The sequence below is a fragment of the Oryzias latipes genome, chromosome 14 (genome assembly GCF_053564925.1).
Source record: "Oryzias latipes strain Hd-rR chromosome 14, Olatipes_Hd-rR_3.1".
Taxonomy (NCBI): Eukaryota; Metazoa; Chordata; class Actinopteri; order Beloniformes; family Adrianichthyidae; genus Oryzias; species Oryzias latipes.
Genome location: NC_136250.1, coordinates 16,450,137 through 16,734,008, shown reverse-complemented (window position 1 = coordinate 16,734,008; position 283,872 = coordinate 16,450,137). Strand labels below are relative to the sequence as shown.

The window sequence follows — 283,872 nt, the reverse complement described above, 5'->3', positions numbered from 1 at the left end:
GCAAGAGGGCTTCCCTGCCCATGGCTTCCCACGAGCGCCTCACCCCACATAGAAAAGAAGAGGACGATGAGGACGATGAAGAATATGCCATCATGTCACAGAATACTCATAGAGAGCAAGGTGGTTTACACCAGGGCTCAGGAAGCTTAGCGGGTAGAGGAGGGCAGCTTGATGCTGGAAGGGGGGGTGGAAAAAGGGCAGGAAAAAGCAGGAGCGGAGTGGACACAGGACTAGTCGATAGTGGATACATGTCAATGTTGCCTGGAGTGACATCTCCTCCTGTTTTGCTCTCCCTCTCAATAGGTGTGTCTGATTCCAGTGCTAAACCTGGAGCAGATGACGAGTATATGGCCATGACACCCAACAGTAGCGTGTCTCCACCTCAGCACATCCACCAGCCTAGCTCAGAGGGCTATATGGTCATGTCTCCTAACAGCAGCAGCTCCACAGACCTGTACAGACTGGGGATGTGGGATTGCAGAGCCAGTATTGAGAGCCGAAATGTTGGCGACTACATAAATGTCTCCCCTCTGAGCAGCCGCTCCGCCTGCAGCACACCACCCTCCCACCCCGAGCAGCACCAGCTGCAACCAAAAATGCTTAATTCCTATTTTTCGTTGCCTCGAGCTTACCAGCATGCTCTTTATACCCGCTTTGAGGATGACCTAAGCACAGCAGAAGGAAAACAAGACGTCAGTGGACATGAAAACATTGGAGTGGGAGGTGGGGCGGGGTACAGCAAGAAAAACAAAACTTCAGTGGGTTCTGCGGGGGGCTGCCAGCTCTCCATGTCGTCCTCATCTTTCTCCTCCAGCTCTGCCAGCAGTGAAAGCCTTGAAGACAGGTCAATATCTGCAGGGCGGGGGTTAAGTCTTATAAGAGCCGGAGCAGAATACAAGAGTGCGGGGACATCAACAAAAGAAGGTCGTCATCACCAAAAACGAGGATCAAGTAGTAAGAGCCCTAAGCAACAAAGGAAGGGGCGACCCCTCAGTATTTCCTTGGACATAACGAAAGCCAACACCCTTCCCAGGGTCAAGGAGAATCTACTGCCATCAGCGTCTCAGGCCGTTGGTGAGTATGTCAGCATTGTCTTCAAGGAAGACAGTAAATCAGATGCAGGACGATGTGCAGGATCTCAGCACGGAGAACCTGTTATCCATGCAACTCTGCGACCCGTGAACAAACCACTGTTCTGCCCCGCCAACCTTCCCCGCAGCTTCTCCGCCCCAATATCCACCTCTCCCGAATACGTCAGCATGGATTTGAGGAAACCCTCATTACCCCAAACTTGTATTAGATCCACATGTAGCACCCATCAGGGCAGCCCACCAACCGTCGCCCCCCAGGCTAGACATGAACACAGCACGCCTTCTCCTCTGGCAGCAAAAGCCAGTGCCAGATTCAGAACAAAAATGCCAACAGATGTTCCTACCCACTTTATGGACAGTAAATGTGCAGACCCCAGCATCTCCATAGGACCTGCCATCCTCCCAAATCAGTCCTTAAAGATGGAACCAGAGACTAGTTTGGGGTTTTCCCCTGTCAAGTCTTTCCAGTCTCCTGACCGGAGTAGCAGACTGGTCCGAGATGACCAGCAAGGACACCCCTCTGAGACATTCAAGTCGACCTCCTCTATAATACATCACCCACCCTCCTCTACCTCCCTCTTCCCAGAGGGCAGTCAGCCAGTAGGTCATCGGCAAGGTTTGGACTGCTCGCTGTGGGAGAATGGGCAGTCTGCAACACCCCCGCCACAAGCCTCCACCTCATCTGCAGAACAAGGCCTTAACTATATTGACCTTGACTTGGTCATGAAGGAGAGCCCTCAAGCTGGAGTGGAGTGCTCCTCTCCAGTCTACAATATGGGCGGAGGTGCTATGGGTAGCAGTGCTGGCTCTGGCCTGAACACTTATGCCAGCATTGATTTCTATAAGTCAGAGGAACTAAGAGCAAGCCAGAACAACAGAAAAGATGGTCAAGGTGAGTGCTGCAGGTTTATCAACCAGCCTTAAAAATGAGAGTCCTTATGATGGAGTAACTTGATAATCTGGCTGTTAAACTTTGTACATATCCTGTTAAACTATACATTTAGTTTTTAAAAGACACAAACAAGAAGAGAACAAGCTTTTTTTTTAAAATTTCATTTGAGAAATTCTTTAAAAAAATGAGCAAAAAGTCAAACAAAAATGTCAAACCTATAAGTAAGTTGTGCTACTCCTGTACAAAATTCTTTAACTGTAATAACTGGAAAATAAATTAATATTTAACAAATTACACTATGTATCAAAGTACATGATAACTTCTAAATCTTTGGATAGTCACAATTTTTTTTAACAGCAGCCAAACCTTTCAACAGGTGCCCCTCAGTATTTATAGTCTTTTCTCTGTATTTGAGCGTTCTCACAGGGATTATGTCTGAGCCATTTTGGGATTTTTAGCCAAAATCAAAACACCTGTGCCATTTTCTAGGACATAGTTTCTGCAGAGCAGCAGGACTTCCTCAGAAATTCCCCCTTTGAGTTGTGAGTGGGACTGTTGGAGCAGTGTAAGCCAGAGTAAGTCTTCATTTCCCGTCATCCCTTTGCACTGTCCCCCACTAGCTTACAGTCCCTCACAACCCCAAGCTAACATTAGTGATGCAACAAGAATGGCGAGCAATATTGTAGCACATACGTAACAGCTACGTTTTTTTAACCGTCATTTTTTTTGTCTGCTCACAATTCACAACAATTTGAATCAAGACATACCCAGAAAGGCAATTTTTAGCCTAATTTTCTTTATATATGTCCTTCATCATGAGAAAAATGCAGCAAGAGCACGTGAAAAACATCAAAAACAGCATTTTCATTGGAGTGGGTCTTTAAAGTTAATGAGGATTCAAACACAAAGAGGCAAGCAATGCAGGGATTCAGAGTTGTGCAGTGTTTGCAAAATAAAAATCTTGGCAGAATTTGTCTTTACATTTTTTGAAGATGGTAAACTAGTAAGTCTGGATTAAAAAAGTTTTTAAAAAATAGCTAATTTTTACATAAATGGTTGAAAAGTCCTTTAGAAAATCAGGAAGAGCAGTACATTGAAGGAAAATCTGGCTCTGAAAAGGTATTAAAAAACAGAAATAACAACTTTAGCTCATTTAAATGCTTCATCATCACACTTGTCAGAGTTTTGCTGCATAAAGTTTTGTATAAATTGTATGTTTTCAGCTTTGAAATAATAGAAAGCTAAGTGGATAAAGATAAATGTACGAAATGGCAATGCCAGAGGAGATGAAACATTTTTTATGTTTCCTAAAAGAACAAACTACAAGTCTCCTGGTAATGTTTGTCTAAGTGAATACAAATTCTGATGCACATAGTCTGCAGACAAACCTCCTGTCTGAGTCTTAGTCACTTCTCCTTTCATCTTGAGCTGATGTGGAGCGCGACTGCGAGCTGGTGGGCAGCACTGTTTCCAGTCTTTGGGCTGTCTGTAGAGTCTCTTATTTTCACAAGTGGGTGTTGAGAGAGTGAAGCCAATTGATTTGTCTGCTGGTAATGAGCCATTTCACATGAATAGAGGATGAGGGGATGGAACCGAGGCCAGGTGTTTATGTTGATGCGTGGGTGCGCTGTTGGCTGCAGGGTTGAGGTTTCACTTGCGATGCACAGATGACACTTTATGAGCGGTTCATGTTTAAGGATGACAATCGTTTGCTTCCACGTATATGGAATAGCAGTTTTCCGTTTCAGGTGGGAGCATGAAAGCTGACGGTGAGGTTGGTGGCTGCACTTATTGCAGAAAAAGACAATATTTACTCATATAAATCCATGTTTGTACTTAAGCAATCAATCTCTTGTAACTTTTTAGGCAAAAAATTGAAAAATACAATAACTATTAAATTAAAATGTGTTAAATTGTATATCAAATCCTAATTTTGCAAACTGAAATAGAATCAGTATTTTGACAGTAATACCCAGTTCTTGTACTAATGCCTAAAACCTAAAAAAGGCTCCAAATGTCTAATAAATAGAACCACAACTTGCTCTGCAGTTTTTGATAAATTGCTGTAAATTTAAATAATAGTCGATTCACTTAGACTGAAATAATCTAGTAAACTCACTGTCACATCTAGATGCAATCAGCCTAATTTGCTCCCATTCAAATGAACCACATTCAACTTTTAGGCTATAATTCAGACCTTAAAAAATAATATTTCAAAAAGCATAGATTGAGTGCTTGCACCACTGCAGCTGCAGGATCAGTGATTTTATGCGTATTTAAAGCAAGCCAAAGGCTGAATGGTTTTTGCTTTAGCTTCTTTTTTCTAACTACACCTGATCAGTCTTTTATCATTAGACTCTGATTAAAATGAATTATTTTAAAATTCTAGCCAAAAACTTGTCAATCTTGCAAGAAGTGCAGAAATCCTCTGGTATCTGATCATAAGATATATATATAGCATCTTTCCTAAATACATCAAGACTAATTCTGATCTAAAAACAGCAGGAAAAAGTCAAAAGTGATACGATTTCACAGCGTTTGATCAATATCCTCAAAGTCTTAAGGGAACTCCCCCTGAGAAAGCTGCTCTCCACCACTATGGCCACTGACATGTGTGAAGTTTTATATATGAACATTTGTAAAAACCTGGGTATTGATTTTTGTGTGCCTTGTTTAGTGGTCATGTGATATTACATTATGTGTAGCAGGGTGGTGGAAGTATTATGCTGTAGAATTTTATGCACAAGGGACACTTGTTGAGTGCACAAGCTGATTTATAACCATCAAAGCAAAAGAAATGCAATATCAGTCTAGCTTTAGGTGTTTTGGCACAGGGGACTTGATCCAAACATATTTACATCCAAGCCCTGAATTGTTTAGATTCTGCAGAGAAGAGGAACGTCATTGTCACTTAAAAAACACACACTTTGAAAAAGTTATATTCCTTTCAGAAGTGCTTGTCAACTTATTTCTGATCTACCATAAGTGGTTGGTGTCAGTTTGATGTAATAAAGGCCACTCTGTGGTCAAATGGCTATTAATTCAGGCTTAGTGTTTTCCCCACTTTCAGTTAAGTGCAGCCGTAAAATGCCTTAATTAAACTTTATTGCTGACACTACCTTTTGTTTTAGTACAAATAGCCCCCAAATTCTTTTAACTGCTGTATTATTTATAAAAATTCCTTAAAAGAAAGACTGTTTTTACAAAAAGAACAAAAATCTGATGAGTACTGAGACCTACTCAACCATTCAAACTTTGATATAGTCTGATTTTCTGTGAAGTAAGGTACTATTTTTAGCACTTTTTTTCCTGGCAGTTTACTTGTTGCTGCATCTGATTGAGTTTAGTTGACACAATCAGAAGTAGAGCACTCTGTGTTCTTCAGGTGGCTCATAAAGAGGGGAAATAAACCTGATAAATCTGAGTCAAAGGCACACAATATTGACATGTGCAACAATGGCCAATCTGAAAATCCTTCCAGAACGATATGGAGCATCATGTGATATTTACCCAAGCTGCCAGCAGGAGCTCCAGAATAAACAAGAGCAGTATGCTTAAGTGAAGTTGTAATCTTGACAGAACTGGTTCATCATCTTTAGCACTCAGAGTGTGAACACTTACATCAGACTGGAAATGATGAACTCCACTTTACTGCTTGTTAATGGATGGCCTTTAAAGTTCCGCCTTCTTCCACTGTCTTTCTTTCAGACTGTTGATCTCCGCCTTGGTCCGGATGGCAACGGCGGTCAGAGCGCCACTCTCCACCTGCGAGGAGATGACTGTCTGTTGCCACAACACAACCGCTCACTGGAGTCTGAACACTCAGACCCTGGAAGTCTCATCCCCGGTCCCGTCTGCTGTTTTCTGTCAACCAAATGTCTGCCAAACAAACACACACGTGCACAATGTACACACAACACCATGTCCAGACGGGGAATAAGGAAAGTCGTTGGTTGGTTTGCTGTATTTTTAGTAATTATGACATTTTTGTCGTCCATTTGTGACTCGATTAACAGGCCACTTTTTTTAACTTGAGAAAATCTGACAAAATTCTAAGAATTTCCTCCAAACAGACGCAGAAATGCTTGAAAGCAAAAATGCAATCAGGTGTTATTCTTCCTCAGAAAGCAGGTGGTTTAAGGTTTAACTGCAACCTGTCACTTTAAACTCATTTGACCTATTAAGGAACAGTTGCCCATAAAAACCTACATATCTCCTTTTCACTGTTTTTGTGCTACTTTAAGGTTTCAAAATTGTGTTAACTCTAACTAGTATTATGGTGGCTTCTTTTGTCCAAGAGACACAAGCATCACAATGATATTTTTAAGGAAAGAGTCAAAGAAATACAGATTGATCTGTTTTGTATAAAATGTGGGGGGAAAATCAAAAGCAAGAAGATGTACATCGGTTTTATAAAAAAAATACTTAATATTCCTCAAACACATTTTTTAAGGTTTATAATTATTGTGTAGCACAAAACCATTGAAAAAAGTGGAAATACTTTACTTGACAACCAGTTTTTTGTATTAAGTTGTACATTACTATGGTAAATATTATAGCAATGCAAATAGACTGACAAAAACTATAGTACATACTGTAGTTCTTTTTGCATAAACTACCGCATTTCTAATATAAAGTGACACATTACAATGGTATATAAAATACACAGTATACTGATTAATGCTATATAGGCTAGAAAACTATATACTCTTTTATAAAGTGCCTCCTTTTTGATTGTAGCTGTTTTTACACAGGTGATCTGAACATGGAACATGGAAACGGGGAAAGTTTTTTTTTTGGTCCAATTTTTAAGTTTGTGCAAATGTTGCTGCCGCTCTGCTCTAATTAGATTGCCTTACTGTGCTTCAGAAGAAACAACCTTTTAATTTTTGTACATTTTTTTGCAGTGCCTAACCCTTCAGCCACAGTAAGCACACGGTCCAAGTACTTTTGATTGGCTTCTTCTTGCAGAAAAAAACATTTTTTTTCTTGTTTAGCGTTCCCTTTTGGAAGGTGTGTCCACATTTTTCTGACCCTGCTGTCTTTTTTTATTGATTTTATTTTTTATCTTGTAAATTGGGACTCAACATTGTGTGGATTTTAATAGTAAATCCATTTTTTGAGGTTTTAACTTTCACAGTTTCTACACTAAGAGCAAATGAGCAGTTTCCTGTATATAAGATGTGAAGTCAGCATTGGCGTTGATTTGCTTTGGATTTGAAAAACACCTTAAAAAAAACCCAAACCATCCCACTAGGAGAGCTATAAAACATTATCTATCACTCTGAGGATCCAGTTATGGATGGTGGTCATCAGAGCCTGTGAAAAGACTTCTCCACAATCATTGGGACACTGGGTGTGTGTGAACAGGGTACAAACGAAGAGGGTTTTCCTGATTGCTTTTCTTACACGGGAAGCTTTTTCCACATTCAGCGGAATCCTCGTCACCGTGCTCACCAGCTCCATCGCTGTGACCTTGCTGCTCAAGTTCATGCCATTATAGAGAAAGAGATGCATTTCAAGTAGCTGTTTAGTTCTTATTCACAACTGGGAGGATGTGAGTGCTGCTCATGAATCTGACAGATCTTCAGCCTGCAGCTTCTGCGTCTGCAAAGTTTGGCTTTTATTTTGTCACATCACATCTCCTGAGATCAGGAGTGACGTTCTCAACAGACCCATCTTTCTTTTGTTCAAGTCAACCTTTATAAATCTGTTATTCTGGCAGTGCATCTCTGGTAATTGGGGATTAGCGTGATTCTCTGACTGTACCTCATAATCTTACATCGGAGCAGACGCAACAGTTGGTCTTACTGTACAGCCCCCCGCAGGGCGTTTCACTAGGACCATGCAGAAGAAGGGGTACATTTGAGCACACGCAGGGTTCCCGCTCTCATGGCATCTGGTGGTGGAAGCCTCTAAGTGTGGAAAAGGATACCAGACGTACAGTCAGGACAGTGATCAGACCTGCATTGAAAAGAGCATCATGATTATTTTAAAGGCGATGATCCTACTTTGATAATGTTGTAAAAAGACTGAAGAGAAATTATAGGTATGTGAAGTTTTACTGTGTACAGAGGAGTTTTCTTCAGGGGAGGGCTGGGCTTGGGGATCCTTCTATTCCTGCCAAAATTATTTTAAACAGAATATTGATGATTCTTGTCTGTGATGTAGACAACGTCAACTTTTTTTTTTCTTTTGATAAAAGAAAAAAGTGATATAAAAGATGAAAGAAAGCTTTGTCTTCTGCTTGCTGTGTTTTAAAGTTTAAAGTCTGAAGGGAAGTCGGTCTAGACTGCTGCACAGTAAGCCACCCCGGGTCAGAGTTTTAAAGGATAAACCCGTTCACAAAGGACAGGTTTATTTAATCCCCATTTAAACAGATGGTATTTTGGTAGATGTTAAGGTCACGGCTGCGTAATTTCAGAAAAATTGTATCTAGAGCATCACGATGAAAAATGAGCAGCCTCGATGTGAGCACAGAAAACCTCAATACACCTGAGGAATACATTTATATGTGAAGGTAAAAACCTGACAGATTGCTGGTTCTAATCAATTATTTACTAAGTCTGAGATCAGGATAAAAAAAATGCCTAAGAGAGGAAGAGCTGGAACCAAAACCCATAAAAACAATGTTCTGCTTTGTCTTTTTTTTCTCTTTTTTGGCAACATCATTTGTGTCAAGACTCCAATTACCTATAATTGCTTAATTGATTGCTTGAGCTTTTGTCATCACAACTTTATGGTGCAAAGTGGAGAAGTCGACCAAAGCAGCCATCTCCTGACATCTTTCAGTCTAGAGAGAATTATAAATTGATAAATTGACAGGTGGGATTTCAAAATGCTAAAAAAAATCCAGTTATCGCTGTAGAGTTTTGGGCAAAGATGCAGAAAATGATTTAAATGAACAATTCATAAGACACATTTAAATGTTATTGTATCCATTGAAAATATATTTTTTGATTTCAGCCAACTATTTTTGAACCTGAAGCTATACATCTCTAAAACAACTCATATGTGACGGCTGCGTATACCAAGTAGAAATTATGATTTTTTTTTAAAATCTGAGTTTTTTTTAAAATATGATAAGAAATTATAATTAATTAATAAAACAAATTAAATTCTCACAAACAGTAAAAATTCCAGGTACCTGTATAAATTCCTTTTTTACATTTTATTTTACAATGCATTTGTTCTCAGAAGGTTGAATAATAATGAACAATCGCATTTCCAATCTTAGTGAACCAAATTTTCGTTTTAAAAATAAAAAAATCTTGTTTCTCAGATAATTTTTTTTAGAAAATTTTTAAAAGTTTTTACTTTGCCTTTAAATGTAAAAGAAAATCTTGTGCTTTTAAATCGTTTGTTAATTTAAAAAATATTTCTTGCTGCTTTTATGAAAGTTGATTTTAAAATTAAAATAATTTTATTTGAACCTCCTGTGAGCTGAGCTAATGTGATGCATGTGGACACCAGGGGCCTCATTTATAAAGCTTTGCGTAGGATTTGCGTCAGAAGTAGCGTACGGATGAAACATAGGATGTGCGTACGCAAAGAAATATTCGGATTTATAAAACCGTGCGCACGCACATCCTACGCATCTTTCCCTTAATAAATCACAACCGATTCTAAATGCAGCGCAGCTTTTTGCGGCTTCATGACACGCCCATAGTTGCCCATAAATAGTCCGTGAAACGCCCACAAATGAATATTCATTGATTGCGGAACCATGGCAAACACCGAGAGGAAATCAAAAAAACGTAACTTAAAAAACGTAAAGTAAAAGTTATCGTTGGCGAGGTGGAAAAAAGGAGAAAAGTGTTGTTTGTGGACAGTGTGGACATTACTAATGCCAAAAAGGCACGTGAGCGGCAAACGGTGGCGGACGCCGTAAATGCTGTAGCCTCACAACCATTCGAGGTTGTGAGGCTACAGCGCTCCATCGGGGGGGGGGGGGGGGGGGGGGGGGGGGCGGGGGGGGACACCGGAGCGCCAGATGCACCGGGTGACACGCGTGGTTCCTCCGAGTGCTCCTCTGTAACGCCGGGCCCAAAAGCCCGCAGAGGTCCAACAGGACGGCTGGAGGAAGTCAGAACCGGCTCATAAGCCACTCGTCCTCATTTGCCAGCACGTCTTCTTGCTGTCTAAAGATGCGTTCACTCCGAATTCTTCCATTTGCCATATCTTCTAAGAGCGTAAGATCAGCCATTGTGCGTCATTACGCATTGTGATGGGGCATTTTATTTCCCTCCATTTAATTACATCTGACAAGCTACAGATGTCGGTAATAATCCACGTGGAAAAGGGAAATTGATCAGCGCAAATGTAATTTCTTGTTGCTTTCTGAATGGTTGAGACATACGCCATACATTGTTTTATCAAAAATAAACGAAAACTAAAGGCATATGCATGAATACCATAATTCCATAGCTTATGAAGAAATGTTTTAATATGAAAACAACTTTCCCCAGTGGATAATTAGTACGTCCGTCCGTCCGTCCGCACGCCCGCACCTATATCTGCTCCGCCAGACGGACACACAGACGAGAATATCAGTTTTGTACATTATTTCGTTCTGTTAACTATATTATTTATGAGGATGAATTGCACAACATGCCAATATTGCAGAACATATTTCACTTTTCTTTTTCCAAATAAGTGTTCATTTGAATTTCTGTTGTAATTTTCGTTTGATTTTTTTGTTTGTTTCACTGCTGATCGATCAAACGGGTGTTCGTGTAGGCTGTTAATTGTAAGACTTGCTTTGTGAAGTCTTCATGTTATTTCTGAGAGGCAATATCGTCATTTTCACTTTCACGTGTTTCTTCCATCTGCCGACGGTGTCGCCGTTTCTCATTTCACCCGTTTTTGTGCGTACGCCTGGGTCAGAGCTTGCGTGGAGGACCGCACATTTTCCCGTCAAGTTTGCTTTTTATAAATCTCAACTATTGCGTAGAAGGTGGCGTACGCCTTCTTTTGTGCGTACGCAACGTTTATAAATGAGGCCCCTGGGGCCTCATTTATAAAACTTTGCGTACGATTTGCGTCAGAAGTGGCGTACGGATGAAACATAGGACGTGCGTACGCACAGAAATATTCGGAGTTATAAAACCGTGCGCACGCACATCCTACGCATCTTTCCCTTTATAAATCACAACCGATTCTAAATGCAGCGCAGCTTTTGCGGCTACATGACACGCCCATAGTTGCCCATAAATAGTCCGTGAAACGCCCACAAATTAATATTCATGGCTTGCTAAATCATGGCAAACACAGAGGGGAAATCAAAAAAACGTAACTTCACTCAATGTGAAGTAGAAGTTATCGTTGGCGAGGTGGAAAAGAGGATAAAACGTTGTTTGGAGGGCACAGTGTGGGCATTACTAATGCCAAAAAGGCACGTGAGTGGCAAACGGTGGCAGACGCCGTAAATGCTGTAGCCTCACAACCTCGGACCGTGGCCGAAATAAAAAAGAAATGAAAGAAATGATCGGACATCAAAGTCGAGGCAAAAAAACGTCTAGCGCTGCATCGGCAGAGTGTGTCCGCCACGTGGGGGGGTGGGGTGGGGTGGGGGGACCGGAGCTGACCCCTCTTGATGAGAAACTGGCCGCTATTATTGGGGAATCCCTATTAAGTCCCCCTTATCGGCGTCCTCCTCCGCCTCAGTCACCTGACTGAGACGGAGGAGGACGCCGACGCGCCAGGGTCAGGGTGACACAGGTAAGAGAAATAATTAAAATGAATGCAGTCAAGTCACATGTATGCAGGCTACACAATTACAGATTATTAATATAGAACAATTTTATTTTAGTTGCTGGGTGTTCCAGCGGGGCCAGTGGTTACGATGCTGCAGCTGAGCAGCCGTCTGGACCCAGCGTCTCCACGGCACGCGGCTCTCAACCCTCCAGCAGTGGACGTTTCCTCACCGATGCAGTCCTTGAAATGCAGAGGGAAGTCAGTAGTTCAATCAGAGAGGTGGCCAAGGAGTTGGGCGAAATCAAGATCGCCCTGACTGAAATAAACTGCACGATGAGGGAATTCTTAAATAAATAATATTTTGCACACCTCTTTTTCTTTATAAGCGACGCATCACTTCCAAACGCTGGCGCACAGCAGCAGCAAATGGCTCAAATGCGTGGGGATGGGGTTCAGGGTCGGGGCCAACACAGCAATCAGCGCCAGGGGGTAGAGGCACGTTTTTAAGCTATGCCACATTGTGTAGCACAGCACATGCCAGCACGATTTGGCACACACTGTCACTTTCACGTGTTTCTTCCATCTGCCGACGGTGTCGCCATTTCTCATTTCACCCGTTTTTGTGCGTACGCCTGGGTCAGAGCTTGCGTGGAGGACCGCACATTTTCCCGTCAAGTTTGCTTTTTATAAATCTCAACTATTGCGTAGAGAGTGGCGTACGCCTTCTTTTGTGCGTACGCAACGTTTATAAATGAGGCCCCAGGTCTTAAGAGGTTATGGAAGTTAGAAGTCAAAGACAGATTATTATGGAAAAATAAAGAATATGGAGTGAATATTTGCCATGTAAGTGCTCGGTTAAAAGTATTACTCAATGCCTTAAAGTAAATGCACTGAGTAAATGGCAAATAGTAAAACATTATTATTTCTTTGACAAATTAAACCCTAAAGGAAAGAGGTTTTTATCAACATCTCAAATTGTCTGTCCTTGTTCAAATGTCTTCAATCACTCGGGAGAATAACATCTGTTGAAAATATGTTTTTTGTTTCTGGAGAATTTTGAGAACCAGGCTGATGGATGTGTGGGTAGGAAGTGTTCCTCTCTCAAGTACACCTAATGATGCATCAGACATAGTAGTGAGGAGTAGAGTCTTTAAAGATCTGAGAGCACACGACTCTAAGTATCACTTGGAAGGTACAGGATGTTCTAATATAAGCAGTTATACTGACTGGGGGCTGGGGCACATCATCAAAAAGGGCATTTGCTAGATTTTCACTCAGTAACTGAAATGAATGTCTTGTCTCCGTTACTGAAGGTAATGAACTGACAGCCTTTAACATAGATGAGTTACTGATTTGACAGTTCCCCCTCCATGAAATATATCCATAAAAACAAGATTCATTTTTAAATTTAGGCTGCCGAAATTGTTTGAGTTTTCCTTAAAATAAACTATTTTTTGTTTCCACATAGACATTTGAAAAGCTCAGTGTCCTTGTGATAGAGTGTCCGCCCTAATACAGGAATGTTGGGAGTTCAAACCCAGGCCGAATCGTACCAAAGACTCTAAATGTAGGACCCAAAGGCTGTTTTATAGCGCTTTAGTGCATTCTCAACCATCACCATCAGGGGGTGCTATTTACATCCCTCTACGATTTTTTAACTACAACGAACCGGAAGTTCTCGCCATTCAACTGGCTTCTCATCAAAGATCGTCTATGAAGAGTCTCCCTATGAAGAAATTCATTTAATTTGTAAATTGTTTATGTTTTTCCATGAAACAGATAGTAATAGTACCATGGAACGTTTATTGTATATATGTATATTGTTTAAAATACGTAATCTATATTATTCTAAACTCTTAAATTTAGAACACGGCTTCAACTTTGTTACTTGGAATATTAATTCGAGTGGGCGTTCATCGAGTTGTCTGCAATGCCATCAAACAACCTCCACGTTCTTTTCCTCCTCTCAGTTTGACATCCCAAATGGATGGTCTGCTCATACTTTGACTGATGTCAGCAAGCGCGAGAACAGGTGTGATGCTGGGACGTGGAATATCGACATAAACAACGAGTCCTCGTCCGCGCTGTAAGAAAGCATGCAGTGCGCACTGGGTGATGTTACTCTGACTGCAACCACCGAGACACACTCTGAATCTGATGCTCGGAGTCACCGGCTGTGGTGCTGTGGGTTTGTGTGCTGAAACTGTTACTTAAAACGTTCAACCCTATCGCTGAAGATTTTTTATTTTCACGGATTCATTTGGAGTTTACAAAATTAACTCACTTTCCCTTTCTGGCTTAAAGATTTCTCACGTGTTCCTCAGATGATTGTAAAAAAAAAAAAAAAAAAAAGTATAAAGAACCGGATTTTTGTCGCTCTCTAGTGGCAGGTTATGAGTATTGTTTTTAATAAAAACGGCTTCATTGCTATGGGAGCATTTGTATGGAAGCAATTCTGTTGCAATTAATGCAGCTTCATTTTGAAAATGAAAAAGCATTTCTGGTTTTGACTTTTATTTTTAATTATGCTACACAAATGCTTCCATACATTGCATCATCTGGGGAAAGGTCACTCCAACATGTTAACGTCTTAAAACTCTCATTTTAAGGTAGGTGTGGTTGCAGAAAACGTTGCTGCAAAAAAAGAAGTTTTCTAAAAACGTTTTCCTTCCTTTCATTTATGTTTTATAAGAGTTCCTAGGGGTGAATAAACAGGTGATGTGTGTTCTATACAACTCATTAAGCATGATGTTTGCCATACTTTCTGATTTCATGTTTTAATACTTACTAATTATCAATCACAAATTAGTCTCATACAATATATAAAGTCAATAAAGTTTATTTCATTGAAACAGATTTAATTATGGTTCACTAATTCATAATTCAATTCATGATACAAAACAATTTGATAAAGCAGCAATTAAGTTTTTTAATTGTCCTGCCAAAACCAATCTTGATCATTTGGGAAAAAGTTTTAACAAAACTAGTGAGAAAAACGGAAGCAAGGTGATACTTTCATTACCAAAACGATTAATTCGTGCATCAAAAACTAAAAATAACATTTTGGGTAAGAGTATGAAGATAGCACTGTTTAATGAATTAACATTGGATTTTCTAAATAAATATCAGTTCAATAATTAATTAAAAAAAAGCAACCTTTCAGTCTACACTATATTAGCGATGGGCGATATATCGATTCCAGAATCGGTATCGGTCGATGTTTGTATAATTTTTATTTATCAGTACTGGTCTAATACACACGTGTCAAACTCAAGGCCCGCGGGCCAAATGTGGCCCTCCGTGTCATCTTATGTGGCCCGCGAGAGCATAAAAGTTTTTAATTTTTTAAAATAAAAATAGGTGTGTATTTATTCTAGGGGGAATTGGACTTGAAATATCGGATTGGGCAACTATACATTAGGACTTAAACACTGTCCATATAACCTAACCTGACGGAATCAAATTTAAAAGGATTTATGCTGGAGTAACAAACAAACATATGTTTTCTATCCAACTGTAATTGTAACTTTAAAAAGTTATAATAAATAAATAATGAGTTATTTAACATTAAGGAGTAGTTACATTTATTTTCATTACATTTAGTTACATGTATAAGTTATATCTGGCTCTTTGAGGACAACCACTATGCTGATGTGGCCCTCAATGAAAATCAGTTTGACACCCCTGTTCTAATATAAATAAAATCCACCAGTATTGTTCTGACTGTTCTGATACTGATGTATTTTATTTTTGGTACATGCCGTTGCTAGTAGATCCCTGGAAATGGAAATCTTTTGGTTTTCAGTTATGTCTAATAGTCAGTAAAACATTTTCAGATATATTTTCAAACTTTAAAGTACGTAATACTTGTTCCTACGAGATTTCATGTTGTAAGTCAAAAGGTCAAATACAATGTGATTTTTACAGTATAAGAGCAGATATCCATTTCTAATAAAGAAACAAAAAGTTATAGACATTCAAATATCGGTATCTGCAAATGTCGGCTATTGGTAACGGGAAAATATTGGTTATCGGCTGGAAAAAAAGATATTGGCTCAATCCTACTCTATATTATTTTATTTTGCATTCATTTTACCCATAGAACATTATTTAATATCATGTAACGCTTCTTAAATTGGTTTTATATTGGTATTATGTGTGGAGAACTGTTTTTAAGAACATTTGCTTTCTGTTTGCTGGTAAACATCACTGATCTTTTCCACACCTTTGTTAGAGAATCCAGTTTTAATTCTGGTCATCTGTTAGAGCAGCATCAGGATCTGTGATTGTGAAATAACATACTAGTTAGAGAAAAGATCTAGTTTAAATGCTAAATCAAAAGTTGATTTTGAAATTTTCTGATTGACTACAACAGTTTGAATCCTCTTAAGGTATTATTCATTTTGAAATGAAACTGACTTTTTAAGACATTTCTAGCCATAATTATAATAGGTTTCCTAGCAAAACCTCTGCTGCCTGAGCTGATATCTGATAAGAAGCATAAACATGTATTTTCTGTGTTCAATTATTGATAATTACTTGGTAATTTTAACTTTCAGGTAGTTAAGATAAAGAATCATGGCTCCTCATCCAGCGGTGCAGGCCGTCATTGATCTTTCTGCAGGAGCCATAGGTAATTAAAAAACTTCTAAACCTTCACTGATGTAGTAAATTTCTCCTCTTACTCTAATTCAACAGCAGACTCTGCAGTCTGCTCCTCATTCATCCATTAATTTTTTGTACTATTTATCTGATCTATGTGGAAACTGGGCTCTGCAATCTGTGCTGTGTCTGATCTGAAGGCCACATTCCAAACCTCTGTGTGATTCTACAAAAACACAACTCTGCAGGAGGAAGTCTGGGTTCTTGTGCAACGATGCTTTGAGGGGATGAAACAGAACCTTAGCTTTGGGTTTCTGGATGATTGCTTTACCTACTGAACCACAACTGTTCATGATCATGTGTAATATTTTGTTTTTGGACTGGACCTAACTTTAAGTGTTTTCAGTAGTGATCATAAACATTTAATGGCTGACCTTTCATAAGCTGCACACTAGTAGGGGATGTTGTGATTTGTAGGGAGTTTTTTTTTTTATGCAGTCTTTGACGGACCTCTCACATCAATGCTTCGTTGGAGTTTGATCACTTTTGCTGCAGCTTTGCTTTTTCCCCAAAGGGGGCGCCGCATGCGTCTTTGCCGGCCAGCCTCTGGACACGGCAAAGGTCAAGATGCAGACTTTTCCCAGGATGTATCGCGGCTTCATCCACTGCCTGACCTGCACCTACCAACAGGTGGGACTCCGAGGCTTCTATCAGGGCACAACTCCGGCGCTGATGGCCAACATCGCTGAGAACTCTGTGCTCTTCATGAGCTACGGCTTCTGCCAGCAGGTCATCCGCTTCACGGCGGGATTACACAAGGACAGCGTGCTGAGGTAGACGGTCTTCCTGTTTGCAGCCTTTAGTCGCATCTTCCTGCTTAGCCTCCTCTCTCTGTGGCAGTGACGTGCAGAGAGCCTGTGCCGGCTCAGTTGCGTCCATCTTCTCCTCGATGGTTCTCTGCCCCACTGAACTGGTTAAATGCCGCCTGCAGGCCATGTTTGAGATGGAGGCGTCGGGGAAGATCGCCAAGAGCCAGAAGTAAGAAGAGCCACACGTGTGTTCTGACAGGTCCCACTCTGTGTCTTCTGATTGTCTGTGTTTAAAAAAAAAAAACTAAAAACAAAATCCAAGATTTTCTCCCCACATTTTTTCATCATAAGTCTGAATCCCCGTCTGTTCTGTTGTGTCTGCAGTTCAGTGTGGTCCGTGGTGAAGTTCATCATAAGAAACGAGGGGCTTCCAGGCTTCTTCCAGGGTCTGACCACCACCATAGCCAGAGAGGTTCCCGGCTACTTCTGCTTCTTTGGCGCTTACGAGCTCTGTCGCTCCATGTTTGCAGACTATATGAGGTGCAATAAGGACGATATAGGTAATAGACACATGCCTCAGCTGTTGTTCATTCAAAGCTAGGTTCCGTCTGGTGCTGATGACTGTGAAATGCTGTGCTGAAGGTGTTGCTGCGACCATGTTCAGCGGTGGGCTAGGGGGGGCTTGCCTATGGACCGTGGTCTACCCGATGGACTGCGTCAAATCCCGCATCCAGGTCATGTCTTTGACAGGCAAGCAGGCCGGCTTCTTCAAAACCTTCATGGCCATTGCTCACGCTGAAGGTAAGCAGCCGCCGTCTACCAAGCCTGTCGATGTTGACGCAGCAAACTGAAGGTGTCTCTGCCTCTCGTGCCCAGGGGTTCGGACGCTCTACTCCGGTCTCACCCCCACCCTGGTCCGCTCCTTCCCGGCGAACGGAGCTTTGTTTCTGGCCTACGAGGCGAGCAGGAAGCTCATGATGCAGCAGTTTGACGGCTGATGCTCAAGTGCGGGCGGAGGAGGAGCACCTCGTGCTCCTGTTCTCTGAAACTGCCACACTCCTCATACTAACAAATGCCTTTTCTAGAGTGTTTACTTTTACTTTAGATTGTTTTTGGTTGCTTATTTTTAACACTACAGAATTTACGTGCATTACAGCAGTGCTGATCCAACTACAGTTTCTTATCTCAAGTCTACCTCAGCACACGAACAGGAGGAAGACTATGTAGTGAGACTAACCGCTAAGCACAAATGATTTTAAAAACCCTGTTTGAATTCATTCAAAAATTACAAGAATGATGTTATTAGCATGTCATTTTTAGGAATCCTTTCCTATCATTGATAAACTGCAGTTCTGAATCACATTTTAGATTCAGAGGAAAATATTTTAGCTCATTTTTTAAGTCTCCACATTTAAGTTTTTCTGTTGTCCGGACAGGTTTGAGCCTTTTTTTGCTTTTGTGAAGTTATTAATCTGCTCCTGTGGTTTTTATCCCCCTTTTTTTCAAACTGTGTTGCCTTTTCATTGCCATCACTCCTCTTTTTGTGTTTCTTTGAAAAATCTAGAAAATATTAACTTTTCTGTGCTCGTTCCGCCTTTTCTATTTCTATTTTCCCTAAATGAAATATATTCTGCTCTTAATTTTCTTAATGTGTCAAATTTATTGAATTATTAGAGAAATATCAGAGATGTGGTGCAATCGTGTCCTTCACCAGTTGTGGTCGAGGTCACTTGGGTTCAAACTGGTGCTATAGCTTTGTGCTGCCTGTTTTTACATGACAGCAAATGCAGAAGAAACTCGGTAGACATACAGAAAATGTGAGTACTTCAGTGGATCAGAGTCTTCAATGCCTCAGGACTCAAGATGCCTACAGACTCAAGAAATGGAGATATTTAAAAAGTAATCTGCTTAAAAGCTCTACAGCTAACAATAGTTTTCATAACATCTTACTTTTCAGTTCACACATCTGTATTAATGAATATCAAAGGTGGAAATATTGCTTAATTTTTCAAATACATTAAAGATGCCAGTAAAGATCTTAAATGTGTTTTGCATTTCATTTTGCAGCCAGTTTTAACTCAACACACAGCAAATTACAAGGTATGTTTAGTGGGAAGGCAAAGGACAACACAAGTGCTGAAAAGAGGTTAACATATTTTTATTTTTTGTACTTTGTAGCAAAACTTTAGAAGAACAAAAAGGGAAACAAACATTTTGAAGGAAAGACGTGACACCAGTGGAAAATCCATTGGAAAAGATTTTTACCACACTCGTTTAATGCATTTTAAATAAAAAAATTAAAGCTGCCTTTCAGAAATTATTAATCGACTGTTGATGACTGTATCCTGGTTGTTTGCTAAAATACCTGAAACGATTCACAAAATAAATGTTTATTAAATGAAAGACATTTTAGAATAACAACACAAGGTAATATGTGATGTTTTTTAGCATCTCTAGTGAAATCTCAGTGAGACAACCTACTGTCAATCTGTAGGTGAGAACTTTAAGAATAAGAAACAAGTGATTGAAATATGAAATTGGTGAAATACAAACTGTTTTAAACTTATAAATCAGTATGGGTCTCAAAATAAAGTTTTCAAATAAATCGAACACCAACTTCGTATAATTTTTCTCAAAAAGTAACAAATTGGGAATTTGATGTGATGTCAAAATTAGTAAAACAAGAACTCTTTTTAATCATTATTAAAAAGTAAAATTTTAATAAAATTGTTTGGACTGTCCTCCATCTTCCTGCGGGGAGGGCCAATGAGCTGTCAGGACTTCAAACTCCCTGAAACAAACAAAACACAGTCAGATCATGGATCTACTATCACCTCTTCTATGAACTGATCGGCTGAAATAACAGAAAAAATAGAATTGGAACCTTTTGGATTTATCTTCAAATGACGTCTTTCTTGCCGCAGGTCCCACACAGACAGCCGAAGAGCCCGTTGATCATCTGAGAAGCACAGAGAATGACCTGCAGGGAGCTGGTGGCCAGCAGAGTGCTGAACAGGCCGATGTGAAACTGGACAATGTCGCTGGGTTCTGTGCATATGAACCACTTTGAGCTGTCAGACAGGTAACCTTCCTCACTGTGGAAAAACACATTTTAAAAGAAAGTTTTAAATTTAACAATAACTTGAAGAAAATTGGAGCTAAAGCCACTCCTCTCCGTTTGTGAGCAATCAAACCTTTAAGTTAAAGCCCATTTGAATCCTGGACTGCGTCTAGACAAAGTCAAATTAAACTTTCTGACTTTTTTGTTGCAAAAAATTATTTAAAAAATATGATTCATCATGATGGAATTAAAGATTGTTTTCCAAAAAAACAAAACAGTAAACAAATATCATTCTAAACTGAAAATGATGAAAGGCAGCTGCAGGACCTGTCTTTAAATGGTGTTGTCCAAGCCAGCAAAACTTTGCAGTAGGGCCCGTTCTTCAAGCCCAGCACCGCCACGATAAAGCTGTACAGACCGCCGGCAACACCCACCGCAGCAAACGCAATGGACAAGAACATCTGCAAAGTTTGGCAGGTGACAGTCATTTCCACTGAAGGAGACCACAAAATTCAATTTCAAGCACTTAAGAGTTGGAGATATCAGGTTTCCACAAACATTCCTGTCATTCCTCACATTTTGACATCAGCCTGTGCTTGGTGTTTCGCACAAACCTACAGAAACAAATTCGTTTGATTCATTTTGGCAAAACACGACATGGTTTCATGCTCTGCATAATTCTTAAAAGGCAAAATAAAAATCTGACAGATTTTTGTAAAGTGACAGTAAAGCCTTTGACAGATTTCCTACATTTTCAGATGTTAACTTTGAAGTAAGAACCTTTAATCCTGCATTGCAACATACCGACCCTGCCAGCCTTTTTCTCTATCAGTCACTTTTACATCCTTGTGTGGTCACATTCACCTTTCAATGAGCTTTTCAATTGGTTAATCATTTAATCCAGACCAAGCCCTTCAAACAACCCCCGACTGACTCACCCCGCAGCGGTTTCCACAGCAACCCTGTGTCCCAGTCAAGTGAATGTAAAGAGCTGGGAGCAGCACCTGAAACAGGAGGAGGAGATGTTCACTGCAGATCTTCTGTGTGTCTTCTTCAGAAAAAGCATTGATAAAACCACATTCTTAACTGTTCTCAGTCTCTTCAGCGTCTGCATCCAACAAATGTTTGGTCTTTTTTGCAACAATAGTTTGGCCCTGGATATGGATAGTAGTAGCTTTTCATTGACTGCTGAGATTAAGCATTAGACAAATGCAAAAATATGTGATGTTAGTTTTTAAAGTTTAACAATAGAAGCCAAAAATGTGTGAGCTAGCATTGAAAAAAAGCTAAATTGTAGCTTACATGTTTAAAAGCCTTATAGCCTCAAAGATCTGCATTTGTTTCAAGACCTTACAGAAACAGGAAGTAAAACAAAAATGTGATTAAATATGTATTTCTGTTTATTATTTGATATTATTTTTATTTTTTTAAAGCTGCAGGACTTCCGTTTAGCCAGTATCCCCATTAAAAGGAATATAAATCCATTAAATTTCTTTTTTTTACGAGATGAAGCATTTGCTGCACGCCCGGCTGGATTGTAAACACATGACTTGAGCTGCAGGCTGGAGAATGTCAGAAGCTGACACTTCTTTTTACAGAGAGAGTGCAATAAAGGTTGAACAGTTTTGAAAAAAGTATCTTAAAGCTCAAAAGAAAAATGTAAATCTGTTAAAAACATTAAAAAAGTGTTTTTTTTGTGGATAAAAGGTAGAAAGAAACTCACCATTATGCCCCCTCCAATGACTCCCCCCATGTACTTCACCTCCTCAGTAATTTTCCCATCACTGACGTACTTGGTGTCTCCCGCAGGAAAAAAAAGCACAATGTTACAGATGATGGAAATGACCACCAGCGGGTACAGGCCGATTGCGATGAAGCGGGAGCATTTTCCAGTGCACATGTTGAGCAGCTGCCTTAAAATTGTATGGGGTTCCTGTTCTCAGAGGGAGCTTCCACCTGAAACTGAGCAAAAACAGAGAATGGACAGCAGGGAAGTGTGTTCCAGTAATGTTAGGCGCTTGGGGGTGTGACTTCAGATAACATAGACAAACACAACCTGGGATAGGCTCCAGATTTTTATGTGACTCAACCCTCTGTGTCATAGAGACACAGTGTTTGCTTTTGTCCATCAGAAAAGAAGATCCGCTTTAGTTTATGTATAAACTAAGGATGCTTTCAGGTCATCTGAGTCAGGCTATTATTAAATCTTGTAATTTAATGTAATTTGTGATTCGCGACAAGATTATAATCTTCGCACAGTTGAGCAGAGCAAATTGCTGCTGAACTTTGGACACTTGGCAGCAGAACAAAAACAATGTGCCATTGACTCTAGTGAAACTAAATGTCCGGGGGCGTTAAACCCTGCAGAAAGTTCATTACAGTGTTGCACTAATGTAAGAAGCTTAGAAAGGTTTAAAGGTGAGAATGTTTGAGAATGTCCTACCTCTGGAAATATGCGGAGGGAGTAGTGGTAGGGCTTGGCTGCATTATTCACTGTGATAAGAGTTGTAAATGTAAAAAGGAAATTGACTTTTCTTCTTCCCTAGTAACCAAAATGTTCTGTTGTGTTAATTTGATTGCTGTAAAGTCCTTTGAAACTAACAAAGAGAGAAGAAATTAAGTGTAATTATGTCCATCAGAAAAGAAGATTAGAAATGTAGAATTAATATATATTTATATACATGTATATATATATATATATATATATATATATATATATATATATATATATATATATATATATATATATATATATATATATATATATATATATACATATATATATACACACTGTGTGTGTGCGTGCTTGCGTACAAGCGCGGTCAGTCGCCGTTTTGGAGTTGAGGAAAAAGTAATAAAGGAAGTTCCTCTTAAAGAACTGAGACTGGTTGTTTTGTTTGACCGCCCTGGAGGAAGGTCAGCCTCACCGTCTTATTTGTGTTCTGCTTCCAGCGGGTCGTCTTTAGCTTAAGATGTCTGCGCACGTAAAGGCAGCAGGGGGGGGGGGTTAGGTGATCAGAGTGACTTGCTGCCTGCTGGCTGTGCATTTGGGATGAAATGCATAACTGATGCTACCAATGTTTTTAGTGGCTAGTGGGGTGGCCACCGGGGTGGCCAGGTGTCGGCCAGGGGTGGCGCCACTGTCTGGGTGGAGTTTGTGTGTTCTCATGCATGTGTGGGTTTTCTCTGGGCACTCCGGTTTCCTTCCAAGGTCCAAAAATATGCTTCATAGGTTAATTAATATCTGCATGTGAGGGTGTGTTCCGCCTTCGCCCAACAGTAGCTGGATTGGCTCCAGCAGCCCTGTGGCCAAAAAGGATTTGAGCGGGTTCTGAAGATGGACGGATGGAAGTTGTCGTGAAGTTCCATTGTGGTGAAACATTTTAAAAAAGACAGAGATTTTAAGTTCAGATGCTCAACTTCAAGACAACTGCTGAAACTGCAACTGAACTTCTATTCATGAACGTTTTATGAGACTTCTCAGTTTCAATGGAGGCCCATTTCAATGAAATATATTTTTTTTCTTTGTTATTAAAACGTTCTTGTAAAAATTTTTCCATGATGGAGGACATATATAAAGAAATTTAAGCGTAAAATTGCATTTCAAGCTCCCTCCTCCACTCCATTCTGATGCATCCACTTGTAGACGAATAGATCCACTTACGTCTTTGTTCTCCTCATCCGAGCTGAGATCTTGCTCAAAGCTGTACAGCTGGACAGCTCCGATATTGTTCGCTATTTTTGTTGCACCGCTAATGTTAGGTTGGGGTTGTGAGGGGCTGTAAGCTAGTAGGAAAGAGTGTTAACAGATGGATGATGGGAAATGGGGGCAGGCTTACACAGTGCCAACAGTCCCACCCACAACTCAGAGACAAATAAATTTCTCATGAATTCCTGCCGCTCTGCAGAAATTATGTCACAGAAACTGCATCATCATAATTAAAAGAACACTGGGAACACTTGGACTTTAACGGAGGGACTTTAAACACATTTTTAACAGATTTTAACCAATGTCTCCTTTTTTCTTTCATTATTTTCAGTAACGCCCATATATTTTCTGTTAGTGTGAACTCAAAGCTTTTTGCTAATTTAAAAGCATGTTTAGAAGTTTGTTCAGGTGACCTTAGAAAATTTGACTAAACATTTTACCAAAACCTTAAGAAATTGAGCCGTTTCTCACCAAGAGAAACCTTTGCTCCCATTGTGTTTAAACTTATTAGATTATTAATATTTAGAAAGTTGATAACTTTTTAAGACCCACATTTTTTTGCCTTGGATGATTATCTGATATCTCCATGACATCCCTTATGTTTCAAAGTGTCCTTTAAAACACAGTGAAAAAGTTTGCATCCAGCATCAATCTGTTTATTAAAAGCTTTTGATTTTAAAACATCTATAGTCTTGTAGTTTTGGGACTTGATTAAATGTATCTTGACAAAACAATTCTTGATCAGATCATATTTAACAAGTACAAAGTTTGTTTTAGAATGAAAAGTTTTTAGGAAACCAGTTTTTCAATGAATGGGAGCAACTATAATTCATCTAAAACAATTCTTATGATTTAATAATTTAAATAATAAAAATGACTAATTTAAATTTAAAGTTAATTAAAAAAACATTTTGACAGATTTATTTCACACAAACAAATTAAGTCCATGGAGATGAGAAGGCCTGCTGGAAAAGGAAATCAGCATTTCAATGATGGTCAACTTTTCTCTAAAACAGAGGTGTCCAAACTTTCTGGAACCATTCGGCCTGCATTCTTTGAACCCCTACAATAACATAAAATGCAAATGAACAGTTTCACTATAATTCTATTGCAATGGGATCCTTTTTCTTTACAAAGCGTTTTGTTTTTCTTCTGCTTACATATTCCTTGACACCCCCTTCCCCCCATCAGACAATGAGGTGCCTGTTTTTGCCCATGAAAGAATGCAGTTTTCCTGATGTTCTCGTCACCACATCATCCTTTTCTGCCCCAATCAATGCCCCCCCAAACTCCATAAACTGAGCAACAGCCACCACTAACTGAAAGAACCTCTTCTGTATTATTCCACAGATTTTGAACAATGCTAGCATCCTGAGTCTTCCCAGCAATCATTTCCAGTTTTTTTTTTTTTTTATCCTGCTGCATCCCAAAATGAATGAGGCAACCACTTCGTTCTCCTCCTCACTGCTGATGGCACCAGGCAGAGGTCATAGGTGACCCCACTTGAAATTCCCAATCATCTCCATCGTTTTGGAGGTGATTAACTGCAGGTGGTTCAGATGACTCCAGGTGTTTAAGTACTTCACACTGAACCGGTACTTTATCTAATTTCTGCTTATGACAAAATTCAAAGCAGTGAAGACTGCTGTTAAACGTGTGAAAGGAGAGGGGCCAGTATTGTTCCTTGTAGGGCCTCCATGCTGCTGATCACTGTCCCAGACATTATCAAACCCAGCTTTGCAAATGTGTGATCTACCAGTGAAATAATCTGTAATCCCACACTTGCATAGTTACTGATTTGGTGCAGAAGTTTGGTATTGTGTTAAAGGAAAAGCTTTTAAAAAAGATGTAAACTTTGCCACGCCCTGCACCGAGGTTTGAGACAGGACAGCATCTTCCATTCCCATGTCATTTCTATTGACAAACTGGAGAGGATCCTGGACTGCCGCACTGCAAAAAAAGGCCCCTTAGAAAAAAGTCAAAATTCTTACACCATTGGCAGATTTCCTTTAAATAAGCAAAGGAATCTGCCAATGGGGTAAGAAAATGGTCTTGCCAAGAAGTCTTATTTTGAGGAAAAACATTTTAGTCAGAAAGAGGTGTTTTCTTATCCTGACATTAGTTGGCTAATGAAATAATTTCTTGATAAGATTGTTTTTCTTGCAGAACAGGAAATAAGACTTTTTTTCTTGAACAAGGGTCTTTCTTCCTTCTTAAGATTCTGTTTTTGGAGTGCAGCAGCTGAGAGAGGAAAACTTTATTATCTTTGACATATATTTTTAACTTTGTTTGTCTTTGCATGTCTCTGTGTCTACTTTTAATTAAATGATCAGCCAACCTATAAATAAAACTCATTAATTATTACATTTTTTAAAAGCTGTAGCACGGCTCCACATTTTTACTTCCAAGCAGCTTTCTGCTAATGTGTTTGGATACAATGCTTTGAAATGCTTCTTTTGCAATCCTACCTTTTGTTTTGGTAACCAAATTATGCAGAGTGTAAATAATCATTGCATTTCTCTTTCAAGGCGACAGTCTTCTCCATGATTGTGTGGATTGGATTGATTCAAAAACTTGCAATTGTATTATTCCTTATTATTTTATTTCAAGAAGTCAGGCAACCAGCATCAACATATCTACTACCACTACCAATAATAATGGTGTAGTAGTATTTTTAACCTCTGACACAAAGTTTTGTTTTACATTCACCTCTTTAAGTGAATGTAAATGGAATCAAAACTTTCAGTACAGACTGGTTTGTTTACATTGTGCTTTTCATGATTTATTATCAATCGTTTTGTACATTGCAGATATAAGCTTGTTTTCTGTTTGTAAAAGCAAAGATGCGCAAATTGCAGAAGGAAAAAAAAGACAATGTAGGCATAAAATTAAATGTATTTAAACAAAAGAAAGAGGCACTTCAAGTGTGATACTTGATGATCTTTCCATCTCCTGATCAGATTAAAAACCAGCTGATGCTTTGCATTTTAGCATATTTTAAGGTATAATAACTGTGGGAAACCATAGACATACACCAGAAATCAATACCTATTACTGTTTCATATCTCAGGTGTTCATCCTCATGGGTTTTATGCAATCATTTGGTCTTTGGCCGTTCCACAGATGCAACCAACGATGCCGTTGATGATCTGGCTGACACAAAGCAGTGCCTGTAGGAAGCTGGCCAGGATCAATGTGATGAAGAGGCCTATGTTGAACTGCACCACATTCTTCGGCTCAGCGCAGTCAGCCCACTTAGACTTCTGGGTCATGTAGTTTGCGTTGCTGAGTTGACAAAAATATTTTAATTGCTAAAAGTTTCATGCAGTAAGCAGATTTTTACAGTTGAATTTAACATTTTACCTGCTTTTAAACATGGTTACCCACGCCCCAGTCCCATCTTTACACAGGGGGCCATTGGACAAGCCAAGGATGGCCACAGCAAAACTGTACACAGCTCCAGCCACGCCCACTGCTGCAAACGCAATCGAAAAGAACATCTGCCACAAACAAATGACAGCCAAAGGTCAAAAACGTCTATTGCAGGAAAACCTGACCCACTTTTTAACCACTGAAGGTGCTATCTTTATGGAAGCAAACCTTTTTATGATCTTCATCCCAATGGAAGCAAAACAGACAACTTTATTTTTGTTGCAGATTTAGAGAAATTTTCAGCAGAATTATTAAAACATTAGAACGTTTAGCAAATGCACCATTGACTCGAGTGCTGTACCCATTACTTTTAACAACCTACAACATGAAAAAGATCACATTAGTGTAAATGATCGAAAATATGTCTAGTCACTCTTAACTTATTGCAATAAGTGTTTTTTTTTTTTTTAAACAGAAGCAATGGTGCTGTGCGGTTTGGTCCTCTATCTGCCAAAAGCATCTAAATGTTGAGTAATGATGATGCAGCAGGGATGTGGATCATATTTCTCCTTTTTTAGGTTCTGCATTCAGTTTATTGAAAACTTTTCCTTAAATTTCATTACCTTTTGTGAAAAACATGAATTCACATGGAACTGACTCACCCCTAAGCGATTTGAACAGCAGCCCCCATCTCCAGTCAGTTGGATGTAAAGAGCTGGAATCAGCGCCTGTGTGAGAACGCACACATAACAAGAATGAGAATAAGTATTTTTGCAATTGAAGCCTTTTATATAAAAATGTTAGAGGAAATCTAAGATAGAGGAAAACTGAAAGTGCAAAAACACTTGGAGCAATTCTGTTTTCCAAAAAACAGGATTCCTCTCTAACACCCCCATGCCAAATCAAAGAAAACGTTTTTTTCTTTAACAAACTACGCAGAGAATGTAAGTCAGTGTGCCAATAAAACACAAAAACTCACCAAGACACCCCCTCCGATGAAGCCCCCCATGTAGTACACCTGCTCAGTGATGTGACTTTCTTTAGCGTACTTCACACTCCAGCCAGGAAAGAACAGCATGGTGTTGCAGGTCACAGACAGGAGCACGAGTACATACATACAGCCAGCAACGAAGAGGGAGCATTTTCTGGTGCACATGGTCAGAAGAAAGCAGTAAAGCTCCTCTTTGGTGAGTCTTAGTTTGGAGAGTTCTCCTCTGCAGTGAGTGGAACTATTTGATCACAAAATGTGCTAGCAACTCAGTATTGTTACTGACAGTGAGAAGGAAGAGGAGGTCCAAATAATCTGTCATTGATGAACATTTGCATGCATTGCCACATGTACATATAGGGTTTTGTTTATTGTTCATGAGAGTTTGTCCTTTTTGTGCAACTTTTAGTCACAAAAAATGGATAGATAATCATAAATGAAGAAGCTCTGATAATCCAAATGTTTATCTTGTAACTAAAATAATCCTCTTGAAGAAGATTAAAGGTTGTATTCACTCAGCAATGCTTCACATAAACAACCTTTGAAACCTTGAGCTAAAAGGAGATAAAAGCCCATCTTGAAACTGTTTACATTTTTACTGAATCTAAGGCATTTATTTTTAAATCCTCCATTATTGCACTAAAATGAATCTTTTGAGATTTTAAATCTCACTTAACCCTAGTGCTATCCTAGGCACTTTAACGTTGGGAGTTGGGTCATCTAGACCCACTAGACAGTGCGCTGAACCTTTTTTCTTCAATGATTTGTGATCTTCACTGGTGTCCATGGATTACATGAAATCTTTCCACCTTTATCCACCTTTGTCATGGTAGGAATAAGACGTCAATGTAAGGGTGGGGTCATCTAAGATAGCACAAGTGTTAAAGAAGTGTCCTGGACAAACACCTGAGAAACTGAAACTAATGTAAGCTGTCCTTGTAAAAGTTGTAAAAAAAGAAATTTCAAAATTGTTAAAAATCTAAGCAAGTGCTACAGTCAGCTAGTGGGTCCATTAACAAGTCTAATACTGAACATGTAATGTACAAAAAATACATTTTTATGTTCTGCTGCTGATTTTTTATGTTTTCCCACTGACAAAGAATTAATCATAGCTTGAATATATTTTATTTTGAAATTAGAGAATAATAATAATTTGAAATAAAAGAAACTTTTGGAAATGACTGATCGGTGTTTTGAAGATTATAGTTAGAATTTTTTCTCTGTCTTGATCATCAGGAATCTGGTTCTGAGGTGTTGAGTAACGAGTGGGGGGTAAAGAGTGTGGTTCACTGAAGCAATCAATCAGATTCTATCATGATCAAGGCCAAGAACCTGTTCAAAGGTAAGATAACACAGGCTGAGAAGGAACCCCCAGAACCTTTGCTTGGATCTGTCAAAGTGGAGTTTGCATGGTCTCCTCTGACATTTCTCTGGGGACTCCGGCTTCTTCGGCCTAACACATGCTTCATTGGTGTCTTTAAATTGCCCACGATTTGCTAGTGAGTTTGTGTTAGTGTTTGGCCCTGCAACAGATTGGCATCTTAATTCAAAAACGTTCATAGTGTCTGCATGTATTAGATGATTCTTCAGGTTACTTTGTATCAGATACAGTTGTGTTTCACGTATCTGACACGTTTTGGTGGAAGCACTTCCGCCATTAGATTGGCATCTTGTTCAGAGCCATAATGGCTGAGGGTTAAATCTTAGTTCAAAAGGTTACAACAGCATGTCAGAACAAGCCTGTAGACCTACACATACAGACAGAATGGACTCCAAGATCATCTACAAAAAGCCTGATTGGAAGGTGACAACAATTAGTATCATTGTGTGCTAATGGAAGAAAAAAAACAAGAAAATCAATCTCCCTCAGTCTGGGGTGCATGTATTATTTCACTTTATTGAATTTCAATGATTACAAGACCAATGAGGAATCAGCAAATGTATCAAACACTGAGTTCTGTAAACTGAAGGTTCAAGGAGCCAAATAGTCAAATCAAAACGTTCCAGAACAAGAAACATCCAAACTTTGATTGCTAAAATGGGCTTTGTGGCTAAGGACTAATTTATTATTACTGGTACACTCATCCAAATGTCAATAATAAATAATAATAATATAAAAAAAGCATTTACTGTACAGGCTTTTCTTATTTTTCATAGCTTTAGACTTGTCAAACACTGTCAAATTTTCCTCAACTGAAAATATTTTACAAGTTTATTTTTAAAAACGTCAAGAATCCTTAACAAGACTATCAATATTCTTAAGATCAAAACTGTTTAAAATCCATAATGACATTTTATAAGCAAGAAAAGGGATTAAAAAAAAGCTGTCAGAGATTAAAGGTCAATAAATGTTTGCCTTGTTGTTTTCTGTTTGGAAATTAAAAATGTGTCATCTACCTGATCACAGAACTTTATACTTGCATGATAAAAACAGATTCTGAATCAATAAAAACTAGGTTTTAACCTTTCAAAACTTAGAACGTAGACTGTATGTGAGAGTATCCAGTCAATTACTTAAATCAAGTTTTTATCCAACCCAGTCATTGGACTTTGACTCTGTGAGTGAATTTAAACCCACCCCTCTGTGGATGACTCCCGGAGAACATATGAGTCCCTCCCCCAGTTTACTGAGGATCATTCCGAGCTACACTGGAGCCAAGATGGCCATGTCTCTTGTCAGAAACTTACTCGTTGGAAACCTGATGCCAGAGAAATGCTACGAGCAGATTTTTCTCACAGGCAACGTGCACGGTGAGGTAGAGGAATGTTTGGACAAATGTTTCCATTCTCCCTGCATGTGTAAAGAGTTTTTTTTTTCTTCTGCTGCTCTCTTGTGTTGCAGTTCCGTGCTTGAAGTTTGTGCTGAACAGAATCGCTGGATTCTGGATCATATTGGACACGTTTTTGGGTGAGACTAATATAAAACCAGTAAACAGTTGCTGCTCACTGTCCTTTTACAGTAAACACTTAATTTCTTCATCAGAAATGATCTATTTAGCGTAGCAGTTTCTGTGCTCAGAAAAAGTGTGAGAAAAGCCCAACAGCCTCAGGCCTGTGACAATAATCTGTATCTACTTGTCATCTGCATGCAGAAACACATTATCATCTGCAGAAAAGTGCAAAGTCATTTGCTTTAGAGTTCCACTTAATCTGATCAGTCCTCCTGCTACAAAAGAACTTCATTTGCACGGCGGGAATCATTTAAGGTGGATACAAATCTGCATGGAGTCTAAGTGTGTCCCTGTAACCCCCACCCCTGCTGTGGATGCAGCTCAGACTCCCCAGCTGCTGAAGATCCTGTGGAGGGGAAGTGCGGAAGGCCTGAGCGTGGCGTCCTTCCTGCTGCAGCTTTATGCTCTCTCGTGCCCTGTTGTCTACGCTGTGGCCCACAACTTCCCATTTTTGTAAGTTATTAAAGCCAGGCAAACATGAACTTCAACTTTATGCTTTTCCTTTTTTTTGCAAATACACGATAGTTGTTACTCAATTATTACGAAAATGTATTGAAATAAAACTGACAACTTTTGTAATGTCACCTGCACGGCATGTTTTCCCCTGTTGCTCTTTCTCCCTTCAGAAGGAACACATAGTCTGTCTTTTGAGATGCTGTTTACCCAGAAAAGCAGAATCACATTGTTCAGTCCATCGGATCTGCTGAACCTCATCAGCCTGAGTTTTCTGTCCACTGTTCCAATTCAATAAATGAACTGTTCCAGTTCATTTATGCTTCAAAACATGACTTTAAATATTTAAAGCTAAAAAGAAACAGTATAATAAATAAATAATAAATGAACTGTTCCAATAAATGAACTGTTCCAGTTCATTTATGCTTCAAAACATGACTTTAAATATTTAAAGCTAAAAAGAAACAGTAGCTTTAAGGGGCCTTTCACAATTTGATTTTTCATCTGATCTGATTAAGATTTTTTTTTTTCCTTTGTGAAATAGACTTCGTTCTTTTTTGTGACACACACTTACCTGGCTTCAAGGTCCATAACCCTGTGGTATCCTAGGCACTTTAACATTGGGAGTTGGGTCATCTAGACCCACTATACAGTGCGCTGAACCTTTTTTCTTCAATGATTTGTGATCTTCACTGGTGTCCATGGATTACATGAAATCTTTCCACCTTTATCCACCTTTGTCATGGTAGGAATAAGACGTCAAAGTAAGGGTGGGGTCATCTAAGATAGCACAAGGGTTAAGGGAAATTTTAATTTAAGTTTTAATTTCTCTTCATTGTCAATATTTTGTTGCATTTCCTTGTTTTGTTCACCGTCAGCTTCTTTCCCTTGCTTTGATGACCTGCTTTGTTTTCCTTTTTTTAGTGCATTTGGTTATTAAAGGTTACGGATGATTTTACATCATTCTGTGTCTTCTCTGCAGTGCTTGGGCGGAAAGGCTCTTCACTCTGTCTCAGACAGCAGCCATCCTCTTCCTCATCATGCATCATCAGGGTAAAACCCTCAAAGGTCAACAACTTTATATTTTGCTGAAATGCATCTCTATTTTTTTATCTTTATAGAAATCAGAAGTTTCTTTTTTTCACGTGAAACTGCAATTTTTTTTATGTTAATATTTTTGTGGCAAACACCATAAATTTGTGTCTTTATGGAAATAGATTAGAAGCAGGAAAGTGAATTTTATTCTCTGATAAAACAAATATTGATTATTTGTCCTATAAAAGTAAACTTTTAAGAACTATTTTAAACACTTCAAATAAATCACATTTAGTTTTAATGGATTCTATGAATGCATAGAAAAAAGTTGGATTTCTTTGAAAATTCTTTCAAATTAAAAAGTTTGCTTTCATTTTGCACAGCAGAACTGATAAAAGTTCAAACTTTGAGTGGCAATTGAAGACACGTTTAATCGGGATGTATTTTTGTGTGCGTGCTTAATATGCATATTATCAGCAGAAACACCGTTCACACATCGCTTCTGTTTGACTTGTGGTGACTGTTTTGCAGTAGCTTCACCTTTTATTGTTTTGTGTTAAGTATTTAACAACAACCTAACTGCTGCCTAATGTTTTTTTTTTTTTTTGGTTTTCAGATAATTCTATAATTAAAGTGAAGCATATTTAAAGCTATTTTTAATGATAACTGAATTGATTTGGGTACAGTCTTCAAAAACAGAAAGCGTTAAAATTTATTTTAGAATCACAAGAAACCTGTGTACTAACTGTAATTTTAGCAATAACGTTTTATAAAATTGAACCTAAATTCAGTTTTATTTTTTACTTTTTTAGTTGAGCAATTTAAAAAGTACACAAAAAGTTAAAATAAGGATTTGTTTAAATCTAATCTTATGAATAATTTTTTCTTTTTTAAACAGTATTTATTTGAAAGTAAATTAAATTCTGTTCAGTTGTTCAAACGTTTGAACTTTAAATGATTAAAAATAGAGGAAAAAAGATTTTAAAAGTAAAAACGTGGTTATTTGAGACCACAACAGTATAAAATAGATCAGTCAAATGAACAAAGAAAGTTAAGTAAAAACCATGTACCGTACTAGATTTGAACCCATTTTTGTCTAATGGACTGTTAAGCATACATTTTTGGTTTTAACTTAAAATAAACTAAGAACAATTTAAGACAAATGTAAAAACTTTTATTTCTTTGATAATGACTCAACTATCTTTTATAATTCCTGTTTTGTGCTCATCAGGTCTGCTGCTGCTCCTGGTTTTTGGTGGTGTGATGCTCCTCCTGGCTCGCTGTGCAGCTACTGCAGTTGTCTCATTGATGCAAGCTTCCAATCTAGCAGCTGTTAATGCAAGCAAGGTAAGAGCTTGATGTGCTGTTGTGTGATACATGTGTTTTTTGTGATTATTTATTATTATAGAGTGAAACCTTCACTAATATTGTTTCCAGGTTTTCCAGACTATAACCAACCACCAAAATGGCCACACGGGTCAGCTGTCCACACTGTCTGTGTTTCTGACGTGGACTGGGTCTCTGGGACTCATTGTTGTTTCTTTGCAGGTGTGCAATAGGAAATTGCTCTCACACATATTTTTGGATCCATGATCCCTCCCTGTGCTCTTTACTTATTAAGATCTTCCCGTTGCAGGAGTCGGGCAGCTCTTTTACCAGCCTGTTGCACATACTGTCCTCAGGCCTGAGCTTTGTCCTGCTGCTCCAGGTCTGCTGCTCAAAGAGCAGCACTGCTGCTGCTGCTGCTGCGAAGAAAAACAAGAAGACAGATTAAAAGAGAGAAGGCTGTACAAAAAATGTTTACAATGTTTTATAGGTAATATGGGTCAATGCTGCTTTAAAGTACCGTAAATTGTATTTCTGTGAAAACTACATGCTAGGTTTTAACTATTAATGTTGGATGTTTTTGTATAATATATAAATAAGTCCTTTGACTCCCCCTGTCGACAAGACTCCTGCCTTACTCATGTTTCTTATGCAAAAGCAAGTGACAGACACAATGATCAATTTATGTATGTATAATGTATGTGTGCATTCCCCTAATTTCTTTTACTTTTTTTTATATTTTCCAATCGATTCATGACTAAATCCCCTTGCTAGGTTTGAGATAGAGAGAGAAAGAGAGAGAAAGCAAGAAAGAGAGAGACTCTTTCAAAAAAAAATAGAATATCATAGAGAAATTCAAGCCAGACTGGTACTTTTTTGTTTATTTTAACATACATTCGGATTCCAGTTCATAAAAGCCATGAAAAGAAAAAATATTGGCAAACAACAGAATGGTACTTTACCGCCACCACCTGGTCTGGAGCGTGGGTCGAGGGCTTTATTACAACAACAGTAGACATATCCCACTCTATGCAACCTGTATTCTCCCCATCAGGCGTGTCCTCCATAAAAACTAAAACAAATACACAAAACAGTCCCTATTTCCTGAAATTTCATAAATATTCCACAGAATCTTCAGCTCTTAAACCTTTTTTCTGAGTGTGGCTCTTTGTCTTGCGTAATACTGATATTTCAATACAACATGCTATACAGTTTCAACATCCTGACAATAATTATATTTACCATTTACATGCTTACTGACTGTATGAAGCTGGTAATTAATACTTGTGTGTCCAAATCGTAATCTGGAGAGGACCACCTCCTCCCTCCTATTCCTTTCCTAACCTTCCATCTTCCCAGCTGTTCTCTTCACCTTGTAAAACCACCTTCCTGTCTTCTCCCTCTCTCATCTCTCTTGCCAGGTGGCTATGAATTTTCTCCTTACTAAATTTGCAATCTCAGCCCTACTAAAATCTACATTTAAATCTGAATTATCTGTTAATTTAGCCTGCACACAAAACATGCATGTTTTTAAACTGAGTTTCACCAATTAATCGTCTGGTAAACTCAAAACACCTGCACAGGTTCCCCAGATGACATTAAATTGGTTCAGTTTAGTTCCACTTCTCTCTGTTCAGTGCAATATGGTGAAGACTTCAGACTTGACAACTAGCCAGAAGATCCTCATTGATGGTCTTTTGGCTGAGGAAATATTTTAAATGACATTTATATATTTAAATGCTTCTAAAACAACATCACATTCGAGGGAAAGATAGCATTGTTATGTTTTCCTGAGCCTTTCCTGATGTCTTATCTCTACCCAATACTGCATTATGATTTCATTCATATCTTCAGTGCATTTCGCTTTGAGTGTCTTTTCATTCTGGTAATACAAATTAAACGTTAAAATAATTACATCATTTCACAGCATGACGCGTTTCCTAGACAACTATTTTTTTTACAACTACAGCTTTTACTCATCGGCTACTTTATCAGGTACACCTAGTACCGTGTTGGACCCCCTTTTGCCTTCAGAACTGCCTAAATCCTTAGTGGCATAGATTCATCAAGGTACTAGAAACATTCCTCAGAGAGTGTGGTCCATGTTAGCGTGACAGCATCACACAGTTGCTGCAGATTTGTTGGCTGCACATCCATGGTGGCAATGTCCGGTTCCACCACATCCCAAAGGTCCTCGATTGGGTTGATATCTGTTGACTGTTGAAGTTATTTGAGGACAGTGAACTCATTGTCATTTTGAAGAAAGCAGTCTGTGATTATTCCAACTTTATGACATGGTGTGTTTTCCTGCTGGAAGTAGCCATCAGAATATGGGTAGCCTGTGGTCATAAAGGGATGGATATGGTCAGCAACAATACTTAGGTGGGCTGTGGTGTTGGAAACATGTTCAATTTGTACTCAGGGGCCCAAAGTGTGCCAAGATATATCTGTCACACCATTACACCACAACCACCAGCCTGAACAGTTGATACAAGGCAAAAAGGATCCATGCTTTCACATTTTTTATGCCAGATTCTCACCCTAGGAACTGAATGTCAGCAGAAATGGAGACTTATCAGACCAGACAATGTTTTTCTAACCTACTATTGTCCAGTTTTGGTGAGTCTGTGTGAATTGTAGCCTCAGTTTCCTTTTCTTAGCTGACAAGAGTAGCACCAGGAGTGGTATTCTGCTGCTGTAGCCCAAATGCCTCAAGGTTGGACGTGTTGTGCAGTCAGAGTTCTCCATCAGCTGCTTTGGAATTTCACCAATTGACTAACATCAGTGTAAGAAGATTTCCTCAGTTCTTGTAAATCTGAGGAAGGGAATCCACAACCAGTAACATATATAGATCGAAGGGTCGGCGATTCGATCCCCGCTCCGCCCTGTCAACTGTCATTGTGTCCTTGGGCAAGACACTTCACCCTCTCTGCCTCCAGTGTGGCTCCATTGGTGTGTGAATGCGTATGAATGTCGCAGTGATGGTCAGAGGGACCATAGGCATGAACTGGCAGCCACGCCTCTACAATCACCAAGGGGTGAATGAATAATGGACACATTGTAAGCATCTGGAAAAGCGCAGATAAATCTAATCCATTATTATTAATTTTTTTAATTATTATTATTGTATTGTATATAAAACTGAAAAAGCCTGGTGTAGGTTTATGTCAATGAAAATTACAGTCATGACGGAAAAAACCAGGCAAAAAAGAAAACACTTCCTTCAATACAATGTTCCCTTTATTTGTTCTCTAGTCATGTTTCACATGACTTTTGAGCTTTCATTTCAATTCCCCAAAACCCATCCAAGCAACATTCAGTTTTTTTTCTCAGACATTTTTACAAGGAACAGAATTCACATTAGCTTAGCAATTTTTCAACCAAAGTTCCTTTTTAACAGTAGCTGAGAGTCTCAAATCCTCAGACCAGCTTCTCCGGCACCAACATCCATGACACGATTGGAGTCACTTCATTTGCCTTTTTTCCCCCATTCTGATGCTCAGTTTGAACTGAAGCAGGTCATCTTAACTATGTAAGGCATTGAGCTGCTGCAATGTGATTGGCTAAGAAATTTGAGTTGGACAGGTGTGCCTAACAAAGTGGCCTGTGAGTGTACGTGTAGCTTTGTTTAGGTTGTGATTTTTCTTTTAAGTATTTAGGGTTTATAGGCTTTTCCCATTTCAAATTGACTAAAGAACAACATTTTGTCAGACAGTTTTTAGCTGGAAAAACATATGTGTTATAACTCATTTATACCTATATTTGATTTTTTTTTTTTTTACCAAGAACACTGCCATTATTCTGATCTAAAGGTAGTAAATCTACAGATTCATATTGTAACTGCTGGAGGTATGCTTTTGGTGTAAAAGCTTTTCATTAAAGTTCCTCTGCTGAGCTTCAACCCCAAACACAAAAAGTTACACTTCAGACCTCTACAGGGCCTGTTCATGAACATGGATGTATTTGGTCAGCTCTGTTGATCTGCGCAGTTAATGTTCCCCCTGAATACTCAGCATTGACGTGGCATGTTGTTGTTTGACCCCCGTCATCTTCAAACAACCCAGTTTTTCATCAGCTGACGCACAATTTATTTCTTAACACATAATGAATGTGACCTTTGCAAACCACTTTAAATGTAAGTTAATCATGTGGGCAAAGAGAATGATCAAAAACACTTGAGCCTCCTTGAAGTCACACAAGCAGTGATGGTGCAGCTCTGTGAAGTAAATCAGTACTTTCTGTTCTCCATCAGCTGCAGTAGAATTTCACCAATTAACTAACATCAGTGGGAGAAGATTTCCTCAGTTCTTGTAAATTCTGAGGAAGTGAATCCACAACTGGCAATATTAATTATTTAATATTTATCAATATATAACTGAACAAGCCTGGTGTGGGTTCATGTCACTGAAAATTACAGCCATGTTGGAAAAAAACGAGGCAAAAAAGACCCCACTTCTTTGAGTACAATCTTCACTTTATTTGTTCTCAAGTCTTGTTTCACGTGACTTTTGAGCTTTCATCTAAATTCTCCGAAACCCATCAAAGTAACATTCAGTTTATTTTCTCATTTTACAAGAAAAAAAATTCAAATCAGCTTAGCAATTCCTCAACCAAAGTTCTTTTTTAACAGTAGCCGAGAGTCCCTGTCTAATGATTACCCTATGTGTCACGACAAGACGCTTGTCCATCTTCCTTCAATACAAATACATTTCACACGTTCTGCTTGAATTTGAACTTTTCTGAGGTAAAGTTTGGCGTGCGTACAGTAACTTTTCAAATCGTTTAGGCACTTTTAGCTGAAGACAAATAAAAAATCAACAAGAAAGCATAAAAACTGTATTACGCATTTCACATGACAAATTTGAAGAACAAAAAAAAAACAAAAAAAATTCAACTGAATATTTTTGTTTCAATCATCATCACTTTTATGTTTCATACTGGTGTTTCAGTACCAGTATGTTAGACAATCTGTCATGGTGTCATAAAATACAGCTACAACAACATCCTTCTTGTTGTAATTTGGCCTTACTAGGTACAGAAACAGCTCGACAGCGAGGCGGAAAACCAACTCTAAAGGAATATAGTTTTACAAAAAGAAAAAAAAAAAGACCAGAATTTGGGTTTTGGAAAGTTTAATCCAGAATTGTTTCTTCCAGAAAAAGTACTTTTTAATTTCTGAAAGTAAATTTGAAGGCTAAGACGATGATGTTGAAAATCTTTGTTAACGCCCAAGTTCCTTAACTGCACAAAGATGCAGGACTCAAAGTATTAGGCCTAAACATTTAACTTATTCAAAAATTAATTCAAAATAAAATGTCCTCCAAAATATAGACTGCATCATCATAAATGGGTAAAATATTTTAAATAATTTGATGAATATATCAGATGGACTGTAACTTTTAAGTGATAACTGGTGCTAGTAAGTTCAAAAACCGTTCAGTTCACAAAACCTAAAAAAATTAATTTAATTGAACCATGGGTTGGGGTTAGGGTTAGGGTTAGGGTTAGGGTTAACCCCTAACCCTTACCATTAAATAGAACCCGCCAAAAGTAAATTGTTAAGGTGTGTCATAAGTGATGTGACAAACAAGTTCATCACACCACTTTATTTACATTGAAGATGTTTTTTGCTTGACAAAATATTACAATTTGTCATCATTTTGTAACAGAATGATGCTCATCTAGAGATAAAAATCTTAAATGTGGGTTATAAATTACCTGACATGGTTTATTAAGGCGTGAGTTAGTTAGAGTTTAACAAGATCTAAAAACACATTTAAAAAAAATGTTTAACTAGATCTTTAGGGGGATCACAACCCTCTTCTAAGTCAGTGCTGAAGATCTGAGTCATTAAATGTGGAAGTGAAAGTATGATAAAACTAAAGGGAGTATATCAACTGTTTTGCTGCAGGCAATATCTTTATTATGTCAATACTAAGAGGATATTTGAAATTACTGCCAACAACATGAACCCATTTCAAACGCTAGCATTTAAATTTACATTATACCATTACTGTCTACATTTTTCCATACGAATGCGCAAATGACCTAATATGAGACATAGCATGATGTCTTTGATCTGAGTTTAGTTATGATAAAAGTGGTCTAAAGTTAAAACGTTTATTTTTAAATATAGTTTGTTTATTCTGAAGGATTATTCAAACTCCTAAGGTCAGGAAATCATGACATGTTTAAGGCAAACACAGCCTATAGCAGGTTTGGTAATGTCTGTATTCACCCGATGAAATTCCTAAGTGTGCTGAACTGCTACAAAAACAGAAATCTAGCTGGAAGTTTAAAAAAAAAAAATCGGTTTATGTTACCAAACAGAGGGAGTTATTTTTTAAAGCAAACTCTTTATAAAGCTTTTTATTCTTTAGCTACCAGATTCTTTTACATTTTGTATCTCCTATTTTTCTCCTGAAAAATAGATAAGTGAGTGCATAATGTTTTCCGTCTATTTTCCTTTCATGAACTTTTTGCGCCACATAGGCCTAAATTTACAGAGGCCCAACCGGTACCTCTATACCTTTAATGCACCCAGAGAGGGACCTATAGGCTGGGACTCCAAGTCCATAATCCTTAACCTCTCTACCCTTTTCACACCTACCGCACCACGGCTTAATTTGCTGGAAAGGGGGCTTACTTTTATTCCTCAACCCAACCGGTTTGGGGAACTTCAGAGGGACCTTCATCTTTACCATAGAACAGTGTTTTTCAACCAGTGTGCTGTGGGAGATGGTCAGGTTTGCCGTGGGAAATTGCCCTCATTAATCATTAACACATAGAAAAAACTACTGTATGACAGTACTTTTTTTTTTAATACTATCATTATTATTTATTTTTAATCATTTTTAATAATTGTCCAATACAAAAGTCACTGCTTAGAAATAGCATTTAATTCAAATGTAATGAATTTTACTTTTTATGACCCAACATCTTTATTAGTGGAAAAAGAGAGAACAAGTTATTAAATTAAATATGCTATTACATCTTGTTTGACAGTGACTGGATAAACAACATGATTAGTTTATATGTTCATTCACCGTGTTAAGCAAAGACTGCTTAGAGCTCTATTTTTCTTCAAAGCCATCTTCTCTAATTAAAAAAATTGTGCAGGTTTTTTGTGTTTTGTGTAACTTTTTTATTTTTTGACCTATTTTACCTAATGTCTTTATTTGAAATAGTTCAAATAAAGTCCCTTCTTGAATATGTGCAGTTGCTGTGTTACTGGTTAACGTACTGCTAAGGTAAAGCGTCTGCGAGTGTCTTTTTTTCTCCGGCTAAGCATCAAGTCACGTCTGACATGAACCTGTCAGACGGCTGTGCCTGCACAGCTGAAACAGCAGTTGTTGTTTTTGCAAGCTGGTGCAAACAATAAATGCTTTGGGAGGTACAAAGTGCAGGTTTTTTAAATGTTTCGGAATGGCATAATTCAAGAGCTAAGTATCATAAAATGATGCAACGGTTGATGTAATGTCACAACTACATCACAAACTCGGAACGTTAAACTAAAGCCTTGATATCTGTAAAAGGGCTTATTTGTATACAGCTTTGCCCTTCAATTCTCCCATATTTTATTTTCAAATTTTCTTAATGGAGTGTAAAATGTTCTTTGTTCCTTTTTCACAAAAAGCAACCCTCCTCTTCTGGTTTTTCTTTTATTTTTTTCGATATTTCTTTCTCTTTTTAGAGGACTCATTTAATCTCAGTACTCAGAATTTAATGAGCTTTTCCACCTTTTCATCCTTGACGTTATCTGACCTTCCAATATAATTTGCGTAGCTCATCCCAGAAGAATAGAGACAGAATGGTGTGTGGACCAAGCCGGAAATAGGAGGCTCCGAGGCCTTTGTAAAGTCCTGCCAGGCCCTCTTTCTTCAGAGTCTTTGAAAAGCAGTCAGTGAATCCTTTATAGAGCTGCCCCTATAACACACAAGAAAAACAAACCAAAAAAAATTATTGAAAAAAAACTACCACAAGATTACCAATAGCTCAGCTATGACCTTTTACATAGGTAAAATAAATTAGTAAGGTTTTGAGTTGAAGGTTGTTGTAATAAGAAAACAATCAATTTCTTCATCGACTACATTTTTATGAATGGGTTTGTGAAACTCTGAATTCATCCAAAGACGCGTTTATTTTTCTTTCCCGCTTTTCTCAGAGGTTAAAGATAAGATCTGTCGGCTGGATGCGTTTACATTTTTTTTTTTTAAATGTTGAGTAATCCCATTTATCTGGGGCAAGGCGCTTTGACAATGCTCTTGTAGCATTTTTCTGATGATGGAGGATATTTATAAAGAAATGAGGCTTAAAATTGCATTTCTTAGTAATCCTTTTTTCATTTTTTTGTGAAACAGGAGCAGATGAAAAATATTCTGTTTAAAAAAGAAGGTATTTGTTACGTTAATTCTGGGCTGCCTGCTCCGTAACGAGGAGGGGAAGGGGGTGGTGTTGCCAATGGTCCCGCCCACAACTCAGAGGTGAACTTCTAACGAACTCCTGATGCTCTGCAGAAACTATGTCCTGTAGAATGGCACCGTTTTTTGTTTTTTATTTTGGGTAAAAACTATAATCATAATTAAAAGCCCACTGGGAATGCTTTTACAAAAGATCAAAGATGATTGGAGTGGGACTTTAATAACTTTATTGATATGCTATTATATTTTTACATCATTCACTTTTTGTTTTAGAGTTTACAACAACAATAAAAAGAAAAATCTTATGACCTGAACAGCTCTACAAATGTTTGTTCTCATTGCAATATACCAAAGTTTCCATGTGACAGAATTTTTGCAAAGATGAATTCCTCTGTAGGCCTATTTTACCTCATTGCATTCATGAACACAACTGCTTCAGGGTATGTAGTTTACAACTGTTAGTCTCAAAGCAAAGAAGTTTCAAAATTAATTTATTTTCAGTTTCAATTTCTGTATTTCAAAACACAAATGAAAATAAACTCAAGAGTTTAAAATAGACAGATAAAACAAGGCAGTGAGGTTAAAAAGGAGTGGGTTGAAGAGAAATCTTGTATGATCCCACCCCTTTTTACAACACTCGATGTTGCGTGTATTTCTATTTACAGTTTTGTTTTTCATAACAATTCACATAACTTTCTGCATAGCATCTATACAGAAGTGACATTTTTTGTTTTTATTGATAATATCTGGCCTGTTAATTAAAATCATGAACTAGAAGTTTTTGCTTGTTTTCATTCCTGCATTGGTTATGTCACTTCTAATGTAAAGCTGGCACTCTTCTCCTTGAGTCCTGAAACTATGAAAAAGTAGAGCCCAAGCACAACTTTACTAACTTACTTTGCCCAGGTGATCTACAGGCTGGTTGTAGAGCCGTGTGCTAACCACATCAAAAGGAGTCATAGCCAGAACCACCACCACACTGCTGATCATGCCGGCACTCAGGGCCACCAACCAGCTGTCTTCAGGAAACACCTGGGAAAGAAAGGAACTCCTACGTTTGACTCCAGCCTCATCAGTGTAACGCAGGGGGAGCTAAGACACGTGACAGGTGTGACATCATCATTCAGGGACCGCCATCTGTGCACATGGTTCTAATTTTAACTGCATCATCATGTACAGTGAAACAGAGGATTACTTCTATTTTTAGAATGTGAAGCTTTGTGAAGCCGTCCATTGGATGGGTCAAATGCATACATTAATTTGATTTGTTAAATACTTCAAGCTGCCATAAGATTTATTTTTGCACATTTAAGGTGACCATTTATTGCAATTTTTCCCCTGATGTGCCTATTGCACAGCTTGATATAGCGATATAACGATAAATTTGCGATTCATTGTGCAGGTCAAATTCCAGGCCATGTTATGTCTAGCATTTGTGGGCATCCCTGGTTTAGTTGTCCACCCTTTGAAGTTCACACGTTTGCAAGAGAGTAAATACTTTTTTGGGTTAGGTTTGTTCCCGAATCAAATGCACTGAGGCACTAGTTGTGTAAGCTGCATATTTTCAGGCAGGGGCCAGTGAAAGGTGTAGAATTACCATTCCAGTATTGCAGTACAATACTGTTAACCTTTGTCAGGCTAACAGGAACTGTTTTCTAAATCTGTGCACATACACTGACTCAGTAAAAATTATCTTCCTGGATGATGATGATGACTCAAGATGACTACAACATCAGTCTCCTAATGTAAACAGAGTGATGTCAGACCCCCCCACACAGTCCTGTTTATACATAATTAATGTAGTACATAAACCGTTAACCATTCTGTTAAGGGACGAACCTGTAGATCCATGACCAGCTCCTTGGAGGAGGAAAAGGTGGAGAGCTGAGCTGCTGAGCCTATGCTGACTCTGGGAACAGCAGCACTAGAGCCCCTCCACAATCCCACAATGCCATGCTGCCTATAGATGACACTCAGAGCGTGCATCATCCCCTGTAAAGAAGACCAAGGATGAGTGAGGATCAGCTGATGTCTCCCGTTAGTACTGAAGCCTCTCAGAAATGTCACCTGGTGCTGATACTGGTGACCAACAGCGATGGAGGAGGTGGACTGACTCTGCAGATGAGTCTTCACCTGTGATTGGAGGCAGTTTGTTCACCTGACAGACGTCACAACTTGAGAAAGTGTTGATCAAACCCACTAACCAGGTATATAGGGCTGCCCATGACAGCCCCCACCACTCCAGCCACAGCCCCCGCCAGCGTGGTCTTCACCCCGCTCACCCTGCCGTTGGTGTGGATGTGACCCGATGACTCGATGATGGCGTAGGAGCCGAGCCGGACTCCATTCATAAAAAACTGATAATAAAGCGCAGGGACCAGTCCCTTCTGGAGGCCGAGCAGCCCGTCCACTTTCCCGATGGTGTAAAAAGCGTGGAACACATTGCGGTAGTGCACACTGTAGGAGCCCCGACTCTTCAGCTCTCCTTGCAGTTGCATCCGAGTTTTGACGACCTCCAGCGGGTTGGTGAAGAGGCAGGCTCCGCACGCCGCCACCCCGCTCAGAACGAAGTCCATCGCGACTCGTCCAGTTCAGCGGATCTAAGCTGGCAGACAGGCCGGGCAGGTCATCGTCACTTAGGGCTGTAGTTAGGCAGAGTTTCTCCTGCCGCGATCACGGCACATACTGTTCACTGCCACACCGGTACATAATTGGCTACTTCAGGGCTGCTTCCGAATGTCGTAACTCTCAACCACGACGGAGCGGAGGTTTATCTGCCGGAAACCGTAGAATGACTCATAAAGTGCACAGTCACAGATATTATCCACGTATTTATTCATTTTTACTTTGAAAATATTTTAAATAAAGACATGCAGATATGTTCTTTGTTTTTATAGATGGCTAAACTCAAGGAAACACGAGATAATCCATGGTATTTGGATTAAAATCTTTTAATAAAATAGCAAAGAGGTGTTTATACTGGTCTGTTTATACTTGGCCGTCTGGTAAATTGAATTTCAAAATCTATTTGTTTGAAACCAAAAATTCCGTGTACCCCTAAACACATCATCTGTCAGAATGGAAACAGGGCAGACGTTCTGACGTAGTCCTGATGCGTGTTCTGGCAGCCAATAGGATGACTAAGCTCTTTATGAAACAAATATCAAAATCTTTTGGTTAATTTAACAGAATCAGAAACAGAATCATTATTGGTCTGAAATCTACCAAAAGTAACACTGACTCGTAAGGACCTGCACTAATATACCTAAATGGACACTAACTTCAATCAATAAACCAATAAATCTTTAAATGTTCTAATTTACAATGAATTCCTCAACAAATGTACTGTGTTTTACACCAATTCTAAGTAGTAAGGCTAAATTGATGCAGTAACAGGAAGCTGTTCTTCCCCATTTTCACACACCCCTGGTAATATTTGTATTATATTTTATATAAACAAAAATGTAGAGATTGTTATAACAAACATGTGTGTTTGTATCGCATTTTAAGTCCAAGGCTTAATTTATCACAGCTGCCAAGAGAACTAGTCAGTAAAATGAAATATGTGCTAAAAATAATTGTTCACCTTCTTTGAATGGCTAGTATTCATGCCTTGTATCTGTTCTGACCCCTAAGATTTTGTTTTGGTACAACTTGTTTCACTCAATGAGCCATGGCAAATGATACCAAAATACTATTTTCTGAAGGTTAACAACAGCTGTTTCTTTTTTTTTTTTTGGTTTTGTTTAAAAAAAGTATACAAGTTGGAAAATAAAGATTTTAACAAAAGTTGGCCATTTGAGGACATTTGAAAAAAAGGAGCTTTTACAGGGTTTTGGGATTTAATCACTTCTAATAAAAAAGATTTAAAAAAAAGAATGAACTAAAACAGTGGTAGTAAAGTTTTCTGCACCATGCCTCCACTTATCGTTACTTTTGAACAGCAGAGTGCAGCATATTACAATGTTTATCTCCGTTCTCAAGTCAATAATGACTATGATAATCTTTTGCTTTTTTAAATGCACATTAAAAACTTAAAAAAAAATACTTTCAAGTAAAAAATTTCCACATCCAAGAAATTTGAGTAGACCTTGGAGTTATTGTGAGGAGGCTAAAACCAGAAGGATATGCAGTTCAACAAAGGTGTTCAAGATGTTCCAATCCTGCTAAATCCATAGAAAAAAAATAGAGCAATAATAAAAACAAAATACGTTTTTTTTGTTTGCAACATGAAACAAAAAAACAAAAGAAAAACTGCATAATTGTTTGAATAATTAGCTGTATGTTTACATGCTAAATCTGACAGATATTGACATTGATATATATATATATATATATATCAGTTGTTTACATACTATGTAATATTTGTAATATAGTCAAGCATTTGCTGCATTGCTGCATGCCAAATTTGGTTTTAAGACATTCAGAAGGAAGTTAACTAACTGATTATATATTTTAATTTATTGATATTAGGGATGGGCAATACATATCTTTTTTATTACTATGTAGTTTTTTTATGTCATATATTGAAATAATACAAACAACTATATTGGTCAAATTTGAACGCTCTGTAAAAATAATAATGTGATAATGTAATCATAATCAGCAGCTTTTGTTTCCTATCATACTTCAAACATAACAGATGCACTGAAGGGACATGATTAAAACAAAAGCTTTCAAGTTTCAAAAGAGAACATGGTTAAACAGAATGCTAAACTGCTTAATCAGTTTACATGTAAATTCTAATTTTTTCAAGTTTTACAGAACAAACATTTTTGTCAACATTCTTTGAATAAGGTAGGGACTAAAAGCAAATTTTTCCGAATTTCTTATAGTAGTTTAGACTGTTGGTGCTGTGCAGGTCTTACCTTTGTTGTTTTTGCTGGAGAGTCGTCGTTTATTTAAGTCTGAGACTGAACATGCTTTGTGGTTCTGCTTCAGATGATAAAAAAGGTTGGTGGTCTTTCCAGTTTTAGGAGGAACATACCTTCTGCACAATTTGCAGTAAACATTACACTGTTTTTGTTTTTTTCAGATTTAAATAACTGTAATACCTCCACACAGGGGCCGACATTTAAGTTTTTACTACCGGCCAACTTAGTTGGTAGCTAAAAAAAAAAAAATCTACTGGCCAAAACGTAGTTTTTAACAGCCAAACTATAACAATATTTACACAGAAATACCTTCTGAATTTTTTTAAGAAAACGAAGTTGCATTAAAATAATTTATAAATGGTATGAACGCGTTTTTATTGTCATCTAACTGTAAACTCAAATTCAAACATTCTGAAAAAACAAGGACGGATTTATAAAAAAAGTTATATCACAATATATATAATTATCATTTTATTGCCTAGCCCTAGTTGATATTTATTGTTCAAATTTCATTGTTCAATAATTGATCAAAATTGTCAAATTATTCATTTTTTTGGACTTAGTTGAGCCTGTATGGTGGCATGAGTTTATGGACTTCACTGATCACAAATCCAAGTCTTTTCTTGGGTGAGAGACCGGAACAGACTCATCCCTGGTCGTAGCTTTATCTGTTACAAGCAATAACATTCAAAAGCACATTTTATTGGATTTAAATTATGTATGTTTATGCGTTTTGTAACATAGAATCCAGCTCCTTAATCGTTGTGCTATCTTAGATGACCCCACCCTTGCATTGACGTGTTCTCCCTACCACGACAAAGGTGGATAAAGGTGGAAAGATTTCATGTAATCCATGGACACCAGTGAAGATCACAAATCATTGAAGAAAAAAGGTTCAGTGTACTGTCTAGTGGGTCTAGATGACCCAACTCCCAATGTTAAAGTGCCTAGGATAGCACAAGGGTTAAATACATTTAGTCTAACTTGCCAGTTTCTAGAACAGCCCCTAAATGGGCATTGTGACAGCATTGTTTATATTAATGAATAAACCAGTTCCTTGAATCCATTTAGCTAGTTACAAGTAGTTGATTCTTACTGCACCTTTCACAGAAAACAGTAAAGTGCGTAATGAGGAAGGAAGTCAGAAGCACATAAACAAGATAAAACATGATCATATATAAAAACTATAGTAAAACAGTAAAATTATTTAAAAAAAAACATAAAACCAAGCCATCAAAGCTACTACCAGATAAAAGGGGATTGTGAAATTTGATTTGGTTTTTGTCAGTAGGTTAAAGTTTTTGGTCTTAATCTGTTTTGAATTGTCCCTCAGTCACACTAGTTTCAGGTTTGTCATGATTCACAGCTGTCTTCATTTCAATTAAATACCCTCAGTCTATTTAAGCGTCAGGTCCTCTGTTCTGCTCTGCTTGGTCTCTCGTTTGTTGCTCCCTGGGTTTTTGTCATATTTCATTAAACTTTATTTATAAAATAGCACTTCTCATGGATTTGTGCAGCACGAAGCGCTTTAACATTAAAAACAGAAAACACAATATTACAGTGAGAACCCAACCCACCCTTCACCCTTCCCACTGCCCTCTGTTAAAACATATGACCCATGACCCCCACGTACAATGAATAATGACTATGTAACTGTAAAAGTAAATAAACAATAAATAAAGAACTAAACAAACAAGTAAGGCTTGGCTCTGCTGTGAGGAAACAGTATTTGGGAATCTCTTCACACCAGGAGCCAGCTTGGCCATGGGAGCATCGCCACAGCGCCCACCCAGACTGGGACAGCAACGGGGTCCACTTCACAGCCGTGAAGCTGCAAAGTTAAACTCCAGCTGCCCCAGCAAGGGCGACAACTGAGGCAAAAACCACCGACCAAGCTGGCAAGCCCTGGAGGAAAAGATCCCCACAAGAAACACTGGGGCTAAAATCATGATACGATACCAAAATCAAAGACATAAGATGTATATAAAAACAAACAATTGAGAATAAGATGCATAAAATGAAATTAAATACATAAAATAGCCTATACTAAAACTAATAGAATAAATTAGCAGTTAAAATCAAATAAAAGCTAAATTAAAAAGGTGGGTCTTGACCCTCTTCTTAAAGTCTCTGCGGCCCTGAGGTTCTCCGGCAGGCTGTTCCACAGACGAGGACCGTAATGGCAGAACGAAGCCTCACCATAAGTTTTGGTCCTCACCTTAGGAAGAACTATAGGCCAGCACCGGAGGACCTCAGGGTCCGTGAGGGGCTCATACTTTAAAAGAATATCCTTTAAATAAGAAGGCCCAAGACCATAAAAACATTTATAAACCATTAAAAGAGTTTTAAAATGTTTGCTTATTAAATGTTTCAGTTTCTGCCACCATGCTCTCCTTCATGTTGGATCCAACACCACTATTTCCTGGCAGATCAAGCGAGTAACAGCAACTTGATTGCCATTTACAGCTATGATTTGTGGTTTGAACATCTCTGTAACAACAAACCATTTTTTTTCAACTTCCAAATAATGACTAAAGTTCTTTTAATTTTCTTTTTTTAAAATCCAAACTGGACTTTTTTTCCGCAGAAGTAAATAATCAATTTAAATACTAACTACAGGTTTGTAATAATGACACTTAATGAACATTTTAAATATTTTCTGTTGTTGCTGTATTTGTTTCACTTAAGGAATTTTAAGTCCGTGTTTGATGTAGAAGCACAGAATCACCCCCACCACCACCAAAACCAAAACAAAAAAATAAGGCATATAAAAACACAAATACAACCAGTTTAAGAAATGTGAATAAAATATATATTTTACCATACAAACCGTCTGTCCAATTTCCACACTTGCTGTTCTCTGGCTGTGATCATTCTAAATGGCCCCTAGAGGGCCAATTTGGTCCAGCCAGTAAAATTCACCTTAATGCTGTTGTACAGATCTCTATCTTGACGTGAAACAAGGTGACAAAGAAGATGTTATTTGTAAAAAACAGAAAACATTCATGCTCCCTTCTTTTCTACATATTTGTGCTCAGAAAGTGTTCACATGGTATTTTCCTATCCAACAAGACAGATTTACCTTCAGCTATTGAGTAATAATTTAAATTGGTGTTGAATCCTGATAGAAAACTTAAAAAAAAAAAAAAACAGTGAAACACATCTGGTATTGAGATCCCACTTTTCTGTTTTAGGGTGAAAGGCAAATAATTGTCACCACCAGAATTCAGTAAGTGCTGTGATGTAACAGCATAACTATAATATCAAGGACTTCCAGTCAGAAAAGCTCTAAATAGTACTTCAGTGTTCAGTGTATTGTGTCTCTTTTCTCTGCTACCGAATGCAATGTGGCCTCATTCACCATTCTTATGACCCCAATTAAAGCATAAACTCAACCATATGTAATGTCGCAGGCTCTGAGGTTAAACACACAGGTTATCATATCTGTGGTGAAGCTGTTGAAGATTAAACATTATATACAAGTTTAAATGTGTTGTGCTCTCCACAAAGGCTACAGTCCACCACAGTTGCGATCTGTGGTCATTGGTTATTAAATTATAAAGAAGCCAAGAGACGGATATTTATTTCCATCACGCTTTCAGTGATTTCTAATTTAAAAAAAATATTTAAACTTAAAGTTTACCATATGTGCATTTTTTCATGCACTGCAGAATTTTTCTTTATTTTTTCCACTGACATGTAAAATGGTAATGTGTAAAAGAAGTAAGATGCTGTTTCAAACAAAACACAAGAAGTAAAGCAAAATTATTTTCAGTCTAGATGCAAAGTGAGAGGATGCTGATGGTGGGGATTCTGCTCAGATGGTACAAGTGTTAAAAGTTAGTTCAAAAGTTTGCTCACAGTTTCTTTTTTTATCTCTAAAGCGATAAAAAATTCCTACAATAATTTGTACAGCTCTATATCTTATATATATGTTTAAAAACAGAATTCATATGCAGAGGCAACTTAAAGCTGGTGTTTCACAAAAACAAGCTGCAGCATTGTTTGGTGTAAGTCCTGGGGGGTATTCCAGAATGCAGGTTATGTTAAGAGTTACCACGGTAAGTTTGACGCTAAGGAAGCGGATAACCTCAGCTTTCGGTTCCAAAAACGGAGGTATGTTTCAGGGTATGTCAAGTTGCCATAGCAACTCATGCTCTGAACATGACCTGATCTGGAGCAGGTTTAGTTGAAGGTTAGCTTGGTTTCAGAGAAGTGAAGCAGCATGATGTGTCCATTTAAAGATGATCTAGTGGATGAAGAAGCTCAGATAATAATTTTTCCACGGTGAGAGGGTGATAAGACCACGTATGGATGTTGGAAAGATAAACTTTTTACATTGATATAACGTAATTATTTGCATCAGTTGAGACAAATCCTTTTTTTTAGTTCAGTGAACTTAGAAAAACCCCACATAGTTATCAGACAGTTATATTACTTTCATTCAAGTTAATTAAATTAAGTAGGTGTAACTTTGGTGCTGCTGTTAGATCGGCAGCGCAAAGAATTGTGGGATACAATCATTCCCTTTGCCAGTCTGGACGGATTTGGGTTTAAGTTTGGGTTTTTGACCAAATGTGTTTAGCTGTTTAGCTGTTTTACTGTGTATTGTCTAGTTATTTTGTCCTATGTTCAATTCTTTCTGCACCATGAGTGAGAGGACAGGAGAGGATCAGAAGTTTATTTAGCCCCCCTCCTGCTTAAACATGTAGTGTTGAAGTTGGAGAAATGGAAAATGATTTCATGTTTTACGTAGGGAAACCAAATTGTTTCTTTCATGTTATTGTAATAATAAAAGGAATATTTGCGGGCTCAAACTTAGACATTTGAGAGTTCAAGAAAAACAATAAATGAAGATGGAAAAACATGCAATTGAATTGGAATAATATGACATTTAGTTAAATAAATATGTAAATTTGTGTTGTAAAAAAAATATTGACTTGGATAGACGTAAGAAATGAGGTTGAATAAATTTAACTCAATTACTTGTTACCAATTAAATTAATTTAATTAAGTTGGATAATTTATATATATATATGCGTCACAATGAAAATAGAAATTAGATAGAAACTCGTGCGTTTACTTTGTCCGTTCTTTTGCTCCAAGCAGATACTCTTTCTTTTGCTGATGATGCAGCCGTATTACTTTTTTGATGGACATATAATCTTCATACGCCGTCATTAAAATCTCCGACTCCGTCTCAAAAGTATAGCGCTCTCTTTTTTTCTCCAAGCGTTTCCATGGTGACTCCGGAAATCGGCGATCAATTGAGAATGTCTTTATGTCTTTATGTACTTGCCCAGGGTTACCAAGTCGAGCGTAATTACGCTAACTCATATTCGGTCTTTTGGAACCGACATACCCAGAGTAAGCAAGTTCAGGCGGATTTCAGCCAGAGTTCAGGGTCAAAGTCTGGGTAGTTTAATCTTGCTTTCTGGAATACCCCCTGGTAAAGTCTGTAAATGTGTGTAAACAAATGTTTTGAACGCACGCTGCCAGGTAAACCAGGTTGAACATTGACCAGTCAGGGGCTCTGATTTAGTATTCACGTTAGGATGGTGGCACTTTTATTTTACGGAAGTGCCCAACAGTTTAAAAACTGATCATGGAGAAGGATAATTACAGTTTGTGCCCTACTGGAATTGTATGACGCCAAGTCCTTCATGTATCAAAATAAAGTTGTGAAATAAAAAGAGCAAGATGCACCATTTTGACAGTTCGCACTAAGTTTCCTTCAACTGTAGGTGGGGGACATGCCACACCTACAGTAAACAGTAGAAAAAGACGAAGAAGCCACTCCCTGCTTGTCCGGTGTGAACATCATGGGCTAAATGCGAATTCAAAAACGTGCATTTCTTGATTTTTTCAGCATCCATACTTTAACAGAGCATGTCAGTGACAAACTAAAAAGTGAATGTCCCAAGAGGAAAAAACAAAAGGTAACAGTTTCCTCACCATGTTAGCACTTGCTAAGTAATTTCAACCAAATTTCAGAAGTTTGCAGATCTGGTTGAAGTTTCTCTGCCAAAACAATCCAAAACAGACTGCATACAACCTATCTAAAAACAGGGATATCAAGATGAGATTCTGCAATCTGGGGCAATCCCATTTCTCCAGCCCTAGAAAGACCTCTATCCTGAGAACTCTATCCTCAAGGCTCGCCCCCACAGCAGGGTTTATCAGAGACTACTCTAAGAATTTGGGAGTGGAAAGGCCAGAATGTCCTGCTAGTCATGACCTCATTTGAACACTCCAGCCATCTTCTTTGTGCTGTTTGTGCCAGAATAAAAATACAACATTGGCTAAGTTGAAAAATGCTGGTTCAAGAATGGAACCCTATGGACGCATTTGTGTAGCATAAATAAAAATGAAAATAAAAACCAGAAATGCTTTTTCATTTTCAAAATGAAGCTGCACTTTTTGACTAAAAATTAAAATGAAAAAGCAATCTGTCAAAATGCTTTTTCATTTTCTTCCTCAACACAGCTTATTTTGTCACTTAATTAAAATGATAAAGAAAATGGTATTTGACATTTCGTTTTCAAAACGTTCTCTGGTAAATGTGTAGCAAAATTCATTTAGAAATGTCTAATTTGACAATTACAATGGATTAACAGAAATGCTTTTTCATTTTCAAAATGTAACTGCATCAAATGACTCGAAAATAAAATGAAAAATCAATCCTTCAAAATGCTTTTCATTTCTACTTAAAAACCGCTTATTCTGTGTCATAATTAAAACAAAAATGCAAAGAGGGGATTGCATTTTTATTTTCACATCCACCCTGCGAATAGTGTTGCATAATTCAGTTCGACTTAGCATTTCCAGAGGGGAGGGGGGCGATGACGTCAGTGCTATCTATGTGTGTCCGGCTGCTAAGAGATACATGCTAGGAGCAGTGAAGCTTTGTGTTAGCGGCAGAGAAGAGGGCTTTGTGATGTTTGTGCATTCCTGATGATTGTACACATCTTCTCGGGACTACGTAGCAGCATTTGCCGCCGTCTGCGATCTTCCTTCGGCCGCACTGCGGTTTGTCGAAACTTTCCCCGGGACTAGCTTTGTCTTCGGACCGGCAGCCGGATCGCCAAAGGCGGAAGTGTTGCCACGCAGATCAGAGAAACTCTAAACCATCATAAGAATATGTGTTTCCAGTGGTGTCCAGACAAAATAAAGACTGATGTTATTCCCACTTATTTACATCCAAGATGCTCCTGAAAACGGTCCAAAGAACCACAGCGTGACTAATTCTAGACGTTTCTATGATCACTAAAGCGTGTGACGTGTTGTAAGGGATTTCTTCTGAGCTCCTCAGAGGTTCAGGAACTCGCTTCTAAAACAGCTTTGCTAAAAGCTTCTATCATCTAATAAACACCAAAAGCAGTCAAAACATGGGCTAAAACCTTTTGGACATTTGCAGAGATTCTTTTTTTTACTAGTGCAACCTCAGCACAGCTGTTTACCCCACAAGTGCATGCTTCCTACATAGGCGGTATCATTTACAACCTAAATGAGCAGGCTCTCAACAGCGTACAATCAAAAGCATTGTTACAAATAAATAATCTACCAAACTCAAGATTTTTTACTTTTTATGATATTTTTACTTGGTAAAAAAACAACAACAGTAAAATAGGTAGATACATCAAAGTTTTTTTTGTCTTGCAGCTTACGAAGAATTATCATTTAGGATGGGCTTTGGTGTGTACATAACTGCAGCTTTTATTGAGGCTGAAATTAATTGCACATTTATCATTAAGTTAATAGCATTATATGGTGATGCAATCACCCTTTAATTGAACTTTCTGAAGGTGCAGCCTGGTATTTGAAGAAAGCTATAGCTACATTTTATGTGAGGTGAATGTTAAATATTCACAGCTGAACTGACAGACTAACACTGGGGGAATTTCATTCATCACAATATACATTTAATTTATTTTGTGACTTTTTTGCTACAAAAACACACTGAATTTATAAATATTATTATCCAAAGCATGGTGGCCTATACACGCAGCACCATGTTTGATACAAGCTGGACAGTTGATGCTCACACAAGAATTCAGACAGTTGTAGGGTTTACCCCTCGACACCTATTGCTACAAATATGCATCAGACCACTTCTTCTCCAAACTTACCTTATTAAGATGATTGCAAAAGTACAAGTGCACTTTTTTTTCTCAAAGCTGCAAATAAATTCAGACATCAAGGAGCTAAGGAAAAGCACGAAGTGAAAAAAATTGTTTTAAAAAATTGGGTTGTTTGTTAACCTCTATTGCCTTCAATGCGCAGAGACTGGCTTTTTTGAAATGCATTTGTGCAAAACTGAAAGACCACTATACTTTTATGGTTTGTGTTTGGCTTTGCGCATACCTTTGGAACAATAACAGAGATAAATTGTTGAGACTGACGGCTTCTATTTAAGGAATTGTGTGAATTTACATCAGTGGCGGACCTATACAGACAAGGTTTTGTTGTTTGAGTACATAAGACAAGATGATCAACTGAGATTTTTTTGCTTGGGAGGATTACTTTCCACAGCCAGTAACAGTTGGCTTTTTTAAACATGACTTTTTACATTTTCTTAGCTTACTTCCTTTCAAACACAAATGCTGCTTTATCTCCAGACCAGGAAACGTCATCATGTAGATTTTTAAATGCAATAAAATAACTCTCATCCAAATATTTTCTGCATATCAAAATTATATTTAAAGTTTAATACACACTATTGGGGTTCTGCAGGTTTTTTGGAGCTCTGTCAGTGTTGCTCAGATGGTATGAGTCTAAAATGAGCAACAGTTTTGATCGTCTTAAATGTGCACAGTTAAAGTGGTGGGATTATATAAGCTTGCTTTTTCCCACTTCCTTCCAAGCAATAAATCAAGCTCTACTTGACTTTGTTATTGATCACTGTTGTTAGAATAGACATAAAGTCAAAAAAGGCACTTCATGTGGGGTCTTTGTCTTTACACATACATAGACTGGACTATTTCAAGACATTAATTCTTGTAATTGTGATGATTACAATCTATGGATAATAAAAAGCAAAAAATGTTGTGTCTCAAAAATTCAGAAGGAAAAATGTGTCAGTACAGGACAGCATGAAGTGCTCCAGAATTTCCTGCTTCGCCTGTGGACTTCAGAAATATGGTGGACCCACACCACCAGATGAAACGGCACCCCAAATCATCATCATCACCGACTGTAGAGATTTCGGACATCGAGCACAGTTGAATTTGTGCTTCTCCACTTTTCCTCCAGATTGGGACCTTGATTTCTAACCTGGAAAAAGGCCATCGTGCAACAGTTCACGTTTTTTTAGACACTTCTGATGCTGTCTTTTTAGTAAATCTTGTTTTAAATATACAAAACCTTCTAGTTTGGCCACACTCCTTCAAACTTCATGGAACATTAATGTGTTGACCTATGGTTCAATACCAGCTCCTGTTTGAATTGGTGGGGGTACTTTCATCCATCAAAATGTACCTTGTAATGTTATATTAAAGCAGCAATGATAGAGCTGGGCCAAGTGAACTCAGACCTGCAGTCAAGTTTCCTTTGATGGCACTTAGGTCACTCAGTTCAGATAAGAAAATGCAGAACCCTTCATCTTTTCAGACACACCCTTGCTTTATATGGAACTCTGCTCTGAAGTAAAGTTTTTTTTAAAATTTTTTGTTCAATTAATCCTCATTTTTACTCCTTTTCTCTTCTTCAGCTTCAATCCCATTAAATTTGCCCTGTTCACGAACACAGCTGAGCCTCTGTTTTTTTTCAGCTCAGGAAATAAATACAGTTAATATTTATTTAAACTCTGTTCTTTTTGCTTAACAAAAACAGAACGTGACTGGAAGAGCACATCAGTATTTTATTAAACTTCATAATGTTTGTTTTTCCTTGGGTTATTTCTTTTAATGGTTACATTTGGCTACACAACAGCTCAATCGGGTACATTAAAACGTCAGATATTTAAATTTAATTAAAAAAAAAACGAAATGTGAATGAAGGATAACCTTGAGTTACACTGTAGACACTAATGGTGTCTACAAGCAAAACTTAAGGATTAAACAAAAGAAAAAACAAATCAAAGCTGTTTTTATGATTGTCTTGATTCATTTTAGTCAAGACAAAAGCAGTGGCTGCTTTAAATGTATTCATTTTTTTTTTAAATGCAGCCATATAACTTATTTCAAGCCAATTTTAGATCCTACTATACAAACATTTTGACAGTTTGAGACATACATAAAAGTTGGAAAATATGGTTAAAATGGAATTAAGTCTTAAAAAACAATATTTCAATACAGGCATACCTACAACTGCAAGAAGGAAGATTGATTCTTTGTGTTCTTTGAACTATGCCATTGTTAACAAAACAGCACTGATGTCATGACCTTTTCAAGTCTCTAAGGACATCTGGAATGTTTTTATTCCTTCTATGGATTTGAAAAAATCCAACATTTTTGAGACTTTTATGCTGAGAGCTGGTCGGACTCGAGAACTGTTAGTGCCGGTCAGTGTAAAAAAAAAACGGGAAAGCAAAAATCTTTTCTCCAAGAGAAAAGGCCACTGCTCTTTATCCACCTTTGTCATGGTAGGAAGAGCACGTCAATGCAAGTGTGGGGTCATATAAGATAGCACAAGGGTTATTAAAGGGCTTGATGTTGACGCTGCTTCAGTAGAGTAGTGCTTTGGTCTTCGTACTCTCGCTAGAGTGTGGTCCTTTTACAATACTCTACTCTGGTTTTTATTTTGGTTCAGAACAATGACGGTATGAAGCCCATTGAGATGACTGTTGTTGTAATATTGTGTTGTACACTGACCAAAAATATAAACGCAACACTTTTGTTATTGCTCCCATTTTTTATGGTATGAACTCAAAGATGTGAAACATTTTCCACATACACAAAATAACCAGTTCTCTGAAATATTGTTCACAAATCTGTCTAAATCTGTGATAGTGAGCACTTCTCCTTTGCCAAGACAATCCATCCCACCTCACAGGTGTGCCATATCAAGATGCTGATTAGACAGCATGATTATTGGACAGGTGTGCCTTAGAATGTTGGTCCACAGAGATACCGTGACGAGATCCTGGGGCCCATTGTTGTGCCGTACATCCAACAACATCACCTCATGTTGCAGCATGATAACGTATGCCCCCATGTTGCAAGGATCTGTACACAATTCTTGGAAGCTGAAAACATCCCAGTTCTTGCATGGCCAGCATACTCACCGGACATGTCACCCATTGAGCATGTTTGGGATGCTCTGGATCGGCGTATACGACAGCGTGTTTCTGTTCCTGCCAATATCCAGCGACTTCGCACAGCCATTGAAGAAAGTGGACCAACATTCCACAGGCAACAATAGACAACCTGATCAACTCTATGCAAAGGAGATGTGTCGCACTTCATGAAGCAAATGGTGGTCACACCAGATACTGACTGGTTGTCTGAGTCCCCTGACCCCCTCAATAAAACAAAACTGAAGATTTCAGTGTGGCCTTTTCTTGTGGCCAGTCTAAGGCACACCTGTGCAATAATCATGCTGTCTAATCAGCATCTTGATATGGCACACCTGTGAGGTGGGATGGATTGTCTTGGCAACGGAGAAGTGCTCACTATCACAGATTTAGACAGATTTGTGAACAATATTTCAGAGAACTGGTTATTTTGTGTATGTGGAAAATGTTTCATATCTTTGAGTTCATACCATAAAAAATGGGAGCAATAACAAAAGTGTTGCGTTTATATTTTTGGTCAGTGTATAAACAAAATTGAAGTAAATTGAATTGAATTAAATTGAATGTGCTGTTCCTCTGATGTACTCATTTCTGATCCTATCTTTCCTGGTCACTACCAAAGAGAACATCTGCATCTTCATCTCTGCTATCTCCAGCTCTGCTTCCTGTCTTTTTCTCACTGCCACTGTCTCTGGGCCAAACAACATGGCTGATCTCACAACAGTTTTGCACACCTTTCCTTTCCTTTGAGCTGAAACTCCTCTATCACACCTGTCACCCATTCCAACCTCCCTGTACTCGTCTGTTCACTTTTTCTCCTACTCTCTATTACTCTGGACTTCTGACTCTAGATATTTAAAATCCTCCACCTTCTTTATCTCTTCTCCCTGTAACCTCACTCTTCTACTTGAGTTCCTCTCATTTACACACATGTATTCCATCTTTCTGCGGCATTCCTCTTATTTGCAGAGCTTCTTCTCTACCTGTTTCCTGCTCTTTCTACAAATCACAATATCATATGTAAATATCATTGTCCATGGTGATTTCTGTTTAACCTCTGATCCCTGATGTAATCCAACCTCCACCTTGAAATCTTCTGTCACCCCCATAGCACACCTCACCACTGTCTTACAGCCCACATACATGTCCTGCACTGCTATAACATACTTCTCTATCACTCCAGATTTCTTCATACAATACCACAGTTCCTCTCTGGGCACCCTGTCATAAGCCTTCTCCAGATCTACAAAGACACAGTGTAGCTCTCTCTGACCTTCTCTGTACTTCTCTATCAACAACTTCTCCATCAACATGCTCACAGCAAATAATTTTTGAAATGACACCCTGAAAGTATTTTCTTTTAGTAATGGAGAGGACTTGTATGCCTGCTAAATTCCAGCGACCATGCAACCACAATAGTAGCAATGCGGATCTTTTCTAAAGATTACGGTAACTAAGAGAAATAGTAGAGGTTTTATGCTCATTGATAAACTAAAAGTTTCTTTTTATAGTATAGCTGTAATTTTATCTTAGCATTATTTGCACAGTGATTTGAAGTTGTAGTACTTAAGAGTAAAGGGATGGAGCGTACTGACTGGCCCCTCCATCAAGCTGTTCTCTGCTTTGCTAACATTTTGTTTTTTTTAAGAAAATTGTTGGAAGACTTGATTTACTTGAGTTTAAAAAAATCTGTTTTAAATCATGGACATAAATGAACAAAATATAATTATTTTCTGTTAAAGTGTTACTATATTTGCCTAATCTCTCACAGATTATGGTGGTATGATTAGCTTTAAATATGGATTTAGGTGGGGGCTAGAAAGGCGATGTCTCTGTGGACACGGATCATAAATAGTTCAGTAAGGACATAAAAAACCGTTACTGATTAAAGAGTCTGCGCTAGACTTGGAAAAGTTTAATACTGTAAACAGTGTATATTATATGATGGCACTTTGGTCTCTGTATCTGAAGAACGACCGACAAAAGGATTCAAACCTGATTAGATATGTGTTTAAAATTAACATATCTAAGCTAAACAGAACCATAAATATAATATTTTGTCCTTAAAAGTTACATTTACAAAAGTTATCCTTTGTGGTCTTATAATATTAGTTCCTGCACACGAGCACTTCTTTTTTTATATATTTACCTTCCATAAATGTGTTTACATAAACTAAATATGTAGGATATTAATTACTTATTAGGGTGTGTTAGAACAGCCTTGGCCTTTGGCCATTTTCTATACCATTGTGCTGTGTCAACATCTATAATTTAACAAACATGATCAATGTTTGAATATATATTCTCAAGCTAAAAAGCGTATTTGAAGAGAAAAAGAATTTCAGTTTACCTTTTTTCTTCTGCATTCTTGTTAATGCATAGCCAGTAGTGAAAAAGAAACATTTCTGTCTTCAATTCATCACCCAAGTACGGCAGAGTTTTAGGGCCACCAAAAAAAACAACAAAAAGGAAAATAACGAGATTTTAAGTTGTAAATTTATGAGAAAAAAACTCGTAAATTTACGAGATTAAGTGGAAGTGAGCATGTAACAGAGCAGCAGCAAGTGAACGCCGTGCAGCAGCAGAGCAGCCTTTCTAAACTCAATTGAACAGGTAAGCTAAATGTTTATTCATAACGATCCAAATGTATGGAAGCTCATTTGTTTATTTTACGATTAATTCATGTTTTATTTATTGATTGGTGGTTTGCAGGATCTCTGCAGCCCGATGAAGCCATCGGCATCCCTTCAGCACTCCTCTTCCATCCTTTCATGCTCCACCAAAGACCAGATCTCTCCGTTTGTGTGACGCTTCCGTCTGAGGAGGTGGAGAACTTTTTGGCATTTTCAACGTTCTAATCCTATTATAACAGACTATTTTCATTCCTCTTTATTGTTTTATGTTGAAACTGGACGTATCCTCTGGAGGAGGGGCGTATGTAACAAACACTGTTTACTTCTGCATTGATGTTCGGATGACAGGTTCATGACGTAAGGTGACAGATGAACTTCAGGGTGTGTGAATGAAAAGGAGAATAAAGGCTGCAGCGGTTCTCTACACCCAAACGTGTCTCTGAGCTCCTTATCATATGAAACTCCGCTTTACCGACACTGAACCCTGGAAAGCCGGCTCCACTGAAAATAATCTGATTTTGAGGCGCCAAAAGGCTCAGAATCTCTTTTTCTTTTTTAAACCTATCTGGAAATAAAGCTTCACAAAAGGCTCCACATATTTCATCTTCAAGCTAGGCTCCGATAAACAGAAAACTTTGGTGATTTTTCCTTGTTAATCTATGACTTATTTCTCGTAAATATACGAGATTTTAAGTAGTAAATTTATGAGAAATAGACTCGTAAATTTATGAGTTTTATCTCGTAAATTTACGACTTAAAATCTTGTAATTTAACAGTTATGACTTTCTTTCTCATAAATTTACGACTTAAAAATCGTACTTTGAAAAAACAATTTTTTTGGTAACTGGCCCTAAAACTCCGTCGTACAGTACTTTACCTGCCTTCCTCATTTTCTTTACCCTCAGTATGTATGCAGTATGCAGTAGTTTACTTTTAAAATTTGAAACAGCCAGTTCAGAATCCCAAGCTACCAAATTAATTCCTGGAAAGGAGATTCAAGATAAGACTAAAGATTTAAAAAATTGTTTTACAAATGAAAATTTACCCAAAAGGAATTTTTCATTTTACAAAATTTCAATTTGATTGACACAGGAGTTTTAAATTTGCACTCATTTTTTGCAGAAATGACTTTGATGCCTCCTCAACGAACACTTTATTGCCTGATAAACCTAAATTAAAAGTAGTTTATGGATGGATGATTTAAAAAAAAAAAAAAAACATCAATTTTTTTTTCTGATTTTGCAGCTTCAGGCTGTTAAATTTAAAGCCTTCAATTGTTTTATAAGTGATCACCTTTATCCTAGAAGAAAGCGTAGATAGGATTGCACATTGCACATTTCTCTGGTAGCCGGCACGTGAATTGATTGGTTTTGGGCGGGAATAAAGGAGACTTGAGAATTGAGCTACAGCCCACAAATCAACGTTCAAATTAGCCCAGGTTTACAAGCACGGGGGGGGGGGGGATCCTTGAGTCAGTTCTCACATTACCAAAATGTACAGACACAAACACTGCAAATAGAGCTCTTCATTCAACTGCTGCCCTTTGCTTTCAATTATTGACAGGAGACAACTTTCAAGATGAAAGAGATATTGGAGGTTACTGGACTTTTTACAGGTTTTGTGAGCTGGATATTGGTTTATGTATCATTAGAGCATCATTATTGGAAAGAATCCACTCAGGATGGAAGCGTAATTGTAACCTCTGCAGTTTATGAGAACCTCTGGAGATCTTGTGCTAGTGATTCCACGGGGACATACGACTGCAGAGAATTTCCATCTCTCTTGGCCTTGCCAGGTAAGTGAAATCAGACATTCACTTATGTTAAAATAACATGTGGATTGAATGCATCTTAGAAATCGGTCCTCTCACTTTTGCTTAAGCATATGCAGCATGTGTAGTTGAAGACTTGAAAAAAGGTGATTCTTGCAAACACTTCATTTTAAATTCGGCTATTTTAATGTGATGGCTCAGCTGTGGGACTGAGTTTTCATTTTCAAATTTCCAGGCACTTAAAGAAAAATGCTCCAAATTTCCAAAGCTGTTATAACACAATTTAGAACTCTGGGCATCAAACCTGACATGCATGCATCTAAAAACATTCACACATTTGACATTTTTTGTTGAAAGCTGTTGGAATAATTAAAATAAGTGAGCCTAGAAATTAACACAAAAGATGCACATAAACTTTATTTATAATGGATTTGTTTTTGAAGTGCTTTGATTTTGAAAGAAAGTTTTAATATTATACAAAATAGCAAAAAACGACTAAAGAAATATCACAGACCGAATGTTACTGCACATTAAAAAGGTTCTATTTTATGCATTTTTTAATGCATGTTTATATTGTGCACCGTTATGCAATTAATAATGCAGTTTAACACATTTTGAAACATTTTCTTGTATATTTTCGGTTGAGAAATTTCATTACTGAAATACACCAAACATTTCTTCCTGTTTGTCAAGTGTATTTGTGAACTGCGTGCTCCCACACTTGCAAAGGGACAGGACTGGACCCAGGATTTCACTCTTTCAAAGTTTTTATTAGCAACAGTAGATATTGGCGGTAGGTGAAAAACCTTTAAACAATCATAACAGAACAATAAACAGGTAAGTATATCTAAATCAAACATAACGTAAAGTAGATGAATAAATTAAGATGAAAATTAAATCAACAACTCAGTTACATTGTAGGAAACTTAAATACAATTTTTTCAAATTAAGTATATTATTTTACTAATAATTATATCCTTTTTCAGGCTAACAAGTATGTATCATTTTCAATACAAACAATTGTAGGAGATTGTACAACATGGATTTTTTTTTCGTTTTTTCTTTTAACCCAATCCAACAAAATGACGTATTAAAAAAGGAGTCCAGCATTGAGCTTACCAGTAGCCCTTTAAAGTCCAAGTCCCACTCATGCAGTGGTTTCAGTTCAACGTCCACGTTCATAGAAAAGCTGCCGTCCTCCAGCTCAGATCTTACACATGGCACGGTGAAACGCCGTTTTAAGTGTTCCCAGCTTATGCGCTGATTGCCTTCATTGAGTTCAGATGGCAACAGCGTGCGTGCATTGTCCTCCGTGCTGAGCGCACGCAGGCTGCTGCACACTCATGTGTGAGGCGCTGCGCGCTCCAGGACACAGCGAGGCAACCACCTCCGCTGCTCAGCGTGACACTGTTAAAGGTAAAGCAATCTGCAACCTGAGAGAGAATGAAATGCTCAGTTCAATATGTTTGAGGCTGCTGACCTGATTATAATGCATGAACTCATTTTTCACAAGCGCATGTTTTAATGAATAATATCTTTGGGGACACCCTGAGGTAAAGGTCATCCAACCAGGTCACAAGGTCAATGTTTGATAACCTGCTGTGACCCTTAAGTGCCACCAATTTTCCCAATATCCTTTGAAAGAGTGGATCAGTGATTGTATAATAGCAACATTTTGTTCAAAGCAAATGACAAGTGTGATACATGGCTGTATGTCAATAGATACTGGGAACAAACTCAACTTCTCTGTTCTGGAAGTTGTGCAAACACGTTTTCAAAAGGTTTGAGAATAATGCTGAAATCTAAAGAGGGCAATTTAGGAATTAATCATTGATTTGTGGGCTTTTGTACCACTATACTTGAAGAATTGCTGGGAACTGGTGAGGCTGTGCGGTGGAGGCTGACATCTCTTTTTATGAATAGCATGGGGTAGGAGTCATTTCTGTCATTAATCACGGGACAGTGACTGAACAGTATAAAAATTTTAAGGAAGTGGGACGGGACTGGATTACTCTGTGGAAGTGGCATGGGAAAGGAGTGAAAATCCATTCCTGTGTCATCCTCTACTGCAGGGGTGTCAAACATACGGCCTGCGGGCCATATCCGGCCCGACACGTGCTTTAGTCTGGCCCAGACATGAAGAGTAAAAATTAAAAGGATGTTTAAAAAAGAAAGCACGTTTCTAGTCCATTCCTGTGGCGATGATCAGTAGTGACACAATAAAGACCAAAATGTTGGCAAAAAGAAAAAAAGGTTGAAGTGAAGTCCTGAGCTTTCCAGGAAGTTACTGCGCTGGACGATGTTGGAGTGAACTGGTCACGTGACGTCAGTTTGGTCACTGATGGCGCCCCATTAAAGGTCAGGATGTAGGCAGGTGTTGCCACTGTGTTTTGCACACTTGAATGACAGTAAATGTGTTGCTGCACAGGATCTGAATCCTACAATTGACAGCTGGGTGAAGTTTCAGGAGAGAAATGGAGGTTAACTCCAAACTCTTATGTTCACAAAAGTTTGCAAGTTTAATTTAGTTTAATTTTATAATGGTTTGGACATTTACATTTTAGGCAGGTGTTTCAATTTTTTCCATAGCCCCTCTTGAGTTTATTATCGGAATAGCTTCAGTGTCAGATGTAAAATATTTGGTCTGTATAAAATTGAATAGACCTTTTTTTTTTGTGAAATTAATTTTATTTAAGATCCATTGGCCTCTGTGAATGAATGTGTAATAAGAAATGATTGGGCTACCATGTTGGTTGAGGCATGTTTTCCAATTAACTTAAAAAAAACTAAAACAAAGCTGTTATTTTGCCTTTACGTTACTGGTCCGGCCCACTTGAGATTAGACAGGTTGAATGTGGCCCCCGAACCAAAATGAGTTTGACACCCCTGCTCTACTGTGTGGCTGACAACTTTTCACCCTTGAGGGACACGTTAGTTTAGAGGGTTAGCAGGTGAACCACGTTTTCTTCTCAGCTGATAGTTTGACACAAGCCAGATAAACTAAACCAGAGTGAAAAAATGAATCCAATAGTGGAAGCATTGGCTTGTTTCCTGGGCTTTCTGTTGGTTGGGGTTGCCCTTCCACACGGATACTGGAGGGAATCCACGGTGGACGGTAACGTTATCACCACATCAACTATCTATGAAAATTTATGGATGTCCTGTGCAACTGACTCAACAGGAGTTCACAACTGTCGGGATTTCCCATTTTTGCTTGCACTAAATGGTATGTGATAAATGAGAATTTTATCTTCCTTATATTAATGACTTTTAACATCCTTAAATCCTATTTTATAAACAGTGCTAGGAACTAAGAAGCACTAGGAAGTATTTCATCTTTAAAAGGTGTGTTGAGGGTAAGTTATCCAAAAAACAGTCAAACCCTGGAAGGAAGGGTGGCGGTTCATCTGATGGAATCATATCTCCTAACCATGAGCTACTCAGTTGCAGAGAAGACAATCTGCTGTAAAAACAGGAGGCATTGGATGAGATAAGAGGAAAAAAACTAAACGAGCTGCAATGAATTCTAAGAAAAGAATGAACAAAAAAAAACGGAAAAGTCATAAAAACTTTTCCTCCTCCGAGAAAAGATAAGCGCATTTCAAATGAACAATGTAGAAATCTAATGATAGAAGGTGGTGTCCTGACCTGAGTCAGAAGGTGGGATTCCTCACTTTTTACACAGTGATAAGCATTGAGATAGTTGCTCTTCCAAGAACCTATCGTAGCAGTGACAACATCACAACAATTTACAACATCCTGTTCTACTAAAGCAGGGAGTTAAAAAGGTTGGGCCATTGGTTGGTTGTTGGGTCCGTCTTTGTTCAGGCTTTATGAAAAATCTTGTTTTTCACAACTGTGAGTCTTCCAAACAGCATACAATACCTGACAATTTAACCAACAAAAAAAAAACCATGAAGTTCATCTTTTATCAAAATTGGAGTCTTTTCTCAGCCGCCATGCTGATTTTAAGAGCTCTTAGGAAGACGTTTAATATCAAGGAACTAAATATGTATTCGAATTTTCCATTAACAATCCCATAAAACTGCTTTTAACCACACCTGCTGAGTAAAGAAAAGAAAAAAAATTGTTTTAAGGGGTGGAGTTCACCACTCAAACCACCTCTCCTTGACAATTGGAAGTAAAACTAAATCTTTTCTGGTCTGTGATGTCACAAACCCCGCCATTCTGCATTAAACGTCCCATTTTTTTCAAACTCTATATTGATATTTTTTTCCTATGTTATTACAAATAAACAGTGGTTTTATGTGCTTTTTTTTTAACTTTTACTTGTAAACAGGGTACATCCAAGCCTGCCGAGCACTGATGATTGCTTCAATTGTATTTGGGGCGTTGGGACTTGCTGCTACGCTGGTGGGAATGCAGTGCTCCAAAGTATGTGGAGAAAACTACATTCTGAAGGGGAGGATCGCAGCAATTGGAGGCGTTTTCTTTTTACTTCAAGGTAAAAAAGAAATATCTGGTGCCACTTCCAGTTAAAAACATAAGAAATATATTCACTGGTTATACAACACTTGTGCCAATTAAACAAAAAAACAAACACTTTAAGCTTATCTGTGTGAGAAGCCGCTCATTTTCGTGGGCTGCTGCTCAGAGAGCAGGTTTTTAGGATTTTAGAGGAATACTCTGAGATGCATGATGGTTTGCTGAGGTTTGCTCTGGAAAGAAGAGGCATGAAGGTCAGTCGTAGTAAGACAGAATACATGTGTCTGAACGAGAGGGATCAAGGTAGAAGCGTTAGGTTACAGGGGGCTGAGGTGAAGAAGGTGCAGGAGTTTAAGTACTTGGGGTCAACAGTTCAGTGTGATGGGGATTGTGGAAAAGAGGTGAAGAGGCGAGTGCAGGCAGGTTGGAGCGGTTGGAGGAAAGTGTCAGGAGTGTTGTGTGACAGAAGAGTGTCAGCAAGACTCAAAGGAAAGGTGTACAAGACAGTGGTGAGACCAGCTCTGCTCTATGGGTTAGAGACGGTAGCAGTGAGACAGAGACAAGAGGCTGAGATGGAGGTAGCGGAGATGAAGATGTTGAGGTTCTCCTTAGGAGTGACCAGGTTAGACAGGATAAGGAACGAGTACATCAGAGGGACGGCTCATGTTGCCTGTGTTAGCGACAAAGTCAGAGAAGCCAGACTGAGATGGTTTGGACATGTTCAGAGGAGGGATAGTGGAGCTGCCTGGCGGGAGGGCAAGAGGACGGCCAAAGAGGAGATACATGGATGTCTTAACAGAGGACATGAAGTTGGCTAATGTTAGGGTAGAAGATGTTCATGATAGAGTGAGGTGGAAAAGGATGACTCGCTGTGGCGACCCCTGATGGGAAAAGCCGAAAGAGAAAGAAGACTCTGAGATGCATGAATGGATCATCAAAATACTTTGGGGTTGTTTTCTGTGAGGAAATAACACTTAAAAGCTCAAAACTGTTGATTATGCATCATATAGGCCCTTTAAATCAGCTAAAGGTTCTCTTGTTCGATCCGCAGCAGAGTTCAGATGAACTTTTACACCTGCCCACATAAAGTGGACTATGAGAAACTCTGCTTATTATATTTAAAATTACAAAATTAACTTGGGGTGCACTTGTACAACGGAGTTTTAGGGCCAATTTACAAAAAAAAATCTTTTAACTATGACTTTTACGTTGTAAATTTAGGAGAAAGAAAGTCATAACTTAAATTACGAGATTTTACGAGAAAAAATCTTGCAATTTTACTTTTTTTTTTGGTGGCCCTAAAACTCCGTCGTACACTTGTAACACGCAACAAAAATAATAAATCTTAAAAGAATTAAAGAAGTAATTGAAGCGCCTTTAAGACATTTGTATCCTCATATCCATATTGCACGCACTGCATGAAGTCCATTCTGTCTAAGCCTCTTATCTTTAATGCATGGATGACTGTACGTGTTTAAAGTGCCCAAGGTAAACACGGCTTTGTGTTTGTAGGGATTTGCACCATGATTGCTATCTCTTGGTATGCAGCCAACATCACGCAGCAGTTCTTTAACCAGCTGTACGCAGGGACAAAGTAAGTCAACAACAGTTGAATCCGAAAGTGATGAATAAAAGGTAAATATTGAATAAATGAACATAACATAATGTTCATTGTCAGGTATGAGATCGGACAAGCCCTGTACATTGGCTGGTCTTCGGCCCTTCTTGCCATCTGTGGAGGTTTGTGTCTGTTGTTTTCCTGCAAAAGCAGCCTTCCCAGGAAAAAGATGTGAGTGTCTCAAAGCAATAAATGCATGCATAAAAAGTGACTATTGCATTAACTTGTCCTTAACTTTTCAGTGCATACCGATACCAGCCAGGCTCCAGAGGACACATTCTGTCAACTGTGGCCACGTCACATGCGGCTCCAAGTAACTACGACAGAAACGCTTACGTCTGAGGTCGGCAGCTGACCACGTCCTCACACAGAACTGATTCTATGAATTAGGGGTTAATGAAGCGCTAAGAGTTGGAGATAATAATAATGATTAGTAGAAAACACTGATTTTTTTTAGAAAATGCTTTAACGCATCAAAAATCGAATGACATTAATTTCCTGGTTACATATTTCTATGACCTTTATTTTGATAAGTCTGGGCTTGTTACGGCATTAACTTTAAAGATTAAAAGCACCTTTTTTACTTTTAACTAGAAACACACTTTACAGTTCCAATGAATCATTTTTATACTTCATAAAGTTTTACATTTGTCTGACAATTGTTTTAAAATATATTTTTATGTTTTGTTGTCAAAACTGCTGAAGATTTTTTCCACCAATAAAGAGATTTCTTGATTGCTTTTAAGGTATCTGGCATGAAAAATCTGTTTTTTCTTGGGTGACTGGAAATAAGGTTTACGGCGCCCTCGCCTTTATTCCCAGACATCTCCGATAATCTCTTTGGGTTTACGCAGATAAAATATAATCTCTAGATAATTTCTTAATAAGCCTTGGATCAAATCTGAGCCTTGATGAAGATTCCCTGTTTTAATTTTGGACATACAAGGTTTATTAGAAAATTATAAAAAACAAGAAAACCTTTTATTTTTTATTTTCCGTTTGACAAACATTATGTGTTCTTCTGTTTTCAGCATATTATTTACACTAATATACAGCACAAAATTGAAAGGATTACAGAGAGATTTAATGTTTCTGTCCTCATTGCAAATCTGAATATTTAATGTAGGTTTAAGGAAAAACGTAAATACCTCACTATGTTACTGATGGAATCAACAGGCAAGTAAGTTAAAAATCCGTCTTTAAAACTAAACAATCCTTAAATTTGACAAGATATTTGAAGAGACGACTGAAGCTGTTGTCTGGTGCCACCTGCAGGACAGCTCGAGCATTACACGTCACAAAGGATTTACAGGTTAAAGTTATTCCCTGAATAATAGCTCAGCTTTTTTTTTTACAATAGATTTAAAAAATGAAAAAATAATTTGTAGAAAGGGATTTGAACAAAAAATAAATAAAAGAAGGTTGAAGTGTGCAAAACCCAAGTCATTAAAAATGTTTAAGTCAAATGTTTATCATTTATACAAAGGAATTAAACAGTATTAGGAAGGATTACAGAAAAGTGTTGCCATAAACTGTTTAGATTTTAGCAGCTTCGTTTGCTAAATTGTCCAGGCTTTGTCCATCGAAGCGTATGGCGTGCCAGCCTTCGCTTACAGTGAGATCCTGAGCTCCTTTAGCCGCATAAAAATCTCGGGAGGGGGTATTCCAGTCCAGCACAGACAGCTGCAGCCGCACACACTCCTTTTTTTTCCCCACCTGATCAGACAGAACAGTCCTGAACCTGATCATCAGATGTAACAGAGTTCAACCTCCACTAAACACATCAAGTCAAGTGTTATGAGACATTTCCCAGCGCGCTGTTCCCATTTTTGTTAAAAAGGTCTCGTGAAGTGAAACACACTTACCTCAGCAACTTTGCAAAGTAACCCTTTGCCAATGCCGTTTCCTAAAGAAAAAAAGAAAAAGAAAAGAGGTGACAAAGAGATGAAAAGGTCAAACATTTTCTTTAATTCATTTATTTCTTGATTAATCAAATAAAATTCAACTTTAATTGCTTTTCACATTTTCAATCTGACTTTCCTCAGCACTTCTTCTGACTCTTCCCTTTTCCGCCTGATTTGAACTTCAGGTGATGTTGCAGATTTAAAAAAAATATGAACAAAATAACAAAAGCTGTGCCAACACAAAACCTAGTTACTTAAGTAAACGATGTTGAACAGATGCAAACAGGTTATGGAGATAACAGGACAGCAAAGAATGCAGTTCAGGACATCACTGTGACCGTACCTCGAAATTCTGGCATCACGTAGAGATCCTCTAAAAATATTGACCGACCTTTCCAAGTACTGTAGGTGTAGAAGTAGAGAGCATATCCCACAACTGTAAACCCTATGAAGAAACACAAAAGAAAGAAAACACCAACTATGTATGGGATGATAATGGGCTTCAACGTGTGCATTATCAGAATTAACGCACGCCGTATCCAGCTTATACCACACAAGCACTATTATTTATTTTGGTCACTTACAAAAGAAATAAATATTCTGTCAGTTTTTAGTACTTTATTCTTGTTATTTCTTTTAGTTTAGATCACTTTTTTTCCACAAAGAGCATACTATTTGTTAAGTGGTGCGGCGTGTTGTCATGGTAACATGACAACGCTGTGAGCCGACAACGGCCTCGACTGCAGCGGTGAAGGAAAGCGATATATCTATGCTGGTCGTCACGATGTGTTCGATAAAGCATCAGTTCACAAACAAAGTTCACCTTTTACCGCTTGTTTTTGTCCAGGTGATGAAGCTAAAGTTAGCTTTTAAAGCAGCCAGCGTAGTGATACAGAACATTTAAGCTATGTGACCGGAACTTCTTTTTTTGCCCAACAGCCAATCAGAAACGAGAATTCACCCGGACCATGGTATAAAACAGAATAATACACATGACTCGTTCTGACAAGATTAAAGAGAGAATTTGATCTAGTTTTATTAGTATAAAGGTCATTTTGATCATGGCAAACATTTATGTACGACAGTATAAAGAAGATCAAAAGCAAAATGTACCTTCTTTTGATTTGTGCTCCTCGGGAACTTCGGCAACAAGACACTGGAAAAAGGGGTTCTCGCAGAAACCATCACGCTCCAGCTCTACACTTAAACAAAAGGCCGACAATTATGAAACTGGCAGCTTTTATCTTTCTAACCCTAACACCCTAAAACTCAATGAAGCTTTGTTTTATGTATTAAAAAGGAATCTTTTTGTCTATGGAACTGACACATATATATTTTTAATTTTATTTAGTATTTAGGTTGCATTATCTATTAGATAGGGCAATCAGAAGTAATGATCCGTAATCATGGTATTGATCAGGTAAGTTGTATTGAAATGATGATCAGTCTACTGGAAAATCATTTCAAGTGTAGCAGGAAAAGTAGGCATTCGCTACTACGGGACATGATCCACACAACCACTAACAGAAGTCAAGAATAAATCATTCCTTTCACGTATTAGTAGTTATCCTGGAGATTTGTATTTGACAACTAAAGTATTCTGATCTAAAACCACATTTTAATTAAACAACTTATGTGAGATCCTTTTTTGTAAACGTAAATTTGGTTTCTGCTGCATTTAGAATGAAATCATCTGCAAACCTTGTGGAACAGTGAAACTGAGGATCTGGAGTCAGGCAGTTGTAGCTCATGGAGAAAACCAACACTGTGAATGATCCATGTGTCCAAAGTTACTGTTTTACACATTTTCTCATTAATGGATTCCAGGTTTTAGTGCAGACACGTCATGTGTTGATCAGACTCTCTCAGCTGCTTCTGACTCTCTTTTTTTTTTTTTTACACAAGTTGGCTGTAATAGTTATAAATATTCTAAATATCCCAACTTTGTCAGGAAATATGAGAGTGGTTGTTCCGCTGACCAATTCCACTGCAAAAACTGTGAATTTCTGTTATAACTGCAAAAAAAAAAAAAAAAAAAAAACACTAAAAGCAATATTAGTATGTTCATTGTTTCATTCATATATGCAGGAAAAATGCACGTTTTATCTGTCTGACTAACAATAACATTCAGAAAACTACAGTAATAAGGTCTTAGTACCAACAAATGAATGTTTAAACGTAACACTACTTCATTAGCTCTGTTAGGGGTTTTTAAACCCACACATACATACAAACATGTCATTATGAAGCTCTGCTGAAGCCTTAACGACAGACAGTAAAGGCAGGTCGGTTATTCCGTAGTTTAAGCAGGGAGACATGATGAAAGCATGCAGGTTGGTGGTTCCTGAAAACTGGAAACCCAGGTTTCATGTCAGCGTTGGGTACGTTTATTACCTCTACTGACACCTACTGATCATCAATAAGTATTGTTCGAGAACCTAAATTAAGTTTTCCAGCAAAAATGTCAAAGTGTTTATATCTGTGGAATGAATAGTAAACAGAGCATGAACCCCTCCTCCGCCACACACAGGTTTTGCTTTACCTTCATGGGCTATCTTCACTTGGTCGGGCATCTTTTCATAAACCGCCAGCTCCTGTCAAATGTATTTAGTGTCAGTGTGTGGGTACAATATTATCAACCGTGTTGATTATTCTAGGATCATATTACAGCCGTGAACATTAGACTTAAACCTTTTTTTCGGAGGAGTTAGCTTAGCTAGTACTTGCTGCGACTCACCATAATCAGCCTGGATATTTCTTTGCAGTCTTCTTTTTTAGCAGGACGTATTTTAAAATGCATGTTTACTAAAGCAAAACACTAATAATTTAGCCTAACAAACTGGCCGAATTCACTAACGTGGCTCCAATCTTTTACTGTTCAACAGGAAATAGTATATCTTGTTCCAGGCAGCTTTCAAAATAAAACACCCTTGTTTCCTATCTGAACCTCTGATCCTAGCACTTTTCTTCTTTTTCGTCTGATCCAGGGGTCTACAGACTTCACATGAGGCTCTTTTATGCCTCCATTTGGCTTTAGAGAAACATGTTACATCTTTGGATAAACAATTGGTTAGTTGTTTGACACTGGATACATTTTTTTAAAGGCACTTGTATGTGCTAATGTATAAAGTAATAGGCATTGAATTTTTTTTTTTACAATTTCTATCTATATATCCATATATATAAATAAAAAATAAATAAAAGGTGAAGTGAAACTTTGTGGCTCTTGGTTTTTTTCTTGTCAGTAAGAAACAGGAGCCAATGGCTCCTTTAGCATTAAAGGTTGCAGACCCCTGAACTACACCTATAACAGTTAACTTTCCTTCCTTTCAGTATTTTACCACACATGTCTGTTTTTTTACTGCTAAATAAGGTTTTCAAATAGTTTTTCTTTATCTGAAACATGGCAGTATTCCTCATCATAAAACATTCCAAATACTGTATACAGTCATGTCAGCTAGCAAAGCTCATCTCTATTCTATTTTCTTCAAATGTCCAATTTAATTTGGAGATTTAAAAACAGCTTAAAAGACTGAAAAGTAAGATTGTTCGAAATGTTTTCACTTTTTTTAGGTCAAACTTGAGTGCAACATTCCTTTGACTCTTGTCTCAAACACCTTAAAATTACGAATGTTCAGTTGTTTGGATTTACTAATAAAACAAAACTAGAAAAACAATTTATTTACACGCTGGATGTCAAAAATACTTTCCGATAGAATTTTTCATACAAAATCAGATTTATTTTAGGCTTAAAAAACAACAATGTGAAATGAGTTAGAATATAAGCTGAAACACTGCAGATGTAAAATTGATCAGCTTTCAACGGGCAGTAAGATATTTACAAGAGTCCTGTCAGCTGAGAACTTACAGATTCATCTCAATAGACCTTTTGAGTGTGAGCCCTTAGGCTCAAACCAAACAGTTGAGTCCAGTACAGCTGCAAAAACATGATACAAAGCTTCACTGTTCAAGTATCAATGTGGTGACTGCGTGCTCACTCCAGGGGACTCGGAGCGCTCCAGCTTTATTCCTGGATCCAAAGGAGTTGAGGAAACTGAAGTGGATAACACCGAACTTTTAGGCTCCAGAGAGGAGGAGGCAGAGGGGGGCAGAGACACAACTATATACTTCTGCAGAGGACGGGAAGCCGCCAGTCCAGGACCACTGCCAGACTCCACTTTGACCAAAGGCTGCAAGGTTGAGGTTGCACTGGGAACAGTGCTGGTTACAGGAGAAGCTGACTGGGAAGAGCTAAGAGTGATTACCTACAGAAAAGGAGACAAAAGTTTGCTTTAGGCGAGTATTTCATATAAATTTAGTGACTTAAGTTTGTTGGGTTTTTTTTATTTTTACGTTTCTATAAGTTAGTTATTCAATCATTGACTCAGGCTGCATCATAAAAACAGACATCAATGACTTCATAACTAGTTGTGAACATAGGCAGCTAACAATATACTGCTAATATTTAACGCTGTTCTGACACAGCGATACATGTGAAAGGTTAGAAACAAATACCTGCTGAGTTGAGGCGGTTCCTGCACTAGTTGCCATCACAATGTATTTTGTTGCTGGGGGAGATGGTTGTGATGGAGTACCGGGTCTTGGCGACATGAGTGTGAGGGAGCTGGGAACCTTGATGATGCTGGGAGTGCGAGGCCCCCCTGACCCACTCAAGCCGCTTTGTGAGACAGAAAGAGTGGGACGAGGCTGCAAGACGCACAGCAGTTTTTATTACACACACTAATCTGCATATCGTTTTCAACCAAAGTTTTCAATAAATCCCACTTCTTTGTCGTCAAAGCAATCAACTGTACCTGTGTGATTGTTAATGTGGTTCTGTTGACTTGCTGAGCCTGCAGTGCTGCTTGGGTTCTGGCTTTGATTACATGAGAGCACAGCATGGGTCCAAGGTAACCATAGTCTGTTCGATACTGCTCTACTGTGTCTGGCTGAGGGCGGATCTTTGCGATGACACTGGCACAGTGTTTCTGTGAAGAGGTGAAAATCGGATTAGCTCAACTTTTGAGTCACTAACAAGACTGAATTGGTCTCTGCAGGAACAAACAGCAGTAAACCGACATCAGTATTTACCAGTAGAAGGCTCTGAACATGTTCAGCCCCTATTTTATCAATATTAGAGACCACGGATCCTTCCATCACCGCTTTGATGCGAGAACCCTCTACAGTAAGCCGAGGAAGGATGAGTGTCTTTATCACCTGTGGATAACAGCAGTGTGATGAGTTTTATGTTTATGTTTTAAGGTTAGAAAGAACAGAAAGCGAGGGGAGCCCACTCACATCAGGTCCCAATTCAGCAAGTCCAGCAATGCAGCCGTATCGTGCTGTCCACTGGGTTTTCTCATCCAGCCAACTCTGAGAAAAAAAAAAAAAAAATTCACTAAAAAAACTATCAAACAATATATTTTCTTTGTTGAGGTTTGAAATATAAAACAAATTGTGCAAAATAAAAATATAAGGAGCTGATGGGCGAAAAAAATAAAAAGTATTGATTCTGGATTTCTAGAAACACAATGCTTAATCTAAAAAGCCCACCTTGGTTAAAGTTTTGGTGATCCGAGACTGGATATTGTTGGTTGTAGTACTGAAGGTTTTGCAACACTGAGCCATAAGGCGTGCAGCAAAGTCCCGCAATGCCCAGTGGTTGTCAACATCTGGCCGCAAACACAGCTGCTTACTCACAATACAGGTGACCACAGCGGGGATGAGCTCATGGAGCTATGAATAATTAAAATAAAACAATGCACTGTAAGAATACATCATTCTAAATATAACAAGTAGATTTCTTTTCTTCACTTACATATTTTTCCAAATACAGAGTGGGGTTGTCCATTAGAGCTTTGACCATTCGCATGAGATAAATCAGAAGCGCCAAATTATTCTGCACCACATTAACCCGAACCTTTAAGGAGAAAAGAGAGCAGAGTCAGGACTTTGTACCAAGTTATGACACAGTTGGTGCTTTAGAAACACATTGAAATCTGGGAGAGTTTGGAAACACGCTCACTCCTTCAGATATAAATGTGCTGAATCTTGGAAGCATCTGATACAGTCCTGGATCAGTGGCTATACTCTGCAAAGCTTCCTGTGTGAACACATAAAGAAAAAGTCCCATGAATCATCAAGCTGAGGTAACATTTTACCAGTATGGGGGAATATTGGAGCTTTTTTGCTTTTACTATAAAACATCTATACCAACATCTGCAGGACTTACTGCTCGCTTTGCCTCACAGGAGCCAACACAGGCTTCTGTGATCTCCTTGTAGTACAGCTGCTGTTCTACAGACAGCTCATGAGTGCTGCGTGGTTTCAACCTGATCGAACCTTTCTCTTTTCCTGAAACACACGTTAAAACAGGAATAACCCAAATTATTAACCCTTTCTTATTGGTGAAGAGAAGCAAAAAGAAAAATTGGAACAAAATGAAATAATTGATACCGACCTTTGCCGTCAGGAGCTGTTGCACCCTGACCTTTGCCTTGAATCGCCCCTTCCTCCTCCTGACCTGGTTTGACCACTTTAAGGGGTTCCGTGGACTCTGTCTTTTGTTGTTCTTTTGTTGCTAAAAAAGTGTAAACAACATAAAAGGTTGTCATTTTTGTCCTTAAAGCATTCAATTTCCTTTGGGGGAGACGGTTAGAACAGGACGAACCTGGAGGGGGATTTTCTGGAATTGAGGGTTGAACTCCTTCAATACTTAACCAGTGGGCTGTGAGTTTCCAAAAGAGAACAAACCATGAACTTTCAGATAAATCGTTTAAAAGATTAAAAACTGTGATTTTAAAAGGTTGTAACGGTCGCTCTACCTTTGAGAGAGACATCTAGTGGAACTCTGGGGAGGGGTGTGTTAATAATGTCACTGAGGTCGACCTCCTTTTCTTCATAAAAGTGAAGCTCTCTCCCTCCACCACTTGCAAAGCGAAAAGGAATGAACTCCTGAGACTGGAATCCATACAGAGGCTATAAAAGAGACTTTAATTAGAGCACAGAATATAAAACAAACAGGGTTTCCCAAAACTTGATAAATATGGATGTGTTCCAAAATATTTAAACCTTACCTCCACATTTTTCAGCTTGAGGGCATTATCTATATCACTGGTAGTTAATTTACGTCTTTTCCCATGATGCATGAATTTCAAAGCATCCTGTGCAAAAAGAGACAGAATAAGGGATTGTATGCGGCTTCACATATTCCATAAACCATCAGAGCTCTTACCTGCGCGATTTCTTTGATTCTGTAGCTGACCTCCTCACTCAGGGCGACGCAGCTTTCCTCTTGTAACTGCCCCACCCCAACAGACTCTGCCATGGCCTTCATGGACTCGGTGGGAAGGGTGACCGAGCACTGCTTCTGCCGACGCTCCTCCGCCATGGCTGTCAACACAAAGCAGGGCCATACAAAAAGTTTCATTGTAAACTGAAACCAGACACAAACTGGAGCTTATAGAAGTCTAAAATTATATTTTTCATTCTCCATCTTATTGTTACGGCATTATTTGTTATAAATGAGACACTAGGAAAAAAAAATTTTATATCTCGAAGAAAAAGAAAAAAGAAGGAAATATGTTCGTGGACCTTATCTTCATTTAATGAAAACATCACACCTTTACTTTAGCCTAGAAAGACTAGTGTTGTGAGCATCCAGCATGCTAACAGTCAAAGAACTGTATAAACTGCAAGTTAAACCACAGTAATAAAAGTTTCCTACAGTGAAACAAGAAACCAAAAAAGAAAGAAAGACTGCAGGAAGTGAGAATATCTGTGTCAAGTATGGTATGTAGAAAAGTAGTTTTCTAGCAAGGTTATGAGAACCCCGGTGGTATTTGATGGCACTTGAGAGAAAACAAGACATATTTGACCAAAAAACATTTTTTTTCAATCCCCAAAACCCCCCACAACTGGATCAATCGTTTTGATAAACATATCTGCCGAAATTATTACAATTAATTCAATAAGTCTTTATTTTGTTTGTTGTAATTGCTTTAATTTAAAGCTTTTCAATAATAAGCATCTATATCTATTATCTTTAAAACGCAGTTTCACTTAAAATGTGTGATCTTTGTTTTTTCTAGCCAAATATGAGTTGCGCTTTTTGAACGTTTTGTTGTTTATTACTTTCTATTATTTTCTTTTTAATTTAAACGCCTCACTGTAAACAAAACTGCTAAAATATGTATTGGGGGACCTGTCTGATGAAATATTTCAAAAATAGTCAATTCAAGTGCTTTGAAATACACTCTTTGGAAATGACATCGAAAATCAATGATGATTGAAGCACATTATTATTATTCCCGTGACTGTATCTTTAACGCTGTCAAAGATCTCAATGATCCCCTAGTAGAACACAGACATTAGCGCCAAAAGCCAAAAATATAATCGGGCTACGAAAAAGTAAAAAATACTCAAATAGCTATGCGTTTAGACGTAGTTTTGAAGGTCCGGTTACTTTTTTGTGTCAGACGTTGAACAATCAATGCTGCTAAGAACTCGATGTTCAAATGAGTAAGCTAAAGGCGGTCTTCACTATTTGGATAAAACAGATGTCCCGATTCTTATGTACCGTCTCACAAGGTTCATTCGTGTTAAGAGTTATCTCTCACCTAAAAAGCAACAAGAAAAAGGCCAATCGGCTAAAATGATAATCGGTTCATAAAAATGATTTCATACATTACAAACACAAACAGACCGCTCCTCCACAGAGAGCGGGTTAACCCCCCGACGGAACTAAAACGGGGGATTTCCTAAACGCAATTGCAGTTAAAAGTAAATAAAAGTTCTTCCAATTTTAGGATCACTGTCAGCTGCACATTGTTTAAGATGTGCATTTACAAACGAGCGCTAAATTTAATGCAAGTTAGCTTATATGCTAACAACTTAGCTTCTTTTTGACGTTTATACCTGTAAGAAGTTGTCCTTCCTCTTCTGAGTTATGGCCAGGATTTCCACAAATGAACACTATCAGTATTTACAACACTGACAATAGCGTAACCCCGTTTTTTCCTTGCAAATCCCCATTTCTCAATGTAAATAACAAAACTTATTTCCTGGCTGAAGCAGAGCCATCCGTCTGTAAATTAGCGCTAATGTTCCATCGCCATTTTGAGTCACGTTGCGGACGAAATATCGCGAGAGTTGTGGACACAACAATCAGGAGACTTGTTATTTTAAAATAGGTATCTTATTATTGAAACACGTTTTACATTTGTACATTTTAATTAATGTGACGCTCATAGCTTAAAATGGCAAAATTATGAAAATCAAATTTTCTAGCAAGATAGCTTTTGCTCGAATTAACGTTCATACGGAACTAGTGTTTGGAGTAATGTTTTCCGGGTGACTTTTTCTCGTTACCACGGATGAAAGCTCCAAACGTGAAAGGACATTTCAAGAAACAAATATGAACCAATTTATATCCCGGACAACGATTGTGGCACGAAATCGTGTACTGTACGTTCACGAGTCCTTTTTATCAAGTAACTGTGATAATGTTTTCAGGTGAGGAATAGGAGTACTCCCGATAATAATAGCATGATATCGTTGAGCCACAACAAATGTGGTAATACTTGTGTTAAAAGAAAATCTTGACCCTTAAAAAACTGATTATGTTGCTTCTTATTTCTTGGCTTTTTCGATCCCCGGAAGGACATTTGTGTTTTAACTTGCCGGACTGTGTGAAATTCTAGACTTAAATTTGTTTGAATTCAAAACCACTACTTTATTTAAATGCTAAACGACATGCTGTGCTTTTTTGTATTTATAATAACCAAAATTGAATTAGAACTGTAACCAAACATTATCTTTTCAAACGAAAGCCCACATGTCATAAGTGTCCAAAAATGACTTATTTTTAGCTTGCAGCTTTTCAAATCTCCCCGTATCAAGTCCTAGATCTAACCCAAATTGTTGTCAATTTTCAAAAGACCAATTTTCAAAAGACCATTGAACTCATATTTGACTTTTGAAAAATTTTGTTTCTGGTGACAAAATTATATCAATGTTTCTGAGATACAAGTGGCTTCACAATAAGCTCAAATCCTTTTCCCATCCTTAAGTTGGAGAAGAGTTCTTTATAGCTATGATTGTACGTGTGAAGTGATTCACCATAACAAATATTTCTAATGTAAAGTAGAAAAGTATGCTAACATTCCATCATATTTGATTTTTTATGCATTCCTGTCATTCCTATTTTAAGATGCATTAACTGCACTTTGGTATTTATATTTCTACAGAACCTTAAACAAAGTTGGATTGAAGACTTTCTGCACAAATTCAGTCAGATTGTGTGAAAAAAAAGACAATGCTGGCACATCTATAGATAGCCAAACGAAACTGCCGGAACAGAAGGAGGAGCAACGCGTGTTAAAGACTGAAGACAGAGGGACCGCAGACCGTCAGGCAGATGATAACTCTAAACAGCTTCTGGCAAAATCACAACAGCCTAAAGTGGATACAGGAAAGAGTGAGAAAGAAAACCTCCTGGACCTACTTGGAGCCATGAAAGTAGAAGTGACCAATAAAAGAAAGCTTAAAACTATGAAGAGACAGCAAAGTATTGAGTCAGCTGCACAGTATAAGTCCAAGCCAGCAGATATGGAAAGCACCATCAGTATGTTTCAAAAGGCTACAGAGGAGGCGTCATCACAGAGGTACGAGAAGAGTCAAAAGCCATTTCCATTGGTTACTTATACTTATTACTTTTTACCTGATACTTATTTTACTTTTGTCCCTGCTTACAAAAGACTCTGTTGGTCAATATTCCAAATTAAGATCATGTGATGTAAAAGATTTCTGAACTTGTTAATGTTTATATATATTTGTTTTAGTGAAACTCTGAGCCCTGACTTGGTGGCTGCAGCATCTGCCGCCGCCGCCACTCTTCCCAACCGCAGTCGGGCAGAGTCGGAGCTCCTTAGGCAGCTGAGGGAGCGCAAGACTCTCACTGAGGCGCAGAAGAGAGGCGACATGAACAATATCGGGTATGCAATAATTCACAAGAATTACGAAAGAGGCGGAAGGATTTAATCTTGATAAGCATTAGAATGGCTATTTTTTTTTCAGAGTAATTATTGCTGACATGAAGGTTGGAAAGAATTCAAATCGCCAGAATGCCTGGCCTTCCGATCAGATTCGTTTTGACGAAGATGGGCGAGGATACACGCACGATAGAGGAATCACTGGTGAGCTGGCCGGTGTGCGGAAAAGGTACATAATCAAACTTGTGACTTAATTTAGAACAGTGTTCAAAATCATCACTTGTTTTAATAATTTTGTTCTTTAACATTTTTTTAGGAGGAATTTGTTCCAGGCTAAAAGGTTGAACATCTTTTCCCCTGGTACTGAGGAAGATGGCATCAAGGCAGCACTCGGTAATCTGACTGGTCAAATCACACCTTATTACCCAAACTTTTATATTAAAGTAACAGAAATAAGTAAAACATCTTTCAAAAAACAAACAAAAATATGACAATAAACAAACAAATAAACAAAAACAAAACTTGATCTGTCTTCTCATTCTGCTCATGGATCAAGTGTCAAAGTGCATCCTTGTTTCTGCATTTCATGTTGATTCAAACTTCTATTATGTGGCTGAGTTCATATTTTTTGTGGAGAATATAATCAGCTGATTTATACTCCATGTTTTCTGTTTCAGCGAAGCCAACTCTTTGGGACATGGAATTTGCACATCAGCTGTGTCAGTCAACAAACCAAATGCCACGCAATGGATTTGAGGAAATGATCCAATGGACCGAAGAGGGAAAACTTTGGCAGTACCCAATCAACAATGAAATCGGTGAGGGACCACTTTAGCTCTTTAACTCTCTAGTAAGGCATTAGGCTACTATGATAAAGTATTAGGGCCACCATAGAAAAAAAAAACATTTATGTGAGTCAAGTAATAACATTACTTAAATAAAAGTTGTAATTCTATGAGAATAAAGTCGCAACATTATGAGAAAAAAGTTTTTAAAAAATGTTCAAGAACAGAGTCATAAAAGTAGAGAAAAAAGTCAAGAATAAACTCATAGAATTATATGGAAAAAGTCAATATTTTACAAGAATAAGGTTATAAATTCATAAATTATATATTGAGAATTTATGGGATTAAAGTCATAAATGTATGAGCCCAAAAGGCTGTTTACTAAGAAATATACAAACAACACAAATGAACTAATATTGTGTTTCAGTCTATGGCTGCATTGATGGATTAAGTCGGCACATTATGTGGATGAAGGCTTACACCACAAACTTTATTTATATCTTTTTCCTTGTAACATTACAGCTTTTCTCATATTTTTTTACCACTTTATACTCGTAAATTAATAATCTTTTCTTCCACGGTTGCCTCGATACTCCGTCGAACATAACAGTTTTTTGTGAAGGACCTCTTTTTGCTGCGTTTTAGGCCTCGAGGAGGAAGCCAGCGTGCCGTTCCACGAACACATCTTCTTGGACAAGCACTTGGAGCAGGGTTTCCCGCAGCACGGACCAGTTCGGCACTTCATGGAGCTTGTGGTGGCCGGACTGTCCAGAAACCCCTATCTGACCGTGAAGCAGAAGAAGGAGCACATTGATTGGTTTAGAGACTATTTCCATCACAAAGAAGACGTCCTTAATGAGGCTGATGTTTACCTCACATAAACCACAGATGGTCAAAGTGTTTAGATGTGGACACAAAGTATAACCTGCTTTTTACATCATGAACATAAACGTTCTTGTTTCTTTCTGAAAACCAGTGAAACTGGGCTTTGAAGGATTTTTCCTACATTGAGTTTAACATTAAAACTGGATTTCAGGCATAAAAAGCGTGACATGTTCAAACAAATGTATTAGTAAAACAATGACTTTGGTTCTTCTATTGTGTGTCAGATCTCTCATTTACCTGTTCTTACTATTATTAGAGGACTTAGTCAAATATGACGGTGACATTTGCATTCTTTTATAAACATTTGCCATATTTTTTTTCAAACCTTTTAACAACGTTGGAACATCCTCCTCAACATTTTGATTAGCAAGTTTGCAAACAAGGTCAAATAAAGAGAGCTACAGTGGATTTTTTAAATGAATAGGTTGTCAAAAATATTTACAGGACAAATTGGGGGACACATATATATATATATATATATATATATATATATATATATATATATATATATATATATATATATATATATATATATATATATATATATATATAAAATTCAGTGAGTGTTCGAGGTTAAATAAACAGCTGCAGGGGTGATTAATGGTGTTTTCCTACATGTGCTTTGATGAAAATAATGCTTTGCATGCAACCCTGGCCTGGAAGGGTCGGATCAGATTTACAGTAGTTGTGTAATTAGGCATTGAACTCCGTACACTTTAAAGGGAAGTGCTTTTAAAGTTAAACAACCTCCTAACAATGTGCCATTCGGGTCCCCCCCTGGTCCAAACACGGCCCTCTCAGCCCATTGTGCGAAAAGCAGTAAGTGACAGGTTGATGTTTGAAAGTGCCTCATTTCCACATTTTGTTTCACTTTTCCACAAACAGAGTGATTGACGTGCTAAGATGTTGGCAGCGTACCCGTCTATTTGTAGGAGTTGTTATTGTGCGACTGTGTGAAGAAACCTGAAGACTTGTGTGTGAACACAGTATAGATTTGTGACACAAATGTGCTTTTCTTTTTCTAAATTCACTCACTAAAATGTTTCTTAAAATAAGCCTTTTTCAAACTTTGCACCTCCAATCTAGATGTTTTCGTTTTGAGTTGTTTCAAGTCATTTAATGGGCATTTTTAAAATGTACAAACAACCTTTGGTTTTACCAGTTTTTCTGTCCACTATGGAATTAAAAAGTCAATTCTAAGGTATAGAAAAATTAGGCTGCCAGTCTAAGTTTAAGCAGAAGACCCTTCTTCAAGGAATATATTGGGCATTGTTTGAACTTTCTGAGGCTTAAGGACAACTGAATCCTCCATCATTCCATAGTGTCTCCATGTCAACTTGGACATTCTCGAAATTTTCAGGGAATAATAAGAAATGTCTCTACAGAAAGCACATTCTTTTTGTTCTATAGGATTTTTCATTTCTGGGTGATTTGATAAACTCTTTATGTCCCAGCTGCACATATTTTTTGTGTGACAGTTAGGACTTTGCTTTGGTCTTAAACCACAGTTCCTACATGGAAACATGGGGCTGGAAGCTTACTGTCACACTGTTTTAGGTCGGAAACATTGCACTTTAAAATGACCAAAATGAGGATGTTACCTTGTGGAATACATGATGGTATTAATTGCCATTTTTATACTTGGGTTTACAAAGCTTTTCAAAAAGATATTTACACAAAACATGTTAGTCAAAAAATAGAAAGTCATATTGAATGGCATTGAGATTTAAGGTCATAGTGATGATGGTATTTCAGTGTCATAATAGGAATCTGTGGAGGAACTCTAAAATGATGTTCGAGTGCTAACAATTCTCTCTTGTTGATTTGCTCGACAGTAGCTGGGTTCCAGCAGCGCTGGGACCCTGAAAGGGATTCAGCAATCCAAAAGATGGATAGATGATGGTTAAGTGCAAACAAAAAAGAAAGCTTAATAGAGGTCGATTTTCTTCACGTGACAACACTTTTGTGTCTTTTTCTTCTTTGGTTTTCAGCCGCTCTTTTTTGGGGTCGTCACAGCGAATCATCTAAAACTGGATCAAACTCCAGGCCTCGAGGGCCAGTGTCCTACATGTTTTCCAACTAATCTGCCATTGTAGTTTCTTATCTGCAAAACACTCATCCAGGTAATCAGCAGCAGGTCGGGGTGAGTTTCTTAAGAACCAGCAGGATGTTGGCCCCTCTAGGCCTGGAGTCCTGCACCCCTGATCTAAGTCATTAGCTCCTGTCCTTGGCATCCTCCTCACTCAAACCAACCAAACTAAACTCATGTCCTCCTCGACTACATCCATGAATCTCCTGTTTGGTCTTCCTTGTGGCCCCTTTTCTTGGTAGCTCCTACCTCTGCATCTTTTCACCAACATTTTGAATGTCTTTTCTTTCATTGTGTCTAAACCATCTCAGTCTTGTTTCACTCCATTTATCCCTAAAACGTAAAACAAGAGCTGTTAATCTCATGGATTAGTTCCTAGTACCGTACTATTGTTGATGAAAGCTCTTATTACTCCTGGTGACTCTCATGACTTCTGATCCTGACCATGTTTGTCCCTCCTTAAGAGAATCCGAACATCTTCAGCTCTGCTTCCTCCAGTTCTGCCTCCTGTCTTTGTCTCAGAGTCGCTGTCTGTCTACTGACAACATGGCTGCTCTCACTCCAGCCTTCTACACATTTTCTTGTAGTCTTGATAAAAATAGCTCTTTTGTTACACATCACACCTGAACATCTAAATGGCTGCACTAACATTCTAGAAAAACTGTGATTGTTAGTGGTTGTTTGAAAAACGAAATAACCGACTGACTGACTCATTTTGACTCATTGATGATTTTGCCGATATAGCAAATAATAAAACATTATTTCAAAAACGTATTAAAAAAATGTGTAGTTGTTTTTGAAATTATAAAAACATATTAAAAATAATCAATTCAAATTGGCTACATTACAGTTTACTTTATTTTAAAATATGTCATTTAAAAACACAAATACTTACTTGTTGTTTAGCACTTTAATTTATTAAAAAATAAAATTAAAAATATCCTACTTAGCACTTTGCTAATGATAAATTTGCTTATTAAAGCACGTGATGAAGGTTACTATTTCGCACTGATTCAAACATGGAACCTCGTTCGTTTGTTTCCAACCAAAAGCATTTGAACTCATCCTCCAGCTGTGCAGCTCTGAAAACGGAGCCTGAGGAAGGGCCGTGAAGGCAGCACCAAACTCAGGCAGTCTATTTGTTGATCGTAACGGAGCGGCGGAGTTCAGAGCTGCGGATGCAGCAGGTGAGAACTTAAGAACAGAAAGGCGGCGCTGTCATCTCGATCACCGACATCCCTCCACTTTCTGTTCTTTTTCCTCGAGATTATTTTCTGGATTCCATTTTTGTTTCGTGGAGACTTTTTAGTTAGGAGTTTTTTTTTTTAGCTGTGTATGCGCGCGCCTCCGCAAAAGCTCGAGTCCGCGGGATCCAGACATGGCTGAAGCCCGGCCACCACAGGGTCTACCTGATGACATTGACCCGGACTTTGAGCCCCTGTCCCGCCCGCGGTCTTGCACCTGGCCTTTGCCCCGGCCCGAGCTGGTTGACCCCGCCAGCTCCACCACGTCCTCCCCAGCGCCGTCTGTGCAGCAGGAACCGGGAGGAGTGGAGTTCATCAGCGGGCTCGGTTTGTTGAAGGAGGACTATGAGGAGTACGCAGAGGAGAAACAGCACTGCGGGGTCATTCAGTGTCAGGACGGGAACTGCGTGCAGCTCCATCACCTGCAGCAGCAGGTCCCGCAGCTGCCGCCTCAGCAACAGGTGCCCCCTTCAGGGGTCCAGAGAAAAGTCAGCTCATCCCGGCGCAACGCCTGGGGGAACATGTCGTACGCTGACCTCATCACCAAAGCGATCGAGAGCTCACCTGAGAAGAGGCTAACGCTGTCGCAGATCTACGACTGGATGGTGAAGAGTGTGCCTTACTTCAAGGATAAAGGGGACAGCAACAGCTCCGCCGGTTGGAAAGTGAGTGCTGTGCGTCATGGCGCACGAGCGCACTGTTTTAGTGTCAATTTATGATCTTTTAAAGCCGCCTTTTGAGTTTAGTTAAGACTTCTGTGAAAAGCAGAGCTCTATAATGGTATGCAAACAGTTACCAAGATCTTTTTCCAAACGCAGACAAACTTTTCTTTCCAAAATCAGTAAAAAAAAAAAAAAAATGTCCAACTTATTAAGTTCTTCTACAGTTGAAAATGATTAGTTTTTTCTCTTCAATTGGGCTTAATTGATTGACGCCAACTCTTACAACTTTGCAGCGGGCTTCATATAGCTGTGTTGGTAAAAGTGAGAAAATCACAGGATAATAACACAAATAAAGCTCACAACTGTGTGAGCCACATAACCGCCTTTTATCAGGGATCTCCCACGTTTTATATTCAAAATAATCTTTAAAGTATTTAAGGGGTTTCCTCTGCTGGCACACGCCTCTCTGTTGTGTCACTAAGGAAACTCTCAAGCAGCAACCAGCTGACTGTAAACATCCTGAGCAAATACATCTAAGAATACATGAAAACATGATGAAATTGTTGGTAGAAATAGCAGTTGTTGAGGTTTCACAGAAGAAAATTAACCGTTTTTTTTTCCATATGTAATTTTTTCCCCCAAACAAAACAAACCCATGTGGGCTATACGTCCAGCCTGTATGACCCCCCCCCCTCCCGCAAAAAAAAATAAAAAATAATGTGGACTCATCCAGTATTCCTGCAGGCACAACTTCTGTCAGCCACACACACATGCACAATCCTTACAGTTTCAAAGTTGAACAAATATAGTTCATATTGTTTAAAACCCCACACTTCAAAAGAGTAATCAGATTACAATCCAACTCAGGGATCCAACTTTTTAGCAATTTAAACGTATGAGCAGCCTGGAGTGAGACCTTCTCAGCTCCCTTGAGAATAACAGGAGACGACACAAACAACTTAATCAGTGTCAGGGAGTGTGTCAGAGGGGAAGGGGCAGGACGAAGTGGATGCTGGGATCGACGTCAAACATCCTCAATTCCTGAGCTGTGCGCTCATATCTTTGTGCCCGCGTCTTCAAACAGTTTCCTCAGTGGATGCTGCAGCTTGGAGAAAGGGATCGGGCTTCTTCATCCTGCCACTTCCTTCATTCTTCCTCCTTCTGTCTGTTTAAAGGTGTTTGGGACTTTTCCCAATGAGGAGACAGGTAAAACATGGACAGGTGCCACACATGTGTATTCACATCTTTCTTGGAGGGGCTTTGAAAAAGAAAAAGTTGGAAAATATGTAAACTTACAAAACTTACAACTTTATTTATATCTTTTTATTTATAACTGTAACCTTATGGATCCCAATGTTTTAACTTCTGGCACTGATGGACAGTAAGAATGTTGTTGTTCATCTTTCGGCATATCCGGTCAGGGGTCGCCACAGTGAACCAGCTTTTCACGCTGGATGCTCTTCCTGATACAACTCTGCATTTTACCCAGGCTCGGGACAGGCACAGGGAGACCCACTTGGACACCCTACACCGTTAGGATGAATGGTCTTGCCTAAGGATCCACACTTAATGCAACTTTTATTTATATATTATATATTGTCCAGTTCTAGCTCACCAGGACTATGGATCAGTATCTTTAAGTAAAGAATCTAGAATGTTGGGACATTATATAACTTTCATCTGGTGGTATTTACCTTGGTCAAATGGGGGAAAAAAATCAGCTTTTATAAAGCAGTTTTACTGTCTGATACACCGTTCAAAGCAATGTTTTACACTTAGAAAATATAAGTTAATCTTGAATTGAGTGGCTTGTCCAAGATATATTAAATGACCAAAACTGGGAATTGAACCCCTTCCTGAAACAACTGACAGTGTGGGAGATCTAACAGTTTCAGGATGTCCCTTTGGTGTTTTAGTAGTGTTTGTTCTCTGTGATTTTGGTCACTCCGGGATCCAAGCCTTGAATAGGATCTTTGTAGGCTAAGCATCCTCTCAGAGCAGGTGGACTTAGTGAAATTTTACCCCTTCACTTGGTCTACTCCTGAGTGCAGACCGAAGTCTCTGCAAACATTGGGCAGTAACAACAACTACATGTTTAGCTACATTCAAACAGAGGTAACATGTGTTCAAGCGGCCACTTTGGAGAAAGAAAGTTTATGTAAATGCCCTTCAGGCTTCTGCGTTCAAAACTTTCACATTAACGCGTAGGTACAGAGGTTTCTATAACCGTTTTCAGGCTCTACATACAAAACGTGTGGCTACTGAACATTGAAAGTTAAACCACAGGTCGAACTTTGACCAATCAGGGATTCAGATATGGTAGGGATCCCTTTTAATTTACAGAAGTGCCAACTGTTTGAAAATTTAGAAAATAATAACTGCAGTTTGTGCCCGGCTGGAATTATATGACACAAAGTCTTTCATATATCGGAATACAGCAGTGCAAGAAAAACCCTGTAGCAAGATGTGCACCACGTCAACATCCCACACTAAGGCTCTTTCAACTGGTGGACAGGCACCACTAATATTGGGTAGCGGCCCTCCAGTGTGAACACCCTGGGCTAAATGTGTGTTCAGGAATGCCAGTTTAACGTGTTTAGGTCAGTTTAAGTCACATGTCCAAAATGTCCACTAATATCTTTTAATACTAATTTTATGTATACCATTATAGGAGTTTGAATGTAATCCTAAATAGATGACCCTGCAATGTGTCTGTGCACCATTTATCTAGAAAATACGAAGAACTGAGTTTATTTTTTTACATCAAGTCATTGTTGCTGAAGTCTCAGCATTCCTGACTCTTCCCCCAGCCTATAGGAACCACTGGCTGATAGCTATTTTTACACTTCCTTGTTAAAAAAAACATCACACTCGCCCCACAATGAACCATGATGCATTTCCTGCTAAGTGAATGGAAAAATGAGCCATTCGTTAGCATCAAAATCAGCAAACCAGGAGAGGCAGGGCTGGAAAAATAGGAGGGTCATTGATAGAGGCCAAGTATGTGTGTGTGTTTTATTTGATGTGTTTTTGCACTGTTCCTGGAGCTTTTGAGGGGTATAATGTTTGTTTAAAGTTGACATTTGACCTTCCTTTTTTATCATTGGTATTGATGCTGCAACCATTTGCTGTTTGGTTCCTAGAGGAGCCTGTGGCTTGATGGTAGGTGGGGGACATTCCCCTGCAAGAGGGTTTATACCTGAAGCCACTCCAAAGGGAAGAAGGCGGGGCCCAGGATTGGTGCGTTGCTGGTATCGCTGTAGCTTCCTGCCTCATTCAAATAATGAACAGTTCCTTGTTTTCGCTTCCAAACCTGAGTGGCAGTTTGGTCACTTATGCCATGAGACCTTTGGGAAGTGAGGTTTGCACCTCCCCTGTCCCTTTGGGATGCTAGTGGACTTGTGTGCATGGACCACATTTTACCGGTACTGGCCAGTGTTTTTCTCAGTGAACTGTGACACCAAATAATGGAACAGGAAGCGGTACCTCTGAGTACAGCTGGCACTGGAGCTCAGTGAAGTTCCATTCTGAGCTTGTTTGTTTTTAAGGGGGCGTATTTTTTAAAATGCGGTGCACTGTGGGGAACGCCTACTCTGTTGATTTGACTCCCTGGTGCCTGATTTTTTTGCATGTATCCAAATAGTGACAGAAAACACTGAAGGAGATTCTTTCAGGATTTCCATGCCTCTGTAGAATCCACAGATTACGAGATAACATTTGATAGAAATAGAGAATCTAAGGGTGTATTCAAACTGACAGGTTTGATCCGCCCCTGTTTTTTTTTGGTGCTCATCATTTGGTACTGAAAGGTCACTACAACTCTGGTGGAACTACTAGCCTTATCTTTTTTCCTGTTTCTTTCACAGCCCGTTTACTAAACAATGAGCTGGTTGAATTTTAAAGGTGGTGGCTTTTATTTTCTCAAATGCCAACAGTTGAAAACAAATGTTACACATCAATTTTCCCTGTGATGCCACTTTTTAGAAGCATGGAAACAGCTTTAGGTGACTTGCAGCTTTTAAAGGAACTTATTTAGATTGCTGTTTAATGTGTTTCAGCTGGTCAGCGATACAGAGACAGCTCGGAGTTGAATGGAAATACTACACTAATCAGTACTGTATTCCATCTAATGACAGAGGAAGAAGGGTTTTGGAAACATCTTGTTTTTTTTCTTTTTCATGGTTATTTTGTGTTTGTATTCACTTGCGTAAAGACACACTCTGATGAAAGTTGTATTTCTAACATATTCTTGTGGCATAGTACCGTAGTAGGTTTAACGGTTGTCATCTGGACTTGGTTTTTTAAAGTTGAAGACGTTTCACCTCTTATCCAAAAGGCTTTATCAATTCAGAATTGTCAAAGTCATGAATTGACAAAGCCTTTTGGATAAGAGGTGAAACGTCTTCAACTTTAAAAACCAAGTCCAGATGACAACCTTTAAACCTACTACTACGATGGAATCCACCTGGATGAATGAGAGTCTTCATAGACATATTCTTGTGGCATTTATCTGATGATGAAGGACAAATATAAAATAAAATTAAGCTAAAAATTTGCATTTTTGACATAAAAATGTTGTTAAAAATGTTGTAGTTGTGACATAGAAACTACAATCAGTCATCTCACTGAAGTCATCAAAACTGTACTGCTGGATAGCTACAATTTAGGTAACTTGCCACTTTTGTTGCACCGGTAATGTTAGGTTGGGTTTGTGAGGGGCTGTAGGCTAGGAGGTGATGGGAAGTGGGGGCGGGGTTGCTCCATTCCAGTGGTTCCACCCAAAACTCAGAGGTGAATTTCTAATGCCGCTCTGCGGAAACTATGTCTAAAAACCGATACAGTTTTTTTTTTATTTTGGCTAAAAACGGCATAATTATAAAAACACTGGGAACTCTATAAATGACTGAAGTAGGACTCTAACTGTTACTCAGTACACTGTGTCTTTTTACTTTCTTTGTTACTTTTTTTTTCCAAATGCACTTCAGTTGGAAAGTGCCATGGTCTTTAGCTATTGCACATTTTTGCTTCCATACTATAAGGTCCTGGCAGAAATCTACATCAGGAAGCTCTTATCTTTGTTGCAGAGGTCAGGTTTTGTTTTGCTTTCCATGACATTGAGGTAAGCAGATTACTAGAAAAATGATTGAAATCTACTTACTTGTGCAGATATAAGTGCACACTATTACATTTTCCAAGACTTCCAGAATTTCTTCCCTTCAAATTTCTATTTATTTGTTAAAAGGTCCAACACGAGACATCCTTTTTAGCTTATGATGATCTTCACAATGTGCTTTTTACAAACATTTTGAAGCCACCCTTATCCACATTTAACTAAAAACTTCTAGTGGATTCTTAAAACCCAGTCACCATCACTCGCTAGTATTAGTCAATCTTTTGAGTTACTTGTAATAATGATGTTTTTTTTTTTAACTCATCTTTCTATTTTTCAGTCTTGCCCATGCACATTCTAAAATTGATGACACCATCATTAAACAGGAAAGTCTGTAATGACACTAAAGCTGTGCTTTCTCAAATGCAATATCCAACAAATAGTACCTTTTAAAACAGACCCAATAACTACATAAACATTTGGTACAAAACTCAAAGATATTGATTATATTCTTGTCAATACTCTATGTTCTTGTGCCATTGCTAGAATGCTTTATTGTATTACAATTCCTCATGAGTCTACTTAAGTCTTGTTTATTTAAAATAAAATTTCATAATCACAGCACTATTTTTTATATATATTGTATTTTCCACACTATAAGGCTAAGTAAGAACGCTGAACGTGGGTTCTTGAATGCCCTTTTAGCATACGGTCTTCTCACTGGACTGTTGCTTCCCGATACTAGCACACGTGATCACGGCTGGAAGAGGCTCGGTGCGAAATGTTGAAGCGGTACAAATCGAATGGATCTTGTTCCAAGCTTTTTCTTTCACATCTCCTTTCTCAAATATGAAAGACTTGGTGTCATATAATTCCAGCTGGACACAAAACAAAATTATTAATGTCTTCTTCATATTTGATTAAAAGCCGTTTGGCACTTCCGTGTTTTGAAAAAAAAAAAAAAATGCCACCCAAACTTCACTACCAAATTTGAGTCTGGTCATAGTTCCTTCCCAGGAACGTTTGAAGCATGTTTTTTCTTTGTTTACATAGATTTTCATTGCAAGTGGTCCCTAAAACGCCTGTTGCCTAGGCCAGTGTGAACGTAGCATTAGGCTCATCTAAAAGCCAGACTTGTCCCTTATTGTTCTGTGTGCCTTATCATGAAATGAATTAGAATATAGATCATTTATTGACAGTGCGCCTGATAATCCGATGCACCCTTTTTATTTGCAGTAAAGCTTAGTATTATCTTTGTTAGATCAAACTTTACGTTCAATGTGTTGGTTTCCATTTTTAACAGCCATCATGTGGTGTTTCCTTTTCCTAAATTTTTAGACTATAGTCACAGAGAACCATTGTCACGTCTTTTTACACCTGCTGAGTGAACTGCTAGCTTCTAAAGATTTACGACGGTTGCTGTGTATCCAGACTGTTCATGTATTTTTCTGTAGAAATGTAAATTGGTGGTTCCAAAGGCGTTACCTTCCCTGGAACTGAAGAGAATCTTCTTCTTCCACTTTCGGCTTCTCCCATCAGGGGTTGCCACAGCGAACAAGTCGCATGGTAAATTTGGCAATGTTTTACGCCGGATGCCCTTCCTGACGCAACCTTCTCAAGCTGGGCTTGGAGCCGGCAGGGGTAGGGAAGGGAACAGGGAGCAGCCCGGAGTCGAACCCTGGTTTCACGGACGGAAGGCGCTGCAAACCAGCACGAGCTAAAGTGGCTCCCCTGGAACTGAAGAGAATGTCTTTATAAAAAGAAAAAAATAATCTCAAAAAAAGATTGTTTGATACCTTTTATTTAAAGTGGGATTAGATATTTTTTTTAAGATGGTAATTTTGAAAATTCACAATCACAATATTATCCTAAGTAATTAATAATAAAATAATATAGAGTTTTAAAAAAAACACTGCAAGATACTCATCATTTTTAGAAGCTGTTTGATGGCAGCTTTGTCACGCTAAACAGAAACCTAACGCAGCAAATCAAAGATAGGAAAAAAGTGAGATGACACACAATGCATGCAAAAACCTTTTTGGCGGTGGCAGTTATATCACGCCACAGCCAAGTCGCACTCAGAGTAGTCAGCAAAATCAAGGATAGGAAAAAAGTGAGATTTGACACAACGCATGCAAAAACATCTGTTTTGCAACGCAAAAAAAGTTTTTGAAAGCAAAATAAAAATAATTGAAAAGCAAATATTTAATATTTTCATTTACAACTTAGAAAATTTTGTGTGCAACGTGGTGGCAGAAATATCACTCCATTCAAGGTGAGAACAGAAGATGGATGAATGAATTTAAAGAGATTTGAGATTTGCTTTTCAACCTTGAATTATTATTTACAATATAAAAAGAGGATCTTGGAGCATCATCTATCATCGTGAGAAAAGGGAGGGTTGAACCTTTAAACCAGAGCAACCGTTATTTGAGGGAGGGGAGCGGTCAGCTGACTGGCTGTTGTGGTGCTTATGTACAAACTGTTGCCTACACGTGTCCGTTGGTGGAATCTGAGGCATGTGGGATTTTGCATTGTCTTCCAAAGAATAATAATAATAATAATAATAATAATAATAATAATACAAAGAATAATAATCTCTCAGTTGACAAAAAGAACTTGGCCTTAGTTCTTTAATGCACATGTAAAAATGTGTTAAAAACCGAGCTTTGCATGGGTGTGTGCACAGGAAGGGGGTGCGTTGATTAGGAGGATGTTATTATTCTCATTCTTCGCTTCTTTGTTTACCTCAAGTTGAACCCATGACACAAAGCTTTCCAATCCTTTTCAAGGTCCCCCTTTGAGGCCGATGCAGAAATAGGTCAGTCGGTTTGATGCTCAGCGATCGTGAAGTCTCCTGCATTGTGCTTGGAGTTAAGGAGAGGCAACATGTTTTCACACCACACCGCTGCAGCACCCTGCTTCTACGGAGTGCCTTTATACCGCCCAGTACGCTACAAACCCGGTCCCACTCAAACGCTCAACCTCGCTCATCTGGGGTCAGAGAAGAGGTGGGGGGAGGGGTGCACAGGAAGACACGGCAAGGATGTGGTTTGTGTCTTCCTTGTAATCTCTGCTGCGCTGCTGTGCTTTTTCATTCTCACATTTATGCCAGTTATCTGACTTCTGCGATAGCTAATGATGCTCTCTAAGCCAGCATCAGGTGGTCCAGCAGCATCAGCCTTCTGCAGATTATGTGGTTTTAGCCAAATATCAAATGACAATTAATGTTTAAAGTTAATTTTTTCAATTGCTCTGATGCAAAAATGGTTTTGTGTTTGCAGGAACAATTTCAACTGATGTTCAGACATTTAACTTTTAGATGCAGAACCTTTTCTTCTGTCTTGGGAAGAGAGCAGGGAGGGACGTACTTGAATTACCGGTACTTTGAGGTCTAAATCAAACATAGATTAGGAGTTCTTCTTTTGGTCTTTTTCCCCCCAGTTTTTAAATTCTTCTTTGTAATCTGTGATCAAAGGGCCATTAAGATCAAAAATAGGAGATCCATCCAACAATCCATTTTCCAAACCCGCTTATTCCTTTTTTGGGTCATGGAGTTGCTGGAGCTTTTCCTAGCTACTGTTAGGTGAAGGTGAGTGACACCCTGGACAGGTTGCCAGTCTTTCTCAAGTCAATAAGAGATTATTTGAATCACTTAACTTCGGAAAGGATGACAGCTGACTCTTTTCTGTATCAAACCCCCTAGAGGTCACTTATTGAATCTCTCCTGGCTCCAGTTAGTTTTATTCTCCAAAGAGCCTTTAATTCGTGAACCAAATTCTAGGGCTTGTGTAGGTCAGTATAATACACTAAGCCAACAACATCTATTATTTATTTATAGCTAAAAACTTGCTCCTCCTGCTGCATGATCAAGACTAGTGGTGATGTGCGGTTAACTAGTGGTAACTGGTTGACCTCTGGGTAATCACATGATCTGGGTGAAACAAAAACAGATGCTCCAGCACTGAAGGCAGCAGGGTTTGCACGTGTTAATTTATTTGGATCTGACATCAGAAATGAAGAAAATAAAATTATGAATGTATTTCACTGTAATTTGTCAAAAAATGAACGAAGACCTGTTTTTTTGGAGGTAAATTGATCCCCATCATAGCACTACTGCATCCACCGTGGCCTCTTAGAGGCCAGAATGTTTTGGGGAAATTAAAATTATTATCATGATGAAAGTTTTGACTTAAAAGATTCACTCTTGCTTAGTATTTGCTGAAAACAGCAGGACGGCTTTGTGTAATAGCAGTCATCTTTGAAAGGAATTCTGTTTTTTTTTCAGACTCTCAGCACATTTTGAGCATTCGCCCTGATGTCTAAAATAAGGCCGGGTTTCTGATCACGGAGTTAGTCTCCTGGGAGCTCCTCTCCGCTGTCTGTGGTTGTGTCGGGCACTGTGTTTGACATGTTTGGACCAAATTGCAAGCAAGGCCACTTTCCCTGTGGTTGCACCTGTTCATGCAACTGTGCCCTGTTTGTTTACTTATCCTGCGACCGTTACTGCAAGCTTCATGCTTGACTACACACAAACTGCAGCTGTGTCAATGCAATTGTTTTAAAAGGGCAGAAGGAGGACTGGTGTCATGCCTCTGTAGTTTGTCATAATAACACTTACAAGAAATGATGAAAAAATGATGACACGTTGACTTGAAGAGCCAAAGGAAGAATTCCTCCCAACCCCGCTCAGGTCCCCGATGTGCTGTCCGGTGGAACGAAGCAACAGATGGATTCCCATCAGCTCTGTTGAGACCCAGATGATTTCTGCTGGACTGAACTTATGCAGCTCTGCCTCATGGGACGTTTTCAGGGGCGAACTGGAAATACATTTTTGTCAGAAGTAAATCCTTCCCCATGTCAGGCTTGAACCCAGTGACCTTGGACATATATGGGCTTGACGCTCACTTTATCTTTGTTGGAGCATCAGAGCTACAAGATTTGAACCAAAATGACAAATACAAGAAAAAAAACATCTTTAATAATTATGTTAATGTTTTATGAACAATTCTTTTTCTATTCTATTTTGCATACACATTAAATATGGTAGGAATAACACATAAGTGTATATAGTATATATACGCTTATGATACAGCAAACATACAAGGACAGTCACATCTTCTGATATTTATAGAGATTTTACGACATTAAAAGACCATTGCAGACAAACACCACCTAAAAAATTGATTAATAGTTTACAATATTTTTATGTTATATTGGAACAACTGGACTGCTGGTTGTGCACACCATTGCAATCTCCAGGTTTGCTTTGATACAGCATACATATCTTGGACGTAGCACTGTTTTCACTTCTATTTTTTGGTCGTGTTTATTAATGTTTGTAGCATTATTTATATACCAGCTGTTTCTGGCTAACATTTCTTTTCATGAATTTTTCTGCTCCTTATTTAATTCCTTCTGAAGTTTTTGTTTTTAGTTTTGATGGCTAACGCCTGTCTGACAAAATAGCATTGAATTATTATTTATATTTATTTAAATCAAACATTTATATGGGAATTGGGTGATTCTATTGTACCCTCTGCTGTATATCTACTTTTTAACGTTGCAATCTTCCTCCAGATGACACCCATTAAAACTAGCAGCAGTATGTTTATTGTAACACATGTGACTGGCAAATTCAAAAACTATACTGACAGATCAATGACTTTGAAATTATGTGAATGGTTAATTTTATTATTAAAAATCCCAAATTATGATAAAAAAATCCTTAATTGTACATTGGTTCTGCTTCAAGAAGCAGTTGGCTCTGAAAAGAGCAAAGTCAAACTTATTGTTGCAGTAACTTGTTTTTAATCTATATTCTAAAGTTCATTGATGTCATTAGATGACAGATTTTTAGTCATTTATGTCATTCAGGTGATTTTACGACCACAGGCAAGAACTTCCCCTGATGCCACCAAAGGTCAACCTTTCTGTTTCCAGCTTCAGATGAGCTGTCTTTCATTTACAGGTGCACATTTTTAGATGCAGTTAGAGGAGAGTTCCAGCAGCCCAGCAGCAATAAAACCCACTTTGGGGGAAGCCTTTTGTTGTATGGGGGGGGGGGCTCCTCCTGAAGAGATTATTCTAAAGAAAGAATGCCTATCTGAGGGATGCAGCCATGCAATGCACGATCTATTGTAAGACTAATCAGAGGTTGTAGGTATTTGCATTTCAGCGCTGATCTCAGCCATGCTGCCAGAAGATGCACAACTTAGCTAATGGAAAAAAAGTTGGCGTACGGACACTGATGAGATCTCAGGTTCTCCCTAATGACTCATTTCCTTTCTGCAGTTACAGATTGAGATCATCTTGAAAGAATAATAAAAAATGTAAAAAAACGAAGAAAAGGTCACAACTCGAGCTAACGCGTCAAACTGAGCCTGACATTTTGTGGCCTTGCAAAAAGTGACAGCATCACTTTCAGTCTGCGTGTGCAGGATGTCCTCTGACACAGGAAACCTTATTTTAAGAGGCGGTGAAAGAGAAGGGAGGAGTCGGGTTTGGGCAGTGGGTTGGGGTCGTTAGGGGTTGTCGTGGTGAGGAACAAAACGGGTCAAAGCCCATCTGATGCTTCTCCCGCTCCCTCTCGACTCCTTTCCCATTTAACCCATTTGCATGTCTCTGTCAGAGCAGACAGAGGAGCTCAAGCTCAGCTCGCAGTGAACTCATTGACCCTTTGACTGCAGGCGAAAACATCTCACTCTATCACCCTCCCCATCTTTCCGGCAAACTCCGTAACCTCTCCCTACTCTGCTTTTGGATAAAAAACTCTCATTGTGCTCAGCTTTCCTGGTTCTTTATATTTTTTTTTAATCTGATGCACCCTTTTTTACTTTTACTCCTATACCTGTGTGTGGTTTTTGACTTTTAATTAGTCATACTTAAATCAGTCAGTGTTTTAATACACAAATATAAGGTTGTCATGGCAAATTGACTTGCAGAGTTCCACATTAAGCCATCATATTTTGGTCTTCTGTGGCTCCTGGTGAATGCTAAGGTTGGGACATCTGGCTTTAATGCCTGCAGGGAACTATACTTTTTAGTTCACACGGGTATTTACTGGAAAATCCCTACTGGTATGTTTTGCGATCTTTGGTTCCATCTACTCTGTTGCAGAAAGCTATATTTTAAGGTCATATTTTGTCAAGGGAATTTAGGTTTTACAGATCATCTGTGCACTTTGTGACCGTGATTCTGTCCATCCACCACCGTTGTTTGTCTTGCTGACAGAATTACCATAAGAGGTGCCTCTGTGTCCTTTTTTTGGGTTCATAACATAGTATTAGAGAAAATGGGCTGAATGTAGGCTTTAGGTGTATACATGTTTGGACAGGGACAAATCTGACTGAGCGCAAAAAAAGGAAGCAAATCTAAACTACTCTGAATAAGCTCTTTCAGTTGTCAGTTCAATGCATACAATCTTCAGGAGCATATTTGGCAGCTTTGACCATTTGAGTGTATTTATATGTTATGATACATATGTTTTCTCATGTTTTTAAAGTAAAATTAGTCACTCTTCTTGTTTCCAGTTTGTAACTGTGGATAGTAGTGTGTTAGCAGTTTCTGGAAAGGGTTCAAACATAGGTGGAAATATATACCAGCAATTAGAAAAGAGAGAGATGGCCATACATACACAAAATGTTCTACTTTTGACTCCAAATGCAGACATTCATGGTCAGTTTTGAGTTGACACATTTAAGTCCCTCTCCGATCAGATTATTAATCAATTAACAAAATGTTAATTCAATTTTTTTTAACAGGATATCAATTATTGAATCACGTGTCTCAGATTACTAAATCAAAACTGCTCTGTGTCTGTGTGCAGTAGATTTTGTGACAAAAGGTGGAAACCAATCCCTTTCTCTTTTTTTGTTACAGAACTCCATCAGACACAATCTGTCTTTGCATAGCCGCTTTGTGCGTCTCCAGAATGAGGGGACTGGAAAAAGCTCCTGGTGGATGCTGAACCCAGAGGGGGGAAAGAATGGAAAGTCTCCTCGGCGCAGAGCAGTCTCTATGGACAACAACAATAAATTTGTGAAGTTCAGAGGAAGAGCAGCAAAGAAAAAAGTACACTTTTCTTTTCTCATTTAGAATAGTCAAATATTCTCACATTCTAAAAAAATAGTTCCACTTCTGTCTGTATGTTTGTTTTCATGGCAGCTTCAAATCTGGCGTAGAAAGATTATTTTTTGTGTTTTTTAAATCCCCAGATATCTCTACAGGAAGGAGTCGAGGGAGGAGCAGGCAGCCCTGTCTCCCAGTATTCTAGCTGGCTGGGAAGCCCAAACTCCCACAGTAACGATGACTTAGAAGCCTGGAGCTCATTCCGAACGCGCACAAGCTCAGACGCCAGCACTGTGAGCGGCCACTGTTCACCCTTCACCTCGGAGCACGATGACCTGGTGGAGTCCGATGGCCACATGATGTATCCTGGAGCAACAGGGGCCAAGATAACCTTACCCAGCCTCTCTGAGAGGTCTGGGTCCATGAGCCATGGTGCCTCTGAACATGTCATGGAGAATTTGCTGGATAACCTGAACCTCCTGTCTCCTAAAGCCCACCAGCTGAGCTCAGAGTCCTCACATTCCTCAAACCCTGCCATGCTTAAGAGCACTTCCTATAGCCCAACTGCATTGACCCCAGAATACCATGAGTGCATGTATGGCCAGGTCAGGATGAACTCTCTGTCCCCTGCTCCCATGCAGACACTTCCAGAGACCAAGCCAGGATTTGGAGCTTATGAGAATCAGTACATCTGTCCAGCAGGTCTCCTCAAAGAGCTGCTAACAGCAGATCCAGATCCCAGCAGGGACACAATGTCATCAAAGGGGTCAGAAATATCAAGGGGAAGTTGTAGAATTCCCACATTCACCAGTCAGAGCCATTTGGGGTGTCCTACCGGCATAAAAACTGTTACCCCCCTTCAGGGTCACCCAGCTCTTCGCGTAAATCCACAAGCTTTACGTGACCACAGCTCTGCAGCTCCCAGAGACTTGAATGGCTGTAACATGATTCCAACAGCCAGTCTTTGTTTTTCAGCTGCCCCCCCACAATTGACCAGGGTGAGAACAGGTATGCAACTGCCCCATGGACACCCAGCACACACTAATGATTTCTCTGCAAGCTACAGCAACAGCTATCGAGATCTACATCCTGTTCACCAGCGGGGTCATCATCAGGAGCGCCTACCCAGTGACCTGGACAGCGTGTCCATTGAGAGGCTGGAATGTGACCTGGAGTCTGTCCTCCACGACACTCTGATGGACGGAGGCGCGCTGGACTTTAACTTTGACCCTGTGGCCGGAACCCATGTGTTTCCCGAGAGGGTGAAAACAACCACACACAGTTGGGTATCAGGTTAGGAAGCCTGCTACTCCAGAGACAGGTGAGACAATGACTCTTGTGAGAATGAAGTTAATGGAACAAAGCACAGTCAGAGTGCGTCTTATCCGTCCATTTATTGTACTATTTCCACAGGTTTGGCCCGACGTTGCTTCCCGTCATTTAAAGAAAGGAAACTACATGAACTGCCACCATCGTGTTCTATGAGGGGCTTGACACAAAGTTATGTGCCAGCAAAAAAACAGAATCCTTAGAATCCTAGAAGAAGTTTTTTGTTGACTTTGGGGAAATATTGCATCTCAGAATAATGTGTGTTGGACACGGAAGAGCCAAATGTGTGATTGTAACTGGATTGTAACTAGGACCTATGTAGGAACCAAGACCGTGTTTGCAAGTTTGAATTGAAAATAATAAACCAAAGTTTTTGAGGTAGGACTTGCTAGTGTGCTCTAGCATTGCCATGTCTATTAGATGAGGAACAATTTTAGCTTTTAACATTGACATTTTAATTTATACATCAGGTAATTGCATGTAGTTAGAGCACGGCTATTTACTTAGATGTTCACATCTATACCTCATACTGTAGTGCTACAGTATGAGGCTGTTCTGGCTCAGCAGGACTAGTGTTCCCAACATGTCAAAGAACCAGACGCATTCTTTACAATAATTTGTCAAATGGGCTCATTATTGACAGCGATGCATTTGTGAGGCGGTCCAGAACTGCTGCTCTAAAGGTAGATGTGGAGTTTCTTTGACTGTGCTGCAGCGGCTGCACCACATCAAATTACAGAATTGAGCAGACAGAAAGTCAAGGTAGATAAACAGCTGTTTTAAAAAAATAAATACACATGACCCTCACCTAAAAGTGTGATCTCATGAGTCCTACTGAAGGGAGGACAAAAATCTGGGCCTGTAAACTGTTGAAGGCAATTTGATATTTAAAAAAAATGAAATTTAGGCAATCGGAAATACGTATATGTAGGGGGAAAAAACGGAGAAACCTAAACCTAATTGTACATCACTAATCATTATAAAACCTTCCAAAGTCCCACTCCAATCATCTTTTGATCTATTTTAAAAGCGTTTTTACTTATGATTCAATTGTTTTTAGGCAAAATTAAAAGGCCTGTGTTTTCAAGTTTCTGCAGAGCGGCAGTAGTTCACCAGAAATTCACCTCTGCGTTGTGGCGTGTAAACTCCATTTCCATCATCCATTTGTTTACACACTCTCCCTCTAGCTTACAGGCTCTCAAACCCTCAATCTAACATTATTAACAAAAATGCAGAGCAATATCGGAGCTATCCAAATGCTAGCTCGGACAGGGAAAACAAAGACGTTCATGGATCTATAAGTAGATGCAAAAGAATAGAGCATATCAGGGAGCTTGTAGCTTGCCGTAGTAGCTCCCACGTCACACCTACAGGCTTTTTTTTTCGTCCACACCTAATTCACAACAATTTGAATAAAGAAATACTCAGAAATGTGCTTTTAAACTTAATTATCTTTGTAAATGTTCATCATCAGAAAAAAGCCAGAAGAGAATTGATTTTAAAAACACAATTTTCATTGCTTTTCATTGGATTGGGTCTTTAATGTCAGGACACAGCCTTAAACTCTACGGTTCTGCATGACAACTGGCAGCTTTGGTTCATATTTTGCTCTCCAAGGCTTCTGTTTCCAGCCGGAGGTCAGTTTTTCAATATGTTAAGATTGATTTCAGAGTTTTTGGAGAGGAGCAAGGACTTGCAGGAGCTTCAGTAGAAGACTGAGGCCTGAGTCCAACTATTGGATCTGCTGGTTGGAAAAACACCAAATCAGACAAACAAGACATATCTGGTTAACATTAGCCAAACTTTCTGTATAACAAGTTTAGATATGACATTTTCAAAAAGTATGCTTTTGTATAGAAAATCCTCAGCCTAAGTCACCATTACCATTTTCCATGAAGATATTTATTCATATTTTATTTCTATTGTTGATATTTTTTAAGAAACAAGTGTGTATGTTGTCTAGAAAATATGAAATGTATTGACGTAACTGTCATGTTTCCTTTATTTTATATTCATTCTAAAGAAGGACATTATGGGACCTTTAGAAAGGCTGCCTTTTAAAGACCTCTTACTATGATTATTGCCTTTTCATGCAGTAAATGAGAAATGTTTTTTTTTTTTTTAATGCTCCTGTATGTAATCATCTTTTTGATCAATTTAAGTGGATAATGTATCATCTGTAAATGTCTGTAAAATCTTTGCTGCTGTTTGTCTTATTGTTTTTGTGGAAGACAGGAAGATTTTGTTTTTTATGAAAAACAAAAGAACAAGAATTAATGTAGGGATTTTAAAGTGATAAAAATAGTTGATAATATTGAGCAAACACAGTAAATAGGTTTGCTTGTGACCAGGCAATTACAGCGGTTGTACACAAAGGACTTACTGTTTTCACTCCGAACATAAAGCAGCAGCTATTTTTTTGTGCCTGAGACATATATTGTTGTACAGACTGTCATTTTCTTTGCCATATGTAGTTCGTACATGACTTTTAGACTACTTGTTCTTGTACTGGTGTGTAATTATCCTGACAGACATGGTTGTTTACATATTTCCTTTCTAATTGTAAGTGCAGATATGAGTTCTCGTACCTCAAAATATTTTACCTCTGAAGTGCTGTAGGGATTTTTTTTTATTTGCCATACATTTTCTCTGAGTCATTAAGCACATTTTTTTTCCTGATTTTATACAAACAAAAATGTACACATTTGTTTTTATATAAAATAAACAGAAAAAGGCTTCATCCGCCAGAACTGTTATACTTGAAGGAGCTCAGAAAGAAAAAGAAAAATATATATACATATATTTAAATATGTATTTTTAAGAATGATGATTAATAAAATCAGAAATTAAAAAAAATTGTTTGGTAGAAAAATTGTAAAGACAGCAGAGCCAGAATAATTGCGGAAAAGGGAGGCTTTAAACATGACGCAGATAATCTATTTTGATGATTTTGTTTTTATTTGAAAGTAAAATGCAGAATTTCTCAATTATATTTACATATTCATATTACTGAAGAGAAAAAGATGCAGGTTTTGAATACATCATCAACTTCGCAGTTAAATAAAGAAAATTAATAAAAGCAAAACTTTGTGCGTCTTCATAATTTCAAGATATTTCTTCTTTGAGCAGGTATTTTCCTTCATCTTGATGAACTGTTGTAAGTACGGTATCCTGCAAACACTGACAGTATAAAATGCCACGAGCTCTATTGTTAATCCCTTCATTGTGACTTCGAATAAGTCTCAAAATAGAGTTTTAAAACATCAAACATGTAATCAGAGGTTTTTTTTTTTGGCTTTGATGTAAATGAAAACCTATGAAGGACTGTTTTGGATTTGCTTTAGTATTACAGTTCCTGAAAATCCTAAAAATCAAATTCTTTAGAATATTCACGTCACATATTTATTCTTAATCCACTTCTGCTGCGTTTATCGATGACATAGACACACTTTAATGTCCTCTCATTCAGATAATTTTTCTTTGCTTTTTAACAACCTAAAAATAAAATGAAAAATACATCTTCAAGATAAAGCAGAACCTTCATTTTTGTACTAAAACTCTATCACTGGTACTTGAATTTACAAAAAACTATTAATTTGATTCTGACAAAATAAATCAAGTTTGAAATATATAGCTGTTTTCATTCAGTTGAGCTTTGGGTCTTTAACCCAAAGGTCCTGTATTTATTTAAAGTTTAACCTCTTCATTAATTCTTCTGCTTTGATAAACATTCCCACAGCTCGCTGCAGCGAGGATGTTAACATAAAGTGGATTCTTTGATGTCTCCAGTTTTTGTCTCTTCCGCTCAGAGCAGCACCTTCTGTGTCTGTGAGGAGGCCATCTGACATGTCAGACTTTAAGATGCTTTGACTTCGGGGTCATGCCAGTTACATTTTTAGAGAAAACTTTCCCTTAAAATTTTGACCTGCTCCCCTTTAATTGTTCAGTTCTTTGATAGACCCCTTTGTTTTTTTTCTGGTGCTGTTGACTTTGGAATCCTTTAGAAAGTGTGTACAGTATTTTAGCTGGATCATGTGACTATTAGATTGTTAGGCAGCAGACTTTGCTGTCATTCTGACTTATACAGTAGATTCTCTGCTCCAGTTGACAATTTTAAACTTCAGAACAAAGTTAGTATATCAGCAAGCATTATACTTTTATCTTTAATTTTATTCAAGCTTTTATTTCAGCAAATAAAGCAAAGAAGACATGAAATCTCCATACGTTACATGTGCAATGGAAATAAACACTGAGAATAATTAATGAAATACAATGATGTGCAGGAGGATAAATATTTGAAAGCTCATTATCCCTAAGAGCTGCAGTGCATTAAAGTCTGTTATGATTTAAAGCGTTGCCATTGAAATGTTTTAACTTGACTTGATTTGGTTTGGATTTTTGGAGGACCTGGACTGTAGCTTTGAAAAAACAGCCTGGCCTGTGCCGTGACTTGAAGTTATTAATCTGCAGTGGCAGTTCATCTTAGGCAATGAAACCAAGGGTGAGCAATGAGGCTCATGCAAGATGGACACCCGCGATTAAGCACAAATGCGGCCCACATGCTTTGATCCACATCACCACAGGTCACCAAGTGCTTCATCTTTCAAACCCTGAAAGAGCTTTGATTTTCCCGTTACTGTGACGTGAGATTCAGACAAAAGTCCAGACTCCACCTTCAGATCTCACCTGTTTTTACTTAAGTTGAGAGAAAGATAACTTTATTTAGGTGGGCGACGTGATTGAAGCTGATTCTGGGAGATGGCAAGCATCATTTCCTTCTGCAGTGTAAACAGACGTCAGCGACCTACAGCTTCGCTTGTTTATGCTGGTTGGAAATAAAGAATGAAACAGATTTCAATAGAAAGTGAAACTATGATGGGATATTGCATCCAAATAGTTTCCAGGTTATAATCCCAAAAGAGACAGCTGGTTGTTGTTTTCCCAACATGTCATGATTTCCATGATTCTCACTCAGGTTTCAGACTGGTCTGATCTTTCTTCTGGGAGTTTGTCTTTTTGTTTTAAGAGTAAAGCACATTTCTCAAATGTGTGTGTGTGTTATGTTTTTAGTAGCATCAAGCAAAATGCAGTATATGAATGAAAAAGCAATCGAACCACCCTCTGCTTTTCAAGAGGCATCAGTTCTTCTAGGTACACTTGCACACAGTTTTTTAGGGGGCCTCAGCTGGAAGGTTGTTAGTAAATAACTAACCATAGATCTTCAGTGGATGTGGGATTCCTGTCATCCTCTGTCTTTCCGTGTAATTCCTGACACTCCCTGATGTTAAGATCAGGGCTCTGTGGAGACCAAGCCATCACTTCCTGTACTTCTTGTTCTTTACACTGAAGACAGTCATAATGACTTTGCGTAAGTTTGGAGTTGTTGTCCTGCTTTAGAATAAATTTGGGGCAATCATACACCTTCATGATGGTTTTACATGATGAATAGGTATTTGCCAGAATCTCTCAGTAATGAAAACACTATTACAACCATAACCATAAGCATTCAAAGAAGCCATGTTTCCCTGTTGTCTGCAGACACTCATCATAGTACTGCTCCAACTTTGACCAACAAACTTCCTTCTGTTGCAGCCAAATATTTCAAATTTGGACCCATCAGTCCAGACGACCTGTTGTCATTTTTCTGCACCACTGCTCTTATGTTTGTGTGCAAACTTGACTCTCTTGGACTCGGTTTCCTGTTGGAGGTTTGGCCTTTTGGCTGCAACATTTCCATGAAAATCCCCTCTTGCTAGACTTCTCTGGACACTAATTGAATGTCCCTGAATGACCTCATCACCATTTGATGGTAGAATGCTAATGCAAAAGTACTCTTCTTTTCATTTTATGGGCTAAACAGCAACGCTGTTTTGTTCTGTCATGTCAGCTTAATAAAATGTTCAAAAAAATGCTGTGTCGTGTCATTGTTGTTCCCAAAATGATTTATTTCTTGTAAAAAAAAATCCAGTACCCATTAAAGCTGGAGAGAATGTGCCAACTGTGTGCGATTATACTAAGCCTCAGAGCACCATGTGTTCCAAGAAACAGCACAGAAAATGTTTAAAAATATGTATCAACTACAATGCCCACAGCACAAGCGGCCACTTCCAGTGAGAAGTCTGTGTAAATGTGCGTTTCAGGCGTCCCCGTTCAAATCTCTCGCATTCAACGCAACAAAAATGGTTGTGGCAATGCTCGTTTCCACAACCAATTCAGGCTTTATGTAAAAAAATCCACTGAATATGCGTTGAAAGTTAAACCAGGTCAAACTTTGGCCAATCAGGGACTTAGATTTGATGGTGACTATTGGATGGAGTTCCTTTTAATTCACGGACGTGCCAATCGTTTAAAGATTGATCATGAAGGAGAAATTAATGATTGTGGTTTGTGTCCAACTGGGATTCTATGGCAACAAGTCTTTCATATATCAGAATAGAGTTGTGAAAGAAAAAGCCTGGAGCGAGATTCGTGAGATTTGCACCGCTTCGGGTAGTGGAAATGCGCTGATAAACAGTAGAAAAAGAAGAAGAAGACGCCTCTCCCTCCTTGTCTACTGTGAACTAAGCATTCACGAATTTTAACACGGGTTTAACATGTTATTGAGCGTGCATCATATATCTGGTGTGAATGGGTCTTAACAATGAACAACTATATCCAAGTGAAAAAAGATAAAATTCAAAAGCTTCACCTGCAAATTACCGAAATCAGGTAAGAGCAAAACAAAAGTTTTTTATTTATCTAAACAAATCTGAAATATTAAATAAAATCAAAATTAGACAGGAAGTGACGAGAGGAAACTCCTTCAAGTACAGAAATATGCAAACAAGGGGAAAAACACTAGAATACTTAAGAACAACATAAAAAAAGACTAAGAAACCACAGACCACGAAACTTCCCTGCAGCCACTGTTTTTTTGCACACCTTAAGATGATCATAAAGAAAATTATTCATAGGTGTATTCACTCTCTCATCAAATTAACATTCATTCAGAGCTGATGAAGTAACAATATTTATTAGGTACATAGTCTTTCTCTAATGTTTTACAAAGTATTGGTTTTAGGTAGTTTTACTGTAATCAATAAAAATGTTAAGTTTTATAGTTTTTGTCTGCCAAGAGAAACTTTGCATCAAGAGATGGAAATAAACAAGCATGAATACAAAACAACTGGAGCTAAGATATTATTTTACTTTGAAACTGGTTTTCAGGACAATAAAGAGGGTCTACTTTTAATTGTATTTTTGTTTAAAGTCACTCCAAAGCAATTATTGGTGAAGGTTGAGCATCTTAAAATCTTCAAATACTCATATTTTGATGGCTCTTCTCAATAAGCTCACCACATGTTGTGTCATAAGGATCGTACACTATCTTTGCTTGGCTAAAACAAGATCCCAAAAATCTGGCATAAAAATGTTGATATGAACCAAGTAAAAGCAATAAACTAAAGATAGGTTAAAAGTCTACTGAAAACTGAATCTGTGTAACAGATAAATTAGTAAAATTAGAAATATTTAAATAAAAAAATTCAGTGTGAAAAGATTAGCTGTAGAGTGTCAGCTTCATATTAACACAAAAACACACACTAAGGGTCGGTAGTGGAGGACTTCAACCCCCATGTACAACTCTATGTTAAAAATAAAGCAAAATGAAGTTATAACTAGCTTCAGAATAACCTCTGGCAGTAATTTACCAAATTACAAGCTTTTGTCTTTGTCTCTCTGAGTGAAGGGCTTATTCTGCAGCACAAACCAGATTTGCTCCACAAACATTATCTCATGGCAGACATGTGTCCTGCTGTGACTCCATTCCTGTTTTCTGCTCCTAATTGACTCATAGAAAAAGCAAAGCAGCTTTTGTTAACATCTGCATGGGGTGGAAAAGGGCTGGGTCTATAGGGCTGATGGAGATTATTCCAGCTCTGCCTGGATAAATAAGATGAACCTTTGCGGACTGCCAGGAGTGGACACGCAGCAAGTGTGGGTTTGGCTAATTTATCTGTGTGATCCAGGCGCAAACCCAGGAAATTAGCTGGTTTGGGCTCTTGGACCTTTGATAACACAAAGCATGATATGCACTTGCACACCCAGAATTGCAGATGCAGCCCATGTTGGGATCTCTCAGGGGGGGTTAAATAAAGATTAATATGTGATTAGATCAACCTGGCAGCAGCCTGCTGATCAGTCTGTTCACATAATTCTTAAGACAGAAAGAAAGAAAGAAAAATGTTAATTACCCATAAGTCTGAGCACCAATCTACTGGAGGTGACTGCATTGGGAAGTGTTTAAAAACCACTTCAAGACTCCAAAATGTGATTATAACTTTAATTAAATAAACAGGGATCCAAAACAACATACTGTCCCCAAAAAAGGATCTAGTTTTTGCTTATGGCGCAACAACAACCTTTTCTTTTAAGCTATAAAACCCTTGACTCCTAATGATGCAAACATGCATCAGACCACTTCTGCTACAAAATTGCCTTTAATTTAACATCTACTTGACAGGGATAAACATGGGTGATTTTTATTTCATAGTTGGAAATAAGTGCAGGCATCAAGGGTTATTGAATGACGGCCAAAATCCATGAGTATTAGGTTGACATAATAGGGGATATGAAGCAATTTTTTCCTCAGGACATTTGATAAAACTTTGAAAGCAACAGAATTAGAAACTGGCTAGATAATACACAAGATATTGTGCCTAATAAAGAATAATAAACGTTTCTACTCACTATAGTGTGTTTTAAATGGCCCTATATCATGCAAAATCAACTTTTCTGAGGTTTTAATTATATTTTAATGTTCATTCCTCAGAAAAAAACAACACCAAAGTGGTATTTTGATCAATTCACGTATTTCTCTGAGCACCAGCTCCTCCCAACCCAGGAAAACCTGTGGGTTCTTACATTCATATGCAGGAAAGTGAGGAACAAGTCCTTCCAGGAAGAGTCTGGGCTGCCAGGACCGCCCCCCAGGCTAACACACACACCCACGTTCTCCAAAGAGCTAGCGCTGATCGGATGATTTTTGTAAGGAACCACAATATGCACATCCATCTTTGTAGAAGTTTTGATGTTGTTTGTTTTTTATGGGGAAAATACAGAAACGCTGCAAAGCCCGACTCTAAGTTCACATCAGAGCGAAAGGCGGTGCCTCAGAGATCGAGTCGTCTTAGGTCCCGGGTAGGAAAATGAGCAGCAAAAATAACTTTTACCCCATTTTATTAAAAATATGAGTCCTGTTTTGTTTTTTGATTTGTCCAATTCCTTAGAATAAGTTTTGCAGCCAGCATAAATCCAGCCACCACAGTTCTTTTGGGAATCCTGGGGTCTAGCAGACGGATCTCCCCTTACAGACATTGTTGCAGAAAAACAGTAATAGGTGGTTCAATCACAGTACTCATATTAGAAGTCACTGCAGTCCAGAAAGGAAAGATCCACCTTTTCTATCTGCTCAAAGAAAATAATATGTTTTATTTTTTCAGCATATTTTCTTTGCAAGGTCTCTGAAAATATAAAAAAAAAGTATCAAAGTATTGATTTAAAAAAAATACATGCTGAAAATACCTCAGATTTGCAGATCATTTCAGCAGCTGCTTAACGGTGTAATTTTCAAGCATTTCTTTTAATTATGTTAACATAAAACCTCAGTTTAACCCTGCACTGCCAAAACAGGTCCTTTAGAAATGAGTCAAAGTGCCCCCATTGACAGATTTTCTTTAAATAAGCAAAACAATAAAAATCTGCCAATGGGGTAAAAAAACGTGTTGTTAACTGAAGAAATAAATTTTAGTATCTTAGAAATGTTTCTTCAACTGAGGTTATTTTTCAATTGAAAAACTTTCTTGGTAAAATATTTTTTCTTGCAAGACAGAAAATAAGACAATTTTTCTGAAATAAGAGTCTTTTACTTTCTTAAGATTCAGTTTTTGCAAACCAGCGGACATTTTCACAAAGAAAAATAAAAGCCTTAATGATTATTACTCACACAGGTGTTTCCTAGTATTTTGCTATGTGGTTTCATGTCTTTATTTTTTAAATTTAGCTTATTTTATCAAAGTTGACATTAACATATAGTTGTGTTTGATACAACTCTTTCAGCAGAAAAGAAAAAACAAATGGAAAAGAGAAGACTGATGGCAACTTTAGTTATATCTAGTGTTCAAGAGGTAGAAAAGGGCTTGTCAAATTCAAACTAAGCAGCTTCAGGCCTCAATATATATGAGGTTTGTTGTTTTTTGGTTGGTTTCATAGTTGGATAATATGTAGTAGGGGAGAAATGAGAGCTTCATTTCCATTTTTCAAGGTGGATGACTTTTATTTTTTTTATTTTTTTACCAAAAAGGCATCAGAAAAGAACAAAAAAAACATTGGAACGCATAACCTTTATTCTACAAGTTGGTCACACTATTGACTTGACATGTTGTGGTTTAACAATGAAGCTACAATAAAGTGATGAAACAAAAAAAGGCATTTTTAGTTAAAAGATTAGCATAACCTTTTAATTTAATGTTGACATTTTTAATTAAAGACAGAACAAAAAAATCAAACAGTTGTTGAAGAGGAATTGTGTGAACATTAATACATATACAAAGCGTCAAAATGCACACACCAAAATGACGAAATCCAGTTCCTGCTGTGCAACACATTTCCTGTCACAGGCCCTCATTTTTATCAGCTGATCTGGACTCTTTCTGGGTAAACGTAGAAGGGCAGAAGCCACACACTGAGGGCAATCAAAGTCTCTTTATGATGTGGAACCACTGCACATAAAAGCAACCTGAGAAACTCTGATCCTAATTCTTGACAGCTCTGGAAGGGGATCGTGTTGCATCTCTGTTATGTCAGACTTTTGAAATGTTGCTTTTTATTCCTGTCAAAGTAAAAGGAGTCATTCATTTTTTATCTTTGCAACCAGCTTGGAGTCAAGATCCAGAATAAAGGGATTTCTAGGTTCTGTAACTCAAGCATCCACACCAAAAAAGTATTATTGTGTTTAGAAAACCACATTATACCAAACAAAATGCTTAAAGAAAGAGGAAACGTTTTATATCACTATATATGCAAAACTGTACTTTGGTATTACAGTCCTTTTGGGTTTATTTTAGTATTTTCATGGTTGCTTGCAAAAAGTGTGACACGACAATTCAGCCTGTAACATTGTGATATACCTTTTGTAGGGGGGTGCAATGTTGAGAAAGAAATGAAGTCGGTTAAATAAAATTTGAAAATATACTTATTATCATGTGCAAAAATTAGCAACATCTTTCATTTAAATGCTGAGGGCTATTTTTCAAAAACCAAGGTAGTCACGAAATAAAGAATTAAGTGTTTAAATGTGTAAACCAATATTTCATATTGTAATGTATATATGATATTAGTGTTTATATAATATTGTATTTTATATATACACAGAGAAACACTGAAACTCATTTTCTTAGTTCTCATTGCACAGGGCAGAACATTAAGCAATAGTTCAATGAATCAGAGGAATTTTTGAAGAGAATGACAAGCAGTTATCTTTGTCAAGAAGTGGCTTTGAGCTCACAGGAAGGTCTGTTACACAGCAGAAATAATTTGGTATATGAGTTTGTCAGTATGGTTGTTTTTTTTTTTTGTTGTTGTTTTTTTTTGGATCATGCTAAATTATTAGTAATGTGTCCAAAGGCCAGGTTTAGTAAAGTATTCAGCTGTATCAGTTCCTGAAACACAACTAATTTACAGTTTTGTGCAGCGTTGACATTGAACACTTTACTGCAAATTTTAAGCAACGTGCTTTATTCAAGACTGGCTCTCATCTCTGGGTATTGTATAACTTCACTAACTATGAAAAATATGGCTGATCAAAAAATAATACTGGGGCGAGCTGCTTGTATCTGGAAACTGGGAAGAAATTCAACTTCCTGTTGGAGCCTCATTTGTTGAGCCAGGTCAGTTTACCAAGTGACCACTAGGTGGCTTGTTACATAAGTTTGTTCCCATGCATCCAATAAAACCTGCTCAAATTTACAACAGAGATAAATACATTAACACTCTTGTTCCGTTCAACTATCTTAAGTGGGTAATTTTTTTAAAATAACCATATCATTATAATTTATCCATCAAAGATTGTTAAGGCCACATAGTTGAAAAATTTTCTGCTAACTGACCTAATACAAGTCTACTAATTTATTTACAATTATTAGTTCCGATCTTTTCTTAATGAAGAAGCTGAAAAAATGGAAAATTCACTAAGTAATCCTCAATTTCTTTACCAGAAAAATCAAAAAAAATAAAAGCTTCATTTTCAACTATGAAGTAAACATCAGAATAGTGAAAATTAGTGGCTACAGCACAAAGAAGAACACGTCTATCTTTTTCTGCCCATCAGAAGCCAATGAGACAAATACACAGCATGTGTTCATGCCAAACAATGGCTCAGAGCCAACAAAAGCCAGTGTCTGAGCATCCTCATAGACAGACATCTGGTTCGCTGCAATTGCATCAACAATGATCCCTTTAATGGGCATGAATGTTTGCTAATACTGACACTTTTAAACAAAGTTCATGAGCACAGAAATAATTTAAAAAAAAACCATAAAATGAATAGGCCATGGTTTTTCCTGAAAAAATGCACTACAAAGGTTTTAAGATATGAAACATGATGAAATCTCACATGAAATTTAGTGATTTCAAACAAAGACATAAAGAAAAAGGTTTTAAGAGGTAAATGATTTATTTTTGCTAAAAGAATAAATAGAGCGTACATATAAGTGCTTTATTTTCCATGTCCTTTTCCCACTTCTGTTACACATTTGAAGGTGAAAGTGCGTTCACTCGATCACTCTTTAGACATTGTGGGGGGGGGGGGGGGGGTTTCTAAAGGAGAAAAGATTCTGTACTGACTTTGCTGCATCAACAGTTGTAGTGCTGCATTGCCTCTCTTTGATTATGATGAACATGTAATATTTGTCCATAATGTCCATTCATGTGACCCTTCCGCCTCAAGGACTTACGAGACCCACGGCCACAGGAAGTGATATCACCAGAGTCAAAAACCATGGTGCTGTTTTGAACATGACACTCACTGCACAGCAGATCGGAAGAATTCCTGAAACAGAGGAGAATGTTTTAGGTCCTCCTGGGCTTTAAAAGACCAAACAGAGAGACAAAAGGTGAGGACTCACTGTGATGAACCGCCATACTGTTCTCCTTCCAGCTGTTGCCCTGATATACCCTGCAGGTGTAGGTGTAAGGCTTCTCGTCGGCCATTGGGGCCCAGGTGAGGCGGCACAGACTGGGAGAGACTAGGCTGACGTTGCTTCTCCTGCGGTCGTCTGTGGATACGTAGGTGACCATGTTGGGGTAGGTGCTGCCCACCAGCCGGCTGTCCTGACGATACTCGCAGTACGGGCCGGGGACCTGGTCGGTGGCCAGGAACTCGCAGTCCACCCTGACATTTCTCTCCAGATAAGTGAGACAGGGAAACATCTGGGGCCCTTGTGGTGTAAAGAAATACGTATAGATGGGGTTCACTGAAAAAAAAGAAAAAGCCAAAGGAGACCCTCAGAATACAAAACTGTTATTGTCTTATAAGTTAAAAACATTTTTTGGATCCTCGTATTAAAGGGTTATCTCAGGGAGTGGATAACATCATTTTTCCCTGCAGGAATGTGTTTGTTATTTGTTTGGAACTTCGGAAAATATGTTCATGTGGGTTTAAAGAGCCCTTTAAAATATTTACATGCGGCTGTAATAATGTAAAACACAACAACTTTATTTAGTTTTAAAGAAGAAAAGGTTTTAAATTGACCTTCTCTATAGTTTAATATTGTATATTTGAATTAAGATAATATATACAAGGTGATAAAACCATTAGAACCTTTTAGATTTGTAAATTTAGCTGAAAATCCTTCTCTAGAATCTCAGAGAATAGAAGAGCCACCAGTTTGCTGCTCCCTGCTGGCTAAATGGCAGAATTATTATGATTTGATTTCTTTGTTTTGAAACACAAATATAAAAAAAAATCAATTTGATAAAAAAATACATAGATAAAAGAACAAAGACAAATGAACAAAAATGTAAGAATGAGATGCCATCCTCCTAATAGTGTAATTACTCAGGATTGAGATTTATGCAGTAAAACAATTCTCACTTAGGTCACATTAGGTTAATTAATAATGATAATTAACTAAAGTCAAGTACAGTTTGATTTATGGCTTTAAAAAGGAGTTGGAAGAAGCAAATTTATTAAATCCCACCCCTTTATATCATTTTATATTTTGCGTAGTTGTGATTTGGTGTTTTTATTTTACTAAATGCATTTTAAATATATTTTACTAAAACACTTTACAACTTTGTGACCTACACAAATATAACTGTGTCATGAAATGTTTGATTAGTCTGGCAGGCTGTGACTTCTCCTGATCCTCCCTTGCCCTGAAATCTCCTGTGAGTCACGCCAGCTATGAATTCATTAAGCTCCTATAAGGTGTGGCTTTTCTGTGTTTAGTGTTGGAGAATCTTTGAACCTTTCCTAGTTTTTGGCTTGTTCACTAATGACATTAAACCCCTTTGCTGAGTTGAGGATCTGTGGTGTGTCCCCCCTACTCCTGGGTTTCCTCCTTTGCCAATCCGTCACAAAATGATGCTTTACAGTACCATCCAAGACCTCAGTTATGTTTTGTTTCTTGACAATTAGGAACGTGTAAGACCTTAACAGACAATAACTGATTTTAATATCCACATGATGCTGGTGGAATCTGATGATGATGATGAATCTGGGTATTTGCTGGCTAATAACTATATTTAGCTTTCACTTATTTTAATCTTGAGGTCTGCATACTTCCAAAGGAACTCAAATACAACCTAAATGTAGCCCAAAAAGAAAAAGAAATTCTCTACACTTGTTGAAAAACGGCTGAAAGGGCAATATCATTGAACGAAAATAAAGAAGATCTAGAATGTTTATTTCTGATGATGTTACTAGACTGAGGAGAATTGATTTGACTTTCATTATTGAGAAAACTTTTAGCCAACTGATAAAAAAGAAGCAAGAACAAAGCAATATGATGGAATATGAAAAGGAAAACCTATAAGAAAACACAAAACAACAAAAATGTGAAGATAAGTGTGTTATTATTCTTTATTAGACTATTTTTTTGAGCAAATTTGGATCTCTTGTGGATCACATGAATTAAAATTAAAATATTTCAAACTTGTATTTCATTTGACAGATTGCTCCATTTTTGGAAAATAACATCAATATGTCAAATACAATATGAATGGTATTCTTTCCTGGACAGTGACAAACTAAAAACAGGAGGAGGAGGAAACATACTGTGATACTGGTGCGTCATCATCACTCTGCCAAAGAGGATGCAGGCCGCAAGCAGCAGATGGAGCTCCATACCAGTGAGGGTCCGGTCAGAACTTCACGTCCCGTCAACTGCGTTAAGAAGTTCAGCTATAGGGACATAACGGAGGTGAACGTGCAGAACCAGAACCCATTTGGACCAAAACTGCAGACATTTGTGTCCCCAGAAACTCCAATGACAGAGGATGCAGGGCAGCATCATTCTGCGGAGCCATTGCAATACAGCACACCGTGAAAGCGGGCCTTGATGCTGCTTGCAGCCCCAATGCAGATGAGTCTACGCCCATGCAGTTTCATTGCACTGCGCCAATCTGCAGGTTCTCTCCCCGTGCGCGTGCACTTTGTCCTCTGCAGCTGCAAGGCAGCCACAAGAGGTGGATGAAGCTGCAGGAAAACTCTGGCTTTATTGTTCATTTCTCAATAATCTCAACCCGATTTGTCCTGTTTTTAAGACAGAGAAATCAAACAGCCGGTCTTACCTGACGTCCAGCCTCCACTGCGTTTTGCTGATGAGCGGGAATGCGTGTTCCAGCCGCAGAGGATGATCATAGTGGAGCAGATCCCTGCGTCCTCGCTTAAACACACAGGCAGACAGATTGCAGACGCCAAAAATAAAAATTGCAAAAATGAAAAAATAACTGTGTTCTAGGTTAGATCTACTTATAACAGTGAACATGCTTGTTTTCTTATAGAATTGTAATGCTTATTAATTTTTTTTTCGCGAATATGGAAACAATGCGATATTACCCATAATTGCAATAAAGTTGAACTTAGTGCATTCACCTTATAAATTGTTTAAATTTCCTGTCCGTGTCTTTTTTAATTGCTTTTATTTAATTATTTTTCTTTTTAGAAAGAATAACTCAAGATTCGTATTTGTTCAGCTCAACAGCTCCCTCTACCGGACAAAAATGGGAATAGCCATGCAAATTTGAAAACAGATCTGAATGAGTTTTATCAATGTTAAACATTAAAGGTCTAATTTAAGAAATCTATGAATGAACTTCTTCAAAATTTTTGTGATTTTCTTCTGTTGATGTAGATATAATTAGAGTTGTATAAGAAACAATGTATCGTATTTTATTAGGCTAACATCTGTTTTAATCCCAAAAAAAAGTAATGTCTCTTTTTTTCATTGTTAAATTAGTGAACAAAAAACTATTTGAAAAGCCATTGAATTTTGATCAGACTAAAGAATGTCAATGAAAAACCCAGCAAAGTTAGAAATTAAAAAATAATTTAATTCAAGTTTTAACCAACTTTTACTTTAGTTAGGATTGTTAAAGTCTTTTGCTGTGAATTCAAGTCAAGTATTGAGTCCATGATTACAAGTTCAAGTCAAGGTTCAAGAGTCAGTCTTCCTAAAAGTTTTGTGATATTTGTTTTTAATAACAGCCTACTTAAATGAGAAATATGGCTACCTTAAAATAAGGAATACAGCACAGAGACTTTTGTTGAATCTGACTTTGAAGGTAAAGATAAAGACTGAATGAAAATCCCCAAAACATTGTTCAAGTACCAGCGCTTGCGTTTCAAGTCCCAGTGAGGCTGAGTTTTAATTCCAAGTCCCCATCTCTGACCAGAACATCAAACCTTGCAGCCTGGAGCTGGCAACTATGTAGCCGACATGATGGGGTAAACATGGACATAAATTCACTCGACTGACAATTCCTGCCGTCATCTCCCTGGACAGCTCATTCTGAACTTCTCTGCCTTTGCCCTCAAGTAGGTGACGGCTAACCTTCAACTAAAACTGCTCCAGACCAGATTATGTTCAGAGCACGAGTTGCTATGGGAACTAAGCAGACCCTGAAACATACCTCTGTTTTTGGAACCGAAAGCTGAGGTTATCCGCTTCCTTAGCCTCAAACTTCCCATGATAACTAACATAACCTGCTTTCTGGAATACCCCCCCCTCCGGAGTGCAACTTTAAAAATAAATGAATAAATGACAAATCTTCTTCCACTTTCGGCTTCTCCCATCAGGGGTCGCCACAGCGAACAAGTCGCATGGTAAATTTGGCAATGTTTTACGCCGGATGCCCTTCCTGACGCAACCTTCTCAAACCGGGCTTGGAACCGGCAGAGGTAGAGAAGGGAACAGGGAGCAGCCCGGAGTTGAACCCGGGTTTCACGGACGGAAGGCGCCGCAAACCAGCACGAGCTAAACTTGCTCCAAATGAATAAATGACAAATGATTTAAAATAATAATAATCATTGTAAAGCTTTAGCTGTTTAGTCAGTGTGTTGCATATCTGTTCACAAGGGACATCAATTGTTTTTTAGATTAAGCTTTATTGAAAAAAATATTCAAATCTATAAATGTAAAGCCTGCATGAATGAAAACTGCAGTCAGTTAGACGAAACAAAAGTATGTAATGCTCATTAAACATTTATGGTTATTGCAAATGTTTCACTCTGTTTTTCTTTTAGAGATATTTTTCTTTAACTGCAGGTTTTCTAAAAACAAAGACAGCATAATAAACCTGGCAACTCTTGAGACACTTCAGAGCTGAGGTCTTAACAATTAAATGTGAATTTAAAAAAAAATAACACTCCTCAGCTTGATCTGAAAAATGAACAAATAGTGAGGTGAAAGTTAAAGGTTTCTTGAAAAACTTTTATCAACTGTAACGGCTCAAGTAAAAATGTTTTTTGAATCCTGTATGTTCTCTTACATTGAAGTGAATGTGTACTGACTTTTGTACAACAATCTGGTGAAATGACCTAGTTTCTGTGAGTGTATTTAGAAAACAAACCTCAAACAGGAAGTCAGTTGACTTTTCAGTTTGTGAGCAGATTAAGTGCAAACCAAAATATTTGGTGTTATAGTTTTAGGTCAGCAATGGAAGGATGTCTGTCAGAAGAGCTTTCAGCCAAAAACACTAAACCTCCCTCTGGCTTGGATTGAGTACGTTTGTTCCTGATCTTTGGCCATGAATAAGACAAACACTCATGCTTTTTGGAGCACATCCCCAATAACAATAGCCCATTTGGCCAGCTCTTTGTACCATTGACTCTAATGAAAAAGGAAAATCTCATTCTGTGTAAATCAGTCTTCATTTTGACCAAATATGTTTGTTTCATAGCTGTCTGATTTCTCTGCATGACTTTTATAAGATCAGTAGACACGTTTATGTAGTCTTCTCACTGTTTTTCTTAGATTGCAGTCATTATCATCAATGGTTTTTTACAGTATTTTTCCCAATTTGCTTATTTTGTTACGTCTGGTCTTCCCCAGAAGGTAACTGGGGTTTTTAAGATTCTTTCTATTTTGAACTCGTAAATTTAACCAAACTCTTCTGTAGCCTTCTCCAGACTTTGAAGAGCAGACTTTTTAAACCTCAATATGCCGTCAGGCTGGACCACCAAAACTTTCACAAAAGTAATTGACTGTCACTGCCTTCATTCATCCATTTTTCATGTGTGCTTCTTCTTATTTGGGGTCACTGGGGATTGCAGCCTGTCAGAGCTGTCATCAACCGTGAGATGGGCTGAATGACGGACAGGTTTAGAAGTAGGATAGCAGCAAGAAAGCATGTTAGGTTCATCAACTACATTGTGTTAGAATGTTTGTTTTTGGACAATGTTTCTATTGAAACCATCAACCAATGGGTATATACATAGATGATGTGTGGGTGAGGGTCCCTCACTCCCAACCATCAAAGATATTTACCACTGTAGGCCTGAAAGGGTGAAGTATTATAAAGATGTGGTGGTGTTGTACACAAATACTTGGAGTACAGAGTGTTGTCGATGAGTAGAGGAGTAGGCGATGTCTCGTGTTTCATCTGCAGTGTACCAGCAGTATCCAACTGAGAAGCAGGGATTACAGCAACAGAATCCCTAATGAACACTTTTGGCAGGGATCACCTTAACCTGCCTTTTCAGCTAATTTAAAGAACACAGAGTTTTAATGTGTCAGACGGTGGAAGGTGGCGGGCGGGAACCCTCTCGTTGTTCGGGATTAGAGCAGTCTGAACATTTCTGGAACATTTCTGTGGGAGTCTCTGGAGACTGTTGCAGCGTGGCAGTGGTTCAGCAGCTGTCCACGAAGACCTTGACAAAATGGATGAGTTGTGTGAAGGAGATGCAGAGGGATAGTGTGGGATCAGCTCTGGGAATTTTCCAAGATACAACTTTTGCTATTTCCCTTTTTGTATTCAGATGGTTCACAGAGTGGCAAACCACACCTATGCTCTCTGCTAACTCTTAAACTTAGTAGGCGACAGAGATGTCGTTTAGAACAAATAAAGAGGTCGGTTACATTATTTTTCAATGTAAAACTATGGTATAGTATTGTATGGTATAGTATTTGGTGTGTGTAAGCTATACAGCACTGTTTTTGCTAAACCTGTTTTCCATGTGCTCACAAGCATCACTGTCAAATTGAAAGAGTTTACAGTGGCAATTAGAAGAATTCTGGCACATATTTCATCACTGTGTGCATGTTTGATCCTGTTTCTTTATGTCAACTGACAATAATTGCAGCTATGCAGCAACAGCTAAATTCCCAATGATTTAACATATCCTAACTAAAATTAGGATGGACCAGCCTCACGTTAAGCAGGTGTGACGTTCCTGTGGATTTGTTCTTTTTGAGGTTCTTGGAGGGAAAGTTTATGGGGAATTTGCACCTCAAGTCAGGGTCTAATTGAGATTATTTCACAATAGATTCATCTATTTTTCATAGACTTTTGCTCAATTTCTATTTATTATTATAATCAGATTTTTTGTGTTATTTTTGAATATCCTTCTCGTCTTTTTTATTGTCATTTTCTGCACACCTTTTTTGACAGTTTAGGTCATTTCGTGGTGCAATTCCCCCTGCAACCCTTGTTTTTTTTTTCTTAGTCAATTTATTGTGTTTTAACACTCCTGGGTGGGTTTTGCTTCTGACATTGGTGCAACTATAGCTTTATAAGAGACCTTCAGCATATAAAATGTGTTCATATTTCATGCATACACAGTCTAATGTGAGGTAAGCTGCAGAGAAACCGCTGACACATTTCAATGTCCCTGTCGCTGGAAAGGAAATCGGAGGTGTCTTAGCTTATTAACACCCCCACTCTAACACCACCCACTTCTTTTTTAATGGTCATTCAGAAACCTAAATCTGTGAAAATGGTACCACATGTTTGTGTAGTGGTGTAAGCCGTTGAATTGGCTAAAAATCTATACAAATCCTCATACTGTCCTGAGAAACGTCCCCAAAGTCCACTGGAGCAGCATTTTCTTTACCCTCCCCTCCCTGTTTTGTCCCCCCTCCCTCTCCCCTTTTCTTCTGTAAGCCGACCTCTACTGTATCTACTCCCGGCATCACACTGCAGAGCACTGAGGAGGACTCAAAACGCACCAGACAAGGTAAGAATGATTCTTAAACTGTCATTATATAGACTGAGCCTTGTGGTGCATCATGATGCTCTGTTCAGACTGATTCTCTTTTTACCTGCTCTGGAGGAAATATCTGGCTCCAACCTGCACTCAAGCAAGAATTTGACTAAAATTGCACAAAGCAAAAATAAATACGGCTGAATTGCTTCATGCACTTTCTTTTACCTGTTCAGAAAGTGAATAAATCAGTCTACATTCTGTGGAGAGGTTAGGCTAAAAAATGCGTCAGTCTTGGCAACTGACCAGTGAAGTTTGCAGTTGAGGTTTTTGCAGCGTAAACACTGGGGCTGTGTTGTGATTATTGAGGGAACTTCTTGTTTGTTGGATGGAATAAGGCTTCAGAAATATGATCTTAACCTCCCTGAAACCTCATCCCAACCTTTACAGCAGAACAAGCTATATTTGTTTTAACCTAAGTGACAAAAATGAAGAGGTGTTGTTTTTTTTTTTTAACTTCAATGATTTATTTGCTTTGATTTTTTCCTAATAGGACACTTGGCGAGGATGCTCCTTTTCACAACAATATTACTTTTTGGTAAGATATCTGTTCTAAATAAAGTTTTTTTTTTCCTCCCATTTTTGGTTCATGTTTGAACAAAAAAGTTTGTATTTGTTGAATTTGCTAAAAAGTCTGAGCATCTCTGTTGTCGCACTAATTCCAGGCTTTGCATCAGCTCAGAAAGTGATTCAGTTGTCCTATTGCTCGGTCGGGGAGAACCATCTGAGGATGGACTGCAAATATGCACTCCCCCAGGAGTCACCAGAACCCTTTTGCAAGTACACACAGGGGGAAAGACTCCTTGACACCACCAACCCTGACGAGGAACAGCACGCACCCTTCAAGAACCGTGCCAAAGCCCGCCTCTTCCCGGGTAACATCTGCCGCCTGCTGTTCAAAAACCTTCCCAATGGCAAGTCCAACTTCACCTGCAACATCAAACAAGCTGAGTCAGCCACAGCGACCAAAACTTCAGTGGTGGAAAAAAGTAAGTTGCCCCTGATGGCCATTGTTCCCCGCAGCAGTCACCTTCCTGTTATTTTATGTGCGAAAATACAACATCCTCCACCTCTTCTTATTGCAGTGCTCCTCCTCCCCTGCTCGGCATGGAGTGTCCTATTGCAAAGCTGCAGTGGCCTGATGCTGACCTTCATGACACTACCTGTGCTGCTGGAAACCCACTGGCAGTGAGGCAGGCGCCAGGCAGCTGCACATGTTAACACTGCATCCTCTGGTGACAAATGCTGGACTCTCCCTCAAGTTGTGTGTATGCACAAGGTGCAATAATCTATACTGAATGTATTTATTACTATCTATTTGGTATATCACAGGGCTGAATTATCTACAATATGCATTCAATTAGGAGCACAGATATGGCTGCGTACTCTTTGTACTCCACTCACAAATACAAGCAGCTGTTTAGTAATAATCACTCGGGATAAAATAAATTCCGCACAGATTTGCTTACAACTTTAAAAGCATGAATGTGACTCAGCTCTAAATCTGAGAGTCTGTATGCTGTAATATTCACTATATACAACCAGCTTTAGCAACTGTAGTGGAAATTCTAATTAATATCATGTATTCATAACTGATTCTGTTTTTGTGAGGTAATTAGCTAACTTTAAAGACGAATGAAAGCTGCTTCTTTGGAACTCTTTCAATAATGACGCAACATTGCTCCCGACAGCGTGAGTTATTACTGAGTTCCAGCGCTATTTAAGACAAGCAATCTATTTTGCCAGATGGAAATCTGTCCCTTGTGTCTTTTCCTGGCTGCTTATCAAGTCATGAGGAGGAGATCGTTGTGACACTGGGCTACACAAGTCCACTCAAAGGAAGGCTGTGTTATTGTTCTCTTTTCTCAATCAAATTTGGCGAATCCAAACAAGGATTGAGTGTAACTTCCAGAAACGATCCTTAGAGAGCACAAACCCACATGCATGAGCTACAGTATCTTTCTGCAATATTCCACACGGATGAAACACAGGAAGCCAAAACACCAACCGATCAGATTTTGCCTTTCACTTGTGCCTGACACCGTCATGTTCAGGCTTGCTGAGCACTCCTTCAAAGCTATGAATATAATAGAGGGTGTGACAGTTCTAATTAGAAATGAACTCGAATTATGCTTTTCAAAAGTGCAGGGTTTTTCTTAAAAAATGTATATAGTTCTATAGGTGATATGTAGTAAAAGCACAAAACAGACTGAAAAGCACTGCTGTGTTATGTACTGTCTCATGACATTAAACTGAACTGACTCAACGTAACAAAGAGGCATTTTGTTCCCTGAATTCCATTCTAATTAACCAATTCAACTGTGGAGGGTAAACTTGTACATCGCTAGCGTGCTGTGGAGGGTAATACATCGCTAGCGTGCTGTGGAGGGGCAGATCAGGGACAGAAATTTACTGCAGTGTTGCTGAAAAGGCACTGATGATCATGTATGGATGAAATGTTTACGGGCCCATTTATTTCTAGTGCAAGAAAAAAAAAGTTTAAAGTGTGTTTGATTTAAGTGAATTTGTAATTTTCTGATTACTTCAATGTTCTAACATTCGAGAACTGCAATACAAGTGGGAATAATATGCCAATAAACTGTTTTTAGCACACCATCTAGACTGACAAAATTGTGGTTTATCACATTTTTATCATTTTTTTCTTTCAGGGTGAGTAATATATCAATTCCTCTTTTGCAATGACATCGCATTTCTTTTCAAGTACAACATCAATTTGGATAAAAAAAAAATCTATGGGAGACAGAGATATTGTTTTAAAATGTGCATGAAAACAGAATAACTCACTTGTAATGATTGGCTGTATATGACAACTAGAAACAATTAAGTCTGCATTTTTTCGCATTAAGGACAATGTTGGAACCAGAGTAAACTCTGGTCCGAGTTGGTCTAGGTCATCGTTTCTATGGAAACCAATCTCGCCAATTAGAGAGCTTGTTTAAAGTTCACACCCTTTCTACTAAAAACACGCCACACACAATCTGTCAATCTGTCAATCAAATGTTTCGAACGGGCACCACATTCATTTACTGAGGCATCTGTCTGGTCAGTTTATAACTTGAATAACGTGCAATAAAAAATTATGTTAAAAAAGGTATCAGAGCAAGAAAAGTTTACTCTGACAAATATGATGACTGAGTAGTAGCTGTTTATTTCTCAGTAGAAGTCTATGAGATTTGGCTTCTTGGAACCAGCCGATACTTCCTGTTTGGAACACAAGGAGGAAGGAATCACTCAGTCCAGTCCTCATATACAGTCAATGGTTCTAAAGTTGAGTTAAGTAGGAATCATCAGATGAGTTTCTATTTTACTAAAATTGATTAAACTCAGCTGCCTAACCGAGTCAGCTTGTGAAAGCCTGGAAGTTTGGGACGCAAGTACTCCCTTTTGTACTTACAGTTTAGCTATTAATTCCCTGAATTGGCTGCAGTTTGCCACAGAAAGCTATTTTTTGTTATAAAACAAAATCATGAAGAATCAAAGGTTTGGAACCATCTAGAACAAGGGTCTGCAACCTTCAATACTTAAAGAGGCATTTGAGTTAATTTCTCACCAACCACAACCCAGGAGAAAGAAAATCTTACTTTACCCTTCACAAAAATAAACACTGATTTGTATTTATGTCATTGATACTATTATGATAAAAATAAATGAAAGATTGTTTTTGGGCATAATTAAAACATAAAGAGAAAATAGTCTTTTTTTATATTAAACTTTTTTTCTTTTAACAAAGTTTCACATGACTTCCTTTCACACTAAAAGACATCCTATGTCACATAGGATCATCTCAATCCAGCAAATATAGCTGTAGCTATAATAAAAAATAAAATAAAATAAATAGTTTATTTGACCATTTGTGGTGCACCTCAGTGAGAAATGTGTAAATCTAACTAATTAAAATTAAATCCGAGCTAATTAAGTGACCCTTGCTGTATTTTCCAAACCTAAGGTGCATTTAAAACCCTTAAATTTGTTCAAAAAGTAGGCAATCTGCTTTATAATCTGGTGCACCTTAATTCTGGTTGTGCTTACTGACCTTCACTTAATTTTATGTGATACATGGCGCACGGAAAAATGCCAAACCCTTTCAGCTCGGCTTGATGTTTGTTTGTACACTGTTTGTGAATGAGTTAAATAAAGTTTTAGTCCGTTTATTTTACTTTTTTTTCTTATCAATCATTTAATTTTAATTTACAATTAAAATGTAAAAACTTTGCCTTTTCTTCAAAGCCAGAGAGCCAAAATGGAGGCTCAGGTTGCAGAACCCTGGTCTAGACAGAATACAAACCTTAGTTTAACTAAGCTCCTGGTGACGCCTGAAATTTAACATCTTTAAGGTGCTGGTGCAAAAAATCTACCCAAGCACATGTATATGAAGTGATATTTCTGCCACCATGTTGCACACAAAACTTTCTAAGTCACTCCATACATGTGTGGTGTCAATTCAGTGGCTAAAGTATTGTGCATCAAACCGTAAAACCGCCAATCAAAACCCCAAATCCGCGAATCAAAATGCTTAAATTGAGAACCAAAACCCACAATTTGCAACCAAAAGCTATAACCCAAAGCACAATCCTATTTCTGAGCTATTGATTTGTTTTCTTACCATTCTGAAACCGTCATTTTGAGTTGCGCTTTTATTTTTTGCAGTTTTGATTCTAAAACCTGTCGACACGTAAAATCAGTGTCATGTCAGTCAAGGGGAAGGGAGGCGGGACTTCTCCCGCATCCAGAAGCTCATTGGCTACCGAATAACTCCGAGTCTTACGACAACATACCACTTTCAGAACGTGCCGGTAAGTTTATCATGTTTTTCAAATCTTTTACTTTATTAAACTATCAAACGTGTACTTTGTGTAACCGGAGGATGCCAGCACAGTCAGATGAGGAGCTCCACCAGTAGCTGCTAGGGAAAAAAAGATGTTAGAAAGTAAGATGTTGCATGAAAAACTATAACCATTCATTGTAAACAATGTTCTTCTGTGTTAGCCATGCTAGCTAGCTAGCTCAATGCTAGCAGGGTTTCCGGCTCATTTCTTGACTGTTACGGATTAAACAAAGTCGATTTTTGACGACAGTGTCAGGATCAGTCATGTCAAGCCTGGGAATAATTGCCCGTGAACTGTCAACTCAAAAAGACAATTTCAGAATAAAAGCGCAACTCAAAACGTCGATTTCAGAGAAAACAAATCGGTAGCTGAGAAATAGGATTGTGCTTTGCGTTATAGCTTTTGGTTGCAAATTGTGGGTTTTAGTTCTCAATTTATGCATTTTGATTCGCGGATTTGGGGATTGGTTTGCGGTTTTACGGTTTTGATGCGCAATACTTTAGGCGCTGAATTGACACCATACATATGCATGTTTAGAATATAAACAGTAAATGTAGATTTGTAAAGAAAAAAAGTTTTGAAGTTGTGTTTTCATCTGTGGATTTTGCCTAATTTTAAGATCGACTCTGATCACCCACTTCTTCTTTATATTTTTAGATTAAAAAAAGGAACTCAAGAAAAAAAATGACAGGAACAGGATTGAGTCAGAGTGAAACCATGATGATAAATAATGAGACTTACTGAAATAATGATGGTTTGGAAGTCTTTAGGGCTTAGAAGGAGCTTCCACAGGACAAATGTCTTCCCCACTTGGCACGGCTACACCTGTAATCTATTTCAAAGCTTAAAGGTATAGATATGCATTATACATCTGATGGATATCAATTCATAGAGGTCTATTGTGATGTACAATAGCCTTCACCCAGTGTTGAACGGACTTTAAAATGAAACTATTAAACTATATAGTACAGAGCCTTGGACGTAACAGAAAAAAAGTTCCCCAGAGTTAAGATTTTGGGGGCAAAAATTTGTTTTATGTAAACACAAATTTGTATTTTGTAGGCACAAATTGGCATTTGGGGCACACAAATTATTATTTTGTGTGCAAAAATAAGTTATTTGAGCACACAAATTGGAAAGTAGTAGTATTTAAGTATCATCAATTCCTACTAGTACTACTTTGTGCCCACAAAATACTTATTACCTACAAAATACTAATTCCTTCCCAAAAATGTTAATGTCTGCCCACAAAATACTTAAAATGGTCAACAAATTCTTAATTTTGCCCAAAAAATGCTAATTGGTGCACAGAAATTGCTCATTTGTGCCCACAAGTACTAATTTGTAGACACAAAATAAAAATGATTGCCAACAAAATGCTAATTTGTGGCCACAAAATAAAAAATGTATCTGACAAAATGCTAATTTGTGTTTGCAAAATAGAAATTATTGCCAACAAAATGCTCATTTGTGGCCACAAAATAAAAAATGTAGTTGACAAAATGCTAATTTGTGTTTGCAAAATAGAAATTATTGCCAACAAAATGCTCATTTGTGGCCACAAAATAAAAAATGTAGTTGACAAAATGCTAATTTGTGTTTGCAAAATAGAAATTATTGCCAACAAAATGCTCATTTGTAAGCACTAAAGGCTAATTTGTGTACACAAACAAGTTAATGTCCACAAAATGCTGATTTTTGGCACAAAACATACTAATTTGTGTACATGCTTGCTAATTGGTGCCCACAAAATGCTAATTTTTGCAACAAAATACTAATTTGTGTAGACGCGTAATAATTTGTGCCCACAAAATGCTAAATTTTGCAACAAAATACTAATTTGTGTCCACAAGTGCTAATTTGTGCCCACAAAAACGCTAATTTTTGCAACAAAATACTAATTTGTGTACACAAAATGCTAGTTTGAGGCTACAAATTATTATTTGAGCAAAAACTTTCTTTGTCCAGGGCTTCCTATTTTAACATTAGCAAACTTAAAGCTAAACAGCTAAACTAAAGCAAACATACAAAAGGGAATTACATGTAGATCTTGTAATATATGAAGTTTTATTTCATATTTCTTCAGAGTAACCTGCTCAGCAGGTGTGATGCAATCATGATACAACAAAAGGAATGAAACAAGGAGTTGGTTCCTTCAGTTTGAAAATGTTCCTCAGCTTTTATAAGCCCCCTGTCAGATGTGCATTCAGTGGAGGGGAGCACTCTTTCATTGTTCATTCTTCCAGCTCCTCCGCAGGAACCCTGCGGGTCAAAGAGGAGGAGGAGGAGGAGGAGGAGGAGGAAGGAAGTTCAACAAACACAAATGTATGACTGAGCACGGCGGAGAGCCCCTGTGCGGACGTCTGACGGACCTGCTTCTTATCTCTCTACACGCATTTTTCCCGCAGCGTTCCTTGCCTAACCTGTTTTTCCACTCCTTCACTTCCCTCAGAAGACGGAGATACCGGAAGTGACCGTGCGTAAAGGCGTTTTTCTGGTTATTGCAGGTGTGAGCAGCCACCCGCCGCGGTTGGAAAAAAGTCGACAGAGACCTCAATCAACAGAAAAAAATTGCGAATAATTCGACTGACAGAGTATTCTGAGCACTTTTCTGTCGTTTTTCATTGAAAGGAGATTTAGTGGAGCGGGACAAACGAGGAGCGGGCGCCCGACATGAACGGCTTTGTTGTGTCGGTGCTGCTGCTCTGCGCAGCAACAGGTGAGCGGCTGCGGCCTGTTTTCTCTCTGTTCACCTTTCCAACGACTGAACAACTGTTACATTGAAGATAAATCTATAAATTTTCCAGGAAACTTTAACATTTGAACCTAGAAGTAAAGTTTCTGTCGTTTGAACCGTGTCCTGTTTATTTTGACATAAAAATTAGACAAACAAAGTAGGGTAGTGTCAGGAGCAAAAACATCTACACGATAAATAAATCTGTTTTTTTTTCTTTTTTTACACATAAATTCTCTTTATAAATTAAGATTATACTTCTCAAATCTTTCCCTGGAGCTTGTGTAACCCTAAAGCAGCAGCAGTGTAGATGAAGCTAAGTTCTATGTTTCCACTTATTTGTTTGCAATAAAGTTTAAAATTTACAATAAACATAGTTATTCAAATCCACAATCATTCCAGAACTAAGATGAAGCTGTAATAATTACATTTCTTTAAAGGATATTTAATTTAACCTTTTAATTTCTAGTCTCTTAATCTCAAACGTAAAAATTTTATTCTCTTTAAAAAAAAAAAAAAGGTTTTATGTATATGTATTATTAGTGGATGAAAGAATTTTAAATCCCGTTTTTTATTATTTCCTGTAGGGAAAGAAAACGAGTTTCATAAAGCAATAAATCCAGCATTATCAAAGAATTTAGACAATCCCATCTGTCCCAGCTTTCTTTCTAGTTTTTTTTATTGTACTTTAAAGCCACCAACAGTTTCTTTTTATTTTAATCAAAACATTTGCAATTTTTACCCTTTGTTAACAAATATTTGCACAGTAAAATCTACTAAAACTTAAACCTATGGGATTTATGTTTGTGTATGAGGAAAGAAAAAAAAAAGTACATCCTGTTTTTCTTCTACATCTTCCAGTTGACTTCCATTCTGGTTTTAGTTTTCAGCATTTAAAGTGCCGTTCAGATGACGAGCAGCAGTTTCTGATGAGCCTGAATACGGGATTAGAAAAGGACACCTTCATTTCAGGCTCTGAATGCACCTTCTGTTGGCTCCCGCAGTACTAGGCCTTTATTTTGAAAGTTCTTTACCATTTGTACACTGAAACTGACACGGAATGCAAACACAAGGGCATGGCGCATTGCTCATATTACAACTCGCAGAACAGATTACGTATTTCCATGAAACCGAAATTAAAGGGGATTTTGTCAGCTGATGTTGAGGAAAATGATCTTGTGTTTGAAATAAAACAAGCAAAAGTGTAGGAATGGACAAAGTATGAATGTTTATTTTCCTCCTGGAGTTATCTTTTAGTCGACTGTGACCCTGCAGTCGGTTAATAAGTAACAGTCGAGTTGACCTGCATTAGTTTCAGGTTTAGGCAATACCTTTTAAAGAATTGTATTTATATTTTTATAGGGACTCAAAGGTGTTTGTTTACAGTGAACAGAACTGTAAGCACTTTAAGAATGTTTGTCCTCTCTGAGAAGCAATGTTCCTGTTCCTGAGCAGACCGAGTTACACCAGTTTACACAAATGATAGTTTCGCCTGAAGCCTTTGGGCTCAGCTGATTGGAATGAGCCACTGGTTTTTCCTCCTGTAGACTCTGACAGCACAGGAGAGAGGAGCGACTAGGTGTGGTAGTTCACGGTCATCTCTGTAATCTGCTGCAGTCAGTCTGATCTCGTAAGGGTGAAACTACCCAGTTATGTCACTGAGTCACAAATGAAACACATTTTTCTGATGCCATTTTAGAATTTTTGATTGAAAATAATCAAAATCTCTGCAAAACTAACAGTTCGTCCTTTTTTTTGCAATCTGCTCTGTTTCAAAAAAGTATTTGTTTAATAAACTTTTTTTACTCCGATGTATCAATTTCATTGCACTCTTGGGCATTTTTGTATTTACTTCTTACCTAAGTGTAATTTTAAAGTGAAGTGGATGGTTGGTGGCTTAAAGAGACATAGTGTTTTATTTGTGTAATAGATCAATAAATATTTTGTTAACATTACATAAATATTTCAATTGTGGAAAAAAAAAGAAAAGGTTAAACTAATTTAAACATGTTGTTATATGGGAGGTATTGTTTTTACTTCCCAATTTAACGTCAGAAGCCTAAACAACATTGAGAGCTGCTTTTAAGGTCATTTTCATAACTGTTGGAAAACAAATGCACCTCTTGACTTCAACGTTGAAGCACATGGGGGAAAAATAGATTTGAACCTGGCATTTTGCCAAGCAACTAATATCTAGGTGGTAGTCGTCTCCATTTACTCCAGCGTATAGCACTTTTTTATAGCTATTTTTACTTAACCCAGTTTGATTTAACACCTATTATAAACTTTACTGTTGGTGTGTTTTCTATGTAGTGTTGTTAATATGTATTTGATCTAGAAATTGCACACAAACTAAGGTGTGATCATTGCTGAAATGTTAAGATGATTTAATGTTTTATGACCACACCTTTTTCCTGCCTCGCATGAAGTCATAGGCAGCAGTTTGCATCCTAATGCCTTTTTGCTTCCTGTTTTCCTGACTTTGAGGCTTTTGTGTGCAAAATGGCAGTTGTTGTTTCTGTACATATTTTATACAAACGGAACTAAATAGCCGTGAGTTCTTTGTTTCTGGACTGGTTAAGGGAGAAACGTATCTGTCTTTTCCTCATTTTGCATTTAAATGGTGAATAGATGTTTTGCCTTTTTTTTATTTTTTGGAAGTCTTTTTCTGGGAAAACTTAAAAATCTAGTTTCTTTGGTCCTGTCTGTTGGTCCCAAGTCACACTTTTAATTTAGGAGAACTTTATAAATTGTTCAAGTCCCAGAAAACAAAGCTTAAATATCAACATGTTTGTTTCCATCAGTTCGTATAGACTGTAGAGAAGTACACCACAAAAGCATGTCTGTAATTTTCAACATGCTTGCTGCTTGTATGATTGAAATTTAACTTTATTTATATGGCACTTTTCCTGCGAAAAACCACCTTGGAGTGCTTTACATGATAAAATAAATAGTAAAAAAGACACAAAACACATACAAATCCTACAAATACAATCCAAATAGATCAAATTATTATTAATACAATCAAATTAAAACGTGGACACGTAAAAAAGTCTTGAAAGATGAGTTTTTTTTATGATCCCCTTCATTCTGGTTGTGGCTAAGAGACGTACAGAACAAGCTGCAGCTGACTGATAGTATTTTTCTTAACACCAGACTGAGGAGCATTACAATCATCTACTCTAGATGTTATGAAAGTGTGTATTAATATTTGAGCACTGGCTCTGATGCTTCGCTGGAACTTTAACACAGTCTGTGATGGCATTATTCGGCTCTATTTCTAAGTAAGATCTGGTATGTTAGTGAATCACAGAAATTCCAAACGCTTTCATATCACTCTTAAAGGACTATGCATGTGGTGTCTTATTTTGAAAATCCCAGTAATTAATTAGTAAGGATTTTGTTTTCTTTCCTCAAAGACTTCCTGTTTGCTCAGTCTTATTTATGTCCATATACGTGACTGGGCCATGGCAGCGTCTGAATTCTGGGCTGTGTTGTGAATGACCCTCTTAGCTGCAGTGGTACATTTCTGCCGTTGCTGGGTTTTATTAAGTAGGACGAGTCCTATTGAAAGTAGCTCACTCCTCTGCCATCTCTGATGGAGCCCTCAATACTTTAGATGAAGTCAGAGTTTTCACTCTGTCCTAATGTTGTACATTGGTTCTTTTTAAAGTCTTATCAAGTAACTTATTTCAGCTTTTACAATTGCAGGTGTGAGTGGATTCTCTGTCTCTTCCAGTAACACAAATGTGCAGGTGAAGGAGGATCAAGGTGAGTCCAGAAAGAAATTAAGGAAGTATTAGCTACTGTTACTTTAAAGTACTCAAATTATTCACACGGTTGATTTTTTTAATGTCTGTGTAGCTGGTTACAAATAGAAACAGTTTGACGAGGTTTTTGTTACTCTTCCGTACCTGCAATGTAGTGAAGGTGAAATGTTTTGTGCTGTTTTATCTCCAGAGGCAGACCTGACCTGCTCTTACACGGCAGACTTCGGTCCAAATGTCAGGCTTGAGTGGAAGTTTAAAGACGACAAAGGATCCCAAGCATACGTGTATTATGGTGGGAAACCAACCGGTAAGAGCACTGCCGGCAACTGCTTCTTCCAAAGTCAGACTTGAATAACTATGACTGAGGCGTTTGTATGCATTGCAAATGTTTTTATTTTATTTTTTATTTTCATTTTTGCTAATGTTGATTACGCTTTCTGTTTGAGATGCCCTGATCAGAATATTTAGGCCCTGATCTGATTGAGTTATTTGATTTGGAAACCGATACAGTAGTGATAGCTAGATGAGGCCTCATGAAGCGTTTCAGCACATTACCCAAACTGTATTGATACTGTGTCACCTAATACTGACTCCTGCTGGAACAAACTCGTCATTGCAGGCAAATGCATTGAAAGTCACTGCATGAGGGCAATTTGTATGAGGGTAAAAATGTGTCAAAAAGAACGCACTTGTAGATTTGATTTGAGAACTTGTAATATAGAATCTGAATACTTGTGCATGAAAAATCTGCATCTGTGTGTAAAAATCTTCTGCTGTGAACTGACAAATTTCCAATTGCATGTGTTCATTTAGAGTTACAACTTCAAATCTGTGATTACAACTGCTCAAATGTGCTTTTGCGTGTGCTCGAATCTGCTGCCGCAAATCACAGGTGCGCTACAACTGCGCTCTGACTTCTGACACATTCCTTGCGAGAAACTTGGGTCAAAAGTGATCTGTGTCCGATAATGGGACTAGGGGGGGAGGGAGGGTAAGAGGAGGCGGAGTCAACCAATCAGAGTGCTGGATTCGGAGAACTTGGTCAAGTTAGAAAGACCTTCACAGATTCACACTTCCTGCTTCAATAACTCTTCTGATAAACGTTCAAATGTGACAGCAAGTCTCTCAATCATTTTGTATGAACACAGAGAGTGAAATAAAAATGCATTTCTACAGAAAAACTTCGTTTTCTCCTGCATTTTAATGAGAAATGATCTCTTCGTGCTTTAAATGCAGACATGCAGCGACGGCTGCGAACGGACAGGATCAGGAAGATGATCATCTTTGTTGTAGCAGGACAACAGGGCCAGGGCTATTGAGCAGCTTTATTATAAAGCATATGGATAAACATTTGAAAAAAATATATTAGATTAGATAAATGGGTTCTCCGCGACGTTCCAGGCGACAGCGCGGCGGCGCGCGGCTGTTGCGGACTCAGCCCGCTGAGCAACGGCTGGCCGCTGACTGAGCGAGGGCGTAGCGTGTCGCTGGTACGCGACACCGCGGCCAGACGCCGAGCTCCGCGGAGGAAAGAAGAAACAAGGATCCCGCTGACCGACGGCGGAGCTCGGCGTCTGGCCGCAGTGTCGCGTACCAGCGACACGCTACGCCCTCGCTCAGTCAGCGGCCAGCCGTTCCTCAGCGGGCTGAGTCCGCCACAGCTGCGCGCCGCCGCGCTGTCGCCTGGAACGTCGCGGAGAACGCATTTATCTAATCAAATATACTTTTTTCAAATGTTTATCCATATGATTTATAATAAAGCTGCTCAATAGCCCTGGCCCTGTTGTCCTGCTACAACAAAGATGATCATCTTCCTGATCCTGTCCGTTCGCAGCCGTCGCTGCATGTCTGCATTTAAAGCACGAAGAGATCATTTCTCATTAAAATGCAGGAGAAAACGAAGTTTTTCTGTAGAAATGCATTTTTATTTCACTCTCTGTGTTCATACAAAATGATTGAGAGACTTGCTGTCACATTTGAACGTTTATCAGAAGAGTTATTGAAGCAGGAAGTGTGAATCTGTGAAGGTCTTTCTAACTTGACCAAGTTCTCCGAATCCAGCACTCTGATTGGTTGACTCCGCCTCCTCTTACCCTCCCTCCCCCCCTAGTCCCATTATCGGACACAGATCACTTTTGACCCAAGTTTCTCGCAAGGAATGTGTCAGAAGTCAGAGCGCAGTTGTAGCGCACCTGTGATTTGCGGCAGCAGATTCGAGCACACGCAAAAGCACATTTGAGCAGTTGTAATCACAGATTTGAAGTTGTAACTCTAAATGAACACATGCAATTGGAAATTTGTCAGTTCACAGCAGAAGATTTTTACACACAGATGCAGATTTTTCATGCACAAGTATTCAGATTCTATATTACAAGTTCTCAAATCAAATCTACAAGTGCGTTCTTTTTGACACATTTTTACCTTCATAAATTTGGTGTTAAATACTATTTAAATGTACAGTAATTTCAAACAAGTTCTTAGAGGGCAAACAAAGACTGCAGTTTTAAGACCTCTATAATGTGTCTTTTTGTTTTTGTTTTTTTTGTTTCAGAGCCCTATGCCAGTCGTGTGTCTATTTATGGTCAGGCTAATATGAGACTTTCCAAAGTGACCCGTACCGATAATGGCACATATAAATGTGAGGTGTCCGGCAACCAACAGTTTGGGGAAATCTCTGTTTCGCTGACTGTTCTGGGTAAGAAGTGGCTTCAACACATTTGGAAACATTTGTGGACAGATGTGTGGAAGCACAACCATAAAGCCAAAACCCTACTTCTGGTGCGAAAGCTGATGTTTTCATGTGGTGCAAATGAAATTGACATCATGTCTTGCAGTGCCCCCTTCTGTGCCCATGTGTAAAATCCCAACATCTGTGACGACCGGTAAGGCGGCCATATTGTTCTGTCACGATCCGGTTGGGTCCCCAGCTCCTACGTATCAGTGGTACAAAGACAAAACCCTTCTTCCTGCTGACCCCACCAAGAATTCTAACTTTAGGAACGCCACCTATAGGCTTGATCAAGCAAAGGGCACACTGGTTAGCTACAGCTAATTGAGTTTCATCATTCATTTTACAGCACCTTTTTATTATGAGTATGTTAAATGTCATCCTTGTTCTTCAGGAATTTCTCCGAGCTTCCCTGACAGATGCCGGTGAATATTACTGTGAGGCTACCAACAGCGCTGGTCCTGCACAAAGTTGTCGGGCTGTGAAAATGGAAGTTCGTAAGTACACAAAGAAGAAAATCTGTTTTTTCTTTTCTTTGGTTATGTATAGAGAAGCAATGAAGACTGCAAGAATAACAACATACTTAACAGTGCTTCTGTGATTTCTTTGAATAAAAATGTGTCATTTTTCTTTTTTCAAGGTGACTTGAACACTGGAGGTATTGTTGCAGGAGTGCTAGTGGCCCTGCTGCTTTTGGTGTTGCTGATAGTTGCTGTTTGGTTTGCCAAAAAGAAAGGATATCTGGATAGTAAGTTCCATGCATTTTCTCTGAATACATTTTAACATGTCAGTTTTCGTAGTTTACATATTAAGTTGATACTTTTAAAGACCCACTCCGATGAAAATTGGAATTTTGGTGTTTGTTCTTGTGGCCTTCTACTCATGATGGAGGACATACACAAAGAAAAATTTGGAGTATTTTTTCATTCAGATCATTGTGAAACGGGAGCAGACTAGGGTTGGGCGATGTCCCTTAAATTGGCCGTTGACGATGTTTGCTGTCAACCATCGGGATGGACGATGACATCGTCGGGGGGGGGGGGGGGGGGGGGGGGGTATTTTTACATTTTTCGTTCTTATGTAACTGCTATTCTTTTTTTTGCTTTTTTCATTTTATTTCCCAATCCGCGATGATCCAGTATAAACTGAGGGAAGTGACTTTAACAAAAAAAGTAACAAACAAAATAGAAGAGAAGTAGTCCGCTCCCGCACTACCGGGGGAGTGCGGACTTACAGCTTTGTGTTTGATGGGAAGGGGGGGGGGGGGGGGGGTACATGAGCGGTATGTGTGGGAGATTTAAGACTGCGATCCGTCCCGCAGCTCTAGGGGTACAAGCAACCGAACTCAGAACCGGGTCTAAAAGTGTGTGTCTGTGCACAGCTCGGATCGTCAGCACACACAGCGGTTTGAGCTTCAAAGCAGAAATGTCGCTCAGTCCTTAGAAAACATTCAAACAATCACGTGGATTTGTGTTTCCAGTCGTGTCCCGACTAAATAAAGGCTGATGTTATTCTTACATGTTTACGTGCAGCCAGCAAGCAGCACCATCCAAAGCTAATGTTGTTAGCCCGTGTTAGCATACTGCTAATCCTGGCTTCGTTCAGAAAAAGCACTGACCACACGGATTAAAATTCAAATGATGAGCGAACAGGTGTTTCATAATAACCGTAACATTATTAAAAGCACGTTTAGAAGATCATCTCGTATTTTACCGAGCTGACATGTCAATGTATATAGCCGCTCGGCGCTATTTAACATTGTTTTGTATTGAATTGTTACATACAATAAAGTTTGGAGAAAAAAAAAAAGCCGCTCGGCGGAGTTTATATCCTTCCGTTTTTCAAACCCTACTGCGCATGTGCGAATGATTTATTCCGACGGAAAGTGTGACCTTAGTGAACGTTTTTATATTCTAAAAACATTTTTCTGGAACCATGTACACGGTTGGATTCTAATCCGACCATTGATCCCATCAAGATATTTTGTACATGTAACCGCGGCTTATGGTGTCGACGCGCAACGTGGCGGGGGCGTGGCATCACGATGGTGTCTCTCCATCGGGATGTCAGTCACCCATCACGATGGACGATGATATCGTCCATCGGCACAACCCTAGAGCAGACACAAAAATGTCATTTGAAAAAGCTTGTAGTTGTGACATAGATGCAACTAGGGACCACCAGTCCCTAGTTTTAATAGCTGTTGAATTTGAATGGAGAGTTTTTGTTTTGTGAATTGATGATGCATTTCACAAAAAATAACTTTTAACAAGGTGGTTTTAAAGGTTTGAATTAGATATTTTACAATTTTTTACTATTTTACTATTCGTGTTCTCGACTGTGAAAGTCAAGCATGGGGGGAAAATCTGTACACTCTGTTTTTATTTATTTATTATTTAACAACTTTACGCTCTTTTACCATGTATGTGATGAGTGTTTGATGAATGATGAAGGATGGTATACAGTTTGTAGCTCTGTGGCCCAGAACAAATTTCCTCTCTGAGGACAATAAAGTTTACCTTTACCTTTTTACCTTTACTACCACAAACTCCCTGCTCCGCTCCATTCTGAGGCATCCACTTGCAAACAAAAAGATCCATGTACATCTTTGTTTTCTTCGTCTGAGCTGGCTTCTGGCTCAAAACTGTAGGGCTGAATAGCTCCAATATTGCTCGGCATTTTTATTGCTCCACTAATATCAGGTTGGGGGTGTAAGGGGCTGTAGGTTAGAAGGAGAGAGTGTAAACAGAGGGATGATGGGAAGGGGTGGACTCACTCTGGGCCAGCAGTCCTGCCTACAACTTGGAGGCCAATTTCTGATGAACTCCTGCTGCTAAATAATAAAATAATAACAAATAATAAAATAAATAATAATAATAATAAATAATAAAATAAATAAAAAATTCGCTAAGAATTTGCATAACTATAATTAAAACCCCACTGGGAACGCTTTCAAATATATTAAATGATAAACAGATCGGTCTTTAAGCTGTCACCTTAGTTGCCCATTGTACCACAGTCTTCATGTCACATTAAGCATGTCACATCTTAGATGGATCAAAATATGACTGTAGTTGATCTTTAATTATTTAACCTGAAGGTATTTTTGAGCTCGCACAATTTGGACAATCTTTACTTTCCCCCTCCGTTTGCATTAGTGTTTCCTTAAAATCATTCATTGAAAAATAACTTGGTCTACTTTGAGAAGTCTGTGCTCCTTTAAGATAATCAAACCAAAGTACTTGATTTCACAAGTGAAAATGAGACTTAATGCTCTGAGCTACCACTCCTCCTTTAATTTTCTGACTCATAAATACCAGCAGCATCATTCTGAATCTTGGTTTCAGAGAAGAACTTACTCAGACTTTTAAAAATTGCATCTGGAGTGTAAAATTTACCACTATGTTTTACTAACTCCAACTCATGCTTAGTCAGTTGGCTATGATTGTTTTGTACCAAGGATTCTTTTCTAATTGCATTGTTTCTCTTATTTTTCCTTTCAGACTTGACTGAAAGGTAAGAGGACGCTACTTTACTTATCTCATTTTGATACTGATTTATTTTGGATAGCCTGTACGAACTGCAGTTACGTTTTAGCATATTTTCTTAAAGACATGTAAGGTAAACAATAATGCTAAATAACTTGGCTTTATGACTGTATTTCATTAAAAAAAAGTATCACTCTACCTTTTTTGTTCGTTTCACTTTTAATATTGTTTTTCTGTATTTAGCTTCACAAACAAACCAAAGCCCAGCTCGGTCTACCACACTGCTGCATCCAATGATGAAGCTGATGATGTAAGTAAATATTACTGCACTACATCGGAAACGCACTTTACAGTCTTATTTTTAATTATTAAAATCTATGAGTCGATAAAGCAACAGTCATCATCTATAAGAGATCTCTCGTTTCTTCTGTTCTCAGGGGGAATTCAAGCAGAAGTCATCATTTGTGGTGTAGGCAGCCAACTGCTGGCATTGAACGCTGGCTTAAACGGCCTTCACCTGACTTTTTTTTTTTTCAGTCTCATGTCCTTAACTTTTACTCCACTTTGATTTATTTTTCTTTCATGTGTTTTTATTTTTAAACCACTCCCACTGGTTTGAGTCACGTTTTTTTTCTTTTGAGGAAAAAGAACAAGATTTGTTTTTATTACTTCAACACTTTCTTTGTAAGGGTTATAGTTAAGGGAGCCTTAGTTTCTAGTCCCCCACTTTCTAATGCCCAGGGGGCTTCTACATGTATGTGAAGATGTTTTTAAGTTATTTTATTTCTGATTAATCATTTTAAGAACCTAAATCATTTGTACCAATACACGAAAAAACTCATAAATTTGAGAAAAGTAATAAGTCTTAATCTTTCTTTTTTAATAGCAATTTGGCCACTCATGCATCATGAAATATTTTTCAACAGCCTTATATTTTGTCTTAACAATGTTCCCAGATCTATTTATTGACATTATTTTTGCTAACGAGACTAAAATAACATTAATTCCAATTTTTTTTAATCCATTTCAGAGTGCATTACTGTAAGCTATAAAACTAAAATTTATATTCATTTTTCTACATTAAAAATGGAAATTGCACAGTGTATGATGAACAAATCAGAACTGTTAAAAAAAAAAAAAAAACGGGTTTTCTGCAGTTTGATGCCAATTGAACAGCAGGTTCTAAACCATGAACAATCAATTGCACAAAACTTGAATAACAAGGAAAAACTTATGGCATAAAGAAATGTTTGTTACTATGAAAATTACTGCTTTTCCACACATGAGAAGCAAGACACAACAATTGATTTCCTTGTCATTTGAATTTTACTTAAATTAAACATTGGTTTGGAGGTGACAAAGACAATTTTAAAAACTAATAATGATTTGGATTTAATATACATTTCTGCTAAGTTAGCATTAGGACCATTTGAGAGTGGGGATTTAATAGTGAAATACAAGCAGTTGTTAAATATTTGGTCAAAACTTAGAGTAAACCTCTGTAAGTTATAACTTCAGTAGTTTAGGCTTAAAAGTATCGCATGCAAGTTAATTGTTGCACGCTAAAATTTTAATGCATAACATTATTTTGTATTTACGCCTAACTAATAGTTGCTTACAAGGAGGACTTTTGCTTGCACTCTAATGCATAGAATACACATTTTTAAAATGTTTTTTTTTTTTTAAATATCTTCATCACTGGTGTACATTATCCAACATTGCACATTTTCTTTTTTAATGAAACTTTACTGCTTTTTTCAGGATTTTTAGCGGATCTTAACTTTAGCTATCTTGCCTAACTTTAGAACTTTAAAAAGTTTTTTTTTTCTGAAGATGAAAATTTATCTTTTGTCGTTTCTACACGAACCTTTGTGACTTAAATATCTACATGTAGAGGTTTTAGATTTTATCTGAAAAACTTGTTTGTTTGTCTTGCTGTGTTCAAATTCTCAGGTTTTTGCATAGAGTACTTTAAAGTAGTCTGACAGTACATGTCATGTGTGATATTTGATGTTTAAATGTAGAAACAAATTTTCTACATAGTTTTTCCTATAAATAAAAGTTGAACCTGGTTGTAACTTTTACTGTATATAGCAACACAAATATAATAAACATGCTGGAATACTGCAGTTGAAATGTGTCAGATTATTTTTCTATATTTATTTTAATAAAGGAAGTGCTCAAATATGTTCAGTTTTTGGCCTGAACTTTGAAAATGTTAATAAAAATCCATTGCGTCTGTTATACAGATTTATACGGATAGCATAGTGAAAGCAATGTATACCCTAGGGTGGCAAATCTTTTCTAGTTATTTGAACAAAGGAGCAGAAGTTTAATATTCAAAGCATTTTCAACTTTAAAGTTATTTTTTGTTTAACTCTATAAGCAATCGACTGCCTATATTGTTAGTGTTAGTTACTGCACATTATTAGATTAAATTGGTACAAATTTTGCTTAAAAGAAAGAAAAGATTGGCAAATGCAATCCCCCAGTTTAAATTGAGTTTCTGCTAACCTAAAACAAAACAAACTGTTTATAAAGCTGTTTTTCTCCCTAAAAGTTGGTCAACTGCATGTAACCGCCTAAATGTAACTAATTTCATGTTTGGATGTACCAGTAGAGGATTTAACAAAATGACTCCATGTTGCTGTGGCAACGGATGCTGCGCTGCACTGCGCATGCGGAGTAAAGTCGACGTCTTCTCGCAAACAGGAAGTGTGAGCAAGTATTTCCATTGACCCATTTTAGTCCCACCGTTATACATTTTCTCCGAGCTGCCGCGGAGATTAATTCCGAACCGTGTCCACAGTACGGTTACCCGTAAAAATGCGCGCTGTTCTTACGTTTAATTCTTCAATTTTTTTTAAAACCCCGCCCGAGTTTCCTGTCCAGACACAAACTGTGTACTGTCGCTTTAACGGAAGGGGGCGCGCGCGCTGCTGGAGCCGTTACGTCTTCCAGTTAAACCTCCTTTAACTTGTTTGTTCATTCATAAATGAAACATGGTTCGCCGCATCTGAATTTTTTTCCTCATTCAGTGGGCCAAATGCGAGGGGCGGGCAGGAGCCGGATATGTTCAGCTCGGCCTGCAAGTCAACCGAGAGCGCAGAAGTCACTTCTCCATGGCTAAGCCTCGCGGTGCTGTGACTTCATGAGCGAGCCGTCAGCAGCAGAGGCAGCGCCGTCCAGCCCGGAGCCCGAAACATGCTCGTTTCCTCGCTGCGTCTGACTAACTGTGCGCGCTTCCGCTTTTCCTGAGTCACCTTGGATAAATAGTTCTCCGTTTCCGTTCGACTTTTTTTGTTGCTTTTTCTTCCTTTCTTTCTTTTGATATTTCTAACACATGAACATCTATCAAAGAAGCGGCGAGGCTTGGATGGAGCTTTGAGGCATGGCAGCGAAGGAGGAACTGTATGCCAAAGTGACTCCTCGGAGGCAGCGGCAGAACCGGCCAAGTACCATCAAACATGGGTCCACTCTGGACGTGCTGCTGTCCATGGGCTTCCCCAAGACCAGGGCGTGAGTGCACAGCTGTCCCAACACAAACACACTGTATTTAGACCAGCATCCTTTAAAAATGCTCTGTGATCAGGAGTTTCTCTTCAACAGCTGATGCTCACCTGATCTGCAGTCTGTAGTCTTCTGTCATGGGTTCTTTTAAAAGTCTATACTGTAAAATCTTTTATTTATTAGCTTTTTACAAAACATACAACTATAAATAGCAACCATTTAAGATGGGCTTCTCCTATAGTCACAGATCTTGCAAAGAAAAAGGAACACCAAAAATGGGAATAATTAGAAATATTACAAATAATTCATCTGTGTATTTTCCACGTTGTTTAAAAGCTTCAAGTCAAACGGCGAGTCTGTTAAAATATTTGAAAAGAAAGGCTATTTGTATAGCCATTTCATTTGACTGTTTTTGCCTTTATGCTAAAGTTTTATGAGTTATTAACCTACGCCTAACCAATAAATGTTTATCATTTGGATATTAAAATATGTGATCATTTCCAACACTTTAGCATTACAACAACAAAAATAAATAAAGTTGTATTTACTTGGCTTTTAACTTCACACAATAAAAACGACCAAACTAACATATCAGAATAAAAACTGTCCATATTTGATTTTCATCAAGTGGTCTCTGAGTTGCTTAACTGCAAGTCAAATCAGCGTGTCTGTCTCACTGATGGAGATGAAAGCAGGAAAGGTTTAGTGTTGTCTGAATGGTGTTCCTCTCATGGATCTCTTCTCATTTTTTTTTAATGAAAACCTGTTCGCGTGGGCCTTGTTTTCTGACGGTGCTCACTTTCATCCATCCTCAAGCAAAGAAGTTGCCAGGAAACGAGCATTGCAGACCCCTGCCTGAGGCCTGTGGGACATTTGATGATCAGAAAAAAATAGAAGTCAGTGTATTCTTCCTGTTTCTGGTATTTAAAGGTCAGAGCAAATTATTTATTATGCTATAATAAAGGTTAATAATTAAAAACATAATAATTTAAATGGGTCAGTATAGAAGTACACTTTACACCATGAAGTTATGATAATGATCTGCTTTGGGCTTTTTTTTTTGTTTTTAACTTGAACACAAAACAGTTAAAACCTTCCAAGATTACATATTTCACACTTCTGCAAAATGGGTCCAAACAAGATGAGCAAAAAGGCAGAAAAGAAAACCATGTAACATGTGTGTAATTTTCTGCTTTGTAAACTTGTCTGATAGTTGAGGGTGAGCAATAATGGGCCAAAATTACTTGTTTTTTTAAATTACATTTTTTTAAGCAATACTGTCTATATCATGGCAGGTATCTGTATATCTGCTAAAGTATACACATATATGGATCATTACATTTTTTGTGTTGCAGCTTAGTGGCTTTAAGTATAGCAACCAAATTATCATTAAAAGCTGTTTTCTCTCATATCTCAATAAAACCCCTCTATGGTGGAAAAAGACCCGCATGACTGATTATGCAGCTGGGGTGCATAGGTCGAGCGGATGACCCCTGATTGGAAGATTGCATGTCCAGTTCCCGCCCTGCCTGCCCAAGTGTCGAAGTGTCCTTGGGCAAGACACTGAACCCCACATTGGTCCTGGTGGTTGTTATAAGTTGGCGTCAGTGTTAGGCAGCAGAGATGCCTTTAGCGTGTGAATGCGTGAGTGCACAGGTGAATGGGAGTGTGACTGTACAACACTTTGGGCTGTAAAGTGTTTTATAAGTATACGCCATTTATCATACTTTTAAGGATCTAAGTTTTTTTAGGGGAGTTTAAGGTTATTTTTTTGGTTTTAAACTTTGTGAGCATGTTTATGTGCATTTTAGGCCAAAATGCTTTTATTATTTCTTTTAATGGAAGCAAATTTGTTATTTAGCAAAAGCAATTGAGATAAACACATTTTGTGGAGTTATTATTATTAATTATTAATATTATTTTTACTGGAAGCCCAAAACCGTAACCCAATATTCAAAAGCAAATCATATTTCTAGTTCTTTAAAATTAAAGTGGCGGTAAAAATATCACACTTCGTGTCAGACATGCAGAGATTGTTTATGCTATGTTTAAGGATAGATACGGATTCTTAAATCCCTGTGATTCCTAACCAGTTAATTGATACACAAATTGTATCATCATCTGCGTACATTTGATTCAACCCTTTCCTTTTTTGGGGGGGGGGGTCAGTTCATGTGAAAGTTTCAGAGATTCGCTGTTTGATCATCCATTTAGTCCACCTTTTCCTTCTCTTTAATGTCCAAGATGGCATCAGTGTTCCCTTAGAGAAGCGGTTTGAGTAGCACAAAGGGCTTTTTGGTTGTGCAGCATCTCTAAAAAAAAAAAACTCTCCCAGTATAAAATAAAGATGAAGTGAGTCGCCTTGGAGCGCCATGATTGGATTTCCCTCTTCCTCCTTTGTTTTAATTCCCCTTTGTAAAAACATTAAATGGAAAACAATTAGTCTTTTAACCGGACAGATACAGTTTTTTCCTCCTCAAAAGCGAGCATTTTAGTGGTTTTTGAATTTTTTTTTTTTGCTTCTATCTTTATTAGTAAACCTCTTTGAGGTAATCTGAGAACAAACCATGATGTGCAACTTATTTTTGTTGTTAGTCACTTATCTGCAGCTTCACTTAGCATTAGTCATAGGTCAAATATACATTTGGAGGGATTTATGTCTGACTTTTAGAGTTGGTTGTCAGACTTCTTCCTAGATGTTGGTGTGTGTGAGCAAGAATGAATAATGGTGAAATCCGTGATCTGCCTCGGGGAACAAAGTATTCATTGTGTTTTCAGGCAGCAGAAAGCATGAATCACATGCACGCAAAGAAATGACCTTTCTGCTTAAATTCTAAGGAAGTTGCGGCTGACCTGTCGGAGAATTGACAACAGAAACCAGATAGGGGGGAATGGACAGCCGTGTCTCTCCGCGTCAATTGTGTTGGATGGTCAGAAGCAATCTTTGGAAACCGATCTGTCTGAGAGAGCACCGTCACTTTTGTCAGGTCACCTCTGTCTGTTTCTGGCCTTTAATACAAAGCTGTGAGCTGGTTTGGATCTGAAAATATAATGTTTGGTAACTTGATTCAGTCTGAAAGCCACTGTAGTGGCAGGCTGTGATGCAATTCTTGGCTTGTGTTTAAAACCCTCTTTTTCTAGTGTCACGTTTTTCAAATATAATATTGCTTCTTTTGCCCAAAGTACTTCTCTCATTAAGTTTAATTCTAAATTAATATGAACTTTTTTGTTTTTCCCTTGAAGTCCCACTCCGAAAGCACTGGTCTTTTCGGGGTGTATTCAGACTGGACCCATTTGGTCTGCTTTAAGTGAACCAGAGTTTGTTTCCCTGATAATCCAGAACAAATATTCAGTCTTAATACACACAAATAAACTCTAATCAGGGACCAGGAACCGCTCTCGGTCTTATCTTTGGAGGTGGTCTCGATTCGTTTCATTTCGGACTGAGCCTTGGTTCGCTTTAAGATTGTTCAGTTTGAATACAGTCCATCCTTGCAGCGGAACAACTGAACCTAAACAGCCACCGCAGCCGACGGAAACCGAGTAGGAATGAAGCAACATTTGAGCCGCAGACAAATATTAAGTTATCAAACAGAAAAAAAATGGTTCCAATTTTTTAGAATGTTTATTTTAACACCTCTGAAAAAGCTTCTTGCATGCTTTTCTGTGTCTCGTTACGCAGCACGCGCCTGTGGCGTCACCCCCAACAGGTACCTTGTAGTTCCTTCTCTTCTAAATAATGCCATACAACCTCAATGATGAGACACAGCAACTCATTGACATGTGATCGGATAATTGCAGGGTCATTTACACAAATTTTAACGTGACACACTGCTTCTCACACTGTTTCCCCGACAATCTATGTGTCCTAAACATTTCCCCGTTGTCCCCTCATCCCTGCAGTTGCTAGCATCCAGTGAGTTAAAGCAAACACAGCACGTCTCCTTTCCAGTAACCGCTTGCAGCATGCCTTCACCGTACCAAAGTAACAAGTAAAAAGTTTGTTCCTGACGTTCAAAACTGGTAATTGATATATAGAGTTTTAATAAGTGAACTGTCCTGATAAGATCTGTAAAGCGCAGCACAGCCGTCTCTCTTGTAGTTCCTGGCTAATGACTGAAGAGATTTTTGGTCACATGGTTTAGTTCACAAGCTTTGGTCGGTAACAGAATGGGCCGCTTGATGCCAGTCTGAATACAGACCAAATGCAAGGTTCGGGACTCGATCTGGAACACAGCATTTTCTCAGTCTGAATACATTGATAGTTATGATTTTGCCGTTTTTAGCCAAAATCCAAAAAACTGTGTTGTTTTCTAGGACAAGGTTTTGCAGAGCAGCAAGAGTTCATTAGAAATTTGAACTCTCAGTTACGGGCGTGACTCTTGGCGCAGAGTAAGCCTGCCCAAACTCACCATCATCCATATGTTGTCGTGCTTTCCTGCTAGTTTACAGCCCTTTTACAACCTCAATCTAACATTACTGGTACAAAATCAGCGAGCAATATTGCAGCTAACAAGCTGTACAGTTTTGAGCCAGAAGCCAGCTCAGACGAAAAGTTGTCTAGGGAATTTTTAACTTACCCATTGTAGCATCTTCATCGCAGCTAAAAGCATCATGCAACGACCTTTTTTCATCTGCTCCTGATTTACAACAATTTGAATAAAGAAATACTCAGAAACAGAGTTTTAATCCTAACCTTCTTAATTTTGAGAGAAAAAGGCCACAAGAACATGTTAAAAACACCAAAGACGTGATTTTTATCGGAGCCTTTAAAGAAAGGGTTGTCTTCTCTTTTGCCTGTCGTATAGTCACATTGATACTCAAAGCTTCTTTTCTAGCTCATTTCGTCCATTTTCCAATAGCATTTAAAGACCCTATGTCATGCTTCTCTTAAGCCTTTCAGCCTAAAGTTGATAACGTTGATTCTGCATGGTAAAGGCCCTTCAAGGCAGTATCATTCACTGCAAATATTGTGTCTTTGTGAGCAATTTCTGTATGTGTTAAAAATGTGTATGTGTTGTTACTGTATATACTGGTAGTATACACGTAAAACCAAACTGCAGTGAAAGAATATTTTTTTTCATTTGCTGAAAATGGTAAAAGAAGGGCTACTTTTTTGTCCTAATAAGACCTTTTTTTTTTCTTCTACATGAGTGATGTTTTCAGAAACTTTTTGCCATTTTAAAACACCCTCGCGTCTGTGGTTTCTTCAAGTCAGCCATGCATAAAATGAATGCTGTGTTGGAGAAGGAAGCTCATTTAAATACGCATGTAGATAATTGTTATCTATTCAGAGGCATAAGGTGACAGTTGTGAGGGAGGGAAGTGGAACATTTATAAGCAAATTGTAAAGGCAGTGGAGATAAAGAAGAGAAGAATAAAAAGTTGAAGAGGTAATGAAGATTTTCAGAAAAATGTGCACGTTTTTTGAACAAAAAAAAGCTAATTTCCAATTTCTCTTTTGTTTGGATAATCCCCCCCCCCCCCTGTTTTGGGGTAAAAAGAGCAGTAAAAAAAAAAAAAAAGATACACTCTCAGATATCCTAAAAAAGTTGTACATATTTCTTTTGGTTACAGTATTAACTATTCCCTTTAGAGGATAAAGAACCTGCATTAGGTAGAAATCTAAAATATTGATCTGATTAGAAAACATGTTCAGATGTTTGTCAGACTTTCAACTCTCAGTATTTGGGGTAATTTTAGATTTGGCTTTGTTCATTGCCCTCTTGTCACGTTTTAAGAGGTAAAACTTCCTCTAACGCCCGCCATGTTTCCATCACGCTTCTTGAGCAGATACATCAAAGGCACTGTGGGTTCTCTCGTCTAACCTAAACAAGCTCATGAGTGCTAAGCTCGAAACTTGGCCTGTGAAAGCTTTCATAAGCTCAGGAGGAAGTGAGCGCTCACGACAACTTTCCATACCTGCATGGCTTTCAAAACCTCTTTCTTAGCAGTAATACACGACACAAGTTCAAACACCATTAGCATTACTTCTTCTCCGCTCAATATTTCTACATGTAAATTGTTGAGTTGAGTCAGAGAAAAACTGCAAACCTCCAGCTAGTGTTCAAGACTGCAAGGAGGAAGTTGCTTATTTCCGGAGGCTGCTTATGACCTTTACTGTGCGGTCAGTCTAGAAGGTGCTTCACACTAGCAGTGAGACCGTCAGACTGGTTTTTAGCAAACAAAGCTATAAGAATTCTTGGACTAGACATCCAGACTCCTGATGCTTTGCTTAATGTGTAAAAAAAAAAAATATCTGCACAGTGAAAGCTGATGCGTTGAACCTCATTAGGCTCTTTGAAACGGATTTGTTTAATCTTTACATATTTTAGGATAGACTTCTGCCTTAAGCTGCTTGTTTCTGTTGCAGAAATCAAAGCAATACATCAAAAAAATCTTTTGACACCAGGCTAGATGTGTTTCTTTTTGGTGTAAAGTTGAGCTTTTTAACTGGGCATCAATAGGAAATTAGTTTTGAAGAAGTTTCCAGTGGTCAAATGAAGGATTGCAACATTTGATTCTTTTTGGTTTTGTTTAGTTTTCTTTTAGAATTTGAACATTTGTGTGCATTTTTTAGGCATCAGGGGGATTATTTCAGCTGATTTGAAAGCAGTAGAGAAGGGGGATTTAGTACCCAACTTCTATCTATCGCTGTTGACGACTGATTTCTCCCCAACCTGTTTTCCTATCACTACTCATCAAAATGGCAATAAAAATTAACTGATGAGGTGTATTTTCGACCAACCACAGATCCGCTTCTGAAGACCTTTTGGCGTACAGTGGAACCAAAATGGATGCATCCAGTGGGTGGATTTCATTTTTGACTCACTAGTCAACATATTTTTTTACCGTTTTGTTTTGTACAGAAAAAAACCCTGGTTTACACTTTATAAAATGATATTATGTTGAATGCAAACACAGAGGAAGTCACAACATAATTGAAACACAAGATAAAAAAACAACTTTTTGTTTGTTTGTTTTTGAAGAAACCTTTTCTTAACTCTTTTATTGATTTGTAATCAGTCTTTGCTTTTTACTTTTAGTGTTTTTAAACAACATCAATGAAGTGTTTTATTTTCCATCACATTTGAGTTGTCTGTTTTTTAAGCACAGCAACACAACACTGTGCTGAAAAACTCCCCTCTCTACCCCCCCATGAGAAGATGAAAGTTTTTTTGATGAAATAAATGAAATGGCATAAAAGTAATTCATAAATGGTAGCAACATGTCTTTAATGTTATCTAACTGTAAACTCAAGGTAAGACATGCTTAGGAAACGAGGACAGATTTACTAGATGGGGACATATTGACAGATAATGCACTCTTTTCAAGGTAATTAATTTTTATATCAAAACATAACAAAATCATCCTGAAAACATTAGAATGTTTTAGATTCCCATCATTCTGTGATTGACACCAAAGATGCAGCACTCTCTATTGCGTGGGCCTGTGTCCCTCGCGGGCGGACAGTAAAGCAGAAACGGTGAAGAAAAAGAAATTCACCAAAAGGAGAGCTAATGAACAGGATTCATTTGACCCTTAATGAAACTTGTTTTTCATCAAAAAGTAGGCTGTAACTACTTCACTCACATGAATTTTTGTCGAATGCCGGCTACTTTTGAGGCCCCTGGTATATTTGGAAGAGGCTTGGTGTTAAATGTTGAAGAGGTGCAAATCTGGTGAAACCCGCTCCAGGCTTTGTCTTTCACAGCTCTATTCTGATATATGAAAGACTTGGTCTCATAGAATTTTAGGTGGGCACAATAATCACTAACTGCAATAATCAATTTCTCCTTCTTTATCAATTTTCAGAGGGTTGGTACTTTCCTGTTTTGAAAAAGACTTAGATTGGTCAAAGTTAAACTGGTGAAACTTTTAAAGCAGTTCAATGGTTGCATGTTTTGTATGTAGAATCCGAAAATGGTCCTTAAAACTTGTGCAGCGAAACGTGAACACAAGAGTTTTGAACGCAGAAGCCCGAAACGCTCATATATGTGCATTTAGATAGACTTTTCATAGAAAGTGATCACTTGAATGTGCGTTTCCAAGCCTGGTGTGAACGTAGCATTAGAGTTGGAATTTCTCACCTACATCTTCAGATGAACGCCCATCAACAATGCATCCATTTGGGCCTGTGGTGCAAAAGCATGCTGTCTTAAATAACAAACCTTTTAGGAGTTTATGACTTAGCTGTTGACTCTGTTCCTTTAATAATAACTCTGAAGCACAATAAAAAAATTTAAATTTCAAAAGATTTTTCCATTTAACAGCCATAAAGTGTTGCTCTGCTCTTAACCCTTGTGCTATACTATGGGTCCAGATGACCCGATCCTTATATTGACATGTTATCCCTACAATGACAAAGGTGGAAAAAGGCAAAGAGGATTTCATATAATCCATGGACACCAGTGAAGATCACAAATCATTGAAGAAAAAAGGTTAAGCAGACTGTCTTGTGGGATCTAGATCAGTGTTTTTTTCAACTAGTGTGCCGCGGCACACTAGTGTACCTTGGGAAATGATCCATTTTCACTTATCTAAAAACATTTACCATCTCCAGGATATCAGCTCGGTGTTCATCCAAACAGGCCCCGATAAAACACTGAGAAGTTAATAATATGAAAGATCATAAAATACTTATTCTTTCAGTGTATTTGATTAAATTAAAGACATTTTTATAAGAATGACGTTACTACGATTTAGCCGTAGCGTCAGCTGTTTTCGGAAAAGTTCCGCCCCTTTAACTGTCTCCACCAATCATTCTTGGAGACTTAATCATACGTCATCAGTCTGACCAATCAGAAATGTTTAAAGTCTACACTTCCATGTTCCGATTCTGCTCATAAAGTTGCTCAGTTCTAACACAAATACCAGCTAATCCTCCTCTTTAGTGGTGTAGCTTTCCGCGGGATCCGGTATCGGACCGTGGAAAAAGTGAACAAAACCATGAAGCTCAGAGAAGAGAGTCTGTTTGCGTTCGGCGGCTGTTTGCACTGCATCTCCCATGAGGCATTGGGTTAAAGTGACAGTGTCTCAGCGCACAATGATTCTTCCTTTGACGTCTTGAAACCACAACGAACACACATCAAACAGTTTTGAAATCTTCTAACTTAACTTTTATTACATCTTTTAGAAAAAACAGCTGCAACTTCCCGCTTTTTCTGCCACAATTATCACAAAAATATATGTGAGATTGCGGTGGGGCTGTTGATCAATACAGACTGTGAGTTTCTCCTTTTGTTTTTTTTTGGATGCTGGTGTGCAGCAGGATTTTTGTCAAGGTTAAAGTGTGCCGTGACTCAAAAAAGGTTGAAAACACCCACTCCCAATGTTAAAGTGCCTAGGATAGCACAAGGGTTACGGTGCATCCTGGTTTTTGTTGCTTTGCTTCATGATGCATCATGCTTTGGATACTTTGCCCCAAATACAGTATTCATGGTGAATCATTTGCCCAGTGCATTTCTGACTTGTTACATCGATGTCACAAAGTGCTAAAAATAACTGTAAAACTGCGTCCTTTTCCTTTACTCGCAGACACAAAAGTTCAGTGACTGCTAACGTGAGCAGCTTTTGTTTTGACACACGCCCTTCCACAGTCCTGACTGAATGAGTCCAAATCAACCCCGGAAAAGTGTCTCTGGAAATCTGTGCTCAAGGAAAGAAGAGGGTTTCAACGCCCAACATAACAACTATGCTTCAATCCAGAATGAACCACATTACCAAGTTACCATCCATCTTAACGGGTCTGAACAGCTTGTTTAGGTTAGAATAAAGTAAAAAAGTAACTGTTTGTAACCTAAGAATGACTGTTTGCTGTTTCAGTGCAAAACCAGCAGCAGTCATCTGAAAGCTCTTCTAGATGAGGCAGCAAATTTACATATTCATGTTTTTGCTTATCTGGTTTTGGGCTTCAGGGGTCACGTTGAAAGCTATGCATCTTACATTTGTTTCACTCCTTCTCTCCAGAGTGTGCTCCACATTGCACTGAAGACTTTATTTAATACCAACCAACTCAGATTTTTGTTGTTTAGAAACGAGAACGATGTATTTATTGACGGACAACCATCCCATGAAACACTTCAAAATATCTACATGCTTTCATTTTTTAAAGAAAAATTAGGGACAGAAGACAATTCAGACAGAGGAAAATGAAAGACGTTTACAGAAAAAATACAAAACACAGGTACATAAACAGAGTAAAATAAAAAATAGGTCAAATTAAAAGGGAAAAAAATGAATACATTTAAAAAAGTGATGAAATGAGAAAAGATATCAATTCAAATTCCAAACGTGCAAACGAATCACTTTAAACTGTGATGCACTAAGATTTTGCATAATGTGCTGACCATGCTTATCATGTGTCTCTCTGTGGTGTCAAACAAACCACTGTTTTGAGTGACACAAATATAAGACACCAAAGCCACTAAAGAAGTCTGACGCTCATGCCAGACTGAGCAGTGCTGGAGGTTTTGGTCGGGTGGCGGCGTGAATCAGCTGACGGAGGCTCTTTTTCTGCTCCTGTAAAGTGTCGAGCAGAAATGGTCTCCTCTGTGCTGTTAGCTGATAAGCGGTTGAAAATGTGGGCTGGCCATTGGCTTGTAGACCGGAAATGTTGACATGTGTGTGGCGCTCAGTCAGGGAGGGGCCCCTGGGAGCGCATAGCTGTAAGATGTTTAAAGCATGTGTATACATTTGTGTGTGCTTTTGTAAATTTATGGTTTCCTCTTTTCCCTCACTGCCAATATGCCGCCATGAAAAGCATGTGACTTTTGTCTAGGCGCCGCTGTCAAATCTCGTTTTTCTAGCCGCCTGAACTATTTGCACGTGTGAAAGCTAAACATGCAAGGAGCAGACTGAATGTTGCTCTGTCATGGGGTCAAATATGGAAAGAGGAACTGAATGCTCACTGTATGTGGGTGAACTCAAATGCTGCCTCCAATATCGCCTGCAGCAGCAGCGCCTGTGAAAATAAAGTTAAAGGCCTCATCTAATAACATCCACTATCATTACTACTGATAGAAATGCTCTTTGTCCAAAGAAGCCTCTTTATTTCACACTTTTTAACAGTTTCTTTTATTTTAGCTTTTGCTGAGACAAATATTGTTTTTTTGGCTTTTAGTGTAACTTTTTCCTAATTTATTGTACATTAAAGTTTGAACATCCCAACTTCATATAGTTGTGGTTTAGCGATAAAACTCTTACAATAAAAACTATGGAACAACAAACCATGTAACACAGAGTTGTCATAACTTAAATATACAACATCTTTAATCCTGGATACAACATGTTAGATGTTCATTTCTTTGAGTATGATGGTCAAGGTCAGATCAGTAGAGCAACAACAGTCACGGGTTAAACAGTTGGAATGCTGGATTTACATTTAGATCATCCGACTCGATCAAGATTCAAATGTGCTTTTGAGTATTTGGTGTCGGCTTACAACAGACACAGTAGATGTTTGGACTGCAGATGGTTAAAAAGCGAGCAGCTTTATCTCCACAGCTGCATACTAACCTTAACCTTGAGTTTGATCGGAGCAAACATCATGTCATCCAGTAGCAGTAGGAAGCCTTATCTTGCGTAATACCACTGTGCTATGCATCCTTGGGTGTTTGGGTTGTCACAGTAGTTGAAACAAAGACTAATTCAGTCTTTGTTTAGCGTTCTGTGAGCGCTGGCTGGATACAAACTGGCCCTTTCTTTGTGCTTTGCATAATTATTAGGCCTGGGCTGTTGCTCAGTTTGTTAGAGTTGCACAAAATGAGAAAGTTCACGAGTTGAGCTGACTTGTGATCCCAGCCCACCATGAATGCATGACGAGCATGAGCCTCTAGGCAATCCCAAAATGCCCCAAGCCCACTCTGGAACTGCAGTTTGTTCTCCTCACTTGCTGTCCTTCTGCACACATTATTCCAGAACTTGCCACTCAAAGAGCTGCAACTGACTGACCATTTCTGGCCTTGAGTGCTTCCAGTTAGATGGAAAAGCTTGCTGCTATTGACAGATGTGTTGTTTGGATTTAGCTGCAATATACCGTACCAGCTTAGAATAAGCTTTTCACATAGATGGAATTATGGACAAAATCTTTGAAACCAGGGTGAACTTTCAGTTTTTTCAGGCCTCCTGCCCTCTTCCCTTTAACGAGATCAAACTTTTGAACATCTAATTATTCACACATTAAGAAGAAAACTGATGAGCAAAGTCAGTATTTGGCAGACGGAAAATGGCTGAAGCTGTCTGAATCGTGCAGCAGGCGCTCTGTGCTGCTTGGTTACCACTGATCTCCATCTTTCTGATCTTTTGCTGAATGATAACTCTTGAACCTCTGGTGCACAGCAGACACAGATGGCATCAAAGCTAATGACACTCACCATGTCTGTGTAAGCCAACATTGACTATTAGAAGACATCAGCACGACTTCAAATACTATTTGGTTGTATTATCGGAAGTTAAAAAGTAAAGGGTTCGCTGTGTTCAATGCTTGTAATTAATCAAAAGACCATTCAATGTTTAATGGAGATTTTAGATATTTCCTGTTGAAAATTGAAAAACACTCACTGACATTTTTATGAATTTTACAGATTGAATAAACTATATTTTTTCATCTGCTTCTGACTCACCATGATTGAATAAAGAAATACTCAGAATTTTAATCTGAATTTTTTTAATATACGTATATCCTCCATCGTGAGAAAAACGCCACAAGAAGGTGTTAAAAACACTATTTTCATCGGTGTTGGTCGTTAATAAATGTGATATTTTTGACTTCAGTCATACGTGGCTGCGGACTGTCACATGATTTTGAAAATGGCTTCACTGAAACTTTCTCTAAACTCTAAAGTTCCACCAAAGAGCGAGTTGATTTGATCATTTGATCTCTCTGTTATTTTCACTCCTGTTAAGATCTGTGCGCCACATTGTGAGTGAAAGGCTAACAAAGCTGCATCTTTGGTTTGAAATGTTCATGCTCTGAATGAGGTTAATGCTAATTTTGAGTCTGTGAGACTGAACACGCTGCAGTCCAGCATAGCTGCTTTATCTACATCGTTTCATCTCTAGATCATCTCTGATCATTTCGTGTGACTGAAGTTTAGCTTGCATAGACATGAAGTAAGCCGTCCAGTGTTCTAGTTTGCTGTAATACCTCAGTCACATCTGCTTGTAATCCCACTGTGCTCACTAAGAAGAAACCCATGTTCTTTCCTCCTCCACATACTCAAGGTGGAGTCTTTGAATACGCCAACAAACGGCTTTTGGATGAAGATTGTGTGTAACAAGCCCATTTCGAAATGTTGTGGGAATTCGCTGGGTCTGTGAGGGAACAGGATGCTGCAGGTCTGATGTGCTGTGGGTGAATCCAGGCCCGAGTCTGTGGGGCCGCTGTTGGAGATCTGTGTCAACCATCTGTTAGGATGGAGCAGGTTTGGCTCTTCTCTCTGCCTCAGTGGGGTCAGAGACTCTGCCAAATCTTGAACTCTCTCTGTGGGGCGAATATAGAAACAACTATTCTGAGTCTGAAGGCTGGAGCTGCAGAGATAACTGTCAGCGTTGTCACACATGGAGCTGCTGCATCACACTTTGAATGAAGCCTAACTTCTCATTCATTTTTATCAGTTAGCTAATTGATGATGGAAACAAATCTCCATCAGTACAGTTATCCTTCAGAAAAAGCATTGTTTGATTGTTTTGCTGTTTTCTTTGGATAATCAGTGAATGGGTGATTGGTCAGCCTCCAGGCTGTGCTTTGTTTCCACATAATGCTCTTAAACTGAAAAGAGATGGAGTCGTCTGGTTTAGAGTTCAACACTGAACCAAGCAAAGTCAGCCACATAATAACACATCACACTGACTTTAATTATCTACCAAAGATCTCATCTCTAATAGAGCAAAAACAGATCATTTAGAGACTGTAAAGGAGTCAAATGAATAAAGGTTTGTCCTTCTGTGTGCACAATATTTGGAATGCTGAGAGTGTCAAAGGTTGACTGGGAGAAATCGGTGTGTGACTTCCGTGGACGATTCCCCTCAGAGACTGTCTTCCAAGTGAGGGTTTTATAAAAAGACACTAATTAGATTCCGAGCACTCGAGAGGAACTTTGAAGGCCTTCTTTTTTTCAAAAAGAAAAATGAAGAAGTCAGAAATAATGAAATGACACAGATAAGATATGAAAATGGCATTCAGTTAAAAAAGTCTAATTTGATTACTTTTGTTGCAAAGAAGAAATATGAAACTGTTTAAGTTTATAAGATGTGTGTGTGTGTGTGTGTGGGGGGGGGGGGGGGGGGGGTTGTGGTGGCTCTATTTTGAAATTAATTTCATCCAGTCTGTTCTTCACCAGCCTCACAATAATTTTACATCATGTTAAATAAAAACATAGTTTTGCTGTGGAATATCTTTTTCGTTTTGTTTACCTCTTGTGGTAAACCAGATTTACTGAACTTGGCTGGTAAATCAAACAGCTGGTGTACATGTGCTTACCGTAAATGAAATCCATTTATCTTTTGGGCAACACCTCTGACCAGTAGTTTGTTCACAGGCTACAAAAAATGTCGTTTTGTTTGTGCAGACTGTCCGGATGCCATCCATTGAGTTTATTACTTCGTGTTTGCGGCTTCTTTTGTTTTTTTCTGGGTCAACATCAAGTGTGGGAACTGGAGCATGCTGGGGCGAGCTGGTGGAGTTTAATTAGACATAAATTCTGTGTGTATCTCTCTGAGTGTCACCATTAAATATTTGGTAGAGTTTTACTCACAGTCATGTATTAGCATGTATTTGAAAGGTCAGGTGGTACTTATGTCTACATTATTCTGCTTCTTGACTCTTTGGAACTGATAAAAAACTGTCATATTTAAAGACTTTGGAGGCCTGTGTGATACAGAGTTGAGTTAAAAACTCCTTCATTCATCTTCTAAACCCATTTTAGAAGTCCCTGTCGGGGTCACGGGGCTGCTGGAGCCTATCCCGGACACTCATGGGCGAAGGCAAAGGACATCCTGGACAGGTCGCCAGTCTGTCACAGGGCCACATATCACACACCTATACACACTCACACCTATGGACAATTTAGAGTAACCAATGAACCAATGAAGCATGTTTTTGGACGGTGGGAGGAAGCTAGAGTCCCCTGAGAAAACCCACGCATGCACGGGGAGAACATGCAAACTCCACACAGAAAGATCCCCCATTGATGTTCTGTTTCAGGTCCCCCAGCTGGGACTAAAACCGGGGGCCTTCCTGCTGTGAGGCAAGAGCGCTTTTAAGTTTAAAATGTTTAAGTTTAAAATAAATAAATAAATAAAACAAATTTAAATGACTTTTGAAATATTAAAAGCGCTTTATCAATTTTAAATGAAGTCTGTTTACTTTTTCCTGATGCCGCTTTTGTTGCTTTCTAAACCTGAAGAGGAAATTCTGCCCTGTTTTGAAAGGAGGAGCATGAACACAGCCATCCCAGCCATCAAACATGGCCACGGTAGTTTCATTGTGAGTCGAGGAATTCTGTGTTCTCAGGATCTGATGCAGCTGTGAGAATAAACAAGAAAAAAAAAAAAAAAACTCTGCCTTTCAGAACCTTTTTTAAATGTGTGTGCTTAAAAAACGAGCAAAGCTTTCTCCAGCATCATCGTATAGGCAGATGGTGTATATTTCTTGATAAATGGCTGCTGAGAAAATGAATTATTAAAGTAATCTGTGAGCTGGTCTGCTTCAAAACGTGTCATTCACCACAGTGGTCATCCTTAAATTATGCATGGAGCTTCTTGTATTAAAATCTGGTGGCTTGGAGTTGGTGGGTTTTTGTCTGCGAGAACAGATGTGATCAAAACAGGAATTGTATTTCTTTGTTAATTTAAGGTAAAGAAGCCTGTTTCAGACGAGCAGCGTGAGCTTCAGAATAACGTGTTGTGTGAACTTGTGTGTGCTCAGTTTTCATAGCTTCCTCAATATATTTTTTCTTTGTTCTTTGTCATGTGGCAGCACTACAACCTTCTCGACATGAGCCGAGTCCGGAAGAGAGTGTATTGATTTTGTGACTGTGCTCTGATCTCCCTTTCTCTTCCTTTTTTTACAGCCTGAAAGCTTTAGTTTCAACAGGAGGCAAAAATGTCCAGGCCGCCTGCGACTGGTGAGAGCAACAACTCTTCCTCCTAGTTGATTACTAACAGGAAATTGGAAGCTATGTATTTTTATGTTAAAGATAAACTGACCTTGTTTTAGGTTATTTTATGTCACTGCGTTTGTAGCATCTGTGCCCTCTGCTGGACAGTAGCGGTAATGACTCTGTTTTTGTTGGTCACCTCTCCTTTGACTCCTTCAGGCTCTTCTCACACTTGGACGACCCTTTCCTGGATGACACTCTGCCAAGAGAGTATGTGCTCTACTTGCGACCCAGTGGGCCGCTGCTCCAGCAGCTCAATAGCTTCTGGAAGCAATCTCGCCTTTCCTGTGGCAAGAACAAGGCTCACAACATCTTTCCTCACATCACCCTCTGTCAGTTTTTCATGGTTAGTTGTGTATTTCTTTAAAGTGTTATTACTCATCCACTCCGGGCCTCGTGTCCCTCATGTTGCAACATTCTCAGTGAAGCACTTTTGCTGTAGTGAAAAAGTAGAGGGTTGACAAGTTTTCCTTTCAAAAATAGAAGTGGCCAAGTTTTTAGTGCTCTTTGGTTAAAAGTGTTGTTGTTTTTTCCACTTCTTGGTTTTAAAGAGCCACTCTGAAAGTGGTGTTTTTACATGTTCTTGTGGCCTTTTTCTCATGATGGAAGACATATGAGGAAGATTAGGCTTAAAACTGCTTCTGTATGTCACTAGTGGGGAAAGTATAAACAGATTGTTGACGGGAAGTGAGGGCTTACTCCGCACCAGCAGTCCCGCCCACAACGCAATGGCGAGTTTCTAACGAACTCCTGCTGCTCTGCAGAAACCATGTCAACAACACAGGTTTCTTTTTTAAATTTAAGCTAAAAACAAAATAATCATTGTTAAAAGCCCACTTGGAAGGCTTTGAAAATAAATCAAAAGATGGTTAGAGTGGGTCTTAAAGCTGTGACCCAAGTTCACCTTTGTGCCACAGTTTTTCCATGTCACAAAAATGATGTTGCATCTTTGAACTGATTCAGTCTCACTGTTGGACATTTTTAAAGCAGACATCCACGAAATGTATAGCTTATGGAGCCATATTGTCCGATTTTAACAGACTCAGTTTCAGTACTGAAGCTGATCTTCCTGTTTTGTCATCTCTGCCGTTCTCAGTGTGCTGATGAAAAAGTGGAAGCTCTGTCAGACGCCCTCCAGAACACTGTGGCCAAGTGGAAAGGTCGCATAGGCATGCCCCTCCCCCTGGAGCTCTACACCTCCTCCACCTTCATCGGCCTGTTTGTGGACGAGCAGATAGCTGAGATGCTGAAGACTTTTGCTTCTGATTTTTCTACTGAAGCAGCTTCCAAAGCAGGTTAGACTTTCAGACACGTTAATACTGTTAGCTTTTTCCTGACCTTCAGGAAGGAATTTCTGCTAAATGTTTTCTATATTTTTTTCAGTTCGACAGTAGGATAGAAGGTTATACAGTTAGGGAATTCAGCCAATGGAATGCCCCCCAAAAATCAGATAACAAAGCCGTACAAGCAGCTCAGATGAGGAAAATGAAGACATACATGGACCGAGAAAGAAGAAAGCAAATACTTGAATACTTGTTTGGGTAGTGTGCTCCTCATAAAATCCAGATGTTCACCTTTGAATCCATCATTTTTTTTATTATCTGATTTCTGATTAGCTCAGTTGGCTGCGTGTAGGACTGGCGCATGGGAAACCAATGTTCGTTTCCCAGAGGGCGCGATGACCTTCGTCATGTTGGTCCTTGGGCAAGAAGAATGTAGCCACAAGGGGCCCCAGTTTGGGTTTCCCTGTGCCGGTCCCCAGCCCAGATAAAATACAGGTTTGTGTCAGGAAGGGCAGTGTAAAAAATCTACCAAACCACCTGTGAGAATGGCTGAAAGCTGATTTGCTGTGGCAACCCCTGAAGGGATATGTGGAAAGTTGATCAACAACATTTCATTTCTTTTTTCTGTTTACATGATATTAGGTGAGAAGAAGAGTCATGATTGTTTGTCATGCAGTTTGGTATTCCATTCAGCCTCTGGTTAAATTGTAACCAACTCTAGACATTGAATCCAGAGGCAACAAAATGCCGTCCAGTTGTGGAGCTGTTTCCCTCATCACAGCGAGGCTGAGTACAGATGCCTCCGAAGCAGAGCCAAGAGGCGGTGTGAAAGCAGCTAATGGTTCCCAAGAAGGCTTGTGGGCAAAAATGCTCCAGTGATTGGAAAGATCTCAGCAGTTGGACAAAGAGACATCCTAAACTAATCTCCAAGGCACACAACACCATAGAGACAAATAAAGAGCCTAGTTTGCTCCAGTAAACTCAAAGCCATACAAATGGTCCACTAGAGTTTTTTTCTTGTGGAACTATGAAATAAAACTGGGATTTTTCAGACCTCTGGATCAGCGATGTGTCTGGAAAAGGAAGACTGAAGATTATGCTGAGACGAACATCCTGCTGCTTTGCTTCCTTTGGCACAAGAAACCAGCAGTGTGAGGAGGGAGATGGAGTCAGTCAAGTGTGAGGAAAGCCAAGAGGAAAATACCATGCCATCTGTGAGGGAACTCAAACTTGGACATGACTGGACCTTCAGCAGGAGAACGACACAAAAAATATCTCTAAGAATATTAGCAAGAATTCATTTCAGAAAATAAAATTCAAAATTATAGTCATATTAAAGTCAGTTAGGTGAAGACTGTCTAGTAGAAACTAAAGATGAATAAACTTAGGTTGCAGCTGGATTGGATCGTAGCAGGGTGAAACAGCTGAATAAGACATAATATTTTTGACAAAATCTATGTTTTTGGTTGTCATTAATTGAAAGTCTGCAATTGTTGGGATTTAGAAAACAGACACATTTGAAGGAGGTATTTCATTCTCCCCATTAAGTCAGCTGTAAATGTTTGATCTCCAACCTGATCCAGATGTCCATGTGGAGCCCCATAAGAAGCAACTTCACGTCACTTTGGCGTACCACTTTCAAGCCAGTCATCTTCCGGCTTTGGAGAAGTTGGCCAAAAATGTGGATGCGTCTTCAGGCTGTGACTGGCTGGCTGTGCTCCTATCCCGGGACATCCGCTTTGCCAATCATGAGGTAAACTTTACCTGTTTAAGTTATTTCTCTCTACAATCTGTTTTCATTTTTTTGTTGTTAAATCCTCTTTTAATGTCTGTTTTCCATTTGCTCTCTCTAGACCCTGCAAGTCATGTACCCATATGTGCCTCAGAACGATGACGAGTTGGAGCTGTTGCCGGGAGACTTCATCTTTATGTCTCCGGTGGAGCAGACTACTGCCAGTGAGGGCTGGGTGTATGGCACTTCGCTAGGCACAGGGCTGTCCGGTCTTCTTCCCGAGAACTACGTTAGTCGTGTCGATGAGTCCGACACGTGGGTTGTCCATGGGTAAGAAAAAGAATAGCAGCACTCAGAGCAAGTACAGGCCATCGCTGAGTCACACTTAAGCCGTATGTTATGAATAAAACTTAATTTGATTGACAGGTCTCACTCCTTTCTCAACTGTGCCTCTCCATCTACCTCTGGTACCACTGTGAGTGGGCTGTTATTCGATGGACACCTAAATGACAGTCTGCTCGACAGTTTAATGGATCCTTCCGGCTTTTCTGGCCTCTGTCCTCCTTTACAGGTACATCATGAAAAATAAAATCCTGAGTGTTAGTACCGTAAATCGATTTTTTGTAGGGGCTGAAATCATCTCATTTTTAAAAAATCAATCCTAGGTGTTAAGAGCAGGTTGTCAGCCCTCCATGTCCAAGATGAGGCTGTTTGTGTGTCGTCACGGTGAAAGGATGGACGTGGTGTTTGGCAAGCACTGGGTCACTCAGTGCTTTGATTCCAAAGGTCAGCAGACAGAGGAGATCACATTTGATTACTTTGATTTGTTCTTCCTGCGTAAGGCTCTCATCTGTGACGTGCAGGTCGATACATCCGCTCTAATCTCAACATGCCGGTCAGCCTACCAGCAAGAAGCAATGGTCACAAAGACTATGAGAAAGACTGCCCGATTACTGTCTTTGGCTCCACCCAGGCACGTCTTGTAGGTCAGTAGTTAACATTCACACTTCCTGTGATAGAATAAGTCCACAAAATACAGTGGAGAGCTTTTGTTACAGATTGTTGCAGATTCCCCCTGTGCTTTTTGCATGTGCAGGTGAAGCCCTCCTTGAGAGCCACACCAACATAGACTTTGTTTATTGCTCACCTTCTCTTCGCTGCATCCAGACTGCTCAGCACATCCTGCAGGGTAAGAACTAACCTTCTGACCGTGAGTTGGTATTAAGAGTCTGATAAAGTTTAGTTGCTTTAAAGTTTTCAAAAAATATAATTGCTGGCTTAAAATTCTAGTTATTCTAGTTTAAAATTCTAGTTATTTAACATTTTAGTTATAAATGAGTAGTTATATCATTTTAATTGTTATATAATTTAGCATAGTTCTTGAGAATTTGCTACATAAAAATCAATTTGACTGTTTTCTTATGTTTTTATCATCTATTATTTTCATTTATCTTGTGTTCTTTGTTACATTATGGATCCATCTCTTAAATTGTTGTCTAAATGCAATTTTAGTTAAAGACCCACTCCAAAGAAAATCGTGTTCTTGGTGTTCTTGTTGCCTTTTTCTGACGATGGCGGACATATATAAAGAAAATTAAGATTAAAAATATTTCTTTATTCAAAAGCTACAATCTACAGGCCACAAGCTCCCTGATTATTTATATAAATATATATATATATATATCTATATATCTATATATCTATATATATATAGATATATAGATATCTAGATAGATACAGATATATATATAGATATATATAGATAGATATATATCTATATCCTGCCTGTCAGCGTCCCTCACTTGTCTTCTGTGAGGGATCAGCTAGCTGACTTATTGTTTTGTTCTGTTTGTGTAGTGACATGTTATCATTGATTTACCTCCAAGAGTCTGTGCATTTTATTCTGTTTGTGTTGTTTACCAGTTTTCCTTCAAGTGCATTTTTTTCTGTCTTTGGTTTATCCCAATACAAAAGGTAATCATAATGTTTAGGGTGCTTCAAGAGTCCTGTGCTTGGCTCCGTCCTCCGGTATCCATCCCATCATGATCACTTTAGCTCAGATGTGGAAATATTTTTGTTTGTTTGATGTTCTATCAATGTTAGATTTTTTTTCATCAAGTTCTGTCCTTGAGCAGATTTCTTCATGTTTTCAGATTGAGTTTCTGCTACTGGAAGGAAATCTGTTGAAAATATTTCTTTTCTCACAACATTTCAATTCATAAAACCTGATGTGGATAAAAGTACAGTGTGACAACAAAACCCCTCGTATTAGCTTCCGTAAAAAGACTAGGCGAAAGAGCAGCTCTTGGCTCAATCTTTCACAGCCTCTCTCTCTGTGTCAGGTCTCCAGCAGGAGGGAAAGACAAAGATCCGCGTGGAGCCCGGCTTGTTTGAATGGACCAAATGGGTTTCAGGCACGTGTTTACCCGCCTGGATCCCCCCGGCTGAGCTGACTGCTGCAAACCTGAGTGTTGACACAACATACAGGTAGTGAGCAACTCTAATGTGCAGCATCTTTATCTGAAGACCCCGAGACAGCTTTCTTTACTTGTAACGTCTATTTTCCTTTAGACCTCATTTCTCCATAAGTAAGTTGGCAGTATCCGAGTCCTATGACACTTACATCAGCAGGAGCTTCCAAGTGACCAGAGAGATCCTGACAGAGTGCAAAACCCTGGGTACGTATGATCCTGAAAATGTAATTAAATATTTTATATTTGAAGCTCAAAATTTTATTTTTTTCTAAAACATATCATTGTCTCTGATGAGTATTGCTCTTAGTTTTATGGTCTTAATGAGCTGCTAAAAAGCTTTTATAATTAGAAAAAAAAACCCAACTGGTGTAGACTCTGATAAATGTCTTCTTATTTCAAATGCGTTAAGCTCTTCATGTCAGCAGCTGCTGACTCCACACTCTGATGTATGCTGGAGGCATTCGTGGTATGTGTTCCTAAATTCTCTACCTCTTTCACACAGGAAACACAGTCCTGATTGTGGCCCACGCTTCCTCCCTAGAGGCTTGCACTCGTCAGATCCAAGGCCTCACCCCTCAAAACTCCAAGGACTTTGTCCAAGTTGTCAGAAAGGTCAGTTTTCTGCTTTAGCTTCAGGGGTGCTTTCATTTCCACTCAATTCCCTTCAGTTTTCACAAATTCCCCTTTGATTACAAGAACATCTGTCTCCTCTTGTTACAGATTCCTTACTTGGGGTTTTGTGCTTGTGAGGAGCTGGGAGAGACAGGGGTGTGGCAGCTGGTCGACCCACCCATCCTGCCTCTGACACATGGACCAAATCACAGCTTCAACTGGAGAGAAATGCTAATGCAAGACTGAAGGACATGCTGTCCGGTCCCTTATTCTCAGTTAGCCCGGACTGCTGAACATTTATTTATTTTCTTTCTCCTACATCGCTAGAATTCCAATCTAACCACCAAATGGACAAAAAAAAGGTTCAGCTTCCATTAAAGACATTGTGCAAAAAAATGTAAAAGACATAAAGAGTTCATAAATGTAAACAAATATTCTGCTCAGGAAGGGGAGAAGACATTTTGCATGGAGATATTTCAGCAATAGGAGCTGCAGATTTGGATATGTATCTTGAGAGGTGATGAATCGCTGTAGGTCAGTCTGTGGACCCTGCTCAGGAAGCGAGGGGTGCCTTCTCACTGTGAGAGTGGGCGGAGAAAGACCTCATAATTGTTTTTCCAGGTATCACAAACGATCATTAAACTTGTAGCGACAAGTCCCCTTGTATTAAAGCACAAAAGAAAGGTAGACAATCAGACAAGGGAGCACTGATCTACATTGTTTCTTGATGGTAAGAAGGAAAATGTGTTATTATTTTCAATATTCTTGTAAATGTCATATCATTTTCTTCTGCCTATTTGATCTATACTCTTCCAGCCAAATTGGTATTTTAACTCACGTAAGCCATGAAACTTTACCAGAAGGAGCTCATTTAACCACAGAAAATGGAAACGGATATAAATAAGACCGTGTCAGATTGGTGTTATCTCTAAGAGCCTCAACTTAAAGTTTTTCCTGTATTTATAATGATCCTGACGCACTGCAGTCTCATAATCACATCGCTCTTCAGACGCTTGGTGCATTTCATTTCTTTTGGCCACATTATGGTTGAAGTGCTCACTGCTTATACCAGTTATTTTCTGCAAATTTGTTGATATTCTAAAAATGAATAAAGCCAAACTGTGGCCTAAGGACTCCGTGAACATGGTTTGAGTCTTTGTGTCTTCTTTACATTTCAGCTACTCACCGGAGTGACTTGTCCACCTCTATTTTCACATGTGTAAAGAAGAAAATAGGAAAAAAATGACATCTGCTTTGATTCATAACATACTTTGGTTTCTCACCAATCGGATCATTAAGGGTTTGATCAAAAACAAAAGTACACCTCAGTACCTGTAGGTCTATACCACTGTAGCTGCTATTTTGATCCATTCTTACATGCAGATCTTCTCAAAGGCTACTGTTTTGGGGCTGTTACTAGGTAGGGGCGGCCGTGGTGCAGTGGCAGGTTTGATTCTTGCCTGTCCCGCCCATATGTCCAAGTGTCCCTGGGCAAGAACTCCAACTTGCCACTGGTGGAAGGTTGCCGCCAGTGTTTGGCAGCGGAGCCGCCATGTGTGTGTGAATGTGACTGACTGTAAAGCGCCTTCGAGGATGGTAGAGAAGCGCCATACAAGTATAAGCCCTTTACCATTTTACACAAACTTTTATTTCACTCCACAGATTCTCAGAGACTGGATAGGTCACTACAGAACCTTGAAATTCTTTATGTCCATCCACTCCTTTGTTGTCTGAGTGATGGATCATTGTCATGCTAGAAGATGTAATATCTTCAATGCGTTCACTGATAGAAGGAATTTTTTTTTGCCAAAAATCTCTATCCATTCATTTTTTTCAGTTTAATGTTTGTCGAATTGAGTCCTTTGTAGAGTTTACTTTCACATCGCGCTATAGTGACTAATAAATGTGAGCATGCGCAGGTAGTACAATAATCGCAAAATCCATTAGTTTAACGAAGTAACGTTTGTTTGTACGAGCGGACAAAGACGGAGGTGCTTACTACTCAAAGCAAAAACATGTAAGTATTTGCATTATGATAAGCACAAAATCTTGGATATTTGAGTTGTTTTTGTTGCTAAAGCCTTAGTTTTGTGGCTTCCTCATTTTGTGTTGTTACCTTAGCGAACGTGACCCACGTGCGCACGTGACCCGCTAAACGGACTGCTCTGCAGGTGAGGCTGAGTGCACTCAAACACAAAGGCAAGCAAACGCTCCTTAGAAATAGTATGTTTTACCACAGAAAATGTGTTATAAGTTATTGGAAACAAGCCAGTTTGAAATATATTTACATGTATTTCTACTAACTGAAAATGAAATAACATAAATATGTGATAAAACTGGCTCTTATAGCAGAATGGCAGTTCTGACAGAATGTTTAGCTGTTGATTTTTTTTATTTATAGAAATTGAAGACAATCTTTGTGCTTTTGGTTAAGATATAGTTTCAGGTGCTGATCAGATGATAAAGGACATATGAACCACAGCTAATTTAAAATGATAAGTCAGAGATGCTATTAAATGACACTTTTATAAATGGCACAGTTACCATTTTACCATTTGAAAAGATGATCAATTGAATCAGGATTCAGTTTTGTTATTAACTGTAAAAGATAGGAACACACACACACACACACACACACACACACACACACACACACACACACACACACACACACACACACACACACACACACACACACACACACACACACACACACACATATATATATGTGTATATATATATATATATATATATATATATATATATATATATATATATGTGTGTGTGTGTGTGTGTGTGTGTGTGTGTGTGTGTGTGTGTGTGGGTGTGTGTGTGTGTGTGTGTTTTAAAAAATGTGTTTATTTGCACAAGATAAGTGGCCCAAACAATGAATGCACTGTGTGCAGAGCCTCCTAGAGTTTTGGCAATGTAATTACATTCGGAAAACACCCTGCAGTGGCTGAACACATCTTCTAGTTTCAGTACATTCAAAGTTCTTTTCAGACAGAAAATGAAATGATTGTGAATACAATAAAGTTATTGTGAAGGTTGTAAGTAAAAAGCCTAGAGCCCAATTAAAAAAAAAAAAAACTGGGTGAACTTTACTGACAAACTCAGAAAGTGGACTTTTAGCAAATGAATAACACTAATAACTAATATCCTTAGCATGGACCTGTTGTATCCTGCCTCTTTACACAGTTACTGTTTCCAAACATAACTTCTTACTTACTGTAATTTTATTTACTGTTGTCAAAATAAATCCACAGAGAGTAGAACTGAACAAAACTGCTCCCCCCGAGTGCACCCTAAAACCCCCAAACACACTCCAAGTGAAATGTATCACTAGATGGTGCTATTGGCTAACCCGGACTCTGCATCATTCATCCCAACAGGCACACCCAAACCGTGAGTCACCAGTGTTCTTCATAATTCGAATGCATTTCAAATTTTTTTTCTTCAAAAGAACCACATGGTTAGTTTTGTGGTTTTGAATTTTCAAGAAACTGCAATTTTTCTATGCTCAAAAAAGAAACGACATTAACATTAGCTGCTTTAAGAAAGAAAAAGCAAATGTAGCAGTGTGCCCTGAAACAGATTTGTCTTTCTTCTTCCATCTAAAACAAAGTGAAAAGTATAATTTACTTTGGATGCTAAAAAAAACCCTTATTTATTCTAAACAAATTTAATTTTGCCTCATTAAATGATAAACTAAAGTTAGATTTTCCTTAAGAACAAAATATTTTTGACCTTTCTTCTCTCACATTTAAATATAAGAACCAACCTTTAGTTCAATAAGCATTAATAATATTTTCTTGTTTTTAGTAAACTATGAGCCAAGTTGGAAAATACTTTTTTACAATACACTATCCTTATTGTCAAAAGCTTATTTTTGTTAATAAAATCCCAGATGCTTGATTTTCTTTAAGGTTTGAGCTCCTTCTTTTTGTAATAAAAATATCATGTCTGAATTGATTATACAGTCCAAAAATGTTTTAGATAAGCTGACTGATAAGTGTGATGGAAAATGATTTAATAGCTGCATAACAAATGATAACTGGTGTTTCACAGCTGCAGATGATCAGAGTTGTTCAGTTTCAGCTTTTTTTGAGTGATATTCTCCCATTCTTGTAATTCTAATTTCCTTGCATCAGCATTTCTTAAATTACATTGAGAGTCTATAATGCACCCAAATTTCAATGGAAACAATTTTTCTCATAAGTCAGGGTATGAATTGCCTCTTAACAAGTTCTGACAGGCTAAAGAACAGCCATAATATCTATAAGTGAAAGTGTCTGCAGCTGAAGCTGTGTATCAGACTCCTTCACTGGCAGCAACAGAAGCCAGGAATGCTCCGGGAGCTAAAATCTCGGGAATACTCAAAGCCAGTGTGAAAGAAGTCCGAGGGGTTGGCCTCGATTTCTGAAGCCCCGAGACGAGATGTGGCATAACCTCAAACTTCAAGTAGGTATTAATAGAGAAGCTGTGACCTGAATGAGCCACGTAGAAGCCAGTCTGAATCAGGTGACGACAGAGTGATGTGATCATTACTTTAAACAAACTTGATCACGTGGCAGTGTTAGTCTGCTCTCTCTTCTGAGAAAAGGAGCTCGGCCTTTCTTTTTGAGTGCAAAAAATAATATCTGCTGTTATTAAATAACTGGTAAAATTCACTTTTGGTGCTATTTTGGATGAATAAATAAATAAAGAAAAGATGTGGTAAAATAAGATGAAACTGTCTGATATGTATAGTCAGGGTTCCCTCAAATCAGTTCATATTAATGCAACTTTTCTCAAATATGAACACATCTCTGGAGATTAGTCCCCCCCCCCCTCCCATCGGGTTTAAGCGGACCAGTAACAAGGTTGGACACAGCTGTCACGAGTTCGTGAGGCCTCTGCATATTATCAAGGCTTAAGTGCTTTCAGAGTACAAAAAATGCTGCTGTCAGTAAATACCTGTAAAGCAGGCGTGCTGATAAAGTCCAGACTGAAGGAAACTGCTTGTGCTGAATCATTTAGGGTTTTTTTTAGGGGGGGGGGGTATCCAGAAAGGAGAAAAACAACAACAACAACAAAATAAACTGGGAAAGATAAACAAACACTCAGGTGCAAAACATTTGGAGTTTATAGCAAACTTTCTGACAAACCTTTGAACCAAAAAGGGAGTTTTGGTTAGATTTGATTTGGATTTTAGGTTTTGGAACAGCGAGGTAATGCCGTGCATCCTTTCAAACACAGCTAGGGCAAAAAGTATAATGAAAAACACAACCTGTGAGGTAGGTGTCAGGCAGGGAGTGCATGGCATTAATCGGTGTAATGAGCTGCTCAAGTGTGTCATATTCCTGCTTGTCTAAAGACGTATCCGTGTTGTGCTCGAAGCTGGAAAACTTAAACGTGCAGCAGCAGCAACTTCAGAGTTTCTCTCTGTTTCGTCTTTGAGCGGCGAGGGAAGGAGGGAGGGAGGGAGGGAGGTGGAGGGAGGAGGGGGTAGGTGGAGTGAGGTTGAAGTCCCACACAAGGGAAACCACTGGCAAAGGAGCGTTTTTATTCTGTTCTCCTGTGAGCTCTCCATGCCTCTCTCTGTGTTCTTCCCTGGGAGTCTGCATGCACCTGTGTGTTCCCGCACTCCCGCTTCCTCGCTGGTTGCTTGTCGGCTGTTGTCTTGTTAGTCGCTCGTGCAGCAGCCAGCAGGAGAGGGAGGGGGGAAACTCAACTGGACTTGGCAGACTCACAATAACAAAACAAAACAAAAAAAAAGTCGTAGCAAAGGAGCTGTGTTTGGAGAGGTTTTTTTTTTTGTCTCCATGCTCAGATGCAAGAACTCTGAGGAACAAAGATGTCTCGCTGGAGTTGAAGGATTGACAACAAGCATACATGTGTGGGTAAGTTGCTCACAAACAGCTGAAGTCACTCCAGGTTGTCTCGTTTCAGCCAAGATCAATCCAAAAGTTTCTACCTACTTGTGAAATGTGTTTATTATGTGTTAGTACACAGTGCCGTATAGAAACAGTAACAGATTTATTTGAATAGTGACTGTACTCTGTGATTTTGTTTGTTGCCTCAGACTTGACTGCTCGGCTTCTTAAAGGCTAGATCTGGTTCTGTTTTTATTCGTGCTGCAAGTCCAGAAATAAATGAACACACACACACACACTGAGGACAGTGTGATGTCTTCAGTTTGGAGCAGACATGATGCTGGTTCAATTGCTAATTACTTTGCCTATGTACCAAGCATTCACTACCTTGATCAACTTTTTCACTCTAAATATATTCAAAATTTGCTAGGTTTGCACTGTGAGAACTTTTAGCACATTTGAAACAAAAACATGCATTGTTTAAGTTTAAAACTTTTTTTGCAAAAACAGTTTGGTTTTAGAAAAGCTGCTTTTTCTCCCCATAGTGTTTCCTGAAGTGTGCATCGTGGAAATGTATCTAAAGGACATGATGTACAAGTGTTTTGCACTCTGCCGTACATTTACTCTGAGTGTAGTTTGAGGTTAATATTCAGCCTCCTAATCCTAGAAATAATGTGCCATCTTGTGTAGAAGCAGTTTGAACGATAGTCCTAAGTAATCACGACTGTAGCTATAATCTTGTATAAATGTTTACTGTTACAACAGGATTGTTTTTCTGACCAGTGTCACTACGGACACTTTTTAGGCTAACTGTTGGAAAAGATCTAAAAGAATAAATACAATTTGCTGACAGAAGTGAGCTTAAAAAAATATTTTCAGGAAAAAGAATTCATTTTGAAATATGATAAGCTCTGCAACACCTGCCACTTACATAAAGTCTAGGCTGTGTTCTATAACGGTGCGTTGACGAAAATGAAAAGCATAAGAAACAGTAACACATCCCCTCTGATACTGTAGCCTCATGACTCAGACTGTGGAAATTGCTGTGTCACTCTGGTAATTTCATAATGGGACCTGGAGGAAAAGCTCTCAATTGACTTTTGTAGCTAGAAAGGTCCAGTTCTCATCCACTGGCTGTAAATCCTCTTCTCTGAATATAAGAACAGTGTTTGGGATTTGCAAAAGATCATCAAGTTTCAGCAGTGTTTTTTTGTTTGCCATGATTCAGGAGGTACCTCATCTGGATCTCATCATTAAAACCCAAGAACCAAACCATTCTCGTCCATATTAAATCATTCTGATATGCTTTATATATGTATAGATAACAGTACAGTCTTCCATGAGTATAAAACATCCTGCTCATGCATTCACAGTGTGCTTCTATTTACATGCAGCACGGATCACAAAATCCCTACTACTGCAAAACTGTCCGTGAAAAACTCTTGACGGTAATAAGAATGGAATGCTTTCTCACTTTAGTCTTCAGTGTCAGCTTGTGTATACTTTAGCAGAGTAAATGGCCATGAGGATAAGCGCACTGAGAATAGCCGAACCTGTTCTATTGTGGGTTATTCTGCTCGAAAATCTACAAGCTGTCCCAGGATATCCTGCAGGAAAACAGATTAAATTAGCTCTCCTACAGGATTTCTTTCTCAGTGTCTCAGTATTGGTTTCTGCTTCCACGACTGCATTTAGGTCTACATAAATCAGTTTACTCCATACCTGAGGATCTCTGGAGCGGTAAAAGACCAGATGGGACATCTGGGATGATGGGATTATGTCACAATTTGCTGCATATTGTTAACTTTATACAAACATAAGAAGCAAGTAAAGTTATTTATATTTTAAAAAAAGATTGTGGGGGTTGTTGTGAAGAGAAAGATGTGTTTCGGGCTCCGCATGCTTCACATTCTTCGCTGCTGACCTCTGTGGAAAATAACAACAGCCGGGCCTGAAGGCCACAGTGCTGTAGCTGGTGGCTGAGGCTGACCCGTTACTGGTACCTGCTTTACTGTTAGCAAACTTGGGGCTGCTCTGTACTGTAATTTTATTACATAAGAGGAGATGACTTGTTAGAACAAAGCTGATATTGAGTTCTGTATCTGAATGTCTCTAAAGTTCTCACATACTATAATGTTCTCACATACTATAAAGTTGAGACAACTATTGTAATATTGGGCTATTTGAATGAAATTGAATTGAATAAATGGTTAATTATTAGGGAGTTCCTTGTCTGCTCATGGTCATGTTTCAGTGGTGGTGGGAAAATTCTTTGCTTAATTAAAAAAAAAAGTTCAATGTTAACCTCAGGCAAAAAGACAACTTAAGTTACTAAAGTAAAGTAAATTGTAGAAACTACTTTCTCTTTAAGGTAAAAAGTAAAAAATCAACACAGGCATTAAAACAGCGATTCACAAGCTACCGGTAGTAAAAAAAAAAAATGAAAGTAAATTGAGGAGGTGTCTGAAGAAGGGAAACCTTTGTTTTTTGGCTCATTGCAAATCAGGGTGATGTGGAAAAAAACCCAAACAGGCTCTTTTTGATGAAGCAACCACAAGATGAAGTTTAGCCAAAGTACGTGTCCCCCCCGTATACATTTGGAGATTTGTGGCTTTGTTTGCATTTCCATAATAACATTTCACGAGCTGCCGGAGCGCTGTCAGATGTGTTGCTTTAGTGTTCACCACAGTAAGACTAACAGCTACATGGGGAGTAGAGTTAATATGACAGGCAATGGTTACTGTTGTGAACATTTAAACTTTGATGAGCCTTTATGTTTGTCAAGGTAGCATTTGCTGTCAGTGTGGTTTCTCAGTGACCTTTCATCAAATTTTCTTTCTTTTTCTGCTCGTCTCCTTAAAAAATGTAATTTGTGCTTTTGTGAAGGACAGAAAAATGCAAGTATTACAGTTACCAAGTCTCTAAAATGAAAAGCAACACAAATAAGAAACTAATATGATTGCAAAACATTTTAAATGCAGGGGTGTCCAAAAACCATGAATCACTGGGGGCTTAGCCCAGCCCCAAATACTTAAGGTTTAAGAAAAATTATAGATTTAAAACATTGACTTTGGCAACATGAAATTGTGTAAAACAGTACTCATTTGAAAAGTATCTATAAACTGATATTTTTTCAAATCTAAAAGTTGGGTAAAAATCTTTTTGTTGACTCGATTTTCAGTTGAAAACTTGGAATTAATTCTTCAAGTTTTTGATTTTTAATCATCGTTAAGTTTAAGTTCTTTTTTTTTTTGTCAACACAACAAGGGTTTGTTAGTTTTTCCAGGTAAAATTTCATAATTTACTTGGTAAAACGTTCACCAATTGTTCAGTTTAAGTTGCAAGTTATTTGAAATCGGTTTGTTTACAACCAGTTTGACTTTTTAACTGAAAATTTGACATAATAGTGTTTGGAATTAGGACAGTTATACCCAGCTCTAAAAACAAACATGAATAACATTTTTATAGTACATTAGCCTATGAGGGAATTTTCAAGGGATTAGTTTTATATCTTAGTCTATCAGAGGGAAAAAAAGTCTTTTGTATGAAAGCAAAATTCAGAAACATTTTTTATGATTCTTAGTTTTCTCTGAATGCTACGGAGACAGATTTTTACAAAAATATTCCTGGAATTGAGAGGGTCATCTCTGTGTCTTATTTGACCTCGTATTCTGTCACCCAGCAGATCAAATGACTTCCCATCTGTCTGTAGCGCCTTTATCACATCTGCTTCTCCTGCTTTCTGCTTCTCTCCTCTCTCAAGTGCTTTAGTGTATTACTGAGCGTGCTTTTGACGGCTGCACATAGAAAAGTTTAACAAGAAAAAACTTTCACAGAACCGTCTAAGGGGGACCATCTGCCTGCATTGGTTGCAGACCATCACATAAAAACTGTAACATCTGTTATAAGACAAAAAGACAAGTTAACCTCTACAGGGATATATGGGTTCATGAACAATCACAAAGGGCAATGTGAGAAACTGGTAGGAATGACGTTTACTTCATTCTCAAAGGACTCCCAGCAGTCCAGGCATATAGCATAGTTAAGTTTAAATGTAAAATGGTTCAGTCACCCAGAGCAACACTATATATAAGCCTTATTATCTAGCTATTATAATAGAAGCCATTTTTGACTTTGTTTCCTTTTCTAATTTTGAAACTAGAAAAAACATATGACTCTGCAGTCTAAGAGCAAATCATTCTGTATTTCAAGGATATATAAGGTATTTAAACAGATTTGAACAACATTTGAATTCTCTTGTGTAAGCAAAATCTTTAAACAAGCAGAAATAAAATAGAAAATTCAATTTCTGTTTTTAAAGGAAGATTTGAATCAGCTTAGTAATAAAAAAGGTATTTGTTAAATCTCACGGTTCCAAATGTCGGTGCTAGTTTCTCTTCATCACCGAAGAAAGATGTTAATATACACTATTAAACCTAGTATTAGCATTATTACTTGGATTAAAAAGAGTATTTTCAAATTCCCAATGTATTTATGAGTTTAAAAACATATCCTTAACTAAAATGACTCCCAAGGTCACCACAGTAGTGCACCAAAAAAGGTGTACTGACTAAAGTAAGGCCATCTAGGATAATTATATTTGTTACAAAGAGAATGTCTAAGTGAGTCCAGGTCCCCACCATCAGTCTTATCTCATTTTAGTAGAAAAAAAACAATACATTTTCCTTTCTTTGTAACTTTGAGACATAGATAAAGTCTCGTTAACAGATTGAAATCTTCCTGTCTAATATATTAATATGAGTATTATTATCAGCATGAAAGTAAAAGTGCATACACAGTATCGTCTATTAAATGCAAAGAGCACAGTAAAAAGAGCTGGACCAAACTGAGTGCCATGCTGTACTCTGTGACAAACTGGTGGTTTGAAAAGACCTATCCTTTTTTATTCACAAGTGGGAATCTAATCAAATTTTATATATAAACCATTTAAATTGTTTTCTGTATTGGCAAAAGCATATATCAGTAATTTGTATCTATGGTAATACAGGTTTTTTAGTGTCTTGTACAGAGACTGCCAACGTTCATCACCTTTTACACCATCAAGGGGCTTTTTTTTTCAATCTTGAACAATTTGGGGGGGGGACAAGAACAAAACCTCAGGTCCAGATTGCTCTAATTTACACATAAACCCAGTAGGAACACTTTTCTGAGCAATCCAAAAAACATTGACCACAAGCTACATAACTAAATCCCTAGAGTATTTGTTGATATGCCTTATTCCACAATCTACTGTCTGATGCGATCTGCCCTCTACGTACCCCATTAATTTATATATTGTGGCTTTGTTCTGAGTTAGTTCTGTAAAGAACTACAAAGTCGCACATTGATGATGCCACAGCAGCGACGTACACACACCATTAACAGGGACAGACATGCATTGAGAGCAATGTAAGAAACATTTACAGCTGAGTTCAAATAATATGTCCATGCAAGTAAACGGCTGGACCTATGTTTTGTATTCGAGAACACAACATTAGTTGTAGATTGAAAATCTAACCAACGTGATTTAAAAGAAATATGCACCAATTTGTCTGTAATTAATTGAATGGGAGGGTTACAGTTGTACTTTCTAATCTCAGCCTTGGTTTGTCAAAGTTTTGGGTAGTTAGAAAAATGGGTCGACCTGTCAAGAAATGACGGAGGCATCATCCAAAAAGGGATGGTGCCTTTATTGGATGAATGGAGACCAATTTAAACCTTCAAGCTTTTCTAATTGTCGGTTTTGTAATTATTGCCTTTATTATGTCTTTGTCTACTCATGTAGACAGAAATTTAGACACCAAGATACAAGGAACTGGTAACAAAAGAAAACCAGAAAGGTTTCATGAAACAGCAAAAACCTCTACAAGTTTCCTGCACTTTGTATCTTATAGAGTTCTATGGCAGTGTTTTACTATTAGCTGATTATCTCATTAGTTTTTTGTACTTGTCTTCATTTATTTGCAGATCTTTGCTGTGTCACTTCACTACTACGGTAGAAGACTAGCTGTTTTTATGTCCTGTGCCTCAGAAACTCCCTCCCACACCTGCTGCACAAACAAGCTACTACATTGTACTCACAGTTATCAGCAGACCATTGAGATAGAGGGAAAAGTAGACCTGGTATAGCTCAAATTTGACATAATATGTAAACACTTCAAAAACGCGTACTTCCTTAATGCTTTGTGTTTTCAGTCATAGCTCAGTTTGTAATGTGCAGTTTAAGTTTAAAATCGATGAGACTGCGCTGTATTTTTGCATCGTGGTTACTCATAGAAAGATGACGTGATAAAATGGTTATACTTTACACTCCGCTGTCAAGACCTGGACAGGGCAGACTGGTTTCGACTTGCCTCTTCTGTCCTCCTGGCAGAAGAAATTCTCGTAAATGAAAAAGTCCAATAAACTAAAGACCTTTTGGGCCTGCAGAACTACACGCCTGCCATTGGCCGTAAAATACGACCTGTCTGCCCGCCTTTCCTCTCTTCTGACTACCATCTTGACACCTTTAGAGATATTTTTATTTGTCTTATTTGTATTAAGTCGTTGTCTTTTAACGATGAGCTCATTTTTTGGATTATCTTTGCTTATGTTTTCAAGCTTTAAAACAACCCATTTAAGAACATCTCATCTTCTTGAAATCTTTTCCAAGTAGCCATATTTATCTTTTAATGATGTTCTATTAATAAATACATTTCAAAAAAATTAATTTTCTCAAAATCCTTAAGACAAAAACGTTCATAGATGTAGTTCTCTGAAAGTGGATGCATCTTAATGGAGTATAGCACGGAGCTTGTGGCCAAACCAATTGTAGCTTCTATGTCACTGCCACAAGCTTTTTCCAACAATATGTTAGCCTCTTCTCTTGACTTGCAACAATTTGAATAAAGAAATACTCAGAAATGCGATTAATTTTCTTTATATATGTCCTCCATCATGAAAAAAACACCCAAAATGTGAATTTCATTGCAGTGGATGGTTGAATAAGCTGTTGTTAAATATTTAACAAAAATTATATGCATACTATAATTTACTAACAAAATTCTTTGACAAGTTTTTTCTCTGTGAAGTTCTGCTGTGTTACATTTGTTAAGTTTGCTACAAATTGTTAAAGTTAAAATTCTTCAACATAGTCTCGTTAAATAAAAGTCAGTTTAAAGGCAGTGTAGTTAACTGTAATTCAATTATTTTTACAGACTCCTTTGTCGTGCTGTACTCTGCTTTAGGCTGAGTCTTTACTTACTTATTGCTCCAGACTAGTAGAGTGGAGTTTGAACTGTTTCAATTGAATTTACTGTATCTTTAAAGACATCCTGATAATATCCCAATAAATACATAAAAATCAGAGAGTATAGAAAAATAGAATTTTAATTTAAGCTTACATTTTAGTTTGGAGACTTTAAATCATCCATCAGAATATTAGTTTTGGTTTTATAAAAACTATCTTCACAGATTTTTGTTTGCTGTGCGTTGATCCTTTTCAGGTTGCGGGGGCCCATCTCTACAGTCCCAGTAACCTGTTGGCTGCTTCTAAGAAATCTGGCTATTGACCAGAGAACAGTTCTAAAATAAACAACATACCGTGAGGGGATTAAGGGTGTTGGAGAGAGTCTAAAATTACAGCTCTCAGAACATATCCAGATGTTGCCTCTCTACTCCTCAGGTAACACACGTGACCAAGCTGCTGCGCACTGGACAGCATTTTGTTGAACAAATAGATTAAAAGGGATGACGAATTTGCAGTAGGCAGCTGGTTCAATGTCTCTTGGTGTTTTTGTTTAGAAAATTTGGGAAAAACTGTTATAATGAAATATTTGAATTTGAACAGCATGCCATGACAACATGGATCAGCCATGGCAGTGTTGTTAGGGAGAACAGGAGGACTGAACAAAAGGGCACCACAAGAAATGCGGCAGCACCTCCACCGTTTACAGTTCAATAGTAACAAAAGCTTTGGAACTGTTCAGACAAATAATCAAGTTGAAGTGCAGTCATTCCTGGGGGGCATCTTTAAGCCCCCAGCAAACGGGTTTCTGAAGGGTAGAACGTTCAAGTCCTGACCCTGTGGCAGAACTTATGGTAGCAGGAGTTTTCTCAGAAGGTATCATGACATACAAGATCCAGAAGCGATGTTTTATTTTTTAAATCGGTCAAAATCTGCCCTATCTCCTAATAAAATGTGATGTTCTCTTTATAGTATTGATGCAAAATAAATTCAGCTCCAGTGTAGCAATATAGATTTAATGATTCAAGGATGTAGGTACAAATCTAGTGTGACTTAGTTTTTGACTTTAAAGAGGCCTATTTAAGACTTTTAGTTGTTAGTAGTAAATCAATACTTAATCCAAAATGTAAATGAATTAGTAACTGCAATACTCTATAATAATAGAAAGACCTGGTGAACAAAAAAGTAACTAATTGAGTTACTGTAAAAATGCTATATGTCAAAATCTAAGAGGAGATTCATGTCATTATCTGTGGTTGGTGATACAATTTATAGTCTATTGGTTCATTTTGTACGGTCTGATTCAATCTGATTCACTGACCTGAAATCAATTGAGGACAGCTTTAGCCAAAATTCAGCCAGTGTGACTCAGAGACAAATACCTGGTACTATACGGTGCAGGTGAAGTTTTCCAGATTCCTTGTATTTCATGCAAGATAATAAAGTGTAAATTAAATATGTGTACAAACAAACATGTAAGCACGAATTTATGGCAAATCCATTCACATTTTAGTTTAATTAACTTCAGCCCACTGTTGTATTTCCACATCAAAATAATCCAAACAGAACATTATTAGAACATTCTACCACACTGTACGGTCACATGTCTTTGCTAAATTCAAAGTGTTTCCACACATTGGACTGGAATGATGGTTGATCATTTCTGCTGGCATCACATATGTGGTTTCCACAGTGATGGCACTTGGTTGTTTTTACATTATAGTAAATAAACCTACTGTGGCTCAATTCAAAGGATATTTTCCAATAACAATTTAATTGATTTATTTCATTTTGTAAAGATTTTGTAATGGTAAAAGGTCGACTCAATTTGATTTAATTGATAACAACTTGCCTCAAACAGATCAATCTGGTTGGATCGTAGGAATATAAATCGATTAATCAATTAAGTCGCTTAATTTTTACATCCCTACAAAATATGCATTTGTCTAATCAGTTTTTACAAGTCAATTAAGTAAAGTAGGGATGCACTTGTATATATCTTTCAATACTCAAGAGACTGTAGGTTTATTCTACACTTCAAATATTATCTCTGTGACAAAAGTAAACAGGTAAAGATATTAAAGTGTGTTTAACTCTATTACAAAAGTTCCCAAACTCATAATGTCATACAACAATAAAAGTGAAGAACCTGTACTTCCAAGTATTTTGTTTACAGCTTAAGTAAAAACCTTAAAGGAACATAAAGGGCATTTAACTGTGTAGTCCAGATAGAATAAAAGAATTTTCTGTCTGAGACAACTGGTCTGGTTTACATCTGTACCGATTTTCTTCAGAATTAAACAGATAAACGGTAGGGAAATATTGTTGCAATAATTAAATACATCAATTAAATACATTAAACTCTCACAATCATGAATGTCCTGACTTGCTTTTACAACAACATCGGCTACCATGGAACATGACACCGCTTTAGCCGATCCTAATCTCTTATCTTGTTGTTAACCACCTGACAGGAAAACACTTCAGTGGTGTGTTTGGTTTGCAAAGTTTATTAAATCAATTCATAGGAAAACAAGTTCAACATTCAGAAAAAGTAACAATGTTGTGAGAAACAAAGACAATCATAATCTAGATCACTCCATTACGGGGAAAGAAAGTTGGTGTTATCTAAAGGCAATACTTCAAACTGCATTATTACAAATGCTGCTTTTTTACACAGCCACTCCAAATTTCTTCAGGACTTTAAAGTTACTTTGTCTTGGATGGCTTTATAAAGGTTACCAAATCAGACAGACAATATGTACCCCAAACAAATTAAATCTAGCCCAACTTAATTAAAACAGGTACATCCAAGCTTCTCTACAAGATTATATTAATGTTTGACTTTTGATTTTTTTTTATTTGAAATGGTTTATTTCAAGCAATTAAGTACAAATAATAATACACAACAGCAATATAATCATCAGTTATACATTGCTTGAAAGGGAGTGGAAGGAAGCGAATTTATATAATCCCACCCCGTTATACTATAACCATTTTATTACATGATTTATCAATATCCGGTTCCCAGTTTTTATCAGACAGAATTAAAAATCATAAGATATCGATAAAGCACATGACAAAGATGAATTACTTAAGTATTACGTCAAAAATAACTATTTTAGAAATCAACATGGCAAATGCAGATCAGTCATCTGAAATATATGCAGATTATGTTACTTATAAAAGCCATTCATATGAATAAAACATAATACTATATCAGTAAAGTAGACACAACACTGTTTCAGGAATTTTCATAGCAAAATTTCATTAAGTATCAAAAGTTAAAAACGTGCAAAATTATGCTACATTAGGAAAGATTTTTGAATCAATTTATCAATTTTTGGAGAAAGTGAAGTAATATCATTAAAAGTCAATCAATTTTACAATTTTCAATATGTGATTAATCATGTGTTTTACTTTTTTATTTTTATTTTTTATAATAAAGTAATGCTGTAGGGGAAAAGTAAAAAGGGTCCATATGGTCCAATGTTTAGAAGTGTAAAAAACAAACAATCAAAAGACATAAGCACAGGCTGCTCAAAAACAGTTAAATACAAGAAAACTGTTTACATAAAGTCTGTCACCAATTTAGATTTTTGATTAACCAAGCTACAATAAATGTATATCATCCTGACGAACACCATGTTTCTTCATGTCATCAGTAGATTTTTTTCATTATATCCATTAACGTTCCTAAATATGTATTTAACATAAACACTTTTGCCATTTTACTCCAGTTTTTTTAAGTTGGAAGAGGAAAACTTTGTTTTCATGTTAAAGAAAAATCAAGACAGCATGAATACTTTCCCCTTGAGTTCTGCAATATATATTCAGCAAAAGGAAAAAAAAACATCAGATAACAAACTAATCATCACAAATTGCCACCGCTGAGTCGTTCCAATGTACACCCATCTACACTGTGCAGATCTTACAGGCAGGACATTGAACTGAGAAAGCAAAGTGAATCTGGTGAATCAAAAAAAAAAACAGTCATTTAAAAATGAAATCATGACTGGATTGTAGATGCACGTCTGTGCAGTTTAGATGAACTCCTAACCTCATACATGCAAATGACAAACGAGCCTTTTACACTGAAGTTTGATAAATTAAAGACCCTCAGTGATAATTTTTGGACATATGTCTTTTTCTGTCAAAATGACTGACTTTTATAAAGACAAGTATTTTGTTAACCATTTTTTACAATCAATTTAGTAAGCTAAACCTTTACAGACGCTGTGAAGTCTTTCACATGTGTTCAGGCATCGATTCATTTGTTAAGATGAATCAACTATTTGGTTTTGGGAGAAACATCTGTGATCACACATCCTACAGAAATCTGAAAAAAGAAAGGTTTCCACGAACCTAATCCTAAAATGATGTTGGCTTTACAGGATTTTGGTGGTATGTCGGACGGTCCATCAAACAGTGGAAACAGGCCTTAAGGCCAGATGGATCAATGTTTTGTAACCTTTGCAGAAATAAAAGGAACCATATGTTTGGGACCAAGCGGCAAAACTATATCCAGAGTGTTGCAAGTCCTAAATTCTTTGATGGTATAGGTTCATAGCTGCTGCTAAACCACACTAACATTTTGGTCGGTTTATTTTAGAGGATTTATGAGGACATATGCTACCTTCAAGGTGGTTCCATTGAACACTGATCAAAGCCATTTTCACCTGAAAAATCAACACATAGAGTTGCAGAAACCTAGATCAAAAATAGAAGTTTAAAAAAATTTTTTTTTTAAACTCATGAAGCAAATCTATGATACAAATGGAATAAACAGCACCTTTTAGTAATTTAATGTCTAAAGACAAGTTTACTGAACGTTAGAAACGAAGACAAAACACCTGGACCTTTTATTATATTTTTTGGTTTTAATGGTATATTTTTTTTCTTGTGTTTTTAATTCAAAGTCTTAAAACTCTCCACAAAGACAGAATACTGACCCTAAAAGTGAAACTGATAACTGAATCTTCCCGGGACTTCGCAAAAATAAAGATTCAATGAAGAAAACAATTATTTGTTTTTTTCAAGACATATCAGGTTTACGTTACACTTAATTCATTTAGTTTATTTTTAAAAAATGGGTAATGCTTAACTATTTCTAAATGCTATATGTGCTTTCTAAAACTAACTTTCTCATGTGTTCTATGTTCTTTATTTTTAAAAAGAATAATTTTTTGTTTTTCATACATAAAGTCCTCATGTTGCTGAGGTTTTGCAGTACTCAGCTAAATTGAGCTAAGCTTAGTTTTGATTTGATTTAACTTTATGGATTTCTGCTACTCTTTAGCCTTGAGGAAAACTCCTTTTTTCTTGTTACAATTTGGCTTTGAATGTGACGTTCTTCCAAAAACAGTGATAATATTGTAGAATTAAAACTTTAAAACTACAACTATATTTTATACTATATAAAAATTAATTTTAGCAGGGAATACACCAAAACAATTGTTCACTTGGAAGTGAAAGGAAACAGCTAAAGATTTCCAGAAAATTAACAACTGTCTCTATGACCTACAAAATTTTACCTTGTCATACACGTTAAACATATGTTAGTGTCAACTACTGTTATTCTCTGAATTGTTAGAATCTGTCACCTGTTTCACTAACATTTTTAAAATTTGATTTATCTCTGATTAAAAAAAAAAAGTTACTGGGTTCTTTTCAGTTTTTTTTGGCCACTGTTGTTTTACATTTTAAATGCAAACATATTTAGTCGTTCTCTTAATTTAAAATGATCTTCAGTTGAAATGACTTTCTGTAAATCTGTTTGCAATCAGCAGCAGGGACCAACGGTAAATGCCACAGCTTGGTGGCATTTTTTCTAAAGGGCCCCTCCTGTGCTCTAATGTTCTTATAAACAATCTTGTAAGCAAATTTAATTATAAGTATAGCAAACCTTTTTTGTTCCTTTGCTTTGTTCTTGTCGAAAAAGGACGTCATTTCCAGGAGAAGAAAAGCTTCCATGGTAAAAGATGAGATAAGGTGGAGAGAGCCAAGATTGCAGTCTTTCCTAGCATTTTCTGTGCAAAACCTTATGACCACCTTGGAAGTGAATCGGTGCTTTCTAATAAACTGAATTACGTTGCGCTGATTGGTCACTTGAGACTGTCTGTTAAAATCTTATACTGATGGTTTTCAGCCTGAATTTTTGTGAAAAACCTTACGAGAGTTGGAGGGGCGGGGGTTGTTTTATTTTGAAAAACCTATTCTGCATTTGGTTTACCTAGAAGTCAGGATCTGGAAATGATGTCATGTTTACTGTGTTTACTGTGTTTGAGAAACGAGCTGGAACACTGATGGGACACACTCGCTGATCAGCCTGTGCGTTTTTTAGACATCCAAGTTAAGATCAAGAGTGGCTGCATTTTACAACCATAGAAGTAATTCATTCTCTGGTATAAATCATGCAATATGAATTAAAAGGAAAAACTGTAGCAGCTAACTAAAATGGCTGTTAAACAGAAAGTTTTTTTACTGCAATGTTCATTTTTATATTGATTGCAATTCTTTTGTGGCAAGGTTCTTCTAATTTAATATTTTCACCACAAAAAGAGAAAAAAACGACAATGAATATATGTTTATTTTTCTTTTGGTGCTCATCAGCTGAACCTGTTGGAATGTCTGCCTGATATCTGGCCATTACTTTGAAAGAAACTCTAAAAAACCTGTATCTTTGAGCTGTTTTATTTTTTTTACTTACATTAATTGCAAGTTTATCTTTGAAAAAGTATTGTAGTTCAATGTTTAAGCAAAAATTTGGAAAATCTCTGAAAAAACTTTGTTCCCTTTAATTTCTTTAAAGAATATATAAGAAAAATACTCCGGTGGTCAAACTTCCTTTCCATGTTAGAACAGCAAACTTCTGTTGCTTTTACCCAGTTCTTTTAATTTGAAGTCAATTTGCCGAAAGCTCAAATGTGGAGAGAAAGACACCAGTTAAAAATACCCTTGTTTTCGCCTATCACAGCCTCGCAGTTTGAATTTAATTGGCTGCAGCTGTTTTATGCTCAACAGGAGACAGGTACCTCTGAAATGTATGTGCGGACTTCCACTGTATCCTGTTTGTACTGGACCAGATGAAGATCTCATTTTATGTAATTCTGTAAATCATGCACATTTGTCGAACATGGATCTGTCTTTTAAGTGCCTGTTGGTTTTTTTCCCCCCATACATGTAAACAAACACTAGGTCATACAGATTGTTCTTAACGAGCAGTAAATGGAACACAGAAGGGCCACGGGGTTCCTGTGTGTTTCAGAGAGCTTTACTTTAAGGGCGAGCCTTACTTAGTTAAACAAAAGGGCCTCCATGTTGGTCCTCTAGATAAACACACTTTCCCTGAGAAAACACGGACACAGTTACACTTTAACCTGCACGGGGAGGCCTCAGCCACACCGTCCTGGACAGTTAAGATTGGACGGGGCTATAGTTCAGACATGCAGTGAGAATCATGCACTGCACGTGAAACCATGCTGGCCTGTCAAACAATGAAGCCTTTGACAGCACCCGCCCTCCCCTCCTGTCCAGGCCCCAGTACAGTCAGAGCACTGTCTCTCCAGGGCTTGGATGTCACTCCCCATCTCTGTTGCGCTCCCCCGGAGCTTACCAGCTGGCCTCTCAGTGCTGGGATGTGAAAGCAGCATTACAGAGGCGTTAGTCAAAGTTCACCCCAGATTAGCCAGCAGTAATTCAGACCAACATGTTCCCGCATAAAGAAATTTACCACTATACCAATTTGGGTCTGACATCCCATTTTTACTCACAGATATTTTTTACTTTAAAAGTGATGTATTATGCTTATTTTTACATCAGAACAGGTCCCTTTGCCAACGCGTTTTTCCACTTCTGTTCAAAGCTGATGGTTTCCCAGGACAGAGTGAACCACTCCAACCTCTCTTCCATGCAGTTTGCATCTTTTGACATTATTTGTACATCTCTGTGTGACCATGGAGACATAAATTTAGACACCAATTACATTTAACAACCCTAAAATCGTGTTATTACTGCGTTAGAACGCATACAATAGCTAGTCTGAGAGCTGACAATGGCGCACGCAGCAAATCGGGCTCATACGACTACACACTAATGCTATCTGGAAACCATAATATAACTGCTTGTCACTTTTGTATTTTTGTGGAAGTTTATACCTGTTGCAACATTTTATGTTGGCAAAGCAGCCAAAAGGCCTGCAGGACCTATTTTATAAGCCTCATCATGAGATTTATCTCCACAACATTTGTCCGTTTCCTCCTCTGTACTTCAGCCAGAGACAGTTAGACTTACATTGTGAGCATGAGTGTTGAGCTTGTCCAGCCTGCTGAAACTCTACACTTTACATTAGGACGCTAAATGAGTAACAGACTGCTGGTGGTCCATTAGCTATCTGAAACCACGCTTGGTTCCAGAAACAAAACAAGAGCACATCAGTTCAGCAACAGTATAGACATATTAAAAGAAAAAGTATTTTTATTATTAATGCTTTACATGTTTAAAGCTGAGGAAGATGAAGTGTCTCCATGTGTTTGTTGAGGAAATGAAGAAAATGAGTGAATATAGATATCAGCTGGCCTTGGTTTAGATAAGTTGCTTTGTCGCTCCCCCTGCCCTGAGGAGGCACCTCTACACAATACTCTGCTTTCTGTAATTGCCAAACCCACTAAAAGTGCTTGACCAATCACACAATGTTTCTCACAAAATGGTTAAAAAAACAAAAAAGAAGTTTGGTCATGTTAAAAAATGTGGTGCTAAATCTTTAAAATTAGGGCTTCAGATGAAACAAGATGCCATTTTTTTCTTGATTTAATAAAAAAACAAAACACAGTTTCTCATAGATTATGAACTGGCCTTTTTCTGCTTGTTTGAGGCACAAACTGAGTTGAGGGAATAAAGAGAGAATTATTTAAAATACATTTGCCTTTTTTTCTAAATAATTTTGGTTGTGTCTGGATTCCTTCTTTACTTACTCTTCAGTGCACTCTGTAATGCGTTTGCCATTTTGTAGATCTGTCCTAATCTACAATTCCAAAATCAAGTGCTTAGAAAATTCCCAGAGGTCTCTACAAGAACAAGTGTGCATCGGTCATCACTAAATTGATGAATATAAACCATGATGCATTGTCTTTGAACAATTTTTCATACATCATCCAGGTTTTCATCTTCAGAACTCAGAAGATTCAATGAAATGGTCGTGCGTATTAAATTGGTGGCACCATATTTGGTGTTTAAAAAAAAAAAGTGAGCTTGGTGTCTGAATTTCTTTTTATTATTTAGATAGTCTTGCACTATGTCGTTTTTTTTTAAGTAATTGGGGAGTGGTGCAGGAATTCGGAAACGTTAGTTTTGGAGACAAATTATATAAAATATTTAGCAAATGGGTTTCCTTAAACTGTTTTAGTTGCTGCTTTATGCATTCAGTTGATTGATATAGATTCAGTTCCAAAGAGAATCTTAAAAAAATGTCAAAAAGTCACGTTTCTGATCATGTCTACAAAATAATTTTGCTAAAATATTTTTTCAAATTAAATTCAACTGATGAGCACTTCTTAGAATTGTTTTGCTATTGATGAGGTACAGAGCAATTTCAACTTATTACTTGCTTAGTACCACAAGAATATAAGTATTGGAAGGCTAAAATATTTATATATTTTTTAGCTTTTTTGTGATTTCACTTAATCCTATAAACCCATTTGTCTTTTCAAATAAAACATTTACACCCAAATAATGAGATTAAGTTATAAAGTAGTTATATGTTTTGTCAAGCAGAGCTGTTTGGTTGCTTGGTTCTATTGCAGTGTTCTGTATGAGAAGAGTGACAGCGGTTTAGGAAGCAAAACATGCGTGTGTACCAAAAATTGGTTCATGGTATGCAGCTAATGCGTAGTTCTTTCTGTACAATCATGTTTATGTTTTATGAACATGAAAGATTAAACAGAAACGAAGAAGCTTACCTTATTATACTGTGTTTGTTTCACTGGATAAACAAAGCCTTAAGTTCACCGCAAAGCCTGTGTGGCTTTTAGGATTTATTTAAAGTCAGAATAAATGAATTAATTAAAGTTATCAGCATGAACAGTTTTCAGTATTTGAAACAATAAATAAAGGATTCTTATCTTCTTGGTGGATGAACATGAAAGCAAGCAATGGTTTTATCTGATGGTGTAGTTATGCAGAGCTGCCACCTCCTCCAGGCACAGCAGCAGTCATGTAAACAGACAGCGCTCCGGAGGAATGCTGGACTCTTTGACCTCCCGCCCCGAGTGCTGTTACAGTGCACCGAGTTCAGCTGAAGCAGCCTGCGCCTCCCCTCAGCTCCGCCTCGCTCTACCCCAGCCTGAGGCCCCTCTGGGTGGAAAACACACACCGCCTGCTTTACCTAACACCACATACACATACATGAACATGCACACTCGTATTGACTGACAAGTGCTTCCTTTCTTTAGCACCTCAACTCTGCAGCGGGAGCAGCAAGTTCTTGTAGTTTTGGCGCCTTCAGACTGCCTTTGTTTGGAATTTGGGTTAATGCAGAAACTTACTGTAAATCTGGTTATTGTCTGAGTCTCTGTTACTTTTCGTTATTGACGCAGGCGGCAGCACTTTTGGTTAAATTAAAAGAAAGGTGGAAACTAATTCTAAGCGCCTGACTGTATGAGAAAAACAAGAGGGCTTAAGTCAGAAAACACATTTTAAGAAAGAAAAACATTGATGTTGGGTATTTTTTCTGACGAAATGAACTCTTAAAGCTCTGTACTCTCAGTAGATGTCGTGTTGGAGAGGCACAGCAGAGTGTCATGAAGACACTGCCATCTGCTGGAGTTTAAAATGAGATTCAACAGATGCTTTTTTTTTTTTTAAAAGATATGCAGACTCACATGTACATTGAAACTGAGGCATTAAAATCAACCAGAGTGATTGCATTTTAGCATTAAAACCTGAAAACCATTAGCTGTGTTTAACCATGTCAAATTGCAGCTGCTTAAATATTGATTATGAATTTAAACAGAGTTTTTCAATTAGGAATCTGATAGAGGTATTCATCAGACTAAACACAAGTGGCCTGACAGGCACATGCCATGCAGTGTTTGTGCACTCAAGTAGAAATGCTTAGGTGCATGAACCCAAAAAGTGCGTGCACATCACTTGTGCACACGCAGACACATAATCAGAGATAGCCGTTGGCTGAGGAAACGAGGAGCTGTCTGGTGCCATAGCAACCATTGCAGATATCCCACCCTTTTGGAGCAAGAGAGGAGAAAAGCAGAAGTGGCAATGACATCTATCTGTCTGTCTGACACTAAATGGGAAAATGAAAGCATTTAAGCTAAAAAAAAAAAAAGGTGACTTCAGGAAATTTCAAGATACGAACGTAACAGTGAAAAACATAAAAAAAGGAAAGATATTGAAATGCAGACGGGGCTGCAGATGGAAGTGACTTTCTGGGACATGTCTCTCCGCTGAGAACGCAGGGCTTGATGGACACCACTGGCGTCTGCATCAGCCTGCCTTCAACCACCGTGACTCCTACTTGAACTGCAGCCTCTTATGCAATACTATAATTCTGGCCCATATTCGTCCAGATTACATAACATCCCATGCAAAATCCTGACCTCAATCTGCAAAACAGTCACTCTTGCTCTGATCTGAAAATGGTTCCACATCGGCACTGAGACACAAATGCAGTGCCACATTCAAAACTTGCCAGTAAATTACAGCCTGGGTGGCTAGCGTTGAAACATTTGGACAATGACCTCTGCGACTGCGATCCATTCATCATTCTCTCGCTCTTTCTTAGGTTGCTGTAGATCTTCTGTCTTGGACCGAGAGCTGCATCCATTTCCCACATGGTAAGCTGAATTCTTTCAGAGCCTTATTTCCTGGGCTTGCCTGCAGATGGGAGTCGCACCTACTTCAGTGCTAGTCAGACAACACAAAATTAGCTGCAGCCCTGTTGATAACACCACTTTTCATTAGCCCTATCTATCCAGTTTGGTGTGCTCTGACAAAGGGACAGATTGCTGATGGCCATTTCACCTCAGCACCAAAAAATGCGTGTGGGAGTGTGTGTGTTTTTGTTTTGTCTGTGTGCTGTAGCTGCTAGTTCTGTGACATGAGTACAGCTTGGAGGAACTCTTCGCACTGGCATGACCCTAATCTTTCTTTTTTTTGTACTTTGGTGTCGTTGTAATGTAACTTGATGCCAGCTCGGTTAATACTGCTGAGCTTTGATGCGGCGGAGTCAGATTCAGACGGCTGAAAAGACTCAAGAGGCCGTGACTTGACATATGCGTGCGAAACAGATTAAACCCAACAGCCTCTTGCACTGCTTGAAAGTGAGGCTTCTGTTTGGAGATTATCATTATGTAGAAGTTACTGTCAGTTTAAAGCAGAACTTTTCCAAAACTTTAAAGAAAAAAAATCTTTACCTTCAATGTGACCCAGTTTTGATGCGTTGATGCTTCGTTTAAGCGGAATGTTTTTGGAAAAGTTGCAGAAATCCTTTTTAGCATACTTTTATTTTGTGATTTCTGCCACATTAAAAAGATCTTTTTTTTTTTTTTAGTGCTTTTTTGAAGTGCTTTTGTGTAAAAAGAAAGTCGACTATTTAGAAAAACCCTAAAAGAAAGCCAACAATTCTGCAAGTATGAACTCGGCCCACTGCAGGGCTGCTACGATGTGCATTTAAAAAATTGACCAACATTTCAAAAGAGGGAACATCTATTCTATATTGCGTTACGGATTTTGGCCACAATTATCAACGCATGATGCAATGCATGTTTTAATTTCCTCAAACTGCATATGTTTGATTATTTCTTGACAAAGTCAAACATATGTTTCTCAAAGAAGTCATTAGACAAAACTCTAATCCCGTGTAGATTAAATTAACATAATAAATCAATCAAATACATTTTAATCAACACAAATTGTTAGTCTTTTAAAAAATGTATTTAAAGTCTTGCTTTAAGGAAAGTAGAAATATTTGGGTTTTGCATGATTTGAGCTATTCTTTGGGGGATTGATCACATTTTTGTGGTGATGAAAAGAAAAAATGGAATTGATAATAAAGTCTCTAAAGTCCTTTGTGAAGACGGTCTTTAGATCCAAAGATGCAGCTGCAGGGCGTTAGTTATCTGTTTGGGTTGTTTCAGATGGAAAGAATTACTCCCTGATTCTCCAAATAGTCTTCTCTGATCCTGCCTCCTTCGAGTAAGGCTATTACAATGACTTTGCTCAACTGTATTTTAGAAAAACTCCCTTTTAAGGGTAGTGGTACGCGTTCAGACGCTACACTGAGGCCCAGAGTGCCTCCTTCTCTTCTTCAGGAGTGGAGCTCCACATGATGCTCTGGTGTGCTTGCCTACTCATCTCCGTCTTGACCTGGAGAGGTAGGAGATTGGCAGCGGTGGAGTGAAGTTGGATCACCAGCCAATGGCTGTTCTTAATTGGCCAGTCGTTATGTGACTTTGACTCCTGTTCAGCCAATCCCAGAATACACACAGGAGATGTTGAAGAAAGGAAAAAAAAGAAGAAGAAGAGGGAGAGGAATGAATTCAGAGACATTTTTTGTGTGGTTTTCAACCTTCAGGTATTACAAATAACACAAAAATGGAAAAGATTTAAAAGATTCAAGTGAAATAGCTTTTTAAAAAGTGTAATAATTGTATTTATTGAAATAAAAAGTAATAGTCTCAGATTTCGCCAATTTTTCTTAAAGTGTCAGGCTGGATGATCGTATCTCATTGGATGATAGACTTTGCCTCGAACTTATTCCTTTGTTTTGTTATTATACTAAGCAAAAGACCAAAAAAAAAAACAACCCACAAATACCTGGGAAAGTAGGAGTTTAGTTACATTTATTTTCCTTAAATTCCTCTTTGCTTTTTTAACGGTCCTTTCATGCCGTCTAGAATTTGGGTCTTTACTGCTTCGATGCTTTTGCATTACTAATACAAATTCAGCCTTGATCAGTTGGTGAGGAATCAACCCAGCGTACATGGTTCATCACATTCCTTCTGGATGTGTGTTACCTTGCCTGACACAGCGTGGCAGTACTGACTTAACAGCTGGAGAAACATTTTAGAGACCAGAGACCAGTCCGCTGTGGTTCTCTCTGTGAGCAGGCATTTTGCTGGATATGTGGCCATTCTGCTTTGTGGCGTTTACTCCTTTCTAAGGCAAATGATCAATACGCTCCATGAAGTATTTGACAAAAGAGGACTGTTTTCAAGATTTTCTCTTAAGCTAAAGTTGTTTTTATAAAATTCTTGTGTGAAAGACTTTGGAATATAACATGATCTGTAGCGGGCAGCGATTGGTTCTTATGTCAAATATGCCCTCCTCAAAATGTTTATTGCTGAACCTGGTCACATTTAAGCAGAAAGGAATTTAATTAAATAGTGTTCAACTCAGTCTTCAGCTCTGACTAAGCATTTAGGAGACAATAACTTCTCTTCATGAAACCCTATCTTAAAAAAATGTCTTGTTTAAAGGGTAAATATTTATTTAACCCTCGTGACAAACTTTATACAGTTCTTGTAAAACCTAAAAAACCTCATATGTCTACGTAAATGAATATGATTTAACACCTTTCAGCTAGAAGAACAGCCGTATTATATTAAATTTCCCTTTCCTGAAAGCTTTAAGATACAGTCTATTATGTAAGAATAAAGAAATGCTGGTCATGATGTCATTGTAAGTGTAATGTCAGATATTTGAGAAATATTATTTCGGTTTTAGATTATTTTCCTAAAATACATTTTAAATGCTGCTTAGTTGCCTGTCATACTGTGACTAAGAAAGTTTCCTTTCCTTTGAGGATTAAGATTAAAAAATCTTTTGAAGAAAGATGTTTAAGCCTTGAAGACCATCAAATTGAATCTTTTTTAAATTGTGAAATACAAGTTTAAAATGGAAAATAAAAAGCAAAGAAAGGTTTGGAGATTCTAACTTACTTGACAAATTACTGGTGTTCAACCAGCTTGTTCTGATCTTCAGATGAGATTCAGTAGATGCACAGAGATTAAAAGAAACTATACTGTTTACTCTTTTATGAAAGCATTTACTGATCTTCATTTCACACACAAAAATTACTGCAATAATTTCCTTTGTATAAAATGCAATGTTGGGTAAATATCTTTTAGTTAAGTTATACTGACTTCTTTTCAAGTATAGCACTTCCTTAAACCCACTTTTTAAAAATAATTTTTATCAGTATTTGATCAAAGAGAAGACATGTTACAGATGAATCTTAATTATTTGAAAGACCACTTTAGTATTTTTTTAATTTTCTGTCAAAACTGAGCTAAAACAAATTAAGATTATACATTTTTTCTCTATATACATTTGGCATGTATGTACATAGGGAGAGATGCAGTACATTAAACAAGTTGAGAAGTTTAAAAATTATTCCTTCTTTAAAGCTGCATCCACACCAAACGCGCTTCGCGCAGCAGACTTAACTTTCAATGTTAAGTCAATGGTACTGTCATGGTTTAGGTTTCTTTCCCTTAGTTTTTGCTTCGTTTTTGTTTCTGTCATGTTTGAGTTCTGTTTCCTGTTTTATTTTGAAAGGTTTCATGTTATGTTATGGTTTTGAGTTTTACTTCCCTGGTCCCAATCTCTCCTGATCATGTTCTCCTGTGTCTTATCAGTCCTGTTTGCATATAAGTGTTGTCTCTGCTTTCGTCTTGTGCTCCATCTCTACCCTGAATGTCATTTCTCTGTCTGTCTTCTGCCCTGTTTACCAGTTTACCACAGTGAGTTTTGTATTTTGAGAATAAATCCCTTGCCCTGGAACCATGTGCCTCCCCGCCTCTGCATCTTGGGTCCTTCATGTTCACCAGCCCTCGTACCTGACAGGTGCACACGAGATCTGAGGTCCTGCAGCGTGATTTGAGCAACGGGCGCAGCGCGAAGGTCAGGCAGCAGCCCAGTCTGAGCGGCGTGGTTTGGACGGCAGGGCCAGAGTTCAAATATTTAAACTTTGGCTAGGGTTGCCGCGTCACATCTACCAATCAGTGACTCAGCTTTGGGCATGTGACTCTTTCAGTGAATCGATCAGTGGGTCACAGAAACACCGTGGAAACGGCTGTCATGCAGACACAGCTCTTGGAGCGGAAGAGATTCTTTGAACGATAATAAACCCAGACATGTAGATGTGATTAACAACATTTTTGTAGAGCTCTTCATAATAAATAAACCTGATCTCTCAACACCATCCGTGTTTTCTATGCATTATAAATGGCATAAACATGAACAACTCTCCATGTAGCCATCAGACTAAAAACATTAGCTGGAAGCTCTTCCCACATGCGGCCATGCCGTCAAGCTCAGGAACACATTTTTGGACTGGCGGCAAGCAGAGAATTCGCCGCATGGTGAAAGAGAGGCAGCCAACACACCAATTGCATTTGGTGTGAACAAAAATTATTCACCAAATTGTTTTGATAAATAAATCCTATAAGCTTTTCAGTAATAGTTTTCAGTAAATGCATCAAAGTAATGGATGGAAGATGCGTTTTGTAGTACACAAATCATATTTCGAACCAAAAAAAAACAACAGTTACCCAAAAATTGAGGTTTGAACTGAATTTTGGGCAAAGTGAATAGAAACAACTTTCCCAGTCAACAGAAACCGCACTGGGATGATCGGTCTAGTCTCAGTGAGAAGTACATAAAGAAGTAGGATGATGGGAATTTCTAATAGTGGAGTAGAAAACACATGGAAGTTAGAGACTATAGGTTGTTATTGGAGAGTGCATCATTAAGTCTTGAAGTATGAGTGTTGAGTTCAGCGGATCAGTGTTTTAAGATCACTAGTCTGATCATCTTAGAGCCCCCTAAAGGTAAAGAGGACCTCAGTTCTGCTCGAAGTATAAGCCTTTATTGTTGCATACAAGCTTTCAGTTTTTTGTGTTACCGTGCTTCATTAAATATGCTCTGCCAATATTATGGTACAAAAATGTGAGCAGACTTTTAGCTAATGGATTGCAAATTTGATGTGTAACTCCATCCACACTTTTGGGGATAGTTCATTCTAAATGAATCAGTAACTTTTCCTAAAGTAGTAAAGCAAATATCTCATTAACGCCTCAGAATTTGGCTCTTTGCTTACAGTAATGACACGTAGGGTTATCGCACACAGCTTTACCAACGCAAAACTGCTAACTGTAGTTGACTATTTAATGCATTTTCTTAAGTCTGAGTTGTATTTTTCCTCTTTTGATTTATATCTGCATTGATGTTATGGTGCCCAGGTCAGCTTTTTGCTTTTGGGCCGTGTCCAGGTCATTATGATGTTTAGCTGCTTTCTTTTTTCATCTACCATGAGACCAAAGGTCTTCTCAGGGTAAAGTTGCCCCTAATGAGCATGTCTCCTTAAAAACAGATATTTCACATTTATTTTCACAAATGAGCCACTCGGCATAATCAGCATGAGAGATGGTCAAAAACCCAAGTCATTGGTGTTTGGAAAACTTCTCTCATTAAAGAAAAGGCCAGGTTAGAAAACAGGAAACCGGTTACAAATGAATGTCAAAGTTGTCCAATAAGACGGTAATCTTTTGTTGAGAGCTAAAACTGAAAAACAAGATTATTGAATTTCTTAATCAGGAATTATAGTTAATTACAAAACAAGTCAGGCTTGTGTTATCACTTGTGTTAAAAAGTCATATTTTTACATGTTTATTTCCAAAAGCAAATAATTGGAGAAAGCCCTTTAACTTGCGCTAGCCTTTTAATTCCTTTTTACAATTTCAACAACTATAACTATTTTCAAGTTATTGAGACTCATAAAACTGACTATAAATGCAGAGTAATAAACATCCAAATGGTTTAACTCACTTTCATTGTAATTGCAGAAAATACCCCTTATTAAAATTTTTTTGGAGATTTGTGATTTTTTTCCAATAGATAATTCTCTAGCATCTATTCAGTTTTGGTGTTATTTGTATTTTTGAGCCATCTATATACAAGGAAATTTTTGCCGATGACTTAAGTTCAAATGTATTCTGAGAAATTAGTTTAAAATATTTCCTATCATACATTTATTTATTTATTTATGAGAGTCTCTATTTTCTTTATGTTGCATAACTACACAAAAATTCTTTGTCCAAAACTTCCTCAGAGGGCATAGCAAAGGTTAGTCCATCAAAATTTCTCTAATAAATGTTTAAATACGGTATACATTATTTGTTTAAAGCCTGTTGACATTCTCTAACACATTTTCTTTTCTGTTAAATTGTATGGTTATAATTGTATGGCCCAAAGATTGACCTCTATAAATGTGGAATTTTTTGCTTGTGTCCTTCACATTCAACGAATTTAACGTTATGCCAGATTGAGAATCTCCTTGGGTTTAAACATAGAGGATTTGTTGTAATACATCTTTTTAAGAGAAGCAGAAGGTTTTCAACAACTCAACTGTTATTATTTGAGATCTTCATTTCTGCAATTTATATTGAGATTTTTTTATCTCTTTGATCCTTCTGTTTAAAAAGCTCTTCTAATGAACTAAAAGTAAAAAAAACAGATAATTTGATAACTTAAAAACTAAAAATACCTTTTTAGTGTTTTTTCTTGTGTATGTTTAGCTTGAAATGCTTTTTTTTGTTCTTTGTGAGTTAACTGGTTCCCTTTTGTGTCTATTTTTAATGTGCTATTATCTAAAAAGGTTACATCTTCTATTTTCTTTCAGACATATTTTTACTTTTGTTGCTCAAACGCAAGCGGAACCCTGACAAAAACCCTCCTGTTTTACAGCAAGGTTCCATAAATGGGAGAGAACTGCCTGACACTCGTGCAAATCATTTTTTTTAGGTTTCAGTTTTAAACCAATGAAACAACAAATACGATTTACACTTTAGTGCCACGGAATCATGTGTAACTCCCACTAAAGTTAAGTCATTTTCAATTTTTTTCACCTCTCTGATTTGAAAATGTTAGCATATTTAGAACAGGTTGTAATTTTTAGTCCTATATTTTTTGAAATCTGGTGTTTACTTCGCCCACAGATTTCAAACTGAATTTTGGTCATGGATGGGGGGGACTATAAGTGCTATTTATTTGAAAAGGAATCATTCCATTTTTCATTACTCGTCTAAATTGAGTTCCTTAGAGCTTGGCGTGGCACGTCTGCCTGTTTCAGATAGAGGCTTTCTGTGTAAACGTGTGTGTCATTTAGGATGTGATTCAGACTAGAAATTAGTCATAAGAAGGTGGTTCAATATAACTTTGTTTTAACCGCTTTCTGCAAGGGAAAGTTCATCTGAATCATCAGACTAACAGAAACACAATGGGCAAAGAAACCACAGGCATTTCAACACACCATTGATTTTCTCGTTTTCTGAAATTGAGTACTTCTTTCTGCGTCTCAAAAGATAATGGAAGACACAGCCAGCGTTAAACCATTGATCTGAAATGCTGACCCCTTGCTGGACAACAGCTTTTTTTTGTGGTGGGTGCTAAACAGTTCAGTGACTTTTTTATGACTATAACGCCAGGATTAAAACATATAGCAACTTGGGAGTTGCCTAAGCTAAGGGTGGCTATTTTTTGTATGCTACAGCTACACATTGATGTGTTTATTTGTAAAAATGTATTTGATATGTTTGATTTTTTTTTTTATGTGGAAGAATGTAGTCACATGAAAATTCCTTTGGCAGAGGTTCTTTGATAATGCAGCATTGATGAAGGGCAGAGGGGGAAAAAAGCAGAAGTGAAGTTCTTAGAGTGTGGGCTAAACATAACTAAGACACAAGATGGCCAAGCGAGAAATCTGCTTGGCACTCGCTGCATTAAAGGCTCCTTGTGGAAGCCCTTAAGCTTCAGAGAAGTTTAAGATGGGAGGGAGGAAAGGCAAAGGATATATTGAGGAATATGTGTCAGACACTAAAAAAAAAAAAAAAAACTTAAAGATGTCTTTTTTAACAAACAGATTTTGTGAAACTGCTAACTCAAAGTTTTTAACCCGTCCGTAGTTGAGACTTCCAGGGATTTTTAAACTTGTTAGGTTGTGACGTTTTTTTTTTGTTTTTTTAACCACACCTTTGGATTGAATCTGCATTGCAAACATTTAGTTTACAAAGGAGCAGAAGCTTATTTATGATGCAGCTTAGGAGATAATGTTAGCAGCATGCTGAGAAATGGCAGTGAATTGGTTTGCATTTGAGCTTTAAGCTTTTTCTGACTTTTATCACCAACATCAGAATTCCTGGACTGTGATTTATTTGCAGGTAAGCACTTTCTTCAGTCCACTTAAATGACTTCAATTGCAGTTATAAAAACGATCTATATTTTGTTTTATTTTTGATCTATAAGAGATTTAAACTACTTCTGAATCAGAAGTACTACTTAAACTACTTTTGCTGCAGTAAAATGTTAAAAAGAAAATTCCAACTGTTGTTATAACAAATACATATCATAGCATTCAACCCTTTAACTGCCTGCAAACATATTATTAAAAATATTGATTGTGTATACTGCTCCCCAAAGCTTTTTTTTAGTGATTTAGTCTTTGTTGGGGAGTTAAAAGGGCTAAAATACTTTGTTTGAAATAATTGCTTACACATCTGCACATGATGGAAATAATTCAGAAATCATACATAAAATCATGTTATTGTTCTGTTTTTACAGCATGATCAACACAAAACGGGAAGAAATATAATATTTGACTAGCAGACTCAACAAGAATAAATTGATTAAAATATTATTGAACATCAGTAGCTTATTTTTGTAATCATCCAACCGTTTTCTGAACCCTCTGAATCTCTCTCAGTGTCCTGGGGCTGCTGGACCCTAACCCACCCAGCTACTATTGGGTGAAGGTACTTATTGGACAGATGGACTGATGGATGAATTGATAGGGATATATAAATGTGTAAGGGAATTTGTCCACAGGGTTAAAAAAAACATTTAAATTCAAAGACAGATAAAAAGTAATTGATTTTTTTTAAGTATATTAATATAGGCAAGTCAACGAACAAGAATTTGTTATTATCGGCTATTACATTTCATTTTCTTGTTGTCAGGACAATCGTCCTGTACTGGATGTTGCAATGGCTAACTTGTAGAAACGTTTGAATCAAAAGCCTTGTTCTGTTTCAGCACTCTGACTTCAGAAGGTTGGGAAGCTTTAAAAAGAGGACGAAAACTACTATAACACAAACAAATCATTTGTTTTAAGTTAAAATGATTGAAATGTACTACAGAAATACAGATGTTACATTATGCACTCATTCCAGAACCTTTTACCTTTGTGGTCAGTTTTCATATCCATTACAATATAAATTGAGGAAAAAAGGTTGTGAGCCAAGAGTTCTTCGACCTTTGACAGCTAAATTCTGTGCTCTTTCACACACACCTCATTTTACCATACTCATATGCTTATAGTTGCCTTCAAACCAGATTTAAAAGTTTGTATTTTCTACACCATTTTTGTTCGTAGAAGGTTAAGGCTTGACTTTGTCAGAATCACCTGTTAGCACAGCACCTCTGTGGTCTGCTCACACAGCTTCTTTCTTACGTGAGACATAAACACAGACACGCAATAACACCATCAATACTCCATGGAACTGTGTTCACACTGATCACAAAAAGCACTCCTCAAACTCCTTCAAGTTATAATCAGTCAAAACTTAAGCGTAACAGAAAGTCTGCTGTTGGATGGAAGCTGTTTCTTCTGGCACACGCTTATAATGAATCAGGGTCTGGCCTCCTCCTCAGTCAGAATCTCTGTAATGTATATTTAGCTTTAATTACATTTTAAAAAGAAATTCCCATTAATTCTGAAAGAGTAGTTAGCAGGGCTTACAAGTTTGCTTTTAATAGCTTAGTGCAGACATAGTAGACCATGTCACATCTTTGTGGTGTCGGGTCAACAAATTGTTTTGGAAGGGTTTGTTGTGGAAATTAATTGCTATTTGTTTACTGTTAGTCCCTGACAATGAGTCTCTCTGACCCATAATTCCCTTCGCAGGGATTCAGATCATCATCTCTTCTATTTCTCCTGCGTTGCAGTCATGTGTAATCGTCTGGTAATGTCTGCGTAATGTTGACGCTTTCCAAACTAGAGGGCTCTGTTAGTTGTTTATAGGTGACGCAGTTTCCAGAGAGCGAAGGCCAAAATGTAAAAGAGTAACTTGTTTGAGGTTGGAGAAAATAGTGACCACACACTGCTAATGTGACGAGGCTGCAGCGTCTGTGACATCAACCTCAGGTTTGTGGAGGGAGGATATCTGTTCATGGTCAGGGCTCGCCTCATTTGCCTCGGGAGAGAAGCAGCACTCACAAGAATTATAAATGTTCATGAGTTTCAAGAAAAAATGCTGTCAGACTCTAAAACAATGAATTACTAGATAATCAGCATATTAAAACATATGCTTTGAAATAATGAAATCATGGATAAAACATGATTGATGATAATTGAAATAATCCTAACAAATAAATTAGGATTGACAGGCACATACTTTTAACTATTAGATCAAATCTTTAATATTTCTTATGTTTCATTTGGAAATGTTTGTTAATGTGATTAACAAAACCTCGCGGATGTGATGCTAATAGTTTGTGTAATACTCATTATTTCTCTTAAAGGCTTATCAATGACTGCAGTGATTATAAAACATTACTTACTCATGAAAAGATTTGGTACACTTTGACTTGTTAAATAAAGGTTTCTGTATGCAAACTAAACTGGTTTTTCAAACTGTTTTAGTTTGATTTCGACTCATATTTTGGGCTGGTGTAACTCAGATACTAGATAATGACGAAACAATTCCAGAAGTGAGCCTTTGACTCAGACACATGATCAGGGCTTCTCATTCTGAGGAGTTGTGTTGTCATTTCCAAGTATTTCACTGAACATCTGCAAATTGCATCATTACAAAGTACACATTCTGGTAAAAGTAACTCTGGGTGTGGGTTAGAGTGCAAGTTTACAAAATACTGGAAAAGCAGTAGAAAATATTCACAGATTTCTGAAAAGTCTTTTACATAACTGCCTTTATCTGTACTCTGTTACTTACACACTTTAGAATTTTATTTAATGGCAGTTTAATTGCTTTAAGCAAAAGGAAACTTATTTAAGAACACAAAACCATCACCAAGAAGAATACGGAAGTGATGTGGATCATGGTTTTTTTAAGCATTATCATTAAGACTTTTTGTTAGTTTCTACGCCATGGGTTAAAATATTTAGTTTTACTGGATTAAAAAAGAAATATATATAGTGAAAAATATATAAATAAATAATGCTAACTTTATTATACAAAGAACATTATCAACTTCTAAATCATCAAACAAATTGGATTCTAAGGGAATTCTGTTCTAAAATGTTTATGTTACATCGATTATTTATTGTTTTCAGACCAAACACAGCATCTAACATAACAGGAGAAATACTGATCAGAGCTTGAAAATGAAGATATTAACCCATAAGAACCCATGCTTACATCAGTGAAACAGAAAAATGTCAGAAAGGCATTCTGTGGTCACTTGGTTTGTGGTAAAATACCACAATAACTGACCTATTTTTAAGAAAAAATGGGTCTGGATTCTTGTGGGGTAAAACAAACGTTACTTTTTTTGAATGTATTGTATCATTTCTAGGTTTTATTTGCAACTATTTTTATGATCACTTAAAATCACAGCTAAAAGACTGAATTGATTGATTAATCTTTAGTCTTTAGTTAGACATCTACATCTACTGTCAATTCATTTAGAAATGCATTTGCATTTAGCCAGCATGATGTGTCATTTGTATTCAAATTCAAGGTGACTCACAAACAGTGTTGGCTACATTAACAGAAATTAGATAGGTTACTAGTTGAAGTAGAAAAGCAAAGAAAGATGTTCACTACCTTCAAATAAAGCTCTTAAGTTCATCTTTTAATGGTTGTTAGAACACTGACACTCAGTTAGGTGGTTCGATATTACCACTGACTCACCTACAGAAATAGTTTAGTTTATTATTGTCTTTTGCTGTGTGGTGTAAACACAATAAGCACCACTAGCTGCTTTTCTGTGGTAAAACAGAGGACGTACTAAGGTTCCGATATAAAAGATGGTTTTCAGGTAAAAGGATGAGGTTAAACTGGAAACTGATCTTATTATAATTATTGGCCAATTCACTTTATTGATTTGTACAATCTATTTTCTCTCTTTTAATTTAAAATAAAATAAATTTACCTGTTAAAGCCTTAATTGAAATAAAGTTTGTATTCAAGGTCTTTAGTTTCTTCTAAAGAAATAAATGTATTTTATGCAGGTGTTTGTTATTCCTACTTCTATGTTGTTGCTTGTTCAATCCCATCATACTAGCATACATTAGATAACTGTAGCAGTACTTTACCCTTCAACTCAGCTGATAAAGAGCCTATTAAATTACAATTAAGGTATTAAGAAACCGCTATTGTCTTGTTAACCTCTTAATCTTTCAAATTTTGGATGCTTTATTGCAAGACAAAACTGAAGTATGTTATTTTGTTTCTTTTACTGTATTTATGTAAATGTATCTACGCACTTCTTCAGCATCCTTGCAGTTATCTGCCAACCTGGCGACATGATTGACCACAGTTTACCAGCCTGAAGCCTGTCAGCAGAAATTCTATCGTCGAGACACCTTAGTGTACATTAACAAAGACAGAGGGATAGTGCGAAACAACACTTGTTCCTATTAACCACAGGGGTTCCTATAGGTTTTGCCTTTAGGGTTCTAGTTGGGGGGAACAAATTGTCCTAATGAAGAACCATACGTCTATTTTCATGTTTTTTACAAATCTGTGTATCTAACATGGAAACATTGGTCTCATCTTTTGAATCCATGATAACTTGGTCAGCTTTAAAGAGTTTATTTTGAAAGATGGGGGTTATTTTTGGATGAATTGAAATGGCAGAACTTTAGAGCATTGGAGAGTGATACTGATATTTCAGAGTTTATACTAGGATGAATTCTGAGTTGTTTCATTCTAACCACCACCTTCTGAGCTAAAAGTAATGGTTGGAGTCTCTGCCTAGTGCCGTTTGCAGCATGGACACATTTGCAGTGACTTAAAACATTAGAATTAGTGATGCTGAAACTTGTACTTGTTGGAAATTGTTATCCGTAGATCTGCAAAGAGATTTGGGCCTTTCCTGCTGTGCCACGAGCCTAATGAGTGCCACCAAAAAAACTTGTTGTATTGGCACACTAAGGGTACCAGCTCGGCTTCTGACAAAGAGTAGTTAAAATAAAAAACGCATTGCCCATTTCAAGCTCTGACATTCCAGTCCATGATTAATGTATGCAAATGTCAGACAGGGGCTGTTAGTGTCTCCTGAAATCATTCTGCAGACGATCATTTGTCAGCTGAAGTCTATCTTTTACTGCAGCTCCTCTGTGAAACTGGTATTAGTTTTGCGGCAAAGCACCACATTTAGTAGGGAATTAGAAGTCCTGAGAAGTTGTTAATCACCACAGTAGTTCACATTCCACACAGGGCCTGCTCGGGACCTCTATAACTCGGGACGGGGTATGGTCTGGAAGAAGCGCGGCCAATGCTATTGGACCCGAGGGTCTTTAATTAGAGCAGGAGATTGGCAGGGACTGGTGGAGGAGAAAGGCTCTCAGGATGTTAGTCCTGGGTGAGAAGGTTCACACACAAAACACTGGCTTTTCATCACTGCTTGACTCACTCAATGTGTGTGTAAGGTACGGTGTGGGTGTGCTTTCGTGCATGCATATACAGCAAGGAAAGTGAGAAAATGCGCGCGTGCGCTTGTATTGTTTGCATGTATGTGGTTGTGCGTGCACATAACAGTGTGTGCAGGAGTTTCTTACCTCATTATTCAGGCATTCCCGAAGAGAAAGTGGTGTGAAGTGAAAGAGCGGCTCTCACAGTGTGGGTATTCATGGATTGGGCCCCAATAGGCCAGTCAGGGCTCCAGTGTTCACAGACAAAGCCGCTCCATCAGGACCCAGACTCACTCACACAGTAAGGGGAGCAACAGAAGAAGAGAAGCACAAGGGAAAAGGAGAAAGGTAACAAGGGGAGAGGAAAAAAGAAGAAGGGGCCGAAGGGGGTGAGGGTAGAATACGCCGCTGCAGCAGAGTGCAGGTGTGGCAGGTTGTCAGTGAAAACAAATCAACTCAACGCTGTTAAGGTCTGAGTTTTGTGATAAAACCAACTATTATCTCTCTGATTGGTTTGTTTTAAAATATAACTTCACTGTAAGAAACTTTCACATCAAAAAAACACTCGCATAACCCACCCTAATCTCCACCTTTGTTCTTTTTTTTTTCTTGCTGCCGACAGAGGCCATAAATCCGGCTCACTCTCTCCTCCTGGAGAACAGTCCCCACCCTCCCTCTTTACTCCAGCCAATCCACTCCCTCCTCTATCTTCGCCCTGCTTTAAGCCAGCAGCTGGATCCCTTAGAATTCTGTGAGAGTTTATTCCACTTGGCCGTCCTGTCACTGTTCCCCCTGAACGGCCCCTTCCCCAGATCGGGTAGCCCGGTTCACTGTGTCCTCAAACAACCCCTCTGCATGTACAGGAAAAGGGGCCCCACCGCGGGGAGGCCCATCTCTAATCCTCTGTTTTTTAAGAGAAACTCGCACTGAGCAGTCTCTGTTCTGACTTCGTTTTAGATAACTTACTTAAGGGTTTTAGTTCTCCACCATAATGATTTAATCTCCCGGAATACATGTGGTTATACACAGAATGTCTAACAGCTAATTAGTGTACCCATTAAATAAACAATAAGCCGTTGGGTTAAATAATGCTTCACAATTAAATTTAAACATGTGAATGTTAATTATATGCTGTCTTTCTTTAATAAGTCGAGAAGATAACATTTTCTTTTTCTTGGGAGACAAGATGAGGTGTGATCCTCCCACAGGTGTGACTTCTAATGATCTTTGAGTCATCATGCACAGCTGGTTTGCACACATATCACAGATCTATGTGACTGACATGCCACATAAATAACCTCCTTCTGTTTAATCTGTAGACATACAAACTCATTTTTTCAAAATAATTGATCAATTTTCTTCCTCTGTTCCCATCTTTGCTATCTAAAAGCTTCTACAAGATGAGAAGGCAGAAGTCGTTTATGGAACTGTCCTACATCACTGCAAAAATTAGAATGCATTTCTGTATGTATTTGGCATATGATTATCATCTACAGGAACCCTGTTGCGTCTTCCATCAGCAGGTTTTTCTACATAGTAACCATACTCATATTTTCAGTTCTTGTGTGTAAATCCAAGATATTTGAAGTTGTGTCTCAAGCTTTATACTTTCCGCTTAAAGTGCAGATCATCTTGGATTAGATCTACGGTACCTCCATGCCAGTTTGATTCCTTCATTCATCTTCACTTTATGAATTTATTTAGGCCTTTGAAATTAATAAAAATTTGAAAGAGTAAAGCAAAGGAAATCACCAAGGTCATTCTGTTGATTTGATCTTAAAATATATATGATAAATTTAAAAGATATTTACTTATGCAAGTCTTTAGAATGTTGGGGTTAAAACCCCATGTCTTTTGAATGTTTTATGGGTTTTTAGTTTTTTTTTTGTAGGAATATGGTTTAGAGAAAGGAACTGACAGTTTATTTTAAATCATCTTTCCATGCGCACTATACACTGTTCTTCCTCAGTGAAGTTTCTGTCATGATTCTAAGTCATCCAGGACATGTTATCGCAGGATTCTGTTATTCAGGGCAACTGAACTTAAAAAGTGTTGAATCACCACCCAAGGCTACATAGCAAATTAAGTGTGTGAACTTTTTAAAGCAAAGAAAAACAACATTTGTTTGGGTTTTATTTTCTGTTGTTTTGGGTGTGTTGAACTGATTAGATTTGGCCCGCTTCTTTTTATGGAATGTGTAACCAATGTGGGACATGGCAATGAAGATTGGAAAAGGTCTCTTGGTGATAAGTTCATTGTATTCATCTAGTAATTCAATGTTAAAGTATGAAAAATTGTAATTATAAAAGATTTGCTCGTAACCCCAGTCAGTAGGGGAAGACCATCACGGAGGGATTTTTTCCTCCTTACCTAACATGTTCACAAGGAGAGGCAAAAAGATGGAGTAATGTAGGCACCACAAGCCATCATTTTCTAAGGTCCAGAGATGAAAGTTGGTGACCACAAACGATAGAGCTTCTGATTCCGAACACAGAAATAAATAAATAAACCCGAATAGACCTAAAAGTAAGCAAGGATTATTTGTCTTCAGACATTATTGAAGTGATACCACAATTTTTAATATTTTTTAGAAGATCGTTCAGTTTATGTTATTAAATGCTTTACATCTGCGGAGTGTCGTTTATTATTCTGTATTAAGGGCTTGAACCCGTAACTGCTCCTTATTGCGCCCATTAACATTGTTCGTCATGATGTGACGTGTGGGATTCGGGTCTGCAACGACAAACGCCGCTCGCCTCATCAAGTTCCTCAATGTTTAGGGGGTGCTTTTGGGGACCTAATTTATCTTGTACCTTTGACAAAGCTGTGAAATCGATCCAGTCATGAGAAAGCTGCCGTTGGCTCACAAATGTCTGCTAAGTCCACTGTACCTTTTTCAGGATCGAAATCAAAGTATAAGCTATCCCAGTAAACACAGCAGCTCATATATTAATAACACTGTACATTTTCCAATGCGGAAACCAAGTTCTTCAATGGTGAAGTGAACATGTGCAAACGACACAGTGACACCCTTTGCAGTACCTACATAATGGGTGGTCAGAACTAAACCCAGTAAAGTGGGGATTTTCTTAAAGATATGAAATCTGGGCCATAAAGTTAAAATCTCAAATCATCTATAGAATTAATAAACAGCTGAACATCTGAGGGTCTTCAATTCCTGTCAAGACTACAAAAACACACCACACTGTTTGTTTTTGTTTTGGCGCTTGTGATGTGATTTGTGGATTTTGCCTCAATATTAAAGTGGAGACAATAAAATGTGGCTTACGTGTGTCACCAATGGAAGGAGAAGAACTCCAGGCTTTGTGCAGCAGGACTTTAAAAATGCAATTCTCTGCATGAAACCTTGAAAAATTCAAAAACTGAATAGTGAGTAAGGAAGCTAGCTTCAGGCTTTACAAATGCTCTGCAGCAACTTTATTTGCTCCTATTTTGGACAATATCGCCATTTCTTTAAAAGAAAAATACGTTGTATAAAGAACATGTCAAGAAATGCACATGGATGCATGTATATTATGTTTATGTAAAAATCTTAACAAATGAAAATCTCACATCTCATTTATTGGTTCAGAAATTTTCTTTTTTTTTCTTTTTTCTTTTTTTTTTTACAAATCAGATTCAGAAATTTGAGGAGAGATTTCTACCCATTGCAGCTACTTTGACGTTTGAGTGTCTATGATAAAAAGAAAATCTAATTTATTGTGGAATTATACTGTTGAAGCAGGTTTTTTGTCCTCTCTGATATATAGGACTTGAATAATTGGGTGCAGCGTTGCATAGGCGCATGCAAAGTTGGATGTACTTATAGGAAGTTGCTCGACTCCATCCTGTGTGTTCTGAAATCTGCTTTGCTGCAGACAGTTTGGGGTGCAGAGACAGGGAGGCGGGGTGGCTGGGGGGGGGGGGGGGGGGGGGAAGCGGACATGGCGGCAGGCCAGAATCAATTGGCAGTGTAATGAGATGGCCTTGTGCCAGGTAACCATGGAGCTACCCTCTTTGCCCGTCTACAAGTGCAGAGTTCAAAATTAAACTGAATGAATGAGAGAGAAAGGAGGTAGGGGAAGGAGGGCAGGGAAATAAGGGTCTGCATGAGTGGAGGGTGAGAAGAAAAAAAGAAAGAAAAAGAGGAGGGTGGTTGATGAGGCTCTGTGGACTATTTCTAAGCTCTGCTGTAAAATGGAACTTGAGCCCTCATTTGAGAAAAAGGAAAATGGAGGGGGTGAGCCAAGATTCATCCACAGTAAATCTCTAAAACTACTATTTCCATCCCCAGTTTGTTACTGTACATAACCAGTTAATAGGGGGGCATTTAAGGAAAGCAGAACTCATGTCAAAGAAGAAAAATTTGACTCCCTGTATTCCTTTTTTGATGCTCACATTTGTAAATTTCCTTTTCCCCCCTGCTCGACCCCACTCTGTACCTCCTGTCATGGAAGATGTGTTAATACTGAGCATTTGCCTGCATTCTTCAGGCGATTAATGCCATCAAATGAATGCTTCACATAAGAAGTGAAATAATTAATATTGTAATTAGATCTCTTTTTTACAGCGATACCCCTGCTATGATGTTTTTTTTTCAGGACTTTCTTATTTTTTTTTTTATTTTTTTTTGGTTAAAGGCACGTGCCAGAATGGAACATTCTTTTTTTTTTCTTTTGTTTTGATTAACACTGTTTACTCCTCTGCTGTCAAACACAGAAAAATATTCTTTTTCAATCATCCAAAAACCCTTGAGCAAAAAAAGTATATTTAAGAGGCACTCAATGACCTGCTTTTCTTCTGCTATAAAAAGAAAAAAAAACATTTCAACCATTATTTTGGGATTCTTAGTCATCTTTGTCTGTGTTTTACAGATGTGCAAAGAAATTACTAAAATATTAAATGAGTTTTATTTAATTTTCTGAACAAAAATAAGCTAAATGTTTGTAAACGTTTAAGTAAGCTTCAGTATTGAAGGCTAAATAGTCAAATGGTTAGTATCATTTTTCTTAGAGGTCATGGTCAGTTATGACATTGAACCAAACTTAAGTGCATTTCAAACATTTGAAAGGAAATAATATCTCTCTATATTTTTTAATCAGTTGTTGGAATGGGTTCTTTAGGGTTTGGAGAGGGGGGTCCCAGCCTCTACATTATGTTGTGTGTGTGTGTGAAAGACATGTTGAACAGTGTCGGCCAGGAAAAATCCTCAGGCTGTCTCTTCTGAAACGGTCTGGACTATAAGGCTACAGAGTGCACACAAACACAGAGACGAGACGGTGGGCCAAAATGTCTGTGGTGTGGATTAATGGGGAGGACTGGAGAAAGGGTGCCGCAGTTGTGCGTGAGCTGAATATTTGATGGAGGAAGCCAGAGGAGGGAACAGTGAGGGACAAGCAAGATCGAGAGATGAGTTTGATGATAGCTTGTGGGGGGTGGGGGGCTAAGAGAGAATGGGCTGAAACATCAAGTAGTAAAGATGGATGATTGTGAATGAAAATGTAAAGTAATTACTCCTGTCGGTCTGTCAGCTTCTGAAGTCTTATTGCTGATGAACAGGGCTGATTATTCCCAAAAAATGATTCAATTTGACTTATTTACAAACAACCAACATATGGTCATGGATATATAAGGATATATATATATATATATATATATATATATATATATATATATATATATATATATATATATATATATATATATATATATATATATAATACCCCTGGAACCAAAAGGAATCAGAACAAAGCACTGTAGTGTGTATCAGTCTTAATCGATGTTGTGAGTTTAGCTTTATTTCCTCGTCTCATCAGATAAGATTCTAGATTTCCTTGGACAGTAAAGCACATCTGTAAAAAGCATAATTTTTTAATATTCTTTTGTCAAATTGTTCATATTTCAGCTCGTCTACCAAATGGATGGTGCATCTCCGTCTCTTTTGTTGAACTTAGCGGTGTATTGTTGAGCAGTCAAATCATTCCAGGTGAAAAATGTTATTCAAAGACTTTGGTTTGATTGTTATCATTGGTAATAAAGGATTGAAAAGTGAGCTAAATCACTCCAGTGATATTGTAGCTTCAATATTTTCGATTTCTTTTACCTTTTGCAGCTCCTACTGAGTTTGCCTCTTGTACTTCAGGAGAAGTAAAGATACTTTTCATGTGTACGTGGGGTTTTAAGCGTGTGCGCTCAGTGGGATTTCACAGATGTTACTGTTGGGTTAACTTATTTGTGCATGTTCCAGAGATGTAATGCAGAAGGGCTGAACAGTGGGTGGTGATTTCATGTCTTGACTGATGGAGCCAAACAATTAAAATCTGCCACTTGCAGGGCCTGTCATCTGCAGCACTTCTTGTGGTAATGAGGAAGGTTTTTTTTAAGAAAATAAAAACCTTTCTTTAGTCTAACTCCCAGCAGACAAAAACCCTTTCTGAAATTGCTTGACCATAACAGCAATATGTTTAACAATATGCATCAAGAATTCACTGTTTGAGTGAAGAAAAGCATATTAATTATTGTATTTTTTATTTAGCACAATACTGTTTCTTGTTAGTTTATAACTTAAAAATTCTTAATTTTCTCATGATAATTCCACCTTTGTTTAGTTTATATTACTAGTGATCAAGAAACAGATTTCATATCCAAATAAGATTGATTTTGAAGGAAAATCTGACAAATAAATCTATATCAAATTAAACCATACACTTATGTATTTATTTTATATTTTTAAAGTGGTGATATCCAGCCCTAAAGGACAACATAAATTTCAACATTCGAATAAACACTTCAATGCGTAGATTAGGCAAAGATGTTTATATCACAGAAAAAAAGAAATTTATTCAGCATTTTTTTTTCTTTTTTAATTAAATACTTTTTCTTTTAGCTCAAGTGGAAATATTCTTCAAAGGGAGTTTATATGAACAGATAAAGGCATACCAATGGTGTGTCACAAGTGACAAAATCATCATCATCAGTGTTTATGCTAACAAGAACCCAGACCCTCAAAAGAACAGGAATTCAACAGGGGTGATCTTACAGAGATGCTGTCAAGGTGAAATATTTTGGACTGTGGTCCTTATCAAGCTGAAGTAAACCCTGAACCAATCATGAACAAAGAAGAAAGGCAACTTGATGATGCTGCTTCAAAAGGTCAGTTGTTATGAAGGCACGGGCATTTTGCATGCAAAACACACATTTTTCAAAGTCGTGTAGTCTAATGTAGTTTCAGGCACAGGGTCACAAGTTTGGCCTGATTTTTCAACTGCAAACTCACTTTGAAGTTTGCCCTCAAAAACCCCCTGATTTGGCATAAAAGAGTTCCAATATGTGAATGCCTCAACCATGTTTTGCACAAAAGGCCTTTTTGACACGCCAGATTCAGACCACATTTCTTAAATGCCAAATATTTTTGAGGATTTCCACTATATTTCAACAACTTACCTGTTGGCAAAAAAGGGCTGAGATAAACACAGACATTTTTTTACGTTTAATTCTACATAACTCATTCTTACCAGACAAAAACTCATACTCATCACTCATCATCTGGAGTTTTTTCTTGACTCCAGCTGCATAAACAGTTTACCGGTACATGTGTAGATATTTTTTCACTGCCAAAATAATATATATATATATATATATATATATATATATATATATATATATATATATATATATATATATATATATATATATATATATATATATATATATATATATATATATATTTTTTTTTTACTTCTTGCACCTTCTTCTCCTCAAGAGCACACAAAGTCATTCACTTTAAGATACGTTTATACTTTGTGGTCCTAAAGTGTGAATTTGTGATTCTTTTGATAGCCTTGGAAATGAGAATAGACCAAGACTGTCAAGCAGAAGGCTTTTATCAGCCAGTCTCCAGTGTGATTCAGAATAACTAATGTTGATAAAAACACAATAAATGTCACTAAAACTAATACAAATATGATAATGCATTACTTATGACACACTTAATCTTGATTGCTGCAACCATTGCTGTAATTTTTTAATTGTACAGGCCTTTATTTGCAACACTGTACCCTTTAAATCTGTCTGCCCTATTTGCAAAAATGCTTTTCTTTTACATTTTAACTTCAGACATTAGTTGAGTCATAACCTACCTTTTTTTCCTCTATAAAATCAATTTTTTGACCATTCTCACAACATTTGCATTAAAAAATAAAATCCAAGCAGCATAACTAGAATAGCAGCATAGCTCACTTGCTGTTCTTTAGCAGTCCTTAAAAAGGGTTTCTGCAGTTCAGCATGATCAAAACGGTAAACTGGTGTTAAAAATACGTTAACGTATGGAATAATTCTGACAGCTAGATAAAAACATTATTTTTCACTTCTTGAAGACATATTGGTTCCAGGTTTCTGTCACATCTGCTGCAACTTATTGGAAAAACTAAGAAAACAGCCTGGATGCATAGAAAAACATCCAAATAATGTATGTCTTAAAAAACTTTTGAACTTGTATTTGTTTCTCAGTCCTGGACTCTTTAGCACTGAGTGTTCTGCATCCCCTGGTTAAAAAACCTCTGTAATGATTTTTGCCTGCTGTTGGCAGTGATCTTTATCTTCAGTGTTTTCCCAGGCTCTTAGAGCCGCTTTAAGGGGGATACCTTGTTTGAGGTTTTTCGGGTCATGCCCATGTTCTTTCTTCAACCTTCTGTTTCTGGAGAGGCCCATCCCTGTGTCGGCATCGTGACAGAGTTCTTGGCAATATCCTGAAAGTCAAATCTGTTCATTTAGATTCAAGTGGTGACCATGGAGCAGACAGCAGCCCATTGGCATGCTGGGGTAAAGCTGGTATCCAGGGTGCTTAATATCCTAAACTCTAGCATTTCTCTCCCTTTTAATAACACCAACAAGCTGATATGATTCTCTGGATCTTAGAAATGATTTTCTTTTTTTAATTTGTAAGAGTCGTTTGCATTATTTGGTTTTTCTTTTGCAGCTCCATGTCAAGGCCAGATCAAGCTGCTGCACGTCATGTATCTTTCTTAGCAGCACTCACGAAGAGCAGCTGTTTACCGGTGAGGCTGAGCGAAAGCTGAGCAACAGCTACTCATAAAAAGAGCCTTTTATTTCAGATTTTAAAACAGAGAAACCTGAAATCAATACATGTATACATTGATAGTATGTATAGTAAAATAAGGCTGTAGTGTGTTTGTGGCAATAAATGAAAGACAGGAAGGACTTCTTTTTCTCTTTTCATGTCGTTTTAGTGTACACTGTACTAAAATTGGGATTCTAAAGTGTGAAAATATTAAGATATTTGTATAAATACTAATAATAAGATTAGTAATATAAGCGAGACTAAGGAGAGAGTGTTGGGGGGGGGGGCTCTTGCAACTATCCTCTTTTTAAATGAGCTGCAACTTTATGAGCTACAGGAATGTGGACAAATTAACAGACTAAACAAAAATTAAATAAAACAGGGCTCAAGGAAAGAGCCCTGGGGTACCTCTTTCAAAATTACCAATCCAAAATATATATTATGTTAGAATCAGAAAAAATAGATTTATTTTATATCCGATCTCATGTTGTCAATGTTTGAGAGAATACTAGTTAAACACATCAACTAAAGTGGTACTTTCTCAACTGATTTATTTTGTAACTGCTGCAAAATTAGCTTTCTAATTTGGAATGCTCTTTTGTTGCAATTACATATTTTATGTTGCATTTTTATCTAGTGAATGAAATAGTTTTTTTTAATGGTGCACAATATAAGTTGCCTTTAGATTTTCCAAAATATTTTGGGTTTACTACTATGAGCAGCAGGTGAGATACTCGCTCCTCAGACCAGCCCACCAGAAAAGAATGAAATATCCCTTTAACTACGCACACAGCTGTGACGTCAGAAGTTGTACAGTAGACAGGAAAAGAAACAAGTCCATTCAAGTAGAATCTATGATCCTCAATATTTTATTATTTTTGATGACGACTGCTTGGCCTCTTAAACGAATTATGAATATTTTTTAGATCCGCTTTACGTATATAGATTGTTAAAGATTGATGAAAAAAACACATTTCAGTTTTGGCATGTGGGGAAAAATAATCTCATAATTTCACAGACCAAAGCATTTTAGAATGGATAGTTTTTTTTCATGAAATTTAGTCATTAAAAAAACGTCATGCAAACACCAAGAATTAAAAAGAAAACAGGACATTGCAGGGTGTTCAGAGCGTTAAGTTGTAAGCATTTGTTTGTCACAGAATAAGCGGCGCGAGCCTTGTGTACCCTTTTTTCTTCTGCACGGTGGGCCGAGTCGTGTCAAAAAGACCCACAGCTGTACGCCATTCGTCCATTCGAAAAAAGACGGCTTACGGGGAAAAAAGAAAAGACGCTAGAAAGAATTGGGTGAAATGAGGGGAAGGGTGCTCGCTGTAGCGGGACAGGGAGCACCTCTCTCTGCTCGGAGCTGCTTTCTCCCGGCCTTCAGCCATTTTGGAGGGAGGAAAAAGTGGCTGTGCTCTCTCCCTCTCTCACTACGTGGCAGGGATTGAAAAGGTTTCGGCTGCTGTGTTGTAGCAGCAGAGAAGCCTCACTTTGCTGCTAGCACATGGGAAATAATGTGTATTCATGGGAAAAATTCTAACCTAAAAAAACAGCTTTTATCTTGATTTTTTTGTTCATGAATTTTTGTTTTCTTTGTAGAGAGCTGCTGAAGTTAGCTCCTCTCTTTTCTTACACAACTTTTGCTCCTATTTGTTTTACAGTTCTTTAGATCTTGTCTCTGTTAAGCCATATCTTTTCTTATCTCTATATTTCATTTCTTGCTATAGAGTTAAAGACAAACGAATATGTCCAAATTTAGGCAGCGTTAAGAAAAGACTGAGCTGCAGCCAAGGATCCTGCTGTGATCCCAAAAAGCCAAGCAGAAAGAAGCACCGAAAAAAAAAGAAAAGAAAAAAAACCACCACCCTTTCCTTTGCTTGGTCACAAATTCCACTTTCCTCTGTAGCCAGCCCTGCGCTACGCCTCCTCCTCATCCACATCTTACCGCATTCAACCTTTTGCCATTTCTCTCTTGCCGTACCTTTTTTTAAAGCCGAATTGAGGTTTTTGTAAGCTGGAAAATGGGGACTGAACAAGGAGTCAACAGAAACGAACAAGGAGATGTTATCTTCATACTTTCGTGTTATTTGTGGATTTTTCTTTTACTTTTTTTTTAAATGCGGCTACTGTTACCAAAGTGTTTGTTTGTTGATTGTAGAATTTGTTTGCTTGTGTGTTGTACTGTAAGGGTGTGCTTGGACGACCACGTGTTTGGAAGTGTGTGGATTAGCCCGTAAATGAATGTCTTCCTATTGACTGTCAGAGAATGCTGCCCTGTTTACAGTTCCTTTATGAACATTTACACGTTTTCTTTTGTAGGTTTGTTGATTTACGCTGAAAGCATCGGCCTGCAGCCCTCCTCATGCCTGACTTCATCCAATTCTAGAGGACACTGGACCATCAGGTCCAGCCTGTGCCACACTGGTATGTTGGCCATTTGGAAAACTAGCAGATCTCTGTGTGTTAGACTGATTTCTTTTAGAGAAACAAGCATCATAACCTTATGAATCTAGTCTCAGTGCATGTATTGTGATGGTGCTCTATATTTTTTTTTTTTGTACTAAACATTTTTTGCTTTGGTTTTTTTTTTTTAATTTAGCTAATTTTGAGATTTATAAGACAAAAAACGCAAAATATGTAATCTAAATTGCTGCTTTAATTTTAAAGGGAATTATGAATTGTGTTTTGAAAAATACTTGTTGAGAACGTTTTTTTTTAAATAAGAAAACATTCATGCATTTTTCAAAATGCGTTAAAATGATTTATTTACTAGGATTTGCTCTGCTATTTTCTTGCTGCAATTTCTATTAGAACATTTTTTTTCAATGTCATTTTTTATTAAATCTTGAATTAATCAGTTCATATTTATCTGTTTAAATTTCGCTTAAACGAAATAAGGTTTTGTGAAAATAATTTGCACAGTGGTTTGTTACCAGGCATTTCAGGATTTTAAACAATGTACAATAGATTACCCTGTGTAACATTTGAAAATGAATGTTGACCTCAGAGGAATGTGATCAGTGGGTTGCACAAACACCTCACAGTCATGTGTTATGGCCTGTTCACTGTACCATGGTGTAACTTTAGTGCTCCTCTCTGTTGGATAGCTTGTAGCCACATGAAAGAGTTATAATAAAAACATTAGAAAATATAATTTTTTCACTGTTTGAACTCTGTCATGCAGCCTTGTTATCTGTTTTTGGCTGTTTTAAGACCAAATCCTGGTTTCAGCTCCTAGTGGGAAAGGAATGCTCAGTGAAAAGAAAATGGAAAAAAATATTTTTTTAACAAAATGTGGGTTTCGTTTTGCTCTGAAACGGGTAACGCCAGCTGCCACAAACCCGTAGATCCGAACTTGTGGTGACTGGCTGCGCAAGCTCGTATCTATAGGTATGTGTCTTCCTGGCAAATACAGCTTCTAACCAATGTTTGTGGGGGGAAAAATGTTTTTCCTTTTTAACCAAAAAAAATCGTTGTAAGATCACGAGATCTGGTCTGTCTTCTGTGTTACAACAATTGAACATTGGGGAGGAGTCTTTCTGTATGACCCCACCCAGAGGGAAGAGGGTTGGGCTGTTTGATGGCATGATGTGACATTGTTTCAGATCAGCAACCGGGGCTGCCTCGTACAAACAGTAACAGTCCTTCAGGATATTGATTAGACATTTATGTAAATGTATGGATTCATAAAAAAATAAAAAAAAATGATTTTTTACATTTTTTCTCAGCATCCATTATCATGATAGTGGAGCAGCTTTCTTGTCTGCAGAGGCAGATTTGATCTGCATCTTCTTCCAGTGTTCCGCAGGTTGAGGTAGTAGGTTGTATAGTTCAGAGTGACACCACAGGAGATAACTGTACAGCCTCCTAGCTTTCCCTGAGGAAACACAACTCCCTGATGGACTATTTCAAACACCGGCTTCAATGCAATATTGTTCCGACAGAGGTTTTATCTCTCGGCTGTAAATGTTGTGTCTTCGTATCAGGTGGTTTTCGTATCTTTCCATAAACTAATATTGTAGATTCTTTTTATTTTGTTCCCCTGCAAGGTTTGACATGTTTGTAAAGCACTGGAGATTGAAAAAAAAAAACCAGAGATAAAATGCAGCTTCAACATGAAAAAGGACGTCTTGTCCAACGTTTTTTGAGGCAGGAATTAAAAGTATGGTGGAGGAATTATATTGCAGAGAGAAATCTTTAAGTTTTGGGGGTAAAAGAAAAACCCAACGAGCTGTGAGCAGCGAGGTTTGTGGGACGCTGTAATGAAAGAGACGCCACTGAAGGGAAACACCAAACAGCCGCAGGGGGAAGAGCACGGTCTTGGCAGTCAATTGTGTACAAAGCTCACTTTTGCTTAATCAAAACGGTATATTTCCTCTGCTGTGCGGCGAAGGCACTGCTGTGATTAAAACAGGCAGTCACAACGTTCACCAACAAAGCCGCAGACCTCCAGAATCATGCAGGGTTCCCAAAAAACTCTGATTTAATGCTTGATTTGGGCCGCGTTCAGATTCATTTCCTGTTCTTGGTCTCAGACCCCGGTGGCTATTACCTCCTCATCACAGATGCATTTATGCTGTACAGTTTTGATCTCTGCTGGGGACTACATTTTTTAAACTCCCACTCTCAGATGCTGGAATTTCAGCTATGGGTGAATAGATGTCACAAACACAAGTGAAAGTCTGCGTCAAGTTTCACTCCTGCACACCCACGGACTGGGAACACACATGTGAAACAAAATATTTGCTTTTTCAGCATCTCTATCACTGCTTTAAGTTTTTTTGGACATAACGGGGTGCTGGATGGGGGGGGTTATGTGGTGCAGGAAGTGAAATAGTGATAAAGTCTGCTTCCACTTAAAGTCTCTGGTCTCTGTCCCAAGGCCGGCGGGTTTAACAGAGGTGTGCGAAGGAGCTCTTTAGAGTCCATAGAGTCCTTTGGTGGGTGCAGCGTATTCATTTACAGTGAATTTATCATTACAAGCTTTAGTTTTTAGGTTTTTGTGTGTGGAAAATACTCTGACCCTGCCTGTATATGATCAATGCTATCACTGCTTCTGAGTCATTGTGTGCAGTTAAAATAAACACTTGAAGATGACTGATCTAGAAATAAAGTGTGGATAAGACTTTACAAAGTGAATAAAGGAAGAATTCCCAGCTGTGGGAGTGATTGTGATTTGGGCAGTGATCTCTGCTGTCACTGATCTCAGCTTGTTGCGTACTGTCCGTCAGAGAAACCCTACTCCAGAAATCCCCTCTCTTACACATTTGTCTCACTTTCATACCGCCTAATCTTTCCTCTCAAGCCTTTGCCGCTTCTTTACAGTCACTATAACTTGATAAAACATAGAAGAACCCAACGACCGGGCTTCAGTTACATTTTCCTTTACAGCTCCCTGAACTGGTGCATTTTTCTCTCCCTTGCTCCCTCCTTTTCTCTAGTTCCCACCCTCCTTTTTACTTCATGAAATGCACGCTGTAATACAGAGTCACTCTCAGACACAGAGGGCGAGGGCGACAAGAAGAGAAAACTGGACTTGCCGACTGGAGGAGGAATTCTGTTTTTTTATTTTTTTTATTGTCATCAGAGAAGGAGCTTGAAAAACAGACATTGTGAGACCAATCTGTTACTTGCTTTGTCTTCTTCCTTCCGCTCGTGCTGTACGGCATTCTTCACTTCACCACTGCTTCTCTCATTCTTCCATCTTTCCCTCTTTCTTTTCCTGAATATCTTAGGCCTTCTAATGATTGCATTCGTACCTAGACGCATTTGCTTCTGTGTTCCCAGTCTGTTTCTGTTTCGATGTTGTAGGAGAAAGAAAGTAAAGGCTCCACAGTTTGTCAGCCCGGGTAGGGGGGGGGGGGGGGGGGGGGGGACCTAAGCCTGCAAACCGTGAAGCATGCAGGGCAGAGAAGGGAAAAGCTATTATGGAGGCACAGACTCGGGCTGAGAGGTGTGATAAAGTGGGAATAAAAGAGGAAGGGCAGAAAGAAAATGTGAGACAGATGGAGGCAGGAGAGCAGACAGACAGACAGACAGACAGTAGTGGCACATGGAGACAGAGGAGTGAGTTGCAGCACTACAGCAACAGGCGTTCAGCATTGTCTATTATTCACTCCTGCAGCTCATTTGACATCCTGCATTTTTAAAGCTTAAACCATTTTGATCCAGTTAGGAAACGATGGATTATAGTTTCCTTTAGTTTAAAGTGGAGATTTGCACCATTAACTTTAGTGACACAGCTTGAGCTTTTTTTTTTTTGCAGAATGGACCTTTGCCAAACTTGCACTTTTTTTATGGCTGGCCTTAAGTACAGGTGAATGCAGCTTTTGTTCTGTTCATTCTTGCAGTCTCTATTAGTTTCTCTGCCTCTCCTGTTGCAGTCATCATGTTTAGGCAGCAGTGATACAGGCCCATTCATCTGCTCTTTTATTCTTGCATGTGTTGCTGCAAGAACCTGAAAGAACTTGGTGTCTCTGCATTTCCAATCTTACAGTAGGGTTTTGCCTTTCCTGCCTGATGCCGGCGCTTTGTGCCTTTGTTCTCCCTACTTTCACCGCTGTGTCAGTCATTCTTAACTGCCTTTCTTTGTTGTTTGTTCACCTACTTTATCCCTTTATTCCTGCACCTGCCCTCCCTTTCATCTCTCCCTGTCTCACTGTCTCTCCTTCTTTCTCTGTCCTTCCTTCCGTCTCTCCGGCTGCACATGGTACAGTCTTGCATGTCTGAGCAGCAGACGGCGAGACAGCAGCAATCTGCCAGAGCAGCCTTGTGCACTGCGTTCAATGATCCACTAAACAAAGCCTGGGAGAAGCAGCTCTGAAATCTTCTGCTCTCCTCTCTAGCATTCTTTGTGTCTCCTTGCAGATCTCTCTTTCCATTTTGCCTGGCCACCCTCGCTGTTTCCCTGCTCGGCTGAGCGGCAGACACACACACAGAGGACTGCGGCAGCCTCCCCCACCACCAGCAACTGGGTGAGTTTGCGTTTTTTCTTTCATCTCACCCCACCACTCCTCCTAATCCTCGCCTGTATCATCTCAGTTAGATTTTGTCTGACGACTGAGCTTTCCCTCTGTAAAGTCAAAGCTGAGTGATTGACAGATGCTGGCCACGCGCGCAGCAGTGTGTGTTAGCTCATCTCAATGTCTCAGAGGGTGTGAGGGGTGGAAAAGCTTTGAGATTTTGGTATGAGGGGAGATTTTTATCAGCGTGAGACCCTGATGGCCCATTTTTGATCTCTGCTGTCGTCCTCGTGTAACTGCGTGTGCGCGGCGCAGGATTTTAATGGGAGCCAAATCTGCTGAGTGCGAGCCGTTTTCCTGAACATCATGTGTAGATGGTCGCATGCCTGAGCAGTGTTTACAGCACCTGCAAAGATGCTCACAATAGGATTATACATTATACGATCAGATTGGGTGTTGCAGGCTTCATGCATGATGGGGTCAGATTTACAAAATGCATTAGCATTTGACTCATGAGCTAATACCGACTGTGTATCGGCTCCTACAGTATAAAAGTGGACGTGGTGGCAGCAACACAAAGCCAGGAAGAGAGGAAGCTCTTATAAACACTCAGCCCTGGAAGTAGCTCTTGAGCAAGTGAATCCCCTGCTGGATGTTGCATAGGGAAGTCCAGACAAAAATCAACCTGTACCTCTCTCATTCCCTGAGACCCTAACTTGTGACGTTTTGCTCTGATGTGCACGGGTTGGGCTCTTGGGAGCTGCGAGGGGCACTCACACATCTCTCATCCCCCAAAAAAGCAACTAGATATACTAAGTATTATAGAAAAAAAAACACAAAGGTTTGTTTAATTAGCTCCACCAATGGAAGGGAAGTCAAAATGATGCATGATAGCATCATTTTTTTGGGTAGATCCAGGGAGTGTGCGATCGAGGTTACACCCACAGTGAGTAATGTCACACACACGCCTCACAAACTCAGTCAGACAGTACTGTAGAGAACAGTGATGCCTCCACAGAAGCATGTCTGGAATACACTCTTCAGCTGACAGTGCCAAATCTCAGAATAAAGAATGACAGCTGATGCTTTAGCATGTGCCATCGCCCTGATTAAAAAAAAAAAAAAGTTTCCTCAACAGATCTTCAGGCTTTATCTTGAGAGCAGCACAAAGTACTGGTGAGAGCGTGACACTGACAGCTCAGTACACTTGTGTTTGACCTCATCAAATAAACAGCTTTCCTGTTAATCAAGTACTTCTGTTACCTTCAGATTGAAGCTGCTGTAATTGTGGGGGCAGTTTTGTGGGCTTTGATGGCCACGCTGGAAGTTTTTGATGCAGCCCTGCATGTGGGGTCGTGTCAGGTCTTCATCCACAAGGTACCACTATGGAGCACTGCCATAATCACAAGAGCTCTGCAAACACCCCTGCTGAAAGGTGCATAGAGACAAACGTCTGCGTCTTTAACTGCCTGGTGGTCTGTGATCACAGTGACAAACAGCTTCATTCTCATCTCACTGTCTCCTCCTCTTTTGGTTTCATCTTCTCTCATCTTTTCAGGGAACAGCTGTTTGATGTCCTCGTTCTTTTATTAGCTTCCATGGAATGTGATTGTCTGATACCAGAACATGTCACCTTTCTTTTAAACTTTGATTTACAGACTTTTCGAGCATAGCTGGATATAAATGTCCCTTCTTTTATGTGTGTGTATATATATATATACACATTAAAAACACTTGTATTATATTCCAAAAACATGATCTTAACTCACTCATTCTGCTTAGGTATACTTTATTCCTTTAATGTTCCAGCAATCTGCTTGTTAATTACACGAAATGAATTGAAATATTGTTTCAGAAGTTAAATCAACTGCTTTACTTTAGCTTAAAGCGTATTTTTGATATGATTTATTCTTAATCTCAGTACAATCTCAGTCTTCATTATTTGAACAATTTCTCCTGTATTTATATATTAATAGTTTTTATCTACAGTTTGTTTTCTGTGTCAAGAAAGGCCATATTGTATTTTATTCCCCTAAATAAGTAAAAAAAAGAGATTTATTTAGTTTTTTGACCTCTCCTGAAAAAATGAATCGTAAAGAACAACATTCCTGATTCAAATTCGGGGATGTCTTGATCATATGTGAACTGACGCAGTGTTATTAGGATCTGCAGCTGCAGCTTTTTCCTTTAGACCTGATAGGTGTTTGATTCAACCAATCAAAACGGTGATCAAGGAAAAAGAAAAGGAAAAAAAGGGTGATCATTGAAAACAGCCATACATTAGACCTCGCATTTACTGTCAGGTATTAAGTTGTACTCACACTGACAACGTCAGCAGAGGGGGGAAAGACTGACATAAAAGACAACCGAACATTATTGAACGCCATTGAATGGCGAGCTGCATGCAGCAAAACGAGAAAAGCAGGAAAAAAGACTATTACAAATATTTGTGTATCGTGTGTGTGAGTAAAGCTAACTCATAGCGGAGAACTGTGTTTCAGTGAGTAAGAGTCTTGATGACTACAGCAATCAAAAATGAAAAAAAAAAAGTTTTTCTATTTGAATCATTCTTTGAATTTATTCATTAAAATATATTTTCATTCATTTCATTAAATCTACTAATTATTTTGTATTTTCCACTATTTATTCATCTGTGGTGAGAAATATTTTGTTTTTTTAATTTTATTTAAAGAATTTTATTAAAGGGAGTTCAAATTTAACCTTAAAGAAGGAACATGCAGTACAGATACATTCGATTGCTGTTGCTAAGTGACTCAAAACCACCTTTTTATGGCTGAGTTTAAAATTCGAAATCACATAGTTAAATCTTTCTTATTGCTTTACTAATAAGGATTTAATGCATTGATTAAAGCAGGATATTGGAATAATTCCATAATTTACGGTATATGGATTACTGAACACTTAACAACCACTTAAAAGATCAATTAAAGAATGCAACAATAATTCTCTGAGTACATCAATTAACTAATTAGTTCCTTTCTTGTCACCAATTAGTTTAGCATCCATGCCTTTTATGCAAAGAGGCATGCAGCTTTCTTTTAATAAGGGCTGCACCAAATTATTGTCAAAGTGTATATTATAAATAACACATTTGTGATCGTGAATAAAAATGTCTGTAAAAGTTTTTCTTGCTTGGATTTTCCCCTGACATAAACGTCTAACAGTGAACGTTTTATTTTTTTTGTGTTATTCTTTTAGCTGTGTTTTTTTTTCCTGCTTAACAACAGATGCGTTTGCATCTATAAAAAAGTCTGCAGATTTATTTCTGTTGTATCCTTTTGTATTTTACCTTTGACCTTATAATTTGATACTTCACACAAGTTTCTGTTTTAGGTTTTTGTGGTCGTGCTTTGTTTTTCCTCTTGTTACCTGTAACACCTGGTTTCTCTTCCAATGAACTCAGCTGCCGTCAGTGCAAACATAGCTGCTGTATCCCTCTTCCGCTGCCAAATCCTCATCATGCGTTAGTCATACGTAATACCTCCAGTCTTATTGTGTCCCCAGTTTCCCGTATTTGGTTTTTGAGTTTGAGTTGTTCAACTCGTTGGCCCTAATCTGCTCACATAATGAATCTCACAACATCCTCCAATAAAGAAGCATTTTTACATCGTTTTTATTCCCTGTTGCTTATATTATTTTAAGTTATCGTATACTACTTCCTATGGCTTAAAAAATGAAAAATGCACCGAAAAAAAAAAAGTGAACGCATAACTGCTTATAGCAGCTGGCATTATCTCCATCAAACATCTTCCAAAACTAATTCCTTCATCTTCTAAACCTGTTTTGTCCCTTTCGGGGTCACGGGGCTTCCCGAGCCTATCCGGGCCACTCGTGGGTGAAGGCAGGGGACATGTTGGACAGCTCGCCAGTCTGTCGCAGGGCCACAAATCACACACCCATGCACACTCATTCTCACCTAGGGACAACTTAGAGTAACCAGTTAACCTATGAAGTGGGTTTTTGGATGGTGGGAGGAAGCCGGAGTCCCCGGAGAAAACCGAGGAGAACATGCAAACATGCACAGAAAGGTCCCCCATTGGTGTTCTGTTTCGGATCCCCCACCCAGAGGCCTTCATGCTGTGAGGCAAGAGCGCTAACCTTTGTGCAGTCCAAAAACTAATTCTGCAAATGGTAATAATTATGTGGAATTAATTTTATTTATAAAATGAAAGTAATTTAATCTAATAGATAAAGCACACTAAAAACCTAATATAGTTTAAGGCGACTATTATTTTTAGTGTTATTATCTGTTATAACTCACTTTACTCCACTAGAAATTATATGATTTGCTTTTTATGTGTGAGGTATTTCTATTGATGTATGATCTTGCATCAGTTTGGGGATCTTTTGGCTCCAAATGTTCCTTCACCTGTTGTTTTTTCATGCTTCCCCCATGACCTCCCTTAAACTGTCCTGAGATAAACTCTGACCTCTCTTGTCCTTCAGTGTTTCCCTTCAGCTCCTTTCCTCTAAGCCACAGCCGCTGCTGTTTCTCCAGCAGCAGGAGCAGGTGTATCTACCTCCTGTGCAGCCCCTCCTCCCCTCTTTCCTGCTCCCTTATCTCTGCAGTACGGCAGCTCTGTCTGGGAGGCAGCCATTCCATTGTTCTCGCACCCCCTTCACCTATCGGCGCTCATGAGGCTGCTGGCGTCATTCTAACTCACTCCACCCTGTGGAAGGGACTGGCTCCAAATCACTCTGACACTTGGCACTTTGGCGTCCTGGGCAGGTTACACTTGTGGCTTCTTTGTGTGCCGTTTGTCCATAGACAAAGCTCGCTACATTCTCTGCTGCAGACCGCCGCCATCTTGTTACTGCCTGCGCTGCCAGCCTGCCCGCCTCTGCTGCACTCAAACCAAACCACCCAACCAGCTTTTTACCGTCATTCTTCATTTTGCCTTTGCAAAACTTTGTCACCATCCTTGGCTGCACAAGAGACAACGGTCACACTTGCAAATTTAAAGTGAAAGCAGCAGACCGTTCGTCGAGATCTCACAAAAAATTTCTACTTTTGTGTTGAGCGGCGACGGTTGGGTACTGTATGTGCAGCTCCAATTCACTCAAGCTGACTGAATTCAGGAAACCTTGCGCAAATGCATTTAATCAATAGGAATTTTTCTGATTTAACTACTCGTACAAAGAACAAATCACAAGACGGCAGAATTTAAAGATCTTTAAACCTTTAATGTTAAGTCAATAGAGTTTTCCTTTTTAAGTGTTGTGTTAAAAAAAATTCACCATCTTCTGTCTCTGCAGGGGTTCAATTGATGAAGCTCATGTTTACTGTATGAGCATTAATATACTGTAAGAAACTCTGCCTCATGTTGTCTAAAAGTAACTGGGCTTGACTCGTGGCGTTTATGGTTTTTACTAATTAACTGCTAAAACTTTAGCTATCTATGCATTTAAAGGAAATGGAAAATTAATCTGAAAATCTTCTTCAATTGAGTAAAAAAGTACCGATTTAACAGTTTTTTTTCCCAAGGATAAAAAATAAACAATTAATGTGTAGAAAGAACATTAATATTAACTATTGTTCTCCCCAATTAAGCAAATCTCCTGAAACCTATTAGGACGTTGTGGGTAAGAAGAGTTTCTATGATTGTGTTGACAAATTTGCCAATTAGCGCTAGGGATGGCTTTAACTGACTTGGACAAAATGAGCGCAAGGCTGTGCAGCTTGTTTAAGAAGAATATTAAAATGGTGTCTCTATCTGTGTTCATCGTGACCATCTACCCACAAAGTTGGATAATATCCTGTTGATAAAGCCAGCCCCCCTTCTGTCCAATTTCTAACCTGTTTTGTCTGATGGATTTGTTATCTATTTAATACATTTGTTGAGTTTTTTTTGGTTTTTGGTTGTCTTTTGCGGTGGAACCAGCTTTCTTGCCAGCTTATTTTTTACTTATTCTAGTTTTTACTATTAGTGTAAGTCGATGTGAATTTTCAGAAATTCAAGTTTTTTTTCTCTTTAGAAAATTGGAATCGGCACATTTCTAATGTAAGTAATAACATGGTTAAACGAAGAATAGTTTTATTTCATATTAAATCACATAGAACATGGCTCAGAAAGTCCAATTCTTTCTTCTCTTTCTAACAAATAATTTAAAATAACCTCCCTCTAAGTATCCATTAACTTATAAAATTGTGGATGTGAAAAATAAAAGTAAAACCATTTTTTTTAACCTTTTCATATATATTTTTAAATAACTATAAATTGCATATAAATGCAGCCTTTTTCTGACATGTAAGAGTTTACATTGATACAAATTTCAACTCTACCTGTGAAACTGTTCCTTTCTTCGACACTCTCAGCTTCCGTTCTTAAACTTGGTGTAAACTCAGAAATACCAAATGTTACAGTTCCTCAAAAGACCACTAGAGGCTGGTTTTAAGAGGGAGCAATTTACTATTGCTCAAAACCCTCGTTTAAGAAAGTCTAATTTTACACAAATAATTTATCCAAAAAGTAGTTTGGTTTAAAAAAATCAATTTATGACAAACACAAAGGTTTTTCTCTTTTAAATTCTTTGTTTGAAGTTGAAAGTTCTAGGATATGTTTTTTGATTGACAGTTGAGTCCACCCTTCTGTTGGTACAATGGTACACAAAAATATGGTAAGTCATTGAGGCTGGGACATATTTAAACCTGTGTTGTTGGGTGGAGCCAGCGATATTATAACTTTACCTTTTCACACCCAATCGGCCGTTTTCAACATATTATTGGGTGGAGCAGAGTTCATTCCAGCCGATGAGTCAATTCCCCTTCAGGCTTTATTTTCACCGTTCAGAATCCTGTCTGCAGTAGAGATTATATGTCCTGTGTATATATGTCTATTCATTTCAATACAAAAAACAGTTGCTTTACATGTGAATAAATAAGTAGGATCATACTTCAAATTTCAACTATTGGGATTTAAGAAAGACCAAGTCTTTAGTGAAAAAGGTTTTTTTTTTGGCTATTCATGTTTTGCACATGAAGCTGCATATACTTTTTAAATAAGTGATAACGAATGCTTTTTGTGAAGCGTTTATGAGAGATAATTATGTTTTTTTTATGGTTTCATGGTTCAAGTAAAGGCTACAGATTTCAAAAAGCATATCACAGCTTATTGAACGGCCTTACTGAATTGAGCTTTTGTTAAAGCGTAGATATGAGTAGGTGGAGGCCAGAATAATAAAGCAGAAAGTTCAAGAGGTCTTCAATCCTCTCAGACACCATGACAAGAAGACACCATACTAATGAAACATAAATACTGTAAAGAACAAGCTGTCTTCATATAATACATCCTTGCATCCGAGGTTGGTAGTTTTATAGGAACTTGAGTGTCTGAGCGTACAGACACTGGAGATCCGCTTAGACACTTTACTGACAAGGTTAAAGACAGCTGTGTTTTATTCAGGAGCCTTTTATCTATTTAGATTTTCATGTTTCTGTTTAGCCACACAGGAGGAGTGAGACAGGGTGGTTTTTCATTATAGCCATTAAAAAACTAAAATAAGTAAAATAAAAAAAGATTAGGAATTAATATTAATGTTGAAAATTATATTTATATACATGTACATAAGAACATGGTTAATTCATAGCAAAAAAAGCATATTTAGTCATCCTTTTTAATAACAGTTCCTTATTTATGGTTAGTTATTAACACATCCCTGCACTATCAAAAAGACATGATATTAAAACATTTGAAGTGTACAAAATTTAGGATACCTGACTTTCTGCTTTGAACTGAGTTAATGTTGAAGAAGTGATGTCACTAGCTAGGAGCTCATTCCTGGTCTACACAGCTCAACTTGAATATTTACAATCTGTTCAGATGTTGAATACTTCCTTACCTTGCCTAACCTCCCTTCTGCCGAACAGACAAAACAAACAGTAAAAAATAAATGATCAAGCAATATGTGTTGAAGGGAAAGTGAGTTTACTCTCCAATTGCATAGTTTGATGTTATTCTTACAGGAGATTCTGCTTTGAAGAGAAGATAGAGAAGAGAATTTGCATCTCAATTTTTCACATGTATTTTGCTTTATGTGTTTTAAAGGCACATGCTTTAAAATTAAATTATACTCAAATAAAAAAAGTGTTAATTTAGTATTCTGTAGTAATGTGGCATTTTATTTAATAGTGAATTCAGTTAATAGCCAATTGATGCTTTATTATGCATTAACATTAAGGAATGGACCTTTATTATAAGGTTATATCAAAATGTTTACTATATGAAGAATTGTCTAAGAAATAACATTAGGTTTACATCATGGGCTAACTTAAGAAATCTGATTTTTCTTCTTCTGTGCATGTAAGGAGACTCATTGGGACAATCTGTGCTTGTCTCCTTAACCTGGAGACATGGAGATAAAAGTCAGACATTTGTCCTGATGTGCTCTCTGGCCTTCGTCAAAATGTAGACATTTTCCAGATAAAATGTTACATTTTCACATACTCAAAAATCCGAACTAAATCAGAATACACTGTTATTTGAATGTCCTGTGAATTTAGCTTATTATATTGTTGCTGCACTGGTATTCAAGAAAAAAAGGAGAATACTGCAGTGATCCTGAGGGCATCGCAGTAGGCACAGCTCCTCAGTGATGAAGGCCAGATGCTTGAGTTATGCCATTTAAGTCGAATGGTTATTACTGAGTAAAGCACAAAATGATGCAGCAACAAACTATGCTCAAGCTTCGACAATCAAAGTTTAGAGATCTGGCTCACATGTTCAGACGCGATAGAGCCGACACATGTGTCAGCTCTAAGAAAAAATCATCAAACTGAACCATCTGAAAAACAGTTCACAAATAAAAATAGAATCTGCTTATGAGTAGGAGGGGTTATAAACAGTTCTTATCAGTCACCTGCACCCAGTTTGCATGGCAACTATCACTGTGTTTGGCAAAGAAAACGGCCAAACTGTGAGGGCCACAAGGGTTTAATGAATGTTGTTAAGACCAAATTTATGACCATTTTTACTTGTTCTGGTTGGCTGAAATACCAAAGTTCATCATCCTGATTTTCTTTTTTAAGTGTCATTATATCTTTTAATTAAATGTGGTAAAATATATATTTTTTTGTGGCTCTGTGTTTATTCACCATTTAAAAGTAAAAAATGTACAAACCTAAAACCATAACACATCTTTGTACTAAAGTGCAACATACAGAATTATGTCTGAAAATTTAGTTTTTAAATTTAATAACCAAATCTTGAACTGAAGATATTAAAGTATAAAAAAATGAAAAAGTAAAGTAGATTAATTATATTTATGTTCTGTGTTGAATACAAAACAAAAGCATATTGGAAATGTCTGATTGAGCAGATAAAAAAAGAATGGACATATTTCCATAAGTAAAAGTTTACAAAGAAAGCTGATTAAAGAAATACTTTTCTGAGGAATTTCAAGACAGAGATTTGAAACTGCTAGAGATTTGGGAACGTGGGTTGTCTCTTTCTACTCCCTAACTTCTACAAATATATAAGTGCCCTGGATTTTAGAGGCACTTTGACACCATGCTCACTGTCATAAAAACCTAACAAGTATAAACATTTCATGAAGACTATTTATGAATCCGCTGTGTTCTAATGATAAAAACTTGGATGGTTTAATAAAAAAATAAGTGTCACATGAAATAGTGTTTAAACGCTATGCGTTCGCCAGTCTAGTGCACATCGATGCACACTGGTGTTTCGCAGAGATTTCTGGGAAAATTCTTGGCCACTTCATTTTGGAATTGTAGATTCTGACAATTCTTCAACAGGGTGAACACAATATATAGTGCATTAGGTAGTGAGTAGTGAAGGAATTCGTACACAACTTTGGATTCCTCTGCCTCTTTTAAAGTGTTGTATCATTTGAAATAAGACATTTACCTCTGAGAACATTCTGAAAACAATGTAAATCTTACTAATCTTGTTCCAGATGTCACTTATTCTGCTTGAGGCAACAACAAAAAGCAACACAGCAACAAGAAAGTACTTCTGGCGATAATTACTTATAGGTATAAAAAGTCTCTGGTATAAACAGTGACACTGTTCACGTGACTGCTTAATTTTGGGCTTTATAGAGCAAACACAAAAAAGGGTATTTGCAAAGAAACATTTGTTCAGGAATATAACGCCTCAAAATTAGCACAGGAGAACAAATTTACAGATAAACACCACAGCTTGTTGAAAAGTTTGTTTATTCAATTCCTGCAAAACGAAGCATTCGCATCAGTTTAGCATTGGTTTGTATATCCTGTAGTTCCTAAGCACATTACTAAGTGGACTTAACCAACAACAAATACAAGAATGCTTACTTTGATTTTGCACCAGTGACCCCATAAATCTGCAAAGTCTGAATATAGCAATAGAAGTATTTGCTGTGGAGACGAAGTCTCCCCCAGTTCAGATGTGTGTAAACATGCCAGCCGCAAAACATACTGAAGCTGCTCATCTCTGTTTCCCCTTGATCCTTTTCCGTGCTTTTTTTTCTTCTTTTTACCCATTGTGCAGTTACGCACCCGCTGTCTCACACGTGCGCACACACACACACACCATCTTTTGTTTGGAGTCAGACAGCATTGAAGACAGATTCTGTGGCCGTTCCGAGTAGAATGTTAATATGGCTGCTCTGGTCTACTAGAGTACACACAGAATGGACTGTGGCTGCTATAAACAACCATAATGCCTCTCATACTGTTAGTAAATCCGAGACATCCTAAAAAGGCCTAAATTTAGAGTTACCAATTTCTTCATTATTGATTTTAACTGATATCTTAAACCAGTGGCTAATCTGAAGGCAACTGCAAATCTGCATGTACTAAAATATGAATGCACTGTAAAGTCCAAGCTTTAATCTGTAAAGACACAACAAAATTAATATATTGTAAAAATCACACACACAACAATAAATAATAGGTAGGGCAAACAACCTCTTATTGGAAGATTGCAGGTTCGATTCCTGCCTTGCCTACCCATATGTCCAAGTGTCCTTGAACAAGACACTGAACCCCACCTTGCCTCTGGTGGAAGGTTGGGGCCAGTGTTCGCCAGTGCAGCCACCATCAGTGTGTGGATGTGTGCAAATGGGTGAATGGGACCGTGAATGTGAAGTGCTTTGGGCCTTCGAGGAAGTTAGAAAAGCGCTATGCAAGTAAACGCCATTTACCATTTGTAACACTCTGTCTGTACTCATACACAAACCTAAAGATGAAAAGCAGAAGTAGTGTGTGGAAATCTGTTAGGATCCACCTCCTGGTACATGAGTTCATCCCAGCATCAGTGGTCAGGCACATTCTTGACTCTGAAAGACTTCTGTACACAAAAAAAGGTCAAGGCTGACTCAGTGAGTGTGAACAATCCAGTTCCTTTTATCACTCCTGTCCTGTACGATTAATCGACTTAATCAGTGAATTGGTTTACATTCCTACAATCCAATCAGATCGATCTGTCTGAGGGAAGTTTTTAATTGAATTCAATGAAATCAATTTATACTCTTATGAAATTGTTTGAAATTGAAATAAATGGATTATATCAATATTGGAAAATACCATTTGGATTGAAGCACAGTAGGTTTATTTTACTATAACGTAAAAACGACCAAGTGTCATCACAGTAGACAACACACATGTGAATTGCTCCACCCCTATCTCATACGTATAAAAACAAATGCTCCAAGGGAATTTTGGTGTGTTTGGGTGTGATTTTTCAAATCTAAACAAAGTTGACGTATTCCTCTTACAGAGACTTTTTTATTTTTTTCATTTCTACTCTTGGAAATATTTTCCACCAAATAATAATCTCTCTTAAAGCAGACTTTAGACAATAAAAGCCATTGACTAGATTACTAAATGTCTTTGATAAGCAGATCTCCATGGTTATTTTAACTTCTATGGAATTACTGCAGGGTTTTTTTTCCCTGCACCAATATTTTGATGTCATATTTGGTCAATCGACATGCAAATATATCTCAAAAAGGATAGATGTCTTTGCTAGTCAATTAAAAAAAGAGAAACTTGTATTTTATATAAAATTATCATATAATGAATAAAACATTTCAAGCAGTAGTTTCTTTTGTTTTTGATGATTAGGGTCTGTGGAAAATGTAAACCTAAAACTAGGGTTTCAATGTTTGAACAAATTTGAATTATATCAGACCAAAAAATGAGGTTTTTAGCACAAATGTCAAGCTGGTCATTTTTGTACTCAGTAGTTGGTTGGCCTCCTTTTGCACACGTGACTCCATTAATGTGCCATGGCATGGAGGCGGTCAACCTGTGGCACTGTGTAGGTGTAATGGAAGCTGTTTTTTTTTATAGTTACCTTCAGGTCCTCTACACTGTTGGGTCCGATGTCTCTCATCTTCCTCTTGATGACAGCTCATAGATCTTTTGGGTTCAAGTCAGGCGTGTTTGCTGGGCAATCAAACAAAGTGACACCATGGTTGTTAAACCGGCTTTTGGTACTTTTGGTCGTGTAGGCAGTTACCAAGTCCTGCTGGAAAATAAAATCTGCATCTCTATACAATTGGTCAAGAGAGGGCATGGATTTCTTGGAAAAATGGACTTTAGAAAACACAATGGACCAACAGGACAAAATGACATGGCACCAAAATCCATCACTTTAGAAACTTCACGTCTCATGGATTCTGCTCCTCTTGGTTCTTTTTCCAGACTTTTGAAGCTCTACATGAGCTTGATTTCCAAATGAAATACAGAATTTGCTTTAATTTGAAATGTGGATGTTGGACCATTGAGACCACTGGTTCGGGAGTGGTTAGACACAAGGAATGTGAAATCTGCAGTCCCTACCTAGCATTTGTCTGTGGTTGCTCTTGATGCACTGACTCATTCCCAATTCTTAAATGAATTTCCCTTGACAATTTTCTAAATTCTGCAGTTATCCCTGTTGCTGGGGCACCTTTTTTGGCTTTTTTCTTTTTTCTTCCACGCATACTTGGATACAGCACTCAGAAAACAATGACTTTGACTTTTTGTGGCTTACCCTCCTTGTGAAGGGTGTCCATGACTGCCTTTTGCACATCTGTCAAGTCAGCAGTCTGCCTCACTTACCCAGACTGAGATACCATTTGAATGCCAAGGAAACCTTTTTTTTTTTTCCTTTTTAAAGTTAATTAGCCATTTAGGTTGACACTATGAGTTTTCTGACAATATTTTCACAACAATGACATTTTCTGACACACTGACTTTTTGCTTTTTATTATTTAGTGAGCCATAACTATGAGATGAAAAATAAAGGCTTAACATTTCATCCTAGGTTCCAACAATGCTTTGTAAAATACATTTTGCATTGCAAATTAATAGACAGAAAATGTGGAACTTTTTTACAATATTTACACTTTTGGAGATGTGCTTGTATGTATACCTGTGTGTACACTGGACCAATAACCTCTGACATCATTAGATTTTGTACAAAAAAAAAAGAAATCTAAAGTGGAACAGGCCCATCGACCGGAGGTTATGATGCTCAACTCAGAACATTTTGTAATTGGTAGTTGGTCAAAGTATGGTTTGAGGCTCTGTTGGGCTCATTCATGGGTTTCCCATGTGTCAATACTAAAAAAACACCCTAATCTTGGCTCTAATTATAAGAAAACAGCGGATTTAAAAACAAACCCCTTTCTTCAAAATTTCTATTAATTTTGAGCAAAGCATCAAAAGCTTGTGAAACCAGACTGATCTGGTTATTTTAGGTGTCAGTATTATTATTAATGATAATTAACCCTTCTTTTATTTCCAATTCTATAAAAATATATTCTTTAATGTTTTATTCTTGTTTTTTTTAGTTAAAAGTGATCTTAAATTAAGTGAAGTCCTGGAATAAATGGTATGTTTAGAATTAGAGACATAGGGTGTGAAAGGGTTAATGGAGAACTGCTGAATCATCCTTCCGGTGGTCTCTGGAGGTACTGTGTCTTTTGCTGTTAGCTAGTTTGTATCAAATTTGGGGAGGAAAACTCAGTTTTATTCCTGATGTGAGCTTGTATTAACTCTGAAACCTGCTAGAATTATTTTGTTATTTTCTGGATTGCAGTATACCAGGTCAATATTTTACTGCATGTAATTTAATCTGTTAATTTGAGCTATTCAATATTTGCACAAGTGATTTATTCAATGTTTTTAAACTTTTAGAACTCATACTATTTGCTGATGACACAAATATATTCTATTGTACAGACAATCATAGGGAACTTATCAATGTGGTGAACACAGAGTTAAACAAAATACAATCAGGGATGGATTACAACTATTTTTGAACATAGATAAAACCAAAGTGGTGTTTTTTTCATAACTACAATGCCTAAACCAAGCTCTCATTAAAATAAATCATGCCATCAAAAGCACAGCAGATATCAAATTCTTAGGGGTTGTTATCGATAACAAACTAAGTTGGAAGCTACACATCAGACACATACAAAGTAAAGTCTCAAAAAGTATTGCAATCATAAATAAATCTAAATATATCTTCAAATACAACTGTAGATATTTTATGTATTGCTTCTTAATAATACCATATTTCAGCAACTGTACAGAAATTTGGTGGAATAATTATAAGAGTTCACCATATTCTCTCTTTTTCCTTAAAAAATGAGCCATCAGAATTGTACATAAAGCCGGCTATCTTGATCATACAAACAATTTATTTTGTCAATCCAGACTTCTAAAACTGCATGACCTTGTTGATTTTTACACCGTACAACTTCTATACAGAGCCAGTGGGAAATCATAAACCATTCAGTATCCAAAAACAGTTCTTAGAAAATAAAGGAAGCTACAAACTGTTGGGGATGTTGGGACTTCAAGATCAAATTGATAAGAACCACAAAGAAAGGTTTTTGTGTGTGTCACTAAACTTTGGAACGGGTTAAGTAATGAACTCAAACTTTGTTCAAAAATCCTAATATTCAAGAAAATGTATAAAGAAACTCTGATTTCACGATATGAAGATAAGAGGAGTTAAGGATCAACAGGTGTTTGGATAATTCCAAATACCCGTGTAAAGTTGATTGTGATGAAATAATCAAAGCTGTTTTAGTTACAACCAAAGGGTTTTACATTGGGTTTTACATAGTCAGAAACCTAGGGGTTCTATTTGACCAGGATTTATCATTTAAGGCTCACATATTTCAGGCGTGCAAAACTGCATTTTTTCACCTGCGGAATATAGCTAAGATTAGAGATATTTCTCTAAAAGTGATGCTGAAAAACTCATCCATGCATTTGTTACGTCTAGACTGGATTACTGTTATTCTTTGTTAGCAGCGTGTTCTAAAAGTTCCTTAAGAAGTCTTCAGCTTGTTCAGAATGCAGCAGCTAGATTGTTAGCAGGAACTAACAGAAGAGATCACATCACTCCTGTGTTAGTCTCACTTCACTGGCTCCCAGTTGATTCTAGAATCAAGTTCAAAATCCTCCTGCTTACCTATAAGGCCTTACATGGTATGGCTCCTATATCAAGGACCTCATAGTCTCTTACCACCCAAACAGAACACTTCGCTCGCAAAATGCAGGACTGCTTGTGGTTCCTAGAATTTGTAAAAGTACGGTTGGAGGGAGAGCGTTTAGCCATCAAGCCCCTGTTTTATGGAATAAACTCCCAGCTCAAGTAGGAGAGGCCGACACAGTTTCTACATTCAAAGTAAAAAACATTTCTCTTTGGATAGGCTTATTGTCAGACTAGCTAGTATTCAGAGATTATTTACCTTACTGTTAATTTGTTTAAATTAAACTTAACAATTCCAATTAGTTGTTAGTAGGCTGCAAGAAGTTTGAAGCTGGGGTAACTATGGTGCACTGGGGTTGTGTCCTCTATTCTCATCCACTTCTACTCTCCTTCTTTCCTCTATCCTTGGCAGTTTAGCTCAGGTGGTAGAGCAGGTCATCCAACAACCAAAGGGTTGGCGGATCAATGCCAGCTGTCGCCCCCTGAACGCGGCTAGTCTGCAGCTCACCGCTCCCCCCCAGGGGATGGGTCAAAATGTGGAGAAGGATTTCCCCATTGTGGGATAAATAAAAAAAGTATCAATTTATCATTTAGGTCTCCGTGCCTCTGTTTGGTGCAGTGCGATTCATGTACTCTTCCTCTTTCCCACTCCCCTCCTGGAGTACCTCGTCTCTGGCTCGCCTCTACTACTGCTCCTACACCTGGCTGTGGGTCCTGTCTCCGGCTCGACTCGTGCCCCCAGCCGTCCCCCAACTTCAACTGGATGAAGATCATTTGCTGGACTTTAAATAAGTAATTGTAGAGTTAGATAAGCTAATTTTCTCTAAGAGTTCTGGTACACCGCCTGTCCGTCCTTGGGGAGGATCCTTCCTTCATGTTGGCACTCCTGAGGTTTCTTTGTTTTTTCCGGAATCCGTTTTTTTAGGAGTTTTTCCTTACCGCGAAGGGGGGTCTAAGGGCAGGGATGCCAGTTTAGTTTAGTCTGTTTAGTTAAAGTTTAGTATTATCCTATTGAATTCTTTGCATTTATGATCCTTTTTGATTATAATTAAAAATAATAAAACAAATGATTAATCAATTATTGAAAATGGTTAAATTGATTGACTTTTAATGATACTACTTCACTTGCTCCAAAAAATTGATAAGTTGATTTATGATTTTTACTAATGTAACATAATTTTGCACATATTTTTAACTTTTGATACTTGATCAAATTTTGCTATTATTTCTGAAACAAGGTTATGTCTATTTTACTGATATAGTATAATTTTTTAAGCATAACAATGACTTTTATAAGTAACATAATTTGCATATATTTTGGATACTTCATTGCCATGTTGATTTCTAAAAGTTATTTAAAAAAAAAAATAATTTAAGTAATTTTCTTTGTCATGTGCTTTATTGATACTTCAAGATTCTTAATCCTGTCTGATGGTTACGGTAGAACAGGGGTGGGATTATATAAATTGGCTTCCTTCCAGTCCCTTTCAAGCAATATTTATTAATATGTCTAATTATCCTAAGTTTGATTGGTTAATGTATGAATGTATAGCTGATGATTGTATTGTTTTTGTGTATTATTTCTATTTGATTGCTTGAAATAAACCATTTCAAATCAAATCAAATCAAAATTATATGTTTACCTTACAATTACTGGTACGAAGCCCACTGAGATGACCGTTGTTCTGAATTTGGGCTATACAAATAAAATTGAATTGAATTGAATTGTGTAATGTGCAATAATGATTACTGAAATGTTTTAATTACAATCAACAAGCTATCAATTTTCTTTACTTGATTTGCAATGTGTAGCAGTAATTACTGGCTTAATGCGAAAATGTGTACTGAAAATAATCAAGATTATTACATATCGGTTCCCTAAAGTGTGAATCATTACTGCTTACTGAAAAGATGTAATAATTTTTCAGAGGATAATCAATAAGCACTCCATTTTGTTCCCAGGTAACTTGATACGCAATGTGTAGCAATGATATCTGGATTAACTGAAATTGTATTCGGATTACAATGAGAATTCATATCTGTTACATGGTGTGTGACTTACGTTATTGTTTACTGAAATCATGAAAGTATGTTTTCTGAAGATAATTAATAATCAATAAGCACTTGCTTTTGTTACTTGGAAAAAAATATGCACTTGATCAGAACCAGATTATGTAAACTATGCCAAACTGTAACATAAATTAACTTTCATTTTTCAATTTATATAAGTTCGCTTCTTCCCGATCCTTTTCAAGAAATAGATCAAGCTGTACTTGACTTTAGTTAATGATCACTATATTCAATGAATCAAATGTGACTTAAGTGTGTTTTTGTTTTTGTTTGTTTGCTTGTTTTTATCTATGCATTTCATCATTTCTGTAATTAGCTTGATAAATCAATGTGATCTTTTTATTGTATTTTCAACAATTAATGCTTAAATTAACCAAATCAATTAATCAATCAATTAACAACCTGCATGTCATTCATAATGTTTTTTTTTGAAAAAATAAAATTGATTTGATTATTTTAGCACAATACCAGTATTCAACAAGTTCATGTAAACCAAAAATAAGCAGATTTAATGTGTCCTGTTACTTTATAATAAAATTGTAATGTGTTCAGTTCTCCTGCCGGATTTTAAATGGTGGATAACTTTACTCAAAAGTAAAGCCATGAATCTGAGAGGAGTTTTTAGTCTTACGCATAGTTTACAAGCTCACCAATTGTAATTGTAGGATATGGTGTACATTTTGAGGACGACCACTTTGAGTCAAAACCTCATAATGCTAGCTTTTGAAAAAGGGCTGAACCAAATAGTCACTTTGCATGGCCAAACTTATTTAATGTTTTGCCACATTTATCATGAATATTTATTGGCCATTTTTAGAATGTAAAAATGTGTTTTTTTCAGTTTGTTTATTTATATTTGAGTTATGGTGAATTTTGGAGTGATTTATCCATTTTTTGGCCATTTGATTTGAAACTAATAGAGGAACCACTGTACTGGAAAAATGTCATTAAGAAAATATCCACTGGTCATGTTGAGCTACGGAGCCCGTGACCTGACATGGGTAAAATAAAAAATAAAAAGTTCCCAAGAAATAATAATACGTTCCCACGAAATAGTATTTCGTTCCCACAAAAAAATTAATTTCTTCCCATGAAATAATAATTCACGTGTTAAGTCTTTCATATACACATATATAAGCAATACTTGGATTTACAGCAGATACATTAACATTTCTGTCTGTATGTACCCCATGACAATGCATGGAAGAGACGGAGGATGTTTAGAGATTGGATTTTATTTATTTGAAAAAGCTCTACAGAAACATCGGTAATCATGTCTCCATGTCTTCATTCACAGTCTCTCCCGGTACGCACTCCGTGCTGCCGCAAAAGCATTCAGTTCAGCGTTCAGTCAGAACCAAGCATTCCGCCTCTACATCTGAGCAATGCCAGGAATAATAATGTTCAGGATGTGTTGAGGTAACTTGTCTTTTATAACATACTTGTTACTCGTCAATTTACATCCAAAGGCTACATGCTTCATACGTGTCCCATAATGCATCTCGACCAATCAATGTGTTACTTTAATTGAGGTGCATTCAAATACACCAGGATAAATATATATCAGAATATAACATAGGGAAGCAGCAAGCCATCCGTGTTGGAGGACTTATCACGTGAATTATTATTTCGTCGGAATGAATTTTTTATTTCATGGGAATTACATATTTATATTGTCATTTTATTTGTTCCCACGAAATATTATTTCGTGGGAACAATTTTTTTTTTTAAGCATGTCAGGTCACGGACTCCGTATTGAGCAGATGGGAAAAATAGAACAAAATATACGTGTTTGATGTTGTTTTATGAGGCTTTGTTCATAAGCAACTGAAATGTTTTATATAGGTTATCATTTACATGTAATAGATATTTGTTTACTTCCCTAAAGTGTTTCCCAGAGAATTCTATTTTCTCATTTTGATTTTTGGAGTAAAATAATTGATCTAATTTTAAATTTTTACATTTTTAGGGCAGCAATATTTGAAAATCTCAATTAATTGAATCTCATTGTCATCCTGCTCCTGTAACCTGTAAAATCTTTCATATTAGTTTTAATTAAAAGCAAACAATTTTTAAGATGGAATTAAAAGATTAAGAATCTCGTTTTCAAGGGAGTCCTGGCTAATATTCCTCCTGGTGAATATAGAAAAAAAAACATATCAAGCAATTTCAAGCTAAAAAAACAATAGTTTAGGAATATGCAATAAACTACTCAAGACCAGCACAACATTATGCCATTAGCCTTGTCCGTCATAAGTAATGTAAACTTAAAGTTCCAGTACGGTTATCTTTTGATCTATTTTAAAAAGCTTCCCTGTGGTCTTTTAATAATGATAATGCTATTTTTAGGCAAAAACCCGTGTTGTTTACAAGGACATAATTTCTAGCAGTTCAGTAGAAATTTACCTCTGAGATGTGGGCGGGACCTTCGACACAGCGCAACACAATTTTAATTGTAGTGGGTCTTAAACTAAATCTTATAGCCTTGCATCCCAGTTTTACTGTTGGAACCAATATCCTGCACTCACTGTGACCCTTTAGGTCTGTGCATTTTTATATATCTTTGTATTTGTAAAGCATTTAAAATGATTAGGTATGTGTATTGGGTTTTACAAATAAACCTGCCTTATATTGCTTGAAAAGCAGCTTTTTAAAAGCTCCTCTCAGTTTATTTATTTACCTGATCACCGCTAACGTCTTTCTGCTTTGGCCTCGTAATAACAAACACCAAAGTTGACCCTGACTAGTAAATTTTACCATCCTTCAAGATGACTGAGGGTTTCACTCTGAGGATGCTCAAGGAATTATCCATTCCCAATCTTCCTCATTTAAAATAGAACTGTAAGGCTGGACCCCTTTATCCTTCACTGTTCCTGTGATGTGGTTTTGCTTAAGTAAAATAGTATAAAAATATAAACTGCATTTGCTCAATTCAAAGTTCAAATATTATTTGCAAACATTATGTCCTCACACACCAGAAGAGGTTTTTTTTAAGTGAACTCTGCCTGACAGCCAGTGTCTTCTTTTTTGATATCTATAAAAAGCTATGCCTGGAAAATAGGAGCAGTGTAAAATGGTGGAAAAAAACACCCAATGTCTTTGAAAGCCTTTGGGCCATTTGGAAACATTATGTTTCCCTGCATCCTTCCTTTTAGCGACCTCTGGAGCAGGACTCACCCAAGTCAAAAAGTCTGACTGAGTGTAGGCTGCCGAATTTCCAGTTTGCTTAAAAGCAGAGGAAAAGACCAAACTCTTCCTTGTTATAATTATATGGGCATCATTTTATTTTCATTTAGCAAACCGTGATTATAAAACCCAACCGTAAATTGCTGAAAAATATTATGACTCAGGAATTTCAAGTAAATATAGAAAATTGAAAAAGAAAAGTTTTATGAAGATGAGCCCTCTCTTCCATCTGGGATTGCTTTAACTCATATAAACACTATTGGTAGTTCTGATGCAGTTAGCAACAAGATTGGTTAATGTTGGTCGCCTTTTGGCATATCCCTTCAGGGGTCGCCACAGCAAATCAACTTTCACCAAGGTAGTTTGGCAGAGAGGTTTTAGCCGGATGGCCTTCCTGACACAACCCTGTGGTTTGTCCACGCTGGGGACAGGCCCAGGGGGATCCAGACTTGGGCCCCCTTGTGGTAACTCGAAGGATCTTGCCCAAGAACCTAGTGTCCTGATGGATTTAGCTTGATTTTCTTTAAAAGTATATGCTGCAAATCTGTAATTTTAATGTAAGTGTTTGTGTTTCAATTCATCCATCCATGAGGTCTGAACTACACATTTTTACTTTGGAAATAGACACTCGGGCAATAAAACACTCAACCCTTGTGTGCCTGTGTGGTTGTCACATAGACTTTAGGCTAAAATAAATACAAGTTTAACTTTGATCTTGAAAACCCCTGTTTAAGATTACACTCCTAAAGTTTTGATGCTTTAACCCCTTGAACCAGTCAGTGACTAGGGGCTTAAACCCTTGACCTTGACCTGTTAATTGTGAGCCCTGTGCTGCTTCACCACCATGGCATTGAGCTAGTCTTTAGGAAAATGAAACAGCATCAGTGGATGTTTGAGTCAGGGCTGGACACCCTGGTCCTTGAGATTTTGCCTGCTTGTTTTCCAGCAATCTATAACTGTGCTAACCACTGATGTGTGTTCAGTCAGAACCAGGATTCATCCAATCCAGATTACAGATTTCCCCCCGTATTCACAGGAGTTAGGGACCAGAGACACCCATGAATACGCGTATTCATTTTAATAATAAATTGAGATTATTAAAAAAAAAGTTTTTTACAAAGACTGCACGGTGGGGCAGTGGTTACACTCTTGCCTCACAGCAGGAAGGCCCCCGGTTCAAGTCCCAGCTTGGGGACCTGAAACATAACATCAATGGGGGACCTTTCTGTGTGGAGTTTGCATGTTCTCCCTGTACATGCATGGGTTTTTCTCCAGCTTCCTCCCACCGTCCAAAAACATGCTTCATAGGTTAATTGGTAACTCTAAATTGTCCGTGAGTGTGAATGGATGTGTGATTGTGGCCCTGCAACAGACTAGCGATCTGTTCAGGGTGTCCCCTGCCTTCACCCATGAGTGACCGGGATAGGTTCTGGTAGCCCCGTGGCCCTGAAACGGAACAAATGGAAGAAAATGAATGAAAAAAAGAATATTTTTACAAACACTTTTTAGATGTGTCATTTTGCTCTAATTGATTTTGAATTTAACCTAAACTGGTTTAAATGTTTGTAGATCCATAATTCTTGTCACCACATGCAAACACATAAAGAAGGATTCATTTTTCAGTCATCACTCTGAATCACACCCTTTTTAGGAAGGCGTTTTATCAGCTAACAGCACGTGGACAATGTTCTACGTGCTACAATTTGTGCATCTTAACAGGCCAGTGAAGCAAAGAAAAAAAATCTATTTCCAACATGTTTCCTGTAGCGAACAAGTGCAATTATTATTTCAAAAATATCAAACCATACTTTCATCATGTGGCTCTTTTTCTCCTGCTACTTAGAAAACAGAAAGTCACAAACTTTAACAAGCTCTCGCCTTGTATATGTCAGCAAACGGACTTCCACTTGGTGCGTGGTTGAGATGATTTTTTTCTCTCCTGTTTTTCAGCTTTGACCACAGAAGAAGCTGCAGTCTCTCTTCACCCTCTTCTTGCAGCAATCAACAGAACTCCTTTCATATTGAATGGCAAGGTATGATAATAGCATTCAGGTTGCCATAGAAATGAGACCAGGGTACTCCATGTGACTTTTTTGAAGCATAAAGACAGAAGACTCCAAAGTCTTTTTCAACTGTTTCACGTCTTTTAAAGCTCTTTAGTGATGGGATCCATGTACATTAGAACGTAACAGCAATTCATTTGCCATTTCTATGTACTAAAGTTCCTTTGATTTTTTTCCACACAAATGTAATTCCTAACAGAACCCAAATGGCTTAAACTCATGTAAAAGACACAGCTAAAAATACAATTTCAACAGTTTCCAAAACATTTGAAGGTACTGTAGATTACTGCTCAATCTACAGGGATTTGTCCAGAATACAGGTAGAACACACGCAAACTTATTTAGCTGGGTTCCTTTGTTGCATAGGTAGAACTTTATCTTCTATCTCAATTTTAAAGCCAACCCGAATTTTAAGGGGTGACCATCTTTGTCTGTTATATTTGTACCATATCTTAGCCTTTGGGGTTACTAAAAGCTTAGAACTATAGAGAAGATTTTGTTCCTGGACTGGATGGTGAACTGACAGACTGCCATGCTACATTTACACTGGGCATGTGTTGTGTCTTCAAAAAGGTTCATGGTGTTTACACTGGCCTGTCACTACCCGTTACTAGAGCATATCTCCCAAATCTTTCTCCTGGTTTTTTCTTTCACAGCTCCATTCCGATGTTTGAAAGTTGGTGTCATAAAATCCCAGCTGGACATAAACTACAATCTTTAATTCCTCCTCTATGATCGACTTTCTAATCATTGGCACTTCTGTGAATTAAAAAGAACTCTACCAATACTTCACTACCAAATCCAGGTCCCTGATCGGTCAAAGTTCAACTGGTTTAACTTTAAGCAAGCGTTCAATGACTGCACGTTCTTAGAGCCCAAAAATGAATTAAAAAAACTTGTTTAGCAAGGCATGAACAACGCATGAACGGAGAGTTTTGAACATGTAAGCCCAAAACGCGCGTTTACGTTTCATTAGAAGTGATCGCTTGAACGTGCGTTGCTGAGGCCGGTGTGAATGTAGCATCGGCCCCTCCAAAAGTCTCCTTCACTTGTCAATCTTTCTTTGATTGGTAAAAATGAGCTTTAGACACATAAAGTAATTCATTTAAGCTCATTGCCAACCCAAGCACTAGAACCTTTGTCTGACTGGGAACCATGATGTCCACATTTGAGCCTCTAATCTTCATCCTGCCTGTATTGTTCTCTGTTTCTAAACTCCCCACTGCTGCTGGTGGTTCCCGCTCATTGAAGCAAACAGGACCTCACTGTGCAAAAATCCCAAACCAAATCTTTTGTTGACTAAACTTAAGACTCACTGCCTCCTGGCTGCACCTAAAAATTCAGTTCATAAAAGCAATGAACAGAAACTGGGATGAAGGCCAGCCCAGGTGGAGCCCACAAAGGATCAAAATGGGGATCAAACCCTGATTTTACTGGCACGAAGACCAAAAGGCCTCCAACATTTGTTCTGATTTTCTTAAAACACCCAGAGAATTACAGTTCAAAATCTTAAGAGCAACCTAAGTAAACATTAAAATCACACTGATCTAAAAAAAAAAACAATAATAACGAAATAAAAGAAGATCTTGATTTAAACTCTGTAAAATTGTAATTTTTTCCACATCTGCCAAGGCAGATACACTTTAAATTCTTAAAACTGTAGCTATTTTCTCATCAATAAAGCTTGTGTGTAAAACATTTATTGCAGTTTACTGGGCTACTTAAGTTTGTTATGTTGTTATGTAGTTGTTTTTTAATATATCTTTCTGCAAAGCTTTTATTTTTTTATGGCACTTTCTCCAAATCAAGGTGGAAAAACTCTTGGAACCTTACTGCAGACTAAAGACAATGCAAGGTGTTTAAGTTTCATAGCTGTAACACAAGCCCAAATTCTCATATCACTACCTCGATGCCTGATGGTTGCTGTAAATTTGACCAGACAATTCCACTTCAGTCTTTTTTTAATTCCTTTTAGTCGTGGTTTGTTCAAACACATTTTTAAAAAATCAGTCACATTAATTATGTCTTTAAACACTTTAATCTGCTTTTTTGGGCATTATTTTTATTTTGCAGTTTACAGTTTATTTTGGCCATTTTAAACTTAAAACTAACACACTGTGCTTTTCCAAAGATGCTAACACTGCTTATTAGAAATAAAATTGCATATTTGGAATCAGTAAATATTTAGTAACTCAGGTATAATGCAGTATTCCCTATAAAAGTTTAATATATAACATCTGGGGGTCAAAGCTTGGGTTAGAGATTAAGTTCTCATATCAAATTGTATAATGAACAGAGGTGCTTTCTTGTCAAAGAGTAGCTCGCTAAACACAAAGACAGCCATGAGGAGCAGCCTCCCTGTCATGGAGCTGTTTATCACAGCTCTCTGTGGCCATTCGAACCAAAGGCCATTTTGGCTGGAGTCCACGTGGCACAAAAAGGCCGCGGCATTCCTCGTGTCTGTGGCTAATCTGCAGTGTCAGCTTGTGTTAACACTGCATCACCTAATCTGAGGGCACACAAGGCCAGGGAATATTGAAAACTACCATGAGCGGCATTCTTCCATAGGAGGGCAAGTCCGACGAGCGCAAGGGTCGCTTAAGGCTGAACAACGGTTTTGTGTAAAAGCTGCTCTTACTGTAACGGTTTAATCCGGTGGACAGGAGGTGGGGCAGAACCAGGATGGAGGGAACACGCTTCAAAGGGAGAGCGCTTTCTCCTTGTCCATCTTTATTGAAAACTGGCTAAATGAGCTTTGTGGGGGATTTTTCTTCCTGCTGCCGGACTGTCCAGAAACTCAGCAGAAGATGTTGAAAGGACAGGGGGTCACGTGGGTGATTAATTATTTGCATCTCAACCTGCCAGATGCTTTCTGCGTCCCTGTTTAATTGCCCCATGAAGGCCCTAGAACACCGTTCGGCTGTATTCCAGGAGTCTGGCAAGTGAACCACAATTTCAGGTGATCCTAAAAATTACACGTCAAATTCCACAGACCCACGAGACACACTTTTGAATTTTGAGAGTAGAAACCTGTCCTCAGATGTTCCCTCCCACAGCTTTCTTTCTTGACTAATTTAATTGCAACCAGAGAGACCTTTTGCAATTGCTTGCTGAGCAGGTCACAGAAAAGAAATACAAGTAAAGATTTTATATTTTAAAAAGGATATTAGAATGGGTTTGACCTTAGCTTCTGATAGATAGCATGAAGCCTGTGAAGCAAAAGAGGCACAGCATATTTGTGGTTGCTGCTACTGACATGCAACATGTGCTCCACAACTTTCAAACAGGAAGGAATGCATTCAGGGTCAGGGGTCGGACAACCCGCGTTGGTTACAGGTGCTGTGTGAGATCAGCTATGAAAGGTTACAGTAAAAAATCAGACAGGCACATTTTCCTTCCTTTAATTAATTAGAGTTTTTTTTTTATCATCGCTTGTAGAATTGTAGCATTCTGCAGAAATGTAACCCTGTCTTTTATTTATTTTTTCTTTCAATTGTTCGAACAAACGTAGTTTTGTCTGAAGCTGGACTGTGCGTAAAATATGCCTACAGAGTTGGAAGCTCATACAAGTGGGTTGGTAGCGTCTCCGGCTAAAGGGTGTTTCTGTGCCAAGGTATTCCTTTTTCCCTCCTGAGAGAGGCCCCCCTGCTCAGAAAGTCAGTGAGTGCAGACCATTCCCCACTGTCTGTGAACACACAGCCACAAAAACTTAAATATGCAGGTCTGTTCCTTTAAGATGGTTATACAGGAGCCAACTGAATACACTTGGAGACATAGCGTTCAGACAAGATGGAGGGGGAGAACCAGCAGAGAATCACTAAGTGATTCCCTGATTGTGGAGAAGAATGAATATGATTTTTTTGTTTTGTTTTGCAAAGCTGCAAACATGCATTTATTCATAGTGTAAAATTAAGACTCTCAGTTAGCTGATTGTACGTCTCAGAGGGGAAAACGACTCTTGTTGCTAGGAGAGGAAAGATTCAGTCTTCTCTTATTGGCCACTCAGATGCATAAGATGGCCCAATGAGAGGCCTCCCCTGAATAGTAAAGCTACCCCCACAAGCAGACCTGATTAATATGTCAGACATGTTTTATGGGTTAACATGAATCAGGATGGATATGTTGAAAAGGCTGCAGCAGATTTTTTTGTGCTGTGTTGATATGCCGTGCCAGGGGTTGGGGGAAGCCGCGCTGTCATGCACGGAGGCAAAATGATGCTCATGAATGTTCGCACACACCACTACTGTACATGGATGTACAGGCAGCAGGTTTCTGCACACGCCTGTCACAGGAACAGGGCACATCTAGATCCAACATCTGGGACAAAAACTTAATTACTCAACTGTAACAGACTATTGAAGGAAGGTTATTGCTGTTCATGTTACACCCTTTTCACTACTACTACCACTACTACTATCACTTTTACTATTACTACTACTACTACTACTACTAGTACCACTAATATTATTATATCAGTTTTTATTTAAAATGTCTCAATGTCTTTTACAAAAATTAATCACATTTTTGTTTAATTTAAGGTTCTCCAGTGATAAAATTTACATTTTTCACAATTTTTCAAAATGAAATGCTTCAGAACATAAGAAAAGAGCCATCTCACAATATCATCGTTAAAAACATTCTGAAATGTCTCCACTGATGCCTTCAGACCTTCAGAAACCAGCACCTTGACTGCTAAGCCCCCCAAAACGACCAGAGCTGTAATCTAAAAAATAAGAAAGCACCCACCATTACTCTTTTAATTTGGAAAATATGCAAAACCTACATTTACCATGCCAATTAAAACTCACATTTAATCAAAAGATAATGCCATTTAACAAGTGAATAAAATGTCTGTCAGTGCTGCAGGAGAGGAAATCTTACCCCTCATGGCTAAAAGCAGAGAAGCTGCTTTGTTTTATAAAAGAAATCTGTAAAAATAATAGGCCACGGCAATGTCAGGGAACCTTTATTTCCACATTTGAGAAAAACTTTTTTTTTTAATTACAGAGACAGTTGAGTACTAGAACACTGTTTGCACTGCTTTCTTTCAATTTTCAGAGACGAACAACAGCTCAGTTGGGAAAATATTTATTTATTGGAGCTTAAAACAGGAACATACTCTGCTGTTTAGCAGTAGTTTCCGTTTAAAAGAAGAAAAAAAATCATTTCAAGCAAATTGAGACATGAACTGGATACGGACATTCTGCAAGACTCATAAAGTTCTTGACTCAAATGGATTTAAAAGTTTAAGCTTTTTGTTGTTTAAGCAGCAGTTCCATAACTGCTTAAAAATTCGGAAAATTGTAAGTGTTTTTTTCCTTTACGTCCTTCAGTTTGGATTTTGTTTTTGGATTTTGTTTTGTGAAATGATGCCGTATTTGCTAACATGTTTGCTAATATGGGCAAAAATCTCACACCATGGATGAGAACTCAATGGGAGACTAAAAACTTCAGCTTGAACAAAAACATTAGTCAGCAACACCGTTGACATTTTTTAATTCTTTTTTTTCTTTAGAAAAGAAATGGTACTGAAGCATCACCTGCAGCCTCAGCTGAAAGCATCAGCAATTATTTGAATTGTTCTAGCAAAAAACTGTTTCATTTAGTGTCCTTTTCAAAAAGTTGAGTTTGTGTTGCTTTAACTGCCTTTGTGAAACACACACACACAGTTTTGTTTTGTTTCCTTTCTGTCCTTTGTTAACCCGACCATAGAAACTCGCATCTGTTTTCTGGCCACACACGCAGCCCAAATAAATAGTGCAAGAGGAGCTGCTTCTTTCTTCCTTTCTTTTTGTCTTTCATTGTTCCAAATTAATGTTTTTAATGCGCCTTTTTTGTTCTTTCCTTTTCCCATATTTTTGTTTTCTAAACATTGGCATTATATTTTTACCTTTTTTTTCTCCATCTTACCTTTTTTTTCTCTTTAAGCTGTCTTAAGTGTCCCCAAAATGTAGTTCTTAAGGTCACATACAACGGAAAAACACATCTGAGGTTGAGCTCCAGGTCCCTCCAGTGTTTGCTGAGTGTTTGGGAGGCAGGGTGGGCCCATGGTTTCAGGTGGTCCCCTTGTCGGAGGATCACATGGTTTGATGCCTCTTTTAGCCGGGTTGCCCCTTTTAGAGTGTGCCTCTTTTAAAGATGCCCCCCTCGCCTAAAACTCTTTGTTCAGTTATATGAAAGGATCAGAAGAGCACTCCTCATCCCAGAAGGACTGCAGCAGTGCCCATCTAGTAATTTTTATTTTTATTTTATTTTACATTTTTATTTTCAAATGCACACGTGCTTTTTTATAATTTTTTATTTTTTTAGACAATTACTAATATGGACGCATGTATAGTCTGACCAGACTGCAAACGTCCACAACACAAAAAACTGTTGAACACTGACCTCTAGTGGATATATGTGGAATTGACTGTTTAAAACAAAAAAGGGGATTCTTTATGTGTTTTTTTCTTTTTTTTTCTTTTAACTGTGGTTCCTTTCCTGTTGTCTTCTTCTGCAATTAGAAGACTCTTCCTGGTTACACCTCCCACTCTCACTTTGTACTGAGTAAAACTCACCCTGAGCCTGTGCATTGTTTTTATACCTTTTTGCCTGTATAAAGACCTAAATGTTCACATACATGTTCACATACATTAAATTGTCTGGGAGACTGGTCCCAAATCATATAGCACATAATTTGTTTTCAAGTTTAAAAATCTGTACTTTTTAATTAATTGTTTATCTTTCAAAAATTAATAAAATGCCAAACAATACATTTTGACTGTTTTCCAGATGCCAATAAAATAAAAGTCACTAACTTACCAAGTATAGTGGTTTACTAAAGCTTCAACAGTAGAACTACAAATGACATATTTATATGACATATATATCTACATATTTATAAATATATTGGTTAATTAAATTTTGGTATAACTTTGTGAGTGAAATACTTGTAAAGGGTCTATTTTAACATTCCCCTCAGAGGAAATTATTATTTTTCCTCTTTGAAAGTTACTCTACCTCTTAATGAAAAAAAAAAAAGATTCTTACATAAAAATTTGAAGTAGCTCAACCCAATGTCAGAATTCAGACATTGAATGTTAAATTCTAATTTTATTATTAAGTAATAAATGCCATATAAACATCTTTTTTTCTTTATATTTATATTAATGTTAATGGTTGTAGCAGTAAATGAATACTCGAGAAAGCAAGTAAAAAGTATTTTACATCACACGTATTTTGATAACATTTTATTGGGAATGTAAAAATACAACAAAATTGTAAAAAAAAGGACAAATTCAATGCAAGAGTATTAATCATAAAAATACTTAATTTGAAAGTTAAATCTTTGTAATATGAACCTAAAACTTTGGCATCTTTAATATGTTGTCAACGACGACTTGTCAAATTAAAGTAAGACAAAGGCTATTCTGTCAAATTAAAGCAAGACAAAGGCTATTTTTGAATTCAGTTTAAAAAGCAGCAGCTCATCACTGCATCCTATTTAGCTGGAAATGCAGCAGAAATATAGTGGTTATTTCTTCAAGATAAAATACTGTGTTCTTTATGAGAATACTTTTAGGAATGCCCGAACAGTTTCATGATGTGGCAGTGAAGATGCCATGGAAGCCGTAAGGGATGTTAATAGGCACGTTGGCTCTTCCCACCTCCTCGAATGTTTTTGCATCCAAAACCAGGAGGAAAGTTCCTTTATCCTGAAGGGAAAATTGCTCGTCAGTATTAACAACCACTGAGTTCATAAACAAAAAAAGGGTCAGCGAGCTTTTGCTTTTGTAGGGCCCCTTTTTGCATGAGACACAGGCTCTGCAACCATCACCAACAAAGCTTTTGTCTTCAAAGGGAAAAGGTAGAATACTCGTTTAGCACAAAATGCACATCTAGAAATTTGCAGAAAGCTCTGTGCCAACCTGACAAACATTCACATACTCTATAGTTAAAAGACTCATTTATCCTGATGAGAAATCTTATTTTGTTATCACTTTCTCATTGACATTAGGCTTATTACAAATACCTGTGAGGGCGTGAGAACCACAGACAGGATGACTCCCTCGTCCTCTTCCACTGCCTCAGGTGATGGCACGAAAATGGGCTCAGATGGATAGAAACCCTTTAGCTGCCACACCTGCAATTTTCCAGATTTTCAAATTACAGCTCGTCATTTCAGTTATTGAACCCCCTGCTAAGTTAAAAAGTGCAGTTATGAAGCTCATGTACTGTAAATATATCGTTAAGAAAAAAATGTGTCTAAATATAACAAAAAATTAATTAGTGGCAGAGGAAACTTACTTGCAAATGACAAAATTACAATGCCCCTATTTTTATGATTAAAAATAAAAACGATACACATTAAAATATACATATATATATATATAAATGAAATATAAATATATTCCTTAGTGGACTTGTTTCTGTGATTGTAGCTCTTTTAAAGCTAAATTCAGACTAAAGAAACCTCAGACTTTTCAGATGTTGCTAAAAATATTTCTTCCCACTCCAGCAGATGTTGACAAAAGTTAAGACCTTTTGTTTTCAGTTAACATTTATATTTGCAGACATTTACAAAATGAAGATCCCCAGGAGGCTCCTGGCCACGCAGCCTTGGAGTCCCTTTAACAATATATTTACACCTTTTCTACCAGATCTTTTAAGTGATATAAACCCAAGTAAATAACACTCTTTAAGACTTGAACTCAACTTCAGCACAATGGCAATGAAGGTTTGAAGGTTGGTTGATGGTTTGCAGTAAACCATTGGGATGGAAGATGATATCAATGGGGGGGGGTGTATTTTGAATTTTTCTTTATTATATAATTATTATTCGGCATTTCATTTTATTACTTTATTTATTTTATTTCCCAACTAATGACTTATCCACGATGATCCAGTATAAACTGAGGGAAGTGACTTTTACAAAAAAAATAAGAAAATAACAAACAAAATAGAAAAGAAGTAGTCCGCTCCTGCTCTTGATTAGTCAAGTGGAGCGGTGGACCGAGCGACCGTGTCTCTGAGCAGAGCAGATGGACTTTATGTTTGAGGGGAAGGGAGGATGCTTTGTTACGTGTGTGGGAGACTTCGGACTGCGATCCGTCCCGCAGCTCTAGGTGAACGAGCTACCGAACTCAGGAGAACCGGGTCTTCCGATAAAAGTGTGTGTCCGGGCAGAGCTCCGACGGCGGTGTGTGAGCTGTTCAAAGCAGAAATGTCGCTCAGTCCTTAGAAACCGGTCAAACAAACACATTTGTGTTTCCAGTCGTCTCCAGACAAAATAAAGGCTGATGTTATTCCCACATATTTAGATGCAGCATTTCCCGCATGGATTTTATGTTCATCAAAGGCTAATGTTGTTAGCGCGTGTTAGCCTCTCCTAGACCTGGCTTCTTCCGGCTCTGTTCTTCAACAGAAAAAGCACTGACCACACAGATTTAAATTAAAATGATGAGCGAACAGGCGCTTCATAATAACCGTAACAGTAATAAAAGCACGTTTAGAATATCGTCTTGTATATTACAGAGCTGTCAGATATCTATGTATGTAGCTTCTCAGCGGAACTAATTTTCTCCTCCGGTATTTCAAACACTACTGTGCATGTGCGAATGATTTATTCCGACCGGAAGTGTGAGCCATGTCAACGTTTGTTATATTCTGAAAACATTTTTCTGGGCCCATGAACACGGTTGAATTCTAATCCGACCATTGATCCGATCAAGATTTTTTGCACATGTAACCGCGGTTTGTGGTGTCGACTCGCAGCGTGGTGGGGGCGTTGCATCAAGATGGTGTCTCTCCATCGTGATGTCAGTCAATCAAATCAATCAATCAATCAATTTATTATTTGTATAGCACTTATAAAAGCCAAGGCAACCAAAGTGCTTAACATAAAATCAACTAAAATCACAAACAATACGATGCAATAAAGAAACAATAGGAATAAAACAATAAAATCAATTGAACAATAAAAGCAATAAAACAATAAAAGAATAAGATTAATAAAATGAACAATGAACAAGCTGGCCCACTAGATATGCTCACTGGAGTTAAAAGCCTGAGTAAAAAGATGTGTTTTTAAAAGAGTCTTAAAATTACTGACAGTTCTGGCAGACCTCACAGAAAAAGGGAGAGCATTCCAGAGTTTAGGACCTGCAACTGAAAAGGCTCTGTCTCCCCGAGTCACAAGCCGAGTCCTGGGAACCGCTAAAAGCATTTGATCTTCAGACCTAAGGACTCGACAAGGACGATAAACATGCAGAAGCTCAGAAAGATACTGAGGTGCCAGACCATTCAGACATTTAAAAACCAAAAGCAAAATCTTAAAAGTAATTCTAAAAGACACAGGCAGCCAATGAAGTGAGCGTAATATCGGTGTTATATGCTCACACCGTCTGGTCCCCGTTAACAGGCGGGCCGCTGAATTTTGAACCAGCTGGAGGCGGCGGAGCAGAGACTGATCTATACCACTGTAGAGAGAGTTACAGTAGTCCAGTCTGGAAAAGATCAAAGCATGAATCACTTGTTGCAAAGCGTGAGGAGGAAGATATGGCTTGACTTTGCTAATTAGCCTCAAGTGATAAAAACTAGACTGGACTACAACACTGACCTGCCTGTCAAATTTAAAATGTCTGTCAAGGTTTACCCCAAGATCTCTAATGAACGGAGCATCTGAGGGGTCCAGGGGGCCAACAGCACTACAGCAGCCTGTCAGTCAGCCATCACCATCGTCCATCGGCACAACCCTAATGGCAATAAACAACTAGCCAATAATGGAAGCTCAAGGAAGCGTTTCAGTAGAAAAGCAGGAACTCATCAGTCACCATAAGGTGGACTGATATAATTTACGACTAAACTGTCAAAGTAGCTCATTTGTGCAAGTCAGCCTTTTTCTGCACATTTTTTGCATCTCTTGCATGTTTCATTGGCATGATTTGGCACCTCTGATGCTGACGGCCCCTGGTCATGTGATCAGGTTGCATTTATGGTTGGCCAGGCTAAAGCACAATTTGAATTGGTTGTAGATAAAGAGGGATAGGGGGGCACTGATGTTGGTCTGCATTGTCACTGTTTGCTCCAAATATCTCTGTGAATTTAAGCACTTATGATCTGGGAGTCCAAAAAACCAACAACACATTAATAAATCACAACTCTTGGAGTAAAAAAAGTCGATGGAGTCATGTTCAAGGGTAAAATATCACCAGCTTCTTTGTAAATATACTCTACAAAACAATAAAAATCTATTTTTTTCATCCCATTTCAAATTTTTATTCTAAACTAAACTAAAGTTTTTAGCATTTGAGTCTATTTTAAGTTACCTTAACTCTTCTAGCCTTTATGTGACACAGACTACATGACACCTGAAGGGAGTTGTGTTCTTCCCCCACATACCTTCAAAGTCTTGTCCTGCAGGTCCACCTTGAGAAGAGAGTCGCCCACCATGTGTCTAAAGCCACATCCATAGAAGTACCGATATGGTTTGGTGTTACATCGACTGTAGTTGATCTGCGGGAACTCCAGGCCACCGTACTCATGCAAGTCATCACCATGGAGATCCTCATGCTGACAGAAAACCTGAAGACAAAGAGATCATAAAAAAGTAATGAACTGGATATGGTTACAAACATTTTTACCCTTGTAGCCCCCTGAGAATCTACAGGAATGCAGTCTCAGGTTAAGTTGAAGAAAGTGCTTCAAATCACAACAGTCAGGATGCAATTCTGAATGCCGGTGTTCTTAGTTTCTAATGCTTGCAGGTTCTTATTGGGAAAACACACCTGATCCAACCAGTTGAATGTAATGTGGAGAAGTCTCCAAAACCAACAGTTTGATGTACAAGCAACATATTGTAATGAAGCTCTGGAGCAGCTCATGAAACTTTTGAATTTATTCATGGGCCAGATAGCAAGGAAGTGAGAGGCATCTGTCTATTCTAGCTTTGAAATGATACAAACTACTTCCTGGATTCAGCATAGAGCAGCAGGAGATGGCAGATGGAGTCTGTCAACTGAATGGATAGAAAGCAGTCTGAGCCCCACAGAAGAGTCAGATCTGAGTGTTAGTTCTACTAGATCTGAGTGCTGCTTTTGATACTGTTGATCAACTGAGCCTTTTAAACAGACTAAAAAGTCTTGGCCTTTTAGGGAGTGTTTCAAGTGTTTCAAACCATGTCTTATGGAGATAAACTTTATGTTAAACATGGATACACAATTTTCTAAAGTCCATGAAAACAAATGTGGTGTGCCTCAAGGTTCCATCCTCGGCCCCTTGCTTTTTAACAATTACATGCTTCCACTGGGGAAAGTCATCTGACATCACAACATCAGCTTTCATAGTTATGCTGATGATACCCAGCTGTACATAGCTATGTCTCCTGGTGACACAAGGCCAATAGAAGCACTTTGTAACTGTATTTTATATGTGAAATCATGTATGGTAAATAATTTTCTGCAACTCAACCAGGAAAAACCAAAATTAAATAAAGCAAAATCAGTGCTGATGCTAAGAGAGGAAAACGATTTTTGAAGCTAAAAGAACTTTGGTTAAGCCATTTAGAAACAGTCAGAAACCTGGGCATGATTTTTTGCTCTAAGCTAACTTTTATCCCAAATATATAAAATGTGGTTAAAACTGGTTTTTATCATCTTAGAAATCTGGCTAGGGTCCGCCCATTACTCTCTCTTGCTAATATGGAGATGCTAATGCATGCTTTCATCATCAGTAAAATTGATTATTGTAACTCCCTGCTTGCTGGTCTTCCATTAAGAACCTTCAGCTTCTCCAGAACTCTGATACACAAGTTCTCACCAAGACCAGGAGTATTGGATTCAAATCAAATCAAAAACCAAACCCTACGGAGAGGCATCTTTACAGCACCATGGCCCTCATTTATGAAACAGTCTGCCAGAGGACCCCAGAGAGCCCCAGAGAGCATAGTTGTTTGTAAGAAAAGGCTCAAGCCCCATATTTTTAGCCTGGGTTAAACTAAACAATACTTTTGTTATTTTATTTTTTATTTGTTTATTTTATTTTGTATTTATTTGTCTATTTTGTCTTGTTGTATGTATTTACAATAGATTATTAATGATTTATTTTAATATTTATTATTTAAATGTTTTATTGTGTTTGTTTATTGCTTTTATCAGTATGTTCACTTTTTAATTATCATTTCCAGAGCTTCCTCATTTGGGACCTCTGCCTCTGGGTCGGCTGTTCAGTCACTGCAGCTCCAGATGGGGACCTGCGTCACTACTTAGCTGTGGTGGAGCGGTCCCCGCCTGTGATGCTGCATTTGGCTGGCTGTGCAGTTATTCACAGAGAGGGAGGTCACAAATATTAGCGTTTTAAACAACCAATATTTTGCTTTCGTGCTCAGCCTTTTTCCAGTTGTCTATCCCCATCAGTTAGGGGGTGGGAGGTGTGAAAGGGGTGGAAAGAGTAGGTCTGGGGAGGGGGCTCTATTTTAATTTTCGTGCTTGTTTTTACATTATTTTTTTTTGTTTGTTTTAATGTAAAGCACTTTGTGTTATGTTTTATAGGAAATGTGATATGTTAATAAAGTTTTATTTGATTTGATTTAAAGAATTGCATTGAGGAAAACAAGGCAAACAAATGTTTATATCAAGTAAAGAATGAAAGAAGTGCAGTAACAATACAAATAAACATTGATGGAACCAAAAGACACTGGTCAAAGTTTTCCTAGGTTAATTTTTTTTAGGCTGAAGCAGATTTACCTTATCAGGGCTGATTTTGGTGCAGGAGGCTTTACTGAATGGCCGGGTGTTCAAGTTCTGGTTGGTTGGTGTTTCACTGGTCAAATTTAGAGGAAGGACAAAGCGGCGAGGGAACGACCTTTCTGTGGTGTTGTACACCTAAAATAGAAGCAGTGCAGCATCACATCATTTGGATGGATAGTCAATCAGTGTGTCTTTTCTCAACCCTGACTTAATGACACTGACTTCATCCAGTGCTTCTCCTGTCTTGCGTAAGTTCTGAATGAGGTAGTTGCTGATAGCTTGGCCACCATCTGCACAGCACAGGTCAATCATCAGGAATCCATCCTCTTCAAAGGCGTTGATCTGATGAAAGGTTGATATGGCTTTGGTGTAGTACTTCACTGGGCTGACCTGCAGGATTGAATACAAAATGCTGTGTATCTTGTGAACCCATTGGTCCCATTGGTCAGACTTTTCTAATTCAAGCATTTTCATCGCTGGCCATGTGAACAACATCCTACCTTGCCTGTGTGCTTGTCAACAAGATGGAAGACCGTTTCCTGATTGGAATCCCAGTAGATGCCCTGACTCAAAGCTTTTCCTCTGATGTTGCATGTGACTATCTTTAGCAGGTCCATCTTAACTGGTTGCTCGATAAACACAACATAGTTCTCAGACATGGCTGGAAGCAGAAGAAGGAGTATTTTAGTTGAAAGAAGCAAGCTAGTTAAAAAAAAATAACAAGTGATTTGGAGGAACTGTGTCTTACCAAAGCTGTGATAGTAAGAGGGATGGGATTTGTTTGCAGGGGAGATGGAACAGAGGACTTCAGCTCCTTGCAGAGTCTCTTTGATGTCAGCTTTCTCAGGAGGGACTTTGATTATGTTGTACAAGGCTCCTGAAACAACCAGGACATCACCAAAGGAGTTCAACCAAAGTTTGCTCTAAAAGAGAATCTGAAAAGAGGACAAATGTTCAGAGATAGTAAACCTTTTTTTTTTACCCTTTCTTCCATAGGAGTTGCCCATATTGTAGGTTGTGCCATCTGGATCATAGTGTGGATGAGCAGTGGCTCCATTTACAGCAATGAATTTGCTCCAATCAACCTGCAAAGCAGAAGGGAACAATAGTTTTATTATTAGGTGCTATATCCACATGTTTTACCATTTTTCCAAAAAAAATACATAAGCTGATTTGGAATTAGATAGCAGCAGTAAGCCTGGCAAAACCTCATAAAGTGTTGATATAGAAGGGCCTGTGTGTAGACTTTTAAAAGTAATCAGAACATGAGTACATCAAAAATTTATCTGGACCATCCTATTTGTGGATGACACAAGGATTTATTTTAGAAGCAGAGGAAACAGTTGAAACAAACATTGAAAAAGAGGAAAGGATTTAAAACCAGAAGGATTAGGATAGAGCAGGTCTGTAAATGAGAGAGACAGCAGGAACACTATTAAGTTGCAAGCTGGTAGAAAAAGTTGAACAATGGGGATTGTGGTTAGAAAAGTGAACTAGCATTGACCTAACATTGAAACTGGACGTCCCTGACACGCAACTTGGGTTTGCTGTTAACACAGCTGGATACTTATCACTTCAGCAGGTTAAATAGACCCTGGCTGCTCCAATAAGGTTGGTTTATCAGACATTTGACCCAACTATAAGCAGCTGTATCTAAAATGTTCCGTGTGAATTTGACCCAACAGTACTACCAGTTGTGCTCATTTTAGTGATAGCAGATTTTAGGACAGCTGCTGTAATACCTTTTCCAGAGTATCCAGGTTCTCCAGGTTCACTTTGTGCATGAAATTGGTCTCTGTGCTGACATAGAAGTCACCTTTGTACTTCACAAAACTCACACTTGCATTGTCTGTAGGTTCTGTTGTGACAAAAAAAATAACTGTTTTTTTTTTAACTGTTAACAGTCATTCAGACATAATTTACACCTTGTACTCGTTGAAGTTTTTTTTTTTAAAGAAGTTGGCTTAAATGTGTTGCCTTTTTTTCTTCTTCAAAGATACAGTCACATTCACTTGATAAATGTTTTTCCAACTTACCTATCATTTCAAAGCGAGATAGGAACCTCTGGAAGAAGTTCTTGCATGGATCAGGCATGGCCAAGGTACCAAATTCTGACATCACTATACGGTCCCTTTCACTGTTTTTTTTGTAGGTGTCACTCTGCAGAAACCGACTCATGTACGTCACATCGCCTTTCTGGATCTTAAACTGGTGAAGCATTGCCATCCCGTCAAACCAGTGGTTGTAGCTGCCAGGAAATACAAGCTTTAAGCTTGAATTTGTTTGGAGAGGGAAAAACTTTTTGTTAGTGCCACAAAGGGTTCTGACTTACTATGTATTTCCAAACTCAAACTTTCCAGGGCCATTTCGAAGGAACAAGCCATTGATCCAGGAGGGGATGGTTCCTTCTATGGTGGTAGGGATCGGCTCAGGGGTTTCTTCAACAGTGCGAACGAGAGGGGCGATCGTCTCTAGTCCCTTAACTGCTGTAAGGCTGTGCTTCTTTGTTTTTTCATTGTCAATAGTTGTGGCTTGATCTGCAACAAACACATTGGGTGCAAAGATTGAATCATAGGCAGACTATTAATTTTACCCCTATTTTTTTAACACAATAGATATTTCAAACCCAAGATTAGTTTTTCCTTTTAGGTCAGCATGTAAAGGTTGATATTGCGTTTAACCATTTTATCAAATCGATTTAAGTAGGTTCAGTTGAACAGCCGTGTCTATAGTTTTCAGCTTTTTCCCTCTGTGTTTAATTACCTACCCAGACAGCTATAGAGTATTTTTAAATTCTGGGATTGTGCTTTTCTTCCTTCTCTACTGCACACCAACCAATGTAATTATGCATCACCTAAATACATTTGACATTAGATGTGATGCTATTTTTTTCTTTAAAAGCAATGTAGTTTTCTTATTATGGATATGTTTTTTTAAATCCTGAAACAAGGATGCTACACTTAAGACTTTGTTTATCGTAAGTTTGTAATCTTAAAACAAGACATGTCATTTGAAAACACAAAAATCAATGGAGGCACCAATTTTAGGCAACCAAATATAAAATAAACATCAGACTTGTATGTGTTATATAATATAAACTTTGAAATGGTAAAAGTAATGGAATTGTAGAGGATGCCCTTCTAAAAAAACAGAGAAATAAGTAAACATAAAGAATGTATTCCAATCCTGAAGTAAAACTTGATCAAAAATTGTCAAAAACATTTAACTGTTATAAAACTACTACTAGTAAAACTACTAAAAATATCTTTACATTATGAAAGGGTTTTCCAAAAAAAAAAAAAAAAAAGGCTTACATTGTTAATTTTGCTCCACAAATATTGGAAAACAAAAGTATTTGTGTTGCCTCAGGAAGAATAGAGTGATGGAATTAAGATGGAGAAAGAGTAATAAGCGGACCTGACCTGTACTGTGAAGTCTACTGACATTGTGCCGGTGGGACAGCCCTGTTATGTGGGTGCCAAGAGAATAATATGCAACACTTCTTTTATTTCTTCTGCTTTATAGCTATTACGGTTTTATTATAATTTTAATATTCAGCGAAAGGAAGTAATATTTTCCTGAACTGATTTGTCGTGAGCGTATTGATGCTGCTTCCTACCATTTTTTTAATAAGTTTGATATTGGTTTATTGTTGAACAAAATGCCTCCGGGTTTAATATCCAACCTTTGTTTTTAATTTAAAAATCTTATTTAAAAATATATTTTTTAAATTGTTTTTTAAATAAATTTCACCTCTAAAAAGTATAAAATATGTGTTTTCTACATGAATGCATAAATAAAACTATCAACTTCACTTTTTGAATTTCAAAACATGTTTTTAAAAAGGGGTTTCATGAGATAATCAAAGGAGACTAAGGAGACATTTTGTTTTGTAAGTGACAACATTGCTACATTTATTTAGCTGCATATTTAGCTATAATTTGACAGATACAAACAGAAAATTAACTTAAATAAAAACAACTTTTCTTCTTATTTTTTCCTAAGTGCAAACTGATCTACAGATGTTGTTGCTGCTTTGATAACTACTAACTTCAGTTGTTAAAAACTGCATTTTCCTTCTCCCTCAGCAGAATGGTGGATAGATTTTATTTTACTATAGAACAACAGCTTTGAGAGGAACATGACCCTGCTACAATGTTTTCCTGAACATCTGTCCAGAGCTACACCACAGACACATGGAAAATATTATACCCTTCTTCTCTTTTTTGAAAATACTCTGAATTGTTATTCCCAAACCAAAAGTTGTGCAACAACTGGTATTACGTAAATGACACATTGGGACGTTAAACAGTTTGTGTAAATAACTTTTAACCAGTTCAAGTCTTTTAAATGTGTGTACAATTTTATTTTATATGCTATTAAATGGGGGTATACTATAAGTGAATTTTGACATAAAAAAGAAAAATGCATAAGACAGCTGTTGTTTCAACTGCTGCAACCCGTCTGCACTTGTTAAGCTGCAGAGGTTACAAAATGTGCCATTCTGAGAAAGAATGGGAAAGACCAACACGTTGTGTACACGAGCTGCAATCCGTCAGGTCAGCAGTAACCTTGCTCCCACAATCCATCATGGACAGCCCACCTCTTACATAAACTGGTAATAGATCCACTGTCCATAGTGTGTGCAGCACAAGGGCAAACAAATAGTCCTGTCTAAACTGTGCGGCAGTAAAACTTCCACACAGCCTTATGTGGAGTCATTTCCAAGTCCATCGTGAAGTTTCCCCTATTTAAATTTATTTTGTGTGTTAAAAAGTTTGAACAAATGTAAACATTTACCCGTTTTTTGTAAGAACAATGCAGGATTTCTGTTTATCAGAGCAACTGAAAGTTAAAGCTTTCTGATGCTCATCCAAGCTTCAACAATTCCTTACAAAAACGATATCTTCATGTATCAGAAGAGCAGTTTGCAGGATAACAATAAGCAGCACAGCAATGAACTTACACAAGATTTTACACAAAAAAAAGTTTGCCTCAAGCCTGCCAAGAGCATAATGTGACTTGAAGCAAATCCAGTTTTAGGCTGAGGGTGGAGCAAAACAAAACAAAAATCATGTGCAGCTGTGCTTTCTGCAGCCAAGGCTCAAAAACACAACATCAAAACGTTATTAGAAGTATGCCTGCAATCATTACACAATTAGTTTAAAGACCAAGTTTATTATATTTTGCTGTTACTTTGCTATTACTGCGAATTAGAGTAAAATCATATGTTTTGCACATTCTAAAAAATACATTCTTGGTGGTGGATTTTTAAAACTCAAAAATCTCTTTCGCGTTTTGATGGTTTCCGCAGGTGAATCAGCAATGCGCATGAAAGCATGGCCGCAGAAAGTTTGATAAACCAGAAAGCTGCATCTTCAAACTCAGACTTCATGCGTGCGCAACTCTTGCGTAAATGGACTGGAAAATGCAGTTTACTGTAAATCTGCATGGCATTGGTGGAGATAAATGAAACCCTCAACCCATTCTTATTTGTATAATGTTATCATTGGAGCTCATGTGAACGCAGCAGCAGCTTTTATGGCATGGCCGTTTAACTGCTGCTGTAGTTGCAGGCTATCATTGACTAAACGCCACGCCGTTTATATATCGTAGGCAGTGAAATTGAAACCTGACACTTTTCCCTGAACCCGCGGAACATTTTGTCCCTTAGTGTCACAGTAGCTCATCATTGAGTCAAAGATGTCGCGCATGTGTGCACTGCTTCCTTCTATGCATTTACAGATAGATAACAAACGAATCTATGAGAACAAACATTTAATCGAGTTTTATTATTCATATTTATTCTCTCCGAATGTTGCCAAAATGTCTCTGTGAGTTTCTTCTCATGGTTAGAATAGGAATAGTAAAGCAAAGTGTCAGCACCTTACCTGGACTCTGCTGCTTATCAGGTGGCATGACGGTGGATGGATGCGCTCTCTGCGCTCACTGTTTGGAACCACAAGCGCGCAAACGTTTCCAGCTTTGACTGGGCGTCCTTTCAGAGCTCAGCTGTTACATAAGCCCTCACAGCAGCTTCGACTCTTTTCTAGGCAGGCCTGCACGGTACACTGACGCAGACCGAGGACTACTTACTTCCTGTTCACTTACATGATTACACTCTGTCTCAACAAGTCAGAGTGAAAACCCCAATTATGGTTAAAGAAAATTCCAGGCTATCTAATAATGTTTAAAAAAAATTTTTTATCATAATACATAGAATCATCAGGATGATGATTTTATTCAATACAATGTGGTGTTTTTGAAATGTCTCATCTGTATCCATAAAGGAATATAGCAAAATGATAAAAAAAATAATAATAATAATTTAATTATTTGTTTTTATAATTGTACTTTTTTGTATACTTAATCTATTGCTGTCACTGGAATAGATTTTATATTTAACTAATTTAGAATTTTAGCATTTGGATTTTGTTGATTACACTCTTTAATATTTTTCTGTTCTGCACACTATGGGCTAACTACAGGGCATTTAGCATGCAGAGGCTGCAGGTGGCATATAATGATGTCTTCAGGATTTTATTAAAAAGACCACAATGGTACAACATGAGTGAGATGTTCTTTGTTGTAGGAGGCAACACCCTTTAAGCTTTTCTAAGTAATCTTTTTTATAGTTACGTTTAATGTCTTAACGCGTCAGAGAAGGAAATCATTCTAACCGTCGGTAACATCAGACACTTTTCGTTATAGTCCCCAATTTGGAGAAAGTGGTATAATCACCTTTTTATACCTAATAACCTTAATATGTTTCACTTTCATTTTATTCTTCTGTATGTCTTATGTTTTATTCGTGGTGTTGTTGACATTTGGACCTCTAGTCTGTACACAGATTCCAGTCTATTTGACATTTTTTTATGTCAATGCAAAGAACTTGTTTTGTTCTATTATACAAAGAAGTAAGTTAACTACTGCAGGTCAAGTGAGGCATTTCTTTCAGAGAGCTGTCCATATGGGCGGTGTTTGTCTCTCCTGATAATCTTTGCTGGAGGATTAGAGCCTGTCTGTTCCTGCAGGAGGACACTATTGGATTCATGCTAATGGTCGTCCATGTACAGTAAGCCTCAGGTATGTAGAAATTAATATCAGAGATAAATATGTAATAAATGAGCTGTTGTTCTTCACCCATGTTGACCGAGCTTATTATTGTTAAATAAGCTGCAGTAGAGAAGTATTGTTGCAACAGTGAGTGCTCATGTTAGCAAGATGCTAATCCTAGGATATATGGGAACAGAATTTTTGAAAAATTCAAATTTAAAATATGACAATGACCAAAACAATTTAGAAAGACATCTGATGCACCTGCAACTCTTGTGATTTACGTGTGTTTAAAAAAAAAAAAAAACATAAACTGTTATGAGTACCCATAGTTTAGAACGTTGTGGTTTCTTTGAGTAGACATGCTGATTTATGTTTCTTTGATTAATTATTTGTGCATTTCTGAAAGTATATTTTTAAGGAGGATCAGGATTTATCAGATGAAGGACAACACCATAAAAAAAATTGACATGATTTTGTTTAACCAAAAAACAAAAAAAAGACAGAAAATTGAGGGGGAAGTATTGTTCGAATGCCCTTATTCATATTTTTATGGAATACATACAAATATTTTATTAGTTAGCATTAGGGCTGCACGATATGAGGAAAACTTGCGATATGCGATATTAGAGATTAATATTGCGATAACGATATAATTTGCGGTATATGAAAAAATAGAAAAATGCCAAAAACATAATTCCCATTTCATTGCAACAGTTTAAAATTATACTCCAAATGACCCTCATTGACATAGGTGACAAACATCTAACATAATAGGCCTCCATCTGATTGGTAAACATTGGGAAGGCGTCCATCTGATTGGTCAAAGCATAAAGGGATTTATTTGATTCGTTAAAAGCGTCAAGCTGCCATAAGATTGTTTTAACACATTTTGGGTTTACGATTTATTGCGATATTCGCAGTCTTTTGCGATATGCCTATTGCAGAGCTGGATATTGCGATAACGATAAATTTGCGGTACATTGTGCAGGCCTAGTTAGCATGATATCTGTGCTGTATCAGAGTCCTTGTAGCCACTTAAACAGCATGCAGTACAGCAGAATCACCACTGAGCTTCAGCAGAACTCCACAATTTGCACAAGATTTGATCAGTTGGGACTTTTTGGTTTCCTTCCACCAATATTGTTTATAGACTTTCATAAATAGCTGCAATTGTTTCAGTTTCAGTGGTTTCAGAGGTTTAACAGAAGGACATTCTGCTGTTGTTTTGTCACAGAATCCTTAAAAAACAAAAACAAAAAAATTTACTGGTGGATTATTTGATTCTGAACTCAAAAATAACCTCATGAAAATGATGTCAGTTCAGTATTTGTAATTAAAAATAACTATCTTGGATTTACACATGCTTTGTTTACAGGATTGAATCCACCCAGCATCTGTAATGCCTTGCTCTAGGGGCTCTGTTCATTGGTCTCTAACAGAGTTATTTGGGCAGCGGAAGCTGTTGGGACTTGGAGCTCTGCTGGCTTGGGTCGTCCTCTTCCATCTCCTGGTCAATGTTTGGCTCCTTTGCATCTTCACAAGTCTCTTGGTGGTTTTTGGTGGCTGGCTTGGGTCCCGCGCCGCCTTGGATGCCAACAGTCTTCTCCACTTGGAGCACTTTTTGCCCCTGGGTAAAATTAACCCGCCTGTGCATTCACCTGAACAGGAGTGGAGGCTAAACCATGAGATCCACAGCGCCGTTCACAAAGCGGTGCGCGACTTTGTGTCGTCGTGGTATCGGACTCTGCTGCCCGAGGTGGAGGGAGAGTTCGAGCGTGCGGTGCGAAACTCAATGCTGGACTCAGTGATGGAGCTAAAGGAACGAGCTCAAAAAGTGGACCGAAAGGCATTGGTTCAGCAGCTGCTGGAACTCTACGGGTGTCACCTGCAGAGCTACATGACAGTAAAACAGATTCAGTCAACACAGAGAGAGAGCGCTGATCTGTGGCAGCTCTACAGTGAAGTGGAGTCCCCTCATCCAGCTGTGAGCAATGCAACTGCAGAACTCAACTACTCCAGAGCTTTGGTTAACATTGTGTTGCATATTCTTGTCCCGTACCCCCAGATGGAAACCAGGACTGGGGGTTACATGGTTACAGAGCTTATAACGTGCAACGTGTTTTTAACACTGATAAGCAGAATATCGGATCCAGACTGGCTTAATCAGACCATAGTAGATTTGTTCACCAAATCCAAAGAGCCTCAAAAAATCAAGGAGGACCTCCCTGCCAATGCTTTCTACAAGTGCCAGAAACAGCAGGAGTCCTGGACCACCTGCAGGTCTCCGTCTTCTGATGATCAAGCTGGTTTCTTCAACAAAAACACTTCTGAGACAGATGATGTTAAGAGTCAGAGATCCCTCTCCATTATGGACTTGTCCCAGAGCAGTCGGACTTCTACTGAGAAAGTTCCCAGTTGCCACGCAAGGCTGCACCCAGCTTACAATGTGAACTGCTGCTCCAACTCAACCATGTCCAAATTAATCTCCATGGACTCACTTATTCCTTCAGACTCAGAAGATGACCCCAGTGGAGGTTTTTGTGAATGCAGTCCTCCCACCAACTTCTGTAGCCTGTTCCTTGTGAAGGATGATGAACCCTTTGGTTGCCTCGCCCCTCTTCGAAATCTCGGACCAAAAGCAGTGGTACCAGAAGACTTCCAGTGGCCAGCAGGTATAGCGCAAGAGAAAAGCCCAACTTTTCTTAGAAAAAAGCTTTGTTCAACGCCCTTCAATTTTGAGGCCACCAGCAACCAAGCTGCCCCCTTGAACATCCAGACCATCCAGATATCTGGAACTGTCAGTGTGAGTGAGCAGCGCAGCACAGGCGCACACCCCTATACCCTCTACACTATAAAGGTAACACCCTCATTCCTTTCTATTTATCACTTGATTGATTCTTCAATATGAAATCTTGATCAACTGTTGCCCATCTGCCTCTGATTTCCAGTTTGAGACGTTACCTGATGGAAATGGCGCTGGGAAAGGACAAACTGCTGCATGTCACACTGTCAACCGCAGATACAGCGAGTTCCTTAACTTGCAGACGCGTCTAGAGGAAAAGCCTGAAATGAAGAAATTAATCAAGAGTAAGAAATATGTTCCCCCCACATGTTTACAGGTCTGATACAGCGTTCTCAAACTCTTTCGTTGATCTCAGATATCAGAGGACCAAAGAAGATGTTCCCTGATCTCCAGTTTGGCTGTCCAGACAGCGACAAAGTAGAAGCTCGTAAAAGTCAGCTGGATGCTTTTCTTAAAGTATGTATCTGGACTACAACTCCTGTCTGCGTGGTCAAACACTTACATGGTCTTTTTGTGAGATCTAGTTTTGTCTCCTCTTAGCAATTAAGCAGCATTCCTGAGACCGCCAACAGTGAAGACATGCAGGAGTTTCTGAGTATCAACTCGGATGTTTGCACATATTTTGGAAGGAAACCTTTCAGCAAGTCAAGGATTGATAAGGTAGAGAAAAAGATGCCCACTCGAGTGTCCTCACAAAAAAGCAAACTCTGTTCTTCTGCTTGTCTCACCTCTTTGGTTTTCCCACATTTGCACAAAAAATAGATGATGGAAAATGCTCTGGACACTCTGAGGACAGCTTTTCCCCATCCTGACCTTCTTAGTCCAGTAGAAGATGTTGAAGGAGATAATGAGGGGAGGACAATGGATAACAGAAAGTACAGGTGAAAGCTTCACTCTTCTTTCAGTCACAGTTTGCATTGTGCTGCAAGTTAAATGTGTTTGAAAAACATTTAGAATCATTCATTCAAATGCAACACGTGAAGCTAGTATTTTCAGAGATGCAGAAAACCCTGAAGCAGTAAACAAACCAATTCCAACTGTACATGTTTGTTAATCATTGTTTTTTCTTCAGGAGACTGTTCCCAAGCAAAGTTTCTCCAACTCTCAACATCCCTGATCTGCATCCTAAAGTGACGTACTGCTACAGTGAAGGCAGCTCTGTAAGTGTTTGGTAAAAGACACGGGGCAGGGCTGACAGTTTCACCACAGAGCTGATTTTTCTTGTGACTGGTTCAGGTTCTTAACGGCATGTCTCTGTCCGGCCTGGAGAGTTTTGTCAGAGAGCAGGAAAGGCTTCTTTGTGGGCTGAATGGGACAGAAACAACCAGGCAGAGCAGTGATCTGCATGGCAAAGAGAGCAAGCTGACAGGGAGAACTCATGGGACAGGTTGATATCAGTAGTTTCCATAGTGTCAGTACTTACTGTAGCAGCTCTTAACCCTTGTGCTATCCTATGGGGTCCAGATGACCCGATCCTTACATTGACGTGTTATCTCTAGCATGACACAGATAGATGAAGGTTAAGAGGATTTCATGTAATCCATTGACACCATGTGAAGATCACATATCATTGAAGAAAAAATGTTTAGCGCACTGTTTTGTCTTGTGTCATCCCCAATGACAAAGGGCCTAGGATAGCATAAGGGTTACAAACAACATGAAGTTGCCTAACCTCACCACTTGGCTGCAGCAGAACTCCAAGTCCAGTTAGCTAGTCCTTCTAGCCCCTATAAGGGAATGCAGTCTAAATGAAGAGCCTGAATGATGGATTTTCTGTCTGTTCTGTAGACACAGCTGTGGCAGATGTTGCTTTGAACATCTTGTGTCTGCTCATGAAGGACCAGTGGAGCTGGTTGTGTACTGAGAACATTCAGAAAGCCATCAGACTTCTCTTTGGGACTTTTATTGAGAGGTAAGATTTTTTTCTCAGCTCTTTTCTTATAGCACCCACCCCGCAGGAAACAATGGGCCCACATGGGATTGGAATCAATATAGCCTGTTATTGTTAGTAATTACAAAATCATTCCCATGGTTTACTGTCAATAAGACATTCTTAGTGCATTTATTTAATCTAGTAAACATCACACAATACTGGATCTGTTCCCTCAACAAAAATGTCAAAAGTAATGTTTTTTTTGCAGCAATAATAGCTGGAAGCATCTCAGATGAGTTGATAATGAGTGGAAATATTTACAGAATTTAACAATCCTAAAAAGATACTGATCCTTTTTTCAAATTGAATCCATTCTATTTGATATTTTATCTTAACAGTAAAGCCCTGAACTTGCAAGTCTGTACATACATTAAGTGGTTTATCAAGCATTGTTGATTATAAGAAAACAAAATGGCTCTCATGACCTCAAATTCTGATTTTTTTCTCCAGATGGTTAGAAGTAGGCACTGCACACCTCACCAGTGCCCAGTGCTGGGTGATTTACCTACAGGTGCTGCAGGAAGCTGTGTGGCCAGGTGGTATGCTTCCTGCCCAACCCCAGCCGGAGCGAAGTGCTGCAGAAAGAGAGGAAACCAAAGAGCAGTGTTTGCACTGTCTGATGCAGCTGATTCCTGGTATGCAGACTGTAGAGTAAAGAACTGGTTTTGTGGTTTATAAATCTTCAAAATATGTTTTTTCTTTATCTTTTTTCATGTCTGACCAGAGTTTATTGCTGAAATGTTGGGCTGTGAAAAGTATAAAATGAGCCTGGAGACCATGCTGGGGTCTCTACAAGACCATCAGATCAACAAGTGAGTCACAGTTTGAGCAACAGCTGCAATCAGAGCTAAAAAAAATTCAATAACTTACTTCACAATTACAGCACCCACCCATGCACACAGACACCTATTGTCTCATAAAAATTACACTCCTGATCCAACAGACCTGTTCATAATGTCATTTGCAGGCATTTGATCTTCTGCATGTGTGACCTGCTGCTGGAGTTTCTGATTCCTGAGTCATGTGACGAGGTTCTGCAGAGGTCTCTGCTGCAGAGCCTCCTGAAAGACACCGAGAAGGACAGTTCTCATGTATAATCACTGTCAAAGTCATACAAGGGGGAGAGTTGATGCAAATTCTGAGGCAACGGCCTAAATGTTTTTTTAACCAAGTTGTTAAATCTTTTTTTTAAATAATGTTTTACACATTAACTACAAGTCTGAGGTTTTATGTGCATGCATGTATAGGTACATTTACTATGAAAGGGTTTTCTTTTTTTTAATGTCGTACAAAGTAGTGGGATTGTGGCTCCTTCAAAAGCACTTTAATGTACAACAGCAGAGTCACAGGATAGACTTAAAAAATCAGTTTCACCAACCTAATGGAAATGAATGTTTTTGGGGTTTCATTTTTTCTCCCTTTTTATTTTTTTCACAGGTTCAAAGACTTTTTTAACCCTTGTGCTATCTTAGATGACCCCATCCTCACATTGGTGTGTTATTCCTACCATGACAAAGGTGGATAAAGGTGAAAAGATTTCATGTTATATATGAACACCAGTGAAGATCACAAATCATTGAAGAAAAAGGTTCAGAGCACTGTCTAGTGGGTCTACATGACCCAACTCCCAATGCATATGGATAGCACAAAGGTTACTGCAGAGCTTTTGTTCTACCTAAACACTTTTTGACACATAAACCTGCACTTTGGCTGATGTGTTGATTTAAATTTAAACATATTGAAATAAGTTATACGTATAATTTATTTTTTTAATATAGTCTCCAAAACATTACCCACTTGTTGCTTTCCATTCTGGCTGTAAAATCAACTAGAGCCGTGGAACCATGAGACATTCATTTAACTCTTCTAGAGCTTAATCTTTAAGATTTGAAGGTCAACCAAGACTTTCATTTCCAAAGTTTTTATCTAATATCTTTTATCATTTGATTTGGTATTAATGCGATAGATTGTGAATTTTACACATTTTCTCATGGGTGCCAATAAACTGGATTAAGATGTTAAGTCACCTAAGAAAACGTTGTGGTAATTTTTTTTAGGCTTTAAATATGCTTTTAATTTCTGTGCTTTCTTAACTTGGCACTGAAGCTTCTGTGGTGAGAGTTTTGTTATGTGTCAGCAGTTGCAGAGTTCAATAATAAACAGAAGAATTAGATTTTATTCTTTTGGTTGCACAATCATGTCAGCGTTAAATCATACAGAGACTTAAGCCCTGAATGTATTTGCCTTTTAGAAGGGAATCCTTCGTGCTTTGGTCCATTTTCAGACTTTTTTTCATGTGGTCCATTTGATACACTAGATGCAATTTTTCAACTCTTCTCCACTTTTAGTGTCAGGAAAAACTTTTGTCTTACTTAAATGATTTTAATCTGGATAAATTATTTAAATTGCTGCGTCAAAACATGTTATGTCTGACACTTAGACTCTTCTAAGAAGTCCTTAAAACTTCACTGTGTTGGACATCCACTTTCTTTGAGGAAACTAATACAAACACTTTGCCGGGTGACTTATGAAACCAGTGAGAAAGGATCTTTTTTTTTGGAGAATGAATTAACATAAAAGCTAACCAAAATTGCCCCCATCTGTGGATTTTCTCCATATATCTTCTTAGCCCCATCTGTGATGGAAAGCAGACCATAATTTCTTTTATCTTTAGTGACATTTATGAGGCGGACAGAATAGTTGTTAGAACTCCGATGAATCTTTTTGTTGTGGGTGTAAAAAATACCAAGTGACTTTTGTACCACAACTGCCAGAACTAATCATCACAATAAAATAGAAATCTAGATAATGTTCTTCTTCTTTAGCTGTTTACCAAATCCAACATTTTTGTGTTTGTCTTTGTGACTTCAGTGCATTTTATTTCTTTTAGCAGTGCTTAACGCTTAGGCTAAAGCTTTATTAGGCTGCATTTGACAGAAAATCAAAGAGGCCATGTAATAAAATATGGAACATAATGTTCTAATAAAAAAAAACAGTGGTAGTATGAAGTAGTCACATGAACTATATAATGTAAATGTTTGAAAAGACAACATCACACATGAAAACTGGAGGCAGAAGAGTCTGTGTTCACTGGAGAGGCGCCCTAATGTGAAAGCTAAGAGCATTTAGCAGATCTTACTTCCTTTCTTGCCTGCTTGTGGGCTGATGCTGGCAGACTCCAGTCTCCTGGGAAACTAGAACAGAGAATGGCTCCTTCTGAACTGGTGGCCCCATAATTCACACTGATCAGTTGAATACACATCTTTTGAAGTTCAGACGTTTTTACTAATGATGGGCAGTCGACTTATTTAAGCTATAAATTAAATAAAGTCAGATGGTAATTAAGATGTTTTTCCTGCCTATGAAACAGTAACAAATTGGATATGAATTGTAGGTTTCCAAAGGATGGACAATATCTAGTTTTGAGCAAAGACAAGATTTATTTCACTTTTGAATATGTCAAAGGAAAAGTCATGGAATGCTAAAAACCTGTCTTTAAAACATAATAATCAATAACTAATATGTTTGCTTAAATAAAAATTACACATAAAGACTGCCAAATTTCCATTTCAGCATGTAAGATTGATACATTAGAGTTGCTAAGATTCCAATCTTCCCTTCATTGATAAAAGTTTAGCTTTTATCATGAAGTACAAAGCTGTCATGTGCAGGACTGTACATGAGATTTAAAAGAACTTCTAATGTCATATATATATATACAAACATGCATACTCAAAAAGTGTTTGTGCTTTCCCTCTTTTCACTTTCAACATATAACTTAACTGTAGTATGTTTATGTTTCTTCTGAGCAAATACATACCTCTTTTACTGTCTTGTCTTTTTACATTAGAATAATGTGGTAATGCAGATACAACACGACTGACTGCACCATCTAAAACAGGAAAAACTGCAACTTTCTGTAGTCTTTAATTATGTTGAACAATCAGCACGTTAGGACACGGGTCTGTCTGAAAATAAATCAGAGAAACAGCTGGGAGTGGAACATCTTTGTTGGCACCAGTGGGCTGGGTGGTCTTGAGAGACAGTGAACATTTTTGTAAAAAGCCTAAAGTGACTAAAAAATAAATGCTGCTTCAGGTACCTAAACAGACTGATGTAGGATTTCCAGGAATCAGTTGGGAATTAGAGTTAAGAAGATTTTTCAGTTGGCTGCACAGGCATAGCTCTGAAAGTGGCCTGACATGATCTCACATTAACTGATTGAGCATTGAGGTCTGCAGTCTGTATTTACACTCATGAAGGCATCCTAAGCTTGTTTGCAAACTTCTGGTTGGAATTGGATAGTTCTGAAAAAGAAAAACTTTGCCAAACAAGGTTCTGACGCCAGGTGAACAGAGTTTAGAAGAATGATGAACTGTGTGACATAACAGTTGCTTTGCTTCATTGTGTAACTCTCAGACTGACCACAATCACACAATTAAGATGACTTAATTGACATTTCTGGCATTCTTTTTGCAAAACTTCTCGACTTTGCAATCAACCTAACCACGTTTTCTATAGACGGTAATCTGATTTTGTTAAGCTGTAACAGTGAAGTATTATTTTAATGCACGACTGAGAAAGAACGTGTACGACTGCAGCCAGAGCTGATTCAACCACTGATTCCTATTTGGCCTACAGGTTTGCATTAGCACTTGGCTTCACATTCAGAGGCTTTCTGGAGCTTGTCTTGTTCTTGGAAGTATTCTCTCTGTCACAGCTCATATCAATCTAACCAAGAGAAAATGTCTGTTGACACAAACCCTCACACACACAAGTACAGCACGGGGCAGTGTTATCAGACCAATTGCTGACGGCTCCAAGCATCTCTGATGCTTTCACATGGACCTGATCCTGAGTTTTCTGGATAAGATCTCTTTACCTCATCTGCATTTGCGTACTTTTGTGTTCCTCCAAAAAACAATACTAGCTTTTTCAGGCTTGTGATCATGAACAAAGTTAGATAAAAATAAAAGTTGTATGACCAGAAAGGTGCTGGTTTAAAAAAGATGATCTGCGTGTCAATATTAATCGTTGCAATACTACATCAAATCAAATCAAATCAAACTTTATTTATAAAGCACTTTTCATATAAAAATATAACACAAAGTGCTTAAATCAAATATCAAAAGTGATATATGCATTCAGGAGCCACTGTCAACTTCAACATTCAAATGTTTTTCAGGGATGTCTGAATCTCTGAGCAGCAGATAAACTAAACAGAAGCTTTGTCTCTCCTTACCACTGAACCCGAACAGTTGGATAACTTTGACAGATGTGTCACAACAGCTATTCTTGCGGTACAGAACTGATATGATTGAACATGCTCTGTGTTTATTCAACCAGTGTAGAACAAAATACAAAAACAAAATACTTCCCTGGTTCTTTAACAAACGTTAAAGTATGAAACTTTGGGTCATTGGAAAGACCCTTGAGAATTCCCCTGAGCCCAACCAAAATTTCCACATCAGAATATTGTTAAAAACAGCTGTAACCCCTTTGTTTGTTTTCTTGTTGAACAATTAGAAGATTTACATCTCAGGTATTATCCAAACTGGATTTCAAATTTTGGATGAAAAGCCAAAGAGAAAGAAAAAAAGAAAGAAGCCTGAAACACCGGAAAAATATTTTTTGGTGTGCAATTATAAGGAGCTTCAGAAGAATAATTTTCATAGTTTTACTTTGAAAATAGATCCTGTCTCAACTGGGTTTTTCTTAAATCAGGACTCAGGTGGACTGGGTTTGCTTGTTTTTAAGGCACCACAATTCCGATTTCAAACTGACCTTCAAATCTGCTTAGAAAAAGCAGACCATCAAATGGGAAAACAACAGATTTATTGAATTTGAATTGCGTTAATTTGAGATTTTCTGCACATACCCTTACATTTTACGATTTCTGTTTCACAAGTTAAGCAGTTTTTCAAAACCTGTGCAACAAATCATAACACCCCTGGTCTACAACCCAACAGACACACATAAAGAGCCAGAGGTGAAAGCTTAGCAAAGGGGGGGAGCAGTAGTGGCCTTCCCCCATGCAGATTGGTGGCTCTGACACAGGCGTGTAATTACAGGTACTTCATAGTGAAGAAAATCACTGACAAACGTGTTATTTTTGGTGCCATGCTTTCTAAAAAAGGAGATTTCTGGTTTGTGTTCTGTGCTGCCTTAGGAAAAAAATGCAGATTCTGTCATTTGTATGAAATATAGGTAGCTGGGTTAACCAGTTGAAATACAGATTTTATCATGTAATAATACATGTTTAAATACATGTAAAACTCTTTCAAAAACTCAACTTCAAGACTTAAAAGTTGATCTTGGGCTCTGTGATCTAAATTCACTTCTGATTTATCTTTTAAAATTAGCTGTAAAAAGGCAATGCACAAGCATTTATTTTGTATTATGATGCCTGGTTTCATTCTATTTATTTCTATTCTATTCTATTTTGTGCTGGATGTTGTTGTTTTTTGTCATAGCAGTGCTTTTGCTCTGTTTAAAAGACCCGTGTGACATCTTGGTTGGTTTGGTAACACTGTTTTAGCCGTTCCACTATCGAATTATGACAAAAGACAAAAGAAGAAAAAACTTGGCAAGTTCTTTTGTTTATCGTCACTGCAAATATGTTTTCTCTTAAAAGCACATGTGCATGCAGCATTTGCCTACTGGCCCACTTTTGTCTCTTTAATTCAATGCAGAGAGTGCACGTGTTACTTCCTGTGACTGGTAAATATGCATGGCACCTCTGATCTGACTCTTCGAGTCTGATTGTGACGAGATAGTCAGGATTAAGCAAAGAAACGTGCTCACCAAGTCCAAATCGCATTCCTTTCTCAGAAGTGCTATGTTAAAAACAGAGAGAAAAGTATCACAGCTCCCTTCTCAACCATAAATTTCACAATCTTTCCACAATAACTGGTTTTAGGAGGGGGAAAGAGTCAGTCATTAGGCTCCACCCCCTTTTCTCTGCTATGGAAGACTTTGTTTAAAATGTGACTTAAGGCCCTGATTTGCTGCTGAAACAGCATTAACCCTCACTATCACTAGCTGTGATCATCAAAAAAGGGCAAATCTCTTATTTAACCCTTGTGCTATCCTGGGCACTTTAACGTTGGGAGTTGGGTCATCTAGACCCACTAGACAGTGCGCTGAACCTTTTTTCTTCAATGATTTGTGATCTTCACTGGTGTCCATGGATTAAATGAAATCTGTCCACCTTTATCCACCTTTGTCATGGCAGGGAGAACACATCGTGGGGTCATGTAAGATAGCACAGGGGTTAAGATGAACTTGTCAACTCAAAATTGTGCAACTCTTATTGTTCTACATGAGCAATGACCACACATTGCACTCTTGTCAATACAATAAACCAAAAAAAAACTGCTCTGTAAATGCACTATTTGTTTGCTAAAGCGGTTTTTGGTTTAAGTGAAAAGCTCTTTTTGTTTTGCAAACCATTTTTCTCCAGTTTACACGAACTTGGAGTTTAGCTTAGATTCATATTGTCTCTTTGTGATTTTCTGTCAGGTAAATAAAGGGGGTTTGTTTAGAAGTGTTTGGTTTTGAACATTGTTTAATCTAAAAAAATGAATGACTAAATTGAAATGTGTGTGATGCTTCTGACCTTGGGGAAATGAAAGCCCTACTCTGTTTTGCTCACACTAAGAAAGGAACATTGGAGAGTTGGAGACTCACTCCAAAAAAAAATGTGTTTTTGGCATTTTTAGCATGTTCATGTGGCACTTTTTTGACGATGGAGAACATATATAAAGAAAATTAACCCTTGTGCTATCTTAGATGACCCCACCCTTACATTGACATGTTCTCCCTACCATGACAAAGGTGGATAAAGGTGGAAAGATTTCATGTAATCCATGGACACCAGTGAAGATCACAAATCATTGAAGAAAAAAGGTTCAGAGCACTGTCTAGTGGGTCTAGATGACCCAACTCCCAATGTTAAAGTGCCCAGGATAGCACAAGGGTTAAGCTCAAAATTTCCTTTTTGAGTATTTTTATATTAAAATCGTTGTGAATCGGGAGCAGATGAAAAAATACCATTCGAATAAGAGCTCATTTGTGACATAGAAAATACAATCTGTCTGCTCCACTTCATTCTGATGCATCCACTTATGGATAAATAAATTTGTGAACGTCCTTGTTTTCCTCGACGGAGCTCGTATCAGAACTGGACGGCTGAATGGCTTCAGTGTTGCTCATTTTTGTTACACTGGTAATATGAGGTTGGGGGTGTGATGAGCTGTAAGCTGGCGGGAAAGCCTGTAAAAAGAGAGCTCTCAGCAACGAGAAGAGGGCTTTCATGACAGAACTGCCCCGCCCACAACTTAGAAGTGAATTTTCAATAAACTCCTGCTGCTCTGTTTTAAAATTTTGGCTAGAAATGGCATACGATAGTTAAAAGACCACTGGGAATGCTTTTATAATAGATCAAGAGATGATTAGACTGATTCTATGAGCAGTTTTTCCCTTGTCTGAAAGATGTTTTATACTTTTTATTTTCCTGCAAGGTGAGATATTTGGTCCATGTTACCCGTCACATGGTTTTATTGTTTTTTTCCAACTCTTGCATTCTCCGTCTGTTGCTTAAACTTTTGGAGTCCACATTTGCAAGATTCACTGTCTATGTGGAAAGTCAAAAGTAACCCACCAAAGCATGATTAAGGTTTAAGTACAAATCAGTACATAAGATCAAAAGTAACAAAATTTGAGTTTTTTTCTGAAACAGCAACAAATTACACAGTAGACTACATTTTAAATTGATTTTGTTGACATGTTGGACCTCCTTATTGCTCATTTTTGTTACAATTGACTTGTATTAACATGACCCTGTATGCCAACATTTTTTGTGGTGGTTTGTTAGTATTGTAACGACCCAGCCGGTATGTCACTATAGCTGAGCACCCCTGAAGCAGTATCTGGTGGGGGCCCCAATGGAAATGGTCGGCGTGGACGTCTTGGGCACATTTCCAGTGAGTGATGCAGGGAACCGCTATATCATTGTGGCAGTGGATTATTTCACGAAGTCCTGAGGCATATGCGGTGCCGGATCAAAGTGCTGCTACCACTGCCGAAAAACTGGTTGAAGAGATGTTCACCCTCTTCGGGGCACCGGCTGAGCTCCACAGTGACCAAGGTAGAAACTTTGAGTCCCAGGTGTTCAGTGAGGTTTGCCGTCGCCTGGGGATACAAAAAGACAAGAACCATCCCACTTCTGACACCAATGTAACAACCCAGCCGGTGCGTCACTATAGCCGAGCTGCCAATAAAGTGGCTTCATTGGAGATCTGTCCGTGCCCTGTACACCGTATGACCCCGGACAGTCTCAGAGAGGAAAATATAGACAGAGAAGCAAAGTCTCCTTTTCAGCATCAATACCCATTTATTTTGAACATACACAAACAGCCAAACAGCATGGACATCACTCCTGCTTCCAGCCCTCTCACTCATAGTTTTCCTCCATGATTCCCCACTTCCCATGAGTCTTAGGGGCTGAATGCGGGGCTAACCCCCAGGTCGCTACAGTATACACTTGAAATCATTTTATTAAATTTACTTTAAAACAATTACACAGAAGGTGTTAGAAACAGTAAACACTTCAAAACAAGCCTTTCTGGGAACTGTAAAACATTTATCCTATCAGAACTCTTTGTCTCAAACCTTTGCATTGCTGGCTTCCATGACAAAAGTGGCATTTCGTGGAAACCAGATGGGGTTCATTGCCCTCAAATATTAAAAGTGACACTGCTTGAAGTTCAGATGCTGCAGACTAAAAAGCACTGAGAACTGCGTATCAGACTGACAGCCTGTTAGTTTGCTGAAATCACAGTCAGCTGCTTTGAATCACAGACGGACTCAAATGTCCTTACATGGTGCTTGGTTGAGCTCAGTAAGTGTAGTTCTCCTTTCTTTTTTTTTCTCAAAACATAAAAGCTAAACATTTTTTTAGTTCACCTGGCAGTGTTGTTCAATAAACGGATCACACCTCAGCAGATTGGATTAAAAATAGGTTTTGGTGTAGAAAAAAGTATTTGTTAAGCAAAGTAAAAACTTTCAATAAGTCAGTTACATGCACTTAAAAATGTATGAAAAATCAATATTCTCCTTCACATGTGGTTTTCTTTAATAATAATGTATGAATTATATGAAATGCTCTGATTCTACTGCTGGAGACTCAATAAACCTCACATGGTCCATTATGTGGACCATGTTTTAGACTTTCAGACATTATTATACGGCTTTGCTCAAAAGTGCCTTTTAAGGTAATGAATTCCATTCTATAAGTGGCAGTGTTTAGTTTTCACAATCAAAACCTCTAGACCTTTTTTTCTGTAATGTTCTCAAAAGGAGTAAATCATTCAGCTGATGTTGAACAGAGTCTTTCAAAAGAAAAGTGTTCCAGATTGATTGGAAAGGTCGGAGAGGAAAATCAATCTCACAGTTATTAAAGTGAAAGCCAGCAAAAAATGATGTCACAGACTGATCCTGTACAGACGGTGACCCTGAAGTAACATCAAACACAATGCTATCGCTGCACCAGCAGCAACACACTGAACAGGAGGGACTTTATGAGCACTCATTAACTACTAAATACACTTTTACACAATAAAAAGGAAACCTGAAATGAACTTTTTGAACATTCATTTGCAACAGTATGAATCACTGATTTGATGGGTCTTTTATTCTTACAATATTTACTGTATAGTCTGCCCTACAGAGTGCATGATAATAGGGTGAACCGTCAATGAATGGGCTGTTTTTGAACGTATATCATATATGAGGCACACCGGCGCATTAAGTGTGACAAAATAATCAGAAACAAGTCCGTGCGTAAGTCAGACTTTATTAACTGTGTTTACAGTAACTGTAAAACTTGTTTATAGCACGCTACACTTTCTTACATGTTTACAACACGCAAAAAAAAGCAAACTGATGCCGCTTGAACGAACGTTACTATGACTACACTAACTCTCAACACTGTTAGTAACACGAAAAAAAAGTCAGATTACTACATACTACATATTAGACACATTATCATGTTTACAATAACACCCGAATTCTTTGCAATTCGCAAAAGCAATAAAACAGACTAACAATTTAGCAGAGTGCTGTGTACATCTCTAAATCACTTCAACATCTGGAAACACAAACAGAAATAACAAGGTGGTCTGGGCTTTAAGGTGCACTGTCGTTGTTCTTTTTGTTGTTTTTTTTAATGGTTTTCAAATGCACCTTAATTTTTGGAAAATATGATAAATACTATCATTTTGAAAAAAAAAAAAAGAGGTAAATCAATTAGTACTCTGTCCATCAAATTTTAGTAAAACTATATCTTTTTGGATGCATTGTTAAAGTTCTCAAGATTTAGGATAAAAACATTTTTCTGAACCTGTAACAAAGGAACTATTGTCATCAGTTCCTTTGTTGGAAGAACAATTTAGTGAATTTAAGTCTACACAAACAAAAATGTGTGGTCAATACAGAAATGTTCACTTTGTTCCCTTTTTCTTTTCTTTTTTTGTTTGGCACTTATTTTCTTTAGGTATCAAATTCACTGAAAGACATTTGGCAGATCAGATTATTGTGCATGACAGTGAAAAGTCCAGCATTTTAAAAGACAGAACAACATGTTAAGAGAAACATGGAGGAGTATAGACAACTGGTGCCAAAGGTTTCTGAGAAAGATGTGTTTTTGAATTTAAAGAAATAGGAATACATTTATATTTAACAAATCTTTAATTAATCTGGCATTTTGTTGAGATGTTCAACTAAATTTTGGAGAATGTTTGAAATTTTTTATTATGAATCTGAAGAGTAAGATTATGAATTGTGAGAGTTTTCCAGTCATACATTTATTGGAGTTCTCATAAGAAAAACATTTTTCTTACTTGTCAGAACCAATTAACATCTAAAAAGAAAAACATAGTGAGTGTTTTGCCCTCCCCATCATTGAAAATGTTAAGATGCAGTCTCTTTCCCAAAACTATAACCATACTGATATCAAAGTAATATGTTGCCTGGGATCAGCACTTTCTCCAAATGTCTGAAGTGGCCCTGATTTTCAGCAGAGTTCTGACCTGCAGACAACTTGACCTCAACTTTCAGCGCAGCTGATAACAGCCGCAGAAGAATACAGATCTTTATCTAATGTCTGCAGACATAACATCGAAGAGAACTAACTGTTTAAACTGTTCTCCTGGTTGGGCTGGGGCGGGGCTCCCTTTCCCTCCGTGCCTCCCTGCTCACTGACTCTGGGGGCCTTGCGGTGGCCCTGCTGGCCCTGGCCTGGGTGGCGGACTGGGTCGCCCGGGGGGCGGTTGTTCCCTGCCTGCTGCCGTGTGGCGTTGGGGGTTCCGGCTGCCGCTGCTGCTGCTGCTGCGGCGGGGGTCTTGGTGTGGGGATGGCTGGGCACTCTCCTTCCTTCTTTTCACATTCCACCGTCCATTTTAGAAAAACATAAACACTCACCTGAGCACAGGTGTTAGCTCACCTTTGCACTAACAGTTTGCATGATTGAATGACTGAAATATTTCACACTAGTTGGTTTAAAGGCATAAGTATGCGTGTGTGAACACTATCGGTTTTGTGTACATGTTGACATGTTGACATTTTTTTCAGCCAGCAGGTGTGTTGATAACATTTGAGTGTGTGTGTGGACAGGCCCCGCCCTTTTTGTACTACATTTGAACCTTACCGTAATGATAAACAACCAGTAAACTTGTTGCTTTAAGCTGCTTCATGGTCTTACCCCCCCTCCTATAAACACCCTCTTACCCCCCCCTCTCTCTCTCTAACATCCCTCTCTCTTCTTCCCTTCTTTCCTTTTCCGTCCGGTCCAACACCAAAGATTTTCAAACATGATTGAAATTAATAAAGTTTGGCCTTAATTACAAAAGGGGTTTATTCAGACATACCTTTGGTTTGTCTGAAGATTAATAGCCCCTCTTGTTAAAGTAAAATATGTCCAGCACAAGAGGCCGGTGTGGGTACCGGATGTTCTCGGGTTGCCGGATGTTCTCGGGTCCTTCGGGGGTCCTTCCAATGAGTTATATCACTAGAGGAGACATCACGAGGAGAGCACCGCCATCTTGGTGAGGTCAAGTTTTGAAGACCAAACCACTTTTTATAACATTTAATAAAGAGCTCTGTTTTTACTTTCAATCAGTTCATTATATGAAAAAGAAGAATGGCTTGAAATTGCTTAGTTTTGTTCAGAAGTACAAACTTCACGAGTACCCCTAACTTAACTAGTATTAGACTATTTAGATTTTTTCTATGTTCCTTTATTTTATTTTACTTATGTTTTTATTTATTTGTGTGTTATGTTCATTGTTTCTTTTTTTCCCCTCTATTCTTTATTTTCTATGTTAATATTTTGTTTGGCAATGGTGACTGATCTTCGAGGCAATATTGATTACATTGTTATTGTTCGTTGTTAACGTTAATGTCATTGTTAATGTATGATACCGCAATTGTGAATAAAGTTTTAAAAAAACTTAGCGACGTTAACTCATTGGTCGTGGCAACTTACAGCCAATCAAATAGTGTGACGTCATCATTGGTCGAAGGACCCCGAAGGACCCGAGAACATACGGCAACCCGAGAACATCCGGTACCCACACCGTCAGCTCTCATCTGCCTGCCCAGCTGTTGGACAGGACAAGTAAAAAAAAATAAAAAAATAAAAAATATATATATATATTATTGAGTAAAACTGAATTTCACTTAGAGCTGCTTCTTAAGTTAAAAAAGTTAATAGGCCAGGAATTTGCTGAAAAAAACTGGAAAGCTTGTTTGTGTATGCCGTTGTGGGTACCGGATGTTCTCGGGTTGCCGGATGTTCTCGGGGTCCTTCGGGGTCCTTCGACCAATGATGACGTCACACTATTTGATTGGCTGTAAGTTGCCACGACCAATGAGTTAACGTCGCTAAGTTTTTTTTAAAACTTTATTGACAATTGCGGTACCATACATTAACAATGACATTAACGTTAACAACGAACAATAACAATGTAATGAATATTGCTTCGAAGATCAGTCACCATTGCCAAACATAATATATTAACATAGAAAATAAAGAATAGAGGGGAAAAAAGAAACAATGAACATAACACACAAATAAATAAAAACATAAGTAAAATAAAGGAACATAGAAAAAATCTAAATAGTCTAATACTAGTTAAGTTAGGGGTACTCGTGAAGTTTGTATTTCTGAACAGAACTAAGCAATTTCAAGCCATTCTTCTTTTTCATATAATGAAGTGATTGAAAGTAAAAACAGAGCTCTTTATTAAATGTTATAAAAAGTGGTTTGGTCTTCAAAACTTGACCTCACCAAGATGGCGGTGCTCTCCTCCAATGAGGAACCACGTGATGTCTCCTCTAGTGATATAACTCATTGGAAGGACCCTGAAGGACACCGAGAACATCCGGCAACCCGAGAACATCCGGTACCCACACCGTCTGTGTGTAATACAAACAGCATGGGTTATTCTGATGTGATGCTTGTCAGTTTGGTAACTCAAATTCCTCATAGTAACAGTTTTCTACAGTTGAAGCAAGGCAAGGTTAAATTACTCAGTGTTATTTTTCATTTTTTTGGCATTCTAAAACCCTAGTCACAAGTACCCTTATGGGT

At 38.0% G+C, this 283,872-nt stretch overlaps 17 protein-coding genes, 1 long non-coding RNA gene and 3 other non-coding genes across 40 annotated transcripts in view; 13 read left to right on the top strand and 8 right to left on the bottom strand.

Annotated features, from left to right (window-relative positions):
• The window catches only part of si:ch211-284e13.4 (insulin receptor substrate 1-B), an 11,087-nt gene extending 2,871 nt beyond the window's left edge, over positions 1–8,216 (top strand). Inside the window, exons 2-3 of the mRNA XM_011483581.4 lie at positions 1–1,983; positions 5,692–8,216. The exon at positions 1–1,983 is cut by the window's left edge and continues 1,125 nt beyond it. Coding sequence (XP_011481883.1) covers positions 1–1,983; positions 5,692–5,699 — 1,991 coding nt within the window. The 3' untranslated portion in view covers positions 5,700–8,216. The remainder of the gene's footprint in view (positions 1,984–5,691) is intronic.
• A 5,242-nt stretch (positions 8,217–13,458) lies between these two features.
• Positions 13,459–19,133, top strand: slc25a15b (solute carrier family 25 member 15b). Of its 5 annotated transcripts, none has more exons than XM_023962474.2 (7): positions 13,459–13,765; positions 16,239–16,312; positions 16,856–17,114; positions 17,182–17,319; positions 17,475–17,650; positions 17,733–17,891; positions 17,967–19,133. In XM_023962474.2, exons 2-7 carry the CDS (start codon positions 16,258–16,260, stop codon positions 18,086–18,088), a joined length of 909 nt encoding a protein of 302 aa, XP_023818242.1. In that variant the 5' UTR covers positions 13,459–13,765; positions 16,239–16,257; the 3' UTR covers positions 18,089–19,133. The 5 variants fall into 5 exon arrangements, with proteins under 5 accessions (XP_023818242.1, XP_023818245.1, XP_023818244.1 ...); XM_023962477.2 differs by having other exon boundaries at positions 13,602–13,711; XM_023962476.2 differs by having other exon boundaries at positions 13,609–13,867.
• A 94-nt stretch (positions 19,134–19,227) lies between these two features.
• tm4sf21a (transmembrane 4 L six family member 21a) lies at positions 19,228–22,152 on the bottom strand. The gene is made up of 5 exons (XM_004076468.5): positions 21,875–22,152; positions 21,090–21,155; positions 20,479–20,612; positions 19,975–20,185; positions 19,228–19,881 (listed from the first exon to the last, which is right to left on the bottom strand). The coding sequence occupies exons 1-4, from the start codon at positions 22,049–22,051 to the stop codon at positions 19,990–19,992; spliced, it is 573 nt and encodes a 190-aa protein (XP_004076516.1). The 5' UTR covers positions 22,052–22,152; the 3' UTR covers positions 19,228–19,881; positions 19,975–19,989.
• A 2,811-nt stretch (positions 22,153–24,963) lies between these two features.
• On the top strand, positions 24,964–35,288 carry LOC101174767 (mannose-P-dolichol utilization defect 1 protein). Of its 3 annotated transcripts, none has more exons than XM_078931328.1 (8): positions 24,964–25,396; positions 29,457–29,562; positions 31,063–31,128; positions 31,492–31,624; positions 32,607–32,692; positions 33,891–34,006; positions 34,097–34,207; positions 34,296–35,288. In XM_078931328.1, the coding sequence occupies exons 2-8, from the start codon at positions 29,535–29,537 to the stop codon at positions 34,431–34,433; spliced, it is 678 nt and encodes a 225-aa protein (XP_078787454.1). In that variant the 5' UTR covers positions 24,964–25,396; positions 29,457–29,534; the 3' UTR covers positions 34,434–35,288. The 3 variants fall into 3 exon arrangements, with proteins under 3 accessions (XP_078787454.1, XP_078787455.1, XP_078787456.1); XM_078931329.1 differs by having other exon boundaries at positions 24,964–25,455; XM_078931330.1 differs by lacking the exon at positions 24,964–25,396 and adding an exon at positions 28,301–28,419.
• LOC101165247 (transmembrane 4 L6 family member 1) lies at positions 26,441–28,388 on the bottom strand. The gene is made up of 4 exons (XM_004076516.5): positions 28,212–28,388; positions 27,895–27,960; positions 27,224–27,360; positions 26,441–27,145 (listed from the first exon to the last, which is right to left on the bottom strand). The coding sequence occupies exons 1-4, from the start codon at positions 28,386–28,388 to the stop codon at positions 26,950–26,952; spliced, it is 576 nt and encodes a 191-aa protein (XP_004076564.1). The 3' UTR covers positions 26,441–26,949.
• A 3,150-nt stretch (positions 35,289–38,438) lies between the features above and the next one.
• slc25a35 (solute carrier family 25 member 35) lies at positions 38,439–45,158 on the bottom strand. The gene is made up of 5 exons (XM_011483579.4): positions 44,610–45,158; positions 44,473–44,538; positions 44,245–44,397; positions 43,303–43,437; positions 38,439–41,911 (listed from the first exon to the last, which is right to left on the bottom strand). Exons 1-5 carry the CDS (start codon positions 44,979–44,981, stop codon positions 41,741–41,743), a joined length of 897 nt encoding a protein of 298 aa, XP_011481881.1. The 5' UTR covers positions 44,982–45,158; the 3' UTR covers positions 38,439–41,740.
• Positions 45,159–62,611: 17,453 nt separating this feature from the next.
• Positions 62,612–69,729, top strand: LOC101174524 (claudin-15). Its single transcript, XM_004076466.5, has 5 exons — positions 62,612–62,940; positions 67,217–67,381; positions 68,875–68,956; positions 69,041–69,151; positions 69,223–69,729. Exons 1-5 carry the CDS (start codon positions 62,724–62,726, stop codon positions 69,320–69,322), a joined length of 675 nt encoding a protein of 224 aa, XP_004076514.1. The 5' UTR covers positions 62,612–62,723; the 3' UTR covers positions 69,323–69,729.
• sat2b (spermidine/spermine N1-acetyltransferase family member 2b) lies at positions 64,028–73,810 on the bottom strand. 3 transcript variants are annotated; one of them, XM_078930509.1, is made up of 7 exons: positions 73,622–73,810; positions 73,427–73,478; positions 72,586–72,649; positions 71,998–72,086; positions 71,228–71,329; positions 70,846–70,886; positions 64,028–64,349 (listed from the first exon to the last, which is right to left on the bottom strand). In XM_078930509.1, the coding sequence occupies exons 1-7, from the start codon at positions 73,682–73,684 to the stop codon at positions 64,170–64,172; spliced, it is 591 nt and encodes a 196-aa protein (XP_078786635.1). In that variant the 5' UTR covers positions 73,685–73,810; the 3' UTR covers positions 64,028–64,169. The 3 variants fall into 3 exon arrangements, with proteins under 3 accessions (XP_078786635.1, XP_020564584.2, XP_004076513.1); XM_020708925.3 differs by lacking the exon at positions 64,028–64,349 and adding an exon at positions 70,432–70,696 and having other exon boundaries at positions 73,622–73,804; XM_004076465.5 differs by lacking the exons at positions 64,028–64,349; positions 72,586–72,649 and adding an exon at positions 70,432–70,696 and having other exon boundaries at positions 71,998–72,081; positions 73,622–73,798.
• A 792-nt stretch (positions 73,811–74,602) lies between these two features.
• On the bottom strand, positions 74,603–80,216 carry taf6 (TAF6 RNA polymerase II, TATA box binding protein (TBP)-associated factor). The gene is made up of 15 exons (XM_004076464.5): positions 79,801–80,216; positions 78,119–78,276; positions 77,961–78,047; positions 77,709–77,862; positions 77,555–77,611; positions 77,345–77,464; positions 77,117–77,238; positions 76,910–76,987; positions 76,703–76,804; positions 76,438–76,620; positions 76,183–76,257; positions 75,976–76,101; positions 75,699–75,872; positions 75,400–75,591; positions 74,603–75,149 (listed from the first exon to the last, which is right to left on the bottom strand). Exons 2-15 carry the CDS (start codon positions 78,272–78,274, stop codon positions 74,859–74,861), a joined length of 1,917 nt encoding a protein of 638 aa, XP_004076512.1. The 5' UTR covers positions 78,275–78,276; positions 79,801–80,216; the 3' UTR covers positions 74,603–74,858.
• On the top strand, positions 80,174–83,758 carry mrps31 (mitochondrial ribosomal protein S31). 2 transcript variants are annotated; one of them, XM_004076463.5, is made up of 7 exons: positions 80,174–80,397; positions 81,132–81,548; positions 81,726–81,878; positions 81,961–82,104; positions 82,192–82,268; positions 82,553–82,693; positions 83,306–83,758. In XM_004076463.5, the coding sequence occupies exons 1-7, from the start codon at positions 80,300–80,302 to the stop codon at positions 83,539–83,541; spliced, it is 1,266 nt and encodes a 421-aa protein (XP_004076511.1). In that variant the 5' UTR covers positions 80,174–80,299; the 3' UTR covers positions 83,542–83,758. The 2 variants fall into 2 exon arrangements, with proteins under 2 accessions (XP_004076511.1, XP_011481879.1); XM_011483577.4 differs by having other exon boundaries at positions 80,194–80,349.
• A 3,010-nt stretch (positions 83,759–86,768) lies between these two features.
• LOC101164740 (forkhead box protein O1-A) lies at positions 86,769–105,117 on the top strand. The gene is made up of 4 exons (XM_004076514.5): positions 86,769–87,543; positions 100,532–100,723; positions 100,867–102,041; positions 102,134–105,117. The coding sequence occupies exons 1-3, from the start codon at positions 87,013–87,015 to the stop codon at positions 102,016–102,018; spliced, it is 1,875 nt and encodes a 624-aa protein (XP_004076562.1). The 5' UTR covers positions 86,769–87,012; the 3' UTR covers positions 102,019–102,041; positions 102,134–105,117.
• A 7,223-nt stretch (positions 105,118–112,340) lies between these two features.
• Positions 112,341–128,396, bottom strand: si:ch211-215c18.3 (uncharacterized). 4 transcript variants are annotated; one of them, XM_078930381.1, is made up of 5 exons: positions 128,378–128,396; positions 117,878–117,972; positions 117,363–117,488; positions 115,210–115,557; positions 112,341–115,133 (listed from the first exon to the last, which is right to left on the bottom strand). In XM_078930381.1, the coding sequence occupies exons 3-5, from the start codon at positions 117,430–117,432 to the stop codon at positions 115,027–115,029; spliced, it is 525 nt and encodes a 174-aa protein (XP_078786507.1). In that variant the 5' UTR covers positions 117,433–117,488; positions 117,878–117,972; positions 128,378–128,396; the 3' UTR covers positions 112,341–115,026. The 4 variants fall into 4 exon arrangements, with proteins under 4 accessions (XP_078786507.1, XP_023818493.1, XP_023818490.1 ...); XM_023962725.2 differs by lacking the exon at positions 128,378–128,396 and having other exon boundaries at positions 115,210–115,521; positions 117,878–117,999; XM_023962722.2 differs by lacking the exon at positions 128,378–128,396 and having other exon boundaries at positions 117,878–117,991.
• On the top strand, positions 122,630–125,405 carry thy1 (Thy-1 cell surface antigen). Its single transcript, XM_078930383.1, has 4 exons — positions 122,630–122,762; positions 123,283–123,327; positions 123,455–123,778; positions 123,875–125,405. Exons 2-4 carry the CDS (start codon positions 123,297–123,299, stop codon positions 123,979–123,981), a joined length of 462 nt encoding a protein of 153 aa, XP_078786509.1. The 5' UTR covers positions 122,630–122,762; positions 123,283–123,296; the 3' UTR covers positions 123,982–125,405.
• Positions 128,397–129,798: 1,402 nt separating the features above from the next.
• f11r.1 (F11 receptor, tandem duplicate 1) lies at positions 129,799–142,485 on the top strand. Of its 2 annotated transcripts, none has more exons than XM_078930506.1 (12): positions 129,799–129,961; positions 130,089–130,143; positions 130,268–130,355; positions 134,082–134,141; positions 134,331–134,447; positions 136,692–136,835; positions 136,975–137,177; positions 137,263–137,365; positions 137,509–137,616; positions 140,372–140,384; positions 140,600–140,666; positions 140,794–142,485. In XM_078930506.1, exons 3-12 carry the CDS (start codon positions 130,310–130,312, stop codon positions 140,827–140,829), a joined length of 897 nt encoding a protein of 298 aa, XP_078786632.1. In that variant the 5' UTR covers positions 129,799–129,961; positions 130,089–130,143; positions 130,268–130,309; the 3' UTR covers positions 140,830–142,485. The 2 variants fall into 2 exon arrangements, with proteins under 2 accessions (XP_078786632.1, XP_078786633.1); XM_078930507.1 differs by having other exon boundaries at positions 129,908–129,961; positions 130,089–130,112.
• Positions 142,486–143,002: 517 nt separating this feature from the next.
• Positions 143,003–167,269, top strand: ubash3ba (ubiquitin associated and SH3 domain containing Ba). Of its 5 annotated transcripts, XM_078930504.1 has the most exons (16): positions 143,039–143,073; positions 143,717–143,875; positions 144,688–144,762; positions 159,940–159,993; positions 160,186–160,372; positions 161,123–161,321; positions 162,893–163,062; positions 163,163–163,371; positions 163,468–163,612; positions 163,707–163,827; positions 163,905–164,027; positions 164,138–164,230; positions 165,384–165,528; positions 165,613–165,719; positions 166,018–166,127; positions 166,236–167,269. In XM_078930504.1, the coding sequence occupies exons 5-16, from the start codon at positions 160,370–160,372 to the stop codon at positions 166,371–166,373; spliced, it is 1,563 nt and encodes a 520-aa protein (XP_078786630.1). In that variant the 5' UTR covers positions 143,039–143,073; positions 143,717–143,875; positions 144,688–144,762; positions 159,940–159,993; positions 160,186–160,369; the 3' UTR covers positions 166,374–167,269. The 5 variants fall into 5 exon arrangements, with proteins under 5 accessions (XP_078786628.1, XP_078786630.1, XP_078786629.1 ...); XM_078930502.1 differs by lacking the exon at positions 144,688–144,762 and having other exon boundaries at positions 143,003–143,073; XM_078930503.1 differs by lacking the exon at positions 144,688–144,762 and having other exon boundaries at positions 143,060–143,077.
• A 619-nt stretch (positions 167,270–167,888) lies between these two features.
• snx19a (sorting nexin 19a) lies at positions 167,889–271,395 on the top strand. Of its 3 annotated transcripts, XM_078930500.1 has the most exons (19): positions 167,889–168,144; positions 168,249–168,298; positions 171,940–172,009; positions 191,005–191,056; positions 216,278–219,570; positions 220,826–220,932; positions 243,588–243,670; positions 264,462–264,513; positions 265,862–267,343; positions 267,435–267,573; positions 267,645–267,745; positions 267,830–267,949; positions 268,052–268,170; positions 268,362–268,449; positions 268,526–268,676; positions 269,078–269,201; positions 269,673–269,857; positions 269,947–270,034; positions 270,190–271,395. In XM_078930500.1, exons 9-19 carry the CDS (start codon positions 265,886–265,888, stop codon positions 270,317–270,319), a joined length of 2,703 nt encoding a protein of 900 aa, XP_078786626.1. In that variant the 5' UTR covers positions 167,889–168,144; positions 168,249–168,298; positions 171,940–172,009; positions 191,005–191,056; positions 216,278–219,570; positions 220,826–220,932; positions 243,588–243,670; positions 264,462–264,513; positions 265,862–265,885; the 3' UTR covers positions 270,320–271,395. The 3 variants fall into 3 exon arrangements, with proteins under 3 accessions (XP_078786626.1, XP_078786625.1, XP_004076442.1); XM_078930499.1 differs by lacking the exons at positions 167,889–168,144; positions 168,249–168,298; positions 171,940–172,009; positions 191,005–191,056 and having other exon boundaries at positions 212,528–216,382; XM_004076394.5 differs by lacking the exons at positions 167,889–168,144; positions 168,249–168,298; positions 171,940–172,009; positions 191,005–191,056 and having other exon boundaries at positions 212,528–219,570.
• On the top strand, positions 217,274–217,375 carry mir100-2 (microRNA mir-100-2). Its single transcript, NR_107173.1, has one exon. It is a non-coding gene; the product is annotated as a microRNA mir-100-2 (primary transcript).
• On the top strand, positions 217,751–217,849 carry mirlet7a-4 (microRNA let-7a-4). Its single transcript, NR_107172.1, has one exon. It is a non-coding gene; the product is annotated as a microRNA let-7a-4 (primary transcript).
• Positions 221,603–221,703, top strand: mir125b-1 (microRNA mir-125b-1). The gene has a single exon (NR_107171.1). It is a non-coding gene; the product is annotated as a microRNA mir-125b-1 (primary transcript).
• On the bottom strand, positions 250,918–263,499 carry bco2a (beta-carotene oxygenase 2a). Its single transcript, XM_004076331.4, has 12 exons — positions 263,319–263,499; positions 259,760–259,964; positions 259,464–259,675; positions 259,170–259,285; positions 258,410–258,512; positions 258,176–258,304; positions 257,928–258,088; positions 257,650–257,817; positions 257,425–257,562; positions 255,083–255,265; positions 251,715–251,825; positions 250,918–251,397 (listed from the first exon to the last, which is right to left on the bottom strand). The coding sequence occupies exons 1-12, from the start codon at positions 263,344–263,346 to the stop codon at positions 251,281–251,283; spliced, it is 1,671 nt and encodes a 556-aa protein (XP_004076379.1). The 5' UTR covers positions 263,347–263,499; the 3' UTR covers positions 250,918–251,280.
• LOC144983616 (uncharacterized) lies at positions 253,515–255,076 on the bottom strand. Its single transcript, XR_013647341.1, has 2 exons — positions 254,337–255,076; positions 253,515–254,187 (listed from the first exon to the last, which is right to left on the bottom strand). It is a non-coding gene; the product is annotated as an uncharacterized LOC144983616 (long non-coding RNA).
• Positions 271,396–283,872: the final 12,477 nt, after the last annotated feature.

What these genes read in the sequence shown, in the direction of transcription:
- taf6 (XM_004076464.5), bottom strand. Translation starts at nt 78,274, where the DNA reads ATGGCGGAGGAGCGTCGGCAGAAGCAGTGCTCGGTCACCCTTCCCACC. An exon ending in CCTGTGAGGCAAAGCGAGCA is followed by an intron (nt 76,988 to 77,116) that starts GTAAGTCCTGCA and finishes GTGTTCACACAG; the next exon opens with GAAGCTTTGCAGAGTATAGC. An exon ending in CTCTGTATTTGGAAAAATAT is followed by an intron (nt 76,621 to 76,702) that starts GTAAGTGAAGAA and finishes AATTATTCATAG; the next exon opens with CTCCATGAGCTCATCCCCGC.
- tm4sf21a (XM_004076468.5), bottom strand. Translation starts at nt 22,051, where the DNA reads ATGTGCACTGGAAAATGCTCCCGCTTCATCGCAATCGGCCTGTACCCG. An exon ending in TCATTGGAGGGGGCATAATG is followed by an intron (nt 21,156 to 21,874) that starts GTGAGTTTCTTT and finishes CTCCTGTTTCAG; the next exon opens with GTGCTGCTCCCAGCTCTTTA. An exon ending in ACAACACCATTTAAAGACAG is followed by an intron (nt 20,186 to 20,478) that starts GTCCTGCAGCTG and finishes GTTTTTCCACAG; the next exon opens with TGAGGAAGGTTACCTGTCTG.
- bco2a (XM_004076331.4), bottom strand. Translation starts at nt 263,346, where the DNA reads ATGCCACCTGATAAGCAGCAGAGTCCAG. An exon ending in CAGGAGAAGCACTGGATGAA is followed by an intron (nt 257,563 to 257,649) that starts GTCAGTGTCATT and finishes CTTCTATTTTAG; the next exon opens with GTGTACAACACCACAGAAAG. An exon ending in TGGTTCTCACGCCCTCACAG is followed by an intron (nt 251,398 to 251,714) that starts GTATTTGTAATA and finishes TTTTCCCTTCAG; the next exon opens with GATAAAGGAACTTTCCTCCT.
- f11r.1 (XM_078930506.1), top strand. Translation starts at nt 130,310, where the DNA reads ATGAACGGCTTTGTTGTGTCGGTGCTGCTGCTCTGCGCAGCAACAG. An exon ending in GCTGCTCTGCGCAGCAACAG is followed by an intron (nt 130,356 to 134,081) that starts GTGAGCGGCTGC and finishes TTACAATTGCAG; the next exon opens with GTGTGAGTGGATTCTCTGTC. An exon ending in GGCTGTGAAAATGGAAGTTC is followed by an intron (nt 137,366 to 137,508) that starts GTAAGTACACAA and finishes TCTTTTTTCAAG; the next exon opens with GTGACTTGAACACTGGAGGT.
- sat2b (XM_078930509.1), bottom strand. Translation starts at nt 73,684, where the DNA reads ATGCATTTTAAAATACGTCCTGCTAAAAAAGAAGACTGCAAAGAAATA. An exon ending in AGTGAAGATAGCCCATGAAG is followed by an intron (nt 72,650 to 73,426) that starts GTAAAGCAAAAC and finishes GATCATTCACAG; the next exon opens with TGTTGGTTTTCTCCATGAGC. An exon ending in GGAGCACAAATCAAAAGAAG is followed by an intron (nt 71,330 to 71,997) that starts GTACATTTTGCT and finishes GTTTCTTCATAG; the next exon opens with GGTTTACAGTTGTGGGATAT.
- slc25a35 (XM_011483579.4), bottom strand. Translation starts at nt 44,981, where the DNA reads ATGGACTTCGTTCTGAGCGGGGTGGCGGCGTGCGGAGCCTGCCTCTTC. An exon ending in TGGGCAGCCCTATATACCTG is followed by an intron (nt 44,539 to 44,609) that starts GTTAGTGGGTTT and finishes CTCCAATCACAG; the next exon opens with GTGAAGACTCATCTGCAGAG. An exon ending in GTCACCAGTATCAGCACCAG is followed by an intron (nt 44,398 to 44,472) that starts GTGACATTTCTG and finishes TCTTCTTTACAG; the next exon opens with GGGATGATGCACGCTCTGAG.
- si:ch211-215c18.3 (XM_078930381.1), bottom strand. Translation starts at nt 117,432, where the DNA reads ATGGAGCTCCATCTGCTGCTTGCGGCCTGCATCCTCTTTGGCAGAGTG. An exon ending in GATGACGCACCAGTATCACA is followed by an intron (nt 115,558 to 117,362) that starts GTATGTTTCCTC and finishes CTTTTTTTTCAG; the next exon opens with TGAACCCCATCTATACGTAT. An exon ending in CAGTATGGCGGTTCATCACA is followed by an intron (nt 115,134 to 115,209) that starts GTGAGTCCTCAC and finishes CCTCTGTTTCAG; the next exon opens with GAATTCTTCCGATCTGCTGT.
- snx19a (XM_078930500.1), top strand. Translation starts at nt 265,886, where the DNA reads ATGCCTTGCTCTAGGGGCTCTGTTCATTGGTCTCTAACAGAGTTATTT. An exon ending in AATGAAGAAATTAATCAAGA is followed by an intron (nt 267,574 to 267,644) that starts GTAAGAAATATG and finishes CGTTGATCTCAG; the next exon opens with ATATCAGAGGACCAAAGAAG. An exon ending in AGCTGGATGCTTTTCTTAAA is followed by an intron (nt 267,746 to 267,829) that starts GTATGTATCTGG and finishes GTCTCCTCTTAG; the next exon opens with CAATTAAGCAGCATTCCTGA.
- LOC101164740 (XM_004076514.5), top strand. Translation starts at nt 87,013, where the DNA reads ATGGCTGAAGCCCGGCCACCACAGGGTCTACCTGATGACATTGACCCG. An exon ending in ACAGCTCCGCCGGTTGGAAA is followed by an intron (nt 87,544 to 100,531) that starts GTGAGTGCTGTG and finishes TTTTTGTTACAG; the next exon opens with AACTCCATCAGACACAATCT. An exon ending in GAAGAGCAGCAAAGAAAAAA is followed by an intron (nt 100,724 to 100,866) that starts GTACACTTTTCT and finishes TTAAATCCCCAG; the next exon opens with ATATCTCTACAGGAAGGAGT.
- ubash3ba (XM_078930502.1), top strand. Translation starts at nt 143,748, where the DNA reads ATGGCAGCGAAGGAGGAACTGTATGCCAAAGTGACTCCTCGGAGGCAG. An exon ending in GGCTTCCCCAAGACCAGGGC is followed by an intron (nt 143,876 to 159,939) that starts GTGAGTGCACAG and finishes CTTTTTTTACAG; the next exon opens with CCTGAAAGCTTTAGTTTCAA. An exon ending in CCCTCTGTCAGTTTTTCATG is followed by an intron (nt 160,373 to 161,122) that starts GTTAGTTGTGTA and finishes TGCCGTTCTCAG; the next exon opens with TGTGCTGATGAAAAAGTGGA.
- mrps31 (XM_004076463.5), top strand. Translation starts at nt 80,300, where the DNA reads ATGAACCAATTTATATCCCGGACAACGATTGTGGCACGAAATCGTGTA. An exon ending in TGGCATCAAGGCAGCACTCG is followed by an intron (nt 82,269 to 82,552) that starts GTAATCTGACTG and finishes TTTCTGTTTCAG; the next exon opens with CGAAGCCAACTCTTTGGGAC. An exon ending in CCCAATCAACAATGAAATCG is followed by an intron (nt 82,694 to 83,305) that starts GTGAGGGACCAC and finishes GCTGCGTTTTAG; the next exon opens with GCCTCGAGGAGGAAGCCAGC.
- LOC101174767 (XM_078931328.1), top strand. Translation starts at nt 29,535, where the DNA reads ATGATCAAGGCCAAGAACCTGTTCAAAG. An exon ending in GGCCAAGAACCTGTTCAAAG is followed by an intron (nt 29,563 to 31,062) that starts GTAAGATAACAC and finishes CTTGTGTTGCAG; the next exon opens with TTCCGTGCTTGAAGTTTGTG. An exon ending in CATATTGGACACGTTTTTGG is followed by an intron (nt 31,129 to 31,491) that starts GTGAGACTAATA and finishes CTGTGGATGCAG; the next exon opens with CTCAGACTCCCCAGCTGCTG.
- thy1 (XM_078930383.1), top strand. Translation starts at nt 123,297, where the DNA reads ATGCTCCTTTTCACAACAATATTACTTTTTG. An exon ending in CACAACAATATTACTTTTTG is followed by an intron (nt 123,328 to 123,454) that starts GTAAGATATCTG and finishes CACTAATTCCAG; the next exon opens with GCTTTGCATCAGCTCAGAAA. An exon ending in AACTTCAGTGGTGGAAAAAA is followed by an intron (nt 123,779 to 123,874) that starts GTAAGTTGCCCC and finishes TTCTTATTGCAG; the next exon opens with TGCTCCTCCTCCCCTGCTCG.
- LOC101165247 (XM_004076516.5), bottom strand. Translation starts at nt 28,388, where the DNA reads ATGTGCACCAGAAAATGCTCCCTCTTCGTTGCTGGCTGTATGTATGTA. An exon ending in GCTGTTCAAATCGCTTAGGG is followed by an intron (nt 27,361 to 27,894) that starts GTGAGTCAGTTC and finishes TGTTTGTGGCAG; the next exon opens with ATGTTCTTTTCGATTGCGTT. An exon ending in GTAACCATGTTTAAAAGCAG is followed by an intron (nt 27,146 to 27,223) that starts GTAAAATGTTAA and finishes TTGTCAACTCAG; the next exon opens with CAACGCAAACTACATGACCC.
- slc25a15b (XM_023962474.2), top strand. Translation starts at nt 16,258, where the DNA reads ATGGCTCCTCATCCAGCGGTGCAGGCCGTCATTGATCTTTCTGCAGGA. An exon ending in AAGATCGCCAAGAGCCAGAA is followed by an intron (nt 17,320 to 17,474) that starts GTAAGAAGAGCC and finishes TTGTGTCTGCAG; the next exon opens with TTCAGTGTGGTCCGTGGTGA. An exon ending in GGCCATTGCTCACGCTGAAG is followed by an intron (nt 17,892 to 17,966) that starts GTAAGCAGCCGC and finishes TCTCGTGCCCAG; the next exon opens with GGGTTCGGACGCTCTACTCC.
- LOC101174524 (XM_004076466.5), top strand. Translation starts at nt 62,724, where the DNA reads ATGAAAGAGATATTGGAGGTTACTGGACTTTTTACAGGTTTTGTGAGC. An exon ending in CGTTTTCTTTTTACTTCAAG is followed by an intron (nt 67,382 to 68,874) that starts GTAAAAAAGAAA and finishes TTGTGTTTGTAG; the next exon opens with GGATTTGCACCATGATTGCT. An exon ending in CAGCTGTACGCAGGGACAAA is followed by an intron (nt 68,957 to 69,040) that starts GTAAGTCAACAA and finishes GTTCATTGTCAG; the next exon opens with GTATGAGATCGGACAAGCCC.